Source organism: Mastigoproctus giganteus, chromosome 9 (assembly GCF_048544385.1).
Source record: "Mastigoproctus giganteus isolate SK-2022 chromosome 9, ASM4854438v1, whole genome shotgun sequence".
NCBI lineage: Eukaryota > Metazoa > Arthropoda > Arachnida > Uropygi > Thelyphonidae > Mastigoproctus > Mastigoproctus giganteus.
The window spans coordinates 35,681,120-35,969,477 of NC_143583.1; the positions used below are offsets into that span (position 1 = coordinate 35,681,120).

General features: G+C 38.1%; 2 protein-coding genes across 4 annotated transcripts; both read left to right on the forward strand.

The window, feature by feature from the left end:
- Positions 1-322: 322 nt before the first annotated feature.
- LOC150080144 (lysosomal protective protein-like) lies at positions 323-71,699 on the forward strand. Its single transcript, XM_090381852.1, has 11 exons — positions 323-517; positions 11,670-11,832; positions 20,077-20,239; positions 23,184-23,429; positions 31,276-31,367; positions 36,515-36,611; positions 51,952-52,095; positions 55,914-56,038; positions 61,003-61,168; positions 63,269-63,358; positions 71,515-71,699. The coding sequence occupies exons 1-11, from the start codon at positions 511-513 to the stop codon at positions 71,596-71,598; spliced, it is 1,377 nt and encodes a 458-aa protein (XP_090237978.1). The 5' UTR covers positions 323-510; the 3' UTR covers positions 71,599-71,699.
- Positions 71,700-89,868: 18,169 nt separating this feature from the next.
- On the forward strand, positions 89,869-208,760 carry LOC150080145 (uncharacterized). 3 transcript variants are annotated; one of them, XM_090382165.1, is made up of 8 exons: positions 89,897-90,014; positions 142,580-143,613; positions 164,922-165,094; positions 175,787-176,764; positions 197,536-197,651; positions 201,932-202,086; positions 202,960-203,144; positions 208,475-208,760. In XM_090382165.1, exons 4-8 carry the CDS (start codon positions 175,792-175,794, stop codon positions 208,648-208,650), a joined length of 1,605 nt encoding a protein of 534 aa, XP_090238291.1. In that variant the 5' UTR covers positions 89,897-90,014; positions 142,580-143,613; positions 164,922-165,094; positions 175,787-175,791; the 3' UTR covers positions 208,651-208,760. The 3 variants fall into 3 exon arrangements, with proteins under 3 accessions (XP_090238290.1, XP_090238291.1, XP_090238292.1); XM_090382164.1 differs by lacking the exon at positions 142,580-143,613 and having other exon boundaries at positions 89,869-90,014; XM_090382166.1 differs by lacking the exons at positions 89,897-90,014; positions 142,580-143,613 and adding an exon at positions 157,489-157,725.
- Positions 208,761-288,358: the final 79,598 nt, after the last annotated feature.

Here is a 288,358-nt window from a genome sequence, read left to right on the forward strand (position 1 = left end):
ATTCTATATTTTTTATGATGGAGCCATATTCTTCGTGCATTAGCTCGGAAACATTGATAATCATGGTGTATACTGTACATATATACATATACCGTTATTTGTGCTTATTCTTTCCCTTTCTGTATTCTCCACTTATTTTTGAGAAGTATTTATTTTCGTTTAATATTTTCTCTTAAATTTTTTTTTTTTAAAGAGAAAGAAAAATGTGTTTCCTTTGAGCAATGCAAACAACTGTTTCTTGATCGTGCTTCTTACCCATCATTTCCACCCAATTATAATAATAATTAATAATAATTATGTATATCTTATGATTTGTGATCGCAATTTCACAACTTTTGAAGGTAGGATGATAATTCGTTGGTAACCTTTGGTGTTTTCGATTGCATAATCGTCACATGATGCGTGTTGCTTAATGTCACATGCTTTATTTGTGTTGGAAACCATTGTCACATAGAGACAAACCGGCGATTCTAGTTGAGTTGACCCCTTTCTTTTGAACAACCGATCTTTATGAAGAGTAAGTCTGCTCCTGTAATAATTAGAGTAATATTGCGAATGCATTTTGCCCTGTAAACTGATGTAACCATATTATGTGTGAATAGCTAATATCTTATACTAAGTTTATTAAAATGTAATAATTCTTTTGTTTAGAAAATGTTGAGTGAGATGTTTTCAGGATCATATTTGTAATTCTAAGTATTTTTTAAATATACATGAAAGAAGCATCACATTACAATCAACAGACTGGAAAAATGGACATAACCTTCTCCTTTCGTATAAATTTGGCTAGCAAAAAAAATATTACCATCAATTTCCCTTAACAAAAACAAACTAAACTTAAATGCAACAGAAAAATAAGCCAAAATAAAACTTGACTAAAGAGGTTTATTAATTTTTGCTTCTTAGTATTCAGACCTTAGTGTCTTAAACATTTATAAATTAAAAAAAAAAAAAAAAAAACTGTATTTTTTCCCATTTGATATACTGTGAACACTTTCAAATCATTTTCTGTACCATTACAAAAAATGAATAAATAATAATAATGATGCAGCATTAATTTAAGTTCATTTAAAATTGTTGTAACACAATTATTATTTTCATAATAGGACCATGGGCTCACATCTGGTGTATGGGCTTGGCACACCCAGGGTCCTATGATGGATATCATCATTCTTCTCTCTCTTTTTCTTGGTGATTCCCTTTTACATCTGATCTCTCTCTCTCTCTCTCTCAGGGATAACTCAGAATTTTTTTTTTTTTTTTGGCTGGTGCAGCAAAAGTCTCAGGCTTCCTTGCGCCATACGGCTAATAATAATAATAATATAATATAGAGCATATCAGGTACACTGTTACCATTCAGGAATCCCATCCATGGAACATTTTTGTATTGGTTATAATTATGCCTATTATTGTTTCTATATTACCACATGTTCTTACATATATTAAATTTTGATTTTTTTTTTATAGTTTAAAAAGCTAGTGTTCTTTATTTCATTATAATTAATGATATCAAATATTCTGTTATTTTTTTATTTATAAAAGTAACTGTGAATGCAAATCATTAGCCTTGGTAAGCTGTTTTGCATCTCTATTTGAGGAGTGTTATTTTATACTCAGTCTCAGAAACCCTAGAGCAGTGGTTCCCAAACTACTGAGATCTACAGACCCCTTCAAAAATGAAAAAAAAGTTTGCAGACCCCCTCAACTCTATTCTTATTTTTACGTAAATATGTAATACTAACTTTATTTATCATCAGTTTGCTATACATAGAACGAATAATTTGACCAGTTCCAGGTGGTCGTTTCATGGACCCCTGGAACTGGTCTACGGACCCCAGTTTGGGAACCCTAGAGCAAACCATGAAGATAGGATTGCAGTTTTCTGGTTGTTCATGGGCATAAACTGAAATTATCATTCTATATCATCTCTCAGATACAGGGTGTTTACAGTTTTCCTGTAAATAGCACAGTACAAAGGATAAATTATTACATATTCTACAAGTTGTCTATGACCTGAATAATCTCTACATTGACAGTATTTTTTCATTCAGTTTTACTATCCCAGACTGTTTGCCAGCAATAGTAAAATCCCATTACAATGAATGCCACTTGAATGAAAATTTTGCTATAACAAATATATTTCTCTGTCCAGGCTGACTTTCCTTATTATTAGTGGTTTGCAAATCTTGTTTGAACAAAATCAGTTTGCTGAAAAATTTGGTACAGCAAAGTATTTTCAAAGTCAGCCTATTCCTAAACTGTGCTGGTTTACAATGAAAAAAAAAAAAAAAAAAATTGGAAAGTTATGAGTGCTACTGTATCTTTAAACAGGTGTGTACTGCTAATTTGCTTACAAGGGGCTCGCTTGAGAAGAATTGGAAGCCAAAGGCCATCTCCCCCCACCTAAGATTCTTCCAGAACACTCCCCATTGTAAACATCGCTGTGGAAGCAGTCATCTAAAAAAAAAAATTAAAGTTTTAAAAGATACAGCAAAAGAATTCATTATGACACAGTTTACTCTGTTTTCTGCTTTTTTAGTATTAATATTGGCAAAATGATCATGCATGAAATACAGCACCTACATAAAAAAAAAAAAAAAAAAACTTTTCATTTCCCCATTCCTTCCATTAATTTGTCCAAACCTGTCTTAAATTTATTTAAACTATCCGCCTCCACAATTATGTGGCAGCTTATTGCAATGATTGATTACTCTTTGGCTGAATGTGAATCTCCACACGTGATTATGCAACCATCCTTTTCCAGTTTAAATTTATGATCCCTTGTATATTTCATCTGAAAAAAGGTGAAGATGCCATCAGCATCTTCGCCTTTAGTATACTTAACCCTTTTAAAGCCATATATATGTTAATTAGAGCACCATGTTGGTACCTAGTTTTCTAGAGACTGCAATTTATAGAACTCCAGACTTTCTTGCTAAGAATATCCTTCCCCCCCCCCAGCTAATCTTGTTGCTCTTTCCTGCACCCTTTCCAGCAGATCTCTGTTCTTCCAAAAATGAGGTTTCCAAATCTGTATGCAGTATTCCAGATGTGGCCTAACCACTGCCTTATAAAATGGAATAATCACCTCTTTGTTCTTGCTGGCAAAGTTCCTGTATATTATTGACAGAACCCTATGAGTTGTTATAGCTGCTTTCTGCACTGTTCAGAGAATTTCATATTGGCCTCTACAATTATCCCTAGATCTTTTTCATAATCCACTACCTTCAGTTTGGTACTACATAGATGGTCTGTTATTCTGGGATTACTGCTATTCAAATGCAGTACAGTCAGTCCTCGTATAACACGTGTTTACATTACACGAATTCGATCATACACGATTTATAAATAGGGGAACGATATCTTATATAACACGAACCGAATTTGCTTATGCACGATTCGCCTTTGTGTTTACGGGAAATGGCAGTCGAACGCGGAATCACCCCAACTGAATGCAACACGATAGGAATGAAGAGAAGATTCCAAAAATGTATTTATGTGTTTTATATCAGTGAAGGGGAAACACATTTCACCATAATAACGTAAAAACCAACACAATTCCAACTATCGGTATAATCGCAAATGCAATTAGATCGAGTTTACTACCAGTTTATAACTGATTCCACTAGCAGAAACTCAACTGGAAATTGTTTTTATTGTTTTATGGTAGTAACCCCTAGAAATGTGCTTTAGTAAAATGTGAGGTGTTAATAGTGGCCTTTACGGTGTTGTTTATTCAGTTGCTACACGTGCGCAGCTTTGTTTATGTGTATCAAGCGTGCCTCCTCGTTTTGTAATTGTGCTTTATTCCATAAAAATGAATAAAATACTTAAAAGGTGTGAAAAGGAAGCATCCTGGTGAAGACACTGCAGATTCAGAGAGAAAAAGAAAAGCAATATCGATAAACAGAGGCGGACTGGGTCAAAAATTCTTACCCGGGAAAATTTGTAGTGGCCTCATACTAGTGTTTATGGCCAAAATCACACCGGCCCACCGGGGTTTCTCCGGTAAAGCTTATGGCCAGTCCACCACTGTCGATAGCGAAAAAATATGAAACTATGAAACGCTTTGAGCGAAATGAAAGACCATGATATTGCACGTGCTACGGACCTAAATGAGGCAATGCCGAGAATTACAAAGAATGCAGAGAAAATAAAAACAACTTTCATAGCAGTAACAACTCAAAGTGTAATTAAAATTCATTAGATTAAGACACAAAGAATTGGAAGAGATGCAACGGCTGTCAACTGTTTGATAGAAAATCAAACAAAAAACAAGTTTGCTTACGATAGAAGCAAAAGCATTAGCAATATTTTATTACGTAATAGTCGTAATAAAATACTTACGTATTTTATTACGATTATTTATTGTGTTTGGTAATGTTTTGGTTACAAATGTGTGTTCATTCGTGGGTTGTCGGCACCTAACCCCATTTTTCCCATAGGGCCTGTTGTTCGTATTGCACGATTTTGCATTGCACGAGGGTTTCTAGGAACACAACTATCGTGCTATACGAGGACTGACTGTACTTTGCAGTTATCACTCATAAACCTCAAATGCCATTTTCCAGCCCATCTACTGTTTATTTCATCCTCTTGAATTACTGTACCCTGAATTACTATCAATAATTTAATACTGTGGCTATCTTATCAATTATAATAGGGATGTAAACTAGAATGATTTTGTTCTGTAAGGTAGTAGTAGTAGTGGCAAATGATGCAAGACATCAAGCTTATATAGCATCAGCCCCCCCCCCCAATAAAATGTACACACTCCATCCATCCATACCCTCCAAGAATTTATCTAATTCTTCCTTGAATTTATTCAAACCATCCACTTCCACAACAACAACATATGGAAACCTGTTTCAACGATCATCCACCCACTGGCTGAAGGAAAACTTCCACATATCTATCCTGCAGCCAACCTTACTTAACTTAAATTTATGCCCCACATATATGCAGTCTCACCAAGAGGAAGAATGCCATTCACTTTCAGCTTACTCAATCCATTCAAGGCCTTAAGCACTGCAATCAGTTCACCCCACAGGCGCCTAGTCTCCAGAATCTGCAGTTTGCAGAACTGAAGCCTTTCTAGGTAAAAGCACCCGTTTGTTCTCTTCACAAATCTGGTTGCCTTCTCTGCACCTGTATCACCAGATCAACATCCTTCCTAAAGTGAGGCCTCCAGACCTGTATACAATACTCAAAATGGGGGCTTAACCGTGGACTTGTACAAAGGGATAATCACCTCCTTATCCCTGCTAGCAAACTTTCTGTATATCACTGACAAAACCCCATAAGCTGTTCTGGCAGCATGTCTGTGCTGCTCAGAGAATTTCATGTCTGACTGCACAATGAACACCAGGTCTTTTTCATTTCCCACTTCCATGAGTGTAGTACCACACAGTTGGTACATTTCTCTTCGGTTATTGCTACCCAAATGCAGTACCTTTCATTTGTCAATGTTAAACTTCAACTGCCATTCTCAGCCCATTGATCCTATTTTCCTAGATCTTGTTACAATAGCTCACCCTGATTACTGTCGTTAACTGCCTTACCAACCTTTGCATCATCTACATACTTTGACATTAAGCCTGATATACCTTCATCAGTATCATTAATAAATATTGAAAACAACAATGGACCCAGCACTGAACCCTGGGGGACTCCACTGATGAGATTAGTCCACGAAGAGCAGTGCCCATTGAAATCATTCTCTGTCTTCTACTTAACCATCCCTTTATTCATAGTGGTAACTTGCCCTTAATACCACATTGCTCCAGTTTAAAGGCGCCTCCGTAGCCAGGTGGGAAGGAGCAGCAGTGCGTAGCACACGCTTCTTGATTAGACCGGGGTTCAAGCCCGTCACCACCAAATACGGAGGATGTGGAAAGGTCAGGGAATGACCACCGCATATCCTGGAGCAATATGGCCTTAGTTGCTAATGCGCCTAAAAAAAAACCAAATAACAAATAGCTCCAGTTTATACAGCAGTCTTTTATATGCAACAGTATCAAAAGCCTTCTTGAAATCTAAGTACAGTATATGATATCAAAATTATTTTTTGCATCCAGTTCCTAGGTCAGTGCATCATAGTAACCTATCAGGTTGATTAGATAAGACCACCTCTTAAAAAATCCATATTTTGACTGCAGTATAATTGTATTCCTGTCTAGATAGTCCTGCATTACTTCTTTAACCAGTGACTCTGTTCCCTGGAACAGATGTTAGCATTAGCATTAGTAGAGGCATTTGATGCAAGAAAGCAAGCTTATGCAGCATCAGCCAAAAAAAAAAAAATAAAGTAAAACAAATAAATAAAAAATAACCACTTCCACTTCACCCCTCTGTTCGTTCGAAATACCTGTCCAGCTGAGCCTTAAACTTATTTAGGCTATCAACTTCCACGACAAGGGATGGAAGTCTGTTCCACCTACCAACCACCCGCTGGCTAAAGGCAAATTTCCGCACACCTATCCTACATCTGTCTTTCCTCAATTTGAATTTATGCCCTCTCAGGTGATTATTCTGAGCAAGAGGAAGAATCCCATCAGCATTGGGCATGCTCAAACCATTCAAGGCTTTGTACACCTCTATCAGATTACCTCGCTGGTGCCTAGTCTCAGACACTGTAATTTGCAAAACTTAAGCCTTTCTTTGTAAGAGCACCCCTTCGTTCCATTCACTAATCTTGTTGCCCTTCTCTGTATTCGTTCCAGCAGCTCTACATCCTTCTTGAAATGAGGCCTCCAGGCCTGTATACAGTACTCTAGGTGTGGCGTGACCATTGCCTTATACAAGGGAATAATCACCTCCTTATCCCTGCTAGAAAAATTCCTATATATCATTGACAATACACCATGAGCTACTCTTGCAGCCCATCTGCACTGCTCAGAGAACTTCATATCCGCCTGCACTACCACCCCCAGGTCCCTTTCATTCTCTACCACTGTCAGTGTAGTACCACAGAGTTGATACGTTGCTCTGGTGTTGTTGTTTCCCATATGTAGTACTTTACATTTAAACAATATTAAACTTCATTTGCCACCTCTCAGCCCATCTGCTCAACCTTTCCAGATCCTGTTGCAGCAGGATAGTGTCAGTAGTGTCCTTGACAACCCTGCCAACCTTCGTATCATCTGCAAACTTGGACATTAAGCTTGATATACCATCATCAATATCATTTATAAATACAGAAAACAATAAAGGACCCAATACTGAACCCTGAGGGACTCCACTAATAACATTAGTCCACGATGAGCAGTGTCCATTGATTACCACTCTTTGTCTTCTCCCCCTCGACCACCCCTTTATCCATAGCAGCAATTTGCCTCCAATGCCACACTGCTCCAATTTGTGCAGCAGTCTTCCATGCGCAACAGTATCAAATGCCTTTCTAAGATCCAAGTATATAATATAAAAGTTATTCCCTGCATCCAGTTCTTTTGTGGCTGCATCATAGTATCCAATCAAATTGGTCAGGCAAGACTTCCCCTTAACAAAACCATGCTGTGTCCGAGCTATAACTGAAGTCTTGTCTAGATGATCCTGCAGTGCTTCTTTAACCAGTGCCTCCATTAATTTTCCAGGAACAGAAGTTAAACTCACAGGTCTATAATTACTTGTGTCAGCCTTTGATCCTCCTTTGTGAATTGGGGTCACATTTGCACATCTCCAGTCCATGGGTACCTCCCCTGAGTCCAAGAAAGCTCTCATAATTATGGCTAAGGGTTTGCTTACTTCCTTTGCTGTCTCCTTTAATATAACTGGATAGATCCCATCCACCCCAGGTGCCTTTCTTGTGTTTATCTTCAACAATTTCTCCTCCACTTTACTCTCAGTTATTACAAGATTCTCTAGCTTACTGCCAGAGTTGAATATACCTCTGGCATTCCCCTCGCTGAATAACTCCTCATGTGTGAATGTCGATGCAAAATATTCATTTAGTTTGTTAGCTACCTGAGCAGGATCATCAATAGTTGACCCATCGATATCAAGTGGACCAATCTGATTCATCCACTTCCTTCTAGAGTTTACATAAGTAAAGAACTCTTTGCTGTTTTTCTTCGCATCCCTTGCCAAGGATTTCTCGTAATCTGCTTTCGCCTGCCTAACCTCCTTCGGCGCCTCTGTAGCCAGGTGGGAAAGAGCAGCAGTGCGTAGCACACACTTCTTGATTAGACCGGGGTTCGAGCCCGTCACCACCAAATACGGAGGATGCGGAAAGGTCAGGGAATTACCACCGCATATCCCGGAGTAATATGGCCTTAGTTGCTAATGCTCCTAAAAACCAAATAACAACAACAACAACAGCCTAACCTCCTTTGTAACTTGGTTACAGATCAACTTGTATCTATCATAGGCTTCTGTGTCACGTGTTAATTTGTATGTATCCCATGCATTTTTCTTCTCTGCCATATGCCTCATTAGTTCATCTGACATCCATTTAGGCCTAAACCTTGAACAATATTTCTTAGTTGGTATGTAAAGCCTAGTAGCTTCCAAGATAAGTTCTTTGAATGCTTCCCATTTTGAATTTGCTGTTGGTAACATCATCAATTGAACCCACTGTATAGAATTTAAATACTGTCTGAGTCCATCGTAGTCGCCTTTACGAAAGCAATACCCCTTCCCTTTACCCCTAACGGTAGTTACCTCTTTGAGTAAATCCCAATTCAGAACACTGTGATCACTGCCACCTAGTGGTTCATTTATCTGTAGATTCTTAATGCATGAAGAATCACTACTGATAATCAAATCAAGAGTATTACTCCCTCTAGTTGCCTCCCGAACATGCTGATGTAGAAAACAATCATCCAATAAATCCACAAAAGCCTTGCTAGTGTGTGAGTGACCAGCCCCCAAATTCCAGGCGATATCTGGGAAATTAAAATCCCCGATTATAAGACTCTCTGATTTACTGGCCCACTCTATTTCTCTGTACAGTTTCTTATTATACTCATCAGAGTCATTAGGCCTATAGCACACTCCTACTCTCAATTTTGATCTCCCAATGCTTATGTCACACCAAACTGACTCGACCCTGCACTGTCCAGCGATGCCGACTTGCTTCACTTCCTTGGATTTTATGTGTTTCTTAACTAATAGCATAACCCCTCCTCCCTTCCTATCCTGTCTATCCTTTCTGTAGACATTGTACTCCCCAAATTCCAGTTCTGCATTCCTTATATCTGTGTGACACCACGTCTCTGAAATCCCAACAATATCTGCCTTTGATGTTTTGAGCAATACCTCAAATTCATCAAATTTATTCACTAAACTCCTAGCATTGGTGTACACGCAAGTATACATGCACCTGCTCTTCCTCTTAGGCACCCTAACACAACCCATGTGTTTACTTGTACCCCCATGATTCCCAGCAGTCTCTGAAATATCCTGCATCTTATTTTACAGGCTGCTGTTCATTCCAATAGAAGCAGTGCAAGAATCACTTTCTCCTCTGCCAATGGCTACTGTTAATCTATTAGTCCTTGTATCCCCCCCAATCTAGCAGTTTTCCGACCCACCTAACACTGCCTCGATAGCATCAGCGAACATTCTTGCACCCTTTCTATTTAAGTGTATCTCTCCCTGTAGAAGCAGTCTCTCCTGTTAACAAGTACAGACCATGCTGAAAAAAATTCTACCCCTTGAGCCCTGCACAACTTTTCCAGGGCCGAATTGATCGACAGGGCTCTCATCATATACTCCCTCCTATCGTGTCTGGGCAGAATTGCAGACACTCAAATTCAACCCTAATTCACGGCTTATTTTCATCAGTTATCTGTACTTGTTAAGTAATTCCCCCGGTCTCCTACTCTTAATATCATTAGTGCCAACGTGTACAACTATATCACCTTTTGTGCCCTTAAAAGATGATATCCGCTCTACAACGTCATCAACCTTTGCCCCTGGCAGACATACCCTGGTCCTGTTCCACCTATCCTTTTTACAAAGCATGTTTCCTGTTTCCCTGACAATAGAGTCACCAACAACTACTAGTTCCTTTGGGACCAGCGCATTCTGCCTTGGGGGTTGCCGCTGTGTTGCTCGATGACCAAGTGAATGTTAAGCTAACAAGTCTGTAATTACTCTCCTGAGTCACAGCACTCCTGCTACTTTGTACTCGTTGCTTTGCTGCTCTAGTCTGGGGCATGATTTCTGTTTAAATACAATTTTCAGTTGGTCAACAATGAAAATTAATCTTTTTAATTGATTACTTGACTGAGCTAATAGATTCCTAAATGCAGTGATATGTGTTATGCCATACCAATACAATCTCAGTTTTAACTTAGTTATTTACTTATTAAAAAGTAAAATTTCATAGCTAAAAATAAAAAAATATATGCCTAACAAGTGATTAGAACCTTCAAACTACTTATTTATCACAATTGAACCCTACTGGTTACAGGTTATGATATTCACACAACACCAGTACATAGCGGTACAAATGATAAGTCATAATTTACAAAATCACTAGCTAAATTTAAAAATAAGCTAACGAACATGACTAAGACTCTTAAACTATTTGTCAAAAACAAATTAATATATTAATTAATCAAAAAAAGATGGTAAAATTTTCTAATAAACTTATCTGTTCCCATGAGCTCAAAATTCTTCGATGATTCATGTGTACTCTCACTTGGGTAAGGACAGATGTCTGCAAATTAATTATGGTTTTGTTGGTAATTCTCTGTGAACTTTTTAGGATTTCCATTGCTGAAAACTGTGCCAAGGCAAGCAGCATAGTTTCCCTGCTTGTCTTAGTACTGTAGGAATAATAACATAGTAAACCATTTCATGTCAATTGGGGTTGTTGCTGTTGATCTTGTTAATTTGAATTTGAAGGCCACCACTTAAGATAAATAAATGATTAAATGGAAAAAGCATTCTTTGCTATATATAAATGATTGGGTTAGTGTTGTGTATACAGACATCTAGAAATGATATTGAGTTGTCCTGGTCTATTTCTCATTTGCAACAAATATCAGGGTGGAGTTGGCTGAGGTTGTAAAATTCCCAAAGGTTATCCCTGCCTAAAGATGGGCCTAGTATGCCCTATAATTAGTAGGGGGAGAAGAGAGAAACCTTTGGGAGGGGTCTCTCTCTGGTTGCTACAGGTATTACTATGAACCCACATACAAACACATACATGTGCAACCTCCTCCAGAGACTAAAAATCACTTATCGACATACTGGAAGAGGGGGGGGGGGAAGGGAAGGAAAATCCTGACAATCATTGATGTAAATGCCATATATCCCTATATCTCTAGAAGGTGACAGAACCTGTTTGGCAAAAGTCCCCAACCAGTACGTGCAAAGGCTATCCCCATGCTCCTTATTGTTACTAATATCATGGATCTCGTTGACTTATTTGTTAACCAAGTTTATTTTCAGTTTAATAACACCTTCTACTATTAGAAAAATGAGCTGGAATATGGAGCATTCCAGCTGTTCCCCTTGATGTTAGAGATATTTATGTCAGACATTAAGAACAAAGAACTATTGTCTCCTTTTAGGCATCAGATTATATTATTATACTATCTTGATATTATTTTTAACTTCATTTCACTGCTTAAATTTATTTCAATTTAATTAATTAAATTAGAAATATTCAGTTACTTTTTTCAGTTTTAATTCAGTTACTGTTTTTCTATTTATTTCAGAGCTGAAAATGTGGGCATCTTTAATAGTTCTTTTAGCTGTTTCTGCCAGTATTTTAGCAAACCCAGATGAAGTATTTGATCTCCCAGGGCTTCCTTACAAACCAAACTTTAGACATTATTCTGGTTATCTGAATGCTTCTAAGGAAAAATATTTACATTATTGGTAAATAATGTAATATAAATTGATAAATTTAGAGAACTTTAAATATTAAAAAGAATACTTATTGCTGTATAAAAAAATTTAAATATTCCTATTATCATTTTCTCTTACCACTTAATTCATTGGCAGTTACATGGTGATCATTTTAATCTACTTTTTTAAATATAAAATCAATTTTACCATCCAGCTATTGCTCAAAAATCCAATCCTTTCAAATAAGAATTTTCCCTTAGATTTTACTATTAAGAATTCAAGACTACTGAAAAGAGGCATAATGACCTCCCCATCCCCCACATACACACATGCCTAGGCACAATTTTTGCTGGCCTTCCAGCAGGCTAAATTAACCTCTACACTAGTCACCAATACCACATAGTTGCAATTGAGAGTTCATTATTAAAAATGAACCAAAATGACTATTTTTAATAGGGAGTTCTCATATTCTTAATAGAGAAACTGTAGAAAACTTTTCTTGAAATAGTAGTAGTAGTAGCAGTGGCATTTGATGCAAGAAAGCAAGTGTATGAGCTTATGCAGCATCAGCCAAAAAAAAAAATCACACCATTCCCTCCAAATGCCTGTCCAGTTCCTCCTTAAATTTATTCAACCTATCAACTTCCACAACGACAGATGGAAGTTTGTTCCAGCAATTAACCACCCCCTGGCTAAAGGCAAATTTCCACACAGCTAATCTACATCTGTCTTTTCTTAATTTGAATTTATGCCCCCTTAGGTTCGTAATCTGAACAAGTGGAAGGATCCCATCAGAATTCAGCGTGCTCAACTCATTCAAGGCCTTATACACCTCAATCAGATCACCGCGCAGGTGCCTAGTCTCCAGCCACTGCAATTTGCAGAACTTAAGCCTCTCTTGGTAAGAGGATCCCTTCATTCCCCTCACCAATCTTGTTGCCCTTCTCTGTACACGCTCAAGTAAATCTACATCCTTCCTAAAATGAGGCCTCCAGACCTGTACGCAGTACTCAAGGTGTGGCCTGACCATTGCCTTATACAGAGGGATAATCACCTCCTTTTCCCTGCTAGCAAAATTCCTATATATCATTGACAAAACCCCATGACCTGCCCGGGCAGCCTGTCTGCATTGCTCAGAAAACTTCATATCTGACTGCACAATTACTCCCAGGTCTTTTTCATTTTCTACCACCTTAATACACTTTGCATTTACTGTGAAATGTACTGTGAAAATGTATTTGGTTGAACAGAGTAGTTTACAATGCAAAAGAGCTATGAATTAGAAACCAGTGTGCACCTCCTCCGTGCAAGTTACCAGTAAGTTAAAAAAAAAAAAAAAAAAAAAAATAGTAAGGTTTTTACCAGTAAGTTAATTGAGAACAAATTAAAATTCTAGATGATTTTTAAACTCAATAACTAAAGTTTTATTGGACAAACTCAAATTAGACAGTTTATTTTCTGTACCTATCATTCATAGTTGCATTTAAAATTAAGGTAAAAGCATCATTGTAATAAACCTATAACTAGGTATGTGGGTGAAAATTACCTCCAATTTTTTAGCTCTTTTGTACTGTAAACTAGTGTTCATCCAGTAGTAACTTACACTGCCTTTCAAAAAATCTTTTGTCTCACTTATCACTCAATTCTGTTAAAATTTTAAGAAAGGTCAATTTATAGGATAAAAAATAACCAGATGTGACTAGTGTCTAGTTGTACCTACTTTATGTAAGAGTGGTATCTTTGTTCTCTTGCATTATTTGAAACATTTGCCTTTTAAAATATGCATAGCTGCAAAGTTTTGTGCATTAGCCTTTAGAAGAAAAGAACATTTTTAAATTTAAACATTGAAGTATTTTTAAAAAAAGATTTAAGAAAACTTGTGAAAGAATCAAATTAAGATCATATTATTAAGACTGCTCTCATGAAACCTGTAAAAAATTGCTAAAAACAAAAATCAAGAATTTAACTAAAACGTTACAGTTTTGAGATCACCTTATGCTACAACCATTTTTTTCTTATTTGTTGCTGTACAAAGAATGGTTGGAAGCATTCATTCCGATATTTTTTTTTACAGCCCTCTTCTGAAAATTATGATTGTCTTGTGCAATTCCTTAGTAATAATAGTAATAGTACTGGAGGCATGTGATGCAAGAAAGCAAAAAAAAAACAATTTCATACATCCATTCCCTCCAAAAGTTTGTCCAGTTCCTCCTTGAATTTGTTTAAGCTATCAACTTCCACAATGACAGATGGAAGTTTGTTCCAGCAATTAACCACCTGCTGGCTAAAGACAAATTTCCTCACATATATTCTACAACTGTTTTTCCTCAATTTGAATTAATGCCACCTTGGGTTCATAATTTGAGCAAGCGGAACAATCCCATCAGAATTCAGCATACTCAACCCATTCAAGGCCTTATACACCTCAATCAGATCACCTCGCAGGTGCCTAGTCTGCGGCTGCTGCAATTTGCAGAACTTAAGCCTTTCTTGGTAAGAGGATCCCATCATACCCCTTACAAATCTTGTTGCCCTTCTCTGTACATGCTCAAGCAACTCTACATCCTTCCTAAAATGAGGCTTCCAGACCTGTACGCAGTACTCAAGACATGGCCTGACCATTGCCTTATACAAATGGATAATCACTTCATTTTCCCTATTAGCAAATTCTTGTATATCATTGACAATACCCCATGACCTGCTTTTGCAGCCTGTCTTGCATTGCTCAGAAAACTTCATATCTGACTGCACAATTACTCCTAAATCTTTTTTTTTCTACCACTCTAAGTGCAGTACCACACAGTTGGTATGCTTCTCTGTGGTTACTTCTACCCATGTGCAGTACTTTGCATTTGTCAATGTTAAACTTCAGTTGCCACTTCTTAGCTCATCTGTCCAAATTATCTAGATCCTGTTGCAGTGGCACACTGCCATTACTGTCATTAACAACCGTGCCAACCTTTGTGTCATCTGCAAACTTCAATATTAAGCCTGATATACCGTCATCAATATCATTGATAAATAGAAAAAACAACAGTGGGCCCAACACCGAACCTTGGGGGGACTCCACTAATAACATTAGTCCATGAAGGGTGCTTCCATAGCCAGGTGGAAAGGAGCAGCAGTGCATAGCACATGCTTCTTGATTATACCGGGGTTCGAGCTCGTCACCACCAAATATGGAGGATGCGGAAAGGTCAGGGAATGACCACCGCATATTCCCGGAGCAATATGGCCTTAGTTGCTAATGCTCCTAAAAACCAAATAACAACAACAACAACATAGTTCATGAAGAGCGGTGTCCATTGATTACCACTTTCTGTCTTCTCCCATTCAACCATCCTTCTATCCATTGTAGCAACTTGCCCTTAATACCACAGTGCTCCAGTTTGTACAGTAGTCTTCCATGCACAACAGTGTCAAAAGCTTTCCTGAAATCCAAATATATGATATCAAAATTATTTTCATCCAGTTCCTTTGTAATCACATCATAGTATCCAATCAGATTTGTCAGACAAGACTTTCCCTTAATAAACCAATGCTGTGTCTGAATTATTACTGCAGTCTTATCTAGATGATCTTGCAATGCATCTTTAACAAGTGATTCCATTATTTTCCCCAGAACAGAAGTTAAACTAATTGGTCTGTAATTACTCGTGTCATCTTTAGGTCCCCCTTTGTGAATTGGGGATACATTTGCACATCTCCACACCGTGGGGACTTTCCCTGAGTTCAAGGATGCTCTCATAATTATGGCTAAGGGTTTGCTTACTTCCTTTGCCATCTCCTTTAATATAACTGGATAGATCCCATCCACCCTAGGTGCCTTTTTTATGTTTAACTTCAACAATTTCTCCTCCACTTTGCTCTCAGTTATAAAATCATTAAGCACTCTGTTACAGTTTGATAAACGTCTGGCATTTTCCTCCCTTAATAATTCCTCATGTGTGAATAGATGCAAAATACTCATTCAGATTATCAGCTATCTGAGCAGGATCATCAACAGTTGAACCATCGATATCAATTGGACCAATCTGATTCATTCCCTTCTTTCTAGAGTTTATATAAGTAAAGAAGTCCTTGTTGTTTTTCTTAGCATCCTTTGCCAAAGATTTCTTGTAATCTGCCTTTGCTTGCCTAACCTCTTTTGTGGCTTGATTACAAACTACCTCAGTGGTTTTCAACCTTTTTTTAATAATGGCCCCCCTAAGTAATTTATTTTATTTTGTGGCACCCCTACTCAATTTTCTGCCTGTTAGATCCGATTCTCTCTCTCTCTCTCTCTCTCTCTCTCTCTGTATATATATATATAATATTAAAAATATATATGTTATATGATATTTATTACAATAATATAATTATAAAAATTACATTTCATAATACAAATTATATATATATATACAGTATATAATTTTATTCTTTATATAGAGGTGCTAAGTAAACATCAATTATAAATCACCACAAAATTAAAGATACTGTACAACTTTTTATAATGAAATAAACATATAAATTAAAAAATAATAAGTTTAAGTAACTTAAACCCAAATTACATGGCACCCTGGTTGAAAACCACTGGACTAGCTTATATCTGCCGTAGGCTTCTGTGTTACCTGATAATTTATATGCGTCCCATGCAGTTTTCTTCTCTGCCACGAGTCTCATTAGTTCATCTGACCTCCATTTAGGCCTAAACCTTGAACAATATTTCTTAATCAGTATGAAAAGCTTTGTAGCTTCCACAATTAGTTCCTTGAATGCTTCCCACTTAGAATTTGCTGTTGGTGGCATCATCAGTTGGTTCCACTGTACAGAATTTAAAAACTGTTTGAGACCACTGTAGTCACCTTTACAGAAGCAAAGTCCCTTCCCTTTACTCCTGATGGTAATTATAATTTTAAGTAAATCCCACATCAGTACACTGTGATCACTGCCACCTAGTGGTTCCTTTATCTGCAAATTATTTATACATGAATAGTAGCATCGCATATGGTGTTGGTTTTAAATGGAATAAAGGCATAAGATGCTACTATGCTACTATAAAACATATTTAAATATTTAAATGAGTTTTTAATTATTAAAATTTAATGATTAAAAATGATAAAATACTGTGTACTGTAGCAACACAGTAGCATAGCTAGCTGGCCTTTCTGTAGTGAAAGTATACACAGACATCTTAGGTTGTTGTCCTAATTGTAGTCCTAGGTTGGTGCTTGGTTATGTATGAAGATGGTTAGATGACAAATCTGAAAGCTGCCCATTTGTTACAGAACATTGATACTTGTGAGGAAAAAAAACTGTATGAAGTACATGAATGAACAAAGCAAAAATGCTGAAAAATAACTTTTGGTATTGTGAAACAGTACATTTTTTCCAGTGCATATATTTGAGAAAATGCATATTGTTTCACAAGTATGTGGGAGTAGTAATGTTTTGCCTATACTTTCACATGAGTAACAGTGGCACAGTAGCTTAATATGCATGTTTGTCCTGTTGCAAGATAGTGTTTCACTCTGACTATGAAAGATTTTTTAAATTCTTTTTGATAAAAAAAAATTAAAACCTGAAAGAAATTGAATGATCCCTAAAAGATATGTCAATCATATCTTTTACGAACCATTCACAAATTACAGATGCAATCTTTCAGCTCCCAATATATAACAAAATACTCCAATTTAAGTAGCATTAATTTTTATAAAAAATGGATCTGTTAAATCTGTTGCATAATATTTGTCACCTCTTGGCAATTCATTATTAACATTGTCTGACCCCCCCTTAACATTGCTTAATTCGGGAGTAGTCCCTTAATGCTTCTGTGTGGATTGTGATTTCTGTTGCATTATGCTGTTGATATAATTCATGTGTAGTATAAATATATATCATTTATGAGATGCTATAAACCAGAAACCATGGCATAGCACTCTGGAAATGTTTAGGGAACTTGATATACATAAAACATAAGACTGATAATTTCTGTATATTTAAACATGATCAGTGAATAAATATACTCATCACTGATGCTGCTTCATCTTCATCTGGCTAAAGCAGTGGTTCCTAAACTTTTGTTGAGGCCGCCTCCATAGCAGGTGGGAAGGAGCAGCAGTGCGTAGCACACGCCTCTTGATTAGACCAAGGTTCGAGCCCGTCACCACCAAATACGGAGGATGTGGAAAGGTCAAGGGAATGACCAGAGCTATATGGCCTTAGTTGCTAATGCTCCTAAAAACCAAACAAACAAACAAACCTAAACTTTTGTCACTCAAGTCACACTTCGAGTTAAAATATACTATATTTCAACACACCTGAAGAGTGATTATCATTGAACTCAATGGAGCTTTTCCCATTCTCACAGCACACTTGTAGGATGTTGTGGCACACCAAAGTTCCACAGTGTTCTTCAGGGCACACAGTTTAGGAACCACTTGATTAGAGCAACAGTGATGCTGCCCTAGCCAGGTGAAGATACCCTCTTCTTATAGGACAGTGTATTGTGCCCTTGGGACAGGATCAATGTCGTCTGGTTTGAGAATTTGCCAAAAAACACTTCACAGTACTTTGGTGGCCCAGTCAGTTAATAATTTCAGTATAGTTTACATGTGTGGAATGCGGTTCACTGGTGCTGGACTGGTTGCAGTAGTCCAGTAGTTTCCAAACATCATTTTTGAGGATACTCCTCTCACTTAATAAATTTTAATTTGATTAGTATAGTCTCTTAACCCTTTTGGCCAGTTAGTATAGCCTCATAATCTTTTTGATTGAACCCTTAAATGTGGATGTAATGTGCTACCCTAAGGCACAACACACACGCACGCGCGCGGAATTAAATATCAGGTGAGCCTGTTAGCATGATTAAAAAAGGATAATACTTTAAAGATGCCTTTAAGAAATGTTGGATTCACATTTACCGTAATGAAATAAGAATGACAGAAAGCTATCCTAACAAATAGGCTTGTGTTTATAGCTTTATATTACACTTTATAATTATTATTTTTTTCAAATTGTGTTTTTTTTTTTTTTTTTAATTTCCTGTGTGAAAATAATATGGATATGAACTTATCACTCATATCCAAAATGCATTTGTCTGTAGAAATGTGTCCACAAGTTGATTTTCATGCTGTGCAGGCAGACTGAAAAGCTAAAATTCAAAGAGAAAACCTCTCCCTCCCCTCCACGGGCAAAGGTGTATGGAATCTTTAAGTAATCTAAATTTTTTGATATGTGCTTTTCAGTATTCTATTTATTTTATGCAATAAAAATATAAAACTGTAAGTAAAGAGCCACCTTATTTTTTTAAAATTAAATATACAAAGCTTAAGTTTAAACGATGGACTTCAAAATTATAAAATAGCTAATGCTTTTTAGCCTAAAAGGGGAATAGTCTTGTCCCTTCATGTGTTTTTGTGCTAACCAGGATTTAAACTGGCTAGTTAATGGAATGTGTAACCATAGTATTGCACTACTTTCTAACAAATAGCAAAATCCCAAGGTTAATCTGTTATTCCTTTAAAAGATGTGTGGCACTTCTGAAATTCTTTTCAAGAATTACTGGTTCCTCATCAGAATAAATGATTGATAATCTTTTGGTAATGCCCTTTGTTTGAATGTAGTGTAATACTAGGACAGTTTGTTTGGCAATGATCAATAGACCATTGCATTAATTGGGTAGGGTTTAAATCCTTCTGGCGACAAAAACATATGAGAGGACAAGACAGTTCTCCAAGCTTTGTATAATTGGATGAAAGTGCTTGCATTAAGATTGTTTAGAAGCATGGAAATCTACTGTGAAAGCTGTAAAAGTTGTTAAGGGAATGGAATATGTCAGCGTGAGAACTGAGAGACTGAGAAGTTCTTTCAAGTTTGTCATTGCCGATTATCATTTTGTCACTAATCTTTGATCTTCTCGAACAGCAAGAGAATCTTATAGCCTTCTGACAAACTTCCATAATGCCATAGATTTGATTACTTACCATAAATATTTAGGTTACTTTGCAGTTTTAACCTTTTTTTTTTATTCTCTTTTCCTTGGTTCTCTAGCTCCCAGAACCATAGGAGCACATCATGGTAATCTCAGTTTGTTACTGCCTGTTTTTTTTTTTTTTTAATCTTTTGCTTTATTTTATTTATTTATGTATGATATATATATATATATTATATATATATATATATATTATATATATATATATATATATATATATATATATATATTTGTATATATATATATATGTGTGTGTGTGTACTGTCTTGTTATTGCACGTGATATTTATTTTGTTTAATTAGGTTTGTCGAAAGTCAGAATTCCCCATCCACTGATCCAGTGGTTCTATGGATGAATGGCGGGCCTGGTTGTAGTTCCTTAGATGGGTTTCTTAGTGAACTGGGCCCATTTCATGTTAATTCAAATGGTTCTGCACTTTATAAGAATCCATACGCATGGAATAGAGTAAGTAATAAGCTGTTTTTAAGTTTTCGGTTGCTAAGATTAACCTTATTTCAGAAATTTATTTACTATTTTAATAAATTTATTAAATTAATTTATTAAACCTTGTGGGCATTTATTATTTTTATTTATTATTTATTTATTAAACATTAAATGTTGAGGCAACTTCATGTCAGTTTATACAATTGCTGTTGTCATTTTTTAATTATCAAATACCTTAAGTTTGCTTTCTAAGTAATAAGATAATACAAAATTGCTATTACCCAAATGTAGAAATATCTTTGTAACTTTTAATAAATGTCTCCTTAGTCTTTTTGTGGATAGTGCAGTGCTTTGGTGCCCTTTCACATATTTAACAGTCTGGTTTTGATTTCCATTTCTGATCAAAGAAATGTCTGTTAGCTTGTTCACTCTGGGCTCAGCCAATTGAAATGTGGTTTTTTCCCCAAGATTTTTTTTTTTCTTTCTCGTGTAAACCAATTCATGATGCATTGCAAACGTATTAGTAGTGGCACATGAAACAAGAAAGCAAGCTTATACTGCATCAGCCAAAAAAAAAAACTTCCTATATCACCTGTCCATCCTCTCTAACAGTTTGTCTGCTTGTTCTTTGAATTTATTCAACTACCCACTTCCACAACACAGATGGAAGTTTGTTTCAACAATCCACTACCTTCTGGCCAAGGGCAAATTTTCGCACATCTGTCATGCAACCATCCTTCCTCAATTTGATTCTATTCTCCCTCATACGTAGTCTGAACAAGAGGGAAGATGCCATCAACATTGAGTGTACTCAATCCATTCGGAGCCTTAAACACCTCACTCATGTCTCCTTACAGGTGCCTAGTCTCCATACACTGCAATTTGTAGAACTAAAGCCTTTCCTGGCAAGTGCACCCTTTTGTTCCCTTCACTAATCCTATTGCCCTTCTCTGCATCTGTTCCAGGTCCATGTCTTTCCTAAACTAATGCCTATAGACCTGTATGCTGTACTCATTGTATATTGCCTTATACAGTAGAATAATCACTTTCTTATCCCTACTAGCAAAATTCCTGTATATCATTGATGAAACCTCATCAACTGTCCTGACAGCCTGTCTGCATTACTCAGAGAACTTCATATCTGACTGCACACAATTACCTGCAGGTCTTTTTCATCCTTCATCCTCAGTGTGGTACCACACAGTTGGTATATTATTCTGGGATTACTGCTACCCATATGAATTACCTTGCATATCCCAGTGTTAAAATTTTCTTGCAATTTCTCATCCCATCTGTCTAATTTTTCTAGATCTGGTCGCAATGGCATACCCTGATTACTGTCATTAATCAAATTTGCAGGATAGTGCAGTGTCATTAACACTGCACTATCCTGCAAACTGTTATATCATCTGCAAACTTAGACATTAAGATGATATGCCTTCATCAACACCATTAACAAATATAGAAAACAACAGTGGCCACTATAACAATAATCCAAGAAGAGCATTACCAATTGATAACCACTCTTTGTCTTCTTCCACTCAACCATCCTTCATAGCAGTAACTTGCCTCTAATGCCACACTATAATGATAATAAGAGATTTACTATTGTTATCTATTGGTTTTTAAAATGGACTCGAGCATCATTCCAGTATTCATCGGTAATATCATGTACATATTTGTCATTTTTTAGCATTAGTAGAGGCATATGATGCAAGAAAGCAAGCTTATACAGCATCAGCCAAAAAAAAAAAAAAAAAAAAAAAATCCCTTCCATGTTACCCATCTATTCATTCCAAATGTTTTTCTAGCTCTGCCTTAAATTTATTTAAGTTATCAACTTCCACAATGACAGATGGAAGTTTGTTCCAGCAATCAACTACCCACTAGCTAAAGTCAAATTTCCACACATCTATTCAACAACTGCCTTTCCTCAATTTCAGTTTATGCCCCTTCAGGTTTGTAATCTGAGCAAGAGGAAGAATCCCATCAGGATTGAGCCTGCTCAATCTATTCAAGGCTTTATACACCTCAATCAAATCGCCTCGCAGGCACTTTGTCTCCAGACACTGCAATTTGCAGAACTTAAGCCTTTCTTTGTAAGTGTCCCCTTCGTGCCCTCCCCCACCAGTCTTGTTGCCCTTCTCTGTACTCGTTCTAGCAACTCTATATCCTTCCTAAAATGAAGCTTCCAGACCTGTACGCAGTACTCAAGGTGTGGCCTGACCATTGCCTTATACAAGGGGATAGTCATCTCCTTATCCCTTCTCGCAAAATTCCTGTATATCATTGACGAGACCCCTCTGGCAGACTGTCTGCACTGCTCAGAAAACTATATCTGACTTATAGGAACTATGCAAAACTGTTGTCAGATGTTTCAATACTACACAGATGTAATTATAATTTCTTCCATATGACAGTGAGCAAAGAAGACAAAAAATAGGGAATTGGTGAATTATTGCCCTTACAATACCATCAGTCTCACGTGTGAGGAAGTGCAACAGGAAGTCTGTAATTCTTAAAGAAATTAAAGGCAGATTACAGTCCATGCAAATTTAAGTGCTCATTATTTCATCAGTTTCCACTTCATGATATAACTGCATGCCAAACCACTGAAAAAAAGGGAGGGTCATTTAATTTTGTACCTGTGTGTATAGTGCAGTACATTCCTTGGTTCCACTTCAGTTATTGGCCTCTCTAATTTTAGAGCAATAATTGGTGGTCTGTCTTCAAAAGGACACATCATAGTAGTAAAGTGTACTTAAATGTATTTATTATATTTTAGTTGTTTTTTTTTTTTTTACAATTTTTAATTATATTAATTGTAATAAAAATAATATTAATAAAATTAGTGATCTTTAGTTTACCTAGGTATAAATTGTTTTAATATTATTAAAAAAATAACATTAAGTATGAAAACTTAAATGTTTAGTGTGTCTTACTTTTATTTATATTATTTTTATAGATTGCCAATGTAATTTTCCTTGAAGCACCAGCTGGGGTTGGCTTTTCATACTCTTCAAGTGGCAAGTATAATACTGATGATGACCAGGTATCAGAAGACAACTATTTAGCTTTACAGCACTTTTTCAAAAAATTTCCTCAGTTCAAAAAAAATGATTTCTATATTTCTGGAGAAAGCTATGGTGGTATTTATGTTCCTACATTGTCAGTCAGAGTTCTTACTGGAACTGCTCCAATTAATTTCAAGGTAACCTCAAGTTTTCATTTGTTGAGTTACAGTATCATTCATATAGATACATAAATATTTTTAGCTTGTAGGCTTCAAGTTTTGTTATAATATTAATTTTCATACTGAAGTGGAACACAGAAATCAGGGGGCATAAATATAAGCTATTTTGGGAAACTGATAGACTGAACTTCAGGAAATCTGCATTTGGTCAATGTGTTGTTGATGACAGAATTATGAAGCACTGGTTGTAATGTGGTTAGACCATCATAAATATTATTTAGCTCCTTGTTTTGTTAACTTTATCCATTCACTCTCTTAATAAATTTGGTCCATATAATGTTTGACCACAGAAGCCAATTGATTTTAAGAAAATATATTTAATAATAGAATGGCATTGTTCATTCAGTCAAAAGTTAATCAGTTATTTAATTGGCTGGATTTTGATTAATATATCTAATGGCAAATATTAAAATTCATAACTTTCTTTTAGTAAAAGTCTGTTCTTTCATCATGCTGCATTCTACATTACAGTATCTGATGTTTATTATGTGTAATTAATAATTATTATTGAAATCTATATAGCTGTGAATTATAATCCTTATTTGATGCATTCATATTATTAAAATTACTAGTCTCTCATCAAGAACTATTAGCATTAATAGAAGCCAAAAGATACATATACCAGATTTTTTACTGTATGCAAAAACCAGATTTTTTACCGTAGCCATCAGAAAAAAACAAAATTTATGTATATTGACTTCCATACACTTCCCATTACCAGAAGGTACTGATATGGCCACCTCTTAAATTTGTTAGACTGTCAACCTCAGCTACCCAGAGAAGCAGTTTATTTCAGTAAGTAATAACTCACTGACCAAATATAGAGTTCCTGAAGTCCAGTCTGTTAGTTCCTCAAATAGTTTATATTTATGCCTCTCATTTCTGTGTTCCATTTCAGTGTGAAAATTCCACTGTTATTCATATTGTTCACTTCCTCCAGTTCCTTATATATATCCCAATGATGCTTCCCCAGAGAGTTTCCAAATTCTGTAAACCACATCTTTGTAGTCTTTCCTCATATAAAGTGCAGTCTTTCCTCTTTGCTATTCTCACCAGACAAATTATGTCAAGGTGCATGGAACTTCTTGAATGGGTGTGAAGACAGACTTCATCAAGCCCTTTCAAGGATTTCGATGCCTTTCTTTAAATGTGGCCTCCAGAACTGAGCATAATATTCCAAATGCAATTCAAGCCATTGACTTGTATAACAGAATGGTGATCTCCTTCCTCCCTAGATACAGAGAAACAGCAAATATTGATGAGACACCTTCCTGACTATGCATAATAACCTGAACGCACTGAGATTTCACTGTGATTCTGAACAACTTCAGGAGAGCATTGAGTCTGTGGCATGAGTTGATTAGCAACAAAAGAAAGTGGCTGGTGGGGGATAACAGATCACATGACAGTGACAGTGATATATATGATAAGAATCTCTACACAACTTGAATAGAAAATACAGGCAAGATCCTGATGAGGATTGAAGTGCTATTAAGACATAAATGATATCCATACAATTATATCCACTTTTGTCACTCTCTTCCCCAGATACTAGAGGGTAGTGAACCAGATGTGCATTTAATACTTTCTATTTTCACCACTGAGGGTTCGTATTTAGTAATAGTATTCATCATATAGTGCAAGGCCTTTGCTGCACTGGCAAGAAACGCACGCACACACAAATTATATGCTTCCCTCCTCACGCAGATCCAGTTGACCTTTGAATTTATTCAAACTGTCAGCCTCAGCTACCTGCAAGGGCAACGTATTCCAGCAATCAGTGACTTGCTGGCTAAAAGAAAACTTCCTACAGTTTAATCTAAAACCCAGGCTCTATAATTTGAATTTATAACCCCTAGCTCTAGAATTCTTTATAACAGTCAGAATTCTCCTTCATTCATTTTACTAATCCCCCTCAGAGCCTTGTAAACCTCAATCAGATCACCTCTGAGGTGCTTTGTTGCCAAGCTCTGTAGCCCACATAATTGGAGTCTTTTCTCATATGGTTGTCCTTCTGCTGATCTCACCATTCCAGTTGCCCGTCTTTGGATCCTTTCAAGACTTTCAATGCATTTTTTTTTTTTTTTTATTATTATTATTATTCCAAATATGGTTGTACAATTGCCTTATACAGTGGGATTATGACCTCCCAATTTTTGGATCTGAATTCTCAAGAATTTTGATATTTTTAAACCCAAATTGGCTAACAGTGGCCAACATTTGAAATCTCTTCCTTTGATTTCCAAAGATAATCAAGAAAATAACAGTGTCATCTATTAAATGTGTCTACTATTAGTAGAAAATACAAATAAGATATGGCAGCACATACTAGAAGATTTGAAAACAATTTGTATGTTATGAAATATAGTACTTGAATCATATATGAAAATGGCCTTGGAAAACAAATTTGCATATGTACTCCAGAACGTAGTATAGGATACATATTTACATAATCTTAATAGAATGCTTTTATGTCCTTAATTTTTATATACCCAAGTATCATCAACCAGTAAGTAAAGCCAAACTGTGTAAAAGCAAGCTGTGAATCAATTTTTATTAGGCCAAGATATGTAGCTAAAGGCATTAAATAAATAAAAGCGTGACATAAAGCTAAATAAATAAGTACTAGTTACTGCCTGTATAGATTTATAGGCACTCAACAGGGACCAATTCAACAGGTAAATATGTATAATGTACATAGGTATTCTGGAATATAGTATAGGATCTATACTAAATATGTATAGTATGCTGCTCCTGCTCACCTGGCACCTCCGTAGCCAGGTGGGCAGGAGCAGCAGTGCATAGCACACGCTTTTTGATTAGACCGGGGTTCGAGCCCATGACCACCAAATGTGGAGGACGCGGAAATGTCAGGAAATGACCACTGCATATTCCCGGAGCGATATGGCCTTAGTTGCTAATGCTCCTAAAAACCAAATAACAAACAACAAACAGTAATGGGCATCCAAGGAAACATTTTAAAATGGTTCTCTGGATTCCTCTGATTATATTATTATGATATATTCAGATAAATAACCATGAGCTTTGAAGAAAAACAAGACTATTATGTTGTATCATCTGAAACTTACAAACAAAACGTTCTCAATTGGGGTAGTATCCAAGTCAGTGCAATTTCCTTTATCATGATTACCTCTCATAAAATTTATTTCTACAGAACTCTGTCTTAATCCTTTGTGTTAAATGCAGTAGTCTAAATATTAATTCTATACATAAATTGGTTCTTGTGTTTGAAGAAAAAACCAGAGCTATATTGGGCCACTGTTTGACATGTAATCAGGAACTTAAGAAAAAATATCCAAAAAAAAAAAAAAAAATTAGTAGTTTTGTTATTACTACCTAAGTTTGCCACTAAATTTTTTTTTTTTTTTTACCATTTATTTAATGTTATATTCTTCTAATTGGGAGTTAGTATAAACAAATTCCTTGATTCCAAGTAGTTTATATAGGTTGTTGTTTGTTGTTTAGGAGCATTAGCAACTAAGGCCATATTGCTCCGGGATATGCGGTGGTCATTCCCTGACCTTTCCGCATCCTCTGTATTTGGTGGTGACTCCAAGTAGTTTATATATGTATAAACAGAAAATCCTCACCAGAGTATTAGCGGTAATCAGACAAACTCTGTACTCAGTAGATTACCGTTGAATCAGTCATTGTCCCAGCATGAAATATGTGTACCTTCAAATTGAAGATTGCAGTGAGGATAAATGGGAGGTGGTGGAATGCAAGAATTATAGAATTGTGACATAATTTTGGAATTTTATCTTAAATATATAATATTTCTTTATGTTATTATTAGACATTGGATTATGCATTAAAAAACTGGTCAAATTACATGCAAATATGCAATACAGTTTTTACATTTATTATTCGTTTATTACAATTAATTGAACCACAGTTTCTTTGTATTCAGCGTGTTAAAGTAATAAAACCATTCATGAAAGGTTTTAAAGATTTTTTTTTTAAAGTTTCCCTTTCAAACTCACACATGGAATAATTTTTGTTACAATACACAATAATATATTTCTCAAATTGGTCCATTGTAAATTTATGATGTTTATCATCCCAGATCACTTTATATGGAGAGAATGACCTTTTTACTTCTACAGAAATGACTGGGCTGTATTTAAGAATGCGAGCTTGTGAAGCCTCTACTTGAAATGGAAGTTCATTTCCTTTCCCAATGAACAATAAATATTTTTTAGCCAAAGAACTAGAAAGCATGCTCTGGCACTTCCGATAGATGCTGAATGGCCACAATATACATTTGCATATGCATAGATTATATGCAATTGCATATAATCAGGAGCCTGTTGTCTGGTTATTATACAAGGTGATTTTGTTTATATGTGTTTTAGCCCTTGCATGTAGCATAGTGGTTATGTTCACCATCCACCCTGCATTGGGTGGAAAAAGTTCCTGGGGCAAAAATGTTTACCCATTATGACAGACAATATACTGATATCTCATAGCTTTAGCTGCATTAGCATTAGCAATAGTAGAGGCATATGATGCAAGAAAGCAAGCTTATGCAGCATCAGCCAAAAAAAAAAAAAGAAGAAAGAAAACCCTTCCACTTCACCCCTCCGTTCGTTCGAAATACCTGTCCAGCTGAGCCTTAAATTTATTTAGCCTATCAGCTTCTACAACAAGGAATGGAAGTCTGATCCACCAACCAACTACCCGCTGGCTAAAGGCAAATTTCCACACATCTATCCTACATCTGTCTTTCCTCAATTTGAATTTATGCCCTCTCAGGTGATTATTCTGAACAAGAGGCAGTATCCCATCAGCATTGAGCATGCTCAAACCATTCAAGGCTTTGTACACCTCTATCAGATCACCTCGCCGGTGCCTTGTCTCCAGACACTGTAATTTGCAAAACTTAAGCCTTTCTTCGTAAGAGCAACCCTTTGTTCTGTTCACTAACCTTGTTACCTTCTCTGTACTCGTTCTAGCAGCTCTACATCCTTCTTGAAATGAGGTATCCAGACCTGTATACAGTACTCAAGGTGTGGCCTGACCATTGCCTTATACAAGGAAATAATCACCTCCCTATCCCTGCTAGCAAAATTCCTGTATATCATTGATAAGACACCATGAGCTACTCTTGGCACCCGTCTGCACTGCTCAGAGAACTTCATATCTGCCTGCACAATTACCCCCAGGTCCTTTTCATTCTCTACCACTGTCAGTGTAGTACCACAGAGTTGATACGTTGCTTTAGGGTTGCTGTTTCTCATATGTTGTACTTTGCATTTGTCAATGTTAAACTTCATTTGCCACCTCTCAGCCCATCTGCTCAACCTTTCCAGATCCTGTTGCAGCAGCATAGCGTCAGTAGCATCCTTAACAACCCTGCCAACCTTTGTATCATCTGCAAACTTGGACATTAAACTTGATATACCATCATCAGTATTATTTATAAATACAGAAAACAACAATGGACCCAACACTGAACCCTGAGGGACTCTGCTAATAACATTAGTCCACGATGAGCAGTGTCCATTAATTACCACTCTCTGTCTTCTGCCACTCAACCATCCCTTTATCCATAGCAACAATTTGCCACCAATGCCACACTGTTCCAATTTGTGCAGCAGTCTTCCGTATGCAACAGTATCAAAAGCCTTTCTAAAATCCAAATATATAATATCAAAGTTATTCCCTGCATCTAATTATTTTTTGACTACATCATAGTCCAATCAAATTGGTCAGGCAAGACCTTCCCTTAACAAAACCATGCTGTGTCTGAGCTATAACTGAATTCTTGTAAAGATGATCCTGCAGTGCTTCTTTAACCAGTGCTTCCATTAATTTTCCTGGAACAGAAGTTAAACTCACAGGTCTATAATTACTTGTGTCAGCCTTTGATCCTTCTTTGTGAATTGAGGTTACATTTGCACATCTCCAGTCTGTGGGTACCTCCCCTGAGTCCAAGGAAGCTCTCATAATTATGGCTAATAGATTGCTTACTTCCTTTGCTGCCTCCTTTAATATAACTGGATAGATCCCATCAATCCCAAGTGCCTTTCTTGTATTTATCTTCAACAATTTCCCCTCCACTTTACTCTCAGTTATTACAAGATCATCTAGGTCACTGCCAGTGTTTACTTCATCTATGGCATTCCCCTTCCAGAATAACTCCTCATGTGTGAATGTAGATGCAAAATATTGATTTAGTTTGTTAGCTACCTGAGCAGGATCATGAACAGTTGAACCATCAATATCAAATGGACCAATCTGATTCATCCCCTTTCTTCTAGAGTTTACATAAGTAAAGAACTCCTTGCTGTTTTTCTTTGCATCCCTTGCCAAAGATTTCTTGTAATCTGCCTTCACCTGCCTAACCTCCTTTGTAATTTGGTTACAGATCAACTTATATCTATCATAGGCTTCTGTGTCACATGTTAATTTATATGTATCCCATGCATTTTTCTTCTCTGCCATATGTCTCATTAGTTCATCTGACATCCATTTAGGCCTGAACCTTGAACAATATTTCTTAGTTGGTATGTAAAGCCTAGTAGCTTCCAAGATGAGTTCTTTGAATGCTTCCCATTTTGAGTTTGCCTTTGGTAACATCAGTTTGTCCCACTGTATAGAATTTAAATACTGTCTCAGACCATCGTAGTCGCCTTTACGAAAGCAATAACCCTTCCCTTTACCCCTGATGGTAGTTACCTCTTTGAGTAAATCCCACTTCAGCACACTGTGATCACTGCCACCTAGTGGTTCCTGTATCTGCAGATTCTTAATGCATGAAGAATCACTGCTGATAATCAAATCAAGAGTATTGCTCCCTCTAGTTGCCTCCCGAACATGCTGATGTAGAAAACAATCATCCAATAAATCCACAAAAGCCTTGCTAGTGTGTGAGTGACCACCCCCCAAATTCCAGTCAATATCTGGGAAATTAAAATCCCCCATTATAAGACTCTCTGATTTACTGGCCCACTCTATTTCCCTGTACAGTTTCTTATTATACTCATCAGAGTCATTAGGCCTATAACACACTCCTACTCCCAATTTTGATCTCCCATTGCTTATGTCACACCAAACTGACTCGACACTGCACTGTTCAGCGATGTCGACTGGCTTCACTTCCTTGGATTTTATGTGTTTCTTAACTAATAGCATAACCCCTCCTCCCTTCCTATCCTGTCTATCCGTTCTGTAGACGTTGTACTCCCCAAATTCCAGTTCTGCATTACTTATATCTGTGTGACACCACGTCTCTGATATCCCAACAATATCCACCTTTGATGCTTTGAACAATACCTCAAATTCATCAAATTAATTTACCAAACTCCTAGCATTGGTGTACATGCAAGTATACATGCACCTGTTCTTTTTCTTAGCTATCCTAACACAACCCATGTGTTTACTTGTACCCCAATGACTCCCAGCAGTCTGAAATATCCTGCATCTTATTTTCCAGGCTGCTGCTCATTCCAATAGAAGCAGTGCAAGAATCACTTTCACCTCTGCCAGTGGCTACTGTTAATCTATTAGTCCTTGTATCCCCCCCAATCTAGCAGTTTTACGAACCACCTAACACTGCCTCGATAGCATCAGCAAACATTCTTGCACCCTTTCTATTTAAGTGTATCCCATCCCTATAGAAGGGATGGGATACACTGGCATTGGTGCTTAACACACACACACACACGCCTGTGCTTTAAAAATTAATTATTTTTAAATAATTTTACTTCTTTTCAATATCGATAGTTCTAAAATAATTTAATGACATGTACAGTTTTTTGAAATGTGACATCTTTTCTAGGGCTTTGCTATTGGGAATGGATTTTTGAATAGAGCTCTTCTTGGAAATTCAATTATCTTCTTTGCATATTATCATGGTCTGATTGGAAAACAGTAAGTTAAATTCTGCATACAAAAATTCTATGTCTGTGTGCAGTTATGACTATTATGAGTTCTGTATATTAATTTTTTGCAACTGTATTAGAATAGATAATTATAATTAGATTATTCTCTTTTAGTTGTATAATTTCATGTTAATTTCTAGCTGACTCTTGATATACATCTGCTAACATTTGGCTCAGTTATATAAACAAATCAATTAAAGAAACAAAATTACAAAAAAAAGCCATTAATTAATTGAAAAATCTGGATTGAATGGTTGAATTTTTTAATTGAATTATTTTAACAATTAAAATAATGAGAGAGATCCATTGTGTAATATTTATCAAACTGCAGCTATTATTGATTTTTCTCTTTATTTACCTTATAGAAATATATAAATTTGCTAAGAGTACAGTTAGAGTTTTGTTCTTTGTATTCCTGAAGATGGCACACTGTGGCCATAGATGCTGATGCACCTAATAAATCCTCAAACAAACAAACAAATTCCAAGATATTTTTAAATAGTAAATCTGTGAACAGCAAGGTTATGGCCCAATGGGAAAACAGAAAGTTCCTAGCTCATGAGACATTTTTGTATAAATGCATTTTAGCACTGCATTAGTATGTGGTTATTTATTTATTTTTATGGAAATCCCAAACACAGAAGCTATTAGAACCTACAGGTACTTAGTACAGTGCATGGGTTGAAGACTGAGATGACAGAATATACTTGTGGGCACTAGACTTGAATTTCTGTCGGATATTCAAAAGGAAGTTGATCCAAGAACAGAAGTAGAAAAGATATAAATGAGGAAGAGAAAGCTCTACGAGTTTGGAGAGTGAATGGATCCTGACTGGTTGTCAGCATCCAATAAAACATTAGTTATGTGTATCGTAGTGTAAAACAAAACAATGTAATTTACAGTTTACAAAAAAATAATTATTTAATATAATAAATGCCATGTATTCTTCAACAGTAATGTTCATGTGTGTGATATTGAACTTTTGATGAATGATCACGTGCCTAGCAACTGAAGGGTGAGACATTATGGTCAGAAATTTTTTTTTTGCAAATGAGTAAATTAGCACAGTGATCATGATATATTCTTTGAGGGTTTATATCATGTATAATTAGATGTTCAATGAGTGTGGAAATAACTGAGATTTGCTGAAAAACATGACTTGGATTGTTTGTACTTTTCAGTACATTGACATTGGATCTTATCTTAGTTCACATAGAATAAACAAAAAGAGTTTCTTTAGAAATTTTTGAAAATTTATAAAATGGGAAATGCTTTTAAATATTAATTTGTTCTTATTTTGGCTTGACTGCTCATATTAGGTTTATTTCAAAAATCAAATCGGAATTTTCATGAATAATTCTTGATTTCTCTGACTAGATTTCAGAATATATTTATTTAATATTAAAAATTTATAAATAACAAAATCTAAGTAACTTTGATTAAGCATATAATGAATCTACTTCTGTTTTCCTTAATATAATGATTTTATCCCATTTTATTTTTAAAGCTTTTTTACCCAGTTACCAACTTCCAAGAGTTTTCATTCAAGTCAGAATTTAAAAAAATGGTACCAAATTTATCGTTACTGTTTTTTGATATGTGCTATCACTACACAATATTTATGTATTGTTTGATTCAATTTCATCGACTTCTGGATCTGAATTTCAAAGAATTTTGGCTTTTGTAAACCAAATTTGGATAACAGTGGCTGACAGATGCAATCTCCTGCTCCTCTGAATTTAAAATCTGTTTTCATTCTGTCTACAATTCTTTAGTTTACATTCTGCAATCAATAATTACACAGAAATATAGATAAGAGATGGCAGCACTTTTTTGGAATATTTACAACATACTTTGAAATGCCATTTAAAGACATATATGTCTATACAGATGTGCTCCTGAGACCCACACATGAAAAACATATATAGATGTACATCCTCCAGAAGCGGTTAATGTGATTCCTTTCTCAAAAACTCGCTCCACTTCCACTGAACAGTGACATTTAGTTACTGTTGTGTGCATTTTCTGTGAATGCTGTAGTAGGCACTGTTTGAATTGGAATCTATAATTCAACCTCTTTCTTTTAAACTTGTCAAAACACCCACATGCATAAACTAATCAGTGGCCACTTGTGGTTCACTTTATTCTGTGGAACAGCCCTTCTCTTAATGTATTTCTTTAAAATTGTAATCTGCAGAAATTCATGTCACATTTAAACAAGTTTCTTTTGGCTTCTAAAACCATTTGCAGTACTAGTGTACTATAGATCCTAGTAATCTTTCTTTAGGATGGCATAAATAGGGAGAAAAGTGATTTAAAAAAATACCTATACTGCAAACCTCTTCTCGTCTCTTCTACCCCAATCTAAGTTTATACAACACATTATCTCCTTTTATATTGCTAAAATTATAATTGAAATGAAAAAAAAATTTTAATGAAAAACGGTTAATTAAGAACAACTTAGCTTCATTGGCAATTTAGGTCTGAATTTCCATTTGACAACCTCTGCTTTGCAAGGCTTTAGAACAGAGAGATATGAAAATTACCAAAGTAAATATTACACCATCATCCAAGAAAAGAAGGGGGGGTGGAATCTATTAAACAATGGGATAAATGTGAGATCAGAACAGACTACATATTAGGATTATATCTATGAAAGGAAGGAAGGATGATGAAGAAGATAAGAAAATCCTGTTCAGCTTCTGTAGTGTATTAACTTTTTCATTTATTTATGCATGCCAACTTAAACTGCACTGTAGGTGCTAACATGGAAACATTTACTGTTCTGAGATTTTTTTACTCAACTACACATAATGTTTGTTTGTTATTTGGTTTTTAGGAGCATTAGCAACTAAGGCCATATTGCTCCGGGATATGCGGTGGTCATTCCCTGACCTTTCCGCATCCTCCGTATTTGGTGGTGACGGGCTCGAACCCCGGTCTAATCAAGAAGCGTGTGCTACGCACTGCTGCTCCTTCCCACCTGGCTACGGAGGCGCCCACACATAAGATAATAACAACCATACATAAAAAGAGAGTAATTCTGTAAGTTTATTCTTTCAGAATTACTCTCTTTTTATGTATTAAAATTGTTTGCTGATCAACCAATTTTGCAATTGGTTAATCAGCAAACAATCAGCATTTAGATCCCTTCTCAAGACATCGTGACATAATCTTGTCATGATGACTTGGAATAATCCCCACGGGAAAAAGACAAGAAAGGTTGAACATGCATAACTTTAAAATGTTATGCCTATCCTGACAGAGTATCCATTAATAATTATTACTGAACAAAGTATAGCAGAAAATTAGATAGTGGCTGGATGTCTGTTGTGGACCACAGAACCGTTATTGGTGCACCTATAAAACCCAAATGAAACCTCTGTTCTTTGCATAATTTCATTATAATAAAATACAGATCTGTAATAGTAAAAAAAAAAAATGAAAAGAGAGAGAACAAGATAGTTATAATAAAAGAATGTTACATAATTTCCACTGTGCAGTGGGTAGAGCTAAAAAGGAAGTAATACATTTAGTTGCCTTTTGGTTTAAAAAGATCCAAATTGAAAATTGTAATTTGATACAAAATATGCTAAGAGAAATGGGATCATTCATGCTATCCACTACAGATAGTTTATAGAACTGCAGTCACATATCCAAAAGTTACAGATGTTTTTAGTATCTTATTGGAATATGTTTAATTTTGAATCACAAAGCAAAAGGAGGAGGGAAAAAAAGGGTTAGCTTATTACAGTGTTTAAATTAAGCTTATAATTATATAATCTGTAATAGAGGTTTTCGGATATATAATAGGTTTTTTCAGAGAAATATGGTTTTGTTTTTTTTACTTTCCAAAGGGAGACACTTCTGTTTCAGTTGTTGTTGTTGTTATTTGGTTTTTAGGAGCATTAGCAACTAAGGCCATATTGCTCCGGGATATGCGGTGGTCATTCCCTGACCTTTCCGCATCCTCCATATTTGGTGGTGACGGGCTCGAACCCCAGTCTAATCAAGAAGCGTGTGCCACGCACTGCTGCTCCTTCCCACCTGGCTACGGAGGTGCTTCTGTTTCAGAAAAGTACATACTCAATAAAGTGAGAATCCAAGAGAAAAACTATTTAAGAGAAAAAAATAATACATATTTTTAATACATATATATATATATATATATATATATATATATATATATATGTATGTATTAAAACTTTTAAGGAAATATGATTAATTTTACTGTAGTCAGCTACTGAAGAATAGCCAAGAGTGAGGTTAGTGGCTGTTAAATGATAAATATAAAAGTAAACAAAATGAAATTAAATTAGACTAGCAGAATTTTTTAAGGAAAAATTTCCTGGAAATGTAATGATTACATAGTCATTCCTTATTTTATTTGCTATCATTAATAATATAAGTGCAAAGAAAGAATAGATTGTTATTGACCTGGGATAATGTGTGGACACACGAACTCACATTATGAGATCAAGCCCTAGTTTGATTTTTAAAAAAATGCAAGCCTATTATTAAATGTTGTGCCAATATATTGACAGCAACAAAACAGTTAAAGGGAAGTTGTAAAAACACCTCTTGCCATGGTGTCATACTGATTTTAAATGGCAATTTATTATTATCATAATGTGATATGTATAATTATGCATTTAAATGCAATACATGGTAACTCATTGTGAAGGTAGTCACAGTATGAGATACAATTAAATTGATGCCATTCACATTACTATTGTAGTTTGCTATTACGAATGAAGTATTTGTATCTACACTGATAGTTCTTTAGTAAATTGCATGCTCGTAGTATATTATTCCTTGAGCATTTAAATAAATTTTCTGTTTATACTCCGGCACGACAACCAAGTCAGTGGAGTTTACAATAAATCGGCAATACAAATATTTATCGTATTTAGTAGTCACGGGCTTGAACCCTGGTCCACTCAAAGGAACGCATGCTATGCACTCTCGCTCCTGACCACTGGGCTACATCAGGCCTTCTTTTTTACTAGTAATTTAAATGCTATGCACTTAAAAAGTCATTTTTCTTGGGCTACTAATTTATATTCTGAAATTATGTCAAAATTATTTTTTTTTCTTTAATATCAATATTTTTAATTTGAATGTATTTCTTTGCAGTCTGTGGAGTGATCTGGAATCACATTGTTGCCATAAAGGTATTTCTCAAGAAACATGCAACTTTGTTCAGTCTACTGACCCTGCCTGCCTTGAATGGGTAAGTGGGTTTCGTAGGCACAGAAATATATAGAAAAAGTATATATAGACAAAATTGGCATATGTATAACATTAAGTTAAATTACAAATGCAAATTAAATTAAATTAAGAGCCTTGCCAGATGCAAATACAGCAAAAACCAGTACTGTATGCGTAGAAAGAATGAAGAGATGGGGAGAATCTAAATTAAGAATAAGGGTGTTGCAGAGTACCTAATAGTTTCAAATACATTAATTAGCAAGGCAAATTTACAAGGCAATTATGAATAAATTTAGATGCCCAAACCAGCACTTAGACTTAATAACTTCAAAACCATATAATGTTTTACATTTTAAAAAAATCAAGATGGGACAGCCTACATTCACCACAACCAATGAGGCGTGAGTGCCTGCCATTGACCTGGAAACTACTACTCTATCCATTGGCCATTCATTCTTAGAACAATTTAATGATGGCACTCTGTGAACAGCCCACAGGATTTGTTGTTTCTGTAATACTGCCACCCTTCAACAATCGTCTCTTTTTTGAATTCCTTTAGGTCACATGCCATGAACCTGCAGTATCACATTTACCACCAGGTGAGGAGGAATGGCTGATGCCTAAAACACAGGGGGGAAGGGGCATAATATTTTGACTGGACAGCACATAGTATTAGTATTAGCAATGGCCACATGGTGCCAGGAAGCCTATAGCTTATTCTGCACCAGCCAAGAAAAAAAAAATATATAGAAACACGCTGAAGTGTTGGAGGGAAAGAAACTAAATTAAGAATAAGGGTGTTACATTAGTGTTGTGTTCACTATTTTTGCTGATCTCGCAATGCAGATTACCATATCTGGGCCCTTTTAAGAAGCTCTTTTTTACAGATGAGGTATCCATACTTGGACAAAATATTCCAAATGCAGCCTTACAATTACCTTATACAGTCAGTCCTCGTATAACACTTGTTTACATTACACGAATTCGATCATACACGATTTATAAATAGGGGAACGATATCTTATATAACACGAACCGAATTCGCTTATACAAGATTTGCCTTTGTGTTTACAAGAAATGGCAGTCGAATGCGGAATCACGCCAACTGAACGCCACACAATAGGAATGAAGAGAAGATTCTGAATATGTATTTATGTGTTTTATATCAGTGAAGGGGAAACACATTTCACCATAATAACTTAAAAACCAACACAGTTCCAGCTATCGGTATAATCGCAAATGCAATTAGATCGAGTTTACTACCAGTTTATAACAGATTCCACAAGCAGAAACGCAACTGGAAATTGTTTTTATTGTTTTATGGTAGTAACCCATAGAAATGTGCTTTAGTAAAATGTGAGACGTTAATAGTGTATTTCTGCCTTTACGGTGTTTATTCAGTTACTACACGCACGCAGCTTTGTTTATGTGTATCAAGCGTGCCTCCTCGTTTTGTAATTGTGCTTTATTCCCTAAAAATGAGTAAAATACTTAAAAGGTGTGAAAAGAAAGCGTCCTGGTGAAGACACAGCAGATTCAGAGAGAAAAAAAAAAGCAATATCGATAAACAGAGGCAGACTGGGTCAAAAATTTTTACCTGGGAAAATTTATAGTGGCCTCATACTACGGTTTATGGCCAAAATCACACCGGCCTCCGGCCCACCAGGGTTTCTCCAGTAAAGCTTATGGCCAGTCCGCCACTGTCGATAAGTAGGAAGTAAGCAAACCATTAGCCATAATTATGAGAGCTTCCCTGGACTCAGGGGAGGTACCCATGGATTGGAGATGTGCAAATGTGACCCCAATCCACAAAGGAGAATCAAAGGGAGACACAGGTAATTACAGACCTGTTAATTTAACTTCTGTTCCAGGGAAATTAATGGAGGCACTGGTTAAAAAAGCATTGCAGGATCATCTAGACATGACTTCAGTTATAGCTCGAACACAGCATGGGTTTGTTAAGGGGAAGTCTTGTCTGACTAATTTGATTGGATACTACGATGTAGTCACAAAGGAACTGGATGCAAAGAATAACTTTGATATCATATATTTGGATCTTAGAAAGGCTTTGATACTGTTGCACATGGAAGACTGCTGCACAAATTGGAGAAGTATGGCATTGGAGGCAAATTGTTGCTATGTATAAAGGGATGGTTGAGTGGGAGAAGACAGAGAGTGGTAATCAATGAACACTGCTCTTCGTGGGTAAAGTGCCTGCCTGGCAACCCAAAGGTCGCTGGTTCGATTCCCGCCTCGGGCTTGGATCAAAGTACTGCAAAAACCTTGGGAGGTGCATTATGGCCACAGAAGCCTATGTGCCAACAAATACAAAAAAAAAAAAAAAAAAACTGCTCTTCGTGGACTAATGTTATTAGTGGAGGCCCTCAGTGTTCAATGTTGGGTCCATTGTTGTTTTCTGTATTTATAAATTATATTGGTGATGGTATATCAGGCTTAATGTCCAAGTTTGCAGACGATACGAAGGTTGGTAGGGTTGTTAATGACACTAATGACAGTAAACTGCTGCAACAAGGATCTAGAAAAGTTGAGCAGATGGTCTGAGAGGTGGCAAATGAAGTTTAACATTGACAAATGTAAAGTATTACATATGGGAAGCAGTAATCCCTGAGTAATGTATCAACTCTGTCATACCACACTGACAGTGGTAGAGAATGAAAAGGACCTGGGGGTAACTGTGCAGGCAGATATGAGGTTTTCTGAGCAGTGCAGATGGCCTGCAAGAGTAGCTCATGGTGTCTTGTCAATGATATACAAGAATTTTTCTAGCAGGGATAAGGAGGTGATTATCCCCTTGTATAAGGCAATGGTCAGGCCACACCTTGAGTACTGTATACAGGTCTGGAGGCCTAATTTTAAGAAAAGATGTAGAGCTGTTGGAACGAATACAGAGAAGGGCAACAAGATTAGTGAATAGAAGAAAGGCTTAAGTTTTGCAAATTACAGTGTCTGGAGACTAGGCACCTGCGAGGTGATCTGATTGAGGTGTATAAAAACCTTGAATGGTTTGAGCATGCTCAATGCTGATCGGATTCTTCCTCTTGCTCAGAATAATCACCTGAGAGGGCATAAATTCAAATTGAGGAAAGATGGTTGTAGAATAGATGTGCAGAAGTTTGCCTTTAGCCAGCGGGTGGTTAATTGCTGGAACAAAACTCCATCTGTCATTGTAGAAGTTGATAGCTTAAATAGATTCAAAGCAGAACGTGACAAACATTTGGAGCGAGGGGATGGGTTGAAATAAGGGTTTTTTTTTTTTTTTTTTTGGCTGATTCTATATTAGATTGCTTTCTTTTATCATGGGCCCTTGCTAATGCTAATGCCCTGTCTTTACATCGTCTGCAAATTTTGACATCTCACCCCACATCCCTTTGTTGATCTCATTTATGAAATTCAGAAACAACAGTGGTCCAAGAAGCAATCCTTGGGGGACACCACTTCTGACGTTACACCAATCTGGAGAATAGCCATTAATCTCCAGCATCTGCCCTGCAGCCAGTCTATATTAAGATCTATATTTCTAATCTAAGATCCTAATCTATATTAGGATCTTTCCAGTAATCCCAGCATGATGCACTTTTACAGTAGCCACTCATGAGAGACTAAGCCGTGCTAAAATCCAAATAAATTGTATCAAAGTAGCCAGGTTAACTGAACAGGATTTTCACTTAACAAAACCATTCAGAATGCCATTTCTATCTAAGTGTCCCTGATAGAAGTCTTAATCATTGCCTCTAAGATTCTCCCTGCCACTAAAGTCTTAGAAATACCTTTGTATTGTTGGCATGTAGTAGTAGTAGTAGTAGTGGCATGTGATGCAAGAAAGCAAGTGTATGAACTTATGCAGCATCAGCCAAAATAAAAAAAAAAAAAAAAAAATCACACCATTCCCTCCAAATGCCTGTTCAGTTCCTCCTTAAATTTATTTAACCTATCTACTTCCATGACGACAAATGGAAGTTTGTTCCAGCAATTAACCAATCGCTGGCTAATGGCAAATTTCTGCACATCTATTCTGTATCTGTCTTTTCTTAATTTGAATTTATGCCCCCTTAGTTTCATAATCTGAACAAGTGGAAGGATCCCATCAGAATTCAGCATGCTCAACCCATTCAAGGCCTTATACACCTTAATCAGATCACTGCGCAGGTGCCTAGTCTCCAGCCACTGCAATTTGTAGAACTTAAGCCTCTCTTGGTAAGAGGATCCCTTCATTCCCCTCACCAATCTTGTTGCCCTTCTCTGTACACGGTCAAGCAAAACTACATCCTTCCTAAAATGAGGCCTCCAGACCTGTACGCAGTACTCAAGGCATGGCCTGACCATTGCCTTATACAGAGGGACAATCACCTCCTTTTCCCTGCTACCAAAATTCCTATATGCAAATTTGTATCATTGACAAAATCCCATGACCTGCCTTGGCAGCCTGTCTGCATTGCTCAGAAAACTTCATATCTGACTGCACAATTACTCCCAAGTCTTTTTCATTTTCTACCACCTTAAGTGTAGTATCACACAGTTGGTACGTTTCTCTGCGGTTACTTCTACCCATATGTAGTACTTTGCATTTGTCAAGGTTAAACTTCAGTTGCCACTTCTTAGCCCATCTGCCCAAATTTTCTAGATCCTGTTGCAGTAGCACACTGCCATTACTGTCATTAACAACCCTGCCAACCTTTGTATCATCTGCAAACTTCGACACTAAGCCTGATATACCTTCATCAATATCATTGATAAATATACAAAACACCAGTGGACCCAACACCGAACCTTGTGGGACTCCACTAATAACATTAGTCCATGAAGAGCAGCACCCATTGGTTACCGCACCTCCGTAGCCTGGTGGGAAGGAGCAGCAGTGCGTAGCACACGCTTCTTGATTAAACCGGGGTTCAAGCCCGTAACCACCAAATATGGAGGATGCGGAAAGGTCAGGAAATGACCACCGCATATCCCTGAGCAATATGGCCTTAGTTGCTAATGCTCCTAAAAACCAAATAACAAACAATAACCATTGATTTCCACCCTGTGTCTTCTCCCACTCAACCATCCTTTTATCCATTGTAGCAGCTTACCCTTAATACCATTCTGCTCCAGTTTGTACAATAGTCTTCCGTGCGCAACAGTGTCAAAAGCTTTCCTGAAATCCAAATATATGATATCAAAATTATTTTTTGCATCCAGTTCCTTTGTAACCACATCATAATATCCTATCAAATTTGTCAGACAAGACTTTCCCTTAACAAACCCATGCTTTGTCTGAATTATTACTGGAGACTTGTGTAGATGATCCTGCAACGCATCTTTAACCAGTGACTCCATTATTTTACCCGGAACAGAAGTTAAACTAACTGGTCTGTTATTACTCGTATCACCCTTTGATCCACCTTTGTGAATTAGGGATACATTTGCACATCTCCATTCTGTGGAAACCTCCTCTGAGTCCAAGGATGCTCTCATAACTATGGCCAAGGGTTTGCTTACTTCCTTTGCCATCTCCTTTAATATAACTATAAAATCCACCCCAGGTGCCATTCTTATGTTTAACTTCAACAATTTCCCCTCCATTTTGCTCTCAGTTATTACAAAATCATTAAGCACCCCGCTACAATTTGATAACCTGCCATTTTCAAACCTTAATAACTCCTCATGTGTGAATGTAGATGCAAAATGGTCATTCAGACTTTCAGCTATCTGAGCAGGATCATCAACAGTCGAACCATCCATATCAAGTGGACCAATCAGATTCATCCCCTTCCTTTTAGAGTTTACATAAGTAAAGAAATCCTTGCTGTTTTTCTTAGCATCTTTTGCCAAGGATTTCTCGTAATCTGCCTTCGCCTGCCTAACCTTCTTTGTGACCTGATTACAGACTAGCTTATATTTGCCATAGGCTTCTTATTGACAGGGTGTTGATCGCTGTAGAGTGCGATCAACACCCTGTCAATAAGAAGTCTTCCTTTGCCGTCTCCATTAATATAACTATAAAATCCACCCCAGGTGCCATTCTTATGTTTAACTTCAACAATTTCCCCTCCATTTTGCTCTCAGTTATTACAAAATCATTAAGTATCCTGCTACAATTTGTTAACCTTCTGCCATTTCAAACCTTAATAATTCCTCATGTGTGAATGAAGATGCAAAACACTCATTCAGTTTGTTTGCTATCTGAGCAGGATCAACAGTCGAACCATCGATGTCAGTTGGACCAACTGACTTGCTGAATTCTTGCTGTTTTTCTTAGCATCCCTTGCCAAAGATTTCTCGTAATCTGCCTTTGCCTGCCTAACCTCCTTTGTGACCTGATTACAGACTAGCTTATATCTGCCATAGGCTTCCGAGTCACTTGATAATTTATATGCATCCCATGCATTTTTCTTCTCTCTCACGAGTCTCATTACTTCATTTGATAACCATTTAGGCCTTGAACAATATTTCTTAATAGGTATGAAACTTTTAGTAGCTTCCATGATTAATTCCTTGAATGTTTCCCACTTAGAATTTACTGTTGGTAACATTGTCAGTTGATCCCACTGTACAGAATTTAAAAACTGTCTGAGACCACTGTACTTACCTTTACAGAAGCAAAAACACTTTCCTTTACCCCTGATGGTAATTATATCTTTAAGTAAATCCCACATCAGTACACTGTGATCACTGCCACCTGATTGTTCCTTTATCTGCAAATTCTTAATACACAAATGATCACTGCTGATAACCGGGTCAACAGTATTACCCTCTCTGGTTGCCTCTCGAACATGCTGCTGCAGAAAACAATCGTCCAATAAATCCACAAAAGTCTTACTAGTGTGTGAGTGACCAACCCACAAGTTCAACCTACAGTCAATATCTGGGAAGTTAAAATCTTTATAAGACATTCTGATTTACTGGCCCACTCTATTTCTCTGTACAATTGTTCATTGTACTCATTCGAGTCATTAGGCCTATAATACACTCCTACTCTTATTTTTGCTTTCGCATTGCTTATGTCTGACCAAACTGACTCAACAGTGCACTGTTCATCTATATCAACTGGATGCACTTCTTTTGATTTTATGTTTTTCTTAATTAACAGCATGACACCTCCTCCCTTCCTATCCTTTCTGTACACATTGTACTCCTCAAATTCCAATTCTTCATTCATAATGGCGCCTCCGTAGCCAGGTGGGAAGGAGCAGCAGTGCGTAGCACACGCTTCTTGATTAGACAGGGGTTTGAGCCCGTCACCACCAAATACGGAGAATGCGGAAAGGTCAGGGAATGACCACCGCATATCCCGGAGCAATATGGCCTTAGTTGCTAATGCTCCTATAAAATAAAAACCATTCCTAATATCAATGTGACACTACATCTCTGATATCCCAACAATATCCGCCTTTGATGTCTTGACCAACACTTCAAGTTCATCAAATTTATTTACTATACTTCTAGCATTGGTATACATGCACCTATTCCTAGTTACCCTGACACATCCCATATACCCACCTATTTCACGATGACTGCCATCAGTCCCTGAAACCCCCAGCACCCCTCGCTCCAGGTGGCTACTTATTCTAATAGAAGTTGTGCAAGAATCACCTTCATCTCTCCCTGCGGCTACTTTTAACCTTTTAGTCTGAGAATCCCTCCAAGCTAGAAGTTTTCCGACCCACCTAGCACTGCCTCAATAGCATCAGCAAATATTCTTGTATCTTTTCTATTTAAGTGTATCTCATCCCTGTAGAAGCAGTCTCTCCTGTTAACAAGCACAGACCACGCTGAAAAAATTCTACCCCTTGAGCCTGGCACATTCCCTCCAGGGCCGATTTGATTGACAAGGCTCTAATCATGTACTCCCTCCTATCGTGTCTGTGCAGAATTGCAGACACTTTCAAATTTAACCCTGACTCATGACTTTTTTGCAACATTGACCTGTACTTGTTAAGTAAATCTGCAGATCTCGTACTCATAATGTCATTGGTGCCAATGACATTAAGAGTAGGAGATCACAGTATCACCTTTTGTGCCCTTAAAAGATGATATATGCTTTACAACGTCATCAACTTTTGCCCCTGGCAGACATACCCTGGTCCTGTTCCATCTATCCTTTTTACACAATATATTCCTTGTCTCCCTGACAATAGAGCCACCAACAATAACTAGTTTTTTTTGGGACCAGCGCATTCTGCCTTGGAGATTTCCACTCTGTTGCCTGATGCCCGGGAGTGAGCTCTGGCGTTGAGGTGTGCAGCTGAGAGCTTGACGGGCCCCTCATATTGATTTCTTCAAGGGCATCTACCCTACACCTCAAAAGCTCTCATAGATGCCCAGTAGAATGCCGAGTTGATGCCTAATTTCTAGACACTCTCTGCACCTGGCACACACAAAGACATCCTCCTTGGCTAGATCATGTTCTGTTCCAGAGAGTTCGGCAAACATTTCACAAGTTGCACATTTTTTTAGGCTGTGATGCATTGGAAAATCGCTCCCCTCAATTCTTCCCCGAGTCGCAGCACTCCTGCCACTTTGTGCCCGTTGCTTTGCTGCTCTGGTCTGGGGCATGATATTTTAAATTAATAAGATCAATAAATTTAATTAATTAATTGTCATACACTATCTAATAGAATCCTAAATTCAGTGATGCGTATTACGCTATATAATTATACGTTAGAGCTACCTAGTTACCACAATTAAAAATTTGAATTCCCTACTACTCTGTACAATGGCTGCAAGATTCGAACGAAATAACTGTTTTACGTATATTAAGTAGTAAACTACAAAAACTCTTTATCTAAATTAAAAATAAAAATAAACAGTGTAACTATAACTATAAGACTACATATAAAGTACAATATAAAATAACATTTAGATAAATAAAAAGGCAAACACTTATTGCTTTTTTGGAGCCTGTAATTCACAGCTGTAATTTTTAAAGAGAGTCAGCGCCAATCTAAATTCCAAGTCCAATGATATCCTGATAATTAATCTCAGTGTTTCAATACAATCTCCACCCCCCCCCCCCCACAAATTACTGGGTATATGCCATAAATTCTAGGAGCCTTACTTGCCTTTTGGCTTAAGTTTTTCAAATAAATAGTCATCTGTAATTTCGAAATCACTAATTTCATATGTCAGCCTCGCCTGCACATCCTCTCCTCACTATGACGGATCTTAGCATGTAAAGATCAATGTGAAGTACCTATCAGCAACTTCAGTTGGGTTTTCTAAGACTTACCACACCCATTCCACTAGAGTCTAATTTGCTTCTCTGCTTCTTTGTATTCAAATACATATTAAAACTCCTTGTACCCCTTCTTTGTTCTCTTAGCCAGTTCTTTCTTTCGCTCAGCTTTTGCTGCCCTAACTACTTTTCTGTGGTACTATTACAGATCACTTTGTAGGCTTTGGTATTTATCATCACTCTGTAACTTTCCAATGCTGTCTTTTTCTGCTTCGTTAGACTGGCTAGCTCCTTATTCATTCAACTCAGCATCCTCCTCATGCTATATTTTCTTAATGTTATGTGCAGTATGTTTTCATGGCTTTTATGATTATTGCTTTATAGGTATTCCATAATTCTGATATATTTGTCCTCCCTCTGCAATTTTCCCAGTTAATAGATGCCATGCAGCACCTTAAAGTCATAGTCCCCTTTTCAGAAATTAAAACTTGTGCTTTTGTCTTTAACTAGTGCAACATCTTATTTCATCTTACAGCTAATGACTGCATGATCACTACCTGTAAGCCCTCTGGTGTCACCTGATTTGTAAGCAATGATGAGTTCTAGAATATTCTTACCCCTAGTATTTTGTCTAATATGCTGGTACAAATAATAGTCATCTAGTTCATTTAAAAATTTCGTTACCCATGGTGAGTTTCCTTCCCACTTATTCTAATCAGTTGAAGTCACCCATAACATTCCCACTTGCTTATCCATTCCATCTGCATGTAGAGACTCTCGTAATGCTCTTCACAATAAATTTTTTGCTCCCACTATCATTATACCTTTGCTTCCAACTAACTCACACTAAACAGATTCTGTGTCAACAGGCATAACTTCTGACTCGGTGAAAGCTCTTTTTGCACTCAAGACTGTTCTTGATAAGAAGCATGCTCCCTCTGTCCCTTTTGTCTTCCCTGTATTTCCTAATTAAATTATACATAGCATAGCATTACTTTTCCAGATAGCCTACATTTCTATTAGCCCTGTTATATCAGCATTAGTTGTTCTAGCCAGGAGTTCAAATTCATCATTTTGTCGACAATACTCTTGACATTACTGTAGAGTTAGACTAAGTTCTTCTATAGTTTACTTTTGTGACACACCCCTTAAAGTTATTTAGGCTTATTTTTCTAGGTTTATCTTCCTACTCATTTGAAAAGTTGCCACCCACCCTCAGAACATCTTTCCAACATTGGCGATTCTGTTGTGGGACCTGATTCAGGGCTGCACCACTTGGCATGTCACAAGATACTTGAGGCTCTGAAGAGTGTCCGGTTACATTTATTTTTAGAGCAAGCACCTGTTTCTTCAGTGACTCATTCTTCTCGTAATGCACCAAGTTTTAATTTGGGATCAGTACACTCCTTACATCAGGTGCAAAGAAAAGAATCATTTGTTGAGCTTGGTTTTTTCCTACTAGTCCGACCTTAAAATACGAGGGACAGACACTGTGTAGGTGACAAACTTATGACTCACACTGGAAATGCCCACAGGCATTTCTGTCTGAGTCACAGTGTCCTTGGACTTTATATTGAAAGTAGATCTTGTAACAACCATTATTTAAATAAGAGTAACACCATATTCAAATGAGGGAATAAGAAAAAGGCTTAGGGTAACTAATATCAAAGGCGCCTCCGTAGCCAGGTGGGAAGGAGCAGCAGTGCGTAGCACACGCTTCTTGATTAAACCGGGGTTCAAGCCCGTCACCACCAGATGCGGAAAAGTCAGGGAATGACCACCGCATATTCCTGGAGCAGTATGGCCTTAGTTGCTAATGCTCCTAAAAAACAAATAACAATAACAAATAATATCAAAAGAATTCTACCATAGGTATTCAAAGAGAACAGACATGTTTTAAGTTGGCTCCGATGATTAACTGAAGGGGATTAAGATCAGGTGTAAAAATTTTTGTTTAAATTAATTTTGATATTTTGTAAATTTTATTTAATTCTTAACTTTTCTAGAGTATTTCTACGAAGTTTAATTCTTTCCGGTAACTTTGACAACTTAATTTTAAATTCATTAGTGGATAAAGTCTTGGTAACAGTTTAATTTCTGTAATACTTTGCTAATTCTGTAATATATTGTAAATTTAAATTTTGTAATCTTTTTTAAGTTCAAATTTTACTAAAAATGAATAGCAAGTGCTTAAAATATGGTACTCACCCTGTATAAATCTGCAAATAAATGCAGGGAATAACTTTGATATTATATACTTGGATCTTAGAAAGGCTTTTGATACTGTTGCACATGGAAGACTGCTGCACAAATTGGAGCAGTGTGGCATTGGAGGCAAGTTGCTGCTATGGATAAAGGGGTGGTTGAGGGGGAGAAGACAGAGAGTGGTAATCAATGGACACTGCTCATCGTGGACTAATGTTATTAGTGGAGTCCCTCAGGGTTCAGTATTGGGGCCTTTATTGTTTTCTGTATTTATAAATGATATTGATGATGGTATATCAGGCTTAATGTCCAAGTTTGCAGACGATACGAAGGTTGGCAGGGTTGTCAAGGACACTACTGACACTATGCTGCTGCAACAGGATTTGGAAAGGTTGAGCAGATGGGCTTCGAGGTGGCAAATGAAGTTTAACATTGACAAATGTAAAGTACTACATATGGGAAACAGCAACCCCAGAGCAACGTATCAACTCTGTGGTACTACACTGACAGTGGTAGAGAATGAAAGGGACCTGGGGGTGGTGGTGCAGGCAGATATGAAGTTCTCTGAGCAGTGCAGACGAGCTGCAAGAGTAGCTCATGGTGTATTGTCAATGATATATAGGAATTTTTCTAGCAGGGATAAGGAGGTGATTATTCCCTTGTATAAGGCAATGGTCAGGCCACACCTAGAGTACTGTATACAGGCCTGGAGGCCTCATTTCAGGAAGGATGTAGAGCTGCTGGAACGAGTACAGAGAAGGGCAACTAGATTGGTGAATGGGACAAAGGGGTTCTCTTACGAAGAAAGGCTTAAGTTTTGCAAATTACAGTGTCTGGAAACTAGGCACCAGCGGGGTGATCTGATAGAGGTGTACAAAGCCTTGAATGGTTTGAGCATGCTCAATGCTGATGGGATTCTTCCTCTAGCTCAGAAAAATCACCTGAGAGGGCATAAATTCAAATTGAGGAAAGACAGATGTAGGATAGATGTGCGGAAATTTGCCTTTAGCCAGCGGGTGGTTGGTGGGTGGAACAGACTTCCGTCCCTTGTCGTGGAAGTTGATAGCCTAAATAAGTTTAAGGCTCAGCTGGACAGGTATTTCGAACGAACAGAGGGGTGAAGTGGAAGTGGTTATTTTTATTTATTTATGTTACTTTTTTTTTTTTTTTTTTTTTTTTTGGCTGATGCTGCATAAGCTTGCTTTCTTGCATCAAATGCCTCTACTAATGCTAATGCTAATGCTAATGGTGGTTAAATTTAGGAGGAAGGTGCATTAAAGAAGAACTAAGGCAGAGAATGGAGTGGAAATATTTAAACAGATTTAAAATGAGCGCAAGGAAGTAGAAGTGCAAATCTCCAATCCTTAGTTGTCATAAAGAGGTTGAAGGACACAAGTGGGAAAAAAAGAACGGCGATGCCAATAGTCATTACAAGAGACTTTCGTTGAATTAGAACGTCATCAGTTGGCAAATGGGGGAAAAGAAAGCGCATGTTGTATTTAAAGTTTATCTATACTCTCATGATGCTCCTTTTGACATGTGGGAAGTTTAGCCACGAGAGGTTCCCAGCTGGTGAGAGATTGAAAGGAAATTTGGTGTTAATGATATTGATATCGGAATAGTGTCGGTACCATTCAATGGTGAGGGCTTCGTATTGGAGAACTTTGTAGCTTGATCTAAGTTTAATAATGGTGATGGCAGAGTCGACAAGGGGGGGGGGGGTGTTTGAGCATGGATTGTTAGTTCAGTGGACGATTGACCTGTCCTGAAACTGTTGAAATTGTAGTATGCGTGGGTGTTGGAAGTTGTGGAGGAACAGAATTTGGTGGTAGTGCTGCCAACGTAGATCGGCAGCACTACCACCAAATTATGACAACCAAGGATTGGAGATTTGCACTTCTACTTTCTTGCACTCGTTTTAAATCTGTTTAAATATTTCCACTCCATTCTCTGCCATAGTTCTTCTTTAATGCACCTTCCTCCTAAATTTAACCACCATCTACCAATAAATTTATTTGCAGATTTATACAAGGTGAGTACCATTTTTTAAGCACTCGCTATTCATTTTTAGTCAGATTTATCACGGTATTATAAGATTGCTATAATTTCATTATCGTTCAAATTTTACTTTTTAGTTCTATTTACTTTTCTTAAAACTCACATTTGTGAAGACTAATTTTTGATAAATTCCTTAATTTCTTACATAGCTTCTTAGATTAAAATAGGCTTAAAAGTCATATTATAAACAAGTTTTATTTGGCTAATTTCTCTTGGGCTCCAATCGGAGCCAAGTTTTTATATTGGTATGTACATGATGAAGACAATACATACTTTGTGTATATGCAAATGCACTTAAAAAGGAAGCCAGACAAGTGAGATTTTTAATCCTCAAGCAGGCACCTCAAAAAAAAAAAAAAAAAAAAAATCATGTCAATAGGCATATTGATATGTACAGTATTTTGAAGTTTTCATGTCAGGGATTAAAAGATACCCTATCCTGAAAGAGGCCTCTGAGGTCGGGAAAACTCATGTCTAAAAATATATATAAATTCATACACCGACCATTGAATAAAATTTAAAATTTAATATGACTACAATCTTTACACAAAAATATTTACAATAAACTATTGTGGAATGCTAAAAACTGTAATAAAAGATCATTTACAATAAAATTTGCTAAAATATAAAACATTAAAAGCGCTAAAAACCTGAAGCTTTCGGGAGCGTCAGCTCCCTTCTTCAACAGTGAAATGACTTCCTGCAACATCTCCTTAAGTAGCAGGCTCACGGTACCTCCACACGTGGTATTTCTCCACGTGGTTCAATCGGCACATGGTCAGAACTGGAAGCGGAAATGTCTCGGGAACGTGGCAAAGAAAATCGTTCATCCGACCTTAATATAATTGTTTCAAACAATTATATTAAGGTCGGATTTTCAAACAATTATATTAAGGTCGGATTTTCAAACAATTATATTAAGGTCGGATTTTGAAACAATTATATTAAGGTCGGATGAACGATTTTCTTTGCCACGTTCCCGAGACATTTCCGCTTCCAGTTCTGACCATGTGCCGATTGAACCACGTGGAGAAATACCACGTGTGGAGGTACCGTGAGCCTGCTACTTAAGGAGATGTTGCAGGAAGTCATTTCACTGTTGAAGAAGGGAGCCGACGCTCCCGAAAGCTTCAGGTTTTTAGCACTTTTAATGTTTTATATTTTAGCAAATTTTATTGTAAATGATCTTTTATTACAGTTTTTAGCATTCCACAATAGTTTATTGTAAATATTTTTGTGTAAAGATTGTAGTCATATTAAATTTTAAATTTTATTCAATGGTCGGTGTATGAATGTATATATATTTTTAGACATTAAAAGATACAGTTAAAAAAAAAACTTTTTTTTTTTTTTTTCTTTTAATTATAATAATACAACACTGCCAATAATGATAGTCACCTTTATTCGGTATTAATGTTTTTTAAATTAAAGCAGAATGAAATCCCTATACCATATTAGGGTGGTGCTGTCATTGTCAGATTTTTTGAACCTATCTCGTACACCTTTGTTTATGGCATTTGATTAGTTTCAGTTTGAGTTTACACTTAAAAACTTAACCTATCATAATTGATATAGCCTCGTAAAGATCCAAATAAATTGAAGTTTTGCAATTTAAAGATTTTTTTTTTTTTTTTTTTTTTTTTTGTCATTTTTGAAAATTATATCATTAAGGTGATATAATTGGGTTCCTATCTTTACTGAACTAACATCAAGCATGAATAACATATAATTCAGTTTCATTTACTAATGATATATTTTTTGGTATTTCTTTTTTAGAAAATATTAAATTCTTTGAAATGTTTTATTTTATATTAATCACATGATGCCTTATATAATTTTACTGAACTTGTTAATTATATGAATTCTTGAAGATTGAATCAATGATATGACCACTTTTGAATATATGCCTTTTACTTTGTAGGTTGAACAAGTTCAAGAGATAATTGGTACAGGATTAAATGTTTATAACCTGTATAAAGACTGTGCACCTTCATCATTGCAAAAACATTCTAGGATGTTAAGCGATAAAAGAAATTTGTTAAGAAGCATGTCTCCATTTGGGATGGTAAATATTTTTATGTTATTTTTATTTTAATGAAGAGGCAGAATCAATTTGATACACATTATATTTTACATTGCATTTCATTCGTTCTTGAGTCTTTTGAATTATCAGTCAGATATGAGTTTAAATTGTAGGTTGGGTATGAAATGCTCTTATGCACCACATGAAATGTATTTTGAGTTTAGTTTATTAATAACTATTAATGTTAGTAACAGTGAGGAAGAAGATTATAGTGTGGCAAAAATAAATGTAGTTTTGTTGGTTGATGGTGGTCCACTATTCAGTGGACTTTATTGGGATGTTTATTGGAATGCTGTGGATTTATGTGGATGCTGTTACTAAAATCTTAATAGATGTCATTAAACTAAAACACAAATTATTAAAAAGTACACATCAAACACAATTGCCTGGCTTATTCTGTATCCATGCACAAAGTTAATTCCAAAAAAAAAAAAAAAAAATTGTGATAGCTTTTAGATGCTGGCCATAATTCTGAATCAATACCGTACTTATTAATTCTCATCATGACTGCTGGGTGCATGGTTACAATTATTAAATATGAATATTTAATAATTGTAACCATGAGGTGTTACAACTTCAGTTTTATTCAGAATCATAACATCTCTGAATAAATTTAGTAAAATGTGGACTTAGTTTGGCAGCCAACTGACTTTTAATCATGAATTCTTAAGACTACAGTTCATTTCCTTATGTCAGTCCAAGGTCTGTTGGCTCCCAACAGAATTCATAGATAGCAAGTTGCCAAGAATTTTTGGAAGTATTGAGTTAAATATTGTTTAACTTTAATTTAAATATAATCATTTTTAGAGAACCACTTTATCATACAATAGCACTATTTAGATAAACAAGTTTTTGAACCAAATTAGAATTAATTGATTTTGCAAAAAAAAAAAAAAAAAAAAAAAAGTTTTCAGCCTTTCAGTATCATTAAAGATAAATAAATATAACATTAAGGGCAAGTTACTGATATGGATAAAGGGGTGGTTATCAGTGGGCACTGCTCTTCATGGACTGATGTTATCAGTGGAGTTCCCCAGGGTTTAGTGCTGGGCCCATTGTTGTTTTCGATATTTATTAATGATATTGATAAAGGTATATCAGTGTTTAATGTCAAAGTCTGGAGATGATTTTTTTGGGCTGATGCTGTATATGCTTGCTTTCTTGCATCGCATGCCTCTACTAATGCTAATGACACAAAGGTTGACAGGGTGGTTAATGATGGTATGCTACTGCAACAAGATTTAGAAAAATTAGATCAATGGGCTGAGAAATGGCAGTTGAAGTTTAACATTGACAAATGTGAGATACTGCATATAGGTAGCAGTAATCTCAGAGTAACTTATCAACTGTGTGGAGGGTAGTAGAAAATGAAAAAGGCCTGGGAGTGATTGTGCAATCAGATATGAAATTCTCTGAGCAGTGCAGATGTGCTGCCAGGACAGCTCATGGGGTTTTGTCGATGATATAGAGAAATTTTACTAGTAGGGATAAGGAAGTGGTTATCCCTTTGTACAAGGCTATGGTTAGGCTGCATGCATCTAGTGTCTGGATGCATCAGTATATATGTCTGGATGCCTAACTTTAGGAAGGATGTAGATCTGCTGGAACAGTAAGATGAGGGATAGATGCAGGATAAATGTGTGGATGTTTGCTTTTAGCCAGTGAGTTGTTGATTGAATAGGCTTCCATCTATTGTTGTGGAAGCGGATGGTTTCGATTAATTTGAAGAACTAGACAAATTCTTCGTGGGTATGGATGGGCAAAGTGTGTAGTGTGTTTTTTTTTTTTTTTTTTTTTTTTGGCTAATGCTGTATAAGTTTGCTTTCTTACTAATTATATTTTTCTGTGTTAGTCCTGTTAATTTCAGTGTGAGAAACCACCAGAAGCTGTTATGAAAGAAGAAAGAATTGATGTAGTGGTCAGGGAACTGGCAGATGCATAAGAAAGCTTTAAATTTATCTTAAATCATGTGACAGTTAATAATTCCTCATAGCACTGCTGAATGTGAGAATATTCGGCTTTAAAAAAAAAAAAGAGTTCAGATATCTTTGTAATGAACACTTTGGAATGCTCTTGACAGCCAAGTCTAAACAGCAGTGCCATCATTATTATAAACACAAAATTTTGACTCAGCATTTCTGAAGAGGACAAAGTCTGCAGCAATCATAATCACTTGATGTCTAACAGCCAATCCAAACACAGATCCACAAAGAGAAAAATGCTATGTAAGCTAATGTTTAGCAGCATACTCCACTGGTAAACAATCTTATGGCTGTATTTTATAAAATGTGTATGTCAGTGAAATTTAATTTTTGGTGCAGTGTGAACTTTAAAAACCTCCTCTTTCTCTCCTGCTTACAGTCACCTGATCTCCAGCTTTTCCAAAGTCAAAAGTTGACAGCTATACATATGTATTGAGATTGGACCAGCTGTGGAAGAACCCCCAACCAGAAGTTCCATGCAAGTCAGCCATGCATTGTGAACAGAGACTGGGAGAGGATGATTCAATGTGCTGTCCAGTGAATAGATGTGCCACAGTTGAGCAATTGACAGGGATGGCATGACCCATTTTAATATGGGCCATGCATAAGATACTAGCACTACTGTACTATCATGGTCAACAACCCATCATAACCAAGTGTGGCACAGTGGACATGGGAGCAAAACCAATAGGTGGGAGATGACTGTAAATGGGTTGCCTGATCCAGTGACTTTCATTTTAAAATGCACCATGTAGATTTCTGCAGGTGTAATATACTCAACACAAGACTCCAATCCTCTGCATGTTGGTGGGGGGGGGATTGTAAAGGCTTGCAAGGTTGTAAAGGCTCGCAATGGTCTTGAGCACATTCAGATGGGAATCCTTGGGTATTCTAGTACCTATCAATCAGTACCTCACTGGACTCATACAGGTCCATCATTTCTGACCATGTGCACCCACATATGATGACCATCTTTCCATACCACAGGACTGCACCGGTATTGGATGGATGCAATGGGCATTTGGATGAGTTTAGCATCCTCTGATGGCCACCAGAGTTGTCCAGTCTCAGCTCAATTGAACATGTATGGGACATTGTGGAATGGACCATTTGTTGTCTGGATCCATTACCTTCAGATACCTAGAAACTGGGGTACTGTGTGATCAGCATGGGTTACCATACCAGTGGTCACCCTTCAGCATTTTGTGGAGTCTGCTGCAATGTATCCAGGCTACAGTGCATGCTAAAGGTAATGCCTACTCAGCGTCAGGTAATGTTCCTACTGCAGAGCTACCTCAGTGTATATTCCTGTAATAAAATATAGTGTGATCACAACAAATGATGGTTGCTAACAGCAACACCCCATTTTGTTGCATACGCATTGTAGAATGGTGCTGTGAGCAAAGTAAATTATATCTAAGCACAGCTATGCAAACTGTGAATCACAAATAGTAAAGATTCATGTACAGTGTCATAAGCATACTGTAATACTGAAATATGGGGAGCCAGTTACAGTGATGACCCTGTAGAAGGTGTGGGGTGGTAATAAATTTGGTTTCATTGCATATTATATCTAAGTTTAAATCAGACTTGCACTAGAGTAGATACTAAAACATTTTGAATTACATTTTAATTGCATACAGTTTAAAAAACATTGTACTTGTGTTTATTCCACTGAAATAGAGTCTGTAATAAATATGCAGGTCCTTTCATTAAGGTACTCTGTTGATAGTAATATTATTTTAACATATCATTAATTCCATTTTGGTGATTATAAGACATAAAAAAGTAAATCTTCTGCTTTTTTCTCCTCTCCAGTTGAGAATCTTAAAAGATACTCCACCATGTATTGATAGTAGTAATCTTATAAAATGGCTCAATCAGGAAGAAGTAAGAAAGACTTTGCACATTCCATCTTCGGTACAGAAATGGGATATTTGCAGGTAACCTTTGCTATTATTATTTAGAAACTATAGGAACTTGAATGTTTATCAGCAGATTTTCTTACTTTGGATCTCACAATTAGGGGGAGAGGAAGAATATTGATTTTCTTATAGTAAATTGGATAGCATCTTAGTTGATATGCTTTTATTGTTACTGTTCTTATTATCATTATTAGAATAATTCATTTAATCTATAAGATCTGATCCACTTTTCCTTATGATCATTTAACTATTTAACATGTTTGCTACTACCTATATTTGAGAGACCGATTCGATGTGTCAATTTTTGGAATGTTGATGAATAATAACATTCATAATTCACAACAGTGGTTGAAAAGTAAAGTCTAGAATTCGTAGTTAGAAGCGAATGTTTACTTTTGGGCTGAGCACTGTAAATCGGAAAAAAACTCAAAATTTTATTTCAAGTTTATTCTATGTACATAAACTAACTTCAGCACAAGCAGAAAACAAATAAAAATGTGTACCAAGCTATGAACAAAAGCGAATCGTTGATGCTAAAATCCAGAGTTCGGTCAGTGACCCTGCAGAATCGAGTGGTTCATTCCACATCTCTTTATCCTTAAGCCACTTGTATATTGACTCCTTAAGAATGACTGCTTATGGCACAGCTCTTGGGTTACTATTAAATGCTTATAAGCGAAAACACAGCAAATGTGTTAAATCATTTTATTATTTCATTCTCCCATCTGTGTCCTTTCATATTTATTTCCATTAAATGACTTGTTTTCTAGATCGTATGTATAGCTTAATTTAATTTTCAGCACTCACCTCATAGTAATCCGCTTAGCTGGTGCAGAGTTTTACCACATACATAGTGGTTATAGGATTCTAATAACTTACAGGGATCATGGGTATAAAAACTAAGTTATGGGCTGTGAAAATTTTCTAAGAAAGGAAAATGCACCTTCCATTCTATGGTTGCCTAATTAAATTAAATTAAATTAAGAAAAATAGAAGCTAATAGCTGCGCACGAGCGACTTTCGAAATTCGTCCTCAGTTAGCTATAGTGGGGGGGAAAGAGAGCGTGCTTGTGTTATATACGGGTTGGGTTCCCGAGATGCATTTCAGTGCACGTGGAAACTTAATACGTGCTAAATTCCAAATGGGGGAGAAATTGGCGAGAATCTTTTTGTTTAACACGTTGAGTGATGTATGGCACTTAAACCATTCAATGACGAGGGCTTCATTTTCAAGGATTTTGTAGCTGGAATTTAATTTGACTACTGTGATGTATGAATTGATGAGTGGGTTGTGATTATGAGATTGGACGTGTTGTTTTAGTTCTGTACTTGCTGAATTAGATTTTAAGCTATTAAAGTGGTAGTATGCACGCGTGTTGGAAATTTTTGATGTCCCGAATTTTGCTGTTGTACTGCCTATGTAACATGCTTGGCAATCTGATTGGCATCTGATCAAATATATAATGTCGTTATGATCTTGTGTTTCGTACTCGTGTATTGTCTTGTATGAATTGAATTTGGAACTTAATTTGTTATAAGATGTGAATATTAATTTGATATCTGTATTTTAAAAAAATCTGTTGAAGTCTTTTAGCGTATTGTTGATGATATGGGAGCGCGATAAGGGATTTATGTATCTTATTCTTGTTCACGTGGTTAATAATTTTGTTTGGGTTATTAGTGTTATTATGAACTTTGGTGATGGTTTCTTTTATTAGTTGTGATGGGTATTTTCTGTTGATGAATTTTTTGGTGAGGTATTGCAATTCTACAGATAGGTCTGTTTGTATGTGGCTATATTTTACAGCGTTGTGTATCTGGTTGTATAGAACTGCTTTTTTGATGAATAGGGGGTGCACACCACCCTCTGTACATCAGTGGTAATGTAAGAATTTACCTGTATGTGTGTTTTTTCTGTATATTTTGGTGCCTAAAGATGTGCTTATTTTATATATAGTGAGGTTTAGAAAACTAATTTTATTATCGGTTTCTACTTCGACGGTAAATTTGAGTCTTTCATGTGTTGTATTAAACGTGTTCAGTAAAGTATCGATGGTGGTTCTGTTGCCTATTAAGAGGACGTCATCTGCATACCTCATGTATAGTTTAATTCCTGGGGGAAAGGGTTGGAGTATTTTTTCTTCGATGGAAGCAAGGTAGATCTTGGATAAAGGGGCAGAGATACCGAGGCCCATGGGAAGGCCGAAAATTTGTTCGTAGGTTATTTTGGAATTTAAATTGTTTGGCATCAAGTAACAGTGATGTGAGTTCTAAAATGTCATTAATGTTTAAGTCAGTACGTTTTGTCAATGTGTCATCTTTAATTAATAGTTCTTTAAGGGCCAGTAGCATGGATTCGATGTGCATGTTTGTGTATAGGGAGACGACGTCGAAGGACGCGAGAATATCGTTTTCAGATATGGTTATGGTTGCTGTTGTTGTTGTAGTTCGGTTTAACGTCACAAGGGCTACTACGGCCAAATTGTGTCAATATATGGTTCTGGAAGTTATACGTGTATGTGCTTGTTTAGTATTGTAGACCCTGAAACTAAGCTATACATACAATCTAGTTATTACATTACAGCACATAAGGACTCCTTAAAAATCAAGATGACTTATTTTCTTGACTTTTATTATTTTTTAAGCATTTAATCCATCACTAAGTTCATTGTGTGACCACCTATGTCTGTACTTCATTTGCATTTCATTATACTTAAGTTCTTAAATCTGCTAACTGGTAGTAAAAATTTATTGTATTCTGCAATACTCATTACTCATCCTACTAACCCAGGAATTCCTCATTATACCTCCTTTTTCAAGAGAAATAGAATATACACTGATGAGCCAAAATGTTATGACCATCTACCTAATGTGATGTTGGTCCTCCACGTGCAGCCAAAACAGCTCGTACCCGGCAAGGCATGGACACTACAAGATTTCTAAATGTGACTTGTGGTATCTGGTACCAACACATAACCAGCAGATGCTTTTAACTCCTGTAAGGTCCGTGGTTGAGATGCCGCAGATCGGAGTTGCTGTTCCAACACAAACCACAGATGATCAATGGAATTGATTGATGTCTGGGGAATTTGGAGTCTGGGGAACATGAGTCTTCCTCATGTTCTGCAACCCAGTCTTGAACAATCCGAGCAGTGTGGCATGGCACATTATCCTGCTGAAAGATGGCACTGGCGGAGGGGAAGACTGTTGCCATGAAAGGGTGTACCTGGTCAGCAATGATGTTTGGGTAGGTGGTAGACGTCAGAGTGCCCAGCACATGGATGACTGGACCCAGGGTATCCCAGCAGAACATCGCCCAAAGCATGACACCGCCACCACTGGCTTGTTTTCGTCCCATGGTGCATCCAAGCACTATCACTTCCCAGGTAAACGGCACACACACACACACACACACACACACACACACACACACACACACACACACACACACACACACACACACACACACGGCCATCCACGTGGTGCAACAGGAAACGTGATTCATCAGACCAGACGACATTCTTCCAATCACTCAAGATCCATTTTTGTGCCTGCGTGCCCATTGTAGGTGCTGTCGCTGGTGAACCGTGTGTTAGCATGGGCACTTGGAGCGGCCTGCAGCTATGCAGCCCCATTTTCAGTAGGGTTTGATGTACTGTGCGTTGTGACACATTACTCCCATCACCAGCATTCCAATTACCGGCAAGTTGTGCTGCAGTTGCCCTTCTGTTGCCACATACCATCTGGGAGAGCCTTCACTCACCTTGAGCATCAAGGAGCTGTGGTCATTCAACACCTCACTGGTGGTTCGTGGGTTTTCCCCTCCTCGGACCACTTTCGGTAGGTACGTACTAACCACGGCTGACCGTGAGCCCCCCACCATCCGTGCTGTTTCTGATATGTTCTGACCCAGTCATCTGGCCATTACAGTTTGACCTTTGTCAAACTCGCTTAAGTCCGCTGCCTTTCCCATCTGAAGAACAAGAGTAACACTGATTAACGGAGCTCAGTATCAGATGTTTTTTATACCGTGTCCTGACCTGCGCACGCACCATAGTTCACATGCAGTTGCTTCGATTTGCATAACAACTCACTGGTCATAATATTTTGGCTCATTGGTGTATTTGCAACTACAGAAATATTTCTGCAGTTCTTAACCACTATTAAATTAGTTAGCAGAGGATTTTTTCCTCCCTGCAACAAACCACTCATTTTCCATCCTGCGAAACAGATATTAATCTTAAGGGCATGCAGCATCAACTCTTAATCAAAATCTATCATGTTTTTCAATTATATATGGCTCAATGATGGTTTTTATTTATTGGATCAGACAAACCATCTTAATCTTTGTTTTCTTATATTTTTAGCCTTATGAGCATTCTCCAAATTCTGTATTAGCATTTTTCTTTGTAACTCGTACTGAGGCAATATTTCATTTTTACCTTAAATGAATATGATGTCTCTGTAGCATACAATGTTAGTGAATTTTATTTTTGCATGGCATCTGATCCTCCACACCATTCCTGTTAATTTTTTTCTCACTCCATTTGTGAGGAGGGGGAAGCACCCACATGCTTAATTGTTTTTATTAATAATCTTTAAAACTTATTTTTTTGACATGGACACAATATTCAAGAACATTGTTTTCATATACTGAATGTTATTAGTGCACTAACTGAATTATCATTATTTACCCTTATATAAAATGTATAGCTTGCATTATTTAGTATCTGATTATGTTATGAATCACCTCCTGTAAGCTTTATTAGGATATTGTAGATTCTCCCTGAATTTTGATTTAAAATTGAACACTGAATTGTAATACCAGAAAATACCGTAATATTCTTGTACTCTTTCTACCTTGTACTCTCCACTGACACTATTTGTATGGATTTGAAATTCCACATTTGTAGATAGATTCAAACATATTTGTCAGTTTTAAAAGGTTTTTGTTGAAAGATGGTTTCTTTCTTTTTTTTCAGCAATGCTGTAGAAAAAGGATATCAAAGCATCTATAGCACAATGAAGCCACAGGTCCTGAAGCTTATCCAGTCAGGTAAACTTAGGGGTCTTATTTACAATGGCGATGTAGATATGGCTTGCAACTTTCTTGGTGATCAGTGGTTTGTGGACAGTCTTGGCCTGAAAGTAAGTTCATAATTAACTATTAGGTAATCCGAAGTAGTCACCTTGAATTGAATATTAAGTGGAAAGGAAATTGCAAGTGTTTTAATTAAAATAAATATAACAAAAAAAAAAAAAAAAAAAAAACTTGGAGAAAATGTCTTTTGTTATCTGGGGTAAATAGTTCCTTCATTTTAAAAATAAAAGGAAAAAAATAACAGAAAAGTAAATAAGATTGGCATCAGATTTGATATAAATTGACAATTAATGCTAATGTTTCATTATTGTTATCAGTGCATCACTGAGAGAATGAAGATGGTAGCATCCCTGAAATTCTTGTTTACAGATGATCAGTCATTAACATAGAGTGGCTGAACTATAAAACAGATTTGAAAATAGCAGAATTCTATAAGAAGTAATAAAGACTAATATTAGTAAAGAGAGGGAGAGTGCAAGAACAGTGGTTTGAAGAACATAAGTGAGAGACACTAATAGATCAAGTTAAATACATAACGAGAAGTCACACAAAGGGATGCAGATGAGAAGTGTCAGAGATGAAGACACAACTAAATATGGAACAAAAAGGAAAACTTTGCACATTACTAGCCTGTTCAGTTGTTCTCTACTCTGTAGCTTATTCTTCTTCTGCCTTCTCAACTCTTCTTCGACCTTCTTCTTAGCTTTCTCAATGATGTTCCACCAGTAAGCTCTCCCAGAAGTCAAACTTCTCCAACTTCTTATTCTCGTGATCTTTAAGTCCCCCGTCTATGTCATCCATCCATCTTTGCATTTTTCCTCTTGCCCTCCTACTGGAAAGTTTATGTTTCGTTATACTCTTAGTTGTTCTGCTATCATCCATTCTCTTGACATATCTGACGTCTGCACCCTGAATAAAATGGTCAAGTTCATGGTTCGTTCTGATCTTTCAGGATCCATCAACATCTTGTATGGGCCCAAAAACTTTTCATAAAATTCTATGCTCAAACACTTAATTTTGGTTGGTTTTTTTTTTTTTTTTTTTTAAGGACCATTAGCAACTAAGGCCATATTGCTCCGGGGATATGCAGTGGTCCGTATTTGGTGATCACAGGCTCAAACTCTGGTGTAATCAAGAAGCGTGTGCTACGCACTGCTGCTCCTGCCCACCTGGCTACGGAGGCACCAAACACTCTTAACAACTGCACATCTTTACTTGTTAATGTCCAAGCTTCTCAACCGTATGTTACAACTGGTCTAATGAGACTTTTGTATATTCTTAATTTTAAATGTCTGTTCAATATTCTGAACTTCAGTAGTTTTTCGTGTGCGTTGAAACATCTGTTTCCACTCAGGATACAGAACTTAATTTCATTAGTAATAGAATTGGACTGGTTTATTTGCGATTTTGAAAATGCTCAAACGAGAAGCCGCTGGTTTCTCATTTGAGCATGTTATCTGCCATTCTCTGAACTTCCATATATTTTGTCTTTTCTTCATTTATCTTAAGTCCTCTTCTTTGTGTTTCACTATCCAGCCTTGGCACTGTTTCCTCCAGTGCTCCTTTAATCCTACTGATAATAGTGACATCGTCAGCATATGCACAGACCTCCACTGTCTTTGTGCCTATGTGTCCAGTCACTTCTAATTTTCTGACAGCTGCCTCTAAAACCAACTTAAATAACCCAACAGAGAGTGCATTGCCTTGTCTAATGCCAGCATTAATGTCAAAGGGAGTCGTCAACTCGTCAGTTCTCACCACTGCCTGGGAGCCAGCCAGGGTTGCTTTTATGAGCCTAACAATCTTTGTGGGTATGCCCAAATGAAGGAGATCATTTATCATTTCCTGCGACCCACAAATACATATGTTACATTACTGGAATACGGTGCTCGCTTAACGCTCTGTTTTTCGGGAAAGAATTATCAGCATTAAGCGGGGGTCACCTGTATTTTAGTTAGTTAATAAATTAAATGCAGGCTGAAGTGCATTTGATTTATTTTATTTCAGTAACTTATTTAATTTACTATGATTTCATATTTTTTAAATGCATGTATGATACCTTAAATATCTCAATTTTTCATTTTCTGTTTAATTATTTAATGAATGACTGAAACAGTACAGTATTAATATTATTCCTTGCCGTTCAGTTGATTTCAGATTATAAGGCATGGAAATATAATAATCAGATTGCTGGATTCGTGAAGCAATTCCAGAATCTCACATACCAAACTATAAAGGTAAGTCTTATATCTATTCAGTTTAAAATTATATGTATATGCAGTTCTCTCTTTCTCTTATTCATATCAAATATAATATGAAACAAACTAATAACTTTCTTGAATAAAAATCACTCTTTTTGTAATATCTGCTGGCTCTTGTATTTTGGTATGTAGTCTGCTGTTTTTAAATGCAAACTATGTGAATAGTTTAAATCATTGGAAGACAGGTGAGGATGGCTGTGTTTACTCAGTGCCCCAGGGATTATCTGGGGCCATGTTATGCATACAATAAGTCTGCGTAGCATGATTGTTGCTTAGCTTGATCTTTATTATTTTATTCTTATTGTACTGAGTTGCATTGCCTGTAAATAGCCAGCCCTACTGCCACATAGTCTGGGGCAGGCGATCCCTGCTTGGCTAAATGGGCTGAATGCCAGGTTGAGGAGGCACCTCCGTAGGCAGGTGGGAAGGAGCAGCAGGTCTAATCAAGAAGCATGTCTAATCAAACCCCGGTCTAATCAAGAAGCGTGTGTAGCACACGCTTCTTGATTAGACCGGGGTTTGAGCCCGTCACCACCAAATGCGGAGGATGCGGAAAGGTCAGGAAATGACCACCGCATATTCCCGGAGTAATATGGCCTTAGTTGCTAATGCTCCTAAAAATCAAATAACAATCAACAAACAAATAACAAGCCAGTTTGAGGTTAATTGTTAATCTTTGTAATTCCATGCCCTTATGGCTACAAGTCCCTGGGACCACCAGCCCATTTAACTTGGGTGGCAGAGCATTTTACTAACCAGTGATAGATTCATTGGTTATTTTACTGTTCCATTTGAGATTGAGAGCTCCTTGTTCCTTTACGTTGTATATATATTGTATATAGTTAACCAGATATCGATATTATTGATTTTTATTGCATGTTTATATTGAATTTTTATTTATACAATTATGTCTTCCTCTAGTGAGGTAGACCTTATGGGTGGTGAAGTACTGCTGATGGCTACTAGCAAGGTAACTGAAGGTGAATGTGAAGAGAGAAGTAGGGAAATTTTAAGTTGGGCACAAGAATTAAGAGAAATTGAGTTACAGTCGAACTTCTCTATAACGAATTTGATAAATCCAGCGAAAAAATTCGTTATTGAGAAATTTCATTATACAGAGAATATCTTTTTTATTAGAAATTGTTATCTAATTAGAAAATGAAAATGAATCTACATTTATTTTTAATGTATTTTATTTCAAAAACATACTTATTTAAATTACATTTACACAATTTTTGCCGGTAAGTATCACAAATTAAAAAAATCTGTAATTTTCGTTTGCACAGTACAATTAAAAAATTGTCTGATTCTAAAAGAAAACCTCACATTTGTTCAGAGCATTAAAAATATTATCAGGAACATTTTTAATAAAACTGTACACCCATACGGACTGTTTTAAAAGTGTTAATCATTTCTTTGCGAGTTGGCTTTTCTACAGGTTGTTCTGATGTGTCTTCAGCATCATCGTTAATTTCTTCGTGATCATGGTCGCGTCTAACACTGTTCAGTGTTATTTCATTTTCGATGTTTCTAGATGATTCTAATAATGTCCAAAAGTTTTTCAGTTGTGAAAAGGGCAGTTCATCTTGTTTGTCCAGTCGTTGTTCGACTTCTGTATTCAATGCAAATCCCACTTTCGAAAAACAATTTTGAATAGCGTATTCAGTGACATCGTTTGTCCAAACTTTTGCCAGTTCAGAGATGCAATCTCTAAGGTTAATTGTAACCTCCAAGTTTCTATTTTCTGATAAAGCATTGACAATCTTCATTATTATTCTCTTTCGATAATGAAATTTAAAATTTTTAATAATGCCTTGGTCCATTGGCTGGAGTTTTGACATTACGTTTGGTGGTAAAAACAACTTTTCACTTTTAAGTTTGGCAGAAATATTGGCAGGATGTGCTGGACAGTTGTCAGTTACCAACACGATTTTCCTTTTTTCTTTTGTTATACACTTGTCTAGTTTTAATATCCATTCTTCAAAAATATCACTTGTCATCCATGCTTTTTTATTAAAAGGTGTAGTCAACTTCCAAAGATTTTGTGCCTCTAAAACGTCTTGGATTTTTTGATATTCCGATGACTAAAAGTCTTAATTTTTCACTTCCTGTCATATTTGCTCCAACTAGCACAGTGATTCTTTCTTTGCTTTGTTTTCCGCCAAAACATTTATCATCCTTAAAAGCAAGTGTTCTATTCGGTAAACATTTAAAGAATAAACCCATTTCGTCAGCATTAAAAACATCCTTACGCTCATTTTTTTCCAAAATCTTCTTTAAGGTATTGTTCCTCCAACCGTTGCAATCTTCTTTGCTTACATTAACACTTTCTCCACAAATAACCTTTTCCACAATTCTGTGGCGCTTCTTAAATTTATCTAGCCACCCAGCGCTTGCATTAAATTCTGTATGTCCAAGGAACTGTGCAAATTTCAGAGCTTGTTGCTTAATTATTTGGCCCAATATTGGGATATTCTTTTCACGTATCATTTTCACCCATTTTAGAACAGCTTTATCAACATCTCGTATATACACAACTTAATTCGCTTCTTGTCTGCCCCTCCTTCAATTGCATTTAAAATTGATTCTCGATTTTTTTTAAAATCGTAGATAAACTGCTTGCAGATATGCCATATTTCTCCGCAACATCTTTTTTCTTAAAACCCTGGTCAGTATCATAACAATCTTTGCTTTATCATTAATACTTAAACACTTTCTCTTCGACATTGTTTTCGCAATTGTAAAAATTACTGGACTGCAGCTCTTGCCGATACATACACCGCAAACTTTGCTGCGCTGGCCATATAGTGAATTGTTAGTACAGGTACCGCCTACTCAATGACGTTCGCTTGCCAATTCAACAGTATCACTCACTTTGAAGAAATATACGACTTTGTGAATTTCTTTTATTCTGCTTTCATTCATATATACACGAAAGAAAATTTATGATTAACGTATGATGTATGTTACTTTTCAGAAAAAATAAATAAAATACAAGAGCATATAGCCTATGTGATTGATGACGAACGAAATAAAAAAAAATAAAAAAAATTCATGAAAACCATTTACTGGGAGTCCAGTTAGACGAGAATGGACATATCATATAATGATTGACATGAAGGTCACGTGGTACAGTTGAGGTGAGAAGCGAATGTCACTCAGTAGGTGTTACTAAAAACTGACTATGGTAGCATTCTATGTATTGCCGCTGCAACATGCTAAAGGTTTACCGCAGCGAATTTCGTTTTCCCGTGAGCCAACATCAATTTACAAATCTGCCCTATTTATTGTAAAGTTTACGAGAAAACCCATTTGGTTTAATAACTGTAACAAAAATGAAACAAAGACCTTCCTAAGGGCGTCAGTGGCCACAAGTGTTCACTAAAAGGATTATTATTTAATTCCAGATGCTAATGCGCAATTTCGGAAGGAAGGAGGCAGTATATTTGAGTGTCTGTTTAGCAGTAATGCTTGAAAATCTTCAAAAATGCTTTTACTAATTTTTTTAAAAAATTCATTATAGAGAGAATTTTAACACTTCGTTATATGGGGTTAATTTTAACATTAATTCTAACACTTCGAAGTGTTAATTCTAACACTTCGTTATATGGGGTTAATTTTACATGTAATTTTGTTTCAAGGTGCAATGTTTTGTGAAAAAATTCGTAATATAGAGAAATTCGTTAAATAGAAGTTCATAATAGAGAAGTTCCACTGTATTTTCAGGTAGAAGTGTACCAAGAACTCCTGTTAAGACTAGGTCGTTGTGCCATTCTGTTCCTCCACAAGGTACACTGGATAAAAGTTCTAAAAAGAAAAAGACAGCAGCACCAGTAAAAGAAGTGAATTCTGGCTCTAATGTGCAGGGCAAAAAAGCAAGAAACCAGAAAAGATGACAGCATGGCAGATAAAACAGAAATTGAGGGCTTTGAACATGTTAGAAAGGCAAAAGGTCATTTAAGGAACTTTTTATGGGACATAAATAGCAAGGTTCCAACTGCTGCCATACGAATTATCCTTGATTTTTTGGGATAAATTGGAAGCAAAGACACATGACGTTCAAATTGAAAATATGTTAAAAGAAAAACTAAAGTTAAATTCTGAAAAGATGTGTTGAGAAACTTATGCTACTGTGTCTTCTAAAGAACTGGAGTCTGGTAGTTAGTGCAGTTCCAAAAGCTCCGAAGACGATGATAATCAATGTAAAACTAGTGAGGAAATAAAGGCTGATATCTGGAAGGAGGTTAGGCCAATGTTGTCATCTGTGAGAGTGAGAAATATTAGGCCCATAAGAGATCGTGGTGTAGTTGTGGAGGCTGAGACTGACGACAACATAGCAAAAATAAAGGTATGTTCAAAAATACAAAGTATAGGTTTAAAATGTACTGTGCCTAAACCTATTATGCATAAAGTGGTTGTATTTGATGTATATAATATGTAAGCACAGTTGCTGATGTGTTGTTAAAACTTGTAAAGTATCAGTGAGCAGGGTATAACTAAAGAGGACTTTCTTAAAGCAAGTTTGGTTAAAGAACTTTAAGAACACTAATGTGACAGAAAAGAAATATATGGACAGTATTGAAATTTTATCTGTGAATAAAACTAAAAATTTGCAAACAGAGAACTGAGTTCTGCAGTTGGCACCTGTTTTATGGTTAAAAATTAAGAATATGCCGAGTTTGTTTATAGGCTGGTCAGCACATAGATTTAGGGAAATATATACTGTAATGAAGTGTTATAAGTGTTTATCATTTGGACACATGGCAAAATATTGTAAGAGGGAGATGCTGTGTGGGCATTGTGCTAAGATATGGCACTCTTATAAGGAATGTTGTGATCAAAATCAGCAACCTATATGCTGTAATTATAAGGGAAGCAAAGTTGAGGCTGTTCATGCACCCATTGATAAAGTATGTCCTGAATATAAGAAAGCATTGGAGATTTATAAGAAAAAAATCAATTATGGCTAGTGAATTAAAAGTATTGCAAATGAATGCTCAATGTGCGAAAAATGTCGCATCTCAACTTAATTATTTAATGGAGTGTGATGATATTGCGGTTGCCCTCTTACAGATGCTTTATGTAGTTTGTGGACAAGTATGTGGATATCCACGTGGTTATAAGATAATATCAGAAGGAGATGTGCCAATGGCTGCCATCGCCATTATCGTGAAGTTGAGAAAGAAGTACAAAGAGGTTGTCCTCAGGGTTCGGTTATCGTTCCCTTTGTGGGGAACATCATTCTTGATGAGTTTTTGATTCAGCAAATGGAAGGTATAAAAAGGGTTGCATATGCTGATGATTTAACGATCCTTGGTTTTGGCAATTCTCGTTCTGAGATAGAAAAGAAATCCGAAGAGATTTTAATCAAATTAGATAACTGGAGTAGGCTCTACAAATTGCAGATATCCCAAGATAAAACTGTCCAAATGTTATTAAAAGGGGCGATTAAGTATGAATAGGACACCACTGTAAGGCTTCTGGCTGATCCAGTTTGATATGTTAGAGTCACAAAATATCTGGGTTTGATTTTAGAAGAACGGTTGTTCTTTACAAAGCATGTTAAGTATTTGAAAACTAAGATTAGGACATTACATGCTAAGCTCCAGAGGATTGTGAGGAAGGATTGGGGCATAAAAGGTCGTGCCTTGAATTTACTATATGAGTGCTTGTTTGCCCCAATCATGACTTATGTCTTCAGAGCCTGGGTGAATTGTATAGAAAACATTATTATACAAAGGTACTTATTGCAGGTGCAAAGATTTGCATTGTTAAGCATTACTCGTGCTTGTCAGACTTGCAAATTATATCAGGTAGGATTCCCGTACAATTTAAAGTCCCATTATCCTGCCTATTGTACTTTACACAGAGGAATATTAAATGAACTATTATGGGAATTACATCTTGCCCTGATGAAGAAAGAGTCTATACAAGAGCAGACCTAAAGAAGCTAAAAGTTATATGGCAGACCAATTGGCAGGGATCAGAGAAAGGTAGGTAAGCTTACATGTTTTTTCCAAATGTGGAGATTATAGATACTCTTAAAAAGCCATGGTTACAGTTTGGGCTATGTGCTACCTTCCTGATTACTGGCCATGGCTTGTCTTATAGATTCTATCAATTTGGACTGAAGGATCGGTGTACCTGCACTTGTGGAGAGGATGAACAGCTGAATACATTATGCTGAAATGCAACTTATATACTGATTTAAGATCTAACTTGGAGTTGTCTGTTGGTATTCTGGAGAAAGAGAGACTTTGGAATATATTCATGGAAAGGAGGCTTTTCATTTATTTTAATTACTATGTAAGTGAAGTCTTTAGAAGGCATGCTGTGGTTATTGCTGATAGTAGAAGTCTGCCTCCTAGCAGCAGGGGTAGCAATTTGTCTTATTAAGATTGGTGGATGTCTAAGATCAAGACCTAATTCTAATTCTTCCAAGGTGGGGCTAAGTAGCAGTTATTTAAAAAAAAATTTTATTATTATTTTATTTTTTATTTTTTTGCATTATGTTATGTTATATTAACCAACTAATAATTTTGAACTCAACTCAGACATTATAAAAACTTAGACCCTATCCACGGATAGGCTTCGGCCTAGGTTTGTCAAGGTGTCTCAAATGTGTGTGTTTACTCAGCATTCAGTTATGGTCAAAGTTTGTTAAGCTTGTCTGTCTTTCGGGGACAGTATAAAGAATGTATTTGCAGGAAGTAAATCCACCATATCTAGGCTTTGAATGCTATAGTCTTTTGCATAGTGAAATGAAATCAGAAGTTATTCCGATTCATATTCCATAGGAGATTAGCAGGAATTCTTGGGGCCTCTTCAATTGGCTGTAATAAGTGATGACATGGAGGGAGAAGGGCTCTCCTCCATGAGTAATTTCAGGTTTCTCAACTCACACAATGAGCAGATTGACTTGTGAACCAATGTCCTTTTTTTTACATCACTAAATTGTATTTAATTAAAAAAATATATTTTGGAAAGCACCAATGATAGGATATATGTACTTAATGAGACCTCCTTGACATCTCTACAACAATAAAATGGGATTTTGACTGAGCTCCCACTTCCCTAATTTCATCAGGTAACATGAGACTTTAGAGAATGAACAAATAAAGCATATACTAAATAACCATTAGGCTGGAGTTTTTACAACACCCTGTATGTGATTATATAACTTTTAACCTCAACTTTTTGTTTTCATTTTTGCATTTAGAATAGCATTTAACTGAAATTTTTGTTGTTATAAAGGCAGTTTTGGTTCCCTAATCATGACTTTGAAGGAGTCATTATTTTCCTGATCTATTTCCATGTAGATGCTGAGTAATTAATAACATGTTTACTTCACAATACAAACAAGTTTATTAGAGCATTACATTTCAAAACCTCTGATTGTTTCTTGAACACATGCAATGGTTAAAGAATACTCAGACACACAAAGAATAGCTCATTGAGGCAATGTCATGCATGTCATCCACTCAGCTGTATCTAGTGGTTTCCACTCTTGGGCATGTTCATCTCAGGAGGAGAAATGGTGTTTTCCCCATCTCCAAAGCTATCTCAAATGCCAAAGCTCCATCCATTTGAGCATCTGTAACAGATGAGGAATAGCACATTAACCACTATTTAACCACTACCTACATGAAATAGTTATCATTCTTTACCACAGAATGATCTTATATTCTTTCAGAAACATTCCTTCCTCTTCTTAACTCCATTTGTGCCATTGTGTTTTTACTCTCATGACAGTATGGTTGATTCACCATTTGTAACTCAATTAAAGTTATTCTGATTCATATTCCATAGGAGATTAACAGGAATTCTTGGGCCTCTTCAATTGGCTGTAATAAGTGATGACATGGAGGGAGAAGGGCTCTCCTCCATGATTTATTTCAGGTTTCTCAACTCACACAATGAGCAGATTGACTTGTGAACCCTTCCTACATTCAAAATATAGTAAGTTCATTATGACCATTATTGGTGCACAAAGAAGCCTCTAAACAGACCAACTTCCATTGTTTAATGTTCTTGCTTGCGTGGGCCCTTTATAGAATTGATTTGAGTACTTCTTTTCTGTGTAATAAATGAAGTTTGCCAAGTATGTGTACCGTTGTATTCAAATTTTCTAGGGATCTGGGCATATGGTTCCTCAAGACAAACCTGGACCAGCATTTGAGATGATTTCCCATTTCCTGAATAAAATACCGTATTAAATAGGTAGAATAAAAAGTCTGGATTATTAATTTAAGAACATCAACAGTACGCACAACTGTTTACAAGACTGTTGACTTATTATTTGTATCATTAAAGAGTCACTTCCTCTGTATTATGTTGTGTATCATTTATAAATGATGTCAGCATCACTAAACTATTAATAATTTTAATATTCACTGGATATATAATTCAATTGTCATTGTGTATACAAAGATTTTAATGATGTAAATATCAGTAAAGAAACTGCTGAATCATTTAATTTGTAAATATCAATGTAAATAAATTGCTGTTTTTGAAAAACTGTCGGGTTTTTTTTTTTGTCATTAAGGTTTTGTTACAGGATAACATAAGTCTCAAGTAAAAACATCCTTTAGCATTAGCATTAGTAGAGGCATGTAATGCAAGAAAGCAAGCTTATTATACAGAATCAGCCAAAAAAAAAAAAAAAAAAAATTCCCATTTCACCCATCCATTCACTCTGAAAGTTTGTCCAGTTCTTCCTTAAATTTATTTAAGCTATCAGCTTCCAGATGGTTGATTGCTGGAACGACCGATAGAAATTTGTTCCAGCAATCAAACATCTGCTGGATATAGGCAAATATCTGCACATCTATTCTACAACTATCTTTCCTCAATTTGAATTTATACCCCCTCAGGTGCAGAATCTGAGCAAGAGGAAGAATCCCATCAGCATTGAGCTTGCTCAAACTATTCAAGTTCTTATTCACCTCACTTAGATCCCCTCACAGGTGACTAGTCTCCAGACACTGCAATTTTCAGAGTTTCAGCCTTTCTTCATAAGTGCAACCCTTTTTTCCATTCACTAATCTTGTTACCCTTCTGTGTACTCATTCCAGCAACTCTACATCCTTTCTAAAATGAAGCCTCCAGACCCTTATGCAATACTCAAGTTGTGACCTCACCATTGTCTTATAACAGTGGTTTTCAACCTTTTTTTAATAACGGCACCCCTAAGTAATTTATTTTATTTTGCGGCACCCCTACTCAATTTTCTGCCTATTAGATCCGATTCTCTCTCTGTATATATATATATATAATATTAAAAAATATATATGTTATATGATATTTATTATATTTATTACTGGTTGTACTTTTTATAATAATATAATTATAAAAAGTACATTTCATAATACAAATTATATATATACAGTATTTAATTTTATTCTTTATATAGAGGTACTAAGTAAACATCAATTATAGATCACAAAATTAAAAAGATGCTATACACCTTTTTATAATGAAATAAATATATAAATTAAAAAATAATAATAAGTTTAAGTAACTTAAACCCAAATTATGTGGCACCCCTGGAATGTTGTTGCGGCACCCCGGTTGAAAACCATTGATTGCCCAAACCATTCAAGTTCTTATTCACCTCAATTAGATCCCCTCACAGGTGCCTAGTCTTCAGACACTGCAATTTTCGGAGCTTCGGCCTTTCTTCAAAAGAGCAACTCTGGTTGAAAACCATTATTCACCAAACAGTTAAATTATACAAATGCAACAGAAAAATTATACCATATTTTTATATGTTACGTACTTATTAAGAAAAATTTAGTATCACCTTATTAAACAACCAACACTGCTATTGAACATGTGGTATTTGAGAGCCGATATTTGGCTGCTCTTAGAAATGCTGGTTGGCCCTTCAATATGTAATGAGATGAGATAGAATAAAGTTTGCATTGTTGTTTGAGGCAGTGCATGTAAAGTAATATAGGAAATTAAAGAATACAGTAGAATTTCAGTATGCAAGGAGGCACAGGTTGGATCTTGTCTCATCTTGCCCAAAGGTCAACTAATTGCAACTTAGTTTCTGCTCCTATCAGTGAAACCTAAGAAGGTCCAGTTACAGTGGGCACAGAATGGCAACACTGCACAGTAGGGATCGAAAAAATTACATGATCTGAGGAATGCTGGTTCCTGCTGTTTAGCAAAGATAATGGATCAAAATATGAGAAAAATAGCATGACTCCACTGGCCCACCAGTGCAAGCTGGTGTAGCAGTTTAATAGTGTGTTTTCCTGGTGCACATTAAGCCTCTGATAATATTGAAACAACATTGGCTTCTACAGGCTGTCTGGAATTAGTTTCAAACCAAGTATTCTTTCATGGCTGCAGTGTATCTATCTGCAAATATGTTCTTCCAACAGGATAATGCACCATATCACAAGGCCATAATTGTACAGATCCAGTTCCAGTAACATGACAGTGAATTCAGCCCACTGCAAAGACCTCTCCAGTCAACAGATCTCAATCAGATTGAGCACCTTTGGAATAAGATAGAATGAGCTTTTTGGAGTATAGAGCCATAACCTCCAATTTAAACAATGGAACCAAGTCAACGTGGACTTCTATTCCTGTGTCATGCTTTCAACACCTTATTGAGTGCTTGCCATGACAGATGGTAAAGAGAAATTATTTGGATTTTGTAAACATGATTACAATGGACTTAGAAGTTTATGAATTCTATTCAGTAAGACCATCAAGTGCTGTTACCAACTGCAAATTCTAAATGGTAACCACGCAGAATAGTGAGGATCACCAAAGCCCCTAGGCATTTTTGCATAAAAAATGCAAACTAAGATGTACTGTTCGACATTTAGACTTAAATAGTGTGAAATAAATTTATGAGACTAGTAGCAGAGAATAAAATTGAATAGGATGAATATAAATTATCAAATCAGAAAACAAGTAATTTGTAATCTAGTTAGCAAGGGGTGGCAAACTAGAAAATTATAAGAAGTCGGATAAGGAGAAAAAAAGTAGGAAAGAAGAGTACAGTGGACATACTCATGGTCCTTCCCACACTGGAAAATATTAGTATTAGTAATGGCCATATGGTGGAAGGAAGGGTAATGCTGCACCAGCCAAAAAAAAAGTGTAAAATATTAATAATAATAATAGTAAAAGAAAAGGAAATAGACAACGTATGCATTTCTCTCCTCCCATAGGCAATTATCCAGCTGACCTTTGAATTAACCCAAACTGTCAGCATCAACCGCCCATGTAGGCAACTTATTCCAGTAATTTATAACTCTCTGCTTAAAATAAACTTCCTGACATCCAGTGTAAACATACCCACATAACTCAGTGTCTGTTTTTAAGGTACAGTCTCCACAATGTTCCATCTACCCCAGGTGGTAGATGACTCTCATCGACCGGTGCAATACCACCACTTTGCTTATTGGAGGCTTGAAGTGGTGAAACCCATGTTTAGTCTCTAGAGAAAAGTTTCCGGCATCCCCCCCCCCCATACTTCTCTTTCAACCCATGCACGGTACTAAGTACTATAGGTTTTGATACCTTTCGTGTTGGGGTTTCCATTAAAAAAAAAAAAAAAAAAAGTGTCACCTAACAATAGCCAAAAATCATTTCCACTCGAACCTGATCTGGACCTTCACTTTCTCCATTCCATGGGATTAGTACTAATCAAGCAAGAGTAACAAATATTGCTGTCACTCAGTTGATAGAATTGCCGTACTCCCCACAACATATGTAAAAGACCTCAGTTCGAAACCCATTGGTCACGTGAGGAATTTTTATGGGCTTCCTTCATAACGTGGCTGGGTTAGCTGGTCTCAGACAAGGGCAGCATGGTTTTCCTCCTTGAAACTTCGGTTTTTCATCCAGCCAACAGACCAATCGAGAACAGAACACAGATTACAGATAAGTGTCAAATTATGATATTAGGGTCCCTTTCAATGATTACATCAACTCATATTTATTTTGTATGTAAATTGCATGTTCTCTGGTCGATTTGCCTGTTTGCTGGAAGAAAAAATCCTAGTTTCTGGGATGGGGGGGAACCTTGCTATCTACGCCTGACAGATAAAGGTCAGAAAAATGGGAAATAGGCTGTACAAAAAGGATAGGTGGTATACGACCAGGATATGTCTGCCAAAGCCAAAAGTTGGTAATCTAGAACAGACATCTTTTAAAGGCACAAAAGGTGATATTGTGCACTTTGGCACTAATGACATTAAGTGTAAGAGATCTGCAGACTTATTTAACAAGTACAGGTCAATGTTGAAAAAAAAGTCGTGCATTAGGGTTGAATTTGAAATTGTCTGCAATTCTGCCCAGACATGATAGCAGGGATTATATGATGAGAGCTATGTCAATCAATTCGGCCCTGGAGAGCCTATTCAAGGCCCATGGGGAAAAATTTGTCTCAGCATGATCTGTGCTGGTTAACAGGAGAGACTGCTTCTACAGGGATTGAATACACTTAAATAAAGGGTGCAAGAATATTTGCTGATGATATCGAGGCAGTGTTATGTGGGTTGAAAAACTTCTACCTTGGGGAAATGCATAGATTAATAGATTAAGAGTAGCCCTGGCAGAGGTGAAAGAGATTCTTGCACTGTTTCTATTGGATGAGCAGCAGCCTGCAGAACAAGGTGTTGAAGATTCCAAGGACTCCTGGGAGCCATCATGGAAGAAGTAAATAGATGTACAGTGTTCGAGTAACTAAGAGTAAAAACAGGTGCATGTGCACCAATGACAGGAGTTTAGTAAATAAATTTGATGAATTGAAATTCTGGGCAAAACATCAAAGGCAGATATTTTTGGAATATCAGAGACATCGTGTCACACAGATATAAGGAAGGAAGAATTAGAATATGGAAAGTACAATGTGTGCAGAAAGGGAGAAGGGGTTATGTTCTTAGTTAAGAAACACACAAAATCTAAGGAAGTATATGCAGTTGACAAGGGTGGTCAGTGTGATGGTGAGTCAGTTCGGTGTGATATAAGCACTGGGAAAGCAAAATTGAGAGTAGGAGTGTGTCATAGGCCTAATGACTGGTGAGTAGAATGAACAAATATACAGAGAAATAGAGTGGGTCAGTAAATCAGAATGTCTTATAGTGGGAGATTTTAACTTCCCAGATATTGACTGGAACTTGTGGGTTGGTCACTCACACACTAGTAAGACTTGTGGATTTATTGGATGATTGTTTTCTACAGCAGCATGTTCGAGAGGCAACCAGATGGAGTAATACTCTTGATCTGGTTATTAGCATTGATTCTTCCTACACTTAGAATCTGCAGATAAAGGTACCACTAGGTAGAAGTGATCACAGTGTGCTGTTGTGGGATTTACTCAAAGATGTAACTACTAGCAGGAATAAAGGAAAGGGATTTGTCAAAAAGGTGACTACAGTTGTCTCTGACAGTTTTAAATTCTATACAGTGGGACCCACTAATGTTACCAAGAGCAAATTCTAATTGGGAAGCATTCAAGGCGGTAATCATGGAAGCTACGAGATGTTTTGTTCAAGTGTGAGCCTAAATGGATGTCAGATGGACTAATGAGATTCGTGGCACAAGAAAAATGCATGGGATGCATATAAACTAACAAGTGACACAGAAGCCTATGGCAGATATAAGCTGCTCTGTAATTATGTCACAAAGGAGGTTAGAGGCAAAGGCAGATTCCGATAAATCCTTGGCAAAAAAAATGCAAAGAGTTCTTTATTATGTAAATTCTAGAAGGAAGGGGATGAATCAGATTGGTCCACTTGATATCGGTGGTTCAACTGTTGATGATTCTGCTCAATTAGCTGACAAACTGAATGAGTATATCGCATCTACATTCACACACTAGATATTCAGGGAGGGGAATGCAAGATGTTTGTCAAACTCTGGCAGGGAGCTAAATGATTTAATAATAACTGAAAGCACAAAGTGAAGGAGAAATTGTTGAAGTCAAACAGAAGGAAAGCATGTTGGGGTGGATTCATTGATATTAAAGGAAGCGGCGAAGGTAGTAAGCAATCCCTTAGCCATAATTATGAGAGCATCTTTGTACTCAGTGGAAGTCCCCATTGACTGGAATGTGAAAATGTGTCCCCAATTCACAAAGGGTGACACAAATAATTACAGAGCTGATAGTTTAACTTCTGCTGTGGGGAAATTAATGGAGTCTCTGGTTAAAGAAGCAATGCAGGACCACCTACACAAGACTGCAGTTATAGTTCAGACACAGCATAATTTTGTTAAGGAACAGTCTAGTCTGACCAATATGATTGGATACTATGATCTGGTCACAAAGGAACCGAATGCAAAAAATAATTTTGAAATCATAGACAGTACTTGGATTTTACGAAAACTTTCGATACTGTTGCACATGGAAAACTACTACACAAATCGGAGCAGTATGAAATTAAGAGCAAATCGCTGCTAGAGATAAACGGATGGTTGAATGAGAGTAGACAGAGTGGTAATCAATGGACTCTGCTCTTTGTGGGCTAACGTTATTAATGGAGACCCCCAGGGCTCGGTGTTGGGCCCATTGTTTTCTGAACAGCATTTGTTAATGATATTGATGAAGGTATATCAGGTTTAAGGTCCACGTTTGCAGACAATACAAAGGTTGGCAGTGTTGTTAATGACAACATGCTCCTGCAACAGGATCCAGAAAAAGTGAGCAGATAGCCTGAGAGGTGGCAAATGAATTTTAAAATTGACAAATACACTGAGTGAACACTGAATTACGACCACCTACATAATACTTCGTAGGTCCTCCTTTTGCCCTCAGTGCAGCAGCTATCCGACGCATTGATTCATCAAGATTTCGGAAGCGTTCGGGAGGTATGGCCAACCAAGCTGTGTGTAATGCGGTCACCAATGCAGGTATGCAGGTGATTGGTGTACGCAGGCGCCTGATATGCCTTTCAATAGTGTCCCACAAGTGGTCTATGGGATTGATATCGGTGGATTTCTGAGGCCAATCATATGGTGTAAATCAGAACTGTGTTTCTCAAACCAATCCTGCACAAAAAAGTGCCGGATGGCTCGGCGCTTTCATCTTCCGCTGTCATCTTGGAAGACACCATCGCCATTCGGGAAAAAGTGTAACATTGCGGGGTGTACACAGTCAGCAAGCAGTTGAACATAACGGAGACCACTGATACGTTGTTTCACAAAGGAACAACGGCCAAGTTCTTGCCAGTGAAACATGACCCACACCATACAACCGCCTCCACCAGCCTACACTTTTGATACCATGGTAATAAATAAAGAGCCTCGTGTTGTTGTTGACGCGAAATCCGTACACGACCATCCGTGGTGTGGTTAAAAAACGTGACTCATCCGACAAACACACCTTCTTTCAGTCTTCTAACGTCAACTTGCAGACTCTTTGCGCCAGGCATCTTTTCCGCCGAGGAACCTTGGTTAGGAGAGGATGCCATAGGGGTCGTCTACTGGTATGGCCCATACGTGCGAGCGTGCGACGCATGGTCATGCCAGATATTGTTCCGGGTTGGCCCATGTTGTATTGGGTACTCAACTCTTCAACAGTGCTGCACCTGCTCGCATGTATGAGTCGTCGCATCCTTAGCTGACCTCTAAAATCAACCTTTCGCTGACCTTTGCAGTTTTGCCGTTGGGTCGTTATTTGACCATTTTGACGTCATTCCTAGTACACTTTAACCACGGCGGTTCTCGAACACCCCACTATTTCAGACGTTTGGGAAATCGAGGCACCAGCTCGTCAAGCACCAACAATCTGTCCTTCATCAAAGTCCGATAAATCCTTCGTTTTACCCATCACGTTCGCAATTTTTCTACTTACTGAACCACTTAAAGCTTATGTTTGCTACGTAGGTCGACTAACTCCTCACTCTCTCGTCCCTCAAGTGGTCAACGGGTAGCATTCAATTTTTATAGGGGTGGTCATAATTCAGTGATCACTCAGTATATAAAGTAGTGCATATGGGTAGCAGTAACCGCAGAGTGCTATATCAAGTGTGTGATACTACACTCAGGGTAGTGGAGAATGAAGAAGACCTGAGGGTAATTTTTAGTCAGAAATGAAGACCTCTGTGCAGTGCAGACAGTCTGCAGGGGAGTAGATCATGGTGTCGTGTCAATGAAATTCAGGGATTTTTTTTATAAGGGATAAGAAGGTGATTATCCCCTTGTATAAAGTATTTCTCAGACCACACCTTGAGTAATGTATACAGGTGTGGAGGTCTCATTTTAGGAAGGAGGTAGGGTCGCTGGAACGAGTACATACAAGCGCAACGAGATTGGTGACTGGAACATAAGGGTTGGTCTTTTGAAGAAAGGCTGAAGCTCTTCAAATTGCAATTTCTGGAGACTAGGCACCTGCGAGGGAATCTGATTGAGTTGTATCAGGCCTTAAGTGGTTTGAGCAAGCTGAATCCTAATGGGATTCTTTCTTTTGTGCAGATTGCAAACCTGAGGGGGGCCTAAACTGAAATTGAGGAAAGACAGTTGCAGAATAAATGTGCATAAATTTGCCTTTAATCAGCGGGCGGTTGATTTTAGGGACAAACTTCTAACTGTTGTTGTGAAAGTTCACAGCTTAAATAAATTCAAGGCAGAACTAGACAAACATTTGAAGTGGATGGATGGGTGAAATCTGAAGGTTTTCTTTGTATTATTTTTCGGCTGAGGCTGTATACGTTTGTTTTCTTGCATCATATGCCACTACTAATGCCAATGCTAAATTACCGGGTGACCCTGTTATAATAGGTTTTTTGTTGTTGTGTCCTATTCCTAGGCCATCTGCGTAGGTAGCACAATCGTATGGTCACCGTCCTCTCCTCACCTAGTGGGAAAGGTACAGGTTCGAATCTCGTCATTGACGCATGAAACTTATTATCTGCTGCTTTTCTCACTACATGACTGAGTTAATCGCTCTCAGGTGTAGATAGCAAGATTTTTCTTCCTGGAACCCGGGGTTTTTCTTCCAGCATAGAGGCAAATCGACCAATGGACACGCAATTTACAGACACAGTAAACATGCGTATATGAATCTTTCCTGGTAACCCTAATATAATATTTTAAACCTCATGAATGAAACCTTAATCCACACGCAACAGGTGTCCTGGTCCTTGCTTGCAAAATATTTCCCACATTAAGAAACCACCGCAACCTACTTGGATATTGAGCACTATTCACGATGGGTCCATGGACCCGTGTTACCTGATCCATACATACCAATACGTCCGTTGACGTGTTGCCCAGAATCCAATCCGAATTCGATTCCCATTCGATGACTGCAGCAAAATATAAACTCCTCTTCAATGGAGGATAATTTGCCGATATCAGGTCTTGTAACGCTTTTGTCACCATGAGATGTTCCTACATGCTGCATAAGCTTGCTTTCTTGCATCAAATGCCTCTACTAATGCTAATGCTAAAATGCTAATACATTTTCAGCCGTAAATCATGCAAATCGGCTGGTAAATGTAAAGACAGTACTCTCCTATGGACATAATACACTAATATTATATAAATTACTTTTATGAGTCGCTGACATATTAATTATTATTATTCATTCATAATAATACCTTTTCTAGTTTTATTTTATTTTATATCTATTTTTATTTTATTTTATTTTATTTCTAGTTAACCACTCTTAGCAACTTCGCATTAGGAGAGAGAGAGAGTTCAGTACAAGGAATTTGACAGAGTTGTCGACAACCGAAGTGCAATGCTGGATTGTGCTCATCATTCAAGCTTTCAGTGAAGCTAGTTAAGATCATCTGTTGCCAAGTATTCTGTTAGAATTGAAAGAATTTGTTTCTCTATCAATGTGAAATAGTTCTTCTATCATTTGAAGATTCATACACTGGTGTGCAAAACTTAAGGACCAGTCAGGTTTTCACCTGTAGCGTCTCATAGGAGTGTCCTGGATATGGGAAAAGTATACCAAATAAACCTCGTGAGGTACAGAAATGATGAAAAAAACAACACCAACACAGCAATAGAAACAAAATGGTACAGAGGGACTTTATTCAAAAATGGCAACATAGCACTGGCTGTCATGATACAGATGCATCACTGCCAAAGATGGAATAAAGGGAAGAGGTGGTCCTCAGTTGGAGATATGCCCACCCCTAATGTCGATGCAGGCTTTGCACCGCCTGTCCATACTTAGAACAATGTTAATGATAAGTTCTTGCAGTAATATCGTCCGTTCCTCTGTCAGCGCCATCTTCAGCTGGTGAATATTTTCTGGTGGGTGTGAACGTGACGCTAGGCGTCTCCCTAGAGCGTTCCATATGTGTTCGATGGGATGTAGATCGGCAAGAACGAGCAGACCAATCCATATGAACAATCTTCTCGCTTTTCAAAAGCATATCAACAGCTGCAGCGCGATGGGATGTGGCGTTATCATCCATAAACACGAACTCGCGGGCAATGGCACCTCGGAAAAGACGCACAAGGGGAAGGATTACCTCAGTACAGAAGCCTACACCGGTTACACTGTCGCTTTCCAGTAACTGGAGTTGTCTATGTCAATCCAAAAAAACGCCTCCCCAGACGAGAACACCTCAACCGCCATATCGATCCCTTTCAGTGATGTTTGCGGGGTGAGAGTGATTCTTGCACTGCTTCTATTGAAATGAGCAGCAGCCTAGAAAACAAGATGCAGGATATTTCAGAGACTGCTGGGAGTCATCGCGGAACAAGTAAACAATGGGTTGTGTTAGGGCAGCTAAGAATAAGAACAGGTGCATGTATACTTGCAGATACACCAATGCTAGGAGTTTGGTAAATCAATTTGATGAATTTGGTGTATTATTCAAAACATCAAAGGCAGATATTGTTGGGATATCAGAGACGATATTTGGTGTCACACAGATATAAGGAATGCAGAACTGGAATTTGGGGAATACAATGTGTATAGAAAAAAAAATCAAATTATTATTTTAGGGTTGCCCGTAATTAAATACGTTAACCCGTATTTGTGTCTGTAAATTGCGTATGTTCTATGGCCGATTTGCCTGTTTTGCTGGACGACAAAACCCCAGTTACTGTGGAGAAAAACCTTGCTATCTGCGCCTGAGACCGACTAATTCAGCCACGGAGTGAAAAAAGCCAATTAAAGTCATCGACGGGATTCGAACCCAGGCCTTTTCCACCCGGTGTGGAGAGGACGGTGACGATACCACTGTGCTACCGCGCAGACAATGTGTATAGAAAGGATACACAGGACAGGAAGGGAGGAGGGGTTATGCTATTACGTAAGAAACACAAAAAATCCAAGGAAGTGAAGCCAGTTGACATCGCTGGACAGTGCAGTGTCGAGTCAGTTTGGTGTGACATAAGCATAGGAAAATCAAAATTAAGAGTAGGGGTGTGCTATAGTCCTAATGACTCTGATGAGTATAAAAAGATACTGTACAGGGAAATAGAGTGGGCCTGTAAATCAGAGTCTTATAATGGAGGATTTTAATTTCGCAGACATTGACTGGAATTTGTGGGTTGCACACACACTAGCAAGGCTTTTGTGGATTTATTGGATGATTATTTTCTACATCAGCATGTTCGAGAGGCAACTAGAGGGAGCAATACTCTTGATCTGATTATCAGTAGTGATTCTTCATGCATTAAGAATCTGCAGATACAGGAACCACAAGGTGGCAGTGATTACAGTGTGCTAAAGAGGGATTTACTCAAGGAGATAACTACCATCAGAGGTAAAGGGAAGGGTTTTTGCTTTCGTAAGGGCGATTACGATGATCTGAGACAGTATATAAATTCTATACAGTGGCACCAACTGATGAGGTTACCAACAGCAAATTCAAAATGGGAAGCATTCAAAGAACTCATCTTGGAAGCTACCAAGCTTTACATACCAACTAAGAAATATTGTTCAAGGTTTAGCCCTAAATGGATGTCAGATGAACTAATGAGGCATATGGCAGAGAAGAAAAAAGGCATGGGATATACAGGGTGAATCACTACCAGTGCGACAAACTTGCAGGAGGTGTAGGGGGTAAAAAGACGAATCGGAATCACATAGCATTGCATGGTGCGAAATGCTTTCGTCATGCGGTAGAGGACGTTGAACGGGAGGTCACGTGAACAGCGATCCGGCTGGAAGTCATCATTTACGAACCGTTTCTGTTGAAGAAACCAAGTAGCAAAAGTCCTCCGGAGTAGATAATCCGCAGGCTCCAATGATTAGACGCGTTACAAATGGTATGAACTCATTTGGTTTGTTCACAGTATCCTCCATACAGTAGATTGGGAAATACCCAATCGTTGGCCTATCGCTCGAGTACTCGTACTCGGATTGCCTTCTGCAAGACGTGGGATATTCTCCTCATTATCTGGCGTCCTCGTCGTTCGCTCTCGATTCATGGTACTTCTCGTAAAACAACCAGTCTCACGGAAACTTCTGTACACACGTGCGAAAATCGTATGATGAGGAGCACGCCTGTGCGGGAAACGTTCCGGGTCTGTAATCAGGTCACAAATGAGGTTAGACAGGCGAAGGCAGATTACGAAAAATCCTTGGCAAAAGATGCTAAGAAACACAGCAAGGATTTCTTTACTTATATAAACTGTAAAAGGAAGGGAATGAATCTGATTGGTCCACTTGACATCGATGGTTCGACTGTTGATGATCCTGCTCACATAGCAAACAAACTGAATGAGTATTTTGCATCTACATTCACACATGAGGAATTATTAAGGTTTGAAAATGGCAGAAGGTTATCAAATTGTACCAGGATACTTAATGATTTTGTAATAACTGAAAGCAAAATGGAGGAGAAATTGTCGAAGTTAAACATAAGAAAAGTACCTGGGGTGGATGGGATCTATCCAGTTATATTAAAGGAGGCGGCAAAGCAACTAAGCAAACCCTTAGCCATAATTATGAGAGCATCCTTGGACTCTGGGGAGGTTCCCACGCACTGGAGATGTGCAAATGTATCCCCAATTCACAAAGGGGGATCGAAGGGTGACACGAGTAATTACAGACCAGTTAGTTTAACTTCTGTTCTGAGTAAAATAATGGAGTCACTGGTTAAAGATGCATTGCAGGATCATCTAGACAAGACTGCTGCAATAATTCAGACACAGCATGGGTTTGTTAAGGGAAAGTCTTGTCTGACAAATTTGATAGGATATTATGATGTGGTTACAAAGGAACTGGAGGCAAAAAATAATTTTTATATCATATATTTGGATTTCAGGAAAGCTTTTGACACTGTTGCGCATGGAAGACTATTGTACAAATTGGAGCAGAATGGTTTTAAGGGTAAGTTGCTACAATGGATAAAAGGATGGTTAAGTGGGAGAAGACAGAGGGTAGTAATCAATGGGTGTTGCTCTTCGTGGACAAATGTTATTAGTGGTGCCCCACAGGGTTCGGTGTTAGGTCCATTGTTGTTTTGTATATTTATCAATGATATTGATGAAGGTATATCCGGCTTAATGTCGAAGTTTGCAGATGATACAAAGGTTGGCAGGGTTGTTAATGACAGTAATGGCAGTGTGCTACTGCAACAGGATCTAGAAAATTTGGGTAGATGAGCTAAGAAGTGGCAACTGAAGTTTAACCTTGACAAATGCAAAATACTGCATATGGGTAGAAGTAACCCCAGAGAAACGTACCAACTGTGTGGTACTACACTTAAGGTGGTAGAAAATGAAAAAGACTTGGGAGTAATTGTGCAGTCAGATATGAAGTTTTCTGAGCAATGCAGACAGGTTGCCAGGGCAGGTCATGGGGTTTTGTCAATGATATATTGGAATTTTGCTAGCAGGGAGAAGGAGGTGGTTGTCCCTCTGCATAAGGCAATGGTCAGGCCACGCCTTGCGTACTGCGTACAAGTCTGGATGCTTCATTTTAGGAAGGATGTAGATTTGCTTGAGCGTGTACAGAGAAGGGCAACAAGATTGGTGAGGGGAATGAAGGGATCCTCTTACCACGAGAGGCTTAAGTTCTGCAAATTGCTGTGGCTGGCGACTAGGCACCTGCGCGGTGATCTGATTGAAATGCATAAGGCCTTGAATGGGTTGAGCATGCTGAATTGTAATGGGATCCTTCCACTTGTTCAGATTACGAACCTAAGCGGGCATAAATTCAAATTAAGAAAAGACAGATGTAGGATAGATGTGCGGAAATTTGCCTTTAGCCAACGGGTGATTAATTGTTGGAACAAATTTCCATTTGTCGTTGTGGAAGTTGATGGGTTGAATAAATTTAAGGAGGAACAGGACAGGCATTTGGAGGGAATGGTGTGATTTTTTTTTTTTTTTTTGGCTGATGCTGCCTAAGCTCATGCACTTGCTTTCTTGCATCACATGCCACTACTACTACTACTACAAGCACAGAGCGGCGCGCCCGTTACAGTCTGCAGCTCCATACGCGAGGCGCATGTCGGCCAGTTCAACGTTTGAATACTCGTCCATCCTACTGCCTCGGGAACGTGTTCGCAAATGCTGATTTCCAGCGGGATCGCTGATCACGCGACCTCTCGTTCAACGTCCTCTACCGCATTACGAAGGCATTTCGGACACTGCAATGCTAGGTGATTCCGATTCGTCTTTGTGCCCACTTCACCTCCTGCAAGTTTGTCGCACTTTTAGTGAATCACCCTTAAACAAATTAATGGGTGACATGGAAGCCTATAATAGATATAATCTGGTCTGTAACCAAGTCGCAAAGGAGATTAGGCAGGCAAAGGCAGATTATGAGAAATCCTTGGCCAAGGATGCAAAGAAAAATAGAAAAGAGTTCTTTACCTATGTAAACTGAAGAAAGAAAGGGATGAATCGGATTGGTCCGCTGAATATTGATGGTTCGACAGTTGAGGATCCTGCCCAGGTGGCTAACAAACTAATCGAGTATTTTGCATTTACATTGACACATGAGGAGTTATTCAGGAAGGGGAATGCCATATGTGAAGTAAACACTGGCAGTGAGCTAGATGATTTTGTAATAACTGAGAGGAAAGTGGAGGAGATATTGTTAAGGATAAATATAAAAAAAGGCACCCGGGGTGGATAGGATCTATCCAGTTATATTAAAGTAAGCAGCAAAGGAAAAAGCAAACCCCTAGCCATAATTATGAGAGCTCCTTTGGACTCAGGGGAGGGACCCATAGACTGGAGAAGTGCAAATGTAATCCAAATTCACAAAGGAGGATCAAAGGCTGACACAAGTAATTATAAACCTGTGAGTTTAACTTCTGTTGCAGAAAAATTAATGGAGGCACTGGTTAAAGAAGCACTGCAGGATCATCTAGACAAGTCTTCAGTTATAGCTCGGACACAGCATGGTTTTGTTAAGGGAAGGTCTTGCCTGACCAATTTGATTGGATGCTACGATGTAGTCACAAAAGAACTAGATGCAGGGAATAACTGTGATATTATATATTTGGATTTTAGAAAGGCTTTTGATACTGTTGCACATGGAAGACTGCTGCACAAATTGGAGCAGTGTGGCATTGGTGGCAAATTGCTGCTATGGATAAGGGGATGGTTGAGGGGGAGGAGACAGAGTGGTAATCAATGGACACTGCTCATCATAGACTAATGTTATTAGTGGAGTCCCTCAGGATTCAGTATTAGGTCCATTATTGTTTTCTGTATTTATAAATAATATTTATGATGGTATAGTAAGATTAATGTCCAAGTTTGCAGACGATACAAAGGTTGGCAGGGTTGTTAAGGACACTACTGATGCTATGCTTCTGCAACACGATCTGGAAAGGTTAAGCAGATGGGCTGAGAGGTGGCAAATTAAGTTTAACATTGACAAATGTAAAGTACTACCTATGGGAAACAGTAATCCCAGTGTAACGTATCAACTCTGTGGTACTACACTGACAGTGGTAGAGAATGAAAGGGACTTGGGGGTGGTTGTGCAGGCAGATATGAAGTTCTCTGAGCAGTGCAGGCAGCGCCGGATTTAGGTATTGGGGTGCCCCTAAACACAAAATTTTTGGGCCCCCCCCATCCCCCCAAAAAGTTTAATTTTAAAAAAACTATAAAATACCCATTATTATCTATTTATTTTTCCGCCCCCCACCCCCCGATTGGTGGGGCCCCTAAGCTACTGGTTATTTTGCTTATACCTAAATCCGGCCCTGAGTGCAGGCAAGCTGCAAGAGTTGCTCATGGTGTCGTGTCAATGAGATACAGGAATTTTTCTTGCAGGGATAAGGAGGTGATTACTCCCTTGTATAAAGCAATGGTCCGACCATACCTTGAGTACTATATAGAGAACCGGAGGCCTCATTTCAAGAAGGATATACAGCTGCTGGAACGAGTACAGAGAAGGGCAACAAGATTAGTGAATGGAACAAAGGATTGCTCTTAGGAGAAAACTTTAGTTTTGCAAATTACAGACTCTGGAGACTAGGCACCGGCGAGGTTATTTAATATAGGTGTATAAGGCCTTGAATGGTTCGAGCATGCTCAGTGCCGATGGGATTGTTCCTCTTGCTCAGAATAAGAGGTGATTATAAATTCAAATTGAGGAAAGGTAGATGTAGGATAGATGTGCGGAAATTTGCCTTTAGCTAGTGGGTGGTTGGTTGGTGGAACAGACTTCCATCACTTGTTGTGGAAGTTGATAGACTAAACAAATTTAAGGCTTAGCTGGATAGTTAATTCGAACGAACGTAGTTGTAAAATGGGAGTTTTTTTTTTTTTTTTGACTGATGCTGAATAAGCTTGCTTTCTTGCATCTTATGCCACTGCTAATGCTAATGCTAATACTAATGATACCGAGTGCCAACCTCTCGCCAGATTATCTTACGTCCAGAATCGCTGCTTAGACTGAATCTGCTCTCATCAGTAAAGAGTACCTTACCCATTTCGCTTCTGTCCAGTCCTTGTGTTCGATGCACCACAGTAAACGATGTCTCCGATTCCTAGGTATTAAAGGACACAGTGTACTGTCCGTCGGGCTAACAATCCACCTTTGTGGAGTCGCCTGGCTACAGTAAACCTCGATATCCTGCTCCTGTACATCTGGTTTGCAATGGATCCCGCTATCTGTCGTTGGTCCCTCTTGGCCCGTAGGTGTATATATCAGTCATCATTGGCCTTATTTTTTTGGACGACCACCATTGATCCTTCTAATAGCTGTACCTGTCGTTCTGAAGGCTGACCACGCACGTGAGACGATGCTACGGGGGATACCGAACTCTGCAGCCCCACTCCTCGCACATCGACCTTCCCAAATATTGGACGGGTAAAGTCATCCAGATGTTGTCTGCTGGCCATTTCGTTCTCTTTATCATTGTATGAAACCAATCGAACGTCTGTAACAATTGTGCTCTCCATTCGGTGATTTGCACAAATTTGCTGAACTGCGGTTGTTATTTGTTTATGTGATCCCTGTTATCACGAATCATATTTTTGCATGTGCATCAGCCTTCTACTGAACGGCCACAATTATGCAAATCGCCACAGGCTGTTTCGTTTGATTTTGTGGATGTAACCTTTAGAAATTGTGTTGGTTCTTACGTTTTTTACACCAGTGTATAATGATCACTGTAGTCACACAATCTACTAACTTTTTATATTATGGTCATTATTGTACTATATAATAATGACTGCGTCGTTCGACCATGGCGATATTCATCTTAGAGATCTTTAAGCCCATTTCGAAAAATCTTTTTATTATTACTTTCTTTTTATTCGTCCTATGGTGCAAGGAAAGCTGAGGCTTAGGCTGTATCAGCCAAAATAAATATTCTGAGTTACCCTGAGAGAGAGAGAGAGAGAGAGAGAGAGAGAGAGGGGAAGGAAATCACCAAAAGTGAGAAGAATGATGATATCCAACTCAAAACAATGGGTGTTAGCCCATCTTGTTAACCAGTGCATAAATATGCGAGGTAGATTGAGCATCGTTACCACACACATGACCGCATTCTAATGATTCACGATACGCAAATGGTCCTGCAGAGGGAAGCAGTCATTACATCAGTGGCTATGGCACATCGAATCATTGGCTTACTCGTTTAATATGGGGGAAATGGATTTGGTCCTGGAAATCATTTGTGAAATCTTGTTCAACTAATGAAAACGCATCTTTTTGTGCATAGCTCTAATTTGTACTAAGCTATGTACATAACGATGTATTTGAACTACGTTTACAATAGTTATATAAGCTCTACAAGTTTGTAATTTTTTTTTATCTCTAGATTCATGTAGAATTGAATCTGAGCTGAAGTCAATAAACAAAATAAGTTGAGTAACTTTTACAATTTGCCGTGTCAGAATATTAAAAGTAAAACCCGACTAATTGTGTTGGTTTTCAGGTTGCTGTTGTGTTAATATTTGCATTGAGGTAAGTAATAATCTTACCTTCTTTTTTATATTTCATTGTTTAATTTTTTTTAACTTTTTGGTTTCCATAATTTGTTTTTTAATTTTTGCAAATCGGCATTTATAATACATATATAACTTTTGTGAAATCCTTACCACCGTTATACCGATAGATGGCGGATTGTAATAAGTAATTATAAGGAAATATGGCTGCGAGTGTAGATCAGAAGGAATATTTGAAAAGATATCTTAGTCGTTCGAAATCAGATAAAGACAAGAGAAAGAAGAAGAAAGTAAAGCATACATCTTCTTCCTCATCTGCCAAACAGGGGTTTGTATGTCACTAAAACAAGTTATTTCTACATCGTTTCTTTTTTTTTTAATTCCGAGAAGAAATAGTTAGCATTTTGTACTGTTTTTTTTTTTTTATGATTGGCTGAAAGAGCGAATTGCAAAAGTAAATATTAATCTTCAAAAGAATGAGTGAAGAATCATCCAGTGAGTTTTCATGTCGTTTTGTTTGCTATGTATTTAGTTGTAGCAACACTTTGGGTTTTTCAAGTGTTAGTAACTTCAGTAAGAAAGGTAGGTATCAGTACGATAAAAAAAGAAATGGAAGCAGTATAATTCAAAATGGCTCTTCCCTGTATTGCTTTCACCTGCGGCGTCCACAGAAAAATTTCCTGTAAGAATGGGCAAAAAAAAAATGAATAAATAAAATCACATAATTTCCGCCTGGTAGAACACAAAACGTAACCTAGAAATTAAATATAACATGTTTTAAAACTGATTTTGTTAATTCTGAAGAATTTTTTTTAACCTTGACATAAAAATCAGAATTTGTTGAGAAAGAATTTTGTTATGGAAAGAAGCTTGCGTACTAATAGTTGTGCCGTCTTGTAAAACGCAGAATTTGGAAGGGGAGAGACGAAGCTCTTTTTTTATATGCTCTTTTTTTTTTTTTTTTTTTGTGTGTGTGTGTGTGTGTGTGTGTGTAAAATACTCAATTTTTAGATTAATATGAAAAAAAAATTAAGTTATTTTATAGAGAAAAAATGCTATAATGATTCAATTAAACTTGAGAAGTGTTTTTTTTTTTTTTGGAATTATTAGGTTCTGACTTTTCGGTTCTATTGTGAACAACTTCTCAGCAAACTTCAGAGCAGTGCAGACGGGCAGGTCATAGTCTTGTCAATGATATATAGGAATTTTGTTAGCAGAGACAAGGAGGTGATTATTGTTTTGTACAAGGTGATGGTCAGGTCACATCTTGAGTACTGTGTACAGGTCTGGAGGCCTCATTTTAGAAAGGATGTACAAGGAAGGGCAACAAGACTGGTGAGGAGAACAAAAGGGTGCTCTTACCAAGAAAGGCAAGTTTTGCAAGTTGAAGTACCTGGAGACTAGGCACCTGTGAGGTGATCTGATTGAGATATAATCTTTGAATGGGTTGAGCAAGCTTGATGCTGATCGGATTCTTCTTCTTGCATAGATTATGAACCTGAGGGAACATAAATTTAAATTGAGGAAAGACAGTTGTAGAATAGATGTGCGGAAATTTGCTTTTAGCCAGCAGGTAGTTGATTGCTGGAACAGACTTTCATCTCTTGTTGTGGAAGTTGATAGCCTGAATGAATTTAAGGCTGATAGCTTGAATGAATTTAAGGCTGAGCTAGACAGACATTTGGAGTGAATGGACTGGTGAAATGGGTGTTTTTTTTTTTTTTTTTTCTTGGCTGATGCTGCATAAGCTTTCTTTCTTGCATTGTATATTTACCGGTAAAGTGTCTTCATAAAAATTACAATTTTTTTTTTTTTTTTGTATAATTTCTAATTACCAATTTAGCACCTGCCAATTCCATAGTTAAGACATTGTGGTACGTAGTACAAGTATTGGTTATACTCCAGATTATGGGTTCACCTCCGGAGGAAGTGGCTTCTTTTGCTTGAATCTGTCCCGAATTACTGGCATAAATTAACTTAACCTTTTTTCATTAGCCAAAAATGAAAGTCTATTAACAGAATTTGCACTTCTTTTGTCTGAATTTGGCATGCTTGCAATGCAGTGACAAGGTGTATATGCATAATCTGGAGTTCAGCCCAATTGTTAAATAGTTTTGTAACTTACGTTAAAAGCACATACGCACAGTTATATAACGATCTTCTCAAAATTAAATAGAAATTTTATTTTTCTAAATGGTTCTGACCAGGAGAAGTTATGACAAAAGCCAGAGAGATGGCAACTCTAAATACTTATATTTCTACAAACTTTTTTCCTTTCTCTGGGGATTAATGAAAATCACCAAATGCTAAAGATATTTGAACCTGTAGAACTTAGTACTGTGTATGGTTTTGAAGGCTGATGAGACAGAAGATGCTCGTTGATTTTCTATTAATTGTAGTGTTCAGGAAGGTGTTTCAGAAAATAAGCAGATGGCATGAATGAGGAAAAGTTGGTTCTGTGAGTATAGGACTCGGACAATAATAGGAACTTGAAAGGAACATGTCATGATATAATTAAAATGAATAGTATTATTATTAGCTATATAGTTGCCTCCATAGCCAGGTGGGAAGGAGCAGCAGTGTGTATCACATGCATCTTGATTAGGCCAGGGTTCGAGCCCGTCACCACCAAATACGGAGGTTGCGGAAAGGTCAGGGAATGACCACTGCATATTCTCGGAGCAATATGGCCTTAGTTGCCAATGCTCATAAGACTTATGCTGCAACAGCCAAAAAAAAAAAAAATTTCTCTATTACCCTGAGAGAGAGAGAGAGAAAAAACAAGAGTCAGAAGTAGGAAATCACCAAGAAAGAAAAGAATGATGATATCCAGCTCAAAACCCTGAGTGTGCCAAGCCCATACTCACCAGATGTTGAGCCCCTGGGGTTAAGGGAAATAGAGTGAAAAGGAAAGAAATTTTTAAAATAAAAATACACTGATAGGTTGTGGTAATTATTCTCAAGCATAGTTTTGCATGCTTGTACATTATCTGTAAACAGAACAATCTTCTGTACTGTTTCTCCCCCCTCCCTCCCCACCACAGATCACATGTGTGTTGTTCCAAAACATGAAGATTGTATCCATCTTTGTAATAATAATATTTAACAAAGGCAGTAGATCAGGCATTGCAGTAAATGCTTCTAAAAACAAAGTTCCATATTAACACTGCTTGAATGCCCTTCAAGTCGGTTGGGTAAAGTAGGTAAAAAAAGAATTTGTTCTTTCACAAATAGTTTCAAGTTAAATCATACAATGCATAATGTATAGGTTATGTAAACTAAAATAAGGACATTATTATATAAAAAATAATTCTGTATATATACCAGAGCATTTCAGTACACAACTTGTGAGATTTTAAAAAGTAAATCTGCTTTAGATTATAAAATATGTATAAAAAGTACATTGATTGTAATGCATCAGTAATGTGAAAATTGCTTAGAGGAATAATTTTTTTTATACTTAAAGGAATCCAGCATTTAAAGATTCATAGTATTGCAAAGTATTGAAAACCTGTTTTATTTACGAAATATTAATCTTATGAAACAACGAGCCTTTTTTAGGTAAAAGGGATATATACAGGCATACCTCGAATAACGAATAGGATGCGTTCCACGAAATTACTTCGTTAAGCGAAACTTCGTTTTCAGAGGTAAAAATACTATGGCCAGAATAGGGATACGTTCCTACGTAAAGAAAATGAAAAGCTTTTTTTTTTCGAACAAAGAAAAGTTTTATTAAATAAACAGTCAACTTACATACAAAGTGAAATCACATTTTAAAATTGATTGCTTATGCTTTTTTTCTCTTTCATTTAACAATTGCCTATACGCAGTTATTGCATTTAACACTGATCGCTTAACAATAACACTTCTTCCTAAATCAGGATCATTTTCACTAAAAAAATTTAAAACGTTTTCAATGTCATTTAAGCACCTTTTTAAATCTTTGGTTGTTAACACTTTTTCGGCAGGAACTTTAACTTCGTCTTCATTATCTTTGTCTTCGTTGCTAAAATGGTTTTCTAAATCTTCCACTGAAAAACCATCATCTTCTGCATTCAGTAAATTTCTAACATCCTCTTCATCGACATTTTCGAAACCTATTGATTGAGCCATCTGGATAACTTCATTTCTAATTTCTTGGATGTTATTTTCTTCTTCTAGTACAACTTCTGGCCATATTTTGCGCCAAACTCCATTTAAGCATTTCTTAGTGACTTCTTTCCAAGAACTATCAATGCTTTCAATTGCGTTTTTAATGGTTTAGTTTTTCCAAAAAGTTTTAACTGTCATTTCCTCTTTATCCTCTAGTTCAGTTAAACTGCTTAATGTTCGACGCAGATTATAAGCTTTAAATGATGCTATTACTCCCTGATCCAATGGTTGAATCAGGGAAGTTGTGTTTGCTGGAAGAAACACAACTTTGACAGGAATGCATGTGTCCAACGTGTTAAGATCAGTAGGATGTCCCGGGGCATTGTCTAACAACAAAAGAGCTTTTTCTTCAAAGTTGGTTTTTTTTGACAATACCGTTTTACTTCATGACAAAAGTGGTTAACAAACCAATCAGTAAATAACTCCTTGGTAACCCACGCTTTTCTGTTTGCTTTCCATATTACAGGTAAATTCATTTTTATGTTACCTTTTAACACCCTCGGATTTTCTGAATGGTAAACTAATAACAATTTTAATTTATAATCGCCAGAGGCATTTGATCCAAAGAGTAACGTTAAACGGTCTTTGGCTGCTTTGAACCCAGCAGCTGATTTTTCTTCAATAGAAATGAAGCTTTTTGTTGGTAGTCGTTTCCAGAACAAACCGCTTTCATCAACATTGAACACCAAATTTGGAAAATTTTCACGTTCAATTATTTCCTTTATTTTTTCTGGAAACTTATTTGCAGCTTCTCCTGTTAATTTTACACTATGAATCCTGGCCCGTTTTTTAAATTTCTCGGACCAACCATGAGAAGCCCCAAAGGTTTCCGTAATTTCTTCAGTTTGTTTAGATTTCAGGTGATTAAACTGGAATATTTTTTTTTATGTTAAATGGGGCTTGAAATTGCCGACTTCGTTATATCGAAGCTTCGTTATCAGAGGTAACGTTAACCGAGGTATGCCTGTATATATATATATTTTTTTTTTTTATGAAAACCCCCAAACACGAAAGGTATCAAAACCTATAGTACTTAGTACCGTGCATGGGTTGAAGGAGAAGTATGGGGGGGGGGGGAGTTTTGCTGACTTCATTATCTTTAAATGAAAAAAAGTTGTACTTTCCATGACAAAAGTGAATTGTATTTGAATGTAAATTTTATCTTTAATAATGGGAGAGCTAATATCATTCATGTGTCATCTGCTTTTAATGGATTTCTTTGCTATGGCTTTTTTCTATTTTGTGTGTTCTGCTTAGATTGAAATATTAGGAATATTAGGATAGTACTATCCTTTTAGTTGGTCTTTCTACTAAGTTGAATAAAATCAGAGGCCATAAGACTTATGGGGGGAAACTCTGGTGGAGTTGAAGGCTGTTGTGATTTTCTGAAGAATTTTTGACCCAGTCCGCCTCTGAATAAAATGACAACGAAGGAAGACTGTTATATGGACTGTTGTTAGATGGCCCCAGAGCCTCTGCTCCTTGTGTAGAAGACTTGTTGATATAGTAGTATTCTAACTATATAATATCGGTGTAAATACACCATAGTTTACCCATAAATTTAACTATGTGAGTAGTGTAAAGGCATCATTTGATTTTATCTCATATCTCGTGGTGAAGGTAGTCACAATATGAGATAAAATCAAACGATGCCTTTACACTACTTAGGTAGCTAAATTTATGGGTTAAACTATGGTGTATTTACGCTGATATTCTATAGTTAATTTCAACCCATAACACACTGTGGGTGACCATTCAGGTATGAACCAACGTAAGCAGGTATATTCTATAGTTAATTCCAACCCATAACACACTGTGGGTGACCATCCAGGTATGAACCAACGTAATCAGGGGTTGAGATGTGGCACCCACGCCACATGGAGGAATGCAGCCCCCTCTGTGTTACCAGGCAATACTAGGTGGTAGATGACTCTCATCAACTGTGCAATACCACCACTTTGCTTATTGGAGGCTTGAAGTGGTGGAACCCATGTTTAGTCTCCAGAGCTAAGTTCTGGTCAACCCTTCCCCATCTCTTCCATCATGCAGTATGACTGATGATTTTTGAGGTTATGATGAACATCATGGCGAGATCCAATCTTCCTTACATTTTGAGGGTACAGCTCTATAGCGGGGTTTGCAGGCTGGCCGCTAGTTAGTACATCGGACCGAACCTATTGGTAACTTCTTAGGAGGCTTCCGGATCAGCTAGTGTATAATCTTGCTACCTCTACTCTGCCAGATAGTGACTGGAGGGAGTCTGTATGTGGGGGGCATTGTCAAGGCCACGTTATGTCAAGAATCTGGGTATATTCTTACCATGTATACGCCATATCCAAAAATTTCATTACTTCATACAGCATGCCCCCCCCCCCCCCGTTTTCTTACCATTGAATATACCATGAATTGTCAAACTAATAGAGTAAGCTTATCTGCAAAAAGAACTAAACCTCCCAATTACTTCCTAGTTCATTTCACAAATATACATGGTCTCAATTGTAATCTCAACGATGTCCATTTCCACTTGCAGTCTGCCAAACCCCATGTACTTTTTCTGACAGAATCTGTTATCGGTTGATTCAATTACTGCTCATCTCAGTTGCTCAAACTATTTTGCTGTATGATTCTTTTCGCTTCAAAGGTAGTAATTGCGCATATGTTCATTCTGATATTCCCTGTCAGAGACTTGGTAATATGGAATCTTCGATCTTCTCTGGCTTAAAATCTCTCTACCTCACTGTGTCAAATTCATTTGTTGTCTCTACTGCTCTCCCAACTGCACTAATCTCTTGAAGTTCTTTGACTTCCTCTCTTTGCAACTTGACTTTCTCCAGTCCAACTTTCCTAACAGTGAGGTAATGTTCCTTGTTGATTTTAATGTTCACAACTCCAGCTGGCTTCCGTTTTCTAGTCACATCGATCCAGCTGGTCGAGATGCTGCGGCTTTTGCAATTACTAATGACCTTGCATAGATTGTTCATTTAACTACAAGAATACCAGACAATCCTAATCATACAGCCAATACACTTGAACTTTTTCTCACAAACAACCCTTCTAAGTACACAGTCGAAGTGAGAGGTCCTTTAGGCACTTCAGATCACAACTTGGTGATTGTCTCTTCACAAATGGAGCCTTTATCTCATTACTATTCCCAGCCTTGTATTGTTTGGCATTACAAGAATGCAAAATGGGATGACCTGCGAGATTTCTTTTCCTTTCCTTGGTCGGACTACTGTTTCAAAATTTCTGATGTCAACATTTGCTCAGATCGTGTCAGTGAAATTATTCTTGTAGGAATGGAATCCTTTATTTCATACTCTACTCTAAAATCTCATCCTTTATCTAAACCTTGGTCTTCTAATAAATGTGCTAAGGCTGTTCAAGAGAAGAATGTTGTATATTGTAATTGGCTTGTTTCCAATTCTTCAGTTTCATTTTCTGCCTACACCAAAGCTTGCAACAATTGTAAAGCAGTCATTAATCAGTCCAAACTAGATTTTGAACAGACTAAGAGTAGAAAACTTGCTTCTTGCTCTAATGATAGCCGAGAATTCTGGTCTCTTGCCAAAGCTATTGGCCGCAACTTTTGCCCATCTCTGTTCCTACCTCTGTCAAAACTTCTGTTGTCACTTCAGCCAAGGATAAGCTGGCCTGCTAGCATTCCATTTCTCTTCCAACTCATGTATTAATGATCTTGGTAAAACACCTCCCACCATTCCTAGCACGCTCCATTCAAAATTTGTCAGCATTTTGACGAATCTTGATGCTAAGAAAGCTTCAGGACCTGATGGTATTTCTCCACTTGTTCTCAAAACCTGTGCTCCTGAACTTACTCCTGTTCTTTGCATCCTTTTTTTCACTTTCTTATTCCAAAGGTATTTTTCCCTTCTGCTTGGAAATTTGCTCATATCCAGGCTGTTCCTAAAAAGGGTGATAAGTCCCTCCCATCCAATTATCGTCCCATTGATTACTTCTACTCTTTCTAAAGTAATGGAGAAATCAATTAACCACAAACTCTTAAACTATCTAGAAACCTTCCGTCTGATCAATGATTGCCTGTATGGATTCCGTCAGTGTTGATCCACTGGTGATATTTTTTGGCTTATGTTACTCCTTTATGGACAAATTCAATGGAAAAGTTTGGTGAAACACAAGCAGTTCTTGACATCCCAAAGACTTTTGATCGTGTTTGGCATAAAGGTCTAAACAAGCTTCCATCTTATGATTTGCCAACTGTTGTTTTGTAATTGGTTATCCAGTTTTCTCTCTGATCGCTCACTGAGGGTGATGGTAGATGGCTCTGTCTTTTAACTTCTCTACTAATGCTGGAGTCCCGCAAGGTTCAGTTCTTTCCCCCACTCTTTTCCTCTTGTGAATTAATGACCTTCTTCCATTGACTGGAAATCCTATTCATAGTTTTGCCAATGATAGCACATTGCATTCCACTTTCCATTTTGAAAAACCTTGCCCTGCTGAATCAGCTTCAACTTCTTGAATATCCGCTACCAATTCCTTAAATACCGATCTCCAGTGCGGCAAAGACAACTTAGTTGATTTGAGTCCTTCGAAAACTGTCTTGTCTTATATTTTGCAAAAATGATTCTTCTGCTGCTATGCTTATCTTTGGTGACACTCCGATTTCTAGGTAAAATAATATCTCTCTTTTGGGGATTACCCTGACTTCTAATCTCTTGGCACAAGCACATTACAAATATTGCCTCCTCTGCATCTAAAAAACTTGGTTTTCTCTTTTGCTCTCGCCGTTACTTTTCTTCCAAAACCTCTCTCAGGCTTCTAGATTCCATTCAGGAGAGGGCAGTTAGGTTAATTAATGACTCCTTTTTTTTTCTACAGTCTCCACTCTCTGTCTCATAGATGTACTGTTTCTGCTGTATGCTTTTTCTACATATACTTCCATGGGCACTGTTCTTCTGAATTGGCTTCTGTAATTCCTGCTCTCTCTTTCAAAACGGTCCGAACACGTGCCACCACCAGCCAACATCCATTTACCATTCAACTTCAAACTCACAGAACCAACTTTTCGTCTTCCTCGTTTATTCATTCAACTGCTGTTTTCTGGAACAACCTTCCTTCATACATATTTCCTGAAAATTACAGTCTACAGAAGTTCAAGTCGAATAATCAACAAATAGTTTCTTTCGTCTTCTCAACCACCAACTCAAGCACGGTACTAAGTATTATAGGTTCTAATACCTCTTGTGTTTGGGATTTTCATAAAAAAAAAAAAAAAAAACATTATGCCTTGTGCATTTAGTCTTCAAAAGTAGTATTCTAACATGCATTGCTTCTATTGCATTAGAAATTTTTATTTGAAATTAGTGCAATACCAGGGAAGCTTGTTGCGAAGTGTTTCAGTAAAACCACGTAAGTTGATTTTAGTAGTCTAGTATAATGGCCAGGATTGACTAAAATGAAAGTGTCAGCCTAATACGGTAAACTCTCAATCATCATGGGGAAGGGGGGAATAACTGGAGTCTATGATGTGTGAAAGCCAGTCATTTGAAATAGATAAGATCCTTGGGCTTCTTAGAAACCTATTCTCCACTTCTGTTTTCTGCCTAATAGCACACTAGTCATTATCATTAGCATGGGCAAATAATGCAAGAAAGAAAGCTTATACAGCATCAGCCAAAAGGAAAAAAAAACCCGATGCCTCCCATTTCACCTATTCATTCCCTCCAATAGTTTGTCTAGTTCTTCCTTGAATTTATTTAAGCTATAAACTTCCACAACAACAGATGGAAGTTTGTTCCAGCAATCAACCACCCACTGGCTGAAGGGAAACTTTTGCCATCTTTCTGCAACAGTCCTTCCTGAATTTGAATTTGTACCGCCTCGTGTGTGACTCTCCTTAATACATTATACATACCATATAATGGAACTAATTCCCAGTTTCCTGGTGGCAGCATTCTTTCTTCTGTTAGCCCTGTTATCCCATGGAGCATTGAGCTTGCTCAATCCATTTAAAGCCTTAAACACCTCAATCAACTCACCTTGCAGGTGCCGAGTCTTCAGAGGCTGCAATTTGCAGAACTTAAGCCTTTCTTTGTAAGAGCATCCCTTTGTTCCCCTTAATAGTCATGTTGCCCTTCTCTGTACTCTAGCAACTCTATATCCTTCCTAAAATGAGGCCTCCAGACCTGTATGTAGTACTTAAGATGTGGCCTGACCATTGGGTACAATGGGATAATCACCTTATCCTTACTAGCAAAATTCTTGTACATTATTGTCAAGACTCCACGAGCTGTTCAGGCAGCATGCTTGAATTGCTCAGAGAACTTCATATTATCTAACTGCACAATTACCCCTGGGTCATTTTCATTTTACACTACCCTGAGTGTAATACCACGAAGTTGGGATGTTATTCTGGGTTTTCTGGTACCCAACATACTGGTTCAAATAATAAACTATTTAAAAATTTTGTACATCAAGGTGAGTTTCCCTCCCACTTATTCCAATTAATTATGGGCAGATTGAAATCACCAATAATGACATTCATATTTGCTTGCCCATTCCATCTGTATGCAGAGACTCTTCACAGTCTTCTGCTCTGTAGGTTACTCCTGTTTATTATATCTTTGCTTTCACACCACACAGATTCTATGCTGGCAGGAGTAACTTTTGACTCTTTTCATGCTCAAGCTGTTTTTGATAAGAATCATGGCCCACTGCCCCTTCTGTTTTCCCTGTCTCTCCTTAATACATTATACATACCGTATTAATGGAACTAATCTCCAGTTTTCTGGTGGCACCATGTTTCTGTTAGCCGTACTATGTCAGCATTAGTTTTCCTAACCAGAGTTCAGATTCACCCATTTTATTGACAACACCACTGATGTTACTATAGATCAGTGCTTCTCAAAGTGGGTGATATCTCCCCTTGGGGGGATTAGGCATGAAAGGGGGCGATGGGTGGCGGATGGAGCACCATCGATGATTGGCCATTACAAGAGTTTTATGGCTTATTTAAAAAATGCTGTGCCACATATCATTACTGTTTATTGTGTCATTCACCGGCAGCATTTAGTTGCAAAAAAACTTGATCAACTGCACAATCCTCTATAAACTGTTATTACTGCTATAAACAAAATTAAAGCACATTCTTTGAATGATCATATATTTCGAAAGCTTTGTGATCAAAACAGTGAAGATTTTGAACGATTGCTCCTGCACTCCAAGGTTTGGTAGCTGTCAAAAGCCAACTGTTTCAACAGATTTTTATGAACTCTTTGATACTGTTTATCGAGTCCTCAAGAAAATGAAAATTGATATTGCTTATCTTGCAGATTTATTTACTGGATTCAGTTCAGTGAACTTACATTTACAAGGACAAGTTGTAACTCTTATTAAGGTGAAAACTCGAATTTCAGCATTTATTTCAAAATTAAAGCTTTTTATGCGCAACGTAGGACGACATGAATTGTATCAATTTCCAAATCCGTTGGAAATAGAGAAAAAAGTAAAAATAGCTGATGAAACTCTAACTTTTTGTAATCATCTAGAAATGTTGCACGGAGATATACAGGAAAGGTTCGAAGATCTCCTCAATTTGAAAATTCCAGATTGGGTTATAAATCCTTTTTTTAAATAATGACGATGGTGAACGTTTTGTAGAAGAATTGATTGAGTTACAAAATGAAGTTGAACTGAAGCCAAAATTTCAAAATTCATATCAGGAATTTTGGTTACAAAAGAAAATTCCTGACCATTATCCTGCATTGTGGGGAATTGTAAAAAAATTACTTATTTCTTTTCCAACATCATATCTAGTCGAAACTGGTTTCAGTGCTGGATCTCAATTGCTGACAAAACAGAGAAATTGCCTGGGTGTTGTTAAACGTGGCGATTTAAGACCTCTACTTACAGATATTAAACCTAATATTGATAAGCTAATAAATCTCCACCAAGCTCATCCATTGCATTAAATATTAAAATTTAATAAACTATTCCCATTAATATCATGACTTATTTATGTAATTAATTTTAATTTTTATGACTTAATTTAAGTGACTATAGCTGACTTTTTATCTAGTTGTAATTTTTTAGGAAGAAGGAATAAAGTGCAGTAAATAGTTTTCTTTATAATTCACACACATACATGCAGGGCTGCATTTACGTTTTTAGAGGCAAACAGACAAATATTCATTTCAGTTATTTAGCTTCACTTTATATTGGTGGGCTAAAAAAAATCCCTGGCGAGGGCTTGTTTGTGGGGTGGGCACTGATCCAAAAAAGTTTGAGAAAGACTGCTGTAGACAGTGTTAAGGCTAAGTATTCTTCTATGGTTTACTACCCTGACACACCCTTTTATTTGTGCTTGTTTCCCTAGCTGCTCTTTCTTTATCTTTCTGCTCGTTTGGAACTTTGCCATTCTTAGTAAATCGTTCTGATATCAGTTGTGGCAAGAAATAAGAATCCTTGATTGTGTGCAAGCATTACTTTGACCAATATCATCAGATAAACACATCTCTATTAATCTTTCTCCCCCTAACTAGCAGTTTCTCGAACCCTCAGGGTGTTTTCAGTGATGCTGTCAAGAACCCTTGCATTACCTGTGTTCAAATGAATACTGTTAAAGGAGGCAGCAAAGGAAGTAAGCAAACCTTTAGCCATAATTATGAGCTTCTTTGGATTCAGGGGAGGTACCCATAGACTGGAGATGTGCAAATGTGACCCCAATTCAGAGGATCAAAGGCTGACACAAGTAATTATAGACCTGTGAGTTTAACTTCTGTTCCAGGAAAATTAATGGAAGCACTGGTTAAAGAAGCACTGCAGGATCATCTAGACAAGACTTCAGTTATAGCTCGGACACAGCATGGTTTTCTTAAGGGAAAGTCTTGCCTAATCAATTTGATTGGATACTATGATGCAGTCACAAAAGAACTGAATGCAGGGAATAACTTTGATATTATATATTTGGATCTTAGAAAGGCTTTTGATACTGTTGCACATGGAAGACTGCTGCACAAATTGGAGAAGTGTGGCATTGAGACAAATTGCTGCTATGGATAAGGGGATGGTTGAGGTGGAGAAGACAGAGTGGTAATCAATGGACACCGCTCATTGTGGACTAATGTTATTAGTGGAGTCCTTCAGGGTTCAGTGTTGGGTCTATTATTGTTTTCTGTATTTATAAATGATATTGATGATGGTATATCAAGCTTAATGTCCAAGTTTGCAGACGATACAAAGGTTGGTAGGGTTGTTAAGGGCACTACTGACGCTATGCTGCTGCAACAGAATCTGGAAAGGTTGAGCAGATGGGCTGAGAGGTGGCAAATGAAGTTTAACATTGACAAATGTAAAGTACTACATATGGGAAACAGCAACCCCAGGGCAACGTATCAAATCTGTGGTACTACACTCTCATGGTGTCTTGTCAATGATATACAGAAATTTTTCTAGCAGGGATAAGGAGGTGATTATTCCCTTGTATAAGGTAATGGTCAGGCCACACCTTGAGTACTGTATACAGGTCTGGAGGCCTCATTTCAAGCAGGATGTAGAGCTGCTGGAACGAGTATAGAAAAGGGCAGCGAGATTAGTGAATGGAACAAAGGATTGCTCTTACGAAGAAAGGGTTAAGTTTTGCAAATTACAGTGTCTGGAGACTAGGCACCGGTGAGGTGATCTGATAGAGGTGTATAAAGCCTTGAATGGTTTGAGCATATTCAATGCCAATGGCATTCTTCCTCTTGCTTAGAATAATCACCTGAGAGGGCATAAATTCAGATTGAGGAAAGACAGGTGTAGGATAGATGTGCGGAAATTTGCCTTTAGCCAGCGGGTAGTTGGTTGGTGGAACAGACTTCGATCTCTTGTTGTGGAAGTTGATAGCCTAAATAAATTTAAGGCTCAGCTGGACAGGTATTTCGAACGAACGGAGGGGTGAAATGGAAGTGGTTTTTTTTTTTTTTTTTTTTTGTCTGATGCTGCATAAGCTTGCTTTCTTGCATCATATGCCTCTGCTAATGCTAGTCAGGGACATAAACAGATACTCTTATCAAGAAAGACCAATAAGTTCTGCAGATTGCAGTGCCTGGAAACTAGGTGCCTGCTGGTGCTACCATCACTCCTGAGCTTGAGACCTGTAGGGGATGCAAATTTAACAAGTTGATGTGTGCAGTGCATTACATTTCAGGTGCATTAGCAAATAGTAATAATTCATGATTTATAGCAAAAAAGTGGAACAAAAAGCAAGTTTGATACACAAACTGAAAACATTTTGTTTCTGTTTATCTGCCATATTGCTCATTCATTTAATCTCTTCAGTTAGCACACAGCAATGAAACATAATATCTAGTGCTTTATCTGTAGTATGTAATAATGGATAGCCTGTGTTGTGGTGCATACGAAAAGAAAAGAAATAATTTCTGATTTTCTGTTTGTCTGATTTTAATGGAATTTGGGATGGCTTGACATCTTTCTAAAAGAGCCTAATACAAAATTTTATGAAAATTCATGCATTAAGAGTAGTTATTAAATGCAGACAGACAAATAGACATGGTAAAGACAATAAGCAGTTTATGCATATATGCTAATACACCTAAAAAGGATAATTGCAGAATAGATATGCAGAAAAGTTGCTGTTTCTTACCTACTCCCTTTTTTGTTCAGTGCAGCAAAAGCCTCTGGCTTCCATCACCTATTATTTAGAGGTGATGTACAAATGAGGTGGGTAGCATTGGTTTTTTTTTTTTATGTCTTCCTTGCATCATTTGCTGTTACTAATACAAATGGGTGCAAGAATATTTGCTGATGCTATCGAGGCAGTGTTAGGTGGGTCGGAAAACTGCTAGCTTGGGGGGAGACCAAGACCAATAGATTGACAGTAGCCACTGGCAGAGGTGAAAGAGATTCTTGCACTGCTTCTATTAGAATGAGCAGAAGCCTGAAAAACAAGATGCATGGTATTTCAGAGACTGCTGGGTGCCATTGCGGTACAAGTAAACACATGGGTTGTGTTAGGGTAGCTAAGAATAGAAACAGGTGCAGGTATACTTGCGTGTACACCAATGCTTGGAGTTCAGTAAATAAATTTGATGAATATGAGGTATTGCTCAAAACATCGAAGACAGATATTGTTGGGATATCAGAGACGTGGTGTCACACAGATATAAGGGATGCAGAACTGCAATTTGGGGAGTACAACGTCTACAGAAAGGATAGACAGGATAGGAAGGGGGGAGGGGTTATGCTATTAGTTAAGAAACACATAAAAACCAAGGACGTGAAGCCAGTCGACATCGCTGGACAGTGCAGTGTTGAGTCAGTTTGGTGTGACATAAGCATTGGGAGATCAAAATTGAAAGTAGGAGTGTGCTATAGGCCTAATGACTCTGATGAGTATAATAAGGAACTGTACAGGGAAATAGAGTGGGCCAGTAAATCAGAGAGTCTTATAATGGGAGATTTTAATTTCCCAGATATTGACTGTAATTTGGGGGCTGGTTACTCACACACTAGCAGGGCTTTTGTGGATTTATTGGATGATTGTTTTCTACATCAGCATATTCGGGAGGCAACTAGAGGGAGTAATACTCTTGATTTGATTATCAGCAGTGATTCTTCATGCATTAAGAATCTGCAGATAAATGAACCACTAAGTGGCAGTGATCACAGTGTGCTGAAGTGGGATTTACTCAAAGAGGTAACTACCATTAGGGGTAAAGGGAAGGGTTATTGCTTCCGTAAAGGCGACTACGATGGACTGAGACAGTATTTAAATTCTATACAGTGGGACCAACTGATGATGTTACCAACAGCAAATTCAAAATGGGAAGCATTCAAAGAACTTATCTTGGAAGCTACTAGGCTTTACATACCAACTAAGAAATATTGTTCAAGGTTTAGGCCAAAATGGATGTCAGATGAACTAATGAGGCATATGGCAGAGAAGAAAAATGCATGGGATACTTACAAATTAACACATGACACAGAAGCCTATGATAGATACAAGTTGATATGCAACCAAGTTACAAAGGAGGTTAGGCAGGCGAAGGCAGATTACGAGAAATCCTTGGCAAGGGTGGCAAAGAAAAACAGCAAAGAGTTCTTTACTTATGTAAACTCTAGAAGGGAGGGGATGAATGAGATTGGTCCACTTGATATTGATGGGTCAACTGTTGATGATCCTGCTCAGGTAGCTAACAAACTAAATGAATATTTTGCATCGACATTCACACATGAGGAGTTATTCAGCAAGGGGAATGCCAGAGGTGTATTCAACCCTAGCAGTAAGCTACAGAATCTTGAAATAACTGGGAGTAAAGTGGAGGAGAAACTGTTGAAGATAAACACAAGAAAGGCACCCGGGGTGGATGGGATCTATCCAGTTATATTAAAGGAGGCAGCAAAGGAAGTAAGCAAACCCTTAGCCATAATTATGAGAGCTTCCTTGGACTCAGGGGAGGTACCCATAGACTGGAAATGTGCAAATGTGACCCCAATTCACAAAGGAGGATCAAAGGCTGACACAAGTAATTATAGACCTGTTAGTTTAACTTCGGTTCCAGGAAAATTAATGGAGGCACTGGTTAAAGAAACACTGCAGGATCATTTAGACAAGACTTCAGTTATAGCTCAGACACAGCATGGTTTTGTTAAGGGGAAGTCTTGCCTGACCAACTTGATTGGATACTATGATGCAGTCACAAAAGAACTGGATGCAGGGAATAACTTTGATATTATATACAGTAATACCCCGAAGTTACGCGATAGGTGGGTCCGACGAAAATCGCGTAAGTCGAATTCGCGTAAGTCGGGGTACAACTTTGCATATAAATACATATAAATTTTGCTTAATTGGGACCAAGGACTAACAAAAACACTAGTTTAGAAGAAAAATATTAATAAAATTGCAGTTCTTTATACATATTAATACAAAATATGTATTACAAAAACAAATGACTTACGTTAAAAAGTTATTTCGATGTCGATGGCTTCGTAAAATCTAACAAATTCGTCTGACGACACAGCGCCTTCTTTTTTTCACGCAGAATTTCTTCGTAGCAAGCTAATAATTTTTTTATTCCTTGCTTTGTAGCTATAACGTGTTCTTCGTTGGAGTCTATGTTTTCTAAAATTTTTAAGCCCTTTACAATTGAGCCCTTTTCAATTTTCAACCTGTCAAGTTTGCAATTGTCATGTGCTTTTCGCCGTTGCTTCATTTAGGCCTGTAGCACGTGCAATATCACACGGTCTTTCATTTCGCTCAAAACGTTTCACAATTTCATATTTTTTCTCTATCGACAGAGGCTGACTGGCCATAAGCCTTACCGGGGCCAGTGTAACCCCGGTGGGCCAGTGTGATTTTGGCCATAAACCATAGTATGAGGCCACTATAAATTTTCTCGGGTAAGAATTTTTGACCCAGTTCGCCTCTGTTTATCGATAATTGCTTTTCTTTTTCTCTCTGAATCTGCGGTGTCTTCACCAGGACGCTTCCTTTTCACACCTTTTAATTAAGTATTTTACTCATTTTTAGGGAATAAAGCGCAATTACAAAACGAGGAGGCACGCTTGATACCCATAAACAAAGCTGTGCGCATGTAGCAACTGAATAAACAACACCATAAAGGCAGAGATACACTATTAACACCCCATATTTCTAGGGGTTACTACCATAAAACAATAAAAATCCAGTTGCGTTTCTGCTAGTGAAATCTTATAAACTGGTAGTAAACTCGATCTAATTGCATTTGCGATTATACCGATAGCTGGAATTGTGTTGGTTTTTACGTTATTAGGGTGAAATGTGTTTTTCCCTTCACTGATATAAAAAACATAAAAGTAGCAAAGTTGAATTTTGTTCATCTTTCGCTCTCATTCTCCGCCGTCGCACCGTATATCGATAACATATGAAAAACGACCTTGAAGATAGTGGGCGGCAGCCAAACGAAAAAATCAAGAACCGCGTAACTCCGAGTTCGCGGGGTAGCGTAAGTCGGGGTATTACTGTACTTGGATCTTAGAAAGGCTTATGATACTGTTGCACATGGAAGACTGCTACACAAATTGGAGCAGTGTGACATTGGAGGCAAATTGCTGCTATGGATAAAGGGGTGGTTGAGGGGGAGAAGACAGAGGGTGGTAATCAATGGACACTGCTCATCGTGGACTAATGTTATTAGTGGGGTCCCTCAGGGCTCAGTGTTGGGTCCATTATTGTTTTCTGTATTTATAAATGATATTGATGATGGTATATCAAGCTTAATGTCCAAGTTTGCAGACGATACAAAGGTTGGCAGGGTTGTCAAGGACACTACTGACACTATGCTGCTGCAACAGGATCTGGAAAGGTTGAGCAGATGGACTGAGAGGTGGCAAATTAAGTTTAACATTGACAAATGTAAAGTACTACACATGGGAAACAGCAACCCCAGAGCAACGTATCAACTCTGTGGTACTACACTGACAGTGGTAGAGAATGAAAGGGACTTGGGGGTGGTTGTGCAGGCAGATATGAAGTTCTCTGAGCAGTGCAGACGGGCTGCAAGAGTAGCTCATGGAGTATTGTCAATGATATACAGGAATTTTTCCAGCAGGGATAAGGAGGTGATTATTCCATTGTATAAGGCAATGGTCAGGCCACACCTAGAGTACTGTATACAGGTCTGGAGGCCTCATTTCAAGAAGGATCTAGAGCTGCTGGAACGAGTACAGAGAAGGGCAACAAGATTAGTGAATGGAACAAAGGGGTGCTCTTACGAAGAAAGGCTTAAGTTTTGCAAATTACAGTGTCTGGAGACTAGGCACCAGCGAGGTGATCTGATAGAGGTGTATAAAGCCTTGAATGGTTTAAGCATGCTCAATGCTGATGGGATTCTTCCTCTAGCTCAGAAAAATCACCTGAGAGGGCATAAATTCAAATTGAGGAAAGACAGATGTAGGATAGACGTGCTGAAATTTGCCTTTAGCCAGCGGGTGGTTGGTTGGTGGAACAGACTTCCATCCCTTGTGGTGGAGGTTGATAGCCTAAATAAGTTTAAGGCTCAGCTGGACAGGTATTTTGAACGAACAGAGGGGTGAAGTGGAAGTGGGTTTTTTTTTTTTTTTTGTCTGATGCTGCATAAGCTTGCTTTCTTGCATCAAATGCCTTTGCTAATGCTAATGTTCAGTGCAGTCTTAAGGTAGCTTGTTTTGTATTGATTCTGTGAGAGGAATGGTCTTTGTTTTTCCAAAATCTCATTACAGGTAACCCTTGTATAACATGGTTATTAGGTTCCTGTAAAATGTCGTGCCATTTTCTTGGAAATCATGCATACATAGAAGAACTGCTAACATACTTAAATTGTACTGGCCTATATGCAAGTATATAATTAAATTGTTAAAAGGTATATGGGTATAAGAAATAAACTATGAACTGGTACAATTTAGCCTTATCCATTGTGTCATTAAACTTAATGACAACACTGACTTGGGCCGAAGGCTCACACTACAGTTATTACTGTGCTTATAAACTAAACCGTGTTATACGGAACTAAGAAAAAATACAAAAAAGGGGGGATTACATTCCAAAAGCTAACAAAAATACACTTTCGTTAACAAAAACACACCATTCTAGATTTTGTGTATCTTCTGCTCTTTAAAAAAATCAGTAATCTGAGTTTGTTTGCTTTTGCTTGATAAATCTTAGTAAATTTAATCGTATGGAACTAAGCATTTTTTGAAGCTCCCTTTTGAACTTTGGGTTCCTTTTATTCAAGAATCTGCATTCAAAAAATGATTCTAATTTTTTCTAACTTTATGCCTTCCCCTATGCTTTTCAGTGTAAAATTTGGAAGTTTAGAATTTATCTGTGATATCATCATCTGAATTGATTTGGTTTTATCTCCAATGTCAATTGCACCAAATCTGTTATGCCAGCTTATTTTTCTACCAGTAATTCTTGAACATCTTCAGTAATCATATATCTTTTTTTACTTTTTTAGGAGCATCGGCGACTAAGGCCATGTTACTCTGTGTATATTGTCTATAAATTGCATGTGTCGTGAGGGCAATTTTCTGTTTTGCTGCACGAAAAACCTAAGTTTCCGGGAGGAAAAAACCATGCTACCCTTTCCCAAGCCCGACTAATTCAGCCACATTGTGAAAAGGATCTATAAAAATTCCTCCCATCGATGGGATTTGAACTCGGGTCTTTTCCAGCCGGTGTGGGGAGGAGGGAGGTTCTATCAACTGTGTGCTACCCACGAGGGCTTCAGTAGTTATATCATCAAAACCTTTCCCTCCTACTGATGTACTGATGTAGCAAGTTCTACTATCGGACTGATTCCGTTTTCTGCCTGTTCGATCATATTTCCTGAATGAATTGGCTCTGGCCATACATTTTTCCTCGTGCATTTAACGTTGCCGGTTTTACTTCTTTCAGCGATAAAGCTATGATTCTGATACAGTCCACAATTGAGAAATGTTTCCATGCCTCCATTACTTCAATAGATTTGGAATCAATTTTTTCCAAAATCCATTGTAACGATTTTCTGATGGAATGAGTTTTAAAGGTGGATATAATTGCCTTGATCTAATGGTTGAATGAAAAAAGTTGTATTACTCTAGCACAACTGTGGTAGTAGGAACAAAACTTCAATGTTTGGATGACTTAGATCTTTTGGATGGCCTGGTGTGCTATCCAATAGTGATAAAACTTTGAAATCTAGATTTTTCAACAAGTACAAGTTCAATAACACGAACATAACATGGAAATTTCCCAACAAAATAAAATACAGGGATTTCTCGGTCATTTTTTTTTTTTTTTGACTAGTGAGCAACAGCGGGAATTCAAAAAGAGTGGATACATTGAAAAATGACATCCTACATAATAGCAGGGTTCCCTGGCGCCTCCGTAGCCAGGTGGGAAGGAGCAGCGATGCGTAGCACACGCTTCTTGATTAGACCGGGGTTCGAGCCCGTCACCACCAAATACGGAGGATGCGGAAAGGTCAGGGAATGACCACTGCATATCCCGGAGCAATATGGCCTTAGTTGCTAATGCTCCTAAAAACCAAATAAACAATAAACAAACAGCATGGTTCCCCCCCCCTTCCCCCGCACAAAAGCTCAAAAATACCCTGTATGTGAGGTTTACTGAAATTCTCTAACCGTGTTATATAAGTAGCGTATTGTGCGAGGATTTTTGCAATTTATCAATCGTGTTAGAGCAAAACTGTATTGTAGAAGTACTGTGTTATATGGGGGATTGCTTGTCTAGGCTTGCTGGAAAAGCTTGATGCATGGCTTATTCCTACGCTGGGTGTTCAGGATCTTCATGATATGATGCATTCTGCATGGATGTTGTTCTTTGTCTACTCAGTCCACGTGCAGGTGAAATTCTCAAATACCTATCAATAGGAGCATTTTCTTTGGTTTTGTCATTAAATTCCAGAAATCTTTGTTAGCTGTTATACAAAAAAAAGTGCAGGACCAAATTAAGCTTATTCTTGATAATTGTATGCATGTGCTTGAAAAACAAATTTATAAGTGTGTATCTCTTGCATTCAGTTATTGAATCGTGTGCCCTTTATGCTTTATGGCGTCATATTGTTACTGTCTGATTTCTTGTTATGGAAGAGTCTGACTGGCATACAATTGTTGAAGATGGGTTTTTATTCACAATTCATTCACTGTCAAAGATAATAAAGGAAATAATTTTCTTATGCATGTGTGTTACTGTAAAAGCCCAAAATCTTGTAAATCCCAGGATTTATCTACTTGCCTTGGTAAAAGCCTGAAATTCAGGTTTTTATTAAAGCGTTTTGGTAAATGTCTTAAATATCAATACATTTCACTTTATTTTGTACTATTAATGCTATGATACATAAGTTTTCATTGGTGCACAGTTCACATTGGTAAAATTCTGTTTGATAATTGCAATTATGAACTCTCTTCCATTATGACTGCAGTACTGTATATTAGGCACTCCAAATATAGTAAATATGTTATCCAGGAAACCTTAGGATAGGATATATATTTCCCTTGTGCCCTTGTTTAAAAATCAGTAAAGTAAATGGGACAGGAAAGTATCATTGCTTTACGATTATCACTTCGCTGACATATAAAAGAGCATGGGAGGGATATTCATCATATTCTCAACATAGTGAATGTTACCCAGACAGCCTTGCATCGATGATTGATATATTCTCTCCTCTGCCTTTGCTTAAAAATTGAAAAAGTGAATGAAGCTGGGAATTATTATCACTTCTCTTTTTGCACCTTCCGATCATCTGTTTTTTGAATTTTAAACAAAGAAACAGTGGGGAGGATATTCACTATATTTAGAATAGAGTGAATTTGTTACTCAGGCATTGCAGGGATAGCAGATATGCCCTTCCCTCCCATGGTCATGTTTAAAAATCAGAAAGATGATTGACAGTGTAAAAAAAGGGGACCAATGATAATTTCCTGCATCATTCACCTTTTTCCATTTTTAAAAAACATGGTGTGGTATATATCTGCTATCTTTCAAAGTTGCCTGAGTAACATAATCACTATATTTTGAATCAAGCAAATAAGGTATTTGGTCATAAGTGTTTATGCTTTGTTTCTCAGCTGAAAGATGGGCTACCACTATACTGATTTCTGAAAACAATTTACAAAAAAAAAGTAACTTATTTTGAATTAAGCTTTACAAATTGCCTTCATCATCCATTTACAAACGTAAGAATACTGTTCAGAGTGGTTCCAGTTGAAAATAAAATGAAAAGTGTTGATATTTTGTGCCTTTATCAATGTAAACTGGTATTTTGGATTTTTTTAGTAACATACAGGATGTCTATAACTTATTCTTTTTTTTGAAGCTTGATTAAATGATTGTAATAGGTATCGTAAAATGATTTGCTGCATTTATCCAAGCAGCTCAGTCTTTTTTCATGCAGTTGGCAGCCTTGATCCCATCAAGCATTGTGACAGTACAGCATTAAAATGGTAACAGTGCAGGAGAAAGCAGTGTGCTTGTTGCAGCTGCGGCATACCAAATTCTCAGTGACTATAGAGAGATGTTTTCAATGGGAATTCCAGAAAGATCCACCCACAGAACAATCAAATGAAGTGATGGTTGAAACAGTTTCAAGGAACTGGCAGTGTGCTGAGCCAGAAAGGAACAGGTAGACATAGTTTATCTTCAGTTAGTTTTTGAAATTCAGGAAGTGCTTACCTGGAGTCCCACAAAATCTATCTGCTGGGCAAGTCTGCAGCTGCAAATACTGCAAGCAACATCTTGTATATCTTTACTGCAATCAGTGAAAAATTTGACATGTATGCCTGGTGCAATGCCCATAACAGCAACAATGCTAGGGGTTAGGATGGTTCGCAACAGATTGAAACTTTATGCTTACAAAGTGCAACTCATCCAGGAAATTAAGCCTCACAACAAATTGCAACAAGAGAAATTTGCAGTTTACATTCTCAATAGTATAGACAAAGATGAGCGCTTTCTGGAAAAAATCAGTTTCGGTGATGAAGTGACATTCTGTCTATCTGATAAACTTAAGACAGTTGTCACATATGGGGATCTGAAAATCCCCACTCAGTTTGTGAACATGATTGTGATAGTTCTAAGGTAAACATGTAGTGTATACTGTCCTTCAGCCAGGCGATTGGACCATTTTTCTTCCATGAAAATGCTGTGAATTCCACAAATTGCCTAGATATGCTTGAATTGTATGCTGCACATCAGCTGGAAGATATATAGCCACATGCATTCTATCAGGAAGATGGAGCACTACCACACTGGAACTTGCATGTGCACAATTTCCTCAATAAAAAAATTTTCCTAACTGATGGATCAGCTTGGTTGGTCCCATACCATGACTTCCTTGTTATTCAGATATTACACCTATGGATTTCTTTGTATTTGGCTAAGTAAAGGGCAGGATGTATGCACATAAAAAGTTAACATCCCACAGTTAAGAGACTGAATTAAACAGGCAGAGACTTCCATTTCTCAAGATATGCTTCAAAACACTTGGAATGAAACTGGCTACGTCTTGACATTATGTGGTACCAGAAAGTGCCCATGTGGAGGTTTACTGAATTGTGGTATAAGAAATTTTTTAAGTCGCTTTTATTAAGTGCAGCAAACCATCTTACAGTAAAATTTTGATTGAGTTTCATAATCGGGTGAATAATTTATAGACTGTGTGTGTTGAGCGAATGGACCATGATCTTCTGCACTGGTCCAGAAAGTTGGCAGATTGACCATATTTAGCAGTCAAGCTTGAACCCTGGTATATTCAAAGAGCGTGTGCTATTGCACTCCTTCTCCTGACCACTTGACTGTGGAGGCCTATGTATATAGGTCTCCTTCAACATGACTTGTTGCGACCTCCATCCTGCAGTGGATTGACAATGGCTGCAGATATATATATACAAAGTGTCTCAAAAATATTGGTACAAATGTTTAGGGGAGGTAGGTAACATCTAAAGGAGTGTGAATCACATAGGAACCCATGACTGAAAACGTCACGGGAAAGTAGTAGCAGAGGCACAAGAAGCAGAAATGACACAAGACAGTAATTAGTGGCAAACATTTATTTGACATAACATTAACAATGGAGTATGGATGCATTTCATGATGTTACAACAGATGCTCGATGGTTCCACCATGAGACGCGATGCATGCGTGACACCGATGCAGCATGGATTGGCGGACACGGTCGAACACACCTGGAGTTTCTTTGACAGTAGCAGCAGCAGTGCAGATGAGTCTCGCCACGAGATCCATTTTAGTCTCCACAGACGATTCATACACTATAGATTTGAGGGTCCCCCATGAAAAGAAATCAAGGCTCGATAAATCAGGTGAACGTGGGGGCCAGGCAACGGGTCCACTACGGCCAATCCATCGACGCCCAAAACGCCTGTTCAAATGGTCATGAACACATCTTCCATAATGGGCAGGCACCCGGTCGTGTTGAAACCAAATGTTGCGTCTCACATTTGCTGGAACATTGTCAAGTAACCCTGGTAGAACTTGTTCAAGAAAGATCTGATATTTAGCAGAGTTCATGCGGGATGGTAACAGGTATGGGCCGACTAAGCAGTCACCGACCATACCTGCCCACACATTTATTGCGAAGCGATGTTGTGCCGCATGGAAGTGCAAACCGTGTGGGCCCTCTGCTAATCCATACACTAGGTGCATGTCTGCCAGCTCACAGTTCGTATATCAATGCATGCTCTTCGTGCGGCGACTACTGCTTGAATGAGTAAACCAGAAATTTTCCCTCTCGTGAACTGATGAACAGCGCCGTGTACCGACTTACGGTGATGTTTCCGGTTATGGGTTCCTACGCGAATCACATTCATTTAGATGTTACCTACCTCCCCTAAACGTTTGTACCAATATTTTTGAGACACCCTGTATATATATTTTTTTTACATATTATTTTTATGTTTAGTAATTATTTCGCTCAACTGGTTTGCCATACTACTACCATACATTTTACTTTAATTTTATGTTATGCAACATTTGGTGGAATGTGCATATTTGCTGTCACTGATGTTAGCTTTACGATTTTCATAATTGTTTTTATTATTATTTAATAGTAATTATTTCGCTCGACTGGTTTGCCATACTACTGGCATACATTTTACTTTAATTTTATATATATATAATGTGTGTGTATATAAATACCACTTATGTATATTTATGTTTATTTATACATGTATTAAATATGTTTTTAATGTAAAAAATGGATTTTTCGCAGTTGTGAAAAGATTGAAAATAAAAGTTAGTATCAAGAATAAACAATTTTGAATTATTTCTTGTTGATTTTTAAAGCTATAAATGGGGTTGCTTTTTACTCCATTTACAGGTTGCACGTGTGAGGAACAGAAAATCACTGGTGCAACCAAATACATTTGGATTAAGGATGACTTTCTTGAACCGGTGTTTTCTGAACGATACCATGCAGGATAGGGGTGTTCAACCTGTGGGTTGCGTGTCGCCAGTTTCTTTGTACTTTGCAGATTGCATAATGTGGATATTTCTTAGTGTTATGCCCTTCCCTTCCTGAACTTAAAACTAGCCTGTCACAAAATGCAATTTCACAATGACTTGAAAATATCCATTTTTAGTAATATTCAATTTTTTAGGTATTACTTTCTTATAGCATTTTATGTTTCTCTTTCTCATTATTTAACAATATTATTACACCCATGTCCTAAGAATGTTTGTAGTATCATGTAATAATAATGTGGATTTTCTTATTTAATTATTGTGTGTAAAAATTAAACTAAATGTTGATAAAAAAATTAAATCATAATTTGAAAAATGCATAAGGAGTGATAAGGAACTGTTCTTGCAATCTGCTATCTGCAAGAACTCATGTGGCCCACAGTCTTCACCATATTATGTTTTGACTAGAATCCTAACTAAAAAAAAAATTTGGAACCTCTGTAGGGGTTAGGGGGAAAGTAAATAAAAAAAAGTTTGCTGAATTGTGTGTAGGATGTCTGTTGGAAGACTTGCACCAAGATAGTGATTGATATCCACATGCAAATGCTCATACTAACAAACTGAAAAGGTATAATTACCTTATTCTGAACAGGGTGTGGGAGGCATGTTGATGCCCTGAACTGATCCAGAACCTTGCCTTTTACTTGTGAAATGGATTTCACATAGTTTTCTGAGCAGTCTTGATGACAGCTGGTTTGATCCAGAGAGCAATGCCGCCGCACACCCTAATCGTCCTGATTAAGGACTTAGAATCTTGATCTTAGTGCTTCTGGGGTGGTTGGAATTAAATGGAAGGATGAGTTCTGTGGGTTTTCGGAAAATAATGGCTATTAGATTGGCTTGTTACTTTACTCATTAAAAATTACGTATATACAGAGAACAAATGAAGTCCAGGATGAATTCAGAGGAGCAATTATTGTTCCATGCTTCTGCCTATGAACATCCTTGATGGTTGCTAAGGAATTAGTTGGCATACATTTTACTTTAATTTTATATATATATATATATATAATGTTATCAGACTAAGCAAGTCCCATTTTAAGATCAGAAACATGAAGTACAAGAGTGTCCTCTATTACCATTGCTTCCAGAAACTGATATGTATCATTGACATTCACTTTTTAGGTATGATAAATGTCATATGTTTAACTTATTAATCCCAGTTAAATCCATATTATAGGGGTCAACATAGAGCCAATGTTAATAAAAAAAAAATTCTTTCCTAGGTGATTATTTTTACCTAGAAAAAAAGTATAATTTATAATGCAAAATAATTATTTCAATGTTTCGCATTTTTCACTGCATCGTATATCTGCTTCTCAGAAACATGATTTTCAGAAATAATTTTCTTAATTTGGAGAGATAAAATCAAGTTTTATTTTTAAATTATAAACTGTAGAGAATAGTGACTTTATATAAGGGATATGAATGTTATTTTCCTAATTCAATAGCCTTCAGCATTTTAAAATTAATATACAACAGCAAAATACTGTACATTTAAATCTAGATTTCTATAATGACCACTCTTATACCACTTGAATATTAAGATAGTTTATTTAGCTATTAATTAGGGAACCTTCCCAGAACCCATCCTCAAACCATACTGTTGCCGGCCTCCTGCTTTCCAATGTGCAGTGGGCATTTGGCAAGCAGGAGGCTGGTAACAACCTATGTATGTGTGGTCTGCGGATGGGTTCCTGAAATGTTATACTTAATGTATAGTGATTTAGTTAATAGCTAAATAAACTGTCTTAATATTCATGTGGTATAAGAGTGGTCATTATAGGAATCATCTAGATTCCATAGAAAACTACCATGTAACATTCTTCTCCAACTATGTTGAAATCCATTTGGTTATTTCACATGTTACAATACCATATGTTAAATTTTATTAGTATTGTATGTTGAATTGTTTGGTTAAGTATTATAATCCTACTTTTTTGTCATTTTTAAAAAATCAAAATAGTATTAAGTAATCTAATTATGAAGTTCTAACTGCATATAGTACCATATGGCTGCTCACATCAAACAACTTTACCACTTTCTGCTATCAGAGAGACTAGTAAGTCCTTGCATCATATATATATATTACTCTCCAAAAAAGTATTTGAACACACATCACTTTCACACTGACATCACTGTCACTCACTCATGTCATTCATTATAATTCCCCTTCCCTTTAGTTGTAATGTGCTCCAGCCTCCTGGATAGGCTTCCACCCCAGCAGACAGTATACTGCAGGGTGATCCTTTGTTTCTCCTGCAGAACAGTGACTAGTTGATCTACTAATGTGAAACATGTTGGCCTGTCCCTCTCTTAACATTTTAGTTTGTTCCATAGGATTAAAATTGGGACTCTGTACTGGATATCTCAGAATGTTTCATGTCCATGGGCCATTCTTGAACAACACTGATGATGTGGTATAAGGCATTATCCTGTTGAAACAAATATGTCTGTATCAAAGAACTTCTACATCACAGAATTGTCCAAAATATTAAGATGAGTATCAGCATTCATAGTTTCCTCATACAACCAACAGTAGTCTTAAACTATGAGAAATAGCACCAAACCATAACTCCAATTCATCTAAACTTATTTCCACTGTGTTATGGACCAGTTATGGAATTTGTTACACCATGCAAGGGGAACCACTGATTTTGGTTGTTAATGTGTGGCCTATTCACCATGGCTCTGCCATAAAAATTGAGCATGTGAACCCCTGTACATAGCATGTTTGTGCAATCTCAACCCTGTAGCGGAAAATGATGAAAGCAAGCTTATAAAAAAAAAACCTTCCCATCATCTGTCCAACTTTTATTTTTTTTGTCTAGTTATTCTTTAGATTTATTCAAATAACCCACTAGCTGAAAGGAAATTTCCACACACCTACCCCACAACCATCCTTCCCTAGTTTAAATTTATGCCCCCTGGTGTGTGTGTGTGTGTGTGTGTGTGTGTGTGTGTGTGTGTGTGTGTGTGTGTGTGTGTGTGTTGGCTGAGCAAGAGGAAGGATGTCATCAGCATTTAGCTTAATTCATTCAAAGCCTTAAATTCCTTGATTAGGTCTCCTCACAAGTGCCATTTTCCAGATTTTGCAACTTGTAGAACTTTATAAGCCTTTAAAAAAAAGGAACTCTTACCAAGAGCCTTCCTTGTTAAGGGTACCTCTAACCAGGAAAGACAACAGATCAACATAGATTCTAAAATGAGGTTTCCAGACTGTATGCAATATGGAAGGTGTGGCTTAACTAACAGAATAATCATCTCCTTACCCCTGCTGCCAAAATTCCTGTATATAACCCAAACAAGAGGGAGTAATACTCTTGATCTGATTATTAGCAGTGATTAGTGTGTTGAGTTGGGATTTACTTAAATATGTAACTACTATAGAGTGCAAAGGGAAGGGTTTATCTTTTGCAAAGGTGACTACAGTGGTCCCCAGCAGTTTTTAAATTCAATACACTGGACAAACTGATGTTACCATCAGCAAATTCTAAATAGGAAGCTTACAAGGAATTAATCATAGAAGCTAGGCTTTTCATACTAACTAAGAGGAACTGTTCAAAATATAGGCCTAAACAGATATCAGATGAACTGATGAGACTTGTGGCAGAGAAGAAAAATGCATGAGATGCATATAAATTATCAGGAGACACAGAAGCTTATGATAGATATAAACTAGTCTGTAATCAAGTCACAAAGAAGGTTAGGCAAGTGAAGGCAGATTATAAGAAATCTTTGGAAAATAATGCAAAGAAAAACAGCAAAGACTTCTTTAATTATGTAAACACTAGAAGCAAGAGGATGAATCAAATTGGTTCACTTGATATTGATGATTTGACTGTTGATGATCCTGCTCAGGTTGCTGACAAACTGAATGAGTATTTTGCATCCACATTGACACATGTGGAAATCTTGAGGGAAGTGGAGACAAGAAGTTTATAAAACTAACTGGAGCTAAATGATTTTAATAACTGAGGGGAAAGCAGTGGAGAACTTTTTTGAAGAAAGGCAGCTGGGTTGGATGGGATGTATCCAATTATATTAAGGGAGGCTATGACGGAAGCAAACAAACCCTTAGCTATAATTATCAGATCATGTTTGGATTCAGGGGATGTTCCCTCAGACTGGAAGTGTGTGAATGTGTGCCCAATTCACAAAAGAGAATCAAAGGGTGACATGAGTAATCACAGATCTGTTTAACTTCTGTTCCAGAGAAAATAATGGAGTCGCTAGTAAGAGAAGTAATGCAGGGCTCATCTTGGCAAGGCTGCAATTATATGTCAGATACAGCATGGGTTTGTTGAGGGGAAATCTTGTCTGACCAGTTTTACTGGATAGTATAATGTGGTCACCATAAAACACCATTATGCCTGGCATTTGTGGATTATGAAATTTCGGGCACTGGAAAGACAAGGCATAGATACCCCATATATTATGATTTTGAAGAAAATATATGAGAATGCTACCTCCTTTATTAGACTAGACATAAGACAGTAGGAAATTTAAAATCGAGAAAGGAGTTCGACAAGGAGACACAATATCTCCGAAGCTGTTTACTGCTGCCCTCGAGGAAGCTTTCAGAAGATTATACTGGTCACAGAAAGGAGTCAATGTGAATGGAGCATACCTAAACCATTTACAATTTGCAGATGACATTGTGGCCACGATCCCAAAGAATTAGAGGGAAAATCTTAATCAGTTATGCACAGTTAGTAAGGATTTTGGACCAAAGATGAATATGGCTAAAACAAAAGTAATGATGAACAAGTATGCCACAGAAAGGAACATAATTATTGTAGGAGCAGTAATTGAAAAGGTGGAGTCATATACTTATCTGGGACAAGTTGTTAGCTGTAATAATGATAAATGGCTGGAAGTCAAGAGAAGAATAAATTTTGGATGGATAGCATTCAGGAAATAGTCACATATTAAAGAGCAATATCCCAGTTTGTCTGAAACGTAAAATAAGGAACCAATGTATACTCTCCACCATGACTTATGGAAGTGAAACTTGGGCACTCGCCAAAAGAATTTAAGAGAAGTTGAGAATGAATACACAGCGAAGAATGAATGGAACGAATTATATTGGGAATCAGACTGTTAGATAAGAAGAGAAACACATGGATTAGGCAGCAAACTCAAGTAAAGGACATTCTTATCAAAACTAAAGAACTAAAATGGTCTTGGGCAGGACACATAGCTTGAAGACATGACAGATGGACTAAGAAAATAACAGAATTTGTATCCAAGAGGAGCTAGAAGAAAACCTGGAAGACAACGGTGGAGATGGATAGATGAAATTCATGAGTTTGTGGGTAGTAAATGGATGGCCATTGCACAAAACAGAAGGAACTGGAAAGTTGCTTGAGAGGCCTTCATCCTGCAGTGGATTGAAAAGGGCAGTGATGATGATGATGATGATGATAATAATGTGGTCACAAAGGAACTGGATGCAAAAAATAAATTTGATATCATATGCTTGGATTTCAGGAAAGCTTTTGATACTGTTGCACATAAGACTGTTGTGCAAATTGGAGCAGTGTGGCATTAAGTGCAGGTTGCTGCTGTGGATAAAGGGAAGGTTGAGTAGAAGAAGACAGGCAGTGGTAATCAATGGACACTGCCCTTTATGGATTAATGCTATTAGTGGAGTTCCCCAGGGTTTGGTGTTGTTGTTTTCTATATTTGTCAATGATATTGACAAAGGCATATCATGAAAAGAATGAAAGTATGCTACTGCAACAGGATCTAGAAAAGTTAGGCCGATGGGTTTAGAAATGGCAACTGAAGTTTAACATTGACAAATGTATTCATATGGATAGCCTGTTCCACCAATCAACCAACTGCTGGCTAAAGGCAAATTTCCACACATCTATTCTACAACTTTCTTTCCTCAATTTGAATCTATGCTCCCTGAGCTTGCTCAACCCATTCAAGGCCTTATACACCTCAATCAGATCACCTCGCAGGTGCCTACTCTCCGGGTGCTGCAATTTGCAGAACTTAAGCCTTTCTTGGTAAGAGCACCCCTTTGTTCCCCTCACCAATCTTGTTGCCCTTCTTTGTACTCGTTCTAGCAACTCTACATCCTTCCTAAAATGAGGCCTCCGGCCCTGTACACTGTACTCTAAGTGTGGCCTGACCATTGCCTTGTACAGTGGAATAATCACCTCCCTGTCCCTGCTAGCAAAATTCCTATATATCATTGACAAGACTCCATGACCTGCCTTGGTAGCACATGTTGAAAGGTGTTTGTGAGTTAAAAGGTTGGGAACTGCTGATATAAGGCAATGGTCAGGCCACATCTCGAGTACTGCGTACATGTGTGGAGCCCTCATTTTAAGGAGGACCATGCAGCTGCTGGAATGAGTACAGAGAAGAGGAATAAGATTAGTGAGGGAAGCGAAGGGTTGCTCTAACCAAGAAATTCTTCACTTCTGCAAATTGCATGTCTGGAGACTAGGCACCTGCAAGGTGATCTGATTGAGGTTTTTTAAGGCTTTGATTGAATTGAACAAGCCTAGTACTGATGGGATTCTTCCTCTTGGCTCAGACTACACATGAGAGGATAAGTTCAAATTGAGGAAGGATTGTTGCAGAATAGATGAGGAAGATTGCCTTTAGCCAGTGGGTAATTAATTTCTGGATCAAACTTCCATCTGTTGTTGTGGAAGATAATAGCTTGAATAAATTGAAGGAAGAACTAGACAAACTATTGGAGGGGATGTTTAGGTGAAATGGGAGATTTTTTTTTTTTTGTTTGTTGCTGTATAAGCTTGCTTGCTTCAATCGTTTTCCACTTCTAATTGACAAAATCCCTTAAATTGTCCTAGCGGCTTGTTTGCAATGTCCCGACTGCACAATTAACTCCCCCTCCCCAGGTTTTTTTTCATTCTCCACTACCCTGAGGTGTGGTACCACTCAGTATGTTATCCATATATAATAATAATCCCAGAATACAGTAGATTTAGGTTTAACATTGAAAAATGCAGTACCTTGCTTTTGTCAACACTGGACCTCAGTTTTTACTTTTCAGCCCATCTGCCTAATTTTTCTAGATCTTGTTGTAGTAGCATTCCCTGATTCCTGTAATTAAGCACCTTGACAACCTTTATGTCATATGCAGACTTAGACATTAAGCCATATATTATTTCATCAGTATCTTCAATAAATATTGAAAATAACAATGGAGTGCCAACACTGAACCCTGGGACTTCACTAGTAACATTAGTCCAAGGAGAGCTGTGCCCTTTGATAACCACTGTCTTTTACCACTCAGTTGTCCCTTATCATAGCAGAAACAACCCCTCCCCCCCAATGCAATTCTGCTCCTGTTTCTACAGCAGTTATGTGGAATAGTATAAAATGCTTTTGTGAAATATCAGTTCCTGTATGATGTCAAAATAATGTTTTGTGTTCAGTTCCTCTGTTACTGCATTATAGTATTCAATCACTTTGGCTACTCCTTTTGTTCTTACTGTGACTGCCATATAACTGCATTCCTGTCTAGGTGGTCCAGCATAACTTCTTTAATCAGACTCCATTATATTCCTAGTAACTGAAGTCAAGCTTACAGGTCTGTAATTACTCACTTTGTGAATTGGGGTTACATTCACAAAGGAATGTATCTCTAGTCTTTAGGGCCCTCTTCTAAATCCAAAGATCCTCTTATAATTATTGCTATTAGTATGCTGACCTCTTCTGCTGCCTATTTTAATTTTCTTCTATAACCTTGTGTTTCTGGTTGTTGGTGGTGGTGGTACTGTTGTGCTTCCCATCACTGACACTCACTTGTGGTTAGTGTAGATTGTCAGCAGTTGCACAAATTGATAAACCAGCAATGTAACACCCAACAGTAACACCCTTTTTAAATCTGTCAGGTATGGTCTACATGCCATGACAAGAACTAACTTGTATCTCATATGCCTTTCTTATGTACTGTTCTATGTCACTTGTTTATCCAGGAGGGTCAAATGGACAGTGAAAACAGGTGTCTGGATACTTTTTGGCAGGTAGTAAAGATGAAATACTGTTATAGCTGTGTCTCACCTTTTGAATATATGACAGAGTAACCTTCTGGACATGCATATTTTTTTACAAGTATGCATTATTAAGACAGCTCATTTGTTCTACTGTGATGATTGACTATTGCCTTAATTCAGTGGTCATAACATGAAGAGACGACAAACTACCAAATGCTCATATATATGCTGAAGTATTTGATTTGTTTTTTCTTAAAATAAAATTGGTTTATGTTCATTTCAGAAGTACAGTGATGATGATTTTTCATGAGACAGGGAACATTTTTACTATAAAAAAAAAGCAGTCAATTCAGAAAAATTATAATTTAGAAATCTTAAAATGTAAATGGTAATACTTAGTCCAATTTTAACTACAAATTCAAAAATATCTTCTTGCTGAGAGGAAGCAAGAGGAAGGCATTCTTCCTCTTGCTGAGGCCACACATGGAGGGGACATACATTTAAGTTGAGGAAGGTTGGTTGCAGGATAGATGTGTGGAAGTTTGTCTTCAGTCAGCAGGTGGTTGATTGTTGGAACAGGCTTCCATCTGTTGTTGTGGAAGTGGATGGTTTGAATAAATTCAAGGAAGTATTAGACAAATCCTTGGAGGGTAAAGTGTTTTTTTTTTTTTTTTTTTGCTGATGCTATATAAGCTTTCTTTCTTGCATCATTTGCCACTACTACTAATCAGTCCAAGTATGGGAAGGATGAAACCCACATGATAAATAGCCTTAATCTAAAAATAAGTGAGATAGACCCCAGTGCCTTTATTTTTTCTTAAATTTATTCAAACTACCCACTTCCACAACACTAAATGGTAGTTTTGTTCCAACAATCAGGTACCCTTTGGCTGAAATCATTTTCAGATGCCTGTCCTGCAGTCATCCTTTTTCAATTTGAGTTTGTCCTCTTGTCTGCATTATCTGAAAAAGAGTTAGAATACCATCATCACTGAAGCTTACGCAATCCATTTAAAGCCATCACGTCTCATCACAAGTGCCTAGTCCAAGCACTGCAACTTGCAGAACTGAAGTCTTTTGTAGTAAGAATACTCCTTTGTTCTTGACTAATCTGGTTGCTCTTCTCTGCACTTATTCCAAGAACCCCACATCTTGTTTTAAAATGAGGCTCCAGACCTGTATGCAATACTTGAGATTTTATTATCTTATTCCCTTATACTAGTGTTTCTCAAACTTACAATAAGTGTGTACACCTTTTGAGAGTTTTGTCTTACCTGCATATCCCTTCTTGGTTGAAGATAATTTGTGAATACAGGCTGGCCTCGATTAAAGCGATTAATTTGCCCCGCGAGCACAAAACGGAAACACGTTAATTGAATATAATAATCAATAGGAAAAATTATAATTGGTCCTTGACCTTCTGGAATGTCTATAAAGAATTTTTAAAATACCTTTTAAATAATTTTTTAACTGTATACAATGTAAAATATAATGAAAATAATTATGGAATTAAATGTTTATTACATAAAACAGCGGTTCCCAAACTGTGCCGCGGAATATTTTAAATTTTTGATGGATACTCGACATCTGTCAGACACCGCACGAACTACTAGCTTGAGGTAGTTCACAGTTTCAACATTTATTAAGTTGTTTGGACTTAACTACTAAATGGAACTGTTAGGTATTTCTTTTGGTTTAGTTGCGCCGTGAAAAAATTACTGAGACACTAAGGGTGCCATGAACCAAGAAAGTTTGGGAACCTCCGACATAAAATACACAATGAAGAAATGACTGTTGCGGAAATATTCGAACAGTGTTGACTTTCTCTTTTCATCAATCTATATCCGATAGCCGACAATCTTCTCTGGGTCCTGGCAAAATAAATATCGCAGCGAATCTCACACCTTTTGTTTGAGGTTTTCTGCGATACGAAAGATTTCATCTAGTTCTTTTACCGTTATCTCCTTCGCTGTACCATTTTCATTTGGCTCATTTAAAAATTAGAATTTTTAAATGCAAGTCTGCATTGACTTTATTAGCAGATGGAACACACCAATGCGGGCAGCAGGCAAACGTTTGTTTATTGCCCATCCGACGCGCGATAAGCTTTAATGCGCGATTCAAATCTTTTTCAACTATCGCATAAAAAAAATCATGTTAACTGAAAATTTGCATCGTGAAAAGTGGTATAATTTTTTCAAATAGCGGTAGCTGAAACACGCATTAATCGAACTCGTGTTATGCGAGGCCTGGCTGTAGTTTTAATAATACTATTTTATCTGGACTATATCAAATACAGTATAATATATGGCATTCATTTATTAATATATAATAAAAGTTATATACTATATATCAAAATAATTTAAAAAATGGAAGTAATAATAAAGGTCAACAAACATTCTGACAGGACAGCATAAATATATATGGTGAATTCCTTCCAGTCTGAAATTAAAGTATGTATGTTAACTAGTGAAGAAAGCACATTTTTGATATTACTATTTTGGTATTGAAATTGGTATTAAAATATATAAATTTAAATGAATTTTAAACTGTTACATACCAGGCACTTTTTTAATGTTTTACACAATGCCTTACAACATTCACTGAGTTAAAGGATTAGTTAAAATTTAACAAAGCACACTTTCTGAAAAGACCACTGTCACTTCACTGGCATCTAAAATTAACCCAGTTACTGTTCATACATACAACACAGTAGAGTTCATTTGCAGAAATAAGAGACAAAATTGGTAAACAAACGGCATAATTATCAAGTGATTACAACCCACAGATTAGCATTAGCATTAGTAGAGGCATTTGATGCAAGAAAGCAAGCTTATGCAGCATCAGCCAAATAACCACTTCCACTTCACCCCTCTGTTCGTTCGAAATACCTGTCCAGATGAGCCTTAAACTTATTTAGGCTATCAACTTCCACGACAAGGGATGGAAGTCTGTTCCACCTACCAACCACCCGCTGGCTAAAGGCAAATTTCCACACATCTATCCTACATCTGTCTTTCCTCAATTTGAATTTATGCCCTCTCAGGTGATTATTCTGAGCAAGAATAATCACCTGATGTCTGGTAAAACATTGCTTGGGCCACTATATGTAAACAGGTGCACACACACATGCACAGTGAGCTAATATGCATATACCAGATAACTTAGGAGTGTTGTCCAATAAAATTTAGATGAAAGGAAAAAATAAAAGAAACCCCAAAAAATCATGGATTTATATAGTTCTGTCATCTTTTATGATTCAATAAACAGAAATTGTAATTCTAATAAGAGAAGAGTTTTACACACTGCAACCTATAAAGGGTTCTGGTTTTCAAATTTTGATTCAGTGAAGCAGCTGATTTGATTACCCAGTGATTCCTATAAACGGAACCTGCTGTACTAAATTTTATTTGTTTTCTGCAGCTAAAAAACTATGATAAATAAAATAAACTCTTGTGCACCATTTAAAATCCTTTTGTGTACTCCTGGGAGTACACAAAAGGTGCACCATACTTTGGGAAACTGCTTTATACAATGGGATCTTCACCTCTTTGTTCCTAATAGCAGAGTTCCTTTACATCATCAACAGAACCCCATGAGCTGTTCTGGCATCACTGCACTGCTCAGAGTACTTCATTTAAGAATGTACAATTATCCAAGGTCTCTTTTGTTTCTCACCTCCTTGCATATGGTACCACCTAATTGGTATGCTATTTTGTGATTACTGCTGCCCAGTGCTTTTTCTGTAAAAAAAAAAATAGGTGCTGATACTCATTCTTTGCTATCAGGAAAAATTTAAAATTAAAAGGATATGAAAATTAAAATGTGTTTTTTTTCCTGATATTGTTACTTTAGTAGTAATGTTTTTGGATTAAGAACAAAAAATTTAGTATATTAACACAGTTTATTAAGCATAAATTTATTATTCAAGTATATAAAAAAATGAGTAAAATAAGTAAATAAATCGGTCAACTACTGAGTGCCCGGCACTCAGGATGAAGGGTCCATAGTCACAAGTGGTCATTAGTGTAGAGCTTTATAGAATCACATAGAGCTTTATAGAAACTGGAAAAAGTTTAGTACCCCGACTAGGCCTAAAACTGAGGAACTAACGAAAACGTCTATTTGAGTCTTTCCAGTTGTTGTGAATGACAAGGGTGGAGAAGCGACTCAGATTTCTTCCTTGAGAAGCGAATTAAACTCTTGGGAGAGAAGCGACTGACAGGTGAGGGCCGTGCAAGGCTCTGTGCAGGTGCTTACCCACCACCGCCGCCTCAACACTGTCTCTCTGAGTACCTACTTACAACTCCAGCTTTTAAAATTTAAAAAATACTTCTCATTGCAATATTTATAAATGATCTTTATAGAATTATTAACTGACTATTTAGCAACCTTTTTGTCACCAAAAGGAGAGTTATTTAGTACAAAGAAGCATGCTATCGAAGTGCAATAAATTTTATTTTTTTTTAATTTTAATACAAAAAGTAAATGATATATTTCAATCAGAATAGTTTTCCCTTGATAAGCATCGAATAATGCATATCTAATGTGATTTTAAAATTTTTAGCTCCATTAGCGATGGAAATAGGGTGAAAACAAAAATTAGTCACATTTTCTTGTCTGGTGCTGCCATTTTTTAATTAAAAAAAATATTTTCAAATTATATTTTAAATCTACACACTTGCTTTTTCCGACAGTGTGTAATAAGCTATAGGTTGTCGACAACATTTTTTGCCCCCCCCCACATTTTACCCATTCGTTTCTGAGACAAATTTTTGTCAACAACGATCAATATGACATTATGTTGGCCCAAATGATGTACAAACTCATGCAAAATTTGGTCAATAGGTTGAATGGTTCCAGAGATACAATGCTGTGACAGATGAATGAACAGACAGACAACTGAGTGACATTATAAGGGTCTTTTGTTAGACTACAGACACTAAAAATAATAAGTAAAAATAATTTCATAATAAAGTTTATGTAGAATATTCCAAATTTTTATTAAGTTCTCATCCGACACCCTAGGCTGACTTGTTTTCCTCTGTGTCCCTTGCTGAATGACGTTTCTGAAGAAGCCACGAATCAACATATTTTGCTGGATCGAAGTGGGTCAGCGGTGGGCCTACAATTTTAAGAAACAGTAGTGAAGAAACTATTTTTGTCATCAACAAAGCTCTTGTTGGGCTGGCAATCAGATTAATTTGTGAAAAATCCTCATTCACATTGACTCGATGAAATTGGTATCGTTGTTGTTATTTGGTTTTTAGGAGCATTAGCAACTAAAGCCATATTGCTCCGGGGATATGTGGTGGTCATTTCCTGACCTTTCCGCATCCTCCGTATTTTGTGGTCACGGGCTCGAACCCCAGTCTAATCAAGAAGCGTGTATTACGCACTGATGCTCCTACCCACCTGGCTACGGTGGTGCCTAAATTGGTATCGTACTCAGAACATCCATTAAATGCTTCAATTCTTCCGAAACCATTTTTTTCAATTAGGTGTTCCCGAAATCTACGAATTGTATCTCTTTCATTTAACTGTAACCTAATTGACAATTTTCTAATTTCATTTTCACCAAATGGCGACAATTCATTTTTAGAAGGTTTAATAACTTTGTTGTCCTCGTTTTCCTTCTCTCATCATCTATGTTGTCATTAGTTTTTAAATTTGAATTTTTTCTTTTCTTTTATTTCTTTTTTTTTATTATTATTATTATTTTTTTTGAAACTGTCCAAAATGTCAGTGTCATTCGGATATTCAGGTACTGTGACCATGTAAACATAGATAGGGAAAATTTATGGAAAAATGTCGATAATGCACTTCTGCGAATCAACAGATTATTTTTCGGGGCAAAAGAAAATCGCTCTCTCCTAATTCTTGAACGAGGCACTTACAGTTGATTCGCAGTGGTGTCCAACCGGAAAGTCAACTAAAACAGCATAAAGAAATCTAACTTTGAATTTTTTTTTTTTTTAATATGGCTCCTGTACAGGGAAAGGTTTGGACACCAGTGCGGTAGAAGGTGGACCAGAGCCCATCGAGAATACCCCTTGATCTGCTCACTGTTGAACTGTGCAATTTCTCCCTATGTGGGACAGGTGGTCTTACCAGGTTTTACAGATAGGTTTTACCAGGTACCACTAAGTTGTAGAATGGTAATCCCTTTAGCACTCTTAATTTGCGTAGCAGCACTAATTGCCTGAATGCCAAAAATGAGAACAGAGCGTACAGAGTTAATTCTCTCAATTCGCCATATAAAAATTTTCTTTGCTCAACGGAAAGTATTTTAAATGTTACTTCCAAGGGGAATTCAAAATAATTCGCTATAAAAGGACTTCGTAAACAGAGGTCCGACTGAGTAATTTAGAATTATAAAAATGGTTATACAGTTTTACGTAGAAAATAGCTTAACAGTAGATAGTGAAAATGCAAATTTAGTTAAATAATTTTAAGTTTATTTGAATAGTAGGTAAACATGGAATATTACCAATTTCGATGTGCACTGCATTTAAATGTCACACTTCACTGTTAATAAATGTGCCAGTACGGCGTACCATTGCATACCGTCCCAAAAAAAGCACTGCGCTGCCCATATGCAATACCTTGTATTTACCAATGGTCTGAGGTTCTGCTTCTCAGACTATCTGCTTAATTTATCTAGGTCTTGCTGCAGTAGTATGCTCTGATTCCTATCATTACCCACCCTGCCAGCCTTATATCATTTTCAAACAAAGACATTAATCCTGATATGCTTTCATCATTGTCATGTAATAAATATAGACAACGATGGGCCCAGCACTGAATGCTGAGGACTCGGTATATTCACATCCATGGATTAAAAGTGCATTATTTACAAGTGGAGTATTAATATTAATATATAAACAAATATTTTTTAATATCTGAAAAAAGTTGATTTTCAGTGAAATATTTCGATTGTTTTTTTTCCTTTTGTGTGTACAGGTACTCTCAATTTACGTCCTTAATCGTGTTTTTTTTTTTTTTTTTTTTTTTTTTCCCATGTAAGTAAGTCCTTTTTGTATGTAATTCCAACTTCGGTCTTGTAGATACAAAATACATGTACAATACAGTTAAAGTGACCAGACATCCCAGATTTCAGTCGTTCGTTTGCCCCACATTGCAAACTCTCCCAGATTGGACACGTAGCCTCCATACTTAATAGAAAACGTAATACAAAACATTGGATTATGTTTGCCGGGAAGCAATGATACAATGGAAACAGTTGCTTTGATAGTAAATAAGTTGTGGACGTCAACAAAAACACAGCTGACCATAGAAACGCTGAAAGCACTATTACAAGTGCAATTTTGCTAATTCTTGTGAAGAAATAGCAAATAAGGAAGAATTAAGAAAAATTGACTCAGGAAAAAATATATTTAATTATATTATTTATTTCTCTTGTTTTTATTTATTTTTTGCTTGTTTTGTTATTTGGTTTTTAGGAGCATTAGCAACTAAGGTCATATTGCTCCTGGGATATGCAGTGGTCATTTCCTGACCTTTCCGCATTCTCCGTATTTGGTGGTCACGGGCTCGAACCCCGGTCTAATCAAGAATTGTGTGCTACGCACTGCTGCTCCTGCCCACCTGGCTACGGAGGCACCTTTGTTTTTATTGTTAAAAGATGTATTATTATTATTTCTCAGAAAAAACAATTTTTTTCACTAAATGACAATTGATTAAAAACATAACCTCTAAAATATTTAAGGGCATAAGCCTCATGCTACGAGGTAGAATGACTAACATGTGGGTTAGTGCAAAAGTATAATTTTAATGTAGCTATCTACCAAAGTAGTTAAATTAATTAATTAAATTGGCATCGTTTTGGTTATATCTCATATTGTGAATGCCTTCACAACGAGTTGCCATGGTATTGTACTACCTCTAATAAGTAGCACTTCACCAGTGGAGAAGACTGGTGAAGTGCTACTTATTCCACCACCCAGGTGGCACCATTTCAAAGCTTGTTGGCTTCTCCTCGGTGGGCGGGCAGGTATCCTAGTGTTGCAATAGTGACTGCATTAAAAAGATGCTTTTGCACTAACCTATGTTAGTCATTCTACCTTGTAGCATGAGGCTTTTGCCCTTAAATATTTTATAGTCTATCACTGCACACCATCAGGCATCTCTCATATTGTGAAGTTATACTTCATAACTGGGTTGTCACTATTGCAACACCAGGGTACCTGCCCACCCACCGAGGAGAAGCCAACAAGCTTTGAAACAGTGCCATCTGGGTGGTGGTGGTATCCACTGAGAATAAATAACAGTAGCACTTCTCCACTGGTGAAGTGCTACTTATTCAAGGTAGTACAATACCATGGCAACTTGTTGTGAAGGCATTCACAATATGAGACATAACCAAAACGATGCCAATTTAATTAATTTAACTACTTTGGTAGATGTCTACGTTAAAATGATTCTTTTGCACTAACAACCTATATGTTAAACCTAACCTAAGTTTTTTTTTTTTTTTTTTCCTCCTAATTACAATTACATTTCTCAGTTCACATCCTTCATGCAACCTTCTGTTCATTACGTAGCGTAACATGAGGTGTATACCTATAGTGAATTTCAGCTTTTCTGTGTGGGGGAGGGAAAAAAAAAATATATATATACAGTGAAACTTCCCTTTAACGGACAGCCATGGGGAACAAAAATGTGTCCGTTAGAGAGGTGTCCGCTAACAAGGACAGCCATGGGGAACAAAAATGTGTCCGTTAGAGAGGTGTCCGCTAACAAGAAGTCTGAGGGAGAAAAATCATTAAACGTTTAATGTAAAATTAAATTAAAATATATACAGATTTTGAACAATATTTTTGTAAATAATATACCATTACATACACAAGAGATAAAGAAAAATCGTTAAACATTTAATGTAAAATAAAATTACATTATATACAGATTTTGCACAATATTTTTGTAAATAATATACATACAATTGTGCTATGCATATTATGACTTTATCTTAAGAAAAATACATACAGTAATCACTTATTTTCTTCTGCACCTTCTTCCGGCTGATAATTTTGTTTTCAACATTTGTTTGGAGTGAAGAAACCATCGAAAGTCCTTCAGTATCTTCTTCAGTGGCGAAAAACATTTTTAAACGATTGATTTGTATGAGCGCTTCTTCTATTTTCATCGGTGGTTCGTCGTTAATGTTCTTCGACAGAATGACCTTCCATTTCTTCATCCTCATGAGGAACTTCTTGAAAAATATCGATGATAATGTCGTTGATATCTAGCGCACCATCTTCTGTAGTGAGGTTCGAGTCTATATCTTTGTAGCCAGGGTCACTTGTAGCAGAAGTATCGTACATTATCAATAGATGTTGAAGTTCTTGTTCTTCTTGGAAGTACTCCACATTGCTGTTCACAACTTCAATTTTTGTGTTTTGAGAAGCCAGACTTTACAAAACAGTTCACGACAGTTTGTTTTCTAATTGCGTTTACTGAAGAGGAAATCCATTGAATCGCATCTAGGATGCTGATTTTCTTTGCAAGGTCACTCGCACGTGTTACATCGTTCATGTTTACAATGAGATGTCTTAAAACACGTTTTCTGTAGCGAAGTTTAAAATTTTTTATTATCCCTTGATCCAAGGGCTGACACTCTGCAGATGTGTTTGGTGGCAGAAAAACGATTTGAATGTTGGACAATTCAATGTGCGGGTGAGATGCAGCATTATCCATGAAAAGAATAATTTTTCTGTTTTGACGAATCATGTTTTGGTTAAGGTGACTTATCCATTCGCTCATGATATCTCGTGTCATCCACGCTTTTTTATTAGACTTCAAGTCAGCATTCAAAAGATTCAACTTTATGCCCTTGAAACAACGAGGATTTTGTGGTTTTCCTATAACAAGAGGTTGTTCAAAGTCTCCCAGCATATTTGTACACAATAGTACAGTCAAGCGTTCCTTAGAAATTTTTCTGCCCTGGCACTTTTCGTTTTTTAGACTCATTGTTTTTTCAAGAAGAGCTTTAAAAAACAACCCTGTTTCGTGACAGTTGTAAATATCCTTAGCTTCAAAATCATGACATAAATCTTCCAATTTGACGGTCCACTCTGTTACAACCCCAGTATCAACAGATCCACCTTCACCACTTATGGTTTTCCAAGAAATTTTATGCCGAGTTTTGAACTTGTCTAGCCATTCCACAGAAGCTTTGAACTCATTTACTCCCATAGATTTCGCAACCTCCAAAGCCTTTTCCCTAATAATAGGCCCATTAATCGGAATTTTTTTAGCACGTGTGCGACAAAACCACTCATACGTAACATTTTCAGTTTGAAGTCCAACAGTTTTCGGGAATGATTTTTGAACCTGATCATTTCAGTGTTGCCAAAATTGTTCGAGCAGTTCATTTTTTTCCTTTAGGATGTCGCTTACCTGCGTCTTCCCGATTTTGAATTTTGCAGCGAGATTGCGAACACTATTTTTTTGCCGATCATACGCATTAATGAGTTTGACTTTATCTTTTAAAATTAAATGTTTACGAGAAGACATTGTGCACTTCACACGACACTGAACAAAACTGAAAACTGAAACTGAAAAGACGAAAAGCTGACCCCCCCCCCCCCCCCGCACACACCGAATTCATCAGAAGTTTTACACGTGCCTTAAAATTCTTGAAAAAGGGTTTAGAACCGCGATGTAAACCGTGATAAAATTCAGAGAATCGGAAATAGATTGAGGCAATATGGGGAAGAAAAGTTCCTAGAAAAAGGGCCGTGAGCTCTCCCGCAGTCCGTTATGGGGAGATCAAATTAAGTGCTAATCTGAACGAAACAGTGCAGATTGCCTGTCCGCGTCTGTTACAGAGAATGTCCGCTAGACAGAAGCTGCAAACACGTTAAAACCAATGGAGGTGAGTTGGGGAATTTGAAAATGTCCTTTGTAGAGAGGTGTCCGTTAGAAGTTTCACTGTATATGTGTGTGCGTTTTTTTTTTTTAAGAAGTTTGATATTTTATTTTATAAGTTTAGTTCAAAGAAGTCAATATATTTAATTTTTATTTTGCATGTGAATATTTTTTTATATAAAAAATTTAAAAATATGTCTATACACTGTATTGTTTCTACATGGGTGAAAAATCCCCTCCCCAGATGTCCTGCATTGGAAAGCCAAGGATCTGGTCACTTTAAGTACAGTAGTAATAGTGGCATGTGATGCAAGAAAGCAAGCGTATTGAGCTTTATGCAGCATCAGCCAAAAAAAAAAAAAATCGCACCATTCCCTCCAAATGCCTATCCAGTTCCTTCTTAAATTTATTTAACCTATCAACTTTCACAATGACAGATGGAAGTTTGTTCCAGCAATTAACCACCCGCTGGCTAAAGGCAAATTTCTGCACATCTATTCTACTTCTGTCTTTTCTTAATTTGAATTTATGCCACCTTAGGTACGTAATCTGAACAAGTGGAAGGATCCTATCAGCATTCAGCGTGCTCAACCCATTCAAGATCTTATACACCTCAATCAGAATACCGTGCAGGTCCCTAGTCTCCAGCCACTGCAATTTGCAGAACTTAAGCCTCTCTTGGTAAGAGGATCCCTTCATTCCCCTCACCAATCTTGTTGCCCTTCTCTGTACACGCTCAAGCAAATCTACATCCTTCCTAAAATGAGGCCTCCAGACCTGTACGCAGTACTCAAGGTGTGGCCCGACCATTGCCTTATACAGAGGGACACTCACCTCCTTTTCCCTGCTATTAAAATTCCTATATATCATTGACACCCCCCCCCCATGATCTGACTACACAATTACTCCCAGGTCTTTAATTTTCTACCACCTTAAGTGTAGTACCACACAGTTGGTACGTTTCTCTGGGGTTACTTCTAACCATATGCAGTACTTTGCATTTGTCAAGCTTAAACTTCAGTTGTCACTTCTTAGCCCATCTTCCCAAATTTTCTAGATCCTGTTGCAGTAGCACATTGCCATTACTGTCATTAACAACCCTGTCGACCTTTGTATCATTTGCAAACTTTGCCACTAAGCCTGATATACCTTTATTAATATCATTGATAAATATACAAAACAGTGGACCGAACCCTGTGGGACTCCACTAATAACATTAGTCCACGAAGAGCATCACCCATTGATTTCACCCTCTTGTCTTCTTCCACTCAACCATCCTTTTATCCATTGTAGCAACTTACCCTTAATACCATTCTGCTCCAATTTGTACAATAGTCTTCCATGCGCAACAGTGTCAAAAGCTTTCCTGAAATCCAAATATATGATATCAAAATTATTTTTTGCATCCAATTATAATCTCAGTACAATTATTTTTTGCATCCAGTTCCTTTGAAATAATCTCAATCAGTTATAATCTCAGTACAATGCAGTGAGATTATAACTGGCAACAAACTTTGTCATTCACACCATGGTGCCTCCGTAGCCAGGTGGGAAGGAGCAGCAGTGCGTAGCACACGCATCTTGATTAGACCGTGGTTCGAGCCTGTCACCACCAAATACGGAGGATGCAGAAAGGTCAGGGAATGACCACCGCATATCCCAGAATAATATGGCCCTAGTTGCTAATGCTCCTAAAAACCAAATAACAAACAAACAACATTTACAGCATTTTACGATTTGTAACCAACTTAAATGAGGCTGAAAAAATATACAATTAATAATAATGCAGAGTACAGTATTTATTCAAAACTAATTTAATCTAAATATGATATGTAACTTAATTTAATCTAAGATCAAATCACTTTATGATGGACTCTCCATAACAAAATACCGTTCACTATACGATATGTAAGTGCCGGCCATTGTGATCACGTTTGCGAACTGAATTTTAATTGTATTAAATGGCTGTTCTAATAAGCGAAAATAGGAGGAATATTATCTGCAGGCTATAAAAGTAAAAATATAGAACACAAATTTACACTTTACTTCCTCCAATTAACAAAATTAAATGATGCATGAAAATTGGAAGGATATTTCCCACAGGTTAGCTTAATTAATACTGTAACTGAAAATTCTGTTCACTGACTTTTTTTTTTTCTTTTGGTTGTAAAATTTAAAACAGTAAGAAAATAAGCAATCAGTAACAAAGAACAAGGCATGCACAAATTACAATTGCAACTAACATGATATGTGCAAGCCAGATACGGAGTAACAACTTTACGAAGCTCAAAAAATAGGAATGAAGAGGAGATTCTGAAAATTTGTTTTTTATTTAATTGAAGATTTCAGTGACGGGGAAGCACATTTCACCATAATAATGTAAAATTCCACAATTCCAGCTATTGGTATCATCGCAAATGCAATAAGATAGAGTTTACTACCTGTATTTAATATAGTGCACTAACAGAAAAGCCCAGTAAATGGGAAACTGCTAATTGTTTTTATTGTTTTATGTTAGTGACCACCAGAAATCTGCTTTAGAAAAATATCACAAAGGCTTTCAAAATTGATTCTTATAACCAAACATAACAGCTTTGTACGTATCTGTGAGTTGTTCGTAAGTAGAGGAGTGCCTGTATTTTTATTTCTGTGAACTGAATTGGTTGAAATAGTCTTTGTAATGGACCACTTGCTAGTCCCTAATTTATGTAATATACCATTTGAATATCAATAACTATCATTCATGATCAAGCAACTAATGAAAGACATGGAGGAGTTAGGTTACCATTGCCACTGGTTTTTTTTTTTTTTTTTTGGAGCTTTCCGTTACCCTTCCTTTGGAACCTTCCATTCTACAGTAGTTGGTGATCTGTGCATTTTGCCACTAGCAATTGCCATATGGCGTTAGATTTCAGATATTTGACATGTATTAAGGTCCAGAATTAATGAATTTATATGAGCATCTACTATATCTGTAATTCATAAATACCACAGTTTCAGAAATAGGGTCACACTGCATACATATAAACAAATAAGCAAAATCAAACAAAATTCAAGTACCAGATATGTTTCTGCTAGTCTTACTGCTAGATTCATCATGAACTATTAACCAATCATTTCATTGCTTCTAGTTTTTTCTATATCAACAAATACTTTGGTTGGTAGCTCACTTACAGCAGGACTAGCAAGAAACACCTTGGTACTTTTAAATTTATTTTATTGGTTTCATTTACTCAGTTTAATGTTGGTTACAAATTAGGTTTTTAGCCAAGTCCAGTTTATTAAATAACTAGCATTTCATTTAATGCAGAGCAAATGTTTATCTTTATTAAAAATAATACTTTCTAATACACTCTAGGTCTTACTGATATAATTTGTATCCAGAGAAATTCACATCTTTGCCATTCAGTAAAAAGCCCTCCTAGCTTCTTTTAAACCAGGAAAAGAGGATTTTAGTGTGAAGAAATTGATAGACCAATACAGCCAATGAAATACAGCTTATTTTGATAAAGCCAATCAAAATAAGTCAACAGTTCTACATACATTATCATTTCTAATTTTTTTTTGTTCTATGCCTTCTCATTATATTTCTATTCCATTTATTCACATTTCCAGTTAGATCCTTTTTTCTTCAATTAATGTATCCTCATAATCCCATACGCTCCAACTACAAAAAATGTCATTTCTTAAGATTCTTTCAGTTCTTCATTCATAGTCTGTGGTATTTCCCGTGAGCTTCTTTTTTACCAGGATTGACACTTCTGCCCCTGCACTGCCCTCTAATTTTTTCCTGTTTCTTTGTCTGTTTCTTCCTTCTATGTTCCATGTTTCAAAGTGCATTATATGTTTTCTGCTAAGAGGTCCATCTACCTCTAATTTTGTTTGACTGTTTTTAGCAAATGGATTTTTTCAACCATGCAGCAGTCACCGAGCCTTGTCAGTAACAAAGTAGATGACATCTGAGATAATCAGCATTGCATGTACAGGGAGTTGTTATTGTTTGGAATTAGTGAAGGAAGTGTGAATGCAATAATTAACCACCTGGATTATCCTAAGGTGTGTTCACAGTATTTCTTCCATAATACCTAAAACCAGACCACCACATATTTCGAAGGAAATTGCATTGAAGTAGTTGGCAATATTAAGTGGATTGAAAGCCTTTTTTGTTGGTGGTGATGATGATGTTGATGAAGAGCACAGAGGGAAAATATGAATTCAGAAGCAAAATTACTACCTAAATTCCAGAAAAAGATTTCTTCCAGTGCTGCTAACCTCAAATGTGGATGGTCATTCAGTAATAAAGAGGTAATCAGGGTAATGTCCACCACTCTTTTGTGGTACTTGAATGTGAGCATAAGCAGTTCCATAACAGTAAATTTATCTTTGGCAGACAGATTCATGTTATTGAAAAAGCAATCCAGTTTTCAACGTGATTATCCAGTGTCTGGTTGATACCTTCAACTGAATGCACTTTGCCCTGTTTTTATACTTTTGACTTTAATGAGATGCACATTTTTGTTGCAAGAAGTTAGAGCAGTGGTTTTCAGCGGATGTACTGCAACAACATTCCAGGGGTGCCACGTAATTTGGGTTTAAGTTATTCAAACTTATTTAATTTATATATTTATTTCATTATAAAAAGGTGTATGGTATCTTTTTAATTTTGTGGTGATCTATAATTGATGTTTATTTAGTACATACCTCTATATAAAGAATAAAATTATATATACTTTGTATTATGAATTGCGATTTTGTTTATAGTTATATTATTGTAATAACTTTTATATAATATATTTTTTTAATATTATATATGTACAGAGAGAGAGAGAGAGAGAGAGAATTGGATCTAACAGGCAGAAAATTGAGTAGGGGTGCCACTAAATAAAATAAATTACTTAGGGGTTGCCGTTATTAAAAAAAAAAAGTTGAAACCACTGAGTTAGATGGACATGGTAGTCAGTACATTTTGTTCAGTTCAGTTCAGTGAGATTCACAATAGAATAGGACTACATTTTAAGAAAGGTCACAAATTCATAGATCGAAATGTATTGTTATTATTTTAGTAGTTCTTCCTCTTATGTTATTTAAGCTTGAGTGTTAAAAAAATATGAATAGAATTATGTATTGTACACAGTTTGCTTATTTTATTTTGTTGAAAATAAATACATTTGTTATTTTTTAATAAATTTTTATAGAGTGAAAATTAATTTGTTAAAAGATTTTCATTTTAAAAGTATAATGAATGAATATTTTTTCTTTAAGCTGTGCCCCCCCCCCCACCAAATGTGCATCATCTACTCCAACTTTATTGGAGTAGATGCTCCAATGCACATCCTGGATTTTATTCCAGTTCATAAAAATATTTAAGTGATGAGATTAATGATTAAATATTCATTAACAAAACAGTTCTGTTAAAATTCACCAACATGGATTGAGTTCTACCACAATCTTTTTCAAAAACCCAAATGTTAATGGTGACATTAGAAGTGAACGAAAAACTATGCATACAGTTGTAGGTGTAACTACGAGAAATACCCGTGGAAGTGTACTTTAGAAGTTTCCACTCAAATTATAATAACATATTTGTGTAATATATTCTATGAAATGTGTCCAAGCTTATCATTGACAGTATAGGCTACTTACCTCAGCATAAAATAAACACAGCTGAGTTTAAAATGCAATCACTAATAGTTAAAAGTGATATTGCTTTAAACTTTGAAGTAATTGATGCAAAACAGGAAGTTGCAAATAAATGAGATGTATCTGTCCAATTTTCTTAAAATATAAAGTTGAAAATGCCAAATCTGTGGTTAAATACATGATATGAGACCATCACAATAAGGATAGAATCCTAAGGAAATCACAGCAACAGGTTCATGAAAGGGGAGGCAATTCTGACCATTCTGATTATTTACTACAGTGAGGTCATAAAACAGTTCGATGCAAGAAACAACTTTGACATTACCTAAATTTCAGTTAAGTTTTTGATATAGTTCCACATGAGAGGTATTGCCTGAACTGGAACAATTGTTTACAAGGATCATTAGGCTGCAGTTGTGCTGTATTTGATTTCTGGTGAATTTCTCATGTGAAGTCTTTAAATATGATGCAAACAATCAAATCATTTATCACATGTGTAAGTGGTCACAGTGGAAGCTGATTTATTCAGTAGGTCACTCAAGTACTAATCATTTGAACTGGCTTGTTTCTGATCACATGAGCTGTGCATGCAGAAAAAATTGATTAATCTGATTTTCAGTGAAAGTGCTTTTTTTTTTTTTTGTTGTTGAATGAGCATAGCAAGTGACATCCTATAGGAGTTGATGCTTGGGCACCCCTTATTTTTAATCTTCCTTAATGATATTGATAAAGATATGTGGAGAAAGTTGCCAAAGCTTTCTGATGATTTTAAGCTTGTGAGGGTGATTATTAATCAGAATCAGACTATGCCACTTCAAAGTGACTCATTAATTAAAATTAGGTGTGAAAAATGGCAGCCAAGGTTTAATACTACTAAGGTCTTGCACCCATGGTATTTGTTCCCTAGGTCTTTAGCATTTTGAAGTTTTCCTTTTCCAGTTATTCTATGTACTTTATATATATGCAGACTTTATTTTATTTCCTTCAAAATTGGTATTATTGGTGTCAAATTTTAATTCGACATACTGCGTCTTGGTTGACTCTTTCAAGATTCATTTTCCATCTGCATTAGCAGGAATATCATATACAGTACTCATGGCCCTGGTAAAGGGCATTTATAGTGAATTATTTTACATTTGCTTATTCTATTAATCACAGAAGATCTTTGGGATACAGTGTTTCAGTTTTCATTAGACTTTGGGAGAAGTATGTACTTAATTGCATGCATTATTTGCTAAACGTTGAATAGGTGAGGTGCATACACTGAAGTAAAATCATTTACTTTTTATGCATTTATTAATTATTGAACTGTTGAATAATTAATTGCTGGAATTCATGTGAAATCATATACAAGATATTCATCTTTCAATAGGCTTTTCAATATTTTTAATAGAGATAGTAGTGAAATTTTTCTTCTTCAGAGAAAGAAGAAATCATATTATAATGCTTACATTATGTAACTATTCTTTGTAGAGGTTGATCATCCATCCACACATACAAACATAAAGAATTATATTGGTGCTATAATTTTGTCAGCTGAAAACATGTAGAAAAGGCATTTTTTGCACCTTTGACTGATTTTCTCTTTTTTTTTTTTCCCCGTTGTATTTTGTGGCTGTCTTTTAATCAGTTCTTAAAAGCCAAATTTCTGTAGTTTGCATTTGGGATAAAGTATCTTTCTCTTGCTGTTTCAGTCCACTTCTAAAAAAATGGATGTAGGCATGAGATTACCATGTCTGTATCCCCTCTCCCTTCTCCCAATTTTGTGGTTAAAAGTTAAAACTAAAAGGGCCTAAGAGGGTGCTAAGGCATCCTAACAGGTGCATTTTTATTTTGAGATCCACCATATTGTTTCAAAGTGACTACCATTTAACTTGTAAGCACCAGGAAGTATTTAGAAAATGTATGTATGCAGTCTGATTCAGTCAGTTTTACAGTGCATATGTGTAGGTAAGGGTGGGAGAGTCCTGGGATAGTCTCACAGGGTATTTTATTTTATTTTTTGTCTAAAAAACACAATTCAATTAATCCCCTTTATTCACAATGTTGAAAGAAGGAAATTGGGATCTGTTACTTCTGTTTAGAACTTGACCTAGTAAGATGCCATTGGATTTTGTCCTGACTCCAAAAGGTGAGTGGAGAACAAAATTGCTTTAGCTTAATTTTAATTTAGTAAGGTTCTCGATAAATCCAGACAAATTTATAGTTTCGTTTGACTTGGTCCCACATCATCTTTTCCTGCAGAAACTACGTGGGCATTCTTGGAGAGATACTGATTGACTGGTTCTACTTGCATCTCACCAGGTGATCTCAACAGATGGCAGTGAAAGAAACACTCTCTTGTTTCATTCCACCCTTGTCTAATGTGAATAACACAAGGATTTAAGCTTGGACCACTGCTCTTCTCTTTGCAAATGACATAATCTCCTTAGGTCACAAGGTCAATTTGGTATGCCTGCTATCTCAAGATCTTTATACCATTTGACAGCCTGATTTCTCCTTCCTTCAAGAAGTTGTTAAACTGTTAGTTTATCACCTTTAATGTAAAGAAGTGCTATTTTATAACATTTATAAAGAGAACCTCATTATTTTAAATTATGCTGTTGACAGACCTTCCATCCACAGAACTTAACATGAAACAGTTGGGAGTTCTTTGTGCTGCTAACAGGCACATGTTCTGTAGTCACTAGAAATCATCACACTAGCATACAGGTTGCTGGGATTCCTAAGAAAAGATGTACTGCAGTACTTTATTATCCTACTCATTATAATCAATGAATCAAGTTATAACTACGTATTCCAAATCTGGAGACACTATCTACCATCTTTCATTGTGTCATCCGAAAGAAACTACCAGTCTTTTTCTCAGAATATAATTCCTTGTCATTAGACAGACTGCTGTTATATTTAAGAACCTCAGTATAGTAACCTGCTCAAACTTAAATGATTTATTATTCTTCTTCCTACACCTCTCTGTAATTTCTTGAAATCATCTACAAACAATCCTTATGAATTGGATTAAGAAGACTCTCTTACTTCCATCCTGTGGTGAGGATGAATTATGGAATTCTCTTCCAACCTATTTGCATAGTGTTGAATGCAAACCAGTCTGCACTGGATTTTTCTGCAGTGTGTATAACTTCAGAAGCTCACCATCTTCTCTTGGTGTCTGATATGGAATAATTGATGAAATGACCTTGCAGTAAGCTACCACTAATTCTGGACTTCTAGTGGAATCTAAATCACTAAACAACTTCTGTGATCTTTTGTTTTAGTTGGTAAGTTATAGGTCTGTAATGTATTATTGATAGCATATTAAAATATAATTTTTATATTTGTATTATTATTTATTGTTGACATCTTATGTTAATGAGTTTTAATAATTATTCATTTACAATTACAGATGTAGTCAATTTTAATCAACCAAGATTTTTAATGGAAGGAGTTGCAAGATTTTTTTTGTTTATACTTAGCGTATCTTGTCTTCCCAACCTTAAACCCATGCATGGTACTAAGTACTATAGGTTCTAATACTTTTCTTGTTTGGAATTTTCCTAAAGAAACTAAAAAAAGTCATGACAATTATTTTTTTATAATAAAAAAGATGTTTTTATTTTGTTTATTGGTATTAATAAATTTCAATGTAATGCCCATCCATTTTAAACCCTTTTTAAACATTACAACAAAAGTTGTAATGTGTTTCAGTCTTTTTAATACCCTGCAGTAATTCTGTTTTGCATATCTAACCATTTTTAAACTGTTTTCATCAGTTTATCATTATGAAATTAGCACCCTTTCAGGTGCTATTCTAAGATTTAAAATCCATTTGTTTCAATGGGGCCAGTGTTCTTATAGGCCATGTGACCATTATTAAAACTCTAGAAATGCCTTTACTCAGCATACCACCTCTGTTTATTCTGATACCATTTTTAATGACAGTCATATGGTCTTTTTTGAAATGCTTGAAGTGCTGCACAAGGAACTGCAAATAGTGTGGATGAGTGATAGTAGTGGAAGTGGGCATCTGCCCTAGAAATAAGGAACAGAGTACCACATACTTGTCCACCCCATCACTGAAATAAACTTCTGTTCTCTATTTTCAACAGAAATGATATTAGGCTGTTGGGAATCCAGATCGTGTTACACAAAGAACTGCATCAAGAAATCTGTCTGGCATCAGGAATCACAGTCATTTTTAAGTCACAGGCACAACAATTTGAGAAACCACACATCAGTTTTGTCCAAGGAATTTTTTTCAGCACAAGAAACTGCAAGCATTGTCCACCAGACCTACACAACACAAGGAGCTGCATAGGTCATGAGCTGTTGAATCATAGCAATATCACTATCCAGTCCCCAACTAGTTCATTTGTTTATAGTGTACTGTCTGCTATGTAATCAGTAGCACTCCATCTACTCTCTGGAGCTTAGTCTCACAAAAGCCATTTAACCACACCCAATGTCAACCATGGCTCAACGTGGCATCCTACTTTGCCCCAGGAGCCCCCCAATTTTCTCCATTAAATGAGCCTCAGCCAATGAGGCCTCAATGAAATATGTTATAATACAGTGCCAGTTATCTTTCATTTAATTAAAACAGAATACTACTCATCCATATTTTCCTTACTAATAATCCTAAAATTGACCTGTTCTGGTGGCCAAATAGCCATTTGCCTTTATTTAAAGGGATGCTCTCATTTATTCTAAGTTTAACAACAGTTGTCTTCTGTGAAATATCTGATGGGCAAATCATTGAAAAGCTCTAAAGTCTCCTTGCATTTTAATTAACAACTTTTTTATATCCTGCACACAGATGCTAAGAGCACATTTTATTAGTTCAGAAGTCCACATATTCTTGAAACTGATACAGAATGTTTCCAGCTCTCCCTCACTGCAGAGGCAATGAGACCACTCTGAAACACCAAATTCATTCATTTTTGCAGAGAATGACCCATGTCCAGTCAATAAAAATATGGATTATAAATTCGTGCAAGCCATTTCCTTTTCCAATAAGGAATCTCTCTTATCATCATCAGCTATTTTCAATCCACTGCAGGATGAAGGCCTCTCCAGCAACTTTCCAGTTCCTTCTGTTTTGAGCACTGGCCATCCACTTACTACCCACAAACTCATGAATTTCATCTATCCATCTCCGCCTTTGTCTTCCAGGTTTTCTTCTAGCTCCTCTTGGGTACCATTCTGTTATTTCCTTAGTCCATCTGTCATCATGTCTTCGAGCTATGTGTCCTGCCCAAGACCATTTTAGTTCTTTAGTTTTGATAAGAATGTCCTTTACTTGAGAGTTTGCTGCCTAATCCATGTGTTTCTCTTCTTATCTAACAGTCTGATTCCCAATATAATTCGTTCCATTCTTCGCTGTGTAGTTCTCAGCTTCTCTTCCATTCTTTTGGTGAGAGCCCCAGGTTTCACTTCCATAAGTCATGGTGGGGAGTATACATTGATTCATTATTTTACGCTTCAGACAAACTGGGATATTGCTCTTCAGTATGTGACTATATTTCCTGAATGCTATCCATCCAAAATTTATTCTTCTCTTGACTTCCAGCCATTTATCATTATTACAGCTAATAACTTGTCCCAGATAAGTATATGACTCCACCATTTCAATTACTGCTCCTTCAGTCATTATTTCCCTTTCTGTGGCATACTTGTTCATCATTACTTTTGTTTTAGCCATATTCATCTTTAGTCCAAAATCCTTACTAACTGTGCATAACTGATTAAGATTTTCCTCTAATTCTTTGGGATCGTGGCTTATAACCACAATGTCATCTGCAAATTGTAAATGGTTTAGGTACTCTCCGTTCACATTGACTCCTTTCTGAGACCAATCTAATCTTCTGAAAGCTTCCTCAAGGGCAGCAGTAAACAGCTTCGGAGATATTGTCTCCTTGTCGAACTCCTTTCTTGATTTTAAATTTGCTACTGTCTTTGTCTAGTCTAATAAAGGAGGTAGCACTCTCATATATTTTCTTCAAAATCATAATATATGGGGTATCTATGCCTTGTCTTTCCAGTGCCCGAAACATTGCCTTATGCTGTATGGAGTCAAATGCCTTTTCATAATCCACAAATGCCAGGCATAATGGTGTTTTATGTTCATTTTCTTTCTCCATTAGCTGTGATATTACATGAAGGTGATCCATAGTTGAGAATCCTGTTCTAAAGCCTGCTTGCTCTTTCGGTTGATTCTCATGAAGTATTCTTTCTAATCTGTTAGTAATGACCCTTGTGAACAACTTGTAGATGTGGGATAACAAGCTAATCGGTCTATAATTTCCAATTTCTGATTTATCTCCTTTCTTATGCAGCAAAACTATGATTGCATTATTCCACTGCTTAGGCATCACCTTTTCTAATGCACTTTGCGAAGAGCCTTGCCAGTTTTTGTGTTATGTCTCTTCCTCCCAATTTCAACAACTCTACAGTAACTTCATCTTCCCCCGGGGCTTTCCGATTCTTCATTTTCTTCAATGCATGTTCTACCTCATCAGGAAGAATATCAGGTATGTCGTATGTGTTGCTACTTTGCAATTCATCTTCCCCACTGCTGTTATCATTCCCTCGCTCCTTGTATAATTCTCTATAGTAGTCTTCTGCTATTTGAATTATGCCTTCTCTGCTGTTTATAAGTACACCATCGCTATTCTTCAGTTTCAGTATCATTTGTCTTTCTGTATTACTGCTCATGGCCGCTGATTTAAATCCTTTGTTTTCCCTTAATGCTTGTTCTACTTTTCTTGTGTTAAATCTTCTTATGTCTGCTCTGAGTCTCTTTCTAATGGCTTTGCATAACTCAGTATACTCAATTTTCTCCATCAGTGTTTTTCTTGCTCTTCATTTGTCGTCTTCGGTTCATCATGACAAGTGTTTCTTGACTAATTTTTTCTTCTTTAGATTTCTGTTTCCCTATAGGTTTCTTGGGCTTTATCACTTTCAGAAAGTTGTAATATTCCTCGTCGATATCTTGGTCCTGAGCAGTCTGCAGAAGCTCAAACTTGTTTTTAAGTTCCAGTATATACTGCTTTTTCTCCTCCTCTCTTATCTCAAAGACCTTTGTATTATTTACTCGAGTCAGTGTTTTCCTTTCCTTTCCTACATCTATATCAAGTGTACACTTACCATTCTGTGATCACTTCCAACATTTACCTTATTCAGGACGGTAACATCATTCACAATATATCTTCTGTTAGTGAGGATGAAGTCGATTTCATTAGTTGTTAATCCATTTGGACTCTTCCATCTCCACTTTCTGTTCACCCTTTTCTTGCAAAAAGTGTTCATTACTGACAGTCCTTGAGATTCTGCAAATTCCACAAATCTTTCACCTCTTTTATTTCTTTCAATTCCAAAATTTCCTATAGTTCCTCTTTCTGCACTGTTTTGCCTTTTTCCAACCTTAGCATTGAAGTCCCCCATAATAATAGTGTAGTGGGTTTTCTGCTCATCTAGAAGACTCAATTTCGGTGTACATTTCTTAAACCTCTTCATCATCATGGCTCGATGTTGGTGCATAAATCATTATAATTTTAGCTTGTACCTCTTAGAAATCTTGAGTATTAGCCTTGACACCCTTGGTGATGTACTTTTGAATTCCAAAATGTTGTTTTTAAAATCTTTATGGACCAGAAACCTAACTCCACCTTCACTCCTTTCACTGTTTCCATTGGTGTACAGCACATTTCTACTTGATAAACTTATAAGTGATTCATTTCTTCTTCTTGTTTCAGCCAAACTGATAATATTCCAATTCACATTTTCTAATTCCTTTTCCAGTTCTAATATCCTGTCTTCACCGATGAGTGATCGTACGTTATAACAGGCCAAGTTCAGTTTCCGTGCATGGCAGCCTGGTCGTACCCAGAGATTCTTAGCACCCTCTGCTTCCACTCTGATCCTCTCGCTGCCGTAAGAGGGAGAGTGAAAGCTGCTGGGGACTGAGGGCCATTTGTATTGTTGTGCTCTCATGCTGGAGGGTTTGGTCTTTTCCTCTTCACGCTGACCAGGTGTCTTGAAGAGAACCACTCTACACGTTCGTTGCCACCTAAGTGACATAACAGGGCTTACCATCGAGAAGGTGTGCATTAGTGGATTTTAGGGAGGCAGGCCAACCAGACTTCTCCTAAATCTTCTGTAATAGAGAGATATAGGATCCATCAGTGTTTTAGGCTGAGTGTCTGACAACACACAGGATACCTGTTCCCCTCTAAGCCCCTAATATTGATAGCATATTAAAATTCAATATCAGTAGTATATTTGATTCAGTATCAATTTGATTCAATTCAATATCAATAGTATTATTGATAGCATATTAAAATATAATTTTAATTATATTTTAATATGCTATCAATGATACCGTTTTAAGTTGCCATAACAATTTTTATTAGCACTGTCCATTGTTTATTAGATGTATCCATCTCCTTCGGAAAACATTCCTTTTTTGAAAACTGATTGTGTCATCAAATGCAGATATTGTAGGAATATCGGAGACTTGGTGCCACTCAGACATAAGCAATGCTGAATTTTATTTGAATATGGGGAGTACAATGTTCACAGGAAGGACATAGCATATAGCGTTAATTGTCAAGTGGCACCTGAGGCCCCCAACTCCCTGCTTGTTTACTCTGAGTTGCAGTACAAACTGTAAAGGCCAGAGATAGTGTGATTTTTAATGTTGGTCTGCATAGTGTAGTGTTGGCTTGTTCCTCCGGCCATTTAGCCACAAGGCCCCTAGTTGGACTTCGTTTTGCTCATCATCTGCCCTGGGGAGGCAGGCCGGATGTAGTAGAAAGGTCTCTGGTGGGGGCGAACCCCGGATGATACCTGAGCTTCCCAGGGAGAGTCCTCAGAGAGGAAAAAAAAAAAAAAAAAAAAACTCTGGTATATGAAAAAAGGGAGTTGGGGAGACAGATGAAGATAAAGAAGACAGATGGTAGGAATACTTTTCACCTGGAAATAAGAAGTTAAAGGTTAGGGGGACACCCCTGTGGAAGGAGCTCAATCTTCACAGGGGAGGGGGACTGTTAAGAGCAGGAAAATATTTGTGTTGGTAGAGTCCACCAGGTGAAAAGGCTGAGGTGGGAAAGGGAGACAAGGACTAAAGGGAGTTAACATCATAGGACCAGTGTCCTTTATGTGGGGGAGGAGATTGCACTGTGGACATGCAGTGCTTCACTGTTAGTATCCTGCACTGGCCAAGCCAGCTGAAGCCTGTGTTGGCAAATTCCATGTAATGCTCTCAACATTGCAGGACTGTTGTAAAATAGATGTGTGGAAATTTGCCTTTAGCCAGTGAGTGGCTGATTGCTGGAACAAACTTCCATCTGTCATGGAAGTTGACAGCTTAAATAAATTCAATGCAGAACTACACAAACATTTGGAGTTAATGGATGGATGAAATGAGAATTTTTTTTTTATTGGCTGATGCTATATAAGCTTGCTTTCTTGCATTATATGCTTCTACTAATGCTAATTTCCTGGTAGGTTGTGCTTGCATTGCAGTCTAATTTGGGGGTACCTGTTAGAATCACACACACTTTACATGTACTTAGGCCCAACTGCACACCTGTAATACTTATATTTATACAATTACACTCCCCCTTTCCCTTTTATATACATATTTAGGGACACTGAAAAACAACACAACACTCTCATACATTTATCATCTTACTTCATCATACAGACAGACCGATATTTAGGTGGCATCTGTGCCACTAAATATAACTACCAAGACATCACTTTTTTATATATATATGCTAATCATAAATATTCATTTGGTTACTGCATAGTTTACATAGGTGGCCTGTCATTAATTCAGGTTTATACAACTTTACCTGCAAGAATAGCTAATTAAATTTTTACACACTCACATTCAGGATACAACAGTTAATACTTTAGGACATTCTCATTCATTCCCCATTTTCACACTTATCCCACTCAGTACGCACAAATTTTTTTTTTTATTTTGCAGGTTAAGTGGACTCTTCCCAACCAGTACAAGGCGTATACATTGACATAAATACATACCTACATTCACTCACATTGTACTTATACACACAGTTAATCATATATTTGAATACATTTCCTCTCTCTCACTAGCACAGCAGACACTCACACACCCAAAAACATACAGATTATCACATTTAAACTTACTTGAACTTGTATATATTCACACTTGTGTCCATGTATATTTATAATTAGCATACATAGGATAATAAAAGAAGATAAATAACATATTTTTTTGTGATTAGACATATAAAATAATTGTGGACATATAGCTTATATATTTATATTTGGAAAAGTGTTATAGAAGAAAAATGTGAAAAATCATACTGATGCATGCTCTCAATCATGTCCAACAACATGGATGTGATAAACAGCTACAAACCAGCATAAACTGCTATTCATAGTTCTTACATACACCAAAGTATGAAACGCCCAAGCATGAGCTCTCCATATCTGACAATGTGGAAGTGACAGAGAGCTGCAAAAACGTAGACTGTCATACATACTATCACTCAATGATATTATATACTCGAAGAATGAAACACTCAGGCAAGAGATCGTCAGGGCAGTGGCACCCCCGTGCAATACATACTATTCTCAATACAGACTATCCTCAGACTATTCTCCATAATCTGTTCTTCTTTTAAGGACATATATAGCCTTTACATACTCAGGACATATCTTGTCCACTGCCATATGTGTGCAGAGGGACTTTTCCTCTGCCAACAATTGGCATACTTGGGAGACTTGTTTAACTTAGTACGTTCTCTAAATGAATGGCCACAGAACAAGTCTACAACACAGTATATAGCAACATTATGTTGCAGACATAAAATACAGGGTGATCATTCAAAATGACATCATTAGTAAAGGCATATGATGCAAGAAAGCAAGCTTGTTCAGCATCAGCAAAAAAAAACTTTCCATTTCACCCATCCATTTGCTCCAAAAGTTTGTTCACTTCCTTGACTTTATTTAAGCTATCAACTTCCACAACAACAGATGGAAGTTTGTTCTAGCAACCAACTACCTGATGGCTAAAGGCAAATTTCTGCACATAAAAGTAAAAAGGAATAAAATGAAAACTACTTCACATTTTTATTCAAACTATGAACAAAGATAGCCAAAACTGAAGTTTTCATTGAATCTGAACATGGCCTCCTTGGTTTCTATGGCATATGCAATATTGGTCAGCAAGTTTCTGGGTGTTATCCAACATTTGTGGTGTGATTGATTCGAATGCAGCAGTGATTCTCCTTTTTGATCATTTATATCTCTCAGATGAGCATATACAGCACCCCCATAGCCAGGTGAGCAGGCGCACAGTGCATAGCACACGCTTCTTGATTAGACCGGGGTTCGAGCCCTTGACCACCAAATACGGAGGATGCGGAAAGGTCAGAGAATGACCACCGCATATCCCCGGAGCAATATGGCCTTAGTTGCTAATGCTCCTAAAAAAAACCCAAATAAATAGATGAGCATATGCAACATAACCCCACATGAAAAAGTCAGGTGGGGTGGGGTCAGGAGGTGAATTTGGGGAGCAAGCATTGGGTCCTCCATGACTACACCTATTTTCACAAAATGTTTGATTAAGGAAGTTTCGTACTTAAGTAGACCAGTGCGGAAGTGCACAGCCCTGCTTGAAAATGACATGTTCATTTCGTAATCGTCTTGCAATTGCAAAACAAAAAACAGTTCAAGCATGTCCAAATAAGGGACTCAGCAAACAAGAAAGGCCTCGAATACCTTGTTGCATGTAACTGCACACCACACATTACTTTAGGACTTTGCCCTTTTCAGCTCGTAGGAAGCATGAGGGTGATCAGTGGCCTAAATTATTGCATTGTGTTGACCCTTCTGAACACATGAAACGTGGCCACACAACTTAAACAGGGCGCCTCCGTAGCCAGGTGGGAAGGAGCAGCAGTGCGTAGCACATGCTTCTTGATTAGACCGGGGTTCGAGCCCGTCACCACCAAATACGGAGTATGCGGAAAGGTCAAGGAATGACCACCGCATATCCCGGAGCAATATGGCCTTAGTGCTAATGCTCCTAAAAACCAAATAACGAACGAACAAACAACTTAAACACTCATCCACTCATCCATTGAGAAAGTTTTCATCTGACTTTAACTTTTTGCACACAAATGTTGTGATAGCTAAATGGGATCTATGATCTTGCTGTTGCAGAACCTGCACACCCTGCATGCGATATGAATATATTTTCAGATAACATTTCACTGTGCATTAGAAGGTGGTATAAGGCACACCTGTTTCTCTTGACAAACGCCTTAAAGACTTGCTGGGACTTTTCCACGATGACTTGAATGCACTCTAACACATGCTTCATCACACTGTCTTCCCCCATGGCATAATCTTACAACAGATTTGGCTTCCTGAAACATTTGACACCACCTTTTGATGTTTCAATATGAAACATCAAAAAGTATGGTGTTCACGATGGTTGTCTGTTTCAGCAGCACCTCTATTGGTCGTATTTAGTAGTGACGTAGTATCAGTAAACTCCCAATATTCCTTTTCATATCTGCAATACTCAAATAATAAAAATGAGTGGCATAGTAATTTAACATCGTTGAACTTTTATGATGTTTTTAATGGATTATCCTGTAGAAACATGTTTTTTTCTCTCCCATTTTCCAATTTAAAAGACCTTTAAGTGCACGAAATTTCAAATGTGCAAGCACATAATTTGCTTATTACGTATGTAAATATTAAAAAGACATGTATTCTTTACTATTAGTTGCTTTCCATTTTCAGATTTATTTCAGATTTGGCACACTTCACGGCATATGAAATTTGAAACTATGTATCCTGCTTCCTACAGTGTAGAAGCCATCTTGAAAGAATATTGGGTTTTGTGGTTCTGTCTTTACGATGTGAAACTAATAAATCTTTAAAAAACAACTGATGTAAGACTGGATGTTTATTGAACTAGTGGATGGAGAAAAACAAGTTACCTGAAACTATAAAGAAACACAGCGTTGACACTTGTCTGGTATCGTGACACTCTTCAAGCAAAAAAGCCAAATAGTTGCAAAGATGATGGCAGGTCACCTGACAATTCTTGCACACAATTTCTGTACAAAAACCATAAATTCATTTCAGACACTACTGCAGTAAAAGTTTGACTATATTTAGGAAGGTAGAAAAACTTCTGATTTTTAATTGTTGATTAGGCTTATGTTATTTTTGAGGATCAGCTGTTGGATGACCCGAAAATAACATAACTGTTAATTATAAACTATTAATCTTGGAATTCAAATGTAATTTTGCCACTACCACCAGGTTAAGCAGGATTTTCTTGTTCGAAATGTGAAGCATACTTAGTCTTAACGATCACACATTTTTTTATAGGCTTCAATCTATATCTTTGAAGATGGGTCTTGAGCAGAGCTTGGAGTCATATCAATGTAAATATTATAACTATGGTTGCTACATGTTTGGGTTTTGACTAAATTGTTGTTATTGTTGTTATTTGTTTTTTTAGGAGCATTAGCAACTAAGGCCATATTGCTCCGGGGATATGCGGTGGCTATTCCCTGACCTTTCCGCATCCTCCGTATTTGGTAGGCACGGGCTGGAACCCCGGTCTAATCAAGAAGCATGTGCTACGCACTGCTGCTCCTGCCCACGTGGCTACGGAGGCGCCTTTGACTAAATTGTTTCTTGGCTAATTGTCTTTGATTTTATATTGCTGAAAATGGGCTAATGGTCTACTTGTCTTTGGTTTTATGTTTTTCTTTAACTTTTTAATTATTATTATTATTGCTCAGCAGAAACAGGATACCTGTTTACAGGTATCAGGAAACAGGCATTAGATTGCTCTATTAGCAGATTTTGGAAGTCAGACATGTAATTTTGACAAATGCATTGCTAAATGTAGGGTGGTCCATAAGTAAGTAAATACAATAAAATCTTGTTAATACAAACTCAGTTTATACAGAGTACTCGTTTATATGAAGCACATACCATTCCCCTACGAAAGGATAGGCTTTTCTTTGTAAATATATTCATTTATTACAAAATCGATTAATATGTTATTACAAAGTTCTTTTTCACCCCATAAGAAATAAATATTGTCATTTTGTATGTTTACTACAAATCTTGGCAGAGCGATCTGATTATTGCCCCCAGCCACCTGGCTCCCTACTCCCCAAAGGATGGCATTGACTTGTTAGAAATTAGTTTTGTGTAAACAAAAGCAATTTATGATAGCTACAATGCATTGAACATAATAGAGAATGTCTTGGCCTGCAGTAACGTTGATTAAGAAACAACTATTGCATTTGATAATGTCTGTGCTGTAGTTAAAAATGCATATAGGACAAAAACTGTGCAAACAACATTGGATTCTTTCTTTAAATTAGATTAATTTATTAAAAAGTTAATGGTTTGTATGTTTCCTTTTATAATTATTGTAATTATTTTTATTGTGAAACTAAAATATTGTATACATCAAAATATATACTGTACAATATTTTCATTTCCGTTAATATTGCTTTTCTCTTAGTTTATCTTACAAATAAAATAAATCTTTAAAAAATTGTTATTCGTATTACTGTAATGTTAGACAAGGCTTTTGGTTTTATTTTATTTTATTTTTATTGTTATTATTTTATTTATTTTTGATATTATTATTCTTAGATATACAATATGTACCAAAAAAAAAATAATAATAATAAATAACGGTAAAATTCGACACTTTTGGAGGACCTTGTTACTACAAATCTCGTTATTACAAAATGTGAAAATTTAGGTCCCTTAAACTTTGTATTAATGAGATTCCACTGTATAAGTTATTTGAAAAATAGTTCATAATCTTTTATTGTTTCAGAATAATTTGAAAAGTGCCATGTGCCTTACAGTGGAGAGGATTGAAATTGTATAGTGCCATGCAAAATATAATGGAAGGAAAAACAAAGGGGAAGAGGTGCAGAGGAAGACCTGCAACTAGGTGGAAGGATGGGATCAGTGAACTTCTGGGCATGGCACTTTGCGATGCTGTGTGTATAGCACATGATCGATGCAGTTGGAGGAATTTGTTGGTGGCCACAACAGCTCCTCAGGGAACTATGTGACTGGAAGAAGAAGATGCAAAATATAAAAATGCTACAGAACTTGCACCAGTTCAAGAAGTTGTTTGGACATAAACCACCCACAATAAAGATGATAAAGTAAATTATGAAGAAATTTGAAGTTGTAACATTGCACAGCCTACCAAAACCTGGTAGACCTTTTAACTCAGAGAGGATATTGAAAGAAGCCCAGAAAAATTGCAAAGAAATCAAAGCTTGAAACTTTACTTTAAAGTGCAGCCATTATCAACCCACTGCAGGATGGAAGCCTCCTCAACAATTCATGCTGAGGGAAATGGACCATAATCTGCCACGTTGGTCCAGTGCGGTTGGCAGATCGACCGTATTCAGCAGTCAGGGGCTTGAACCCCAGTCTACTCAAAGAGCGTGTGCTACTGCACTCCCGCTCCTGCCCACTCGGCTACGAACTTAACATAGCTAAATAAAGCTAAAATGGAATTATAAAGGAACTTAAATATACTGTTTGTCATTCCATGTTGCTGCAGAGTTTGAATGACAACTCAAATGGGAGATTGAAATTTGCCAAACAGTTTTTGGCTGTGAATGTTCAAGTCCAGATATCATTGAAAATGTTTTGTGCTCTGATGAAGCCACATTTAAACCAAATTGACCTATTAATCATAATTTATTACTCTTAACGACTCTTATTTATTCTTTAATGAGGATTTAAATGCACCTGACTTTGACAGTCTGGACTGGAATTTGGACAGATGTTCTCGGACTTATTTCCTTTAAGGGAACCATGACAGGAGAAAGCTGCTTGGGGCTACTAAAAGACAAAAATCATCCATTAATGTATTCCAAAATCAATTTACAGCATTACTTTTTTTTATTGATGGTTGGTGGCACATAGCTCACTATGCAAAACTTAATTTGCAAATTCTTAGACAAAGTTCTCAGATTGATGGATTGCTTGGTGGGGTTCTTTGAATGGCCACTATGCTTCCCAGATTTAACACTTTTTGAGTACTTTGTGGGGGGGGGATTTTTAAAGGATAACATATTTGGTAATAAGCACAGGCACCTGCTGGAACTTCAGCAGTCAATAGTTAGAGAATTTGAGAACATTTCAGAGGAATTCTGCTTTGTATGTTTGCCCAAAAAGACTACAATTTTGTAAAGATCAAAAATGGCAGCCGTATTTAAACAGCTGTTATAATTTTTTTTTAAGTTTATGTATGCACTTTCTATTGTGCTAGTATTAATTAAAATGTGTATTTAAATTAGTGTTGTTATTTGCAGTGAACCATGTTTCCTTACTTATGGACCATCCTGTATTATGTTTAGAACAGTTAATAACAGTATGTAATGTATATATATACCATTATATACAAATGTATTTTATAAAATTTTTCTCTTTAAATGATTGGTTTAGTAAGTTGGTTTAATTGGCTTTAATTGCTTTTAAAATTTTAAATCATTTATTAGTCATTGCTGTAATTTGAAACAATACCTCTTTGAAGTTCAAATATTTAGTATAGTTGTACAAGTATATTATTTTATTAATACATAGGTTTTCCTTAAAATGAAGATTAGTGAAAAAAATGAATGGCAGGATCATCTATACTAAAAAGAAAGGAGGCAGACTACAGGTTCTAATTGTTAGGATAAATGATTGGAAAGGGTTGAATATAAATCCTAATTGGATAAAGCCATTGTACAGTGTAAAATCTATAATGTAACAGTGATGGAGAAGTGTGATGATAGTAAGAATTCTTAAGCTTAAGCCTCATCAGAATAGTGAAAGACAAGCATTTAAGTCACTAAAGCAGAAGTTGTATAAGTATGTATGTAATTCGTCACTAAATATAAGTATTGATTGTGAGACATCAAACGTAACACAAATTGACTCAAAAAGAACCAATTATAGAAAATTAATAGAACTGCATCAAATTAAGATTTAGCCCAAAAAAAAAAAAAAGTATCCAAATATGTCCGTCTCATACAAGTTGTATTCAGAAAATGCTCTAGAAACCATCCAACACTAGAAGATGTCACATCAAAAGTTTTCATAGTCTCAAGATCAAACATTGCAAAGCCAGTTTGAGTCTCCTAACACTGATCTTTGTTGTTGTACTGCTTAAGCATCCCAATAGATTCTTAGATGTTGTCTGTTCAAATCTTGTGGAAAAGCCAGATTCATAATTAAGGGATTCGAGTTGAAGCATTAAGAGTGCTCATATCATTTTGTTAAACATGGAACATAGTGTAAATAAACTCGTTACCCGGGGATGTGTCAAGGTAATTGTTTTTCATTAAACAGATTAATAATAATAATAATAATAATAATAAAGCTGAATCTTTAGTGAAAGCATTCTTTTCTATTTCAGTAAGATATTTCCATATTTTTGAGGGGAATTCAAAACAAGACTTTTACAGCTGTATTTTACTATTAAAAGGGGAAAAAGGAAAAAAAAAATTTATTTAAAAATGCAATCTTAACATCTAAAATATTATTTCCTATATAGTTAATGTCTCTAATATTACTGAGATGTTAACTGTGTCATGGTTATGTGATTATGTGCTCTGTACATAATCATGATAAAATGCTTCATATGTCATAAACTTGTTAATCAGTGGAGATATTTTTAAAATAGTTGCATTATTAATACACAGTGCTCAAGGGAACAGCATGCAGTGCATCTTATGTATAAAATTTAACTGCAAATAAAGCATAGAGCTAAAATGTTGCTCTGAATTTCTCAACATGGAATATGAAAATGTTCTGAGACTTGCTCTAAAGGTGGCTAACATTTAAAGAGAGTGAGATCCAACTTTTTTTTTTACTCACCGTATAATTACATGTACAGGAATGCACAAAGAAATGAACTCCTTAAATTCCTGTTTCAAAACAGAAATCAATGTTCAAAAATCCATTTTTACTTTGTCAGTTTTAAATTTTGAGCAAAAGTTTTAATTATAATGATGTCTAGATATTTCAATTTAGAAAAGGAGAATGAAAATATTAATCATTGCCTTTGCTTTACTTAGCTAATTAAATAAACCTTGCAGTAAAAATTAATTATTCAGGAATTTCTCATCATTGATAACTGTTTGGAAAGGTGAAAACAATAGAATAAAAGTGGAACTGGCCATAGCAGAAATTTGTATTGAAGAAATTATAAGAATTTGCCAGCAATTCTCAAGTAATCTAAACCTAAACAAACAGATTTACTGAAATGTATAAGGAAGAATAAAAAGTATAATTTTAAGTTCAGTTACAAGATAAATGAACTAAAAAAAAAAAAAAAAATCGATATTTTAACCAAAATGAATTTTATTTGTAAGATTGATTTGTTTAATGCCTTGAAGGATCAAGAATTGTAATAATTTTCATGGAAGTTACAAATAGCAAGAATTGTAAACAGACAAATAGAAAGATTGTAAATAGCAGAATATTGTTTCAAATTCAGATAAATTTAATGTGATTTACCAAGAATCTTGAACATTAGTAATATCTTAACTTATCATATGTGCTGGTATAGTGGTTTACCAGCAAAATTAGAGGCTTACCAGGTCTTGATCTTAAGTTTAAAACTGCTAATTATATTGATTTATGCCATGTATATAGAAATTTGAATTAATAATCATGCTCTCTCAGCTGTATAAGATATGTATATATACATACATACAGTGAATGTTAAATTTTTAAATGGCAAAAATACAAATTAACAAAATAAGATTCATTTATTCTGGAAGAAAAATACAGTGCAAGGAAGATAGCAATAGCTTTTAGAACCGGTTAGGAAGAAAGTTTAGTTGGCTATGAAGCATTATCCAGTAGAGTTAGTTAAGATTTAAGATAAGAAGTTTGGTGTTGAAATTTGTTTTGTATATAGCCAATTTGAAGTCTTAAAAAATGAAATGGAAGAGTTCTTTAGTATCTCAGAAAGAGCAGCAAAAGCCAATGAAAATGAAAGAATGGTGCTGCTTTAAATAGCAAGGTAGGAAATGACAGTCATTAACAGAGATGATTTTGAAAAATTTGGAAAGAATGGTACATTTTCTGAAGAACTGTTCCAGGAGATTGGAGCAAAGCATTAATTGTACCACTAAACATAAAGGAAATATCCAGCTGGATGTGAAAATTATGGAGGTATTTTACTCTGTGTGTGTATCAAGGAAAATCTGTGTAATTACCTTAGAGAATGGGGAATACTTTGGAAGTATTGTTGAATGTAACTTCAGAGAAAAACAGTTTATTTTAGGCCAAATAGGGAATGCCCAGATCAAATATTTGCACTGACAAATTATAGAAAAGCCATGAAAATGCAACAAGAAGCTGTATTTATGATTTGATCTTAAAAAAAAAAAACAAATGACAAAGTACCCATAAATCTGCTTATAAATTTAAGAAAAATATGGTTGAAGATAATCTTTTAAGAGGAATAAAAAGTATCAAAATAGTAAATCTGTAGTGATAGCTGGAAAAGTTGGAGGTTAAACTGGGAGGGCTTCACTATCTGTTTTAACCTGTGTGGCCGAGAACTTTGTGAAAAATAAAGAAATTGATGAAAAATTAGAATCTTCAGAAATGAGACTTTAAGAAAAATACATGTAACCCAGATGGAATCAATGGAAAGACCACATTACAAATGAGAATAAAAGAAAAAATCTCGAAGAAACAAATATTCAATTGAAGATAAGAAGCAGATTTACGATTGCATAGGAGATGAGAGGTAAGCAAAACATTTTTAAAGCAAAAGTGATGCTAATAGGTGTAGAGTCTGATGGATAGGGAGGGATTTATTTTGTTAAACAAGTATTAATGGAAAGAAAAAAAGTTCATATTCTAGCTAGAGCCAACAAGCTAACAGGAAATAGAATAGCATAGGAGAGAGAATAGTGAATGGAAGACTATCTTGCTTCAGAAGGGCTGATTTTGTATTATTATGATGAACTGTACACCCACTGGGTATAACAGATTGGATAAAGATATCTCATCCTCTCCCTCCTCCAAAATTTCTGTGTGTCTAGATTCAACTGAAATTGGTAATTATAATTGTAGATAAGCAGGTTAATTTGTTTGCTCTTCAGTACTTATATGAAAGTTAATGTAGTAATCAGAAATTGTTTTGTATTGGTCATCCATTTGGAGTGAAAGCTGCTGTGGTTGTTGCACGTATACACAATAGGATCATAAAGTTTCACAATTGAATTTGTTAAAAATATCTGAAATTTGATATCTGTTAATTTTGTATCCTTGTTTTTGAAAATATTGCTCTTTCAACAAAATTTTCCATAAGTTATTTTTCATTTGCTTCTTGCTTTCTAGAATTGATTGTTCAGTAATATGCCAAGAAAGGTTAGTATATTTTGAATGGTATATATGCACTTCAAAGGCGGATGCTGTTGCATTGAGGATGATACAAGGTTTACAAGACCTTTCACTTCAAGTGACAAATGTCTCCCATGTTAGAAGCATTATTTGGGCTGATTGTCAGATAAGAATTGAAGACTGCCCCTTTAGTTGGAATTATTATATGCAAATTGCTGAGTTGTGTTTGTTAATTTAAATACAAAAAGACATTTTCTTTGCTCCCAACTTTTAACAGTAAATCAGAAGAAAGCAAGATTTGTTGTACTTTCAGAAGAACTAATTGAAATTTTTGATCTTGACCTAAAGTTTCTAAGTACAATAACAAGATGAAGCATGGTGTTATCTTTATGATCTGAAAGCATTATCAATTTGAATGGAAGAAGTTTTCCAGGAAGGAAAACAATTTGGATTGCTAGGTATAAAAATGAAGTTATGCTAGTATGATTTTTTTGACACTAATAGCATGATTCATTATGAATTTACACCAAGAGACCATCCTGTTAATAATACTGTGCACCTACAAATCATTAAATACTTTACAGTTATTATTCCATGACAATGGTCCTGCAGCAATTTCTGAACACCTTTTTCAGGCACTCGATAACTGTAATGTCTCTTTAAAAAAAAAAAAGAACACCATTTAAAAAAAAAAAAAAAAAAAACACCAGGTGCAATGAATCTTTTTGATTCATTGCACCATTTTTTTTTTATTCATCCTTCCCCAAACTAAGGAACTCATTAACAAGATGACAGTTCTCCAGTAAAGCAGTAGTTAGGGAATTTTAAAAAAGACTTTGAGGAATTTTTTTTTTTTCTCTTTTTTCTCAGGCATATGGAAAATATTTGTAATTAGTAATGGCCTATAAAAAACTGTGTAAGGTCATTCATTATTTTAAAAACATTCAAAACTGTGTAAATACCTGTAAATAATATATTTGTTCAAATAAAAGTCCGTTCCATGAACTTTGTGATCCTACTAATTTCTCTGCCTGTTACGATTGTGCGCTAATATTTATTTTCATTTAATTGCTTTTATATCACATGATTAGTTTTATAAATTGTTCTTGCTTGTTTTTGGGATTTTTTTTTTTTTTTTTTTTTTAAAGCAGCATCTATAAAATTAGCCCCAGAGAATTTTTTTTAAGTGACAGTGTAGAACAATAGAGATTAGCTGAAAGTAAATAACAAATTAAACTTGCAAGTGAGTGACAAATTAAATGCTTGCTAAATATTGTTACAAAAAAAAAAAAAAAAAAAATTGTGTACAATATGAATTCATAATAGCACATACGAAACTGTTCAGAAACAGCCAACAGTTTTAATACTATTATTGAAGTATTCACCTCTTAGAATACAAAATAGTTGATATATGTGAAGCAGTTCATTTCCTGGGGAATGTAGTGATCTTTAACATAAATTAGATTTTTTTTTTTTATGAAATATTAGTGTATGCCCAATTATAAAATAACTGAAATACTGCTGGAGGAAATTAGAGAGAGAAAAGAAAACATTGGAGATTTGCACATAATGTAAACTTGTTGTGCATTGTAATGTTTTATCTGACCTTCCCCATTTTTAATTTGATCTATAAACTTTATCAAGCCATTGTGCTGGGTCTGAAAAAGGGTTTCATTTCTTCTGGTCAAAATATAGATGTGAGTATAATATTTTTAAAGTTCAGTTATCACTTTAGATTTTTGACTTCATTTGAACTGCCTAGACACAATTATCTGGTATTCAAGAATGAGCAGCAACACCATATATTGCTGTCATGTGTTTGTGAATTTTCAGTCCATTCTCTTTTTTGTTAAAAAAAACAAAAAAAAAAAAAAAAGATGACCTGGTATTAGTTTTGTAACTTGTGTGGTTTCCTTTGGGCTGGCTATTTTAAATATTTTCTGTTCTATACTTCAATGTATCTAGCTGGCTTTCACAAATTAGATAGGCATTTATGCAAGTATGTGAAATCTACAGTTTTTTTATATATATCAAACATATTTATGATCAGGTAACTTACTGAATGCCTTTGTATGCATATTGCAGGTTATATTTAATAGGTTACATATTCCATGCATTGTAAGAAAGCTACATAAAAATGTTATTACAAAAATCAAGGGAAAAAAAGTACACAATGCTACAATGTGTATATTATGCAGTTATTAAACTTTATTAATTAATCAGTTCCTATTAAACTTTCTGTAACCTTGATTCATCTTACTCCACTAGACTATTTCCTTTCATTTTGAGAGTCCACTTCAGTTGGATAAAAACGTAGACATTACTTTTACAAACAGCATGATTTTTATATATATACTGATTTTATGTGCCACCTTTGACTTATGCATTATATAGTCTAAACTTTGGGAATTCAAATTTCCTGATCCCTGAGAATTTTGCATTTGTTTCAATATTGTATTTTTATGTCAAATTGATGTTTGCAATATGTCACAGGTCATAATATTCATGGTTATACCTGTAGGCATCATTTCCAATAATGAGAAAGCTAATAAAATATATAATAAATATTCAATTTTATTATTGTATTTTTCACTGACGAGCGAGTTTTTCTTTCAACATGAAGACTATATGATATTTACTATTCTTATACAGGAGTGGGCAGTTATATTTATGTAAATAGAGAAATCAGGATCATAAATCAGAACGTTCATGAGGAAATTTTTTTAGTTTAAAAATTATCAAAAAGTTTGAGTTACAGAGCAGCCATATGGTAAGAAGAGTGCTAGCAGTCATTGCTATGTATTGTGAAGACAGTACACATGCTGTAGACTAGTTATATTTGGTATGCTGTGAATGTTCAGTAAAGGAAAATAAAACTTTGCAGTTTTATTTTTTATTTATTAATGTTCATTGTATAGATTTAAACAGTGTGCAGTGTAACTTCAAAACAGGCATGTTATTGCACAGCCACGACTGGTTAATATCTTAGAATTATTGATATCAGTGCAGAGAAAATAACTGGGGGGGGGGGACAGGCCTGTCCCCATTTATTATTATTTTTTTTTTTTTTAAGAACATTTTGTTATCTGTCCAAAATAAAATAATACTGACATAACTGTCAAGCTGTACATTATAAGCATCATTAATGCTTACAGTAAAGAGCATTTATATACTTTAACGGAATTAACAGTATTCAGACTGTCAGTCAGTGTTCTCAAAGTGTTAAGGCATGCCTGAATTTCAGTAATTCTGCAGTGGATAGCAGGGTTAAAATTTTGAGCCTAAGAATGAAGGTGTTAAAATTGCACCATCCTTGGCTAATGTATTCTTAAAGTTTGAAGAAAGGATTTTTTTTTTTTTTTGTGTGTGTGTGGATCAAGCCATTACTCTGGAGAAAAGTTGATTTACATTTTTATGTGGAACATCAACAGTCACCAATGCTTCCTTCTTGGACATAAACAACTTTGAAACTATTAATGGACAAGATTTTGTTTGAGGATCACAGAGCAATTAAGTTATTTTGTGGGATCATTTTTGTTCCTATAAGTTCTTTAAGGTACTTATAGAACAGGCCAGCCAAAAGAGTTTATAAATAGAATAGTGAAAATAAATATTATACATATAGCTTAACCAGAATTTCCTTTAATAATTAAAAATTTAATTGTTGATTGACTTAGGTTTATATAATGCTTTTTTTAATCAGCCAGTGTACTCTGATGATTCAGAATACTTTTAGTACCCCCACAAAAACTAGTACATAATGCATTGTCTTCATAATTGAACCTTTCAGTAGCAGTCTGCTAGTAATTTGCACATTTCATTCAAAAACAGTGATAGACTATTTTTATGCTATGTAAAAAATAAGCACACTTCAGAATATTACTGTTCACTAATGGTGATTTATCCTCATTGTTGAAGGTTTTTTTTTTTTTTTTCCAGTTCATGTAAAAGTTAATGTGAGTATTAATTCTTTCTGTTAAACTTCATATTTGAAGTAAAGAAGTAAAGTGTCTAGATATTTGACTTTGTAATGCTGTTCTTAGAAATGCAGGAAAGGAGAATGTTGGTCTTCATACTTGAAATATTACTCTAATGAAAAGTTTTTAAGTATTTTGCTTACATAAAAATATTTAAATTGATATACAGCATTTCTTTTCAGTGTGAAAATAGTAGATGAAGACATTGATTTGAAATCGTTAACTCAAAAAGATTCAGATGAAGAATTTGGAGATGAAGCACCAGTTATTGCTGAAATCATTGATGACAGACCAGATCATATTAAGAAAAAAGAGCTATATCAATCATCTCAGTGGAAAGGTGTTGGAGAAGAAGGTGATCAATTTTAAATTATATGCCATGTGAGATGTGTGTTTATAAGAATTTACTAGAGACCCTATTATTGAGTATTACAGATTGGCTAGTTTCAAACCTTAGGTAATGAATACTGAAATTGTAATAATATAAGTGCAACTTTTATTTTTAATATTATATTGGCACACACCCTTATTTTGTCATCACCAAAATTTCATATCAGTTTGCAGCCTTTAAAAAAATTTTAGAAGGAAAGGTAAATTTATTGATCAGCAAAAAAAAAAAAAAAAAAAAAAAAGCACTTCCCATAATGTTGCCTTATCCATCAGGTCTAACAGTCTGCCTAGTTCTTTCTTGAATTTATTCAAACTACACACATCCATCCTACAGCCATCTTTCCTCAGTTTTGAATTTATGCCCCCAAATGTGTGTAATTTGAGTGAGAGGAAGAATTGCATCATCATTGAGCCTTAACTCAATCTGTTCTGAGCCTGAAACACCTCTTTCAGATTACCTTGTAGATGTGGTCTCCAGTTGCTGCAGTTTTCAGAACTGAAGCCTTTCCTGGTAAGAGCATCCTTTTGTTCCCCCTCACCAGTCTCTCTGCTCTTCCCTGATCCAGCAGATTCACATCCCTTCCACAAATGAGGCTTCCAGACCTGTATATGGCTCAACCATTGCCTTAGACAACAGAATAATCAACTTATCCCTACTGGTAAAATTCATGTATATCATTGACAAAAAACCAAATGGGATGTCCTGGTAGCCTGTTTGAACTGCTTAGAGAACACTTCCTATCTGACTGCACAATTACCCTGAGATCTTTTTAATTTAAAACGTTTACATTCTCTCTGCACCCCCCACCAAGTATTCTAGTAGTTTGTTAAATAAAATTCCATGTCAGAGGGAGTGCTCTAGTATTGGTGTTACCTCTTCTCTAGAAAATTGTGTGGACAGTTTAAAAAACACATCTGAAATGTGTGTTTTAAACTGTCCACAAAAAAAAAAAAAAACCATCTGAAATGGGAAATCATTGGGGGGGACAGTTAATTTGCTCAATCCTTTAAATACATTCAAAACTATCCATTTGCACAATAAGTTTATGCCAACAATCAGTACTTTCTGGCTAAATGCAAATTTTTGTGCATTTAATATGTAACCATGCTTTCTCAACTTAAATATGTCTTAGGTTCGTTATCTGAGAAACCAAAAATGCCATCAGTAGTTTACTTGTCCCTTTTTACATCTTAAACACTTCGCTTTGGCCATCATACATGTGCCTAGTTTTCAAACACTCAATTTGTAGACCCCAGATCTCTTTCTTGGTAAGAATCTCTTTTGTACCCTCATTTAACTGTGTCCACACAGTTTTTAACAACTCTATGTCCTGCTTAAAATGAGGTTTTCTTACCTGCACAGTACGGGCTTAGAAAATTTTTTTCCTGGCAGACATATCAGCATTTTCCAGGGACAAAAGTTAGTGATAGAACAATTATCTTTTAAGGACAAAGTGATATTTCCTAGTGATGTTAAGAATATGCAATCTAAGGCTTTACTTAACAAGTATGAGGTGATGTTAAGAATAATTGAATTGAGGCTGAATCTGATGACAGACAATACACACAGCACATTATGGTCTAAGTTGCTGATATGCCTAAAACCTTACAACAACACTCCTTTTCTGTAGAGTATAATAGGTTGATAATCCCACCTCACCTAAGCATTGGGTGACACAAACAGTCTTGAAGTGCTTCCTCTCAGGCAAGTACTGTATATAGTAAAGGTGAAATGCAGTTAATTTTTTTGAAAGATAATCATCAAATTAACTTGTATACTAAAAAATAAAATTCTTTGTGCAAGAAAGGAACTTATTTCCAAAATTGTTCTCTGTAAAGATATGAACTTTAGCATTAGTAGAGGCATATGATGCACTAAAGCAAGCTTATGCAGCATCAGCCAGGAAAATAAAAACAAAAAAAAACTTCCACTTCACCCCTCCGTTCGTTCGAAATACCTGTCTAGCTGAGCCTTAAATTTATTTAGGCTATCAACTTCCACAACAAGGGATGGAAGTCTGTTCCACCAACCAACTACCCGCTGGCTAAAAGCAAATTTCCGGACATCTATCCTACATCTGTCTTTCCTCAATTTGAATTTATGCCCTCTCAGGTGATTATTCTGAGCAAGAGGCAGAATCCCATCAGCATTGAGCATGCTCAAACCATTCAAGAACAGGTGTTCCAACTTAAACTTCATCTGAAAGGAAGTAGGTTTATTTTATTTTAAAGAATGTAATTAGTGATAGTAAAAAAAAATTAGATACATTTACATTTTCTTGAATACTGACACCTTTTGATCTTTATCCATATGAGTAGTTATTCTTAAGTGGCTGATAAACAAATGCCATAAAAGGCACACGAAAATAACAACTACTCAGTATTGACACAATGATTAAACTTGCATCAGTGCTTGTTTTTTGTTTATAGACTTGACAGTTTTATTTGTTCTTTGCTTGTATCGATGCTAGTTTACGTACACGAATAAACTTTTTATAAAATTTTAGGATTTATTCTAATTTGCAACCCAGCATAAAAGTAAATGTTTGCTTTTAGCTGTGAATTCCAAACTTTTACTTTTCACCATTATTTATGAATTTTCAGAATGCTGAGTATGTCAGAATGTTGTTGTTTTTCAACATTCCAAAAATTGTGGTACATTGGATGCACTCTTCAAATATTAGTGGCAGCAAATATGTTAAATTGTTGACATTAATGACGCTATTTGTGTTCATTATTATGTCACAAGCCAGGACAAACAGCATTTTCTGAACAGTTAGGTTATATTATTAATATAAATAGCAATAAGCTGCAAACTGGCACAGTACAATTTTGCATATGGAATTAATGATTTGTATTTAGCTATCTAGCAGGTGCACAAAAAAGCATATCAGCAGTAGCATATCATGCCTTTACTTCACCAGTCAGCATTCTAGAGGAAAGATGGCAAGAGATAGTTTAAAATGAGAAACTTGGAAAATTTATTCTTAATTCTAGCATCTTATTGTGTAGATCAGAAAACATAATGGTCTTGTTTTATATATAAAATTCCCAACCAACTGTTCAGCCAAACATTGGGATAGTGAGGAGCTAAAATAAGGAAAATGAAACTGCAAAGTTACCACAGTTATGTTGTTTTTTGGAATACATAATACCATAGGGAATTTTTTTTTACTTTAAACTTTTACAATTAAAAAAATAATGCTGGGGAATAAAAGTAAAGGAGGAATACTAAAATGCACACTTATGTGATTCTAGTAGTTATTTAAATTTAAGCTTTACTGTTTTTGGCATATAAAATACAGCAGCTGTTGCCAGCCAGTGGTTTAATATACAGCTTGAACTTAGTTATTTCTGTATGTTTCTGTAATTGGTATTCAAAAGAAATATTTATTGTGAAAGAACTGAAATGTTGCATCAATGTGTTAATAAATACATCCTCATATTAGACACTGTTCTTCCAAAAGAAACCTAAGAAAATGGAATCAGAGCCAGCTGGATATTTTGCTTGGCCGGTTGCAAACGTTGATGTGGGACCTCTTCTCCTCCTTATTCTTATTAGTATTATTATCTTTCCTTCCTTCCTGTGGCATGGTAGCCCGTGATGGGGCAAGGCCGACTTTTAAGGGTTTGCTAGGTCAAGAAGGGCCTTTGTGGCTTGGGTGACCAATCTCACACTCTGCTCTACACCCGCTGCAACCTTCCCTTCCCTCGGGAAGGTTGCTATGTGGGTCGTGGACTTGTTTTACATAGATATTTATATGGGGAGACCAGGGAGAACCATGAAAAACTCTGGTCAGAGTGGCCTGCCTGGAATCTAACCTGCAATCTCCAGTGTCATAGGTCTATGCCTTAAACTGCATGGCTATCCCAGACAGTATTATTATTGTTGTTTATTATTATTATTATACAGACCAGGCACTAGGGGTGTGCAGGTGAGACACTTACCATAGGTGCCACCTAAAATAGGCGCTGCTAGATGCACTACTACCTATACAGTGGATCCCCGCTTTACGATTGGCTCACTGTATGATCAAATCACTCTACGATACACTCTCCATAATAAAGTACTGTTCACTATACAGGGTGTCTCAAAAATATTGGTACAAACATTTGGGGGGAGGTAACATCTAAAGGAATGTGAATTGCATAGGAACCCATAACCGGAAACGTCACCATAAGTCAGTACACGGCGCTGTTCATCACTTTGCGAAAGGGAAAATTTCTGGTTTACTCATTCAAGCAGTAGTTGCCGCATGAAGAGCATGCGGCGATATACAAACTGTGAGCTGGCAGAAATGCACCTAGTGTATGGATTAGCAGAGGGCCCACATGGTGTGCACCCCCATGCAGCACAACATCGCTTTGCAATAAATGTGTGGGCAGGTATGGTCGGTGACTGCTTAGTCGGCCCATACCTGTTACCATCCCACATGAACTCTGCTAAATATCGGATCTTTCTTGAACAAGTTCTACCAGGGTTACTTGACGATGTTCCAGCAAATGTGAGACGCAACATTTGTTTTCAACATGACGGGGCGCCTGCCCATTATGGAAGGTATGTTCGTGACCATCTGAACAGGCGTTTTGGGGCGTTGGTGGATTGGCCGTGGTGGACCCGTTGCCTGGCCCTCACACTCACCTGATCTCGTGGCGAGACTCATCTGCACTGCTGATACTGTCAAAGAAACTCTCGGTGTGTTTAACCGTGTCCGCCAATCCATGCTGCGTTGGTGTCACGCATGCATCGCATCTCGTGGTGGAACCTTCGAGCATCTGTTGTAACATCATGAAATGCATCCATCTCATACTCCATTGTTAATATGTCAAATAAATGTTTGCCACTAATTACTGTCTTGTGTCATTTCTGCTTCTTGTGCCTCTGCTACTACTTTCCCATGATGTTTCTGGTTATGGGTTTCTATGCAATTCACATTCCTTTAGATGTTACCTATCTCCCCTAAACGTTTGTACCAATATTTTTGAGACACCCTGTATATGTAGTAAGTGCCAGTCATTTTGATCATGTTTTCAAATTGAATTTTAATTCTAATAAACGGCGATTCTAATAAGGGAAAATAGGATGCATATTATCCACAGGCTATAAAAGTAAAGGTGTAAAGCACAGATTTTCACTTTATTACCTTACAATTAACAAAATTATATGATATGTGAAAATCATAAGAATATTTTCCACAGGTTAGCAAAATAAAAATAAATTTACGGTTACGTGCATAGCTTACTGTAATATGTACATACGAACTAATTGATATTTCTGTTCACTGGCTTTTTTTTTTTTTTTGTTGTAAAATTTAAAACAGTGAAAAAAAAAATAAGCAATCAATAACAAAGAACACGGCATGCACAAATTGCAACTAACATGATACTTGCAAGTGAGATACGGAGTAACAAGCTTACGAAGCTTAAAAAATAGAAATGAAGAGAAGATTCTGAAAATTTATTTGTTTTTCCTATGATTGAAGATTTCAGTGAAGGGGAAACATTTCACCATAATAACTTAAAAACCCACAGAATTCCAGCTGTCGGTATTATCGCAAATGCAATAATATCAAGTTTACTATCTGTTTATAACAGATTGCACTAACCGGAAAAGCCCAATAAACCGGAAACTGCAAATTATTTTTATTGTTTTATGGTAGTAACCTCCAGAAATGTGCTTTAGAAAAATATCACAAAGGTGTTCAAAATTGATTCTTATAACTGAACATATGATAGCAGTAAAAGTGTAGTGCATTTTATTTAATGATTTGAATTGGTTTTTTGAAATTTGATTAGACTAAGCAGTAATCATGTTAACTGGCATCTTTTTATTTCACTGTATTCGCACTAAATTCACCTACACATTTCCGAGACACCGTATTGATTGGATTTAGTCGCTGTAAATCTCCTTCCCCAAGCTTTAATGCCCTCTTGAAAGTTCACAGATTTGCAATAACTTAGGAAATTATTCAGAAAACAAATTGTTTAGCTGCTTATGAGTGAAACTTGTCCATATCTAAAAATTCAAAATCTGTCATGCTTTTCAATATCTAATTTTGTAGTTTTTAGGAATTGTAAATTTATTATCTAATTTAAAACAGTTAGTACCTTGCTATAATAGTATCTGAATTCCAAACTGGTATTTTTATCTGTAGTGCATATTTCAGTCCTACAGTTTGATAGGTACCATGTTCCATGATTGATCTACAAAGAGAACATTAAAGTAACTCATAGTACTTAATATTCTGAAATTTTACTAAGTCCAAGAGCACTTGGTGTTTTGCTATAATTATGTACATCCAATATAAGGTGTCAAGCTATTTATGGAACCCAGTTACAGCTTGCCAAATAAAAGTTTGTACAGTGACTTCTTAATTTACACTGGTTTAAATTATGCAAATGTAAAATAACACGTGGCAACCATATTTGCAAAAGTGCCACAAGAGTACGTACCCAAACAGATGAAACAAGTTCAGTTTGGAAAAAAAATGCCTGATCGCACTTATTTCCATTGCTGAAAAGACTGCACCTGGCTTTAAGGTGGTGAAGGATCTGCTAACACTCCTGTTTGGTGCTAATATGGAGGGTCATAAACTGAAACCTGTGTGCATTTACCACTATCAAAATCCTCATGTCCTTAAAGGTTATGACAGGTTGTACATGCCCGTGTATTGGTACTCAAACTTTTAAGGGTGGATGACTGCTGTTATTTTCAGGAGTTATCTTGGATCTCAGTTACAACCAGAATTGGAAGTGTGTTGCAAGGCAGAAGCAATTCTGTTCAACCTCTTACTTATTCTTGATAATGCCACAAGCTGTCCACCCAGTATTGTTGATGTCTGTTCCAGTATCAAGATTGGTTTTTTCCCAGCAAATATAACCCTAATCTTTTAAGGCTCAGTATTTAAAACGCATTCTGGCTGATCTAATTGACAAGACTGACCACGAACAGATGAGTGTGCAGCAATATTCACGAGCCTTCAATATAAAAGATGCTTTAAAATTCATTGCTGCTGCACTGCATGGTGTGACATTCCACATAACTGTGTTCAAAGTTAATGACATAATTCATGTCCAGATTTTAGCAAATTCTTGAAAGGCTCTGATACCAATGAAGATTATGCACAAACTAAAGACAAATGCATGAAACTCCCTAAAAAGATAGGGTTCACCACTGAAGTGGAGACAACTGATTCGATTTAATTGATTTGCATTATCAAGAATTGTCATATGAAGATCTGTTTGCACTGGAGCAGCATCTCATTCAGGAGGAAGAGGCAGCAGTGAGTGAAAGCTCAAAGGTTAAAGAAGAATGGAGCCTGACAGTTAAAGGAATATCAAAAGCATTAACTCTTATTGATGAAGGCCCTAATCTAGAAAAAAACTCAAAGTGCAACATAAAGTTAAGCTAGAACTTTGTAACTACTATGAGTTGTTGCGTGAGAAGAGGTAACATGCAAAGCAATTAACTCTGGATTCCTTTTTCAAGCAATAAATGGGGCAGTCAAGTGAACTTTCCATACCTCTGGTTAGGGTAACAGCCTCACCCCTCCTATGTGGTCTGAATCCAAAGGAATGGAATCAGACCATGATGAGCACTCATCAATCTGCCCAAGGCCACCCTCCACCCGAATCTCTCTCAGTTGTTGTTTGTTGTATTGTATATGGTGCCTGCCTAGCAACCCAAAGGCTGCAACTTCGAATCCCACCTCGGGCTTGGATCAGAGTACTGCAAAAACCTTGGGAGGTCCATTATGGCCACAGAAGCCGATGCGCAAACAACTACCAAAAAAAAAAGTATTGTATATGTTGGTTATAGTGAACATAACTTTTTCGTAATGTGCAAAAAAAAAAAAAAAAAAATCAATAAAGATGAATATCTCTTTGGTTGCTCATCATTTTCTTTAGTGTGCTCAGTCTTCCAACCAAAGAAAACAAATAGTATGTACCAGTAGAGATAACTTAGCTAGATGTGAGTTACTCTTATAGGCCTATTATCGCATTTTTTGGTGATTATTTCCATTACATGTGAATTTAAATTGCACAAGACGTTCTGAAATGTAACTCTCACGTGCATCCAGTGCAGTAGTGACATCACTATTACAGAGTAGTGGGAAAATGGATGCCAGCCAAGTATTTTTTCGAATTAGGAAATAAGTTAAAATCCGATGATGCTAGGTGTGTTGAATATTATTATTATTATTATTATTAGCTATAAGGTGCAAGGAAGCCTGAGGCTTATGCTGCTCCAGCCAAAAAAAAAAAAAAAAAAATTCCCAAGTTGGGAATGGTCCGGTATTTCAAAACTGCACTCGTATATTGCAACCATGGAAACTCAGACTTGTGAGGTAGTGTCTTGCACTGGTGGAACAAGACTTTGAGTTTTCCTCAGCATTTGTTTTTGATGTTTTCATGTAAATGCCTCAAGGTCTGTGTAATATGCCCCTGCAACTGTCTGGCCTTTCTGAAAGTAATCCACTAGCAACATTCCATCAGCATCCCAAAAAACCAAAGCCATCACCTTACCAGTAGAAGAAATCGACTTTGCCTTCTTTTGAGGCAAAAAGAGCTGTGTTTCGACTGTTTTCTGCATCTGCTTGAAAATGATGCAAACATTCACTTGACTTAACTCTTGTGCATTTTTGATCAGATGTCATCAACTTTGGGACCCATCATGCTATCACCTTTTTCATAGCAGTAACCTCTGTTATTATGTAGTATACATGGTCAGATGAGAAGCCCAAGGTGCTGACAACATATCGAACTATTGATTGTTGACCACTCATCAACAGGTCACGCACACTGCCAACAACTTCTGGAGTGATGGGCATTATAAGTCTTCCACAGCATGTGTAATCTTCCAGGATTTACCTCCCTTGTTTAAATTCTGCTGCCCGCTTCTTAACCATGGAATAGGAAGAGAAACATCCTTCATTGACATTTTAACCAAATCTTTGTGAATTGCCTTTGGCATTTGTCCCTTTTTTCCCCAAATATTGGATGACTGTACTGTGACTGATTTTGTCCATCTTTCCTCATTCACATAACTTTGTGGCCGACCGGGCTAGCCGAGTGGGTAAAGTACCTGCCCGGCAACCCAAAGGTCGCGGGTTCGATTCCCGCCTCGGGCTTGGATCAAAGTACTGCAAAAACCTTGGGAGGTGCAATATGGCCACAGAAGCCGATGTGCCAACAACTACCAAAACAAAAAAAAAAAAAAAACATAACTTTGTTGACTTCAGAACCTGGATGTGTTTGACCTATTATACATTAAGTATCAAAATTTTTAATGTTGTACCACTACCCTTTCAACATATAGTTTAGCAAGATCATTTCATAATGATCTTGCTAAACTATATGTTATGTTGTCCATCATTCTGCAAGACCATTGGTTATAACACCCAAAACCCTTATAGTTTATGTGCATTTTGGAAATTTCATACTAATTGTGCTTTGTATCTTGCATGTGCCAATATTATGATTCAAGCCACAAAGCCAAGTTTTTAGATACCTGTTTTAAGAAGAATGATTTTTAAAGGTTGGCCTGTCTGTCCTGAAACAAAAATCTCTGGCAATTTAATTCGGATGAAAAGTGTACTGGTTTGATTCCAACATGTAGTCATTCTGTTTGGTGTTGCCAGTAGTTGTGCATGTGATCAGAGAACTGGAAAAAATTCCAAAAAATCAAAATATGCTGAATATTGAATGTTCTAGTAATAAAATTGTTTATAATTTAGATTTGTGTTGTGTCATGGTGTTTGTTAATTTTATTTTTTATTATTACAGTGTATTAAAAATGTTTTTGTGATGCAGTAATCCTATAATAATATTTTATATATATTTAAATATAAAATAATTTTATATTTTTTATCCAATAATTTATTGTGTTCAAAATCATGATTTTGTGATACAGCAATCCTTTGACAACCATGGTTGGTAAGACTAATGTCACATAGAATATAGGAGATTAGGTGAAAAACACTAAAAATGCCAAAAAAATATATTAAAAAAAGCACAGTAAACTGTATTTTCCATTTATACAACATAAAGGTTGAAGATAGAAGAAAAAATATAATAACAAGGTAATACAACAGAATATATACATACACAAAATTTTGACCATCTTCCTAGGTCATACTTCATTTGATACAGCAAACTATAGTATTTTCTGAGTCAAAACACAAATCTACAGAGTGAGGCTTGACACATCCATGCACAGTGTGGATGTTTCACTGCATCATTCTGTACATATATAGTAATGACAATATTATTGAAGCACCAGACTGCACATTCCTAGACTATTCTGGAACCTTGGTTTGCTGTTAGCTTCAAGTGTGTGGCACGAAATTGGAGAAAACTATTGAGTTTTATGACAATCACTTTAGCTATGCCCTGAATATAGTATATTTTAACTCCAGTTGTAACAAAAGATGTTTATGATATATTTATGATATCTCCACAGATTGCAAAATTTTGGTATACAAGGTATTCAAATATAAATCCATGGTTGGGAGAGGAATCATTGTATTCACATTTGTGTTGTATTGAATTCCCTTAGTTTTGTTTTTTTTTTTTGTTTGTTTTTTTTTTTCAAATATTTCATATTTAAAATTGTATTATTATGTTTTTTTTTTTTTTTTTTTTTTTTTATCCTCAGATGGCATGCAAAGTAAAATAGACCCAAAATCTGAAGAGAAGGCTGCAAATATTAAACAAGATCCTAGCAAGGAAGGTAGTTTATCTGCTGCAAAGCATGATTCTGATAATGAAATCTCACCACCCAGAAGCAAGGCAGCTCAGGCATCTCCAAATGCTCGTAAAACACAAAACTCAGATAGTGATTTGTCACCACCTAGAGGTAAAAGTGGACAGGCTTCTCTAAACCCTCAGAAAAGAATGGACTCTGACAGTGATCTGTCACCGCCAAGAGGAAAGAGTGGACAGGCATCATCAAATTCTCGTAAACTTCTTGATTCAGATAATGGAATGTCACCGCCAAAATCCAAAAATAGAAAGCCGCCTTCTAGAAGAAGACGAGATTCTGATAGTGACTTCTCTCCACCAAGAGCTAAGATGAGTAATCAACCTTCAACTACAAAAAACAGGCATGAACATGATAGCGATTTTTCACCTACAAGAATTAAAGGGACTCGTATATCTTCTGCTGACAAAACTCATAAAACTGAAAGTGTACCACCAAAAAAATCGAGTAGTCAAGAATCAGCAGCATCCAATAAAAGACATGATTCTGATAGTGATCTCTCACCACCACGAACAAAAGGAAATCAACCTTCTGCAAATCCTAAAAAACGACATGATTCAGACAGTGATTCAGATGATGATATGTCACCAGCGAGGTCAAGAAAGAATAATATGTCTTCAAATTCTAAAAAGTATGATTCTGAGAGTGATAGATCCCCACCAAGGAAGAGACATAATGATAGAAATTTTTCTTTTAAAAAAACAAATGAAAGTAGACACTCTCCAAAACAAATTAAAACTGAAGAAAGTTCTAGACGAATGAAAAAAGGTTCTAAAAATGTACTTCACCAAAAATCCGACAGTGACCTTTCACCTCCTAGACGGAAAAGTTCTGATTCTGAAAGTGACTCTTCCCAAGAACGTAAACAAAGCAGTAAGAATTTCTTATCATTGCATACAAATTTGATCATAATTATTTGATAATTATACTCAATAATAAACTATTAGTTGAACAAAGTACATATTCGAATATTAACATACGAGGTGATGTTATAAATAAAAGTTCCTAGACTGGTGCAAAAAAAAAAAAAAAAAAGTTGGAAGGTGCTCAAAAAATGATTTTATTTTTATTCAAGGTATTTGCCACCTAACTGAATGCACTTATTACACCATTTGGAGCTATTTTTGTTAATTTTATTTATTTATTTTATTTATTTTTTTGTTATTTGGTTTTTTTTTTTTTTTTTTTTTTAGGAGCATTAGCAACTAGGGCCATATTGCTCCGGGGATGTGCGGTGGTCATTCCCTGACCTTTCCACATCTATTTGGTGCCTCTGTAGCCAGGTGGGAAGGAGCAGCGGTGCGCTGCACACGCTTCTTGATTAGACCGGGGTTCGAGCCGGTGACCACCAAATACGGAGGATGCGGAAAGGTCTGGGAATGACCACCGCATATCCCCGGAGCAATATGGCCATAGTTGCTAATGCTCCTAAAAAAATTACACCATTTAAAAGTTTATAAAAAGAGTCAGCGAAGGCATCCAAAGAGATGATATTGAGTTTGGCGGTTAGATTTTTCTTTTATATCCTTAACATACTGAAATCTTTCCTATGAGGACATTTTTCACCTAGGGAAAGAGGAAGAAGTCTGCTGGTGCTAGATCAGGATATTAGGGTGAATGTTGATCTGTGCAATGCCATGTTTCATTAGAAATATTTTCACTGCCCACTGCACACTCATTGTGGAATGGGCGGGAGCATTGTCATGCAATAATAATCAGCTACCTTTTTCTAGAAATTGAGGCCTTCCCAAGAAATGTGCTTCAGTAATCTTTTGAAGCACGTGTATATAGAATGCAGCATTGACTATCCTCCTTCAGATGCAAATTCCTTGTGAATCACACCGTTTGTACCAAAAACATGATCATCTTAATCCTGAACTTCTGTAAAGAAATTCATCTGTAATGCTACTAAATAACACAGACTCGAATCTGTAAAACATCTTTATTAATAGACGTTATTTATTAATAATTTATTAATAAAGATGTTTTACGGATGAATTACAGAGTTCCTGACTTCAGAGGCCTTTTCAATGAATTCTGTAAAGGAAACTTTTTTTTTTTAGGCCTTGGTGATGGTTTTGAATTCCACTCCATGCTCTGATTCTTCACTGAGTCATGCTGAAACACACAACACTCACCTCCAGTGCAATATAGTCAAGGAAAATTAGGATTGTCTTGACAAGTCTGGATGAAGTCTTCACATAATGATACCCCTCATTGCTTCTACCCATCTATGATACTGTGTGACACAAATTTTGCACAGACCTTTCATTTCTCTAAATCTTCATGCAAAAATTGATGAATTATCTCCTTATTCATATCCAACTCATTAGCCATCATTGAGGGTCAAACAGTGATTGCTTGCTTCAGTTTCCCAAACTTTTGCAACTCCATCTTCATTTTGAAGGTTGATGGACATCCACTTCTTGAGTTGTTGTGAACCTCGTAGTATCTGTGTTTAAACTTCTTTTACCATTCAGTCACACTGGTACAACTTAACATTTCATGACCATAAGCAGATTTCAACATTTCCATGTGTTGTAGATTTTTCCAGTGTAAAGTAAAATTTGATATTCATATGTTGCTGCTCCATTGCAAAATTCTGACATGGAACCTTAATGCTACTAATGAAACTGGTTGTTACTTGCAACTTGTCAGCTTAGTGGACATTCTTATAGTACCATCTGTTGGAAGAAGTTTGAACTAACATATCACTTCAGACTCATTGAACATGGCTGCACCATCCTGGGAACTTTATTGCTGCACTTCGCATCTTTCAAACAGTTATGTTGCTGAAATTCCCTTCTTGAACCCACAACATAAAATGCTACCTAAGATCATATAATATATCTGTATTTATGATTATAAATATAATTAGCCCATATAATATACCCTTATTTATTTTAGCTTTTAAATCCAAGGAATGCAGTTTCTAGACTTCTTCATTCCAGAAAAAATACTAGTATTATCTCTTATACTATACCGGCCATTCTTTCTGGGGAAACAATTTTTAATTCACCCCAAAAAGATGGAAAATCAAGTAATTTAAAAAAGATGCAGAAATATAAGTGCAGTGGCTTGGGAATATGACAGGGGAGTGGGAACGAGATTATCCACTTGCTGGCGAAGATGTTACAGCTCCAGCAAACTGATAAGTTTTTCTTAAATGTTTGCCGTTTTATTGACTTAATTGGCATGTTAATTTATTTTCTAGAAGTACCTTTAAAATCCTATTATGCTACTTAGTTTATTTTGAATTTAGATAGAGATTTTTGTAGGTTATTACTTAGTATTGGTAGAACCTTGTACCGTTCGAAACTTGCTGCCATTGTAGTATATTAGATCGATACGGAATAGCGTAAGGTATAACGTAAAACTAGATAGCGTAATACATAACACTGTGCTAGGAATCAGTTAGCTTGGTATAGTATTGTTAATTAAATTGTCTTTAAATATAAATCGTGCTACTAGAGCAGCAAAGCAATGTGCAGAAAGTAGCAAAAGTGCTGTGGTTCGGGGAGAACCAAAGGGGCAATTCTCCAGCACATCACCATATAGAAAAATGTGCAAAATGTGAAATGTTTGCTGATTTTTCTGGAACAGGATATGATATAGCCATGGAGGATGTCTTTGTTTGTGCTAGATGCAGTGTGTGTCAAGAAATTAGGTGGCAACTCAGCGTTCTGATGGGAATCTAAGAGTTTGAAGAGTCAAGCAGATTCCCTCAAAGGAATTAAAATGGGGGCCCCATTAAGCTCTCAGCTGCCCAGCTCAACACCAGAGCTCACTCTTGTGCACCAGGCAATGCAGCAGAAATCTTCAGGGCAGAATTCACTGGTCCCACAGAAACTAGTTATTGTTGGTGAATCAATTGTGAGAGAAACAGGAAATATATTGAGCAAAAAGGATAGGAGGAATAGGACCAGGGTATGTCTGCCAGGGGCAGAAGTTGATGACGTAGAGTAGATATCATCTTTTAAAGACACAAAAGGTGATATTGTTGTACACATTGGTACTAATGACATTAAACATAGATCTGCAGACTTACTTAGCAAGTACAGGTCAATGTTGAAAACAGTCACGACTTAGGATTAAATTTGAAAGTATCTGCAATTCTGCCCAGACACGATAGGAGGGAGTATACGATGAGAGCCTTGTCAGTCAATTGGCCCTGGAGAGATTGTGCAAGGCTCGCGGGGTAGGAATTTCCCCAGCGTGGGCTGTGCTTGTTAACAGGAGAGATTGTCTCTACAGGGATGGGATACACTTAAATAGAAAGTGTGCAAGAATATTTGCAGATACTATTGAGACAATGTTTAGATGGTTTGGAAAATTGCACCTTGGGGGTGGGGGGTGAATCACAAACTAATAGGTTAACAGTAGCCACAGGCAGGGGCAGGAGTGATTTTTGCACTGCTTCTATTGGAATGAGCAGCAGCAGCAGCCTGAAAAGCAAGTTGCTGCTGATTTCAGGAACTGCTAGGAGTCATCATGAAACAAGTAAATACAAAGGCTGTGTTAGGGTAACTAAGAGTAAGAACAGGTGCATATATATGGCAGTGCCAGGAGTACAGTAAATAAATTTGATGAATTTGAAGTGCTCGTCAAGACATCAAAGGTGGATATTGTTGGGATATCAGAGACATGGGGTCACACAGATATAAGGAATGCAGAATTGGAATTTGGGGAGTACAATATGTACAGAGAGGACAGACAGGGTAGGAAGGAAAGAGGAGTTTTGTTAGTTAAGAAACATAAAATCTAAGGAAGTGCTTCCGGTTGACATGGGTGGACAGTTCAATGTTGAATCAGTTTGGTGTGACATAAGCACTAGAAAAGCAAAAATGAGGGTAGGAGTTTGTTATTCATCTAATGACTCTGATGAGTACAATGAACAACTATACAGAGAAAGAGTGGGCCAGTAAATGAGAATATCTTATAATGGGGGATTTTAATTTCCCAGATGTCAACTGGAACTTGTAGGTTGGTCACTCACACACTAACAAGACTTTTGTGGATTTATTGGATGGTTGTTTTTTACAACAGCATTTTCGAGAGGCAACCAGAAGAAGTAATACTCTTGACCTGATTATCAACAGTGATTATTCATGCATTAAGAATTTACAGATAAAGGAACCACTAGGTGGCCATGATCATAGTGTACTGATGTGGCAGTTACTTAAAGATTTAGCTACCTTCAGGAGGAAAGGGAAGGGTGTTTGCTTTCATAATGGTGACTACTGGTCTCAGATTTTTTTAAATTCTATACAGTGAAGCCAAATGATGATGTTACCAACAGCAAATTCTAAATTGAAAGCATTCGAGGAATTAATCTCGGAGGCAACTAGTGCTTTTTTTTGGACAGTACGCAATGGTACAGTATACCGGCACCTTTATTAACAGTGACATATGACATTTGGATGCAATGCACTCAAATTTCCATAAATTTTTTTCACATGTTTACCTACTATTCAAATAAGCTTAAAATTATTTAACTAAATTTGCATTTTCACTGTCTATTGTTAAGATATTTTCTTTATAAAAATGTATAACCATTTTTATAATTCTAAATTACTCAGTCAGACCTCTGTTTAATGAAGTCCTTTTATAGCGAATCATTTTGAATTCCCTTTGGAAGTTACATTTAAAATACTTTCCGTTGAGCAAAGAAAATTTTTATATGGCGAATGCATTCAGGCAATTAGTGCTGCTACGCAAATTAAGAGTGCTAAAGGGATTAGTAGAGGCATTTGATGCAAGAAAGCAAGCTTATGCAGCATCAGCCAAAAAATAAATAAATAAATAAATAAAATAACCACTTCCACTTCACCCCTCTGTTCGTTCAAAATACCTGTCCAGCTGAGCCTTAAACTTATTTAGGCTATCAACTTCCATGACAAGGGATGGAAGTTTATTCTACCAACCAACCACCCGCTGGCTAAAGGCAAATTTCCTCACGTCTATCCTACATCTGTCTTTTCTCAATTTGAATTTATGCCCTCTCAGGTGATTATTCTGAGCAAGAGGAAGAATCCCATCAGCATTGAGCATGCTCAAACCATTCAAGGCTGTATACACCTCTATCAGATCACCTCGCCGGTGCCTAGTCTCCAGACACTGCAATTTGCAAAACTTAAGCCTTTCTTCGTAAGAGCACCCCTTTGTTCCATTCACTAATCTCGTTGCCCTTCTCTGTACTCGTTCCAGCATCTCTACATCCTTCTTGAAATGAGGCCTCCAGACCTGTATACAGTACTCTAGGTGTGGTCTGACCATTGCCTTATACAAGGGAATAATCACCTCCTTATCCCTGCTAGAAAAATTCCTATATATCATCGACAATACACCATGAGCTACTCTTGCAGCCCATCTGCACTGCTCAGAAAACTTCATATCTGCCTGCACAACCACCCCCAGGTCCCTTTCATTCTCTACCACTGTCAGTGTAGTACCACAGAGTTGATACATTGCTCTGGGGTTGCTGTTTCCCATATGTAGTACTTTACATTTGTCAATGTTAAACTTCATTTGCCACCTCGAAGCCCATCTGCTCAACCTTTCCAGATCCTGTTGCAGTAGCGTAGTGTCCTTGACAACCCTGCCAACCTTCGTATCGTCGGCAAACTTGGACATTAAGCTTGATATACCATCATCAATATCATTTATAAATACAGAAAACAATAATGGACCCCAATATAGCGAATGGATTAGGAGAGAATTAACTCGGTACGCTCCCTCATTTTCGGCCTTCAGGCAATTTAGGCAATTAGTGCTACTATGCAAATTAAGAGTGCTAAAGGGATTACCATTCTACAACTTAGTGGTACCTGGTAAAACCTATCCAACCACCTGTCCCACATATGGAGAAATCGCGCTGGTGAACAGTGAGCAGATCAAGGGGTATTCCCAGTGGGATCTGGTCCACCTACTGCAATTGTGTCCAAACTTTTTCCCGTACAGTGGCCATATTCAAAAAAAAATTCAAAATTAGATTTCTTTAGTGTGTTACCTTTTCCATATCTTGTTGCATGTAAAAGTAAAATTGAAAATATTCGGAAATTTTATTAAGTACAATATACAATTACATTTAATGAACAAAACATTTAATGAGAATTTTTTTGATAATTAACAAAATTTAAAATGCTGTTTTAGTTCACTTTCCGGGCGGGTTGTAGGTTGGACACCACTGTGAATCAACTGTAAGCGCCCCATTCGAGAATTAGGAGAGCATGATTTCATCTGTTGTTTTGCGGAAGTGCGTTATCCACATTTTTCCATAAATTTTCCCTATCTCTGTTTACATGGTCACAGTACCTGAATATCTGAATGACGCTGACATTTCGGACAGTGTCCAAAAAAAAAAAAGAGAGAAAATTCAAATTTAAGAACTAGTGACAACAACGATGACGAAAGAAGGAAAACGAGGACAACGAAGGTATTAAACCTTCTAAACATGAATTGTTGGTATTTGGTGAAAATGAAGTTAGAAAATTGTCAATTAGGTTACGGTTAAATGAAAGAAATACAATTCGTGGATTTCGGGAATACCTAATTGAAAAGCTGGTTTTGATGACAAAAACAGTTTCTACACTACCGTTTCTTAAAATTGTAGGCCCACCCTCACCGGCTTTGATCTAACAAAATATGTCGATTTGTGGCTGCTTCAGGAAACACCATTCACCAACAGACACAAACAGTAAGAAAAGAAGTCATATAATGTGTTGTGGGAACTCAATACAAATTTGGAATATTCTATGATAATAAGTAAAAATAAATAACTTATTTTTACTTATTATTTTTAGGGTCCGTGGTCTAAAGAAGGACCCTCACTCGGTTGTCCGTCTGTCACAGCATTGTATCTTCGGAACTACTCAACCTATTGACTTGAAATTTTGCATGGGTCTGTACATCATGTACCAATATAATGCCATATTGATCGTTGTTGACAAAAATTTGTCTGTGAAATGAGTGTAAGTTGGGGGGGGGGGGACCAAAAATGTTGCCGACAACCTATAGCTTATTGTACACCATTGGAAAGAGCTCAATGAGTAGGTGTAAAATGTAATTTTAAAATATTTTTAAAATTAAAAATGGTGGCACCAGACAGGAAATGTGAGTAATTTTTGTGTTCCCCCACCTCTATTTCTGTCGCTAATGGAGCTAAAAATTTAAGTCACATAGCTATACATTATTCAATGCTTATCAAAGGAAAACTATTCCGATTCAAATCTATCATTTACTTTTTTATGTTAAAATTAAAAAAACAATTTTTTATTGCACTTCGATGGCACGCTTCTTTGTACTAATTAACTCTCCTTTTGGTGACAAAAAGATTGCTAAATAGTTAGTTAATAATTCTATAAAGGTCATTTATAAATTTTGTGATGAAGTATTTTTTAACAATTTTCAAAGCTGGAGTTGTTCAGAGAGCCAGTGTTAAGGCGCCGGTGGTGGGGATGTGCCTGTGTGGAGTCTTGCATAGCCCTCACCTGCCAGTCACTTCTCCCTCAAGACATTAATCGCTTCTCCAGTCTGAGGTGCTTCTCCCACCCTTGTCATTCACAACAACTGGAAAGACCCAAATAGATAACGTTTTTGTTAGTTCCTCTGTTTTAGGCCAAGCCGGGGTACTAGAAACTTTTTTCAGTTACCATAAAGCTCTATATTTGAGATACTACACTAATGATCATTCTTGACTACGGACCCTTCATTCTGAGTGCCTGGCACTCAGTAGTTGACAGATTTATTTACTTATTTTACTTATTTTTTATATACTTGTATAATAAATTTATGCTTAATAAACTGTGTTAATATACTAAATTTGTTGTTCTTATTCCAAAAAACTTTACTACTAAAGTAACAATATCAAGGGAAAAAAAAATTTACAGTACTTTTCATATCCTTTTAATTTTCAATTTTTCCTGATAGCAAAGAATGAGTACCGGCATCTATTTTTTTACAAAAAAAGTACTGGAGGCAACTATGCTTTTCATACCAACCAAGAAATACTGTTAAAGGTTTAGGCCGAAATGGATATCAGATGAACTATTGAGACTCTTGGCAGAGAAGAAAAATGCATGGGATGCATATAAATTATCAGGTGACACAGAAGCCTATGGTAGATATAAGCTAATATTGTCTGTAGTCAGGTCACAAAGGAGGTTAGGCAAGCAAAGGCAGATTATGAGAAATCTTTGGTAAAGGATGCAAACAAAAACAGCAAAGGTTTCTTTACCTATATAAACTCTAAATGGAAGGGATAAATCAGATTGGTTCACTTGATATCGATGGTTTTACTGTAGATGATCCTGCTCAGATAGCTGCCATATCGAATGAGTATTTTGTATCTACATTCACACATGAGGAATTCTATAAGGAAGTGGAGAAGAGAAGCTTATTAAACTCTAGCAGGGAGCTAAATGATTTTGCAATAACAGAAAGCAAAGTAGAGAAGAAATTGTTGAAGTTAAACATAAAAGAGACACAAATGAAATAAGCAAACCTTCAGCCTTAATTATGAGAGCATCTATGGATTCAGGGGAAGTCCCCACAGACTAGAGATATGCAAATATGTCCTGTTCACAAAGGGTGACATCAGTAATTACAGACCTGTTAGTTTAACTTCTGTTTCGGGGAAAATAATGGAGCCACTGGTTAAAGAAGCATTGCAGGATCATCTAGGCAACACTGCAGTTATAATTCAGAGACAGCATGGGTTTGTTAAGGGGAAGCCTTGTGTGGCCAATTCAATTGGATACTGTGATGTGGTCACAAAGGAACTGGTCGCAAAAAAATAATTTTGATATCATATACTAAGATTTCAGGAAAAGTTTTTAAAACTGTTGCACATGGAAGACTATTGTACAAATCGGAGCAGTATGGCATTAAGGTCAAATTGCTACAATGGATAAAAGGATGGTTGAGTGAGAGAAGACATAGTGGCAATCAGTGGACACTTGCTCTTCATGCACTAATATTCTTAGTGGAGTTTCCCAGTGTTTGGTGTTGGGCCCATTGTTGTTTTATATATTTATCAATGATATTGATGAGGGTATATCGGGCTTAATTTCGAAGTTTGCAGGTGATACAAAGGTTGGCAGGGATGTTAATGACAGTATGCTACTGCAATAGGGTCTAGAAAAGTTGTGCAGATGAGCTGAGAAGTGGCAACTGAAATTTAACATTGACAAATGCAAAGTACTGCATATGCATAGTAGTAACCCCAAAGAAATGTACCAACTGTGTGGTGTTACCCTCAGGGTAGTGGAGAATGAAAAGGACCTGGAGGTAATTGTGCAGTCAGATATGAAGTTTTCTGAGCAATGCAAAAAGGCTGCAAGAGTAGCTCATGTTGTCTTGTCAATGATATATAGGAATTTTACTAATAGGGATAAGGAGGTGATTTTGGAAGGATGTAGAGTTGCTAGAATGAGTACAGAGAAGGGCAGCAAGACTGGGAAGGGGAATAAAAGCCTTTATAGTTTGTACTGTGATATGCAATATGGAGTTGGGGTCACCTTTACAGGCCTTTTATCTGACCTGTAAAGGCTCTTATGAAGAAAGGCTTAAGTTCTGAAAATTGCAGAGTCTGGAGACAAGCCACTGCGAGGTGATCTGATTGAGGTGTATGAAGCCTTGAATGGATTCAGCAGGCTCAATGCAGATGGGATTCTTCCTCTTGCTCAGATTGCTAGGGGGCATAAACTGAAATTGTGGAAAGACAGGTGTCGAATAGATGTGTTCAAATTTGCCTTTAGCCAGTGGGTAGTTGATTGCTGGAACAAAGTTCCATCTGTTCCATCATAAATTCAAGGAAGAAGTGGACAAACCATTTAGTGCAAATGGATGGGTGCAGTGGGAATTTTTTTATTTATTATTTTTTTTTTTTTTTTTGTTGCTGTATAAGCTTTCTTTCTTGCATCACATGCCTTGTACTAATGCTAACAGATCAGATAGCCATAGACCATCTTCCAAATATTTACAACACTTGGTAATCGCACACTTCACAGATTTTATTTGATTTTAAATAATAAACTGTGGCATAAGACTAATTTTTAAAAGGTGCTTTCCCACATTACATGTTCAAAATAATTTTTCCACAAGATTCCTAGAGTTGAATAATGAAAAGCAGAATTTTAATACAGTGGAAACTCAAATTTGAAGTACTGGCCAAGTCATAAAAAAGTAGCAGACATTGTGGAGATCAGAGACATGGTGTCATTCAGATATAAGGGATGCAGAATTTGAATATGGGGAGTACAATATATACAGAAAGAACAGTGTATAGTGGTTACTGTCAAGTGGTAGGTACATGGGGGGTTCCCCCAACTTCATGTTGTATACTCTGTATCACAATACAAACTCTGTAAAGGCCAGAGATAGTGAGTTTTGGTGTAGTCTGCATAATGCAGTGTTATGTTGTTCCTCAGGGCACTTAGCTGTGATTTACTGGGAACTGGGGCCCCCATGACAGAAAGGACAGACAGGAGGGGAGGGGGTTATGCTCTTAGTTAAGAACAGTTAAAATCTAAGCCAGTGCAATGTTCAGTGACTTATTGTGAGACATAAGCACTAGGAAAACAAAATGACAGTAGGAGTGTGTTACAGGCTGAATGACTGTGATGAGTACAATGGACAACCGTACAGAGAAGTAGTGGGTCAGTAAATGAGAATGTCTTATAGTGGGGGATTTTAACTTTCCAGATATTGACTGAAACTTGTGGGTTTGTCACTTACACACTAGCAAGATATTTCTGTATTCATTGGATGACTATTTTTTACAGTAGCATGTAAGAGAGACAATGCGACAGAGCCATACTCTTTATCTAATTATCAGCAGTGATTTTTCATATATTAAGAATCTCCAGATAAAAGAATCATTAGGCTGCAATGATTATGGTGTGTTGATGTTGGAACTACCATCAAGGGTAAAGAGAAGGGTTTTTGCTTTTGTAAAGGCTATAGTTTGACCAACTAATGATGTTCCGAACAACAAATTCTAAATAGGAACCATTGAGGGAAATAATCATAGAAGCTACGTGGGTTTTTGTACCAACCAAGGGAAGCTGTTCAAGGCTGAGATCTAAATGGATATCAAGTGAACTATTGAGACAGGTGGCAGAGAAATAAACATAAATGGAATGCATATAAATTACACCAACTAAGGAATGCTCAGACCTAAATGGATGTCAGATGAACTATTGAGACATGAGGCAGAGAAATGAAATGAATGAGATGCATATAAATTATAAGGTGATAATTTATATGAATTATGAGGAGCATTCAATAAATGATCTATCTGCCTGTGAAGGAAATGAGGTAGAGGCAGAAATATGATTTTATTTTCCATGTAACTCCCCTTAACTTCAATACACTTGTTCCATTTTGTTGGCAATGAGGAAATACCAGACAAATAAAATTTTTTCTTGTCCATCAAAGAAACAGCAGAAATTCAGTTCATTATCATCAGCAAAGTAACTGCCAGTTTTTCATGTGTCGAAACAGGAAATAGTCACTGGGGTGACTATTTCCTGTTTGGTAAGGTGGATGGATAAGTTCTGAAAAATCAGTCTCTCAAAGTAACAACATCAGCATGTGACCTGTGCACTGGTGTGTTGTCCTGAAGAAGCAGCACCACTCTGGAAAGTTTTCCATGGCATTTTTCCTTTATGACATCCCTTAGGTTGTACAGTGGGGATGCATATGACTCCCCAGTGAATGTCTGCTTGTGTTCCAAGTAGTGAATGTATAAAATTCCCTCATCATCCCAAAAAATGGTGGCCATAATCTTGCCAGCTGAAGGTTGTATCCAAAAATTTTGATGGGGGAGAACCCTTGTGCTTCCTTTGCATTGATTCTTGCTTGGTTTTAGGATCCCAGTGATGAACACGTTTCATCACCCATAACAATTCTGGAGATGAAAGTTTCAGTATCTCTTCCGTAATGCTCTAAATTCTCCTCACAACGCTGTACTCCAAATTGCTTCTGTACGGGGTCAGAAATCTGTGCACCCACCTTGCACTGACCTTAGTCATCCTTTAGATGTTCATGGGGGATGGTTATAAGTGTGGAAACACACTGCTTATCTCCTCACGGGAGCTCACTTGTAAACTTGTCACACATCAAATGTGTGGTAGCTATATTTACCATTTAGTTTATTGCTTTTAGACACACTGTTGTCATTGGCTGTATTCACAAGATAACACGTCAGCCTACATGGCCGAATCACGTTTTGGAGCTCACATTTTTCTGTTCGAACAGAAATTTTGTAAGGTGTGATAAGTGGAAAATTGGGGAAATGCTAATAGAAAATTAATTACAAGTAATGCTGTTTTGAGTGTACAAGTAAGAATATCCGAAAACCAACAACATCAAGAACGTTTCCCTTGTGCCTATTCCGAAGCACCCTCCACTTCGACTAGCTACTCGGCATACTCACTGCAAATGTCCAGTCACATAGATGCTCAAAAGTGTCCAAAGGAGGGAAATATAAACCAACAGTATTACAATTAACAAATTTAGAGGACGAACAAGTCGATCATTTCAATTTATACAACTTGTAGCAATTTCTTACAAGTTCAGTTTTTAGCTTTGAGAAGTAGTTTTTTGTTGTTACTAAATTTAATTTAAAAATTGCGGTTTGTATTTTTACAGAATAAATTCTTATTCAAAATTAAACTTACAGTATTTCAACTTTCTTTAAACATAACTAATTTTTCGTTAGCACTGATTAAATTTCAAAATTGCATATTTCGCCCTTGTATGTCATCCTTAATTAGATTATATAGGAAATTAAATTCTTCTTTATTCATCTGTAAGCATCTTAAACGATTTCATCTTCTGAGTCATGCAGTAAATGATGCAGTTTGCCTTTTTCTGTTTTCTTCCAGTTTACATATCCATTGCTTACTCTCTTTTGTTTTCTCGGCTATAAGAAAAGCACGTGCATTTTCTAAATCTTCTTCAAAATCTGAAGAATAGGATGAACTGTGGCAATTCGTTTCGCTTCAGCTTTCCCGAAAGAGAATAACACATATAACGTTACACTAATGCATCTCCTATGACCCACTTCACAGTTTAACAGTGAAATAATGTGAGTCTCTCGAGGTGATAATAATGTGTTTGTGCCTTAACTGTTCCCTCAGGTATGTCACATTCCCTAGAGATTTGGGACACCTTTAAATGTCTGCCATTCAGCACAAGGGTTTCACAGCTTGGCACATTTCTGGAGTGGATGCAGTTGCAGGCCTTCCTGGATGTGGATCATATTCAATGGACACTATCCCACTTGAATTGTTTTGACCAGGGTTTCACCTGGTACTCTGAAAGTGCACTGTTAACATACTCAGCCACCATCTTTTCTTGAATGGCCTTTGGTCCATTCCTTCTTTGGTGAGAAACTTGATGACTGAATGATGCTCCAATTTCAGCAAATTCATAATTTGATAGAGGTGTCTTCCTTCTTTCTGTTACAGCAGAACAACCAAAAAACAGTGAGATCAATATTAGTATGATTCAAGTTGAAATATAATTGGAAGTACCTTAGGTAGATAATTTATTGAATGTTCTCTTGTATCACCTGATAATTTATATGCACATCCGTAGCCAAGTGGTCAGGAGCGGGAGTGCAGTAGCACACGCTCTTTGAGTAGACCGGGGGTTCAATCCCCTGACTGCTGAATATGGTCGATCTGCCAACCTGCACTGGACCAGCGTGGCAGATTATGGTCCATTTCCCTCAGCATGAATTGTTGAGGAGGCTTCCATCCTGCAGTGGGTTGATAATGGCTGCACTTTACTTTATTTACTTTTATAGATATTTATAATCACCCTATATGCGTACAATAGATATAATCTAATATGTAATCAAGTCACAAAGAAGGTAAGGCAAGCCAAAGCAGATTACAAGACATCTCTGGTAAAGAATGCCAAGAAAAGCAGCAAAGACTTCTATGTTTATATTAACAGTAGAAGGCAGAGGTTGTATCGCATTGGTCCACTTGATTTTGGTTTAACTGTTGATTATCCTGCTGAAGGTTGCTGACAAACTGAATGTGTTATGCATCTACATTCACAAATGAGGAATTTGTTTAATGGAGAGAAAATAATGGGGTCACTGGTTAAAGAAGTAATGCAGGACCATCTGGACAGAAATAAGATTATACTGCAGTCACAGCATATCTTTGTAGGGTCAGTCTTGTCTGGCCAATCTGATTGGATTTCATGAAGGCTTTTGATACTGTTGCACTAAATGACTGCTGTACAAAATGCAGCAATGTGGCATTAAGGGAAAGTTACTGCTGTGGATTGGCGCCTCTGTAGCCAGGTGGGAAGGAGCAGCGAGTGCGTAGCACACGCTTCTTGATTAGACTGGGGTTCGAGCCCGTAACCACCAAATATGGAGGATGCGGAAAGGTCAGGGAATGACCACCGCATATCCCGGAGCAATATGGCCTTAGTTGCTAATGCTCCTAAAAACCAAAACAACAACTGCTGTGGATAAAGGAATGGTTGAATGAGAAGACAGATCAATGAGCACTGCTGTCTGTGGACTACTATTATTAGTGGTGTCACCCAGGGTTCTGTGCTGAGCTCTTTGTTGTTTCCAATACGTTTATTAATGATACTGATGAAGGTATATCAGGCTTAACGTCTGTCTGCAGATGATACAAATGTTTGCAGGGTGGTTAATGACAGTAATCAAGGTCATACTGCAACAAGATGTAGAAAAATTAGAGAAATGGCAGTTGAAGTTTAACATTAACAAATGCAAGGTACTGCATGTGAATAGCAATAATTCCAGATTAACATACAAACTTTGTGGTACTACACTCAGCATGGTGGAAAATGGAAAAGACCTAGAGGTAACTGTGCAGTCAGATATGAAGTTCTAGGAGCAGTGCAGACAGGCAGCCCAGACAGCTCATTGGATTTTTTTAAATGATATACAGGAATTTTTCTAGCATGGATAAGGAGGTGATTATCCCATTATATAAGGCAATGGCCCGGCTTACATTTTGAGTATTGCACACTGGTCTGGGGGCCTCATTTTAGGAAGGATGTAGAACTGCTGGAACTGGTACACAGAATTACTGATGATTTTAGTTGGTGCTTTAAACCTCATGTAGATACTTCGGTGTCTATTGTAAGCTAAAACCACAAGTTTGTCTAACAATTAAAAGTATTGAAAATTGTAATTTTCAATACTTTTCAGTCATACTGTAAACAAATGTTGGCAGCAGTCATCTTTGAATGAGCAGGTTTCTTATTAACTTGTCATACCTCAAATTCACTTGCTAATATCATGCTAAGTCTAGCTACATCTAATATTAGTCTGTCACACAAGAAAATCAGAATTTTTTAGAGACCTTCTCACCTTTTATATTTTAATACTGATGACTAATGACATTTAGAGTAAGAGATCTGCAGATTTACTCAAGTACAGGTCAATGTTAAAAGGTCGTGAGTTAGGGTTGAATGGGAAAGTGTCTGCAATTCTGCCCAGACACGATAGGAGGGAGTATATGATGAGAGCCTTGTTGATCAATTCAGCCCTGAAGAAGATTGTGCAAGGCTCAAGGGATAGAATTTTTTTTCAGCCTGGTCTGTTCTTGTTGACAGGAGAGACTTTCCACAGGGATGGGATACACTTAAATAGAAAGGGTGCAAGAATATTTGCTGATGCTATTGAGACAGTGTTAGGGGTTGAAAACTGCTAGCTTGGGGGGGGATACACAGACTAAAAGGTTAACAGTGGCTGCAAGTAGAGGCAAAGGTGATTCTTGCACTATTTTTATTTGAATGAGCAGCAGCCTGTAAAGCAAGGCAATGGAGATTTCCAGGACTACTGGGTGTCATAGTGGAACAAATAAATACATGGGCTGTGTTACGGTAACTAAGAGTAGAAACAGGTGCATGTATACTTGCATGTACACCAATGCTAGGAGTATAGTTAATAAATTTGAAGAGCTTGAAGTGCTAGTCAAGACATCAAAGGCAGATATTGTTGGGATATATTAGAGACGTGGTGTCACACAGACATAAGCAGTGCAGAATTAGAATTTGGGGAGTACAATGTGTACAGGAAGGATAGACAGGATACGAGGGAGGAGGGGTTATACTGTTAGTTAAGAAACACAAAATCTAAGGAAGTGCATCCAATTGATGTTGGTGGACAATGCAATGTTGAGTCTGTTCGGTGTGACATAAGTACTGGTAAAGGAAAAATGAGAGTAGGTGTGTGTTATAGGCCTAATGAATCTGAAGAGTATAATGAGCAATTGTGCAGAGAAATAGTTGGCCAGTAAATCAGAATGTCTTATAATGGGGATTTTAATTTTCCAGATATTGACTGGAACTTGTGGGTTGGTCACTCACACACTAGCAAGACTTTTGTGGATTTATTGGATGACTGTTTTCTACAGCAACATGTTTGAGAGGCAACCAGAGGGATTAATACTCTTGATCTGATAATCAGTAGTGATTAAGAATTTGCGGATAAAGGAACCACTGGGTGACAGTGATCATAATGTACTGATGTGGGAAGATGTAACTACCATTAAGGCTGAAATGAAGGGCTTTTGCTTTTGTAAAGGTGACTACAGGGGTCTCAGACAGTTTTTAAATTGCTACTCCCACATTTCAAGAAATGCTTAATGTGAATGTTCCTAGGGTCACAGAATTGGTAATAGGAAACTGACATTGTTATGTTTTCAAGCAGATAAACGTCGAAAGTCGTTTTCGTTAAATTATAGAAATCTAGTTTGCCGATTTATTAAAATACAAAGAAGCATATTTGATCCATTACAGCTCTTGGCTAGGATTACATAGAGATGGCTTGATTATGTACAACTAATTGCAGCGGCGCCTCCGTAGCCAGGTGGGAAGGAGCAGCAGTGGGTAGCACACGCTTCTTGATTAGACCGGGGTTCGAGTCCATCACCACCAAATACGGAGGATGCGGAAAGGTCAGGGAATGACCACCGCATATCCCGGAGCAATATGGCCTTAGTTGCTAATGCTCCTAAAAACCAAACAACAAACTAATTGCCAGCTGATCACATCTAGATTGAGCACAGAAGGCTATCAGAGAGAGCATTTGAATATTAATATAAATATTAAAAAAAAAAAAAAAAAAGCATTAAGCAAGAGGAAGGGATAGTTTTGGGGGTGGGGTTAGAAAAATTAAAATAAGTATAATAAAATGGTAATATAATAAATTATATAATTTTAAAAAAATGTAAAGCACAGGGCTATCAATTGGTATAGTACTGGATAAAGTTAGGGTGTGGTGATGCACTGCAACAATCTTTTGATATTTCAATTCATTAGCAGATTTGTTAAACTCTGTATCAATTTGTTGGACAAGATTAAGCATCTTGTTTGGGATGGATCTGTCCATTAGCTGGAGTGTTCTGTTATCTGGATAGAACGATGGGGTTGTCCTTACAAAGGAGAGAGGAATTCTCCATAGCACACATCTCATACTTTTGGAACAGAAATAGTTCCTGTGACCATTTTGATAGTTGTAGTCACATTGATTTCCTCTATTTTTGTAGACAGTCTCAGAATCTGAAACACCAATTCCAGAGCATTTGTTCTTATTTCCAAATTGTAGTGTTTTTTCACTACTCATCTTAGGGCTACATAGAACTTGTTAGCAAATAAGCGTTTGATGTTTGTTTGAGCTGCTGAGCCCAGATCTCAGTGCCATACAGAAGTTACTGATTGATTATACTTCCAATGTATATATTTTCTAGTTGCATGCTAATCTGTGATATGAGCAGCATGCTGCTTGGTCTGCCAGGTAGCCTGTTAAATCTAAGTTGGCATTCAATCTCGATATGCTACATGACGATTTAGATAGGTGCCTCCATCTTAACTGGGGATATGCTGCATTTGGTCACATTTCATTGTGAAGATTAAGGCTGTCTTTTCTGGGTTTAAGTGCATTCCCAAACTATAAATATATATTGTAAAGAGGTGCGGCGAGTTATTGATTCATTGTGTAATTGTAGATCATCCATGGGTGTAATCAGATTTATATCATCAATGTAGCTATTAAAATTTGACCTTTTGTTCAGGGAAGGTATAAGTAATGTTTTGAAGACAGCACACCATCCTGGGGTATCCCTGCAGTGATATCTGGGGTGGGGGGGGAAGAGATCCTTTACCACAAAATGGAGTAAATTGTTCTGTTTTGTCCCCACTAATGTAAAAGTGGATTTCCTTAGGATTTTTATTTATTTATTTATTTATTATTTTTTTTTTTGTTAGGAATGATCACAGATTGCCCTTTCAGCAGTGTATATACACAAGGTGGGCAAAATAATGGAAATGCATCTGAGAAGAGTAACAGGTATGCACTAATATGGTGTTGGATCACACTTTGCTTTTAAAACAGCTTGTATTCTATATTAAATAGATTCAAATAAATTGTGAACTGTCTTAAAAGGATCATCCAACCATTCTTCATGAAGGAACGTTTCAAGCTCCTTGAGTGATAAAAGATGGAGGAGGGAAAGTGGTGGCTTCTTACTCTTTTTGTCAAATATGTTTACAATCGCACAGTAATGTTTAAGTCTGGTGATTGTGTAGGCAGTGGGAGATGCACAGTTTCATTTTCCTCAAACCAAGATGGGACATATCTGGCTGTGTATATTGGAGCATTATCACATCATTTGTAGGAAACGATGTTTGCTACACAGGATGAACCTGGTCACTCAGAGTATCAAGGTAATCAGTGGTAATTTTATTAGCAGCAATTAACACATTCAAGATGATAATGGAACCTAAAAAACACTAAGCTATGGCTGCCCATCCATTGTTGATCCTCTTCCATATTTGACAGTTGGCACAAGACAGTTAAGATAATGCACTTCCTTTGACACCACACACATTCTCCCTGATGTTAGAAAAGTGTGAATAATGATTTGTCTGAAAATACATGTTTTCACTCATCAAGTGGCCAGTTTTTGTGCTCCTTACACTATTGCAGCCTCTTTTCTAGCATTACCATCAGTAATAAATTGCTTGGCAATAGTGGCCCTGCCATGAATTTCAGCTTTATGAAGTTCTTGTCAAGCTGTTTTGCCAGAAACTGGAATGCTGAGACTTGCATTAAGTTCTGCAGCTTTTTTTTAGGCAGAGTTTTGTTTTTGAGCTACTGTCCTTTTCATTATCCAGTGGTCTCTTTCATTAAGCTTCAATTTTTTGACACAATTTATCCTGTCAGATTTTGGTTTTTCCATACTTGTAAATGCACACATAACTTTCAAACTCTGGATACATTAAAAATCATCAATTTTAGAGTCGCTGATTCCCCTGCTAAATGTGCACTGACAGTTTGACCACTTCTGAATTAAGATAGGTTGATCATTTTGTTCATGTTTATATCACCTCCAAATAAACATCAGCTTTTATCATCTTTCCTTTATGGTACTGCATGTTCATAAATGTTTCCAACTAATAGTAAACACAATTTTAATAGATCACAGCATGAAAATAGCTTTCAGAAATCAGAAGAGAAAACTGAGCTTGTCAGCAGTTATCTGATGTGCCAAAAAGTTAAATTCTCTGGTACAGAAGTTAATAAAATTGAATCATGTAACAAATATATGTAGTTTGACAGCCCTTGCTCAGCATTGAGAAATAAAGTCAAAGAACAAATTAATATTTGAAAACATTTATATACAAGGTTTTCATTTAAAAAGAAACACTTCATAAAAAACCACTTCACTGCCACCACTAGCAAAAAACACTGCTGATAGAGTTGAGTTGAATTTGGATTATCAAGACTTCATTGTATTGCCATTAAGCTGGTCATCGGAATTTGACTAGCAACCACATTTTCACTACATGATACATACTACAACTCTTCCAATTTTATTGGAAGTTTTGTGATGATAATCTGGTTGATCTTCCAGGTTTCCAATAAGTATAAACTTAATTTCAGTGCTTTTGTTTTTTAAGTAGCATTAAGACTTGAACAGAGTTTAGCATACTGTTGTTACTGGTTATTAGATAGTTTGTTCATTGTTATATGTTCTAGTTTTTTCTGTAATTAAAAGATTAGGTTCGTTTAAATATGGAAATGTTTAGTTTTGTAAGCGAATTGTGAAAGATTGGGTTACTTTGAATCTTAATGATGGGACTGACACAGCACAGTCATATCACTTAAATAGTAGTCAATTTGGGTAACTTACCAACTTACCAATGCACTGTAACAATTTAAACTAAATTAGATCACAGTCCATATAAAGATTTTGCATTAGCCAGTACTATAATTGAACAGAGCAAGGAACTTGAAAATTTAGCTTTTATTGCATTTTATGGGGTAATTAATTAATTTTCCTCAAAATTAATTTATTAATTAATTTTGGGCAACACCAGAACAATGCCCAAAACATTACTTTTAATAGATACTCAACTTTAGTTGGATTCCTTTTAAAAGTATTTGGTTCTTCAGTTTCCTAAGGTTGGCAAGGATAATGATGAATGAGAAATATGGTTGTGTTAACTGTTAACATTAATAACTGCTACCATATTAATTAAAAAAATATAAAAGTTTTTGAATTGTGATTCATTTTGATACGTAAAGTGGGAGAGTGGTTTTATCTGGCATTCTCTTTCATGTTTTCTTTCAGAAAGACCTCGTACTTCGCGTACATTATCAGGATTAAAAGCGGGACTTCAGGATTCAACATCACTTAAGGAAGAAACACGTGTTGCAAAGATTCGAGAAGAAGATAGAATTAAAAAGGTACTTTTTAAGTGGCTTTCCTTTCATCCATTAATTTATTCAATAATTATCAAAGTCATGAACAATGTAGCTGGTATATCTTACTATCATTACTCTTAGAAATGAAGTTTTAGCTCCTTGCTGCTGCTGTATAGCTGCCGACTTTTTTGGGTTGTCCATAAAATTTACAAACATCTGTCTAAGACTGGTAGAGACCTCGGTGTATAGCCTTTTGTTAGATGTATTTGAATTATTCATTACCCCCCATGTCAGTTCGAAAGCAGTTGAGTGGGAAATAAAAACCTATACAGGTGCTCCCTGACTTACACAATACTCGACTTGCGGAAATTCAACTCTATGTAAGTTTTTGCCGGCCTGTGCAAATTTAAAAAAAAAAAAAAAGTTGTGGAAACCTATTTTTCATCCTATAGGACGAAAAATACGTTTTTCAAAAACATTGCAATGTGAACCCAATAACAAGTGGATTTTTTGTTTTTTTTTTTTTTTTTTTTTCCTTTGGTAATCCGTTCCAAGACCATGGAAGTTGAAATTTTTGCTATATAACTAAGCTATTTGTCTCTCTAAAAGGTCATTTTTATAATGGAAATTTCACTAAACTTTCATTGTTATCATATGTTCTGTTATAAGAATCAATTTTGAATGCCTTTGTGATATTTTTCTAAAACACATTTCTGGAGGAGGTCACTACCATAAAACAAAAACAATTTGCACTTTCCAGTTTATTGGGCTTTTCTGTTAGTGCAGTGTATTATAAATTGGTAGTAAACTTGATCTTATTGCATTTGTAATAATACCGATAACTGGAATTCTGTAGGTTTTTACGTTATGGTATTATGGTGAAATGAGTTTCCTTTCACTGAAATCTTCAATCATATAAAAACATAAATAAATTTTCAGAATCTTCTCTTCATTCCTATTTACTTATTACAATGTTGAAAGGAATGGGACCAACAGAAAGTGCAAGTGCTGGCAGTGCTAGGAAACCAAACAAAATTGATATAGAAATGAAGATGGTTAAGAAGTACGAAGCAGGACAAAGTTTGTCATCTATTGCACAGAATTAGGTCTTGCTGCTTCAACAGTGAATACTATTTTAAGGGACAGTGTGTGTATAAAAGAACATGTTAAAGGATCAACACATTTAAGACCAGCAGTGATCACAAAACAGCGTTCAGGTGCTGTATTGAAGATGGAAAAGCAAATAATATGGGTGGAAAACCAGATTCAGAAGCAAGTGTCCCTGAGTCCAATGGCCATTCAAGCAAAAGCAAGAAGTATTTATGGAGATATTAAGAATAAGTACGGAGAACCCAAAGTCAGGTTCGTGGCAAGCAACGGGTGGTTTTATAGGTTCAAGCATCGTGCTGGTTTTTCCAAAACATTAAAGTATGCGGTGAAGTTGCCAGTGTTGATTCTGCAGCTGCAGAATCCTTTGGGGACCCCATTTCTGATGTTACTATCACAGATATTAGTGTTAGTATTAGAAATGGCCATATGATACAAGGAAGCCTAAAACTTATACTACATCAGCCAAAAAAATATGAAATAAAAAATAATAAGAGAATAGGAAATAGACAGCCTATGTGTTTCCCTCCTTCCGTAGGTAACTATCCAGCTGACCTTTGAATTTCCCCAAACTATCGTCAGCCTCTACCACCCATGTAGGTAACTTATTCCAATAATTTATTTATAACTCACTGGCTAAAATAAAAACTTCCTGAAATCCATTCTAAGCTTCTCCCCCTGTATCTTGAATTTATGACCTTTAGTTCTAGAATAATTTATAACCATGAAAATTTCATCCTGATTCATTTTATCCACCTCTCAGAACCTTAAACACCATGGTCAAGTCTCCTCTAAGGTGCCTAGTTTCCAAGCTGTGCAACCCACATGTTCAAAGGCTTTCCTCATATGGATATCCTTTTGCCGATCTCACCAGGCAAGTTACCTGTCTTTGGGCCCTTTCAAGAGCTTTTTTTTTTTTTTTTCTTTTTTTTTTAAGTTGGTCTCCATACTTGAACACAGTATTCCAAGTGTGGTCTAACAATAGCCTTATATAAGGAGATTATGATGTCCTTATCTCTACTAGCAAATGTTCAATAAATCATTGATAGGACACCATTGGGCCTTCCTTGCAACCTGTCTACACTGCTTGGAGCGCCTCCATAGCGAGGTGGGCAGGAGTGGCAGTGCGTAGCACACGCTTCTTGATTAGACTGGGGTTCGAGCCCATGACCACCAAATACAGAGGATGCGGAAAGGTCAGGGAATTACCACCGCATATCCCCAGAGCAATATGGCCTTAGTTGCTAATGCTCCTAAAAACCAAATAACAAACAAACAAACGATGCTTAGAGAATTTCACGTGTGACTGTATCGTACCTCCCAAGGCCCTTTCTTCCACTACTGACTTTAGTTCAACTCCAAGTGTATAAGTTATTTTGGAGTTACTGTTCCTCAGGTGTGAGACCTTGCACTTTGCTGGATTAAAACTTAGCTGCCACTTTTCTGACCTTCCCTGAAATCTATCTGGGTCACTCTGAAGAAGCTCTGCTTGGCAGTGAACATTAACTACTCTACCAATCTTTACACCATCTGGAAATTTAGAAATCATGCCCTCTTTTCCCTCATCAATGTCATTTAAGAAAATCAAAAACAACAGTGATCCCTGAGAATCTCAACTCTTAAATTAACCCAATCTAAAGAATAACCATTTATTACAACCTGCCCTGAAGCCATCATGCTATCCATCTAAGGATTTTCCCTGTGATTCCAACCTGTTCCAGCTTATACAGTAACTGCTCATGTGGGTTTGAGTCAAATGTTTTGCTGAAATCCAAATAAACAATGTCGAAATTATTTCCTAAATTGAGTGACCCTGTCAAAATAGCTAACCAGATTTGTTAAACATGATTTTCCCTTTACAAACTCATGCTACATATCCTTCAGAATTCCATTTCTATCTAAATGATCCTGAATTCCACCCTTGATTGTTGCCTCCATGATTTTCCCTACTACTGAAGTTAACTGACTGGTTGGTAATTTGCCACTACATTCTTAGTATTAGCCCCTATGTATTGGAGATACATTTGCACTTTTCCAATCCAACGGAATCTCTCCTGAGTCTAGTGATGTTCTCATAATTAGCCTCAATGATTCAATGCACTCACTTGTGGCCTCCCTTAAAATTATAGTATATATGCCATCAACCCCAGGAGCCTTACTCGGGCCCAAAGAATTCCTTATCCCCACTCTTCGCTCTCTTTGCCAGTGATTTCTCGTAATCTGCCTTTGCCAGCCTAACCTTTTCTGTGGCATTATTACAGATCAATTTGTAGCTGTTATAGGCTTCAGTTCTTCAGCATGGTCCTTTATTTGGCTAACAAATTGTCAGATCGCGGGTGCGCAACAAGCACACACTTAAAAAGAACATCATTAGTCCCCAAATGAATAATATTCTCTCTACCCCTTTAAAATCTGACAGTCTGTTGGTGACATCATTAATTGTTGCTCTTGGCAGACATACCTTTGTTCTAGTCCACCTATCTTTATTACAAAAAATATTTCCTGTTTCCCTGACAATAAAGTTCTAATAGAAGTAAGTCCTTCTGAACCAGTGCAGTTTGCAGTTGGTTATTCTGCTCTGGAGCCAGAGAAGAATAACCAAGCAGTATTATTAATATCACTTTACTGTATGTCACAGAGGACAGAATGTGATGTGAATTATCAATTGTGTGCGATGAGCTGTCATTTCAGACTATTGATCATGGTAGTCCACATATGCTGCCAAGATACACAATAATTGCACCATCACTTACTAGAAGCATGTGTTGATAATATCTTTTCTTTTATGTTAAATCTTCCAATCACTCAAGGTCCAGTTTCGATGCTGATGTGCCCATTGTAGGCACTGTCGCCGGTGAACCGTGGTTACCATGGGCACTTGGAGTGGCCTGTTGCACCACAGGCAGTCTTCTGTGTTTAAAAGATGCATGAATTGATGAAAACTGATATTCCTCCATGAACAGTTTTCTACAAAGATCCTATATGTGGACAAAGCATGCTCCACAAAGAGGGACACCTGAACCTCCAGCTTTCCACACATAGGAAATCTTCATAAAATGTGATCTTTCTTCCATCCTAGAGATTATTCCTAAATGCACCTTTCTCCACACAGTTATCTTAACTTTCATACATGTCCCCATTGATCATATATACTTACTTCCATATTTAACTTCTGAATTTTGTACAATTGTGATAGATATACTTTATTTTTTTAGTTAAATGATGAAGTTTCTGGAAGAAATGCAGAGGTGGTATACAGAGACAGAAGTACTGGACAGAAACGTGATCTCAAAAAAGAACATCAGAAAAAGAAAGAAGAAGAAAAGAAGGAAGCTGAAAAGCAAAAAAAATATAGTGAATGGGGAAGAGGGTATGTACATGCTTAATTTTTGATGTATCTTGTTAACACAAAATTAAAACAACTCCCTAACTGTTCTTTAGTCACCCTTATATAAATTCTAAAAATGCCCTGTAGGATTCTTTTTATTTTATTCAAATGAAAGGGATTATGTTAATCAGTTATCCCATTCTTTAAATATTTTCATATTTATTGTCCTTTGTGTTTAAATCTGTAATCTTTGCAAACCTGTCAGCTTTATTCCCTCGGTTCACAGTTCAGATTCAAGCTCAGAATTTTACTTCCCCCCCCCCCTTCTTCCATTCTTAACAATGACTCGTATCTTTTTCCTAAAACCAGAACATGCTGATTGATTTACTATACAAGACACCTGTGTTTAACAGGTGTCTTATATTCCTCTTATGCTTCCCAAAGCACAGTATCATACAGTGCTATCTAAAAAAAAAAAAAAAAAAATTCTCGGTTTACCATTATTCCAACATCAGTAACTCTAAATTTGATTTATTAGTGTATTTATTTTGTATATAAGTCCTGCTTATTTTATGGCTAGTTGTCAAGCACGTATTATTTTACTTAAAGAAGAATCTTTACTAACTCTTTGTTTACATTATAATACTATTTTAATCCTTTTTCTCCTTAACTTTTGGTTAAACTTTATCTGTTAGTGTCAATTAATTTTACTAATTTTAGGAAAATTCACAAAGATATTATTGAAAATAGTTCAAATGAATACATATTTTACTTTGCAGAAACTACATTACATCATGATTTCTAAATATTTATATTTGCAATGTATATTTATTATTAACCTTGTGTGTCTTACGATCACATGACTTTGCAATCATTTCTAAGGTAAATACCTAATTATTATTTTGATATTTTCAGACTGAAACAAATGGAAGAGCAGAAGAAACGCTTAGAAGAAGAACTGTATGAAATGTCCAAACCACTTGCACGTTATGAAGATGACCCAGACCTTGACCTTCATCTAAAGGAACAGGAGCGAGAAGGGGATCCAATGCTTGAATTTATTCATAAAAAGAAAAAGAAACATCAAACAAAATCAAAGGGTAATGCATAAATTGCATTTTCTATACTCTACTTATCTCAAAACGAGATATTGCATGCAGAACTTAGCAGTGTGTCACTGTTATGTTTCTGCCTGTTATGTACCTGTAGGAAATTAACATAATCATGTGCAAAACAAATTTTTGTTGATATAAAAGAAATTAATATTTGTTTAAATGTATGGTGAGAGAGCTAAAAAATATAGAGCAGTGGTAGTTAACTTCCAAAATTGTGTAAAATATTGGAAGGGAAATCTGAAAAAAAAAATAGTTCGAAATGTCTGAACTTAAAATGAGAAAAATTGCTTTTAATCTGTAACCTGGAATGAAAACAGCAAAAAAGAACCTTTTCAAGCCTATCCATGCCAGAGGGGGGAAAAAAAATTATATATATATATATATATATATATATATATATATATATATATATAGTAACAAGAACTTTTTTTTAAATGAAATCTTGGACAAGTGCCAGCAAACCTTTTTTAATTCTTGGTCAAAGCCTTATAGAATTCTGCCAAAATTGGTTACTAACATTCTCAGTTTTGGCTTAAAATAAGCAGCTGCTTTGATACAAAAAATAAATTCATAGTTGTATGTTCAGCTGATCAAGAATAATCACAAATTTCACAACTATGTACAAACTTGAATTGTCTCATAGTGAACATTTGCTGAAATGTTAAGAAATAATTTTTGTACAGCAAATTCAATTATCTGGTTTGTAATTGACTAACAGCTATCACAATCTGGAAAATGTCACAAACTGTTCTATTTCAGCACAGCATTTGGGCTGCTTTTTCAAATACATTTGGTGCCCCATTAGTTTAATTCTTTTCTTTTTTTCGATGTTACATTTTATTTTCTGCAATATTATTAACTTTCAGTTATGTATTTTGTGTTTGATAATATATGGTGAAACAGCCTATCTTATTGACAATGTAACAGACTTTAGAGTGTGCAGTATATAGGTCCTTGAGGTTGTCACAGACATTCTCTCAGATATGCTAGACAAGCTGTACTTGCTACCTGGGAGTCTAAAATGCTGATGGAACTGATATTCGAATGACATTCAAATTAAGTGGACCCAATTTCGGCGAAGTCCGGAAGGTCTGTGACAGCTAAATCCTCTACTTGTCCCTTCACGATGGTGGAACTGTTAGTAATCCTGGGTATAACTCCCATGCACAAGCACTGTGGGTGACCACTCAGGTAAGCAGGGGTCGAGGTGTGGTGCCCACACCATATAGAGGAATGCTGTCCCTCTGTGTTACTAGGCAATACTAGGTGATAAATGACTCATCAACTGGTGCAATACCACCACTTTGCTTATTGGAGGCTTGAAGTGGTGGAACCCATGTTTAGTCTCCAGAGCTAAGTTCCGGTCAACCCTTCCCCATCTCTTCCATCATGCGGGTGACTGATGACTTTTGAGGTTATGATGAACATCATGGCGAGATCCAATCTTCCTTACATTTCGAGGGTACAGCTCTAAAACGGTGTTTGCAGGCCGGCCGCTAGTTAGTACATCGGACCGAACTTACTGGTAACTTCTTAGGAGTCTTCTGGATCAGCTAGTGTATAATCTTGCTACCTCTATTCTGCCAGATAGTGACTGGAGAGAGTCTGAGTAGTGTGTATGCAGAAGGTATTGTCGAGGCCACGTTATGTCAAGAATCTGGGTATATTCTTACCATGTGTATGCCATATCCAAAAATTTCATTACTTCATTACATACATATTACCCCACACTTTTTCTTACTATTGAATACACCATGAATTGTCAAACTAATAGAGTAAGCTTATCTGTGAAACTAATAGAGTAAGCTTATCTAAAACTCCCAAACACTTCCTAATTCATTTCGCAAATATACATGGCCTCGATTCTAATCTCAGCGATGTCCATTTCCACTTGCAATCTGCCAAACCCCATGTACTTTTTCTGACCAAATTTCAGTTATCGGCTGATTCAACTACTGCTCGTCTCAGTTGCCCAAATTATTTGCTGTCTGATTCCTGTCACTTCAAAGGTGGTACTTGTGCATGTCTGTTCTGATATTCCCTGTCAGAGACTTGGTAATTTGGAATCTTCTCTTTTTGATCTTCTCTGGCTTAAAATCTCTCTACCTCATTGTGTCAAATTCATCTGTTGTCTCTACCATTCTCCCAACTCCACTAATTACTTGGAGCACTTTGACTTCCTCTCTTTGCAAATTGACTTTCTCCAGTCCAACTTTCCTAACAGTGAGGTAATGTTCCTTGGTGATTTTAATGTTCACAACTCCAGCTGGCTTCCGTTTTCTAGTCACACCGACCCAGCTGGTTCGAGATGCTGAGGCTTTTGCAATCTCTAATGACCTTGCACAGATTGTTCCTTTACTTACAAGAATACTGGATAATCCTAACCTGCCAACACGCTTGATCTTTTCCTCACAAATAACCCTTCTAAGTACACGGTCAAAGTGAGTGGTCCTTTAGGTACCTCAGATGGCAAATTGGTGATTGTCTCTTCACAAATGGAGCCTTTATCTCATGACTATTCCCAACCTTGTATTGTTTGGCATTACAAGAATGCAAGATGGGATGACCTGCGAGATTTCTTTTCTTTTCCTTGGTCGGACTACTGTTTCAAAACTTCTGATGTCAACATTTGTTCAGATCATGTCAGTGAAATTATTCTTGTAGGAATGAAATCCTTTAATTCCACACCCCACTTTAAAATCTCGTCCTTTATCTAAACCTCGATTTTCCAATAAATGTGCTAAGGCTGTTCAAGAGAAGAACATTGCATATCATAATTGGCTTGTTTCCAATTCTTCAGTTTCATTTTCTGACTACACCAAAGCTCGCAACAATTATAAAGCAGTTATTAATCAGTCCAAACTAGATGTTTGAACAGGCTAAGAGTAGAAAACTTGCTTCTTGCCCTAATGGTAGCCGAGCATTGTGGTCTCTTGCCAAAGCTATTGGCCGCAACTTTTGCCCATCTCTGCTCCCAGCTCTGTCAAAACCAGATGTTCTGTTGTCACTTCTGCCAAGGATAAAACTGACCTGCTAGCATCTCATTTTTCTACCAACTCGTGTATTAATGATCTTGGTAAAACGCCTATCATTCCCAACACGCTCCATTCAGTGCCTTGTGGTCTTCCGTCAAAAGGATGTCAGAAGGATTTTGATGAATCTTGATGCCAAGAAAGTTCCAGGTCTTGATGGTATTTCTCCACTTGTCCTTAAAACCCATGCTCCTGCTCTTTTCTGCCTTTTTTTCACTTTCTTATTACAAGGTGTTTTTCCTTCTGCTTGGAAATTTACTCATATCCAGGCAGTTCTTAAAAAGGGTGACAAATCCCTTCCATCCAATTATCATTCCATTGCCATTACTTCTACTCTTTCTAAAGTAAAGGAGAAATTAATGAACTGCCAACTTTTAAACTACCTAGAAACCTTCTGTCTGATCAACAATTAACAGTATGGATTCCGTCAGTGTCGATCCATTGGTGATATTCTGGCTTATGTTACCCATTTATGGACAAATTCAGTGTAAAAGTTTGGTTAAACACAAGCAGTTGCTCTTGACATCTGAAAGGCTTTTGATCATGTTTGGCAGAAATGTCTAATGGTTTGCCAACAGTTTTTTGTAATTGGTTATCCAGTTTTCTCTCTAATCGCTCACTGTGGGTGATGGTAGATGACTCCCAGTCTTCTAACTTCTCCACTAATGCTGATGTCCACCAAAGTTCAGTTCCGTTCCTCACTCTTTTCTTCTTGTGTATTAATGACCTTCTTCCATTGACTGGAAATCCTATCCATAGTTTTGCCAATGATAGCACATTGCATTCCACTTTCCATTTTGAGAAACCTTGTCCTGCTCAATCAGCTTCAACTTCTCGAATATTCGCTACCAATTCTTTAAATGCCAATCTCCAGGTAATTCTCCAGTGGGGCAATGACAACTTCATTGATTTCATTCCTTCTAAAACTCAGTCTTGTCTTATATCTTGCAAAAGGATTCTTCTTATCCTGTGCTTGTCTTTGGTGACACTCTGATTTCTAGGCAAGGTATATCTCTTTTGGGGATAACCCTGACTTCTAATCTCTCTTGTGCACCAGCACATTAGAAATATTCTTTCTTCTGCATTTAAAGAACTCGGGTTTTCTCTTTCGCTCTCGCCGTTACTTTTCTTCCAAACAGTTGTTCACTCCGTACAAATCGCAAATCCATCCCACCATGGAATATTGTTCCCACATCTGGGGCAGTGCCCCCAAAACCTCTCTCAGGCTTCTATTCAGAAAAGGGCAGTTAGGTTAATCAATGACTCCTCTCTAACAGAGTCTCTCCACTCTCTGTCTCATAGACATATACTGTTTCAGCTGGTTGCCTTTTCTACAGATACTTCCATGGTTACTATTCTTCTGAATTGCTTCTATAATTCCTGCTCTCTCTTTCAAAACAGTCCAAACACGTGCTGCCAACATTCATTTACTGTCCAACTTCAAACTCACAGAACCAACTTTTCATCTTCCTCATTTATTCATTCAACTGCCGTTTTTTGGAACAACCTTCCTTCATATGTATTTCCTAAAACTTAGTCTACAGAAGTTCAACTCTAATGTCAACAAATATCTTCTTTTGTCTTCTCAACCTCCAACCCAAGCACGGTACTAAGTACTATAGGTTCTAATACCTCTCGTGTTTGGGGTTTTCATTAAAAAAAAAAAAAAAAAATTGTTTTTGGAAAGTGATGCAAAGAAGCTTTCACCTAGGAGTTATGCTGAGCCAGTGCATGCATATTGAAATTTACTGTCATACAGCCCCGCATAAATAGTTTATGCCATAAAAAGTTTCTTTAGATGAAAATAAATTTGTTTTGCTGTCTCTTAGCCAAATCTAGTTGTGATACATTGTATGTAGTTGTGCACAACATTATTCAGCAACAAATTACTTGTTCGAAATTTTCAAATATTGCTACCTTTTTGTAATGTTAATAAAGACTATTTACTAATTTTGGTTTCATTTTCTGTGGCATGCAAAAACTTGTTTTTCAGCTTACTTTTGAGACACAGACCTGAAAATTTTCACCATAGTATCTTAGACATTCTAAGTTACAAAATAAGTTTTTATTTCATGTTCAGGTATTTTTAACAAATCAGTCTTGGAACTTTTCAATCATTTCTTGTTTAATTTGATGTGAATGATGTTGTTTGTTACATTTGTGTTGCTTGAACTGCTCAACATTTAATGAAGTTATTTGCTACTTTTTTGACTGTCTGGCTCAGTTAATAAAGAAAAAATTGGTTGCATAATTGTTTACTAATTGATGGTGTTTATTTTTTAGGGCAACCCATGTATAAAGGCCCACCCCCACCACCAAATCGGTACAACATTCAACCAGGATTTAGATGGGATGGAGTTGACAGGTCGAATGGATTTGAAAAAAGAATTTTTGAACAAAGGGCCAGTAAAAGTGCCATGCAGGAAGAGGCATATAAGTGGAGTGTGGAGAATATGTAGTGAATGTTTCATCTGTGTATTGTCATCAATAACATACTGATTGTAAATAAATATCCCAGTCATACCTACATATAATAAATGTCTTAAAAGTGCATATGGCTTTTTATTTAATGTAGCAAAAAAATTATAATACATTCCTTGTTAATTAAATTGTTTTTAAATTGATTTTAGTGTACCTTATGATTTACTCCTGTTTAACATACCATTTGTATGAATGGAATAGAGAAATTAGATGCAAACAATAATTACATAATTAATTTTCAGTCTTCGTTGCCTATATCCTTGGCGCCTCCATGGGCAGGAGTAATAGTGAGTAGCACGTGCTTCTTGATTAGACTGGGATTCGAGCCCATGAACCACCAAATATGGAGGATGCGGAACGGTCAGGGAATGACCACCAAATATCCGTGGATCAATATGGCCTTAGTTGCTAATGCTCCTAAAAACCAAATAACAAAAACAGCCTATATCCTCACCTCCCAAAAAATTTCAAGCTATGGTATACTTTCTGGGAATATTATTCAGTAGTGTTTTGATATATGTAAGGAGACTGCAGATATATATCAAAACATATATTTACATATATCAAAACTACTGAATATTATTCAGTAGTGTTTTGATATATGTAAGGAGATTGCAGTGAGTGAATTGGAAACAGTGGCATGATAATGTCAGTTTTTGGAATTTTATAATGCGAAATTCATATGTAAGGGTATTTATACAAAGCTGAGTAATATTGTCAAATCTCCATTAAATCTAAACTGTGATCAAGTATTCCATGAAAATTATGACTGGTAAAGTTTGGTTATCCACATTGTTGAGTACTTCGTAGATATATTGAAATTTGGTATATGGTTAAATATTGTGGGGAAGAAGTACAGTGTCCGGTCAGTTCATGAGGTAAGACAACACATTTTTCAAAAAAAAAAAGGTTATCAGTTATTGAACTGTCCCCCCATAAAACTTACTAGGTTAAAATTACCAAGTGTGAGAATAGCTCTTTTTCTAAACCACTTTGACAATCCCTACTCTTCCAGCAGCATTTCAACTCTAGCTGTGGCCTGATATAGCTGAGTGAGAGTACAGTAGCATACTCTTTGAGTGAACTCTGACCTGATGGTTATACCAGAGTATGAACAAGAACATTATCAAGTCTTTGTTAAGCAAATCAGGTTATTCTGTAAAGCAAACAATTAGGAGACACTGCACAGGAAATAGTTTTCCCAAAGATGATAAAAAGCTCCAAATTCAGGGTTGAAACACTCAAAATGGAACAATGGAACAAAATGGGGTGTAAAATGGTTGTGACATGGGATGTTTCAGTAGTTGTAACCATCTGTGGACAGCTCAATATCCAATAAACTAACAACTTACCTGAAGTTAAGTATTATTCATTTTGTACTTTAGAATGAGTTTGAATTCAAAAAATTTAAATGAGATTGTAGTTCCATGTTTATTACCAGTAAACGTGATCCATGAAAATAATTTGTTCATTAAATGTCCTGTATATAGTGGCATGCCTACTTTTAATGCCAATCCAAAATATACAATTTCAAATATATCTAGTAGAAAGAAATAGAAGCTAACTATGAGATGGTGAGCAGTGAAATTCAGGGTGAATGGACAAGATGAAAGATTTGAGTGACTTAGTGTGGCAGGTTGTCTTTGCCAGATGTGCCATTGTGGGTATCTTTGAAATTGCGACCCAGATGGGGTTTTTATGTATGACTCTTGGGTAGATCAAGATTTGTCCAATAACTAAATGAAATCTATATATATAGAGGAGGCTTTTGATACCACTTGGCGGCATGGCATACTAAGAGATCTTTACTCTCTTGGTGTGCGGGGCTACCTTCCTATATTTATAAAGAATTGTTTACACACTAGATCATTTCAAGTTTGATACCAACATGCCCTTTCAAGGAAGGTGTTCCACAGGGATCAGCACTGAGTACCACTCTTTTCACTCTTAGAATAGATTCTATTCTTTATGCAGATGACATTTCCATCTCCTGTCATTCCCAAAATAGATCTATTGAATGAAGGTGTTCCACAGGGATCAGCACTGAGTACCACTCTTTTCACTCTTAGAATAGATTCTATCCTTTATGCAGATGACATTTCCACTCCTGTCATTCCCAAAATAGATCTATTGAATGACAGCTTCAGATATCTAAAGTACAGCAATGGGCCAGCCTTAATGGCTATAGGCTTTTGCAGCAGAAAACAATTGCTGTCCATTTTTGAAGACTGCAAATTTCATCTGGATCCTGAACTTCACATCTTTAATATCTCCATCCCAGTCACAAGTAACATCAGATTTCTAGGATTAATCGTGGACAATCAATTTCTTAGAGTTCATTAAAAGAGTACGTACTGCCTGCCTGCCTAAAAAAGATAAACATACTCAGAGCTTTATCTGCTCAAACGTTGGGTGCAAATCGTACCTCCCTTCTTTAATTATTCAGGGCATTAATCAGATCCCGTCTTGATTATGGAGCTCCCATTTATGGCTCTGCCGGAAAGTCATTATGCTGCCTTGATCAAGTTCAACCCACTGCGCTGAGGATTGCACTTGGCACATTTAGAACATCACGAGCACATAGCCTTTACATTTATGCTCACGAGCAGCCACTATCTTTACATAGGAAATTGCTAATGCTGAAGTGTTCTGTCGGGATACAAAGTTGTGCCTTGCATCCCATTCAGTCATACCTTTTCAATCCACCATTAGAAAATCTACAGAAATAAATCTAGCATAGTAAAACCAGCTGGTCATCGCCTTCTTGAACTAATGCAGGTTTGAAATGTTTCCATCCATTCTGTACAAAAGGTAGCAACTTATACTCAACTACCATGGGTTCCACCTATACTGACCTGTGACCCTTGCCTCAGTGGGAAAAGAATATTTTGCAAGCATCAAATATCAGATAAGTTCATGCAGTTCACACTGAAAGATGATTTTTTACCAATGTACACAGATGGCTGTAAATCCAATTCAAAAGCTGGAGCAGCTGCAGTGTTTCCGAATATAATCGTATCAGCAGCCCTTCCATCTGAATTCAGTATCTTTTCAGCTGAATTATTCGCAATTAAACCAGCTTGAAAAAATATCTCCTGACTGGTCTTTAAAATCAGTGATTTACACTGATTCCCTCAGCTCAATCAAGGCATGTAATTCCTCAGATAAATTTCACCCTGTTATAAATGAAATTAGAAAATTATTACTGCAAATTGAAGAATACCACCAACTATTCACCTGTTGGATACCAGCACATTCTGGTATTTTGGGCAATGAACTGACCGATAAAAGCTGCAAAAAAACTAATCAGCTTAGATTTAACCAATATTCCTGTTCCAACATCAGACTGCACTAATGATTCATGTTGCATGCCTATGGTGGTCACAAAGGAACTGGATGCAAAAAATAATTTTGATATCATATACTTGGATTTCAGGAAAGCTTTTGACACTGTTGTGCATGGAAGACTACTGTACAAATTGGAGCAAAATGGTATTAAGGGTAAGTTGCTACAATGGATAAAAGGATGGTTAAGTGGGAGAAGACAGAGGGTGGTAATCAATGGGTGCTGCTCTTCGTGGACTAATGTTATTAGTGGAGTCCCACAGGGTTCGGTGTTGGGTCCACTGTTGTTTTGTATATTTATCAATGATATTGATGAAGGTATATCAGGCTTAATGTCGAAGTTTGCAGATGACACGAAGGTTGGCAGGGTTGTTAATGACAGTAATGGCAGTGTGCTACTGCAACAGGATCTAGATAATTTGGGCAGATGGGCTAAGAAGTGGCAACTGAAGTTTAACCTTGACAAATGCAAAGTACTGCATATGGGTAGAAGTAACCCCAGAGAAACGTACCAACTGTGTGGTACTACACTTAAGGTGGTAGAAAATGAAAAAGACCTGGGAGTAATTGTGCAGTCAGATATGAAGTTTTCTGAGCAATGTAGACAGGCTGCTAGGGCAGGTCATGGGGTTTTGTCAATGATATATAGGAATTTTGCTAGCAGGGAAAAGGAGGTGATTGTCCCTCTATAAGGCAATGGTCAGGTCACGCCTTGAGTACTGCGTACAGGTCTGGAGGCCTCATTTTAGGAAGGATGTAGATTTGCTTGAGCGTGTACAGAGAAGAGCAACACGATTGGTGAGGGGAATGAAGGGATCCTCTTACCAAGAGAGGCTTAAGTTCTGCAAATTGCAGTGGCTGGAGACTAGGCACCTGCGCGGTGATCTGATTGAGGTCTATAAGGCCTTGAATGGGTTGAGCACGCTGAATTCTGATGGGATCCTCCCACTTGTTCAGAATACGAACCTACGGGGACATAAGTTCAAATTAAGAAAGGATAGATGTTGAATAGATGTGCGGAAATTTGCCTTTAGCCAGCGGGTGGTTAATTGCTGGAACAAACTTCCATCTGTTGTTGTGGAAGTTGATAGGTTAAATAAATTTAAGGAGGAACTGGACAGGCAATTGGAGGGTATGGTGTGATTTTTTTTTTTTTTTGGCTGGTGCTGCATAAGCTCCTACACTTGCTTTCTTGCATCAAGTGCCACTACTACTACTATCAGAATGGACAACACTATGGCATTCCCAAACTAAAACTTTCAGATTAAACAGGTTCCGAAAATCTGCCTCTCCAGTGTCTGGACATCAAAACGAGAAATAATCTTTTCAAGAGCAAGAATAGATCATACTCACCTGATCCACCTTCATTTACTCAGGAGATATCCATCACAGTGTCACATTGCTATGACTGTTAAGCACATTTTCATTGGCTGCCCCTATTATAAACAAGACAGAATTTCAACCCTACAATCACTGGTTATCCTCAGCAACCAATAACCCTAGAGAATTTGATTGGTGACAAAGGCAATATTTCTGAATTTTTCTGCTTTCTCAAGCAAACGAATTTTTAATCTTTTCTGATTAAGGATTTCTCAGATGGTACGATACTTTCTCGTTTCCTTTTTATGAATGAATAGGTGCATTATAGCGAAAGAAATGTGCCTTGAAACCCCCACAACAACTACCAAATTAAATACAGCCACCAGTGATTGTGTGGTCAAACAGTTCATTGATGCAAGTGATTAACAATGGCTGAGAAGACTTGTGCAGGGTAACAAAAGAGCTATAGTTGATGAGATAACTCATTATACTGCAATACAACAGTTGTACCAAAGAAGTATTTCAAAATGTATGCCTTGCATTGGATGTGGTTAATCCAGCCAACAACTAAACCAGGTTCCACTCCTGTCAGTAAAAAAAAAAATAAATAAGGTATAGTGACAGAAAAGGAACTTTTATGTGCTTTTTTTATTCAATGGGTGAATTAATTTTAGGCAGAGATAGCCAAGTTCTCCTCCACCACAACTTTTTTTTGTTCAGCAAAACAGGCAAACTGACCAATGAACAAATGCAATTTACAGATCTTGCTCTTGGCTGGCCCTAGTATGACAGGTTTTTTTTTTTTTTTTTTTTTGTGGATCAGACATTCCAGGCATGTAAACTGATATGCCTAGAGTACACTGAGTAGACAGAAATCATGGGAAAGCTACCTAGTAAGGGGTAGCTCAGGTAAGGGCAGTCACATGGTGAGGCATTGAATTCACAGAAGCGTTCCACAAGTATTTCCATTCAAGCTTGCTACACTGCTGTCCATAACATTGTCAAATTCCTGGGAGGAGGATCCAAAGCTTGAACTGACTTTTCCACGGCATCCCAAAGATGCTCCACAGGATTCATGTTCGGTGAACAAGGATGCCATTCCGTGGTAGTAACATCTGCAGAAGGTTCTTCGAACCACGTTCTAGTCACCACGACTGGGGAGAGCATTGCCTTGTGGGTGCACAATGACCATGAAGGGATAGATGGTCTATAATGGTTGACACGTAACCTGGACCATTCAGAGATGTGTCAAGACGTACCAGAGGTCCCAACATGTGGCTATTGAACATTGAACATGCCCAAAACCGTTACCGGCCGGCCACCTGCCTGAACAGTTTCTTGTTGATGTGATGGGTGCATAGCTTTGTGAGGTTCCCACCAGATATGCACCCTCCTGTCTGCTTGAAATAAGTGGAAAGGGGACTCAGGAGGCCTGACTCCATCCAAGGTCCAGTGCCGATGTCCTTTTGCCCAGTTGAGGCATAGAATCATGTGCCGTGGTGTTAACAATGGGACTGATGGATCAGCGGCTCCCATAACATATTGTGGCTAATGATCGCCTGATGGTCTTGGTGGAGACGTTTCTGGCACCACCTTCGTTGAAGTCAGCAGTGATTTATGCCACTTGCTCTGGTTGGCTAAAATAATGTGAGACATGATGGCCACGTTCATCCACCACTTTTCTCCATCCACAGTGCTATCCACGATGAGATGCTATTCCAGAAATGGCATGACATATTCCTGTACACTTGATACTGTCAAATGGGGACAGGGCAATTTCTGTACCACCTCCCAATAGAGCAACCCATGCATCGGGCACCCACTATCATCCCTCTTTCAAAGTCAGTTAACTCATGACGTTTATCCATACTGACATCGAATTGCCTTCTGCGTGAATGCAGTGTACTTATATACCTGCCAAGAGGTGGGTTTGTCCACTAACGAGAGGGGTGACAGGTTGCATTTCCCAGGAAGCAGGTATCCCATGAATTCTGTCTTTTCAGTGTAGTTTACTGTAAGAGAAGGCTACACAATTGATAAATTACATTGCGTGATCACTGAATTATGACCACCTACTTAATACTTCATAGGTCCACCTTTTGCCCTTAGTACAGCGGCTATCTGACGTGGCATTGATTCAACAAGATGTTGGGAGGTATCGGCAACAAAGCTATGTGCAATGTGCCCATCAATGTAGGTATGGAGGTGATTGGTGTATCCAGATGCTTGATATGCCTTTCCATAGTGTCCCAGAAGTGCTCTATAGGATTTATAGGGAAAGTTCGGAGGCCAATCGGTATGCTGGTAGTCAGAACTGTTCCTCAAACTATTCCTGCACAAGTACCGGATAGCCTGGCGCATTGTCATCTTGGAAAACACCACTGCCATTTGGGAAAAAGTGTAACCTAGTGGGGTGTACACAGTCAGCAACAGTTGACGATAGCTGAGACCACTGATACATTGTTCCGCATGCACTAGGGATCCAAGTTCCTGCCAGTGAAACATGCCCCACATCATACAACCGCCTCCACCCGCCTGCACTTTTGATACCATGCATGATGGATCAAGAGCCTCATGTACGCGAAATCCGTACACGACCACAGTGCAGAGTAAATAACGTGATTCATCCGACCAGCACACCTTCCAGTCTTCTAACGTCCAACTTGCATGCTCTTTGCACCAGGCGAGTCTTTTACGCCAATGAACCTTGGTTAGGAGAGGATGCCACATGAGCCATCTGCTAGTATAGCCTGTACATGCGAGTGTATGACGCAAGGTCATGCCAGATATTGTTCTGGGTTGGCCCATGTTGTATTGGGTAGTCAACTCTTGTACAGTGCTGTGCCTGTTCGCTTGTACGAGTCTAACATCAATTCGCTGACCTTTGCAATTTTGCCGTCGGGTTATTGTTTGACCATTTTGGCGCCAGTCCTGATAAACTTTAACTACGGCGGCTCTCGAACATCCCACGAGTTCAGATATTTGGAAATCGAGGCACCAGTTCGTTGAGCACCCACAATCTGTTCTTTATCAAAGTCCGATAAATCCACCTTTTACCTATCACGCTCAAAATTTTACTACCTGCTGAACTACTGACACCTTATCTATGCTACGTAGGTCGACTAACTGCGCAGTCTCGTACCTCACGTGGTCAGCGGCGTCTCCGTAGCCAGGTGGGAAGGAGCAGCAGTGCGTAGCACACGCTTCTTGATTAGACCGGGGTTCGAGCCCATTACCACCAAATACAGAGGATGCGGAAAGGTCAGGGAATGACCACCGCATATCCCAGAGCAATATGGCCTTAGTTGCTAATGCTCCTAAAAAAACCAAATAACAAACAACAACAACGTGGTCAACGGGTAGCATTCAGTTTTCATAGGGGTGGTCATAATTCAGTGATCACTCAGTGTATAATGCACATTGTGAAGACAAGATTTTTAGTAAGAGTTGAAAGAGAAAAAAGCTACCTACGATTATAAATAAAAGTAAAGTGGCAAATGCTAATAAAAGAACCACCCAGTAGAGTAAAAGAAAATTCAATTATTATTTTAATTCCTAATCAATGCTCCATATTTCTAATCAATGCAATCACCATAAGAACTTAAAGTCATAAAATTATGATGAACTTTAGAAAAAAACACAGCAAGAATATCCTCACAATTAACAGGAATTATCTTAACCTTAAAAGATGAACGATGTGAAAAATTCTTAGAAATACAGGCCAAGTATTTTTTATCGGAAAAAAATTTATACGCAGAGTAGATAGAACCAGTATCCAATAATGCTGTTACCAAATCTCTTCAATCTGCCTAGCTTTTGTGTTGAGACCAATTACATGAATATTCATATTTAGCCAACCTACAGGAATATAACTTTTATTTATTATTGTTCATACATTCACATTGATTTAACTTTCTGAACATATATCTATATCCTTGTTATTTCATAATTATTTTATTATAAACTGTTTCAAATGAAATCCGATGAATTACTGAAAAACAGTAATTCATCATATGATGATTATGATCCCGGAAATTTTGATTTAAGTAAAACAGGCAGATCGATCACAGAACGCACGCAATTTAAAGATATAATATGGTCTTAAAGCTGATACAGTTAAAAATCTTACATCAACACACAGCAAAAGATTGCTATTCCTCGAAAAAGTTAAATATCGCAAAAAAATTGTGCTGTGTGCAGCTCTTTCCAAACGAAGTCACAATGGCCTACAATCACGACTAATAGTCGGAAAATTTAACAGTTATATTTTGGCTGTCCTCAATGTCACTCCGCTTTCCTCTACCAGGTGGAAAAGGCCCAGGGACAAATCACGACAAGAGGGCCCTGTCGATCAATTCGGCCCTGGAAAAACTCAAGGGGTAGAATTTTTTTCAGCCTGGTCTGTACTTGTTAACAGGAGAGACTGCTTCTACAGGGATGGGATACACTTAAATAGAAAGGGTGCAAGAATGTTTGCTGATGCTATCGAGGCAGTGTTAGGTGGGTCGGAAAACTGCTAGACTGGGGGGAATACAGGGACTAGATCAGGGATAGATTAACAGTAGCTACTGGCAGAGGTGAAAGTGATTCTTGTACTGCTTCTATTGGAATGAGCAGCAGCCTGGAAAATAAGATGCAGGATATTTTAGAATGCTGGGAGTCATTGGGGTACAAGTAAACACATGGGTTGTGTTAGAGTAGCTACGAAAAAGAACAGGTGCATGTATACTTGCATGTACACCAATGCTAGGAGTTTGGTAAATAAATTTGATGAATTTGAGGTATTGCTCAAAACATCAAAGGCAGATATTGTGGGGATTTCAGAGACATGGTGTCATACAGATATAAGGAATGCAGAACTGGAATTTGGGGAGTACAATGTCTACAGAAAGGATAGACAGGATAGGAAGTTTGTTTTGGTTTTTAGGAGCATTAGCAACTGAGGCCATATTGCTCCGGGGATATGCCGTGGTCATTCCCTGAACTTTCCGCATCCTCAGTATTTGGTGATAACGGGCTCGAACCCCGGTCTAATCAAGAAACGTTTGCTACGCACTGCTGCTCCTGCCCACCTAGCTACGAAGGCGCCAGGATAGGAAGGGAGGAGGGTCATGCTGTTAGTTAAGAAACACATAAAATCCAAGGAAGTGAAGCCAGTCGACATCGGTTAGAGTACCGCCTTGCAGTATCTAGAGTTGTTTACGTCCATCCAAGATCACGCCTCCCCAGACGAGAACACCTCTACCCCCATATCGCTCCCTTTCAGTGATGTTTGCGGGGTGATCCCGTGTGCCAACCACTCGCCAGATTAGTTGACGTCCAGAATCGCTGCAGAGGCTGAATCTACTCTCATCACTAAAGAGTACCTCAAGTAAAGATTTTTTGGTTGTAACCTTCAGAAATAGTGTTGGTCCTTAAGTTTTGCACATCAGTGTATAAAGCGAATAGTTGAAACCTTCACTAGCAACCGATTAAGTCAAACTATACACTCTGCTGAACTGCCATCTATCGTATATCATGAAAAGTGCAAATTTTGTTTCCATTTAAAATATTCTTGGTTGATTTTGAATCATTTTCCGCACGATGTCAGCTTTTTTAATAACTCGAGTTTTTAATTTTATTTTTGGTAGATTGCACGAGAAAATTAAGTTTCCAGATTGATCTGGATATCGGATGATAAATCTCGTCTTTCATGATGTTAATGGCAATAGAGGGGAGCACCATACGTACATAAGTGTGCGAGTGGTGCTGCCATTTCACTTAACAATTCCAAATGGAACCTCCCAAAATTAAAACGTACCACGACCAGCATTTTAAAGCATCTTTCAAATGTTAAACGCGGTTCATCAGAACACAGAAAATCGAAGTTAATTGCTGATACGCGGATTATGGGATTAACTGTGAATGCGAAAAGCAAAGATGCACGTGAAAAGAGAACACACACACGCGTGAAAAGAAAATATTTCTCTGTAAAACGATTGACAGATGCGGAAGAGTGAAAAATGTGGAAAATTGACGCCTCACAAGTGGGTACAATCATCAAGGACATTCTAAATGTTTATGAAATCGTGCGTTAAATTGTTTGTTCATTCACTGCGCATGGTCAGCTTCTATTAATCTTTGGGTTTCGTTGTAAATCTCAAATATAGTTTTCAAACGACACGTTGGACATATTTATGAAAAAAGGAAAAAAGAACTGTGACACAATAATTCATTTTGAAATTTATTTGTAAACACGGAAACATTACAGAGTTGACAACCAATATTTACAAAAGAAGGGTGAATTCACCCTCAGGCATATTTACATTCAGCACAAACTGCACTTCTTTAAATATTTTCTAGTTGTTAAACCACAAGTATTACAAACAAAACTTTTATTTAGACATTTCTTAAAATGGATTACGTTAATCACAAGTCCTGCCCATAATAATTAAATTAAAGGAAGGCTCCCTACAGAGGGAGCCCAATTGAAGAGGACAGGACTAGAAAAGGCACCTTTGTCTTTGGGGTCATTTCCATAGAGGCAGCTACATTTCGTTCTCGAAGTTTCCTTCACACAAGTCCTGCCCATATTAAATACATTAAAGGAAGGGCTCCCTACTGAGGGAGCCCACTTAAAGAGGACAGGACTAGAAAAGGCACCTTTGCCTTTGGGGTCATTTCCATAGAGGCAGCTACATTTCGTTCTCGAAGTTTCCTTCACACAAGTCCTGCCCATAGTAAATACATTAAAGGAAGGGCTCCCTAGAGAGGGAGCCCACTTAAAGAGAGCAGGACTAGATACCGCACCTTTGTCTTTGGGGTCATTTCCATAGAGGCAGCTACATTTCGTTCTCGAAGTTTCCTTCACACAAGTCCTGCCCATAGTAAATACATTAAAGGAAGGGCTCCCTAGAGAGGGAGCCCACTTAAAGAGGGCAGGACTAGAAAAGGCACCTTTGCCTTTGGGGTCATTTCCATAGAGGCAGCTACATTTTGTTCTCGAAGTTTCCTTCACACAAGTCCTGCCCATAGTAAATACATTAAAGGAAGGGCTCCCTACTGAGGGAGCCCACTTAAAGAGGACAGGACTAGAAAAGGCACCTTTGTCTTTGGGGTCATTTCCATAGAGGCAGCTACATTTCGTTCTCGAAGTTTCCTTCACACAAGTCCTGCCCATAGTAAATACATTAAAGGAAGGGCTCCCTAGAGAGGGAGCCCACTTAAAGAGGGCAGGACTAGAAACGGCACCTTTGTCTTTGGGGTCATTTCCATAGAGGCAGCTACATTTCGTTCTCGAAGTTTCCTTCACACAAGTCCTGCCCATAGTAAATACATTAAAGGAAGGGCTCCCTAGAGAGGGAGCCCACTTAAAGAGGGCAGGACTAGAAAAGGCACCTTTGTCTTTGGGGTCATTTCCATAGAGGCAGCTACATTTCGTTCTCGAAGTTTTCTTTACACAAGTCCTGCCTATAGTAAATACATTAAAGGAAGGGCTCCCTACAGAGGGAGCCCAGTTAAAGAACAGTTTACGGGGGACAGGAGTTGAAAAGGTTTTTATCTTTGGGAGTCATTTCCACACTGGCAGCGAAACTTCATTCTTGAAGTTTCCTTTTGTGGAAATTGTCCAACACAGATCAGCATCGAAATGACAAAATCAGAAGATGTTCAAAGTTCCTAGAGTAGCAGATTCCCACGCACATGTATTAGCAGCAGTAGTAGTAGCATTTCAATGCCACATTCTCTCACCATTGCAGCAAGTAACAGGTTCGTTGAGGCTTTCGTTGAGGTAGCAAAGGATGCCATCATCTCCAAAGTAGCAGATTCCCACGCACATGTATTAGCAGCAGTAGTAGTAGTAGCAGTTCAATGCCACATTCTCTCACCATTGCAGCAAGTAACAGGTTCGTTGAGGTTTTCGTTGTGGTAGCAAAGGATGCCATCATCTCCAGAGTAGCAGATTCCCAAGCACATGTATTAGCAGCAGTAGTAGTAGCAGTTCAATGCCAAATTCTCTCACCATTGCAGTAAGTAACAGGTTCGTTGAGGCTTTCGTTGTGGTAGCAAAGGATGCCATCATCTCCAGAGTAGCAGATTCCCACGCACATGGATCTGCAGTAGTAGTAGCAGTTCAATTCCACATTCTCTCTCCATTGCAGCAAGTAACAGGTTTGTTGAGGTTTTCGTTGAGGTAGCAAAGGATGCCATCATCTCCAGAGTAGCAGATTCCCACGCACATGTATCAGCAGTAGTAGTAGCAGTTCAATTCCACATTCTCTCACCACTGCAGCAAGTAACAGGTTTGTTGAGGCTTTCGTTGAGGTAGCAAAGGATGCCATCATCTCCAGAGTAGCAGATTCCCACGCACATGTATTAGCAGCAGTAGTAGCAGCAGTTCAATTTCACATTCTCTCTCCATTGCAGCAAGTAACAGGTTCGTTGAGGCTTTCGTTGAGGTAGCAAAGGATGCCATCATCTGCACAGTAACAGATTCCCACGCACATGTATTAGCAGCAGTAGTAGTAGGAGTTCAATTCCACATTCTCTCACCATTGCAGCAAGTAACAGGTTTGTTGAGGTTTTCGTTGAGCTAGCAAAGGATGCCATCATCTCCAGAGTAGCAGATTCCCACGCACATATGTCAGCAGTAGTAGTAGCAGTTCAATTCCACATTCTCTCACCATTGCAGCAAGTAACAGGTTTGTTGAGGTAGCAAAGGATGCCATCATCTCCAGAGTAGCAGATTCTCACGCACATGTATTAGCAGCAGTAGTAGTAGGAGTTCAATTCCACATTCTCTTACCATTGCAGCAAGTAACAGGTTTGTTGAGGTTTTCGTTGAGGTAGCAAAGGATGCCATCATCTCCAGAGTAGCAGATTCCCACGCACATATATCAGCAGTAGTAGTAGCAGTTCAATTCCACATTCTCTCACCATTGCAGCAAGTAACAGGCTTGTTGAGGTAGCAAAGGATGCCATCATCTCCAGAGTAGCAGATTCCCACGCACATGTATTAGCAGCAGTAGTAGTAGGAGTTCAATTCCACATTCTCTCACCATTGCAGCAAGTAACAGGTTTGTTGAGGCTTTCGTTGAGGTAGCAAAGGATGTCATCATCTCCAGAGTAGCAGATTCCCACGCACATGTATTAGCAGCAGTAGTAGTAGCAGTTCAATGCCAAATTCTCTCACCATTGCAGCAAGTAACAGGTTCGTTGAGGCTTTCGTTGTGGTAGCAAAGGATGCCATCATCTCCAGAGTAGCAGATTCCCACGCACATGGATCAGCAGTAGTAGTAGCAGTTCAATTCCACATTCTCTCTCCATTGCAGCAAGTAACAGGTTTGTTGAGGTTTTCGTTGAGGTAGCAAAGGATGCCATCATCTCCAGAGTAGCAGATTCCCACGCACATGTATCAGCAGTAGTAGTAGCAGTTCAATTCCACATTCTCTCACCATTGCAGCAAGTAACAGGTTTGTTGAGGTAGCAAAGGATGCCATCATCTCCAGAGTAGCTTATTCCCACGCACATGTATTAGCAGCAGTAGTAGCAGCAGTTCAATTCCACATTCTCTCACCATTGCAGCAAGTAACAGGTTCGTTGAGGCTTTCGTTGAGGTAGCAAAGGATGCCATCATCTGCACAGTAACAGATTCCCACGCACATGTATTAGCAGCAGTAGTAGTAGGAGTTCAATTCCACATTCTCTCACCATTGCAGCAAGTAACAGGTTTGTTGAGGTTTTCGTTGAGCTAGCAAAGGATGCCATCATCTCCAGAGTAGCAGATTCCCACGCACATATGTCAGCAGTAGTAGTAGCAGTTCAATTCCACATTCTCTCACCATTGCAGCAAGTAACAGGTTTGTTGAGGTAGCAAAGGATGCCATCATCTCCAGAGTAGCTTATTCCCACGCACATGTATTAGCAGCAGTAGTAGTAGGAGTTCAATTCCACATTCTCTCACCATTGCAGCAAGTAACAGGTTTGTTTTGAGGTTTTCGTTGAGGTAGCAAAGGATGCCATCATCTCCAGAGTAGCAGATTCCCACGCACATATATCAGCAGTAGTAGTAGCAGTTCAATTCCACATTCTCTCACCATTGCAGCAAGTAACAGGCTTGTTGAGGTAGCAAAGGATGCCATCATCTCCAGAGTAGCAGATTCCCACGCACATGTATTTGCAGCAGTAGTAGTAGGAGTTCAATTCCACATTCTCTCACCATTGCAGCAAGTAACAGGTTTGTTGAGGCTTTCTTTGAGGTAGCAAAGGATGTCATCATCTCCAGAGTAGCAGATTCCCACGCACATGTATTAGCAGCTGTAGCAGTTGAATTGCACATTCGCTCTTCATCTGCAGCAAGTAACAGGTTGGTTGAGGTAGTAAACAGTTAATTGAGGTATTCGTGAAGGTAAATATATTCGGTGGTCCTTTGCACAAAAGCAGCGACACTGCACTCTCCAGGTTTCCATTTTGGCTTCATTCTCCACAGTAAGAAGGAGTCATTTGAACAGATTAAAAAAATTAAAAAATTAAAATAAAAACTATATAACTTGTACTGTTTGTCTTGAGAATTTTGATAGTTAGAATAAACATGGAAGCACGCAGGAAAGATGCTCCATTGGACTGATACAATTTTGAAGAGCGTGCTCCGTGCCGAAATCCGGATTATAACTTCGAACTTTTTTTTTATAAGGGAGTGTATGACACTGTGGTTATTTTTTGGCGTCTCATCTTTTGTTCAATCCTCGCATGAGGATGTTCAAACCTGTAATGGAAATTATCAGAATTAAATTTGTTTGAAATTAATCAACACCGCGTTATCTGAGTGTTTGTGATAACTTTGAATATAACCGCAAACTTTTAATTCTTTGGTTTAGAATATGTTAGAATATCTTCTGTGTATACTTTATTTCCAAGAAATGTGTAAGTGCAGTGTACTTTGTATGTTCCAAGATCTATTTGAGATAAAATTGATTGGACAGAAACCCCATCTCCAAATCTCGTGTAGTGGAGGAATTTACGTGCATAGAAATCCGCTTTTACAACGATTCACCGTCCAACTGTTGCTTCTGTAATTCTGGCCATAAGACGTGTGACGAGGATTTGGTGTACGTTTTTCTCCTCTTTTCTTTTTCTCTTTCTTATTTTTTTTTTTTTTTTACAATCTCAGACACAGATAGATGTCTGGGTCTGAAATATTGCAGAAGACTTACATCTTGACATCGGATCTCGGCATCAATGTGGAGACCTCAGGAGTCGTACAGTCGGTCTCTCGCGACGATAGCAAAGGAACCCTAATATCATAATTTCGTACTTTTCTTTTTCTTTTTTTTTTTTTTTTTTTTTGATACTCGTGCACATGCTACAGTACATACGCAGTCAGCACACATGCCTTGCAAGTGCTGGCCGGTGTACTACCTGTAGATCTAGAAATAGTGAACTGTGGTTTTCTTTATATGCTTTCCAAAGGTAAGGCCATCTCCTGTCTGGATTTTACCCCCGAACCCTCAAATAACACCAAAGCCGAGAAGAGGCGCCTCACTGCATACTTGCAGCAGGTCTGACACTAAACATACAGGGTGATTCACTACCAGTCCGACAAACTTGCAGGAGGTGTATGAGGCACAAAGACGAATCGGAATCACATAGCATTGCAGGGTCCGGAATGCCTTCGTCATGCGGCAGAAGACGTTGAATGGGAGGTCGCGTGAACAGCGATCCCGCTGTAAGTCAGCATTTGCGAACCGGTTCCCAAGGCAGTAGGATGGACGAGTATTCAAATGTAGAACTGGCCGACATGCACCTCGCGTATGGAGCAGCGGACTGTAACGGGACGTGCCGCTCTGCGCTTGTACCAAGATCGGTTTCCGCACAGGCGTGCTCCTCATCATACGATTTTCGCACGTGTGCACAGAAGGTTACGTGAGACCGGTTGTTTCACGAGAGGTACCATGAATCGAGAGCGAATGACGAGGACGCCAGACAATGAGGAGAATGTCCTACATCTTGCAGAAGTCAATCTGTGTACGAGTACTCGAGCGATAGGCCGACGATTGGGTATTTCCCAATCCACTGTATGGAGGATACTGTCAACAAACCAAATGAGTTCATACCATCTGCAACGCGTCCAATCATTGGAGCCTGCGGATTATCCACTTCGGAGCACTTTTGCTACTTGGTTTCTTCAACAGAGTGCGACAGACAGCGCATTTGCTGAGTCCGTATTGTTCACGGATGAAGCAAGTTTCACAAGAGAGGGAACCTTCAATCAACATAACGCCCATTTGTGGGCTTTGGAGAACCCCCATGGCGCACACGAGAAACTCAACGCCGTTTCTCTGTCAATGTTTGGGCCGGCATTGTTGGAGACCACCTCATTGGACTGTATCTTCTGCCCCCTCGTCTGGACGGTAGGACACACTTGATCTTTCTACAGCAAGTCCTGCCCGAACTTATTTTTTATTTTTTATTTATTAACACACAACTGTATATACATTCTCAAGATATCTTAATCAATTTACATACAATATTAATCAATTTATATACAATATTTATATACATGCTCTTATATATACTGTAGTCTTTCTGTACATTGATTGTGTGTGTCCTGATATGAAGGGTGGCTCCTAGACACAAGCCCATCTCCACCTTTTACTCCTGAGAAAGCTCAGAACGTCTGCAAAACAGGCCTGAAAAAAAGAGCATTATGTCAGGCCATTTCGCCACCAGGGATTAACTAACACCTGGATCCACCATTCTCTATGTATGCTGTAATGCACAAATCCTGCACCTACCGGAAGTAGTGCTATACTGGTAGGTGCCAGCAATCCCGCCCCCAAGGCTGCCCAAACTTGGAGGCCAGCGAAAAAAAATAAAAATAAATAAAAATAAATAAATAAATAAATAAAAATTTTCCAACTAAGAACAATGTACACTTGTTGAACAAAAGCAACATTATACGATTATTTACATGTAAATAGCAAATACATACACTTACATTAACTTAACACTTAGAAACATTAACATTAACATTATCTCCACTTTAGAGTCCATCCACAAATGCAAGCCTGCAATTTGGTGTCCAGGAGCAGAAGATCATCTCGCTGTAAACAAGAAACATCCTATAAAGATGACATTACACGAAGTGTTCTGTCATCAAATGTGCAGCACTTCCCTTAATTGGTATCCTGCAATAGATTTCTTAGCTCCTGTCTTCTTTTAAAAACTTTGGCCGAGAATTCCTGAAGCAAAGCAAAGATGTCCCACCTCTGAACCAAGAGAGGTAAATTATTCTCCGTGAGGTTTGGCAACCTATTTAGTAATTCCTGCCTGTCTGAAGTATACAGTCCGCATTCAAGGATGACATGTCTCCAAGATTCCACCTCACCGCACGAACAGTAGGGGTCAGGTTCTAATCCTCTTTCAAATAGTTTGCCCTTCAGCCATGTCGAGTGATTAAGTAACTCGTGGTCATGGTGGGAGCAAACCAAGACGACACCCTCCTGTCCATTGCAAAGCTTACGGCTGGAATGAAGCCTCTTGTAATGGTTCCATACTCACTCAAATCCCAACGTTGCTGCCAGCAATTCACAAGCTCGCCCCAAATTCTACGTTTTTCCTCCTTTATGTTGTTATTTGGATTAGAGGTGATATTCAATATTTGTAACGCCCATCCCTTCTTTAAGTTATATACAATACCTCGGAAAATAATGTGTAAATCCAAGGGGATGGTACCTGCAATAACCTGTAAGGCATTTGTCGACACTGTCCTTGGAGCGCGTATAACTGTAAGCAACATTGTACGTTGCAGGGACAGAAGCTTGGCTTTAGTTGTAACCTTGGTAGCAGCCGCAAACCAAATACCAGCACCATAATCTACAATGGGAAGAAATATCGTCTTGTAGTACAATACCAGAGTTTTTTTGGATAAACCCCATTCCCTGCGGGAAATTCTAACAACTGCAGCTACGAACTTTTTGATTTTTTCATTGATTTTAGTGACATGTACATGAAACCTGAGACGATCATCTAAAGTTAAACCCAAATACTTGGTGTTCTGTACATATGGAATTTGAGTACCATATAGGGTTACCTTTGGCGGCCTTCCATAATCGAAGTGGTGTTTAAACACCATGAAATTGGTCTTGGTGACAGAAATCTTTAGTTTATTCAAACCCGCCCATGCCACTAAATTATTCAAAACTGACTGAATTTTTTGTTCGAGAATTTGTCTTGATCCTCCCTGCACCGCCACCACCAAGTCATCTGCATATGCAACTTTGATGAACTCATCGCTATCCTTCGTGAGCCACTGGTCTAGCACTGCATTCCAAAAGAGAGGTCCCAAGACTGAACCCTGAGGGCATCCTCTTGAAACGGTAGTCGTGTATGATAAATGCTTTGCACATACTCTAATTTGTCGATCCTTAAAGTAAGATCTGAGGACTCTGAACAGGTAGTCATCACACTTTGCCAGTTGCAGTGACCTGAGAGCACTCTCCCACCAAAGGGAATCGAAAGCGCCCTCAAAGTCAATAAAAACAGCAAGAACATATTTGCTGTTTGCCTCCTGAATGTAAGTCAGCAGGGTTGAGATTGCGTCCTCAGTGGAACGTCCTTTTTTGAATCCAAACTGGCAATCAGAGGAGAGTTTATGTTCTGTAAATAATTTAAAAATCCTTGGGGCAATCATCCTTTCAAATAATTTGCCAAGATTTGCCAATAAAGAGATTGGCCTGTATGCTCTGGGGTTTGTTTTTGGCTTTCCCGGTTTATGCAAGATTTTTAAGAGCGCAAGCTTCCATTCGAGAGGGAAAAGCCCTTCTAGCAGGCATTTATTAAATAAGTTTAATAAAATCTCAGGGAAGAATTCATAAAATTTTTCAATTACTTGATTCTCAATGAGGTCAATGCCAGGACATTTTTTATGGTTCAATTTAGCTACTTCAGCACCTAGCTCAAGCATATTAAAAATGGCAGTTTCGGTTGTCCCCTTATATTCACGATTAATGCGTCTAATTTCCGCTTGATCAGGGCTGTCCATAAACGGCAAATCTTCCGGAAATAGGCTACTCACTGTCCCTTCGACTGTAGATTCCCAGTCCGAAGTTTCTTGATTCTCTCTAATTATCGTGTTGTAAATTTCACCACACAAAAGTTTATTTCTTGAAAGCTTATAGATTATACCCCAAGGGTCAGCATTTCCTGTTTCCTTCACCAGACGTTGCCAACAATTTTGCCTGCTATCAGCAATTGCTTTATGGTACCTCTTCCTCAAGTCTCTGTAATCATTTTTCAAAGCCTGAGTGTCTGCGTCCGATAGATGCCTATTCCTTTGGTATGCTTTTCGTGCTTGTTGAGTTTGTTGTCTCAATTCAGCTAGTGCTGAAGACCACCATGGGGCAGAAGTTCTTCTTGTCTGTTTTCTTTTCGTCGAGTAGGCCATCGCCTGATATAAATGATATTGAACCAGAAAAACATATTCTTTTGCTGTTAAGGTGTTAATGATTACTTTGTCATCTCCATTAAAAATTGTATTCACGAAACTTGGTCCAGTTCACCCTGTCCATCCGAAAACGCCTTAAATCCCTTATTGTTATATTCACTTGCCTATCCTCCGGTAAAATCGAGAAGGTGATTGCTCGATGGTCACTATTAATTAGATACGGATTGACGTCCCAATTTTGCACCCTATCCACCAGATTAATGGAGGTTAAAGTAGCATCTATATTAGATTCACCATTTGTCGTCGAGAATGTATATGGTTTATTTGGCAAGTTCTTTACACAGAGATTATGATCCAAGATCAGATCAACCAACTGCTCGCCTCGAGCATCAGAAAAGCCGCTGTTCCAAAGTGTAGACTTTTGCGTTGAAATCTGCTGTAATTAGTACGTTTTTAGCTGAAAATCTGCTACATAACCTGTCAAGTCTGTGTAAGGCTGGCTGAATATCTTCTGAGGGAGGAAAATACTGGGAAACCAGATAAAACGACTGGTCCCTGGAGGAAACCAGGATACAAGCTGTGGTAGCAGAACATTCACTTGAGGTAGTTGTTATTACTAGTTCACTGTTAAAGATAATTATGGCGGCCTTGGGTCGATCGTCACTTGAGGCAATAATCCTTGCCGAAATTGGATATCCTATAACTTTATACGCTGAACCCCCTACCTGAGAAGAGTAATACGGTTCTTGCAAGCATACAATATCAAACCCCAGATCATCAGCAGCTTTCCTAATCTCGTCCGCCGCTGCACGAGATCTTTGCCCATTAATCTGAAGAATTTTTATTTCGCCGTATTGCAGGTTAACACTTGTTGAATCAATTACCGTTGTATTATTCATGTCTGGTTCTTCGGTCTGTCAATTCAACAGCTTTAAGATACTCAGGGCATTTATTATCCCTGACCGAGTGATTACAATCCCTACCTCTACGTTTACAATTAACACACTGAGGTGGTTCCTCCTTGTGAATACAGTCAGAAAACACATGGCCTCCACCCCCGCAGTGGCCACAAGATACAGCTTTATGGGAACAGAACTGCGCACTGTGACCATATCCCAGACATCTGAAGCATTTGCTTACAAGTGTAAACTTACGAAATCTATGTGACGTGAAACCTAGATAAATTTTGTCACTCTGAATCACGTGTCCCATAAGGCGTGGGCTGAAACCAATAATCCAATTGGTCACTCTGGTTCCGGTGCCAGAGTTAAATCTGAATGTAATCTCATTCTTAACTTCCTCCTGACTAAAACCAAAGTCTTTTAAATTTTTATTAATTAAATCCTCCAAAATATCCTTCTTAGAATATTCCTTCGGGACACCGTAGATCAAAATTGTAGGATCGGACAATCTGGGTTTTTCTATTGATAATCCTGCTTTTTTTAATGCAGAAGCACTTGAGATCTTCTTGGCATCATCAGGATTTGTTGTCTCTAACAACACACCCTTGTTTCTCAAAAGACGTACACCCTTGATTTTCATGTCCTTGTGATCTTTTTTAATCACTTCAGTAACTGCCTTCCTGATATCCTGGCTAGACGCCAGGGAAGATTCTGCTGAGGGCCTAAGTATTAGTATGTTTTCGGAATCAGAGATCCCACTTCCGGAATCCATCCTATCTTCACCAGCAATTGGTCTGCCCGAAGAAGAAGCTGCCACCTCCACTGAAGACGTTAGCAGTGGAATCTCAGTTATTTCAGGAGTCTGTCTATTTCGCTTTGTACCACCACGAACAACTTCCGTAAAAGTCTTATGAGGATGTAGATCACGTTGGATCTGTATCATCTTGTCCAAAAGACCTGCTCTGATTTCCAATTCAGATGCTTTGGTGCCCGAACTTATTGAAGAAGCACATGTTCCTCAGTCGTTGCGCCGCTCAATGTGGTTCCAGAATGATGGGGCTCCCCCACATTACACCAATGACGTCCGCCAACACCTAAACGTTACATTTGGACAGCACTGGATAGGTCGTGGTGGTCCGGTTCATTGGCCTGCTAGATCGCCGGACCTATCATGCCTGGACTTCTTCTGCTGGATTCAAATGAAGACATTGGTGTACGAGACCCCGTTGATTCATTTGAAGACCTCGTCGCTCGCATCTCTATAGCTGCCGGGGAGATTCGAGACAAGCCAGGAATCTTCCAGAACGTTAGGTATTCCATGCGGCGGCGCTGTGAAGCCTGTGTGACTGCTTCTGGTCGAACTTTCGAACGCCTTCTGTAGCATGGCTTTTTGCCAATGTAAAACTTGTCATTAAACTGATTTCTGTTACACTAACGAGTTGCTGTTTCTGTTCTTTTTCTTTGCTTCTTTGTTCACGCGACCTCCCAAATGACCAAGGCATTTCGGATCCTGCAATGCTATGCGATTCCGATTCGTCTGTGTGCCCCCTACACCTCCTGCAGGTTTCTTGCACTGGTAGTGCATCACCCTGTATACAAAATCCATACACTTTAAACCTCTGGCATTGAGAGTGTTCTGTTTCACACCCACAATGTATAGCACGCGCAGATGGGGGAAACCCCTAGTGCCGTTTTACACTAAACACAATCTACACTCTACCCTTCATATATTTCGCACGCGCAAATCAGGTGGTCCCAACTTTCGAGGGAACAACAGAGACATTGTGGGTTTTCGGTGATGCCGAGTGCAGTGAGGTGTCCTCTGATAGATCCACCATTAGTTAAAAAATGGTGATGTGTAGGCCAGGGGAGAACCATGTAGCGGATTTTGGGTTTGCTGTTGTTATTATAGGAAGGAAATTTCTGGTAACTTCTCCTTTTGAAGAATGTGCCACCTAATTTCTTGAGATTTCAGTGGCAAGGAACTAAAAAAAAAAAAAAAGAAATCCGCTATAGATAGGGGTCAGCCAAAACAAAACGAGTACTTTTTGGGCGATTTGATGTTATTCAGTTTTTGGGAGTAGGGCTCAAGCAATTTCCAGTTGATACGGACTGTAGTTGTAAGTCGGTGGGTTCCCCACTGCCAGCTAACATATCCCACCCCCGGAGCGGGATGGGCAGCTAAACCGAATTCGACGCTCCTTGGATATGACACCGACGAAGACATTCTGCGGCTTTGCTGCCAACACGCCATTGGTGATCTGAACTGGATACTCTAACCTGGTTCCCTTTAAAATCCCATCCCCAGGCAGGGGAGGGAGGAGACGGATCTCTGTCTCCTCTCCTCCCTGCCTACCCCCCATACTTCGCCTGGTGTGTGTGTGTGTGTGTGTGTGTGTGTGTGTGTGTGTGTGTGTGTGTGTGTGTAAACTGTGTCGGGGTGGTTCCCAGGCAAATGCCCATCTCCACCTAATTCTTTATTTTACAGAAAAATGTAAAGTGGGCCTGAAATATAGCTAAGAAATTGAAATTCCAAAACAAGAAATTTTAATGTGTAAATTAATTTACACTAGTACATCCAATAATAATGTCCAAAATTTGAATAGGAAAGATTACAATAGTATTGAAGGAATGTTTGTGAGCTTAATGTGTTGTTTATGTCAGGTCACTCTGCCATCAGGAAGCAGCTGACAACTTCAGCTGCAACCTGATGCCCGTCCCCGGCACGTGGAGCGGACCTGCTTCTACTATTATACTCTAGAGTGCTGCTAAGCACAAACATGCACCCAACAGAAGAAGTGCAATACTGTTGGGTGCCAACAAATTGTTGGGTGCAATACTGTTGGGTGCCACCAGCAATTGGTCTGCCCGAAGAAGCTGCCACCTCCACTGAAGACGTTAGCAGTGGAATCTCTGTTATTTCAGGAGTCGTCTCCACTGACCTCTTTGGGGATGCCTACTCTATCGTCCCTATTCTTCTATCTGTTTTCCCCCAGTCTTCAGTCTCCCTCCCTCTCTAACTAAATCAACCGAAGTACACCCTTAACAATGCCGCCAAATTCTAATCAACGTTTAAATTCTACTGGTTTCCTGTAAATCTCTAAGACAACACTATTAGCTAGCGTATAGCCTCACATGTCTAAATTTAATAACATCAAAATTTTGCCCGACCTATTTGGCCTTTAACACATCTGTTTAGCGTTCAACCCCAACCAGTGATTTCCTAACAGCAATCCCATTAAGCATTAATGTCAAACGCATTTTTTTTTTTTAATAGGTCCTAGCCACTGAAATCCCAGGAAACTAGGTGACAGGACCTGCCAGAACAATTTGTTGTGATACTGGATACACCCGGCTAGCCTCCACGTGGCAGGGTATGGGCAACGTTGGGCCCCACTAGGGGCCTGGCGGCCAATAAGCCGGATAAACAATGGGCACAACATATCACACTGCACAGACACGGCCCACACACTTTCAAGTCTCTGGCTTGACAGTGTACTGTCCTCGATACAGCGAAACACACGCGGAGATGGGAGAAATCCCAGGTGCCGTCCGACACGAACATACCTTATACCTTATACCTCGTAGTTGTAAGTTAGAGAAGGGGAGCGAGACTGAAGACTGGGAGGAGAAAGATAGAGATACGGGGTCCATAAAGAAGATGACGCCATGTCAGTAGAGCAGGCCCATACCCACCAGAGTGAAAAAGAGGGGCGGTAATGGGGGAGAGAACCAGCGGCCACCTCCCCCTCCCGCCGGGGAGTGGAAGCAAAGGACCACGCAAGGGAGCGTGGCTAGGGAGGCCTAATGGCAGCAGCTGTGCAGGTGGTTGTGTCACTCCTGGGACGAACGAAGGAAGGAGTGTTTTTTTTTTTTCTCTCTCTGTCATTAGTATTAGTAACGGCCGTACGGTGCAAGAAAGCCTATGGCTTATGCTGCACCAGCCAAAAAAAAAAAAAAAAAAAAAAAAAATCCGAACAAAACAATGATATAAACAAAAATTAAATAAATAAATAAATAATAATAATTAACAAATAAATAAAAATAATAAAATGAAATAAAAAATAAATAAAAATAATAAAATGAAATAAAAAATAAATAAAAAGGAAATTAATCCTATCATCCTATGCGCTTCCCTTACCCGAAAGTACTATCCAGATGACCTTTGAATTTCCCCAAACTGTCGGCCTCTACCACCCATGAAGGCAACTTATTCCAATAATTTATAACTCGCTGGCTAAAATAAAACTTCCTGCAGTCCAATCTAAACATTTCCCCCCGTAACTTGAATTTATGTCCCCTAGTTCTAGCATCATTTATAATCTTGAAAATTTTGTCCTCATTCATTTTACTGATGCCTCTCAGAGCCTTAAACACCTCAATCATATCCAGGAAGTTTCTTATTTTGATCTTCAATGGGTGCTGTTTTCTTGCCTAACCCGTCTAGCAGTGAAGACAGAATGCGCAAACTCATTAAAGGCGGTGTACCGCTGCTCGTCCATTAAAATCAGGTGCTCACAGCGCCCGGATTATCTTGGATTTTAGTTGCAAACCTTAGCCGGAACTCGTCATTTTCATGGTAATCATACATCACGTAATCCCACGTTTCTTCAGCCAAGCAGTGACACAGTGGATCATCTTCAATGCCTACGGATGTTAGCTTCCCTTTAAAGGGTCCGTGGCCTGTCAACAGAACGTAGTATGGAGGCCTGGTGAGTACCAGGGAGGAGGCTTTGGACTGATGAGGTTCACAGAGGGAATGAGCTTTTTGGTTATTAATCCTTTGTGATGGTGTCCCATGTCTCTTTCCAGGTCCTGTCCATAATCTCAGAGATTCTGAAATATACGAAGATTTCAGATGCCTCCTCCTGACTAGGATACATTACCTTCCTAAAAACTAAGAACAGCACATCTTCGAAAGAGAGGAAGGCTAAGTCGCCTTTACGCGCTATGCACTGGATTTATTCGGAGGACGAAAGACCTTAACATTGATGTAGTCTCTATCTGGATCATTATCTAAACCAAGAGAAGACAACCACCTATATTCTGGGAATAAATGCAGAGGCCTACCAGCAAATTAGACTACACCACCACCAAATCTGAGAAGATCCAGCATAGGACAATGATAGTTGCATTCCTACTGACTTCCAACATCACCGGATAGGATTTTAACTACGAAACTGGACATCACCACTGAAACTGATATCCCGATAGGACTTGAGTGAGAAAAGTAAGAAAAGATTGTAGCAAATGGCGATGACGCTTGTGCTCCCTTGCAGCGCAACTTTTGTCCCACTCCCTTCCCTTATTTTCGCCTGTTGGATGTATTCCATTGAACGTGGGGGATGCTTTCTTCATTCCCAGTACTTTTACCTGTTCCCCCCTTTCTTGAATCTAAAGCCCACCCACTGTAAATTTCTTTTTTACATCAGTCTGTCAGGAAGCTTAGGCGACCCTGGCAGAGACTAGCCAGAGAATAATGGACAGCCTGACTACCTCCTAGCGGTGAGTGTGCGGGCAACGTGTGGTTCCACCATTGACCTTGCGGCCAAATGCCAGGACTCTCAACAAAACCCAACACAATACTGCGCATTCAATACAACACTTTTCTGGCATTTACAGTAGTTTGGTATTTCTTCACAGTGTATATGTGGCGCAGATGTGGGAAACCACAGACGGCGCCTGACCCTAAAACTTAGTCCATACACCCCGTGTGCGTGGGTGGGGCAGTGGTATCGTCAGCGTCCTCCCCTCACCGGGTGGAAAAGGCCAGGGTTTGAGTCCTGTCGATGATGAGGAAGCTTTTTCACCAAAAAATTGGGGTTTTTCGTCCAGCAAAACAGTAAAATCGACCACAGAATACACCCGATTTACAGACATTACACATAAACTGGTATATGTAATCATTTACGAGAGACCCTGATATATAATAATAGTACACATGCCCCGTGGACGGCCACCCCTACAAATTCGCAGTCGATAAGAAAACAGGCAGAACTTATCCGTGGACTTCGTTCTGAGGACTCAGTCATAGGACATTATAACCTGCTTCCGAGGATGTGTCCATCACTCCAGTGCTGAAACCTTTCTGCTCTTGCTCAGATGACTGTCCTGCGATACAAAAGGACTTCTTCCTGAAAACACGTTACTTGCTAACACCCTGTTGTAAATATATTTTCATTGTGAATTTGTCATTTAGGTACTGCAGGCTTTAATCTGTTGTTTAATTGGTCACGTTGTGTCCTGTTATTTTTTTCTCATCTTTGTTTATTGTCATCTTATCCCTTTCGTGTTAACTCCTGGCTTGTAGCCGTCGAGGGCGTTGTGTACAGGAATGTGCCTTTTGTTTACAATAAAGAATTCTCTTTCTTCTGTACATAACACTAACCGCACTGTTTTCGATCTGATTGAATATAACAAGCAGAAGATGTCAAAATTTCTATCCTGTTTTGATTCTAATCTCTTTGGATTACTGCATCACCTTTTAAAATCTCCTAACCATTACTTCTATAAAATAGATTTATAAGCATTTGGCTCTCACCGATACTTACCCCGGGTCCAATAAGATATGCACCCCCTTCTTTTCTTTCTTATCTCTCCGGATATGTTCCAAGAGTTCCTGTGAACTTCTAATTCGGTGCACTTCTACTGTAAATAGGTAACTATTTTGGAGTTCGAGGGGATCGTCATCGCATTTCTCCACTTTAACATATTTGAAGACGCTGTATTTTCCATCGCTGTAGTCATAGTCATCCAATTGAAAATTCAAATCAAAATCCCTTGATTCTTTTGGATAGAAGCAGGGAAAAACCCCTAAAAAATAAAAGCAAAGGGCAGAAATAAGCACAGTTTTAAGTTGAGCAGTTAAACAGTAATCGTCGATTCTTAAAAAGGGTGCAAAAGGAAACCGCTTTCGATTTAACTACCGAAAGGTATTCTTGTTATAGTAACGAAACGTGAAGAAGAAGAGCAAAAAATGAAACGTATTCGATCTTATTCCCGTTTAGGCGAAATTAGTCTTATCTGGTTCCGTTGTTGGATGTCAGTGGAAAGTGCGATTTTTGGAACAGATGAACAAATCAATTAAGAAACGAAAGAATTATTTTTTTAAACCATTATTACACTGGGCGATCATGTTTGCTTCTTTAGACACAAAAATGAGGATTTAATGAAGAAAAATTACTTTTGAATAAAACTGTTTATTGGGTTTCTGCTTAAATTGCCTTTTGCTCTTCTTCTTCACGTGTTGGTCGCGGTTTGGTGTGGACTATTGGCGATCGGACAGAATCATAGTCATTGTCATAGGACGTCAGTTCATACGATGTGATAATAGAAAGAAGAAAGCTTTGGTTTAATATTAATAGTGGCCCAGGATGCAAGAAAGTTAGTTTAAATAGAATGAGACAAAAGAAACAAAGAAAAAAAACCCTCCCAGTTCACCTGTCCATCCTCTCAACTCTCAATTTGTGAAAACACAAGTTTCCTCGAGAATAAAAATAATAAAAATAAAAAAGTCATTCAACCTTCTCTTATGACCGAATAACTGCGCGAAATTTGTACAAAGCCCATAAGAGTTGCTCGCGTCATTGGAGGGATTGAAACTGTCCCCATTTTTACCTGGTTGGAGGACGATAATTTTGACCTTTTGGTACGCGCAAGGGCTTCGTGGTAATGTGTCGTGTAGTTTCAAATGGGACGATTCTTCCACAAGCAACGTATAATTCGACTAACGAAAGATTTAAATCTAAACGGAGAAAACCCTTTAAGAAACACTGGCAGAAATCCATTCCTAAACTGCACTTTTAATCGGACAGTGGAACGCTAAACGTGGATTATTAGGACGAGTGAATCTTTGAATCCTCTCGCAATTTAACTTCTAAAAAGCATTATTTTTAAAGGGTGGAAACAAGATTAATTAAAGCAACAACTCATTTACGATCACTGAACTGAATATCAATGTTTATTCTGAGAAAATACTCACTTTTAAGAAATGCTTTAAGTTTACCCATTGTCTCCTGTTTTTCTGAAACAGATTCTCTGATCTCTGGCAACACTGATTACTTCCTGATATTTAATTCTGAAAACTATTCGATCTTCTTCCGTTTAACCTGAAATAGTCTTAACACGTTCAGTTGAGCTGTGAGAGTGAGAAAGAGCGATTGTTGGCACAGATGAACAAATGAAAGGATTGAGGAATTGTTGTTATGGAACCCTAAGCAACAATTCAATTCATTTGGATTGTAGTAGTAATAGTAGGTTACGTCATCATTATTGGAATGAGCCAATCATGTAGTAGTAGTAGTAGTAGTAGTTTGTTTCCCAGGCAAAAAAAAAAAAAAAAAAAAAGGAAAGAAAAAGCGAGATATTTAATGAAATAAACACGCCTCAAAACAAAATCATTCAGCGATATTCTGCCTAACGCAACCCGGGTGTTGTGTCGTTTTGGTCAAACGTTATGCTATCGATAGCTTTGATCCTCAAACACCAATTCATACGATGTGGAATCTTGCTATCTATTGTTGGCTCAATCTTCATGAACGCATATGCATCCTGGAGACAACTCTAATCTTGTCCTAATTCTTAGCAGCAAACAATTGTCCTCTGAGCAGATCGATCTTCTCGCCTCCGGTACGAAGTTTCCCGTACTCCCTTTGAAACCGTCCATCACACAAATTGCCAAGGGGGTGGATGCATCCTTAGCCCACCTCCCTGAAGACACTGCTAATGACATTCGCTTCAGGATAGCCTCAACCGACGCCAATACGCCGCTCTTAACTCCATTAGAAAAGACACCGCCATTGTCGTCCTTCCAGCCGACAAGGAACGCCGCACGGTAGTAATCGATCGCACAAAGTATCGGAACAAGGCTCTGCTGAATCCTAATGTCTACGAAGCTGTACAGGACCCCATCATCAGGGTCTTGAGACGACTAATGTCAAAAGCGAACAAGTTGGTTTACGAGTGGTTCAAATCGGAGAAGATTTCCAGGTCTACACATTGGCAGTTACATGCTACGGCCTGCCAGCTCCCGCAATTTTATGTGTTACCAAAGGTGCATATACAAGGCGTCCCTCTCAGAACCATTGTCTCCTGTTGCAATTTACCAACTTTCGTGCTATCAAAACACATTTAAAGGTAAAATAAGTTATCCCATTGGACTTACCTTCCCAAAGGTCGGAGTGACGGCTTAATTAAAAATAAATAAATAAATAAAAATAAACCACTGGACATAAGCTGAAGCTAAACAAGTCCACCTCCATAGATGGATGTGTCGCAGAGAAAAATTATTCATACTGCATCGAGTGTGGCGCAGGATAAAGTCATTCGCGTTCAGGCCTTAGGCAGAAGGATCGCTTCGAAAAGTTGGAGAAAATCTCCCGAGCAAGACAGGGGAGCAAGTGGCGGGGTCCGCCGTAAGGCTACCACAAGATAAGGGCAAGGCAATCCAGCCCCACCAACTGGATGTGCTTCGTGAACAACTGCGCTGTGACCACACAGGAAGGAAGAAAACGCCAACGCATGAAGTGGAGCATTGAAATGAATAAGTACATCGTGCCAGCATGCTATGAAATAACCAGGCTAGAGACTGATATGACAATGTACGGGTCGCGACTGCATACCAAGTGGTTGGAACGATACCCGGATATTCAGGTCACCGAACAGCGATTAGCAGACCAAAGAAGGACCATCGTCACGAAGACCCTAATAGCTACTGCCATCTTGGGAAAATCAAGCAGCATGTCAGCAATCAATTACAAACTACAAAGAATATGGAACAAGAGTAGGAACAGCAACAAGAAATACAACCCAGAGCAAATGAAATTGAAAGAGATGAAGTCATGATATTCAGAATAGAAGACGAGTAGAAGAAGGCCCTAACAGAATTCGAAGGAAGGGATCCCGCAAGAACCCACGTGGTACCTAAGCAGAGGCCAAATAAAATCCTGTGAAGAGTAACAGACCATCTCAATCGGCAAATAATGCCACATCACCTTGACAACAATGGTGCAACGCTCGAGTCTATCCATGCCGCTCTATACTGTGCGGCCATAGCAGCTACTAGGATTAATGGAAAATAAAGAACGAGAGACAAGCAGCAAAAGAAACGAAAACAGACGGAATAACCAGCTTGGGAAAGAAGACTTCTGCAGAATATGAAAGAAATTGAGAATTAAGAGTTAAAAGAAGGTCAGTTGACCTAGTACCAACAGGTTAATAGAAGTAATAAATTGATGGCAAAGGTGAAGAGCATCCTCAAGAGATACAGCTTCCACATCAAACATGAAACCAGAAATCAGAGAATAGGAGAATACTTGAACCCACTGAAGCAGAACCTCCTGGAACTCAGCAAGAGAGTATTAGTATTAGTAACGGCCGCATAGTGCAAGAAAGCCTTATGCTGCACCAGCCAAAAAAAAAAAAAAAAAAAAAAAAAATCCGAACAGAACAATGATAAAAACAAAAAAATAATAAAATAAAAGAAATAACTAAATAACAATAATAATAAAATAAAAAAAAAAAAAAAGGAAATTAAACCTATCATTCTATGCGCTTCACTTACCGAAAGTACTATCCAGACGACCTTTGAATTTCCCCAAACTGTCGGCCTCTACCACACGCTGGCTAAAATAAAACTTCCTGCAGTCCAATCTAAACATTTCCCCCGAGTACACCGATACAAAGAGAGTTCCTAGTGGAAAATAAACAACCGAATCTTCCATGAGGAGCAAAGAGCCTTCTACAGGAAACTGGTTGAAGATAAGAAAGCAGGAAACGGACCACCCGAGAATAAGACGATTGAGGAGTTCTGGGGAAATATCGGGAGCAGTGAAGCAAGACATAACAGCAGAGCACCACGGATAGAAATAGAACGGGAGAAAACGAAGGACATACAAGAGATGACAGAATGGGAGATTCGAGGAAAAGAAGCAAAACAGTATACCAGGTACATCCACAACTGGCTACCCCAGGAATCGAAAGGCAGATCAATCGACTGCCTCCCAACAATGTACAAGATCCTGACCAACTGCATAACGAAAAAGATATCAGACCATTTAGAGAGTCAGAACATAATGGCCGAACAGCAGAAAGGATGCAATCGGAGGAGGAAAGGATGCAAGAAGCAATTAACCATAGATGCCGCAGTTATGCAGCACGCATACAAGAAGCACCGCAACCTATACACGGCCTACATCGACTACCACAAGGACGTCGACTCCGTACCTCATAGCTTGCTAATAGAGACCCTGAAGATTACAAGGTCAATCCGATAATGACAAACTTCCTAGGAGCAACAATGGCGAAATGTAGTACCACCATTAAGGTCGAGAACATCACAACTAGGCCAATCCCCATTAGAAGAGGAATCTTTCAGGGAAATGCTCTCAGCCCACTGTGGTTCTGTCTAGCACTCAACCCGCTATCAACCATGCACAATGGCAGCAAGTATGGATATAACCTCAAAGAAGGAAGAAAGAAACTGTACACCCTCACCCACCTGATGTACATGGATGACATCAAGCTCTAGCGAAACAGAGAAACAACTTCAGCACCTACTCCTGATTACAGAAGAATACAGTAAGGACATCAGGATGGAATTTTGTCTAGACAAATGCAAGACCCACACACTGCACCATGGAAAATTAGTTGGCCGGAACTACCAGCTGCTGACTGGTAAAGAGATCGAAGCTATGACAGAAGGAGAAACCTACAAATAGCTGGGGATGATGGAGGCTCAGCAGTTAGAGCAGAAGGAAATCAAGAAATGCCTGACCGAAAAATATCATCAGAGACTCAGTAGCCTGCTGAAAGCAAAATTGAACGGAGGGAACACAGTTAAAGGCATAAACACCTATGCAGCTCCTGTAGTATCATACACCTTGGAGACCATAGATCGGAGTAATACCGAGCTAGAAGATATCATGCGAAAGACAAGGACGATGGTGACCAAGAGCCGACAACACCATCCGAAATCAACAGTGGAGAGACTATAACCATTGCTCAGAAAGAGGGAGGAAGAGGCTTGATAGAGCAACAGAAAACAGCGATAGTTAACCTGAAGAATTACTTCTAGAACAACACAGCAACACTCCACCAGGCCATAAGGAAAATAGATAAGTGGTATACCCCACTCAACCTAAGCGAGGAAACCCTTCCCGCCCAGACGGTACAGAAACGAAGTTAGAAAGATGGGGAAAGGAGACACTCCATAGAAGACACTTCAATGATCTCAATCAAGGTCACATCGATAACATTGCTTCCAGTGCATGGCTCACGAGCAGGACGCTGTTCCCCGAGACTGAAGGATTGATGCTGGCCATCCAAGGCCAGGTAATCAACACCAGAAAGTATAAAAAATACATCGCAAAGGAATCCCAAATGTCGGATGACACATGTCGTCGATGCCAAGTGGCCTCAGAAACTATCCAACACATCACCGCGGGGTGTAAGGTGGTCACGCAGACTGAGTACACTCATAGACACGCCCAGGTAGCCAGGATAATACATCAAAAGCTAGCGAGGAAATACCAGTTGACCACACACCACACACCACACCTCAACACACACCTCATCAGCTGTGCCACGCCAACAAAACCTACCAATCGGCCCGAGTGGAACAATCATTCACTCTGAAAGATTTACAAACTGCCGTGCAAAAATAAAAAAAAACAAAAGAACCCCGGGACTGGACATGCTTGAACCAGAACTGGTAAAAAAGGTGGCCGAGTATGCCCTTAACTTGCTGTTAGACTTATATAACCACTGTCTTCGTCAGGGCTGGTTCCCCTCGGATTGGAAGGTAGCCAGCATAAAATTAATCAGAAAAAATACCATCAAAGCAGCCACATATACCAGAGTACTACCGACCTATAGCCCTCCTGTCTGTACTCAGCAATGTCCCGGAACAACTTCTTAGACAGAGGCTTGAAGTACATTACACCGCAGCAAATTTAACAACAGACAAACAATAAGGATTCAAAACGGGGAAATCCACTCTGGATGCATTAGAATATATCATGAATGCCGCGTCAAACTGCCGACGAAAGTACCTTCTTCTCATCTCTGTGGACATTGCAGGGGCGTTCGACGCCCTCTGGTTGCAGAGCATCCTCGCAAAACTAAGAGCTGCCAACCTGCCAACAAACCTACCTGAACAATAGGAGGGTCCTAGTGCAGGCTCCCTACTGCAAGGTTGAAGGACAGGTACACAGGGGCTGCAGTCAGGGCTCTGTACTGGGTCTCCTCCTATGGAACTACGTGCTGGATGAGTTCCTCTCCCTGGAACTGGGGGGAGGGGGGCGTGCAAGCGCTCGCATACGCAGATGACCTATCCCTAATCCTCTCTGCTCATTCAAGAGCAGAACTGGAAACGCTTGCCAACTCAGCACTTTCTACACTAAGAGAGTGTAGAGTGTAGAGTGTAGAGTGTATTTAGTGTCAAGCGGCACCAGGGTTTCCCCCATCTCCGCGTTGCTTTCATTGTAGGTGTGCCAGTTCACTGGAAAGGCCAGAGATTTAAAAGTGTGTGGATATTGTATATGTATAGTGCTATGTGCCGTTGTTCTTCTGGCCATTTAGCCGCTGGACCCCTGCTGAGGCCCAACGTTGTCCACACTCAGCCCCGTGGAGGCAGGCCAGGTATATCAGCATTGTAATTAATTTACTCTGGCAGGTCCTGCCACCTAATTTCCTGAGATTTCAGTGGCTAGGACCTAAAAAAAAAAAATTTGATCTTTCGCGTGGGGGGGGGGAGTTAAGAGTGCTAGGATTTGAAAGGCCGAAACTATTGGCAAACAGTAATTTGGACGTGTAGGGCAATCGCTTGTGTACAGATAGAGTAGGGGAGGGAGACTGAAGACTGGGGGGGGAAGAGACAGAAATATGGAGTCAATAGGGAAGGCGACTCCAATAGGTGTCAGTGGGGCATGCCCATGCCCCACCAGAAGGAAAAATGGGGGTGGCGAGGAAGGGAGGAGACAATAGGACCGGCACCTCCCCACCTGCCAGGGAAGTGGAGTGGAAAGAAAGCCAGGAAAGAGTGCCCAGCTCGGTCGCCAGTTGGCGCACTGGCAGCAAATCTGCTGTTCAAGGTGGGGAAAAAGATATGGGTCCAACGAGGCAGTCGAAACCAGTTCCCCGATATCATTCATTGGCTATGTGTCCATCCAGGTAGGTTGAGGTCAGTCACATTTATGGGTTATTTACACAACCAGGGTAGTCTCGTGGAGTGTCTCTTTTGCATCCCGGATGGGTCTGGTCCGTTGATCCTGTTTCCATCATCAGGAAGGGTGGTCCAGTGCTGCTTATGGTCCGGTGTTGTGGAAGTTTAATGTCTGCTACAAGGCGTACTGTGCCCTTAGTTCCTGATCGCAGAACAGGTACTTCTTCTGGCAAAGAGTTCCTGTGCAAATCTGGTGAGGTTCTTATATTCTTCGCTTGTGTCCAAGAGATGATGCTCCTGGCCTCGCGGCAGGTAGGTCAATCTTGTTATTAGATTTCCACGTAGGTCCGCGTAGTTTGTACATTCGTGCATGAGGTGAGTCCAGCTTTCCGGCTCGCCACATGAACAGTTGGGGTCTTGGAGGAGGCCCAGAGATGTTAGTTTCTCGTTGAAGGGGCCGTGACCCGTCAACACTAAGAGAGTGGACCGAAACTCATCACCTTAATATCTCTGCACCAAAACCTAATCTATCCCACTAAAGGGATATCTAACTCCTACCAGACCACCGCAGATAAAAATCTACAACAGAACGATCAAGTTGGCCACAGAACTCAAGTACCTAGAGTGATCCTGGACCGAAATTTATCATTTACCCCCCACTTAAAATACATCCAGAAGAAAACGAAAAACTACTCTGCAATGCTTGCCAGGATTACCCGCCGCGACTGGGGGCTGAAAAGAAGAACCTTAGCAATACTCCAAAGCGGCCATCATCCCTGCGATTGCATATGCTTCTGGTGTCTGGCACCATAAGGCCTCTACGGAGGTAAATCTTCGGCTACTCAACATCATTCACCGACCGATTTTATTAATCCTCACCAGAGCGTGCCGCACCGTATCTACTCATCCGCTGCAAGTACTCACTGGTGGGACCCTCCCCCTTTATCTTGAAGTGATTCGCCTAGGCATGTTACAGCAGCTTAGACGCGGAAATCCAACTACCTTCCAGGATCACACCACAGACCCAACTGCAAATCGGACAGTGGAGAAGAAAAGACTCCAGATCTATTTGCGATCAATATGCCAGCAGCGCTGGACGACCTCCACAAAAGGGGAAGTCACGCGGAGGTTCCTCCCCAATCTACAACAAATATACCCACAGTATCCGGCATGGCTTTGCCCTGGATTGTATAGCACGTATCTCCTAACAGGACATGGAGCAATCCGTCACAAATTACACCTTTTCGGACTCGAAAACAACCGTGTGCATGTGGCTCTGTGGAGACCTGGGGACGCCAGATGTATGATTGTGAACTTTATGAAGATCTTCGTGTTGAATTAATCATCCAAGTGCGCCTTAATCCCAAAAACCGGGAGCACTACTTACTGGAAGATGAAGCCTCATATATAGCATTCACCAAGTTTGCCCAGAACCTGTATGCCAGACGATTGACCATTCCTCTGCATGCAAACTTCGAATAGACATGTCAAACAAAGCTTCTCAGAGACCCCCAACCAGACGTCAAGCTTGCCTGCTTGATTCTTCATGCAGGACAAAACTGGAACTCTTCTGAGAAGTGACAAAACTCCACTTCCCAGAACGTTGAATACCGGACGGGACAACAGTCCCATGAATGACTCTCAACTGTGAAATTTTGCACAACCTATTCAACTAACCCAACATTGGATCGCCTCTGCTGGGTTTCAAGTTTTTTGGATGGTGCGCACTTGACCCTGCGGTCTGGTTTGCTTCCACCCATGCACACAGGCCACACTGGCAACCTGAGCCGGCTCCCTTATCTGGCTCACTACTCACTTCTTCCTGGCAGGGTGGGGAGGGGACAGTTTGCTGCCTCCTCCCAACCCTGCCACCCTATTTCTTTCCTCTGGTGGGGCATGGGTATGCCCCACTGTAAACTGGAGTTGCCTTCCCTTTCGGCTCCATATTTCTGTCTATCTCCCTCCAGTCTTCAGCCTTCGTCCCACTCTATCTGACAGCAACGTGAACACGCCACAACAATCTAAAATCACCAATCGAAATTAATTTTACCCAACATTTTGGACTTCTTTCAACGCGTACGCGATTTTTTTTTTTTTTTTTATAGGTCCTAGCCACTGAAATCTCAGGAAATTAGGTGGCAGCAATAGGATTCCCAGAGAACACCTCCAAGGAACTCCAGAAAGTCGCAATCCTCGACACCTGTACGATAGTCAGAGAGTTCCTCGACCAACAGTAACACGAGACATTACAACCACCCTGTGTACTTGGTAGCAGTACCCGTCACGGAGTGGAATCCCCCAATCAGGGAGAAATAATATAAGAGCAACAACAACAATAATAATAATAATAATAATAGTTTAATTTTATTTTAAATTTTTTATCGAGTGAATTTGTTTACAATAAATAATAACGCGGTCTGCAATGCTGTGTAATTTGCAATCTGCTGCGCTGCCATCTCTCGTCGACCATGAGAAGTACAAATAGCAAAATATTCTTTACATTTTCAATTTCTTATTTGTTTATGAATCATTTTCCGTAAAGAAAATCGTCTTTCAGCATCTTACTGACAACAGAGGGCAGCACCGCACATACGGAAGCTTGTGTTCCAATATTTTAATTCCATATCGAACCTCCCAAGGCTTTAAAGTATACTTTTAAAGAAGCATTTTAAAGTATACTTCAGATATTAAACGAGGCTCAACAGAGCAGAAAAAGTCACGGTTAATGGCTGATACGAGATTATGGGATTAATTGCCAATGCGACAACCAAAGATTCAGTGGAAACAAAACACACGCGAAAATGAAATATTTCTCTCTAAAAGGATTGGCGGAGATATGGAAGAGTAAATAATATTCACAATTGACCCCTCAGAATCGGATTCTACTTTCTTTCTTTCTTCTTTTTCATATAGGGGCATTTTGTTTAATATCATTAACGGCTAAAATGCAACGGACGGCGTACAATAACGAACTTGTTCCCTTCCTTCGATGGGTTTGTTGAAGAAAGGGAAAAAGTGAACCAATCATTTCATGAGTTTGGGTCCTGTTGAAAGAGGATTGCGATGTAGTCAGGATTTTTGCATTTCTTGCTTTGTGCTTAGAGGTTATAAATAATGAATATTTAAAACACATTTTTCGAGGAGAAAATTGCAAAAAGTAAAACTGAATTCCTTTTTTTTTTTTTTACTACATATGTATTCAGTTTATAATTGTGTAAACGGGATTACTCAATAATCAGAGAAAATCTACAAATTCTATTGATTTATTACATGTTAGTTTAGCACTCACATTATCAACTTTCATTCGAAGCTATTCTTAAACATTACCGAGATAAATCCTTTTACATCTTTAAAATGCATTACCTTAAGTTGATTAACGATGCACGAAACTAAACTTATACAGCGTAAGCCAAAATAAAAAAAAGTAATAAAAAATTACCCTGCCTTCTTCTAGTCAACCCCTGCAAAAAACTTCAGCGAGCCATTCCACAGCCTGAAATTCCTACAGAGGAAACGAACTCAGCATCCAAGCGGAAAAATAATAAAAAAAAGTTCGTCGAAAAGAGCGACAGAGAGACAAGAAGCCAGCAAGGGACGAGAGGAAGTCACAACATCCTCTGCTCTCAAGCAGAAAATACCGACAACGTAAAGCAGGACAAAAACATAGAATCGCTAGATCCGACTCTCCCAGAGGGGACGGTACTGGAAAAGACCCTTTCTCTCAGAACAACATTAGAGAACCTCCTTAAAGATACCAGCAACAGAATAACTACTGGAGTTCGAGGAAAAATGGCGTCCATCTGGACAAAGCTGGAGATGGTCCCACTCCAAACCAATCTAGAGTGCAAAACAGCTTAAGCGAAACTGGAGGCCCTCTAATCCATGGTAGCAGACCAAATGCCAGTGCGAGCTCCCTCGTATGCAGAAGCGCTTAGGACCCGAACGATTTCTGACCCAACTCCAACTGCGACTACAGCGATGAAAAGCAGGACAATCCTGCAAACACCACATTTGGTAATACTGCGCCCGACCTCCACAGACGTAAACAGTACCAGAGAACAAGTCAAAAATCAGGTGGTCACAAAGTTAGCAGACGACTTCAGAGATACCATATGAAATCGGTAAGTCATTACACATTATTCACTTTGATATTAGAACATGGCATGGATTACGATCCTGGTCATTAGGTCTTCCTATACATCATCTACTTCTTGCCAATGGGCCAGTAACACTCTCTTGCGTTTATATATATATATTTTTTTCAATTAAAGTTCATTAAAACAATCACATTTATTTCTGCAGTTATTACACATATCTTTCCTTTAAACCTTCGCTAATACAATTCTCTTCTTCTTAAGCTAACTGTCCGACTGATAAGTTTCTCTAGACCAGTCTCACCTTAACATTAATAAAGCTACCATTTAAACTTTAATGGTTCTGTCTCACCTTTGGATTTTCAAGGAAAATCTCGGCTATCTGCGGTTAGCAGCGCCACTCCTCTACTTCTGGGACGTTAAACATGTTAACATACCCTATTGATTAACCCTTCCAAAAAGTGTTATTCTACATTCATTAAAGTTAGGCAGATGAAACGTAACTATGAGCTACCCTTTTATTAATCAATCCTTATGATAGTTCTGCACTTATCTATAGAATAAGTATTGAATTAACTACAAGTATCCCAAAAGAATCCCCTTTAACCATTATCTATCTTTAGCTACAGACCTTTGCATTACCTAATGGTACACAATGCCGTTAAGACTTACTTCTGGTGAGCTGAATTCCTCAGCTAATACAAGGATTGGTCTTTGACTTTCTGCTCTACATCGGGGTCCACAATCAGACTGAGATCGCTCTTCCTCAGCTCCGGAACTGCTATCATTTATCAGGGAGGGATACTATTCGCTTCGCCGATCATTCCTGGGTGTCATCATTTTAGTCGCTGTCCAGATTAGTCAGTAGGAGTCTCTCCCTCTTACTTTATTTATCTCTGTAGGCTGCAGAGTGCTCCGCTGTTCTTCCATAAGCATTATCTCTCTCCGTCTTCCTCCTAAATACATTTCTCTGCTGACTTCTGTGTTTCATCTCGAGCAGGTTCCCTTTACAGTAACCTAAACTATACTTCATTTAAACTTTCAAAACTTAGTTATCTCACCATATTTGGTTCTCCTGATGGTTCACTTCCTGGGACTGTTTTCCGAGCCTACCTAAAAAAAATTTTCATCACACCCTTTCTCGCGCGCTCTTCCCTTTTTATTCGTCGAAATTACCTAATGCTCCTCCTTTTCTCGACCAATCATTTCTATCTCTCCATCATCATTTCCATTCTCATTTGCCTATTACACATCACATTGCCTCGACCCATGACAGGAAGGTCGAGCTCCTTTCGGTGTAGAGAGGACTTTCAGTTTCCAGAAATTTCTCGAACTTTCTTTGTACATCCGGAAGCTGGGAAGCTCGGAATCTTTCCAGAACTATCCAGAAAACATCTGTGTCCATTTAGTTGATTCGTCTCGTCTTATTATGAAATGACCACCCCCGCTCTGTTAACGGTAAACAGAGACCGCTCCCCGCTGACCCCTATTGTAATCTCTGGAGCAATTCGTCTCCTGCTCTGCTATCCACTGACCCCGCACTGCTTCGATCTCACTATCTTCGCTTTCTCTTTCGAGTAGTGGGCGCTGATCCTTTATCTCTTTTTAATGTTTATTTTCACGGTATCCCTGCCCTTACACCAAATTTAACCTTCTCTTAAATTAATTCCATTAGCGTGAGACCCACTACCTTAAACAATTTTTGTGACTTTAAGTGTTTTCTTGTAAGGTTTACAATATCACTATATCTAGCGTTCTTTCTTTAATTAACTCTTCGTTCGAACAAGGTGATCCCGCTATTGATATTCAATTTAACTTGTAAGATTTTGTGTCTTACACATCCTTCTCACTATATAGAGCCTGCAATACAGTCAGCATCCATCACTCCAGGTCCTCATGGGCGCTCTTCCCCTGGACTTGGAAGTCGTTCGATGTGGACTCTTTATAATCTCTCCAAAGGTCAAACTGCTACTTACCAGAACTTTATGATAGATCTGACAAATGGCACCAAAACAGAAAGAAAAGACTATTCCTAAACCTCCAACAAACTTGGCAAACACGCTGGGAAAATTCACCAAAGGGTTCAATTACCCGAAAATTCTTGCCAAAAGTACACTCTGTATTCCCAACATACCCGCACCGGCTTTCACCAGGATTACTAACCACATACTTGCTCACCGGCCACGATGCCATAAGACAGAAGCTATCAGATTTTGCACTGAGCGACACCCCTCTCTGCCACTGTGGACAGACAGAAACGTGGGAGCACCTGATGTACCACTGTCAATTAAATGACGACTTACGCTGCGTCTAATTACAGAGACCCAATATGTATTACAAAATCAGGAAGACCGAGTACTGAAAGAGGAATACAGCTACGAAGCTTTAACCAAATACGCGCAAGACCTCTTCGGCAGAAGAAGGACCTTCCCTGTGCCACAACCAAGGCAACCGCCAACATCGTAATCTCCGCTCCTCACTAGGCCCAGAGAAAAGCTCGATCACACGGATACCCGCCTATCAAGACTCATCTGTCTGGAAGAAACCCCACCCAGAAATTATTATTATTTAAGCCGTAAGGAACGATTCAGTTTATTTATTTATTTTTAAAAGTACTTTTTGTTTCTTTATTAGAATGAGCCAATCATCCTTGCGTCACCTCCATAAGAAATTAATGAAGAGAGATATAAGTAAAACCAAAATCATTCAACGAGTTTCTGCGTAACCCACCTTTTGGGGTTATTCCTTTATTGTGGGGACAGTATCGAGAACCTTCATCAATATGTATCATCATAATTTTGATATGTTCGCGCCAGTCAAGTTGCTATTATCTCCTTCCCCTTCCTTCCACTTGAAGTTTGAACCACTTAAATGAGGTCAGGAATTCAATTGGATCTTTTTGGCAATGTAGCTGAGTTCTTTTTTGTCAGACGATGGTAACAGTGGTTTCTTTCTCGAGAAACATCGGGTTGTTCGTCCAGAAATATACAGTCCACCACAGAACACACGCCATGTGCAGACATATTGTATCCGGTGGAATATGGCTCTAAACTGCTTAAGCGATTAGGACACTTTGATAAATAACCGACAGTAAATTAAATTTATTTTTTAATAAATTAATTAATAAGTTCATTAATTATATAATTAATAAACTCAGCCTCGCAAAAGTATATATATATTTTCCGGTTTAATCCAACGTTTCGAGTGTTATTGGATCGATTCTAAAAAATATAAAATCACTTGAGGTTAATTTAATGGAAACACAAGGTTTCTGGAGAAAAAAAAAACAAAAAGTCAACCTTCCCTTGTGACCGAATAATTGGGCGAATTTTGTACAAAGTCCATAAGAGTTGCTCGCGTCATTGAGAGATTGAACTCTCGCCACTTGTACCTGGTTGGGGGACGATGATTTCAACCTTTTGATACACTCAAGGGCGTCGGGATAAAGCGTTGTGTAGTTTGAAATGGGGCGATTCCTCCACAAGAAGCGTATAATTCGACTAACGAAAGATTCAAATGTAAGCTGGGAAAACCGTTTAAGGCACATTTGCAGAAATCCATTCCTAAACTGCACTTTTAATTGGACAGCGAAACACTAAACGCCGATTATTAGGGAGTGCGAATTAGCGAACCTTCTTGCAATATAAATACAAAAATTATTATTTTTCAACGAAGAAACCTCCATTAACTAAAGTAACAATTCATTTTCAGTCACCGAATTGAATATCAATATTTATTCAGAGAAAATACTCACTTTTAAAAAATGCTTTAATTTTACCCATCGTCTCCTCTTGTTCTGAAACAGATTTTATTATTTCTGGCACCTTTCACTTCCTAATATTTGATTCTGAAAACTATTCGATCTTCTTCCCGTTTAACTTAAAGTAGTCTTAACACGTTCAGTTGAGCTGTGAGAGTGAGAAAGAGCGATTGTTGGCAGAGATGAATGGATTGAGGAATTGTTGTTACCAAACCCTAAACAACAATTCAATTCATTTGGATTGTAGTCGTAATAGTAGGTTACGTCATCATTATTGGAATGGGCCAATCATGTTTGTTTCACCAGGAAATAAAATAAATAAATAAAATAATAAAATAAATAAAATGAAAAAAAAAAAAAAGTGAGATTTAATGACATAAAAATACCTGAAAATAAAATCATTGAGTGATGTTCTGCTTAAATCCTCCTGTGGCGTTGATTCCGTTTGTGGGGAAACGGAATCAACGCCACAGGGGGATTTAAGACCCTTCATACACACCGATGAAGATGGATGAAGGGTCTTAAATCGCCAATCCACACGATGTGCTAACAGAAACAAGAAACGTTTACTGCTCCTTCATCCATCTCGCGGTGTGTGCAGTTTTCTAAGCTTAATGACTGAACTTTGTATCGAGGGATCCAACGCCCTGATGTGCTGCCTAACGGACGAGTCGGACCAAACACTTTGGGAGTAGAGTACGGCTATTTTTGAATTTCCCTCTCTGATGAATTCTGTTAAAACGACACCCGTCTTCATTTGTGCATAAAGACAGTTCTCGCTTTACGAGTTCCCGGGTTTACGAGTTTCTTTCCCAAGTATAAACAAAATCGAATACATGAACGTTAATTGCAAGAAAATGAATGTCAAACATTCATAAATACCGAATTTCAACCCACGTGTGCAGGTACTCAGCTTTACGATATTAATCCGTTCCAGAGACACCATCGTATCGTTAAAATATCGGAATGTGAACCCAACAACGCATTGTTTTTTGGTAATTCGTTTCAACATTTCGGAAGTTGAAATTTGCGCTGTATAACTAAGCTATTTATCTCTCTAAAATGTCATTTTGGTCATTTTAAAGGTCGTGAGTGTGGTTTCTACATTTTATCAGTTACCAATTCAAATCATTAAAATGCGCTACATTTTCATCGTTATCATGTGCCGTTATAAGAATCAGTTTTAAACGCTTTTGTGATATTTTTCTAAAGCACATTTCTGGAGGTCACGACCATAAAACAATAAAAACAATTTGCACTTTCCGGTTACTGCAAGCCATTATAAACGAGTAATGAACTCGATCTTCTTGCATTTGCAAAAATACCGATAGCTGGAATTGTGAGATTTTTTACGTTATTATTGAGAAATGTATTTTCCCCTTTACTGAAATCTTCAATTATATGAAAAAATAAATAAATTTTCATAATCTTCTATTCATTAATTTTTTTAAAGCTTCGTAAACTTGTTACTCCGCGCGAATCGTGTTAGTTGCAATTTGTGTGTGCCGTTAAAAATGCTTATGCATGCGATAGTCCCAAAGTTATAATAATAATAATAAGATTCTTTATTAACATAAATTTTATACAATAATGATTCCGTACACAGAAATCCAGAGGAATGTTACAATTTGTTGTTTATACAAGTGATTTTGTTTTATATATTAAAAAAAAAAAAAAAAAAAAAAAAAATATATATATATATATATATATATATATATATATATATATATATATATGCCGAATATTATAATTAAAAAAGAAGATTATATTAGATACAAACGGTTTTGAAACATTTCTGAAGAAGAAGACGACTCCTCGTGCAACAAACCAACGAGTGCCGAGCCAATAATGAGTAATCAACGAGTGTGCATTTAGTCGGTAATGATGGTGAAGAATAAACATTTGTAAGTCGTAAATAATTTCTCTATTATTATAATTCGTTTAATTTTACAGGCTACGTTGTTATTTCTTCAGATTAATCAATCATTTTTTAAATATAAAATAATTAGCTAATTTCATTGTTGAGAACGTAACCCCCAATTTTACCTTATGTCTTTGGCGGAAAAAATCGCGCTAGTAACGAATTAACTTGTAAAGTTGAGAACTACTTGTACATAAAAACAGAACATAAAACGTTAGGAGTGGAATACACTGAATAAGCAGTGGGAGCTCTGCTTATTGCTGGGAGAGCGCACACATGAACGAGAGAGTGTTCAATTTTCTTGCGATGTCAGATCAGGTGTTTGTTGTTGGTACCCAGCGCGAGCTACAGAGAAATAACATAAATCCAGACTCATGCAGGAACTAAGAGGTTTGATCTCTCCGTTAGCATTTTAAAACCTGATTCACACCCTTTATTGCCTCGCTAACCATGCATGTAACACTTATCGCTCTCGCCGGCAACGGAAATTGCTTAGTCTAGTCAGGGAGGATCACTCTTCAAAAACGCATATGCATCCTGGAGACAACGCTAATTTTGTCCTAAATCTTAGTTGCAAACAATTGTCCACTGAGCAGATCGATCTTGTCACCTCCGGTATGAAGTTTCCCATTCTCCCGTCAAGATCGCCCAGCACACAAATTGCCATGGGGTTGGAGGTATCCTTAGCACACCTCCCTGAAGAGACTGCTAATGACATCCGCTTCAAGACAGCTTCTATTCATCAACATGTGCGGCCTGCTAACCCCAACCTCAATCGAGGCCAACACGCTGCTCTTAACTCCATCAGGAAAAACAACATTGTCGTCCTTCCAGTTGACAAGGGACGCCACATGGTTGTATTGGATCGTTCAAAGTTTCTGAACAAAGCTCTGCTTCATCCTAATGTTTACGAAGCTGTACAGAACCCCCTCATCAGGGGGTTCTGTACAGCTTCGTAACGCGACTAGGGTCAAAATTGAACGAGTTGGTTTACGATTGGTTCAAATCGGAGATTTCCAGGTCTGCACGTTGGCAGTTACATGCTATGGGCTGCCAGCTCCCTCAATTTTATGGGTTAGCAAAGGGGCATAAACAAGGCGTCCCTCTCAGGCCATCGTCTCCTGTTCAAGTCACCCACTTACGAGCTATCACAACACGTCGCCCATCTCCTAACACCACTGGTGGGAAATACGGTCCACACCATCTCCAACAGTGAGGAGTTCCTTACCATCGTCATATATTGTACAGTTCCTGAAGACAAGATCATGACAACCTTTCATGTCGTCTCCCTATCTAGCTCCATTTCAGTTCAATAGGCCGTCGAATGTGCCAGACAGCTTTTAGGGAATGACCCCCAGCTTGTCACATAAAACATCTACAGATGGTATCTGTGCCACCTTTAACCTGTGTTTATTGCGCAATGTCTCATATTTACGACTCTCTCTGCAATCAAACACATGGCTATGAGCGCCCGTGTCAGCTTCGCCGTCGCCAACATCGCAATGGAGGAGTTAAAGGAACGGATATTTCTGAACCCACGGCTACAATCACCACGTGGTGCAGGTATGTAGATGATAATTTCACCATCATTCCACGCGGTACGGATGCACCGCTATTAGAATACCTCAACTGCCTGTCCCCCTTCCTCGAGTTCACTTTAGAATTGGAAGCGAAAAAGACCCTTCTTTCCTGGATATCTTAGTGAGACGGGTGGGTCCCCGTCTGGAAACCCCGGTATACCAGAAACCGATGTGCTGCAAGCAATTCACGAACTACAGGTCAGCGCATGCACCTTGTTACGTGAACAGGAGCTCACGCGCTCTACTCTCTCGAGCTTGGAGTCATTGCAGCTCTAAATAAGCCAGGCGCACCGAGGTTTCTATGATACAGCTATGATATGACGTCACCAACTGTGACTACCCACCCCCGTGTGTTGGACAAGCACAAGAACTTCCAACTCGCAAGAGGCTCTTCTTCCCTCATGAGAGCGACACGGTATTTACAGCTCATATACCCTATTCCTCGTGCGCCTCAGACCAGATTTCTTGGATCTTACGCGAGTACCGCGTGAAGTGCTTACAACTTCCTGGTAAAAGTTTGCGATCTCTGGTCTCGAGAGTAAAAACATCCATCGCCCCTCTGTTACGCAGCTGTATTGTATACCAGATCACTTGCCACGATTCTGGGAGATCTTATGTGGGGGAAAGCTCGAGGCGACTCCAGGACCGCCTCGTGGAACTTGATGGATCCGTCCGCCTAGGAGACTCTGCAATCGCAAAGCATTTCTGGTCAACTCAACTTGATCTCAATCCAGCCGCGACAGTGAGGTGATCGATCAATCTCGACACGACAAACACCGACTATGGTTACAGTCCCTAAACCTATCTAGCTGTCACAAAGTTTTACATCGCAATAGAGGTACAAGACTACACCCAAATTTAGAGTACGTACTGTTAAACAACAACAAATGCTGGCAGTCATCCCACATACGCGCCAGGTACCAACAACAAACAACTGATCTGACAGAGTAAGTGATTGAACTCTCTCACGTTCATGTGCACGCTCTCCAGCAGTCTGAGCCCACACTGCTTATTGAGTTTAATTCATTCCTAACATTTCATGTTATGTTTACATTTCTGTGTGTATGTACTTAGCTGACGAGGGGTGCGCTACCCCGAAAGCTTCTTTTTACCGAATTAAAATTAATTTAGTTACCGTACCCCCTAGTTCTGCTGTATTCTTCTTTTGCATAATTAAGTTTTATAATATCAGTTTTCAAAACTTTCCACTGTCCAGTCAAAAGGTTATGGCCACCCGAGTGTTTTAGCAATCGGATGTTCCTCTTCTGCGGGTGATTCACGTATTGCGGCCACAACTGGTAAATGTGACCCTGCCTGTTGGTTGTATGCCGTCCACACGAACTATTTGATCGAATCGACTCTGACAGATTTCGAAAAATGGATGATTGTCGTGGGTAACGGTGGAATGCTGGCAATATTCCATCTTTTGTGCACCCTCTCTCAGGAACATCAGATGAACTCCGTTTCGGTACACGGTGATGAATTCAAAACTTTGTAAAATCCGAAGAATGTTATATTTGTGCATGGTTATTTGCCATCGGGAAGACGACCACCGGAGAGATTCCCCGTGCCAGTTACACCACAAGGGGGTGGGTAAAGCGTGACTTGGTACGGATCCGAAATATCCTGTACCGAATACCCAAGCGACTTTCGGAAAATTCAAAATAAAATTAATTGAACTTAGTGTGTAGTTACTCTGTCAGGTCATAGCGAGAAATTTATGAAAGGCCACCAAAGACAATGACTTATTTGAAAGTTTAAACATTTGAAGCTGGGAAGCATTAAGCGACTCCTTTAGCATCATCATTGCAGTGTTGGTTGATGCTACAGACAACTTGATGATGGTACACCCTTGAGGTAAATCAGTAATAATACCGTATGCAACGGATTCAATTGAGGAAAGAGAATCCTTTTTACAAGCAGTGTGAGGTCATGGGCGTATACCAGTTTAAAGCTATTATGAACAGTTCTAACGAGCGACTCATCCTGTACAAGGTTCCAGACGAGTGACCCTAACACCGAACCATGTGGAGAGCCATGACCTAAAGGCGTAATGATGGAGTTTGAGCCTAGAACAACAGTAACATATCGTGTTCAAAGCAGTTTTTAGTTAGATTATATCAAGACACCTGACAATATGCGTCAAGCATCTTCTCCACTGGTAATATTACAGAAAGTGCAAACCTTCTGTGTTAAAACTATTATTAGAAAATCTTTTATATTAGGACTGTGTGTGGACTATTATATTTAGGCCACCCGGATGTTTTAAATTCACATGCCGTGCTGAGTGTCTTATGTCTGTTAATTGCGTGTGTTCTATGATCGATTTGGCTGTTTCGCTGGACAAAAAACCCCATACTCTTGGGGGAAAAAAACCTTGGTATCTACGCGTGAGACTGAGTAACTCGACGATGGAGAAAAAAGTGTAAAGTGTAAAGTGTATTCGTGTCTAGCGACACCGGAAGTATCCCCCAACTCCGCGTTGCTTTCATTGTAGGTGTAACAGTTAACAGTTCACTGTAAAGGCCAGAGATTTAAAAGTGTATGGATTTTGTAAGTGTAGTGTTGTGTATTGTTGTTCTTCTGGCCATTTAGCCGCTAGACCCAACGTTGTCCACACTTAGCCTCGTGGAGGCAGACCAGGTACCCAGTAGTTGATATTTTTACTCTGGCAGGCCCTGCCACCTAGTTTCCTGAGAGAAAAAAGCCCATTAACAGGCCTAATATTAACTGGGAAGGAAGGAAGAAGAGGAAAAAAAAGAAAATTCTCCCAACCTCCAGTGGCCGCCGAACTCATCCCATCTCATCTCAATTGAGATCGTTTGGGACCTTCTGGAAAAGGTCATTCGACGCTACGACAGTGGGAACACTCGGCAACACCTTTTGGAGTCCATGCAGAGATGAGTGAGGGATTTGTAATGGTGGCTGCGTGAATTATTAAGCGTGCGTTGTTAATGCAAAGAAAGCTGCGTGTGTATGTTTTTTCTTCTTGGGAATAAATGTGGAGTGATATATATTACTGGAAAGTAGAATTTAGGCAGGTTTCAATACTCCACGCATTATTAAAATTAATAATATTTACTAAAGTGAATAGGTCCGGAAATGAAGTAATGAAAATCTCGAGGATATTTCTGCGTGTAAAATAATATTTAATAAATTGTTTTTAATATAAAAGCAACAACCTTGAATAAAATTTAAGACATTTTGTCACACGGTCAATGATTAATTCGGTATTAATTACTTTTAACACGACCAGCCATGTATGTTAAATGTCGAAAAACCAATTTAAAATAAAAAAATAAAAAAAAGTAAGCTGTACTTAACAAAATAATGTTCTTTATGTTATAAATAATAATAATAATAATAATAATAATAATAATAATAGTTTATTTCTTTTCTGTTACACTTTTTTCGGAGATAACAGCAAAAAGAGAGGGGGAACACATAAGCCTTTTAGCGGGGTGGCTTTTTAGGGGGTGTTCCCTTAAAAAAACGATGATTATACAAATACATAATTGAAAATATACAGTTCTGAAATTGTACAGGAAATGTTCAACAGGAAAGTCATAAATAAATTGGAGTTTTTGTACATTTTGTACTGGATGGTTTATGCCTTCATGGTGCCTACTGAATCTCACAAAAAACCGGACTCAAGGAAACTCCTTTTGTTATCGCAATTTGTATTATTTCAGTTTGTATAATTTAATCTTTATACTTCCGGCGAGTTGGTCATAAGCAGCGAATAAATCAGCAATGTTGACTGAAAACGAAATTATTTTTCTCTTAAAAGACCCTGTCATTATTAGGAAAAAACTCACCAAACACGGGGGGAGTTTTTCCCCTGCTGAAGACTTCATCGGCAAGGCTTTCATTGGTAGAAAAAATCTTTGTCTCCGCGCTGTGCAAGATGCTGTTAACACTACTCAGTTTAATATTCACTAAAATCTACCATTTCCACACTCCGCGGTTATGACAAGTTGTGTCTGTTCCTGCGTGTGGACCAAGTTCTTTTTTTTTTTTTTTTTTTGTGCTGACTCCTTTATTTATGGGCGAGGCCTGTTCAGGTTCCTCTCTGTTCGGTAGCATTAATATGCTGGAGCAATTATTTTTAGCATTTGAAAGTACGGAATTGCAGGAACGCATTTTCTTGTCTTTTTTGTAATTTTAGACGCATCAAACGCTTATTCCATGTTACGCCAGCTTGTATTGTGGTTATATACGTCTGTGCGTGTACAGATTTTTATATTGTGCGCACTGAAAATCCTGGAATACTTGTTTTTACTTCTCCACCCTTCATCGCCTAACAACAGCCTTGACAGATGACTTAAGAAATTCCTCCAATCAGAGACAAGGAACGACGGCCTATAGAAACGAATGAATGTGACAAAACCACTGTAATGTCAGAGGGAACATTTTCTTTCTTTTCTTACCTCCCCTGTTTTCTTTGTGTTTTTCTCTTTTTCGGCGATTTTGTATATGAGCGTAAAGCGCCTGTCGCTTTCACGATGTCCGTCCGTTTGTCCGTCTGTCTGTCCACACGTTAGAATTGAACTCTAGTGGATGAAATTTTATAAAATTGTAAAATTACCGAGATTTATCGGTAATTACTGTTACCGGGAATTATCGAAACTAGAGATCGGCCAATGCCCCTTGACATCTAAACAGCACTGCGCGCGCTCTATTATCTCGAGCTTGGAGACATTCCAGCTCCGAGGAAGCCAGGCGCACCGAGATTTCCAGAATAAAAGCTCACCTAGTGAATTGTGGGTACCCAACCCATTTATTAAACAAGTGCTTCCTACAAGCACGACAACTTGCGACACATCTGAGGCCGTTGTCCTCCCGTGACAGTACACCAACTACCTATATTGCTTACTATCCGGCACATCGGATCAGATTTCTAAGATCCTACGCATGAAATGCGTGCAACTTCCTGGTAGAAACTTACGTCCTCTGCTCTCGAACGTAAAAAAATTCCCATTGCCCCTCTCTTACGTAGTGGAATAGTCCACCGCGCAACATGCCACGCTATGAACACCCTTCAGATGTCCTGGGGACTATCGAGATAACGAAACAGGAACTCATAGGTGCCATCAATTCCCTTCCCATAACTGTCACTGTTGGGGAGGATGGAATTCCGCAATTTATGGTCAAATGCTTGAGCACATTCATCATAGACCCTCTTCTCTTGTTCTACAATAAATGCCTCACTGAACATTATTTTCCAATACAGTGGAATAAGTACGGGGTGCACCCCATTCCTAGAAACCAATTTTCCACACACGTCAGCCAGTTTAGACCCATCTTCGTTGCATTCCTATTTGCTAAAAAAAAACTCTCGATAAGGCTCTGCTACCGACGGTTACTCATCAAATCCTCAAGACGAAACCACCTGAAATCCACTACGCCATCCCAGGAAAATCCTCAATCACTAACTGGCAGCCACCACAGAACGCATCCTCTCAGCATTCGAACAAAGAGCTGAGCTGGCAACCATATATCTCGACATAACAGTAGCCTTTGATGCCGTGTCGATCCCGGCTTTGCTCCTTCTTAAGTAGAAATTTCATATTCGAGGTGATTTGCTGTGCTCTTTTTGGAATCTCTCCTCAGTCGCAGAATACTTGTTCTCCAATGGGAACAACACACCTTATCCTGTGATATTACTGCTGGAGTACCGCTGGGCGGTGTCCTATCTGCTGGACTGTTTACGTCTATCATCGTGTCCATTGCCTCCATGAACGGTCTCTTCTGCTATGCTGATGATGTCAAACTGCTGACGCAAATTAACACTGGCGACAACCCTCAGCAACAGGATGAATTCCCAACTTAAGGATCTTGAATCGTAGCTGGCGGGCTTCAATCTAAAAATCAATCCACGGAAGTCTGCTCAGGTTATATTCTCCCTTAAATTCGTGCCAACGCTTCTCAACGTGTCATTCGGAGGGGTATCAAACGTACCCTCGCGCGCGCACACACACACCTTGGTGTTCTGTTTGATCAAAAGATGTCCTTTGTCAACCAGATCGACAAAATCAACACATTTTCTCGTCTACGGTGAACATCAAAGCAGCAGCTGCGTCCGACACCCCTTCACTGTTAGAAAGCTCACCACAACTGGCTTGCACTCACTGACAGGTTTCTTCCCAAGCAGATGCTCGCCACCTTGAACTGTGTGGACGCCGACTTTGACAGGCTAATAAGTAACAAGGACAGATACTACTTGAACAAAGCCCTTTAACCCTGAACTTCTAAAAGTGGATTGTGATGCACCTCTCCCCATGTTCAAATCTGTCATCACAAGAGCCTTGCTGAACCATTATCAAGTTTTTTTTTGTAACCTGTATTGTATTTGTAAAAACGGTATATTATTCTGTTTTTCTCAATCTACTTCATGTGAACCCCTGGTGCTCGTGGCCGTGATGGGATAATTTGCTGTTACTCTGTAAGTAAAGTGCAGCCATTATCAACCCACTGCAGGGTGGAAGCCTCCTCAACAATTCATGCTGAGGGAAATGGACCATAATCTGCCGCGCTGGTCCAGTGCGGGTTGGCAGATCGACCGTATTCAGAGGTCAGGGGCTTGAACCCCGGTCTACTCAGAGAGCGTGTGCTACTGCACTCCCGCTCCTGACCACTCGGCTACGGTTACTCTGTACTTCACAATAAACATTTATTTGATTGCGGCAGTTGCTATATAGGGGAGAGCTCAAGACGCCTTCAGGACCGCATCGCAGAGCATAATAGATGGATTCGCCTAGGTGACACCGATCACTTCGCAATCGTGGAACATTTCTGGTCAAATCATCATAACCTAAGAAAAACAGCAAAGATTTCTTTACTTATATAAACTCTAAAAGGAAGGGAATGAATCTGATTGGTCCACTTGACATCGATGGTTCGACTGTTGATGATCCTGCTCAGATAGCAAACAAACTGAATGAGTATTTTGCATCTACATTCACACGTTAGGAATTATTAAGGTTTGAAAATGGCAGAAGGTTATCAAATTGTAGCAGGGTGCTTAATGATCTTGTAATAACTGAGAGCAAAGTGGAAGAGAAATTGTTGAAGTTAAACGTAAGAAAAGCACCTGGGGTGGATGGGATCTATCCAGTTATATTAAAGGAGGCGGCAAGGCAACTAAGCAAACCCCTAGCCATAATTATGAGAGCATCCTTGGACTCAGGGGAGGTTCCCACGGACTGGAGATGTGCAAATGTATCCCCAATTCACAAAGGGGGATCGAAGGGTGACACGAGTAATTACAGACCAGTTAGTTTAACTTCTGTTCCGGGTAAAATAATGGAGTCACTGGTTGAAGATGCATTGCAGGATTATCTAGACAAGACTGCAGCAATAATTCAGACACAGCATGGGTTTGTTAAGGGAAAGTCTTGTCTGACAAATTTGATAGGATATTATGATGTGGTTACAAAGGAACCGGATGCAAAAAACAATTTTGATATCATGTATTTGGATTTCAGGAAAGCTTTTGACACTGTTGCGCATGGAAAACTACTGTACAAATTGGAGCAGAATGGTATTAAGGGTAAGTTGCTACAATGGATAAAAGGATGGTTAAGTGCGAGAAGACAGAGGGTGGTAATCAATGGGTGCTGCTCTTCTTGGACTAATGTTATTAGTGGAGTCCCACAGGGTTCGGTGTTAGGTCCACTGTTGTTTTGTATATTTATCAATGATATTGATGAAGGTATATCAGGCTTAATGTCGAAGTTTGCAGATGATACAAAGGTTGGCAGGGTTGTTAATGACAGTAATGGCAGTCTGCTACTGCAACAGGATCTAGATAATTTGGGCAGATGGGCTAAGAAGTGACAACTGAAGTTTAACCTTGACAAATGCAAAGTACTGCATATGGGTAGAAATAACCCCAGAGAAACGTACGAACTGTGTGGCACTACACTTAAGGTGGTAGAAAATGAAAAAGACCTGGGAGTAATTGTGCAGTCAGATATGAAGTTCTCTGAGCAATGCAGACATGCTGCCAGGGCAGGTCATGGGGTTTTGTCAATGATATATAGGAATTTTCCTAGCAGGGAAAAGGAGGTGATTGTCCCTCTGTATAAGGCAATGGTCAGGCCACGCCTTGAGTACTGCATACAGGTCTGGAGGCCTCATTTTAGGAAGGATGTAGATTTACTTGAGCGTGTACAAAGAAGGGCAACAAGATTGGTGAGGGAATGAAGGGATCCTCTTACCAAGAGAGGCTTAAGTTCTGCAACTTGCAGTGGCTGGAGACTAGGCACCTGCGCGGTGATCTGATTGAGGTATATAAGGCCTTGAATGGGTTGAGCACGCTGAATTCTGATGGGATCCTTCCACTTGTTCAGATTACGAACCTAAGGGGGCATAAATTCAAATTAAGAAAAGACAGGTGTAGAATAGATGTGCGGAAATTTGCCTTTAGCCAGGGGGTGGTTAATTGCTAGAACAAACTTCCATCTGTCGTTGTGGAAGTTGATAGGTTGAATAAACTTAAGGAGGAACTGGACAGGCATTTGGAGGGAATGGTGTGATTTTTTATTTTTTTTTTTTGGCTGATGCTGCATAAGCTCATACATTTGCTTTCTTGCATCACATGCCACTACTACTACTACTACTACCTTAACCCGATACGCGATTGTGAGTTGATCAACCAATCTCGACACTACCGTCACCGCCTTCGGTTAGAACCGTTAAATATATCGAGCTGTCCAAAAGCCTCAAATCGCTCCAAGGCTGCATACAAGGTATATAGGTATAGGTATAGGTATATTTGGGTCTAACGGTTCCTGGGATTTCTCCCATCTCCGCATATATATACACTGTATCGGACAAGCCAGGGATTTAAAGGTATATGGATCATGTGGTATTTAGCATGTTGTGGTATTTAGCATGTTGTGCCCTTGTTCATCCGACCCGTTAGCCCCCGGGCCCCTAATGGGACCCGACGTTACCATACCTCGCCACGGGGAGGCCGGCCGGGTGTTACCTATATAGTACTCTGGCGGGTCCTGCCACCTACCTTCATGGGATTTCAGTGGCTAGAACCTTAAAAAAAAAAAAGTGCTGTTCGCGGTTTGTTATTAGCATTTGTTAGAATAATTTAGATGCTTGCGAGGGGCTATATGCTGAAATAATATTTTCTATATGCCTAAATGGGTCGGGCAGGAAATTTTGATGTAGTTAAATTTGGACGCGTAGGGCTGAAAATTCTGTGAAAGTCAACAGTAAAGGGGGTGTGAAGACTGGAGGGAAGAAAAGGAAGTAAGGGGCCGATAGAGAGGATGGCCCCGCGATTGCAGTGGAGCAGGCCCGTGCTCCACCAGAGGGAAGAGATTTGGGGAAGGGAAGGAGTTGGGACAAAGCCCCCTCTCCCCACGGGAAGGGAAAGAAAGCACCGTTCAAGAGAGAAACAGTACATGTTGAGTCATATGACAACCTTGGATGTCCTTTAGTCCAGGTGCCCAACAGGGCAAGATGAGGTTCTTCTGGTCTTCTGTGGTGTCTTTTAACAAGTTGAGTCAGAGTCTTAGTTGTGTTTCCATTACTCTGGGCCATTGAGGGATGGCTGTTGTCTCGTGATTTGTGAACTTTTGGAATACCTCCACTCAAGGGGAGGGCAGGGTCCGTTGTCTTGTGAACAGATTTTGCGCAAAAAGTGTGAATGCTTTGTAGGTCTCTTCCTCTTGTAGAACGATGTCCTCCTGGTTTCGAAGAAGCGAGTGAATCTTGGTGTATAATTGACATCTGAGGTCCTCATATTGGTCACACTCGTATACCAGGTGCTCCCAGGACTCCTCCTGTCCACAGGAGCAACGCGGAGTAGCTGAGATTCCAAAGTCATATAGCCTCTTTCTAAATGAGCCATGTCCGGTCAATAGGTAGGTAGTTTTGAGTCCGGGCGAAAACCAGGCTGGGGAGAGTGGATAAACTTGTCCTACATCCGGTATAAACTTCTTAGTAATGGAGCCTTTGTTAGTGAGGTTCCAGCGATTTTGCCATAGTGATTTCACGTGTTGCAAAATCCGTCTGTTCTCCAGTTTTGGAGTTTGTTGGGTCTGTGGTGAATCCTATATGAGAGACTATTTTTCCTTTGGAATGTTGGTAGAGCAGCCTCCAGCACGCAATCTCCAAGTCCAGGGGAAGACATCCCACCAGGACCTGGAGCGCGTGGGTGCTCACAGTGCAGCAAGCTCTTGTCATTATGAGTAATATCGATCGGTGTGTCATCTCTAGTTTTTTCTTGTTGACAGCTGTGCTAGTCTTTGTGTACCAGGCCCCAGCTGCATAGGCTAGTGCTGGGATAAAGAATGACTTATAGAGGACGCCAAGGGCCCTCTTCTTCAGGCCCCAAACTTTTCTAGTGACTCTGGCCAGTAGACTCGCATATCTTGTTATTTTTGTTCTCAGGTAGCAGAGATGTGGTGTGAAGCTAAGGTTTCTGTCAAGTATCACTCCGAGGTATTTTATTTCTGTTAGCAACTTTATGGTTTTCCTGTTTATCTTAATCTGCGGTGGTCTTCTAGGGTCAAGGAATCCTTTGAGAAGTATTGAACTTGTTTTTTCTGAGGAGATAGTAAGGAGATTTGTACTAGCCCAGTTTTGCAAGTCGCTAGTGGCCCGGTTTGCTATGGTCTCCAGTCGTGCCCGGCTGTCAGCCTGCAGCATCAGAACAAGGTCATCCGCATATGCCTGGGTTTTAACATTTGGAATATCCAAATTAAGGAACTCGTCTAGGACCAGGTTCCACAACAGCGGCCCCAGGACAGAACCCTGAGGGCAGCCCCTGTGGACCGGCCTAGAAACAGAGGCGTATGGAGTGGTAACAATGATTCGCCTGTTTTCAAGATAGGATTTGAGGCATCGATATAAGTCTCCTGTGATATGAGCCTTCCGGAGCCTGGCCAGAACAGCAGGCCACCAGAGAGAATCAAAGGCCCCTGCGAAGTCAATCGATATTAGGAGGAAGTATTTTGTGTTGCAGTTTTTAGTTGTTTCAATAATATTTTCCAGAGCCTCTACAGCCGAGCGTCCCTTCCTAAAGCCATATTGATTAGGCGACATGAGGTTTGATTCTTGGAAGTGGTTCTCGATTCTCTGGTAGAGAAGGCGCTCGAAGAGCTTGCTGAAGATTAACAGCAAGGCGATTGGCCTATACGACCCTGGCATTCCTTGTGGTTTCGTCGGGTTTTTTAAAATGAGTTTTATTCGTGCCGTTTTCCACGAGACCGGGAAGTGGCCCACCGAGAGACATCGGTTGAGGAGTCCCAATATTGTGTTCGGTATAGTTTCTACCACTACTTTGAGCATCTCAGGCTGAATTTGATCTATCCCAGCGGTCTTTCTATTTTTAATTCTCGCTGCCGCTATGCTGAGTTCCATTGGTGAGAAGGCAGGTTCAACAGCTGTGGTGGTGTATGAGTTATTGTCCTCACATAGTTTTCTTTGTTCCTGGGTTTGAGGTTCGGTTGCAGGAAGGAAGATATGGTCCAAGATATTGTCTATAGAGGATTTCCATGTTCTAGTATAGGTTCCCTGAGCTGTCTCGTTTGCCGTTACGACTTCCCCTCTGGCGAGTTTGTTTATGGTGACCCGATACACCACTCCCCAGGGGTTAGCATTTCCTTCTGTATTTACTAGGTTTTCCCATGACGCTTTCTTTCTTTTCTTTATTTTAGCTGTGTAGTCATTTCTGACCTCACGGTACTATTGCCGTAGTACATCGACCTCTGCCTGTGGCCAGGATCTACGCGTCCTCTGACAAGGTTACACCCTATCTTCAAATCAACAGTTTTGAAACTCTACAAACGCTGGCAGCAATCCCACACACGTCTGCTGCACCAACAATGAACGCCGATCTCGTGAATGAATGTTTGCGCAATCTCGCGGTCATGTGCGCGTTCTCAAAGTCAGCTAAGCACGCACAGCTCATTTAGTATTTATTTTATTCCATCTCTAACGTCTATATTTTGTTAGTGTGCGTTTATTTCACTTGCTGAAGAAGGCGTTCGTCACCCTGAAACCGACTTGTATTCATCTTAACTTACTTATTAAAATCCAGTTCCAGTCTCCACTGGATGCGTCGTATTATTCTCTGAAATCATGAAATCCAGTGCCACAGACCATCCTCTTTTATACTTTAAACAATATTCACGATGTTAATTTCAATTAATCATTTTCTCAATCTCTATTTAAAAATTTGGGTTGAGTAGAGTCGATATACATAAAAAGAGAAACAAGTCCATTCTTTGGCTAAATTGTTCCACCGAATACCGTCCTGGATCTGATACAGGTGAACCACGTTCTACTTGGCACTAACCGAAATCTTCTGTTAAAAAACATTTTTAGGAATACACATAACAACAAAAAACCTTAAAATTAAGGTGATTTACAAATAAAAGTGGTACATTATCTCTATCTAGGGTATAGACCCCTCTCTCAAGCTGACTTCATAGATGAACATAGAATAGACAGAGGACAATGAAATGACTGCCAGCCTCCATCTCCGCGGAAAAGAAAAGGCCAGAAGAAACGTAGCTCAATTTAATTAGTCTAGATCTTAGGCTGTGCTCCATCTGAAAGGAAGAGGGATACAAATTGAATTGGTGCGAGGGTCTAATCCCGTAATTCACAGAAGAGACTGAGAGCGAGAATATGAACGTCTCTCTGCTATTCTCTGAGCTGTTCCACCGAATTTGACATGTATTTACAACCAAACCATAGATTGTTCTCCAGTCTACTGAAGGCACGGCCTCACCGGCCCCCACCCAATCTGAGCGGGACCGAACACCTAACATCAACGCAGGGTTACCCCGTGCGAGGTCACACATAAGTCCAGTACGAATTACCAACATGTCAGCGGGCAATTTACCTGAAAAAACCTGTATGGCATTATAAGTTCGGTGCGATAAACACGGGCAACACCCAAAAGAGCGAATGTCTGAGCCGAAAGAAGATGTTTAAATAAATAAATAAATCTTTATTGTGAAGTAGAATTACAGCACAATATCCCATCACGGCGACGAGCGCCAGGGGTTCACATATAGATAACATAAGTACAAATTCAAATGGCTACAAAATATAGCGAACACATACAAAAGGCTACAAAATACAGATTACAAATGCAAAAAGAAATACAAATACATCATAAAAACAAGGAGCTGAACACAAATAAAGAAAAACAAATACAACTTGGCAGTGATTCAGGTTTCAAGAGCTTTGATAAAGTTGTGTCTGTCCTTCTTTTTACTTATTATGGTGTCGATGTCGGCGTCCACACGGTTGAGGGCCGCGAGCATCTGCTTGGGCAGAAATCTTTCGGTGAGTACAAGCCTGTTGTGGTGAGCCACAAGTGCTGGTACCGACCTTAGGCTTGGCTGTGGAATCCTCCAAGAGCAAGCATTCCAAATATTTGGAGATGATATTTGGCCTGAGATGAGTTTGGCTGTGAAGACCAGCCTCTTTTCAACGATCAGGAACTTCAACCTCGGGATGTCGAGTGCTTGTGCCATCATGGTAGTTGTGGTAGCGGGAGGTAGCCGAAGCTTGTTATTCGCCCATTTCAGTAGCCAGTATTCAGCAGTGTACACCCGCTTAAGGTTTGTATGTGCAGCAGAGGCCCATATTTCTGCACCATAGAGAATGGCAGGGTAGACGGTGGAGGTGATGAACCTTTTAACAGTGGCAGGATGTCGGACGTGTAGCAGCTGCTGCTTTGAGATCCACCGTAGACGAGAAAATCTGGTACTGAGTTTGTCGATCTGGTTGACAAAGGACATCTTTTGGTCGAACAGAACGCCAAGGTCTGTGTGCGAGGGTACGTTTGGTATTCGTACCCCTGCGAGTGAAACGTTGAGTACTGTCGGCATGGATTTAAGGGAGAATATAACCTGAGCAGACTTCAGAGGGTTGATTTTTAGATTGAAGTTTGCCAGGTACAATTCTAGATCCTTAAGTTGGGAATTGATCCTGTTGCTGAGCTGGGCGGGGTTGTCGCCAGGGTTAATTGGAGTCAGCAGTTTGAAGTCATCGGCATAGCATAGGAGACCATTGGTTGAGGCAATAATGGGCACGATGATGGCTGTGAACAGGACACCAGACAGGACACCTCCCTGCGGTACTCCAGCAGTAATGTCGCAGGATAGGGTATGTTGCTGCCGATGGAGAATAAGTATTCTGTGACTGAGAAGTGATTCCAAAAAGCACAGCATATCACCTCGAATGTGAAAATTCTCCTTAAGTAGGAGGAGCAAGGCCGGAATCGACACGGCATCAAAGGCTGCGCTTATGTCGAGGTATGTGGTTGCTAGCTCAGCTCTTTGTTCGAATGCTGAGAGAATGCGTTCTGTGGTGGCTGCCAAGTTAGTGACTGATGATTTTCCTGCGATAGCATAGTGGATTTCAGGTGGTTTCGTCTGGAGGATTTGTTGAGTGATTGTGGGTAGCAAAGCCTTTTCAAGAGTTTTTAACAGACAAGAGGCAACTGATATGGGTCTGAACTGGCTGACGTTTGTGGCAAATTGGTTTTTGCGGATGGGGTACACTCTGTATTTATTCCACTGGGGTGGGAAATAATGCTCAGCGAGGCATCTGTTGTAGATCGAGAGAAGAGGGCCTATGATGAATGTGCTTAAGCATTTGATCATAAATTGTGGAATTCCATCCTCCCCAACAGTGGCTGTTGTGGGAAGGGAATTAATGGCACGTATGAGCTCCTGTTCCGTGATCTGGATAGTCCCTAGGACATCTGAAGGGTTTTCATAGTCAGGCTGGACAACTGTAGATGGGACTGTGGTTGTATTTGAAAATCTGGCGATGTATTTGAGCCATTCATGAGGATCAAGCATGTGATTGAATCCACCATGTGGAGCAGCATAGAATGGCTTTCCTTTCTTCATAGTGCGGTTAAGGTTCACTTGGATTGCGTCAGCTTTCTTTCGATTAAAATGGGCCCTGGCACGGGTAAAGGCGATTCTGTCTTTACTGTCATTCGTATGCTTCCATTTCTTATGTAGGACTTGTTTCATTTTGAAGCTGTTGTTAAGATCAGCAGTCCACCACGATCTGGAACGGGGAGTTACTGTTACTCGTTTGGTGGCAGCATAGTTGGTGACGGATTTAATCCAGTCAGACAGGAGTGTCACTGCAAGGCTGAGGTCGCAGTCAATGAGGACATCCCAAGGAATGCAAGATGCTGCTTCTACACAGAGTTGAGGATTAAGGTATTTAGGTGCTGAAACATATTTGACTATTTTGTTGTCAGGGATGTTGAAGTTTGGCACCTGCAATGACCATGTCAAAACTATGGGCTGGTGATCAGACAGGAAGAATGCGATGGGATCATCCTCAGCTGTGCATGGTGTTGAAGCAAAAGCGAGATCCAGTAGGCTCAATCCCCTGGTGGGGTTCTCATTGACCCGTATCATGTTGATGGATTTGAAGAACTCGCAGAGCCTGATAAAGAGGTGATGTCGGTTTGGAGGCAGGTTAAAATCACCACAAACAAGGCGTTGTGCAGACAGACGAAGATGGTTTAAGAGCCAATTCCCTAAATCTTCAATAATTTTAATTGTAGGCCCTGGGGGAATATACACAGATGCGATATCAATGTGGCTGGAGTGGAAGCGTAGCGAGACTATAATCGCTTCGAAATCTTGTTTCTGTATTATTCAGTTTTAAGCCTTCATAAACCAATCTCTGGTGGCATGCGCGATTATGAGGAATAAAATTCTTTTGTGTAATAGATTTAAACGACGTCTTCATATATCTATCATTCATATATCTATATCTATCTATCTTTCTTCATATTTGGAGATGATATTTGGCCTGAGATCAGGTCGTGTTTTAAGCACAAGCTGTTGGGCTCCTTGGAGCCCCCTGTGCCTCTTGGTGGATCCCCCGTATCTGTCTTATCTTTACCTGGGTCTAACACGCAATTCCAGTCTCCTCCTAGTATAATCAATCGGGCCCCCACCATAAAAAAAAAAAAATGATGTAAACTATTAAATATCCTCCTCCGCTCTGGAGCGGTGTTTGGTGCATATATATTCATCAGTCTTATTGTGTGCGACCCTATTCTCCAGTCAATGCAGATTATTCTCCCTTCTATGTCCCTTTGAAGATTGCAGAATTTTCCTATGACTGGTGGTAAGACTATGATGCCTACCTCCTTGGAATTCCTTGAGCCAAAACTCCAGAAGCTTAGACATTTGTATCTGTTCTGGAATTTTCGCACTTGGACACTGTTAAAAAAGTGACTTTCTTGGATGAATAAAATTCTTACCTCTAGTAATAACATGCTTCTCCATATATGATGCTGAGCTTGCCCTTGAGCAAAGCCCCTTATGTTCCAAGTACCAATGATTACCATTTAGATACAATTCGTGCTCCCATAGAAATCTGATCTATTGTGTCAGGGACATGCTTAGAGCATACAGGGTCCTGCCTAACTCTTGCTCATGTCCTAATAACCATGAAATTCGGGAATTGTTTAGCTGCTGCTGCACTATTCCAAGTGACGTCTGTCCTACTAAGTTTCCAAAGAATATGTCTCTCCACATGAATTGGACTTTGTTTACTTTGAATCCTTGAGCATGCTCTAACACTATTCTCGGCTTCCCTAGCCGCTGCTCCCATTCTTCTAATTTAACAGTTAATGTTTCCGATCCCACTGGAACGTATTTTTTTAAATGCCCCACCCCCAGTAATTTGTCACTACCCTCGCCTAATGTCCCTTCTGTTTCGGAGTCATCTGAACTTAGCTCATTCAGATTTTGTATTGTGTCCTTTCCTTTTTCTACAATTTGCCTCTTTCTTTTTCCTTCTCTCTCTAGACTTTCTTCGTCTTTGTTGTCCCCCACCCTCTTCATACCTCTTGCTATTTCCACCGTTTCCATTAAAGTGGGAGTGTCTTGACTTATGTCTATAACCCCTTTTTCTTCCCCTGTTCCTGTAATTAGATTCACTGGTTCAGCTGACAGTATCTTTTTTATGACTCCCTATGGTCTTAAAATGACCATGTTACCCCTTTTCGAATTTTCTTCGCCTACTTTTCCTTCCCCTCCTCTGATGGCTTCTGCATAGAACCAAACTGAGCAGCTTCCCGCTTTGTGGCTTGTCTCCCCACATTTGTTGCATGCTTTGGGGCAGTCACTACTGATATGTCCCACTTCTTTGCAATTCAAACAACGCCCTTTTGTTCAATTCGCGCCTAAATGATCCAAGCTACCACATTTTAAGCACTTCTTCTCTGCTTCTCTACCACTAATCCCACCCTGGAAACTTTCGCAGGGTCAGCAAAGAAAACGTAATGTTAGAACTTACGATATCTAGAAGGACCTTGAAGCAGCACAACCTCGTCAGGCGATTATCCGAAAGAAGAACGTTTATCCGGCCTTTCTTCGGTGGGTGGGTAGGTACCCTGGTGTTGCAATGATGACAACCCAGTTGTGAAGTACAAATACACAATATGAGAGATGCCATCAGGCATCTCTCATATTGTGGAGTAATAGAGAGTACGGTATATTTTAGGGCTGAAGTCTCAGATTACATAAATAGTTTAACTAATGTACAAGTTCATTACACAACTTCTGCATTGGTTAAACTATTTACGTAACGCGAGGCTTTAGCCCTAAACTATACCGTAATCTAAATATAAAGGGAATATTAAAAATAATAAACTCTGCATTTAAAGTTTTATAATTATATTTTAATCAAAGTTATTGAAAGAAAATAATTGCATAACATAAAACAAACGGATTTTCTTTCCACGTTTACCGGAAATACGAGACCAAAAAGAATAAAAAAACAAAAATTACAGACAGATTTAAAAAACGTAACTTGCATTAACTGCAGAAAACAAAACTTTTTTTTTTACAGAATTAGCAACACAAAAAAATAAAAGAAATGCAATGTTTATCGCAACATAGAAAAATACAGGGTTGTTAAAATTAAAGTACCTCTATGTAGAGGGCTCTGGAGCGAGTTCTAATATCGTACTGAAGAGAAATTTGGACAGCAGATACAATAAAGAATGCTCTCGCCATTTATTGGAAAAAAAATTTAGTTACAAAATTTGTCACAATATGGCGTTGTTGCAATACAAATCACTTGAACAGTGCTACAATTGTTCAATGTGTCCTCCCTTTTGGTCAACAACAATTTCCATTCGAAGAACAGCATTTTCTACAGCAGAAAGTAATCTGTCAACTGAAATAGCCAGCACATTGACGTTTAATGCTGTCCTTCAGATCTGCCAGGGTTTGACATCCTTCGCGAGACACTTGGTTTTTCAAAAAACCCCACAATCAGAAGTCACATGGGGTGAGGTCCGGTGATCGGGGTAGCCAAGATGTCTGGTAACAAAGGCTGATGACCCGTTCGTCTGTAAAGTGTTGTCTTAGCAATCTTTGGACAACGGTGGATGTGGGGTGGCGCACCATCTTGCATGAATATGGTATCCTGAAGGCACCCACGTTTGCAGCTCTGGTATTGCGAAATTTGCCAACATTTCATAACATCACTGTCCAGAATAGGTGCGGGGTCCAGTTGGTGTTACCTGTTCAAAAAATATGGCCCAATCATGAATGTGGCCGTAAATCCACGGGACCTCTTGGGTAACTCGAAGGTTTTCTGTTGCCCAAATGTGACAGTTGTGCGTATTCACTTGTCCATTTAAGCAGAAGTGGGCTTCATCACTCCAAAGGATGTTCCACGGCCAAGCGATTCCACTGTCATTAGCACCAGAAACTGAAGTGCGAATGTGAAACGAATATCTGCATGCATCACCATGCTTTAGCTGCTGTAGCATGTGCATCTTGTAAGGAGAGTACCGCAACACCTGACGCATTACTAGCCTTACAGTGGAATACGGCATGTTCACTTCACGAGAAGCAACAGTAAAACAGCTGGCACACTTGCGCTACCACATGGACATTGATAAATCCAGGACAGCCATAGCCACATCTTCCACATGAGAGGAGTCCACTCGTTTTCGACCTCTACCTAGTTGAAAACCAAGATGTCCTGTCGCTTCAAATTTCTCAATCATTTTGCGGACAGCACAAACAGTCACATGTCCACGCCTTCTGACGGTGGAATTCTCTGATAGCCGCAGCTGCACTGTTGCTGTTCTGATAGTTGGCATTGCTGCTGTAGTGCAGGAAAACATCTGTTGTATGATTTTGAAGAGACTGCTTCGCTTTTATACAGTAAAATAGAGCTCAGTAGTGGCGCTGTGGCAATAACTTACGATTATGCAAATAACTTACGTTATTTGCATAATCGTAAGTTATTGCCATTCTTTATTGTATCTGTTGTCCAAATATTTCTTCAGTACGAGCCTTAGAACTCGCTCCAGAGTTCTCTACATAGGGATACTTTAATTTTAACAACCCTGTATACATAGAAGGATTACAAAATAACAAATTGTTCGTTTTGTGAGATGGATAATTTCCTTATAAGGTTGGTAGTAGCTTGTGAATCAGAGATGTATTGTAGATGTTGATTGACAATGATACTAGCTGATTTTAAAATAATCATAATTTACTACTTGTTGAGTTATCTTCTAGTGACAAGATTAAATTTGATTAGGAAAAGGATGGTAACTGTCCTACTAACCTGTGTTTTGATCAAAATAAATTATTCTGAACTGGATATGCCAATAAACCAATTAAAAAATATAAGCTTTTGTTAAGAAATTAATGTTCTTTATGTTATCGCTGAAAGGTTTATACCTTCGTGTTGCCCACTTAACTACTGATGAGGTTCAAAAAACAGTGAAAATGGAAGTATGGCGTACACTTTAATAACTTAATTCTTCATTGGGCAGAGCTTTGTTAAGAGTAACGCAAATAACGAGTCTACTCGTTATTTGCGTTACTCTTAATTCACAATATCAATCTGATATTGTGAATTAACTCCACAATATCAGATTGATGCACCAAGCAGCAATCCAAGTTTGTTCCTCGATTTTTTTCCTTTTAACACCATTAAGATCTACAACGATCTTCAAGCAGACCCAGAAAAGCTTTGCACAGAGATGAAGTACAGGAATGAAATGTTTCAGAATGCATTACCCAACCTATAAATGTTGAGTGAAGCCCACAGATGAAAACAAAACAGAATGCAGGAAATGAAGAATGAACTGGTCGGGACTGTTTATGTTATGTTTACATTATACGTCTTGTCTCGCTGTAAATAGTGGTGTAGATGTGAACATTCTCTAATTCCTTGTAAAATTACAAATTATGCTCGTGCTCTCTTTCTATCTGCCTGTCATGTAAAAACACGGCAATAATGTGTATAATATAATTAATTAGACAATGTATATTTTGTATAATTTATTAAGACAACCATATGTATAAATTATAAATGGATAATTATGTATATAACTTATATTTGTATATATGAATGTGCACCCGCTGGTTAATAGCCGAAAGGGGGTTTCTCTTAGGAGAAAATAAAGATAATAATAATAATAATAATAATCACTTTGTTCTTGAGAGAGCCACGACAGCTGTTTCAGGCAGGCCAACATTTGCCTCACATCCTCATTTGGAAATGCTGTTTGAAGAAGAACTTGATGTCGAGCTGCTACAATATCCACATCATTCTTCAACCAAAGCTGATCACACACGGAACAGAAATCATTATTCAGGAATGTACGTTTAAAGGTGGATGCTTCTGTGTTTCTTAAAATCCTGTTGCTGCTTCTGCTGCGTTCACCGATTTGAGGGAGAACTTCTGGCACTCGGTTTTCGTTTACGACTGCGCTTCGAAGACTCTTCATCGTTTTCATTTGCAGTAAATCTCCCATGACTAATTCCAAATTCAATTCTAACTTTTTGGGGAGTTGATCTTCTCCGGTTTATTTTTCAACTCCATCGCAGACTGTAATTTCTTCCGCTGTCGAAATATCTTATCTCTCTCCTTTGTACTCAATGGAGGTGGATTCAATGGTCGCATTGCACGTAAACGTGTTCTTTACGCCGTACAACGCTCACTGCTGTGGACACCTGCTTTACGATTGGTCACTATACGATCAAATAACTTTACGATGGACACTCTACCACAACAAAACAGCGTTCTCTATTCGATACGTATTAAGCGCCAGTCATTGTGATCACGTTCGCGAATTGAATTTTAATTCTATTAACGGCGATTCTAAAAAGCGACACTAGGAGGAATATTATCCACAGGCTTTTAAAGTAAAGATATAAAGCACAGATTTACACTTTATTTACCAATCAACAAAATTAATGATACGTGAAAATTGGAAAAATATTGTCCACAGATTTTCAAAAGAAACGAAAGCAAACAAAACACAATTACAGAGAGTATCGCCAGATAGTCACCCTCAAATTACAAAAATAAGTTTAACCTTGCTTAATTTCGGCGATTCCACAGGAACTGGGGCGTTTAGCCTAGTACAATAGTTGGTTGTTCAGAGTGCCTGTAAAGCCTTCACTTCTTTCAACGGTCGCAGTTTCCTTGTGTTTTTTTTTTTTTTTTTTTTTTATATTTATTACACGAAAGCAAGTTACTTCCCCCCCCCCTAAAAACTGCCTGGAATCCGCCTAAAGAAGTTTAAAATCAAACAGAACATTAATGTTCCTCGACGATTTTCGAACCGAGACTCCAATCAGGCGGGGACAGGACGACCACGATACCACAGTGCTACACGCTAAGAGAAAAGAAAGTGAATTTTTTCATCATAGTAAAAATCTTTTGTTATCTTTGTGATCGTGAAGCTTTTCAGAACATATCTGCTATGTATGGTGGCTGGGAATATTATTTGTTAATTCTATGGAACTGTCCGTTTAACATTGGGAAGTTCACTGTGAATTTGCAACTGTTCTTCCGCGTTGTCTTTCAGTCCTGGTTCTGGTTCTTCTTATTCATTTGAGTGTCTTTATTTCATCAGAATATTCGTCAAACATTAAACAAATCAAAAACATAAACTATGATATAATTCAAAGATCACGTGCCCAACAATCTTAAAAAGTACTGAATTTATTCATCTGTCACGTTCATCTTCTTCCCACGCCGGAAAACTAAACACTTCCGATCTGTTTCTCTCAGCCTACAGGGGCACTTTTATGTTGTTTGTCTTTCGGACAAAAATGAAAAGTTTTTCCCTCTCATTATCAATTTGTGCACTTAACAGTAGCGCTCGCGTTAATCTTTCTGCAGAGTTATATTCATTGAACTGTTTATTATTATTATTATTAAATCCGTTTATTAATAGCAAGTGATTGCTCTCACCCCTTTTTACACAGCCAACCCACTAGAAGGGTGTACAAAAATGCAAGAATGGCAATTTTTACAGTACCACATTTACAAAACATGTTTACAATATTTACAAAAAAAAAAAATGCGAATCATTTACAGTATTATTTACAGAATGTAATTATTGACAACCTTATAAGAGGAAATTATTCACAGTATTGTTTAAAAGTAATGTCCAACAGTTATTTTATATTTTATTCCTTCCTCTTTATAAAGTTCAAGTTCTTGGCTTTTTTCTAGTTCGAGCTTGATTTGAATGTCACCCGAATATCAGTTCCATCAGCATTTTAGACTCCCAGGTAGCTAGTACAGATTGTCTGGCATATCTGAGAGAATGTCTGTGACATCCTCCTCAAAGACAAAATTTTTATCCATTGAGTCTTAACTGCAGCTATTTCTACTATTTCCAGGACTCCAGTGATCTCCACAATGTCAGAATCTTTAATTAAAAAGTCGTTGAATTTAAATTTAACATCAGGTGGGTTAAGAGGTGATGTAAGTCTTAGTATTAGTTGTGAGAAATGATGCAAGAAAGCAAGCTTATACAGCATCAGCAAAAAAATAAATAAATAACAATCCTCATATCACCCGTCCTTCCCCCTCTAAGAATTTTCTAGTTCTTCCTTAAAATTATTCAAATTACCCACTTCCACAACGCCAGATGGAACTTTGTTCTGAACAATCAACAACCTAGTGGTTGAAGGCAAAATCTATCCATGTCCCCTTGTGTGTGTGTGTGTGTGTGTGTTGCCTTTAAGATACCTGTACAGCTTGTACTCAAAACTTAAGAGAAGATTAACTGGTGTCTTTATTTCTCACATACAACCATGATATAAAAGCCCCTTTATGCTTTCTCTCTAGTTTTCAGGATTCATGCAGCTGTAACCAATTTCCTTTAATGACCCAAAAATTGTTAGAAGCATTGCTAGAAATGTCAAACTTTTAGTTATGTATAAATAATGCCAAGTTATATATATATATATATATCAGTGCTTTTTTTGTAAAAAAAATGGGTGCCGGTACTCATTCTTTGCTATCAGGAAAAATTGAAAATTAAAAGGATATGAAAAGTACTCAATTTTTTTTTTTCTCCCGATATTGTTACATTAGTAGTAATGTATTTTTTTAGCATTTTTTTAGCATTACCATTAGTAGAGGCATTTGAGGCAAGAAAGCAAGCTTATGCAGCATCAGCCAAAAAAAAAAAAAAAAAAACCCACTTCCACTTCACCCCTCTGTTCGTTCAAAATACCTGTCCTAAACTTATTTAGGCTATCAACCTCCACCCACAAGTGATGGAAGTCTGTTCCACCAACAAACCGCCTGCTGGCTAAAGGCAAATTTCCGCACGTCTATCCTACATCTGTCTTTCCTCAATTTGAATTTATGACCTCTCAGGTGATTATTCTGAGCAAGAGGAAGAATCCCATCAGCATTGAGCATGCTCAAACCATTCAAGGCTTTATACAACTCTATCAGATCACCTCGCTGGTGCCTAGTCTTCAGACACTGTAATTTGCAAAACTTAAGCCTTTCTTCGTAAGAGCACCCCTTTGTTCCATTCACTAATCTTGTTGCCCTTCTCTGTACTCGTTCCAGCAGCTCTACATCCTTCTTGAAATGAGGCCTCCAGACCTGTATACAGTACTCTAGGTGTGGCCTGACCATTGCCTTATACAAGGGAATAATCACCTCCTTATCCCTGCTGGAAAAATTCCTGTATATCATTGACAATACTCCATGAGCTACTCTTGCAGCCCGTCTGCACTGCTCAGAGAACTTCATATCTGCCTGCACAACCACCCCCAAGTCCCTTTCATTCTCTACCACTGTCAGTGTAGTACCACAGAGTTGATACGTTGCTCTGGGGTTGCTGTTTCCCATGTGTAGTACTTTACATTTGTCAATGTTAAACTTCATTTGCCACCTCTCAGCCCATCTGCTCAACCTTTCCAGATCCTGTTGCAGCAGCATAGAGTCAGTAGTGTCCTTGACAACCCTGCCAACCTTTGTATCGTCTGCAAACTTGGACATTAAGCTTGATATACCATCATCAATATCATTTATTAATACAGAAAACAATAATGGACCCAACACTGAGCCCTGAGGATCTCCACTAATAACATTAGTCCACGATGAGCAGTGTCCATTGATTACCACTCTCTGTCTTCTCCCCCTCAACCACCCCTTTATCCATAGCAGCAATTTGCCTCCAATGTCACACTGCTCCAATTTGTGTAGCAGTCTTCCATGTGCAACAGTATCAAAAGCCTTTCTAATATCCAAGTATATAATATCAAAGCTATTCCCTGCATCCAGTTCTTTTGTGACTGCATTATAGTATCCAATCAAATTGGTAAGGCAAGATTTCCCCTTAACAAAACCATGCTGTGTCCGAGCTATAACTGAAGTCTTGTCTAAATGATCCTGCAGTGCTTCTTTCACCAGTGCCTCCATTAATTTTCCTGGAACAGGAGTTAAGCTCACAGGTCTATAATTACTTGTGTCAGCCTTTGATCCTCCTTTGTGAATTGGGGTCACATTTGCACATTTCCAGTCTATGGGTACCTCCCCTGAGTCCAAGGAAGCTCTCATAATTATGGCTAAGGGTTTGCTTACTTCCTTTGCTGCCTCCTTTAATATAACTGGATAGATCCCATCCACCCCAGGTGCCTTTCTTGTATTTATCTTCATGTGGACATGTGTTTTGTAAAGGGCGGGTCCTAGAACGTCTGTTCAACTCCGCCTGGTATCTCTGTGAAGTACAGTATCACTACAAATGGGCCAGAATGTGAATGACGTAGGTTTGTGTGTATTATGTGTGTGTTCTGTTGTTCTGTTCTGGCCTCTTGGCTACCCAGAAGCATCAGTCACCTGGACAGATGATTCTGGGTACTCGTTCACACCACGGGAAAGTGGGCCAGTCCCAATAAAACACGTACCGTCTCAAACGAAACTCTGATTCACCTGATGTTGTCAAAAGGTGGACCAGGTTCCTCTGGGGGCCCATTCCAGAGGAAGTGAAAAAAAAAAAAAAAAAAAAAAAGATCCCGTGATGTAATTAATAAAAAAAAAATAATAAATAAATAAATAAATAAAAAATCCCGTGGTGTAATTAAAAAAAAAAAAAATCCCGTGGTGTAATTAAAAAAAAAAAAAAAAAAATTGAGAGAGAAGCTACACTAGTGGAGAGTGGAGAGACGAAAAAATAAAAAAATAAAAAAAATAAATTAAAAATAAAAGTTTTAAGCTGCTGTCTGGGGATCCCCATTCGGAGCCTGCGTTATTCTGTAGGAGGCTTTCCTGCGCGTGAATACTTGCATTGAGAAGTTCTGGAAGGCAGCAAGGTTCTGTGGTGTCTGCAACAGAATGTCCAGTTGGTTTTCAGTGAGAGGGATGGTATTTGCTAGGTCTTGCCTCAGGTCCTCATAGAGAGCGCACTCATAGAGAAGGTGGAACCAATTCTCCTTGGCCCTGCAGTAGCAAACGTCTATGGGTATTAGGCCTAGTTGGAAGAGCTTCTCGTTCAATGAACCATGCCCAGTGACTAGGAATGATGTCTCAAGAGTTAGAGAGAGCCACTTCTGTGCCGACTTAGAGGAGGGGAAAGTCACATCTGGTAGGAACCTCCTTGTAGCTGCTCCTTTGGTGGAAGTGTCCCATCTTGTCTGCCAGATATTTATCATCTCATTGTAACAGCGTCTTTTCTCTGCCTTAGGGTCAGTGTTCAGGTTTAGCTCAATGTCTAAGATCTTGGTTGGAATTTTCTTGTTGATTCTAAAGGTCAGGCCACGGAAGGTTACATACAAGTCCAGTGGAAGTGTCCCAGCTAAGACCTGTATAGCAGCAGTGGATACTGTCCTGCATACCCTATGGGTAGCCAGAAGCATTGTCCGTTGTATAGAGCCTAATTTGCATATCATATTAACCAATCTAGCTCTGTGGAACCAAGCACCTGCAGCATACGTCACGATCGGAAGGAAGACGGCTTTATAGTACAGCTGAAGTGACCGCTTGGACAGGCCCCATTCGTTCCTGGTGTTTCTGATGATTGAGCCTGAAAATTTTTTCACCTTGGAGGTGAGATGGATGAGTTGAGGGTGAAAGCTTAATTTGTGATCCAGAACCACCCCTAGCACAGTGGTCTGTGTGACAATGGGAAGTTGTACCCCAGAGACTTTAACTTGAGGAGGCCGCCTGAAGTCCAGCTTATTTTTAAAGAGCATCATTTTAGTCTTGTTTGGATTTATCCGTAGTTTATTTAGTGCAGCCCAGGAAGAGAGGTCGTCAAGGACCCGATTAGCATTGTCTTCTATGGCTTTGCGAGAGCGGCCGGACACCACTATCGTGATATCGTCCGCAAAAGCAACGATCTTGGTATTGGCAAAGGAGCGGGAAAGCCAGTCTTGTAGGATCATATTCCACACGAGAGGTCCCAGGACTGAGCCCTGAGGGCACCCCCGGGTGATTGGCCTAGAAACGTGATGGTATTTTGACTTTAAAATTACTGATCTATCTGAAAAGTAGCTTTGAAAAAGTCTATAGAGATGGCTGGAACAGGAGGCTGTCCGGAGGCGTGCCAGAGCACTGTCCCACCAAACAGTGTCAAACGCGCTCTCGAAGTCAACAAAGATGGCAAGTTCAAATTTTGCTTCAGAGTTTTCTATGTGCAGAACTAGATCAAAGAGAGCTTCCTCACAGGATCGTCCTGTAGTGAAACCATACTGGCAGGGGGAGAGGAGATTCTGTGCTTGAAAGAGAGCTGTTGTCCTGAGCGCCATAAGCCGCTCCAGTATTTTTCCAAAGTTTGCAAGTAGCGCAATTGGACGGTGAGAGCGCGGGTCAGTAGGGTTTTTGTGCTGCTTCTTAATTAGTCTCAGTAGCGAGATCTTCCAGTCCACAGGAAAACATCCCTCCTGAAGACATTTGTTGTACAGTAAGAGTATATACTCTGGCCGAAGTTGTGAAAACGGAGGATGAAACTGTATTCAATGAGATCTAGTCCTGGTCATTTTTGGATGTTAATATTTTGGAGAACTGCTGATAATTCTTCCAAGCTGAAAGGTTCTGTGGTTTCATCTGATTCATAACTATTGTTTGCAGTGCGAATAGCAGTATGCTCAGACAAGTCCTGAGCAGTGCCGTCTGGTGGAAATAGCTTATCCAGGATGTGATTAGCTGAGTCCTGCCAGTTGGAAGTCTCCCGGAAGTCTGCAATCACTGTGCTGAAGATGTCTGGATTGTAGATTTTGTCCCGCATGATCTTGTAAACCAGGCCCCATGGATTTGTCGTGCCAGATTCTCTGACAAAGTCAGACCATGTTTCCTTCTTCCTAGTTGCAATAGCCTTTGTGTATTCATTTTTCTTAGCGATGTAGTCGCTGTATAGTCGTGCTACTTCTGGGGCTGGCCAGTCACGGTGTCGCTGGTAAAATCGGCGAGATCGGTGGACGGACCGTCTAAGCAAGGTGAGTTCCTGAGTCCACCAAGGACGTACAGTGGAACGGAAGATTTTCTTCTTTGCAGATTTATAAGAGGCCTTCAGGACAGCTTGCTGCAAGGTGGTAACTAATTCGTCAGCAGTGCGGACACTGTATTATCTTCAACAGTTTCTCCTCCACTTTACTTCCAGTTATTTCAAGATTCTGTAGATTACTGCTAGAGTTGAATACACCTCTGCAATTCCCCTCGCTGAATAACGCCTCATGTGTGAATGTCGATGCAAAATATTCATTTAGTTTGTTAGCTACCTGAGCAGGATCATCAACAGTTGATCCATCAATATCAAGTGGACCAATCTGATTCATCCCCTTCCTTCTAGAGTTTACATAAGTAAAGAACTCTTTGCTGTTTTTCTTTGCATCCCTTGCCAAGGATTTTTCGTAGTCTGCCTTTGCCTGCCTAATCTCCTTTGTAACTTGGTTACGGATCAACTTGTATCTATCATAGGCTTCGGTGTCATGTGTTAATTTGTAAGTATCCCATGCATTTTTCTTCTCTGCCATATGCCTCAGTTCATCTTACATCCATTTTGGCCTAAACCTTGAACAGTATTTCTTAGTTGGTATGTAAAGCCTAGTAGCTTCCAAGATAAGTTCTTTGAATACTTCCCATTTTGAATTTGCTGTTGGTAACATCATCAGTGCCACCAACTGTATAGTTGGTCCCACTGTATAGAATTTAAATACTGTCTCAGTCCATCGTAGTCGCCTTTACGAAAACAAATACCCTTCCCTTTACCTCTGATGGTAGTTACCTCCTTGAGTAAATCCCACTTCAGCACACTGTGATCACTGCCACTTAGTGGTTCCTTTATCTGCAGATTCTTAATGCATGAAGAATCACTGCTGATAATCAAATCAGGAGTATTACTCCCTCTAGTTGCCTCCCGAATATGCTGATGTAGAAAACAATCATCCAATAAATCCACAAAAGCCCTGCTAGTGTGTGAGTGACCAAACCACAAATTCCAGTTAATATCTGGGATATTAAAATCCCCCATTATAAGACTCTCTGATTTACTGGCCCACTCTATTTCCCTGTACAGTATCTTTTTATACTCATCAGAGTCATTAGGGCTATAGCACACTCCTACTCTCAATTTTGATTTCCCTATGCTTATGTCACACCAAACTGACTCGACATTGCACTGTCCAGCGATGTCGACTGGCTTCACTTCCTTGGTTTTTATGTGTTTCTTAACTAATAGCATAACCCCTCCCCCCTTCCTATCCTGTCTATCCTTTCTGTAGACGTTGTACTCCCCAAATTGCAGTTCTGCATCCCTTACATCTGTGTGACACCACGTCTCTGATATCCCAACAATATCTGCCTTTGATGTTTTGAGCAATACCTCAAATTCATCAAATTTATTTACCTAACTCCTAGCATTGGTGTACACGCAAGTATACATGCACCTGTTTCTATTCTTAGCTACCCTAACACAACCCATGTGTTTACTTGTACCGCAATGACTTCCAGCAGTCTCTGAAATACCATGCATCTTGTTTTTGAGGCTTCTGCTCATTCTAATAGAAGCAGTGCAAGAATCTCTTTCACCTCTGCCAGTGGCTACTGTTAATCTATTATTCCTTGTGTCCCTCAAAGCTAGCAGTTTTCCGACCCACCTAATACTGCCTCGATAGCATCAGCAAATATTCTTGCACCCTTTCTATTTAAGTGTATCCCATCCCTGTAGCTTCTTCTTCATACATCTATAGTTCTAGCAAGTTGTAAGTTTCAGAGGGGCTCTTTACTCTGTACTGCTTGCCTTCACAGTATTTCACAGGGTGGTGTATTGCCAATGTATGGAAAAGGGGGACTGCGTTGTTCGGAAACAAGGTCATCAGACAGCACAGGTTGGAAAGCGTAGGATGCAACGGTAAGTAGGGGTTGCCATTACTGCGTCCAGCACGTGCTGGTTGCCATTACTGCGTCCAGCACGTGGAGTAGCGATAACTCCGTGAAGACTAGGGGCATCAATCACGCCGGTAAGCATCTGAGACAAGAAGAATATTCCTGGATGCAATGTGAACTCTCCAGGGAGTGATATTTAAGTTGGCATTTAAAACAGCCCTGGAGATGGTGAATGCGCTGCCCGTGACTCTGTTCATCCATCGCATTACCCAGTATTCAACTGCCAGGAATCTCTTTATGTACGAGGTCGGTGCAGAACACCAGATTGGGGATGCCTATAGTACGATTGGTTGCAGGCTCCGCTGGACGTATCCGCCGACTACATGGACGTGGAGTAACCCCGTCAGCTCTTGTGGAATTGCCCACATCGCCGAAAAAGTCTTAGTTTTCATGGTCGAAAAATGGTTCTGAAAAGTGAGGCCCTCGTCCCACTTTTTCAGTGTCATTGAATTTAGTCAATTTGTTTACAGAAGGCTGTTAGCCTTTTAATGTATACATCTGATTCCTCATTTTAATTCGTCCTTAATTTAGTCTCTCTCTCTCTTTCTCTCTCTCTCTCTCTTTCTCTCTCTTTAACACACACACACACACACACACACACACACACACACACACACACACACACACACACACACACACACACTTTATACCAGCGCTCGCGTTAAATTTCTTGGTTAATTTTGAATCAATTTCCGCACGATGTCAGTTTTTTTAATAACTCGAGTTTTTAATTTTATTTTTGGTAGATTGCACCAGAAAATTAAGTTTCCAGATTGATCTGGATATCGGATGATAAATCTCGTCTTTCATGATGTTAATGGCAATAGAGGGGAGCACCATACGTACATAAGTGTGCGAGTGGTGCTGCCATTTCACTTAACAATTCCAAATGGAACCTCCCAAAATTAAAACGTACCACGACCAGCATTTTAAAGCATCTTTCAAATGTTAAACGCGGTTCATCAGAACACAGAAAATCGAAGTTAATTGCTGATACGCGGATTATGGGATTAACTGTGAATGCGAAAAGCAAAGATGCACGTGAAAAGAGAACACACACACGCGTGAAAAGAAAATATTTCTCTGTAAAACGATTGACAGATGCGGAAGAGTGAAAAATGTGGAAAATTGACGCCTCACAAGTGGGTACAATCATCAAGGACATTCTAAATGTTTATGAAATCGTGCGTTAAATTGTTTGTTCATTCACTGCGCATGGTCAGCTTCTATTAATCTTTGGGTTTCGTTGTAAATCTCAAATATAGTTTTCAAACGACACGTTGGACATATTTATGAAAAAAGGAAAAAAGAACTGTGACACAATAATTCATTCTGAAATTTATTTGTAAACACGGAAACATTACAGAGTTGACAACCAATATTTACAAAAGAAGGGTGAATTCACCCTCAGGCATATTTACATTCAGCACAAAGTGCACTTCTTCCTTAAATATCTTCTAGATGTTAAACCACAAAAGTATTACAAACACAACTTTTATTCCTATTTAGACATTTCTTAAAGTGGATAACACAAGTCCTGCCCATAATAATTAAATTAAAGGAAGGGCTCCCTACAGAGGGAGCCCAATTAAAGAGTGCAGGACTAGAAAAGGCACCTTTGCCTTTGGGGTCATTTCCATAGAGGCAGCTACATGTCGTTCTCGAAGTTTCCTTCACACAAGTCCTGCCCATAGTAAATACATTAAAGGAAGGGCTCCCTACAGAGGGAGCCCACTTAAGAGGGCAGGACTAGAAAAGGCACCTTTGTCTTTGGGGTCATTTCCATAGAGGCAGCTACATTTCGTTCTCGAAGTTTCCTTCACACAAGTCCTGCCTATAGTAAATACATTAAAGGAAGGGCTCCCTACAGAGGGAGCCCAGTTAAAGAACAGTTTACGGGGGGCAGGACTTGAAAACGTTTTTGTCTTTGGGAGTCATTTCCACACTGGCAGCGACACTTCACACAGATCAGCATCGAAATGACAAAATCAGAAGATGCTCAAAGTTCCTAGAGTAGCAGATTCCCACGCACATGTATTAGCAGCAGTAGCAGTTCAATGCCACATTCTCTCACCATTGCAGCAAGTAACAGGTTCGTTGAGGCTTTCGTTGATGTAGCAAAGGATGCCATCATCTCCACAGTAACAGATTCCCACGGACATGTATTAGCAGCAGTAGTAGTAGCAGTTCAGTTCCACATTCTCTCTCCATTGCAGCAAGTAACAGGTTCGTTTAGGCTTTCGTTGTGGTAGAAAAGGATGCCATCATCTCCAGAGCAGCAGATTCCCACGCACATGTATTAGCAGCAGCAGTAGTAGCAGTTCAATGCCACATTCTCTGACCATTGCAGCAAGTAACAGGTTCGTTGAGGCTTTCGTTAAGGTAGCAAAGGATGCCATCATCTCCACAGTAACAGATTCCCACGCACATGTATTAGCAGCAGTAGTAGTAGCAGTTCAATTCCACAATCCCTCACCATTGCAGCGAGTAACAGGTTCGTTGAGGCTTTCGTTGTGGTAGCAAAGGATGCCATCATCTCCAGAGTAGCAGATTCCCACGCACATGTATTAGCAGCAGTAACAGTAGCAGTTCAATTCCACATTCTCTCTCCATTGCAGCAAGTAACAGGTTTGTTTAGGCATTCGTTGAGGTAGCAAAGGATGCCATCATCTCCAGAGTAGCAGATTCCCACGCACATGTATTAGCAGCAGTAGTAGTAGCAGTTCAATGCCAAATTCTCTCACCATTGCCGCAAGTAACAGGTTCGTTGAGGCTTTCGTTGAGGTAGCAAAGGATGTCGTCATCTCCAGAGTAGCAGATTCCCACGCACATGTATTAGCAGCATTAGTAGTAGCAGTTCAATTCCACATTCTCTCAACATTGCAGCAAGTAACAGTTTTGTTGAGGCTTTCGTTGAGGTAGCAAAGGATGCCATCATCTCCAGAGTAGCAGATTCCCACGCACATGTATTAGCAGCATTAGTAGTAGCAGTTCAATTCCACATTCTCTCAACATTGCAGCAAGTAACAGGTTTGTTTAGGCATTCGTTGAGGTAGCAAAGGATGCCATCATCTCCAGAGTAACAGATTCCCATGCACATGTATTAGCAGCAGTAGTAGTAGGAGTTCAATTCCACATTCTCTCACCATTGCAGCAAGTAACAGGTTTGCTGAGGCTTTCGTTGAGGTAGCAAAGGATGCCATCATCTCTAGAGTAACAGATTCCCACGCACATGTATTAGCCGCAGTAGTAGTAGCAGTTCAATTCCACATTCTCTCACCATTGCAGCGAGTAACAGGTTCGTTGAGGCTTTCGTTGCGGTAGCAAAGGATGCCATCATCTCCAGAGTAACAGATTCCCACGCACATGTATTAGCAGCAGTAGTAGTAGCAGTTCAATTCCACAATCCCTCACCATTGCAGCGAGTAACAGGTTCGTTGAGGCTTTCGTTGAGGTAGCAAAGAATGTCGTCA

Coding starts and splice junctions, on each gene's coding strand:
- LOC150080144 (XM_090381852.1), top strand. Junction 23,430..31,275: donor CTGCTCCAATTAATTTCAAG/GTAACCTCAAGT, acceptor CATCTTTTCTAG/GGCTTTGCTATTGGGAATGG. Junction 31,368..36,514: donor CATGGTCTGATTGGAAAACA/GTAAGTTAAATT, acceptor ATTTCTTTGCAG/TCTGTGGAGTGATCTGGAAT.
- LOC150080145 (XM_090382164.1), top strand. CDS start 89,890: ATGGCTGCGAGTGTAGATCAGAAGGAATATTTGAAAAGATATCTTAGT. Junction 165,095..175,786: donor GAAAGGTGTTGGAGAAGAAG/GTGATCAATTTT, acceptor TTTTATCCTCAG/ATGGCATGCAAAGTAAAATA. Junction 176,765..197,535: donor CCAAGAACGTAAACAAAGCA/GTAAGAATTTCT, acceptor GTTTTCTTTCAG/AAAGACCTCGTACTTCGCGT.